The sequence below is a fragment of the Rhinichthys klamathensis genome, unplaced genomic scaffold (assembly GCF_029890125.1).
Source record: "Rhinichthys klamathensis goyatoka isolate OS25496 unplaced genomic scaffold, OSU_Roscu_1.1 h1tg000161l_1, whole genome shotgun sequence".
Taxonomy (NCBI): Eukaryota; Metazoa; Chordata; class Actinopteri; order Cypriniformes; family Leuciscidae; genus Rhinichthys; species Rhinichthys klamathensis.
In genome coordinates, this window is record NW_026606695.1 from 1,108,361 (window position 1) to 1,396,718 (window position 288,358).

General features: G+C 39.6%; 2 protein-coding genes across 2 annotated transcripts; one reads left to right on the plus strand and one right to left on the minus strand.

The window, feature by feature from the left end:
• Window positions 1–39,500: 39,500 nt before the first annotated feature.
• pcdh7b (protocadherin 7b) lies at window positions 39,501–178,614 on the plus strand. Its single transcript, XM_056258922.1, is given in 5 exon segments — window positions 39,501–43,082; window positions 113,100–113,246; window positions 113,248–113,316; window positions 173,562–173,580; window positions 174,698–178,614. Coding segments are annotated over 5 exon segments (3,747 nt in total). The 5' UTR covers window positions 39,501–39,995; the 3' UTR covers window positions 175,123–178,614.
• A 75,028-nt stretch (window positions 178,615–253,642) lies between these two features.
• On the minus strand, window positions 253,643–258,935 carry LOC130091159 (sterile alpha motif domain-containing protein 3-like). Its single transcript, XM_056258897.1, has 8 exons — window positions 258,653–258,935; window positions 258,139–258,300; window positions 257,957–258,044; window positions 257,606–257,761; window positions 257,148–257,354; window positions 256,845–257,013; window positions 256,594–256,673; window positions 253,643–253,943 (listed from the first exon to the last, which is right to left on the minus strand). Exons 1-8 carry the CDS (start codon window positions 258,787–258,789, stop codon window positions 253,644–253,646), a joined length of 1,299 nt encoding a protein of 432 aa, XP_056114872.1. The 5' UTR covers window positions 258,790–258,935; the 3' UTR covers window position 253,643.
• Window positions 258,936–288,358: the final 29,423 nt, after the last annotated feature.

Below are 288,358 nucleotides of genomic sequence, written 5' to 3' on the forward strand. Positions count from 1 at the left end.
ATATCTCAAAAAGAGCATAAAAACCTCTTGTGTAGAAAATGTGCCCACAACACTGTGTTCACTCATACACAAAGCACTGCATGTGCACAAACTCCGTTTTCACGGCGACCCAGAGATATCTCAAAAAGAGCATAAAAGCCTCACGTGTAGAAAATGTGCCCACAACACTGTGTTCACTCATACACAAAAGCATTTCAGTTCCCGTGTGTCTCACAGAGCCCACTCTCATAAAGCAGTTCCAACCCGCTCGAGTTTCAGAGTGCATAAGCGCGCCCACGAGCCCGTGTGCGCGTCCCACCTCTGCTCACTCTGTTACACGGCCCTTAAACTCCTCTCTGAGTGTAAGTCCCGCTGTCATAAACACTATGAGCGCGCCCGCGCGGCCCGCTGTGTGCAGCAACGGGGACCATGTAGCCATTCACCCCTTAGCGTTACGCTTCAAAGCGTGGGAAGCTATTCCGGGAATTTCCCAGTGGGTGCTAAACACAATAAGGCTAGGCTATCGCTTACAGTTCCACCGCCGCCCTCCAGGTTTCCGAGCGCGGCTAGAAACTATTGTGAACCCAGAAGCAGTGACTCTGCTCCGTTCAGAGATAGCAAAACTATTGTGCAAAAGGGCTATAGAGAGAGTTCCTCTATCTATGAGCGAGTCGGGGTTTTACGGCCGTTATTTTCTGGTTCCAAAGAAAGACGGCGGCCTCAGACCAATCTTAGACCTCAGATTTCTGAACAAAGTTCTCATGAAGAGACCGTTCAAAATGCTCACTATCAGAAAACTCCTCGCGCATGTGCGCCAGGGGGACTGGTTCATTTCACTAGATCTGAAAGATGCCTACTTTCAGATTCAGATAAATCCCCTTCACAGGCCATTCTTACGTTTCGCCTTCGAAGGCCAGGTTTATCAATACACCGTCCTCCCGTTCGGCCTATCCCTAGCACCCCGCACGTTTACGAGGTGCATGGATGCGGCGCTCGCCCCCCTGCGGAGTCAGGGGCTGCGAATACTGAACTATTTGGACGACTGGCTGATTTTGGCACAATCACAGAGGGAGCTACTGTCTCATCGTACAGTTCTCCTCGACCATCTGAAAAGTATGGGCCTCTCTGTCAACTGGACAAAGAGCGCACTTCAACCCAGTCAGACTATCTCCTTCTTGGGTATAGAGCTAGACTCGGTCTCAATGACGGCTCGTCTGTCTACACAGCGCGCGCGCCGTGTGCAGCGTCTCGCCGCATCTTTTCAGATGAACAGACTCACACCTCTGAAAACTTTTCAGAAGGCGCTGGGTTACATGGCCTCAGCCTCCGCAGTGCTCCAGCTGGGGTTACTGCGCATGCGCCCGCTTCAGTTCTGGTTGAAGAGCCGTGTGTCTCACCGCGCGTGGACCACGCGCCGCCAGCTGATAAAGGTAACGCAGACCTGTATCACAGCTCTGCAGCCATGGACCATGACAGAATGGTTTCAGCGGGGCGTTTCCATGGGGACCTTTTCTCGCCGAAAAGTCATTTCGACAGACGCATCCAACATGGGTTGGGGTGCGGTCTGCGAGGGCTCACCGGCCTTCGGCCCCTGGTCAGCTCAGGAGAGTCTCCTCCACATAAACTGTTTGGAGATGCTGGCGGTCGAGAACGCGCTCACGCGCTTTCTGCCGCGCATTCACGGTCACCATGTGCTGATCCGTTCGGACAATATGGCTGTGGTCTCCTATCTAAACCGTCAGGGCGGAGTCAGATCCAGAAATCTCTTCCGGCTGACAGAACGCATCCTAGTTTGGTCCCAGTGTCACCTGCTCTCGCTCAGAGCGACGCACGTGCCGGGCCATCTGAACGACGGTCCAGACAGTCTGTCCAGGAACCCCATTCCCCCTGGCGAATGGTCCCTGCACACTCTTACAGTCCAAAAGCTGTGGCGAATATTCGGCAGAGCAGAGGTGGACCTCTTCGCCTCAGAAGAAAACACCCACTGCCCAATATTTTTCTCAAAACGCGAGGACGCGCTAGCCCAGACCTGGCCCAGCCGCCCGCTTTATGCATTCCCTCCGGTTTCTCTGCTACCGCAGGTGCTTCAGAGAATCAGGGAAACATGCCACTCGGTGCTCCTCATAGCCCCGCGTTGGGAAGGTCAGACTTGGTTTCCGGAGCTCACTCAGCTGTCACAGACAGCCCCGTGGCCCATTCCAGTCAGAACAGATCTCCTCTCCCAAGCTCGCGGCACGATCTGGCATCCCCACCCGGAGCGCTGGGCGCTTCATGCGTGGGTGATCAACGACTACCCGTTGCTTTGCCAGAAGGAGTGTTAAACACGATCATGCAGGCTAGAGCGGCTTCTACTAGAAGGCTCTATGCGTCTAAATGGTCTGTGTTCTCTAAGTGATGCACCGACAGAAACGTGGACCCACGGTCATGCGAGGTTCCTTCCTTGCTAGTTTTTCTCCAAGAGATGCTGGACAAGGGCAGGTCCCCATCCACTCTCAAGGTGTATGTGGCAGCCGTCGCGGCGTTCGCTGAACCCCGGCGCGGCCAGTCACTGGGCAAAGATGGCTTAGTCATCCGCTTCCTCAAGGGAGCTAGAAGGATGAACCCCTCACGCCCCCCGTCGGTGCCGATTTGGGACCTTTCCATAGTTCTCGAAGCTATGAAAGCCCCCCCATTCGAACCGTTAAACACCGTGGATCTCAAATACCTTTCGCTCAAAACCATCTTTCTGCTCGCGCTCGCGTCAGTAAAGCGTGTGGGAGACCTTCACGCGCTGTCCAGTAGCGCTTCTTGTCTGGAGTTTGGGCCCAATGACTCCTTAGTCGTTCTCAAACCTAGACATGGTTATGTCCCAAAAGCGATTGGTACCCCATTCAGGGCACAAGTTATTTCCCTATCGGCTCTGCCTGCATCCGATAGCGAATCTGACTCTAATCTCCTGTGTCCGGTCAGGGCCCTGAGATTATACTTTACTCGCACTGCTCCGGTCAGACGAGCTGAGCAGCTTTTTGTTTCGTTCGGTGGGCGCACCAAAGGGTTGGCCGCCTCGAAACAGACTCTGCATACGCGTCAAAAGACCTGCCATGCCCTTTGGGCATCAGGGCCCATTCCACTAGAGGCATGGCCTCATCGTGGGCTTGGTCCAGCGGAATTTCCATTCATGATATTTGTGTGGCAGCGGGATGGGCTTCCCCCTCCACCTTTATCAGATTTTACAATCTGGAAGTTCCCGCCTTGCAGGCTAAACTACTAGCAGTCTAGTATGTTACAGCTCTTCTGGTTGAGCTGCACTATAGGGAGTTATTCACACAGACCGGTCTCGTTCTGTCCCTCCTAATCATGTGCTTATGTACTTCACAATCCCCGGCCCGCTCCGCTGGCCTTTGTCACATGTACATATTTTATTCCCACTCATAAGGGTTCCCCGGGGTCCTCCCTGGGACTCATAGTGGATGCTTAGCACGCACGGCGTTGACCAGGTGTTCCCGCAGCGTAAGCTAGCTTACGCAATACGAGAGAACCTCTCGTAAGAGAACGAATCGGTTACCTAACGTAACCTCGGTTCTCTCTAGATGAGGGAACGAGTATTGCGTTCCTGGCCGTGCTTGTGCTACTAGCATTCTCGCTTCATTCTATGAAAACCAGAGTTTGCAGCCTGAGAGGCGAATTTATACTCTCTGGCCACGCCCGTTTCGGCGGGCTCTGACGCAATGAGAGCAGGTCAGACTCTCATTGGCCGAGAGTTCATTCGTGTCTCCTCATAGGCCTAAGCAGTTCCCTGTGAGCGAGCCAATGAGCTGCTAGCTAGCCTGCTCATGCTCTGCTGCAGCTGAACTGCGTTGACAATGGATACAAAATTATAGGATAATTTTTTGCTTCAATTTCTCAGAAAAGATGAATCTTTCCCGCAGCGTAAGCTAGCTTACGCAATACTCGTTCCCTCATCTAGAGAGAACCGAGGTTACGTTAGGTAACCGATTCGTTTTCTATACCTGAACTACATTATGAATCAGAAAGAAAGAAGAAAAAGTTCCTAGGGGTTATCGGATTAGCTAAATATGTTTGTGAAAACTTACTGGACTTCATCAGAACTCGACTCGCTTCTCGCTTTAGATTGTAAGGAATATACAATCTAAGTTAGGCATGTGTATTTGTGGAAGTTCCATGTCACCCAAAGTTTAAATCTGTTGAAAACGCAACAGTTTTACGTGGGTTTGTAAAGACAATAACCAACAACTACAGACTGAAACATAAGGGTATAAACACATTGAGTAACTAGATGAATAAGTAGGTGTGTGGTGAGTAAACATAAAGACTAACAAGGTTAACTATAGAAAATACAGGAACTAAACACAAGAAAAGACACAGTAAGACAACCCCCCTCCCCCCCCCCCCCCCCCCAGGGGAGACGTCGTTGCTAGGGAAGTACAGTATGTGTAGCCCAAACACACAATATGGTGACAGCCATCACCGGAATTACCTCCGGTACCACCGGACTCAGAAACACCAGACAAAGTGCTGAGACCACCATATTTGGGACCACCGGCTTAGGAAGTGCTGGGACCACAGGACTCAGGACGACTTACCCTGATCACTGCTTGTACTGATCTTAGAGGTGGATCTATCATATTGGCTGTCAGTCAGAAAAAAATGTTGTGGCCCTTGGAGCTTGGAATATATCAAAAAAAAAAAAATCGCAAGCGGTACTTGAGTGGCCATGATGTGTGGAGACTCTTATAGACTCTTAGACTCTATCTGGCATGGTGGCCATGACTTGACAAGACTCTGGCATGGCCTTTACTGTAGGAGCGTTGAGTGATGTTCATTCATTTCTATAGTAAATGATGAACCACTCAACATTAGGGCAAAGTCAAAATACTGAGCAAGAGTCCAGTGAGGGGTATTGTATGTTGAGGCATGAAACGAGATATGTTCCTTTAAGCCACAGTGCTATTATTCCACAAAGAAACAGATACAAATTCGTCTGATTTTATTGATTTTATTCTTCCAAGGTATGAATGTATTGTGAGAGACGTGATTCATACTGCACTGTAAAAAATCCAACTTACGTTTTGTTTGACAAATTCTGTTTTTAAAGTTTATTCAACTATTTATGAAAAAAGTTGAGATAACTCAAACAAGTGGATGAAATAAAATTTCTGACTTTCCACACTTCCCCCTAGCGTTACCAGGCGGAAAACCAACCTTGCAACATGGGGACTAACGTCCCGGTAAGTTGGAAATAGGAAGTCTGGTGAGAAGCGACTGAGAAACACGAACTGCTTTACGGCAAAATGTACATGTCAATGTTCTATGATGTGTATGATGCATTACCCACCTCGGTAGACATAGCTCCACACGATAAAGTTGGCAAATGCACATGAGCAGCGGTAGAAAGGGCGAGGAGGGTGCCTTAAACTTTGAGTTTTTCTACCTGTGGTAAAATTTCCTGTGACTTCTCTTATAAAACAGATACTTAAAGTCCCTGTAAAGGCAATTTCAAAAAAAAATTCTAAACACATTATAAATGTTAGAAATGTATTGCTAAAACATATTACAAAGACTGTGAACTGTGAAGTACTGAATTGTGGAGTTAGACCGTTAAACAGTTTTTCACCATTGCTATTTTCCGGATTTTCTGGGCGGGGCTAAAACAGGGCTCGATGACGCACTGGAGCCCTTGAGCTCCTGGACACGCCCCTACTTGATGACGCACTGGAGCCCCTGAGGCTGGCCGCTCCTAACAATATTATAGAGCACATTCACATAAGTGTGCCGCTCAATCGCGAGTTACTGTCAGTACTATTATTAGTAACACAGCCTACAGATTGCTAGCTACTAGCTATGCCTTCGTCACGGAAATGCGTACTACCTGGATGCGATCACCGGATCACGTACAAAACAGATCGGTGTCCTTGTTTAAATTTCCGAAAAACGATTACATCAAGAAGAAGTGGATTAATTTTGTGAAGAGCCAACTTGATGGAGAGCTGAGGATCACTGCCAAAACCCGGTGATCATTTTACACGGGATAGTTTTATAAACTTTCGTCAGAGATAACTGTCTGGGATTCACTGATAATCCGCTGTTACTGGTGAATGGGGCCGAACCGACTCCCACCTCAGCCTTCATCCTCCCGTCGCGCCGACAACTGGTGCCATCATCGGCAGTGCGTGCCCACCGTGCGAGCATCCATTCCGGCTGTAGAGTTGAGTGTGGCGACGGCAGCTTTCCCGCGAGTGGGCGTGGTTTCAACGGAGCCAGTGGACACGCCCCCAGCGTTTGAGAGCAGAGATTACTGCTCATTTTTTCAAGATTTTGATAGCTTATTTTATGTACTTGCTGGCTTTTTTTATCATTCAAAATTTGGCTGGGTGACTAATAACAAATTTTTCTGTGGTTTGACAAACTCAAAACACATACTTAATTTTGACTTTACAGGGACTTTAAAAGATAACAAGTTGTGATAAACCATGAACATGTTTTTACAGTGTAGGAACCAAGTATACTTAAAGTGCAAAATAATATATAAATAATAACACTATACTATAAATGATGTGAGTTCACTTAAAGCAAGCTTATAGTAAGTATGCTTACAGTATAAAAACGGTAAAACTGGTAGTTTACTGAAACTGAAATTGATCTAGTAGTACCAGCGCCGCCGCTCCCACCACGCGCATCACGCGCTGTGCGTAGGGCACCAAGTGCTGAGGGGGCACCAAAAATAGCCTAATGAAAAACCAATCATCAAACTTCTTGTTATAATCAGATTCAGCGCGTTCTTCCTCTTCATTCCGCAGCGGCGCCGAGCAGAGACAGAGAGCACGTCAGAAACACAGGACAGGGTGTGTGTGTGTGTGTGTGATGTGTTCATGTGTGTGTTCATCTGAGCCTCATTGGTCTGTCACTGCTTGTCAATGTCAGAATATTTGAGATGACCAATCAAATCAAAGTAGGCGGGCTTTATGTTCACAGACGCTGAGCGCGAATTTTAACAGTGCAACTCGACGCTTCAGTGTACGGTCAAGTGCGAGATAAGATGTAAGTAGCTAAACTTAACTTTATTTGACAGTTTTTTTTAGGTCATAAATGTTAAACGAATGACAAAAAATAATTAGGCAAACTAATATAGTTTTGTCTAATTTCGCCATTTTGAACTGAAAATAGGCCTATGTAACATGTAGCCTAGTGTAATAGTTTAGGCTACTGTCATTGTGAGGGGACAAGAAACATGAACAAAGCCGTTTTCATCATGTTAGGCACAGGATTTATAATGAATGTGTACATATTGAGAATAAAATACAAATTGTAACCTTTAGTAAATTAAAAAAGCCAACTTTAGGAGGGGAAGAGACAAAGAGAAACAAAGAGAAAAAGAGTGTGATGCTGATGAGGAGAGAAAAATAATCAGCTGCCCACTGACATGGTTTTAAAGCTGTTGTTATCGATTTTTTTTTTTTTGCCTTCACAACATCTTTAAAATGCACATCTGTAGTTCAGAAAAATCCCAAATTTCCCCCGAACACCCCTAACTAACCTGCCTCAAATTCGGGATCCCAGTGATTATAAAACCATGCCATTGCATGGTAATGAAACTAGTTAATAGTAAGCATTAGACCCTAATCTAAAGTGTTACTTTTTAGCTTTTTAATTTTTTTTATAAATCATACCCTCATTGGGGGCTTAGCCCCCCTAAATGAAAATCCTAAATAAAAATGTTTTTTTTTAGGGGGGGCGGGGGGGCATCATAAAGGAATTATGCTTAGGGCACCAAAATGGCTAGCAGCGGCACTGAGTAGTACTTAAAGTGTACTTTCATAAATTAAAAAGGTCTCTAGAAGTATATAGTGAACTACTGTAACAGTATACCTAACAGTTTGCTTGTACTGTAGATCAGTATATTTGATACAAAATACAAAAGACAAACTTAGTTTACTCAATGTTTAATTACACTATTACACTTAACATTTAAAAGTATACTTTCAAAAATCAAAGTTTACTGCTGTTACATGTAACATTTAAAAGTATAATTTTTAAACTAAAAAAGTGGGCCAATTTAGTAAGTATTGAAATGATACACTTAGAAGTATACACGAAGGCCTACATTGATTTTAGTATACTTGTAAAGCATACATGGAAAATATATCTAATCTTCTAAAGATAAACTAAACTCTGTAAATGTATGTATGAATATATTGTTTCTAATTGAAATCTTATACAAATATTTACAATTTATGTGACAGGGCCTTTTCTCTCAATACAATTTCAATTTGACTTCAATTTGAGCGCTGCAAATAAGTGGTTTGTGAGTTTCATCCATTTTGCCATCCATCTTCCCAGACAAACGCTTTTAAACCTCCCAATTGCCAGTGATTTAAAATGTATCAGTCAAGAAGGTTCTAATTTATTATATTAATTGAAAACGATAATTAATGTTTGTTTGAAACATTACATGCATCACGGTTTAATTTAATGGGATACTTACATGGTTATAATAAAGAACATCTCCAACGTTATTTGAAAAGCTTGAGCCTTAGAGAGAGTTGTCAATCGACAGATGGTTGTATGTGTAAGTGACTGACAGGGAGCTAAAAAAAAAAAAAGACACGAGCGGTTCATTGAGAAGGTCTGCAATCTCAGCCCTCTCGGCCAGTATGTGTTTGTGTGTGAGAGTGTGAATTTGAGAAAGAGACACAGACAAAGAGAAGGCTAACATAAGGAGGTGCGTGTTCCCTTGCACTCTTGTGTGCTAAAGGGGTTAGAGTGTGTCTTCCCCATGCCATGTTAGAAAGTGTGTGGAAGAGAGGGGAAGGGAACAGTTTGAGGTAGTATTTTACACCTTACGACATTTTGACAGGGCGAGTCCTCACTCTGTGGAGTGGGTTGTGAGGAGTGGGTCCTTTTTTTGAAGTTTCACACCTGAAGAGAGAGAGAGAGAGAGAGAGAGAGAGAGAGAGAGAGAGAGAGAGAGAGAGAGAGAGAGAGAGAGAGAGAGAGAGAGAGAGAGAGAGAGATGAGGCGGGGGGAATATAATCATCTCTAGGCCTTTCTCAACATCTTTTCACATTCTCCTCGCTCTCTCTCTCTCCTTCGATTTCTGACAGTTGACTCAGACTGAGAGAGAAATCTCCCCCCTGTGGTTCTCCTCAAAAATACAAAGATGTACTGTCACACACCACACACTTTTTTTCTTCTTCTCACACTCAGGATTTTTCACGCACAGATACTTTCTTTTCGATGTATTACGCTCTCTTTTCTCTCTCTTTCTCTCAAACACCTTTTCCCTCCTTGTTTCTCATCTTCACACAAATACTTACCCTCTAGCACACACAAACAACAGTTTGTCACTTTTGTAGAAGTTGTAAGTGACAGTTTGATGCCACACCACAGCAGAACACACAGGTGAAGTGAGAAAATGACCAAACAGAGAGATACTGAGAAAGAGTGATGCAGGTATTAACTCAGATGTTATGTTCCAGTCTCCCGATTGTTCCCTGCGAAAGGAATATCATAGTGTATTAACCCTCTACTGCACAGTGTTGCCATATGGCAACATACCCTTTCTTTGGACATTTCTTGAAATTTGAAAATAAACATGAGCTCTGATTGATCTTAAATTCATAATAGAACCCGGTGGTAACCAATGATATGCTTTGATGACATCACGACACTACACACACCCTTGCAACGTCATTCTTTTCACACACTTTTGATGACTCCAGCTGCTGAAAAAGTGCTCGTGTATATGTGAAGATTTTCCTCATTTTTTTCATATTTCTTCGGAATAAAAAAATACATCAAGCATCTGGGATAAGTTCTAATCTTTTTTCAATCATTGTCACATTGTTTTGATACTTATATTACCTTTTTATTTAATAAAATAGGTATGTTGCCATATGGCAACATTGTGCGGTAATGGAACAATATTTTGCCCATGCTAATGCAGAGTAGCTTTGTATGAATGACAATGTATGGATGCACTGATATAGTTGGATGGTTGTATTCTACTCATATATTTATATATATTTGTATATATTTATAAAGTAAAGTAAAAGTAAAGTATAAAAGTAAAATATATATCCGTCTTGACCTCTTTGATCACTGGCCAGAGATGGGTGCACCAAAAGGAAGGTGCAAGCATCCTGGCTGCAAGGGCATTGTCAGAGTTGTTTGCTCTAAGTGCAAGGTGCACCTCTGCCTTAAAGGTGGGGTAAGTGATTTGCAAAACGGCCGGCAGATTTTGAAAATACACAACTCAAAAGGTCCTACCTTCTTTCCTCCAACGCTGGCCCTGACTCCACCCATTCGAAGAGGGGGAGGGGGGTATGGTACGACCGTTTGATTGACGCACCTACTGTCCAATGATTCTAGGTGGTCTTGGAAATGATTGGCTGGAGTTTTTCGAGTCCTGCCCTTTCCACAGATAATTACATTTTTTAATTTTCATGTCAGTGCTTCTAACTCAGTGGCTGTAAGTGGGTTAGGAATAGGATTTCAAGTGATTTTGAAAAAATGGTCAAAAAAGAAAATCACATACCCCACCTTTAACGGAGAGAACAACTGCTTTAAGGCGTTTCACATCGAGTAGTTTCACTTGAACAGTTCTTATGAGTTTGCGTCAGATGTTTTGTAAATGTTGTTGAAATAATCGTTTCACATTGAGTAGTTTCACTTGACCAGTTCTTATGAGTTTGCGTCAGATGTTTTGTAAATATTGTTGAAATAATACTTTGAAAATTAGTTTCATATTTTGTACACAAAGCTCTTGAAAACATTTTAAATAATAAAAACAATTTCATTTCTAAAAGACAGGTCTGTAATCATCTATGAATTTCATATCATTTTGGGAGAAAACGCATCAGGCTGTTCCATTGTCGCACAATGTTGCCATATGGCAACGTACCCAAAAGTACCCCTCCCAAAAAAAAAAAAAGAAAAAAAAAAAAGAAATGTTAATTTGAGTCTATTTTATATATAAAAAAACACTGTAAAAAAATTTTCCATGATTGCATAATAATGCGTGCAGTAGAGGGTTAAGTCATATAACCATGTAAAGCCTGACATGAATAAATCTGCAAAATCTCATTTCTTTTAAAATGTATTTATGTATATCAGTTGTCTCTAAATAACGTCTTAGTAAAATATTTAAATGCTTAGTTTTATCATCTTTGTAGTTTAATTGTAGGGGGCAAAACATAATGCAATTAAATAATGATGACTGAGATGTTCAAATGTTCCTCAAAAGGCTGTTGTATCATATTCGATACTAATTTTGTTTTTTGTTTTTTTTTTATATGAAAAGATAATCTATAAGTGTTTATCTTGAAATGTTACTAACATTATAAAGGTTTTTCTTACATATAAATATCAGTAAAAATTTCAAATCAAAAAGACACTGTATACATGACATGAAGGAGGACCTTTTTACCAATTTTTACTAATTGTATTAAAAGCCTTTTATGCTAAAATATAGAAAATGTTGTGCAACAGGATTCCACAATTAATTACTATTTTCAGCTTTGATAATAATACAAAACAAAAAGTTCATTGAGCATTAAATTAGAATACTTTCTGAAGAATCATGTGCCAATGAAGACTGTATGGCTGCTGACAATTCAGCTTTGCCATTATAATATTATAACTAATATTATAACATTATAACTATTTTACTGTACTTTTGATCAAATACATGTATTGTATACATATTTCATTGGTAACGCTTCACAACAACGTATCATTTGTTAGTTAATCTATTATCTAACATGAACTAACAATAAGCAACATTTTTTTTACCAACATTTGTTAAGGTTATTACTGTAAAACCGAATATTGATATTCATTTTAGTTAACAGTGCATTAACAAATACAACTTTTGATCCTGAATATGTATTAGTAAATGTTGACATTAACCTTAGCTAAGATGAATGAATTCTGTATTCTGAAGCATTGGTCATCTTATTGTAAATAGTTACCATGTCATCATACTGGAAATCCATAAAGCATTCCTAATGAATAGATTTCTCCAGATTCTGAGTGTGTAGAGAGCAGTGAGCACTGCATAATAGGGACCTCTAAATCAGAACATGGCTCGTGATAATGAAGAAAAGAAAGAAAGAAGACAGAACGGGAGATCCAGGGGCGTAGCACAAGATCCCGGGCCCTATGCATAGGCAGTCCTGATGGCCCCCATGTTCCAAATAAAATATATTCCAGACTTTTCAAGGGCCCTCTCTCCCCTTGGGGCCCTGGTAATCAGTACTGGTTTTACCCCCAGTCCGACGCCCCTGGGGAGATCAGTCACAATCTGCCCTGTCATGCGGAGATGTCCCCAAACATTATGTCTCTCGTTCTCTCCTCATTGACGGGGCAGATTAAGGAACACTGGGGGTGGGGAACATAATGCATGCTGCTACGCTGCCTGGGCCTGATAATAACACCAGTGCCAACCTCAACACCTGCATATTATGGGTGGATGGAGGGGGGTTAGAACATTGTGCTAGCTTTTATCAACCACTTCTGCACAGGCTTATACGGAAAAATGTGTACTATTGAGTTATAAAGGAAAAGAATGTGAGGGTGAAGATCCAGAACTGAACGAATAGACAAAGGATTGCATAGAATGACAAGAGAAGGAGATGAAAATAAAAGAACGGTGGGAGCAAAAGCAGAGGGAGTCATATAAGAGGTTTAACGATTCTTGCCCATCTTGTCTTAGATGTATTATTAATGTGGGGGTTGAGTGAGAACTGTGAGACAGGAACAGAGCTCAATTCAGCAGATGAGGCGATGACGCTTATTTAAAAAGGGAATAAATATACATGGATGTCCATAAGGCTTACAAACAACCAACAATAGAGGTGGCTAAAAGTTTATAATTGGCAGGCCTCTTGTTTATATCTGTGGGTTGTAACAGTATTGAGCGAGTGGCTTCTTGACCCGTCTGTCTGTTGGTTTCTGTATTTATTGGATGGGAAGTGAGAACTGGCATTCCTTTTGTTCCCTCTGGATAGATGGTGGAGTTCTATCAGGAATGCTGATCGTTCATGCTTGTATATTGGACTTTTATGACAGACCTAGAACTGATCTGTGGGCTGGTAAAAAAAAAAAAAACACAAAAAAAAAACATCCTAAACTTGAACTGTTTTGAATAGCATTGGTTTTCAATAAAAATTCAAAAGGGCTGCTGAATTTAAAGGATTGATTTTAGTCAAGACGATGAAGAAAAATAAACTTTTTTAACATTACTTAGAGCTCTGGAATATTGTGATAAAATTGCTTGTCTCTCTGCTGTCTTTGAAAACCATTACCAAAGGACAATGAAAAAATAGAAGCATGTTGTAAGATGTTGATAATGAAATGTGACAGACTTGCTGAATACCAAGGAATAGCTCTCAATGTATTAACGTCTGAAATTGGCAGATTTTGTTACCCTGAATTTTATTTGTATTATCCTCATGACCATAAACTTTACCTTAAAGAGAGGAATTACAGTATTTAAAACTTTAGAAAAAGAGCTGTAGTTTTGTTAAATAGTATGTACGTTTAATACATTCAGTGTCAAGATGATTTTAAAATGCTCTAGATTAATTAATATTATGTTTAATCAATTTAAATACATTTAATAATTTAACTAATTTTGCACAGACACAGATACGATCTATCTAGACATCAGACATCACATGTAGTGACTGAACATATGCTTCAAACACCATTCTGGCAAAAACAAAAACAAAAACAAACAAGGGAAGATCCATCAGCAGATGCCTGAAATAGCCCAGTTCTTGGATCCATTAGTCCTATGAGTATAACATGATGTAAGGAATGTAAGTGTAAGAAATATGGTTGTATGTGACCGACGGCTTAGAAATGGTTCTTGAACTCATCTGGTTCAATCATTTCTCTTCTCTTTCGATTTTTCCAATATACCCTTAATCCTCCCTAGGAGGATAACATATTAAAACCCTCTGGGGTCTGAGGTGTTTTCGGGGTCCTGGAGGTGTTCTGACATGCTCTGACATTTGTGCTTTTTTCTGATACTTGTGACATTTTCATGGCTAAAGTCTGATTACACTGTATTCAGCACAAACTCTGCTACAGTAATATGTCAACAGCATGTATGTAAAAGTTTTTAGTTTTAAGATAATGACGTTTATGCGTGGTTTGTGAAAAAACTAAAAAAACGTTGTCACTGAAATAAGGTCATGAAACCCATACTAATTATTTCTTCACAATACTTTTGAAAATTGTATCACGTAGCCTGAAATATTTGCTTCAAAACTATGTGAAAATCATCCTGACTACTGTGATGGATTTTTTCTTCCCTAATGCTAACCTATAATCTGACTATCCGCTTTCCTAAAATGCTCAAGCTCTCTACGTCCCTTACGACGTCTTTAGCTTACTCAAGCTCTATACGCTCCTTACGACGTCTCTAGCTTACTCAAGCTCCCTACGTCCTTTATGACGTTCCTAGCTTCGAGTTTTCTGAACTACTCTTACTCTTTTGCTCTTTTCTCTTTTATTCTTTTGCTCCTTTTCTCCTTTGCTGCGCAGCTTAAATGACAGACAGACTTCAGTAAATGTCCTTTAGATGCTTTTAATTACGGCCGGGAGTCTCGAGCAATACTCAGAGAATCTCCCAAGTAAAACCAAGGCCGGTGGATCTCAGACAAATTCCATTGAGAATCCCACCGAAAACACGGAAACAACAGTTTTTATACAATAGGGAGGTATGGCATAATGACATTCATTTGATTGGTTATTCCTTCTGTTACTGGGTAAGAATTTGTTTTAACGATTACTTCATTGATCACAAGTTCTAACTTAGTCATCTGTCTAGTCTCATTTCCCATATTTGTTATTTATACACACAGTCAGGAGTTCGACACACACACATTCATGTAAAATACAGAACGTCCTAGAACATGGTTTTTAGAGATTTAGCAGGTTAAACAAGGTCAAATATTAAAACATGGTTTTCTTAATATTCAGTTTAAATTTTCCACCACATTCCCCTCTCTGGCCATAATCAAACATGGCCAATATTAAATTTAATTATTCTAATCAATTTTCTATACCTGCATGACTTACCTGCTCCACCGAATCATCCTATTTTAAGTCAGTGACTTTAATACCACCCGTTATCTCTAACTATTTTCATCAACATCTTTTACTTTATAATACCTTTAAAATATTCCTTCAATCAGAATCCTAAGCTGTAATGAAATTACAACCAATTTCCAATGTTACCACATACACATACCATCTTCTCATCTATGCATCTCCTTGCCAATATTCTATCTCTAGTAAAAAACTAAACATACCATAGTACATTGCCTTTTAACTTTAGACCTTGAGTCAAGTTTCATAATTTTTAGCTATCTTTCAAATCATATTGATCTATTAGGCCTTAACAGGCCGATAATTAACAGATGGACATAACTTATACCACCTCTAAGTTTTGGCAATGCGGAATAGCTCATAATGGATCCATTGATCCAGATCATTAAATCTTTAGCTTCATTGTGAATTTAGAAAGCTTTTCAGAATTTTTTTCTATATTAGCAAATACTCTATTTCTCTGGATCGTTTAAACTGATTAGACTAATTTTTAAGTTTAAATTGAACATATTTTTTTTGGTCATATTGTTCTTGGTCTATTTTTTAACTCTGTCCCCTACATAATTTGTTTTAATACGTTACAATAACAAAACAATATTTAATTTCTGGAAAGCCGGGCTAAATAAGCAAGCACTGTTGCTGTATTCCTAGCTAGCTAGACCCGCAGTCACCTCTCAGATATTAAATACAGACATTAGACAATACATGAAAGGAACATTTCAGTAATCACACTGGTAACTTCTTCAACCAATAATAATCCAATAAATTAAATATGTTTCCCAAAATCAATCCCCTTTTAAAAGGTTTTCTTTAGCTATTTTAGCAATTGGAAACATCTAATATATATATAATGTAGTCATTAGTTCATCACTATAGAAGTTTACCTAATTATCCATTCAGACCTAATCCGGCAAAGTAACTTATCACCTATTCTCTCTTACTAGAGAACAACTATTGCTATTAATATTTTTTAGCATCCATGATTGTAATGTCTTCATTATAATTGTAAAACCCTCAAGTTTCTTCAAAAGTAATCCCTAGATTATTTATTATTTTTTCAGTCATGCACCTAGTTAGAGTCCCTATAATCTACAAAATTAAAAGATTTTCTTCTTCTTAATTTATATGTACCTAAAATATTTTCAAATTAATCAGTAATTGTTCAAATCTCAGCCCTATATCAATTCTCAGTCCTACAGTTTGATTGAACCAAATAAAACATCAATAAACATCACATTATTGCTTCTGGAAGAACATCACATTATTGCTTCCTAAGCAAAAGCATTGCGGAAGGCTTCAGTGATCCAATCTAACCCCCCATCCTGTTGGTTTGTTCTTTGCCTGTTCATCCTGCCACAGATCATCCCGCACCTCTGTCATATCGTCCAGTATTTTGAGATGGAACTCCCATCCTCATCATAAGCTGGAATGAACAAATTTAACTCATAGTGATTTCTTTCTGTGTCGGATGAATAGTCATGATGAACAGGCAAACTTCCCTTCTCTTTCTACCCTGGTCACATCCTGGAGGAAATTCAAACAGAAACAGCAATATGATCAAAAACATCACTTATGAATATAAAAACACACATGCTGCACTTGAACACTCAGTTAGACCACATTTGCTCCCAGGTGTGCTGATCGTCGCGTTGGCCCCACAGACGTCTGAAACGTTCCATGTTCACCTTGATTGCTCTTTGCGAGCAATAACAAGGTCTTTTCCCACGCAGGTAGAGGAGGCACGTTTCCAGCACGCCCTTTTGTTTTTCTTCCCCTACTTTCCTCTGGATGGCGGTTGGTGGGGCTTGCAGTGTGACACGTGAACCCAAGCGTCACGCTCGGAAACTTTGATTGCTGTATTCGTTGTTAGAATGATCTCATACGGACCCAGCCACCTCGGGTTGTCGTCGGCGTTTGGGTGTGGAGTTGCTCAGGGCTGGTTGGTGTAGTTTAAGATGAGATGCTTGCACAGAGGTGTCACCCCACCCCAGATAGGACCTTGTTTGTGGAGTGAGCCATTTCCTGGCTGCTTTGACCTGTTAAGGGAGACCTTAACTATTTTTGTTAGTGACAACATGTATTAACATAATCTGCTTGTCTGGCCGGTCGTCCTTTCTGATCAGACCTGTGAAATTTCATGATAAACAGTAACAAGACAATATTTTATACATTTGGAACAGAATAAGTTCTGTTCGACCGGATCCATCATGACATCCTGTAAAAGGAAGAAGGTTAAATGTGGGGTGGACAGGGCAAGCATGCTTGCTCTCTGCCTTCCCAAAGTTATACGCTGCGCAGGTGTGGCACTGTTTCTTTCTGCCACAACAATAACCCATCTCAGGATAATTAGCCAAAATCATCCATGGCTATTATTTTATTGGTCATAATTTACTCTGTTAGTGACATCAGCAAAAAATCCTGTATCTTCAAAAAAACATTGTAAGGGGTTAATATTTCAGTCAATCATTTCTCAACACAGTCAAAGAACAGGACGTTTAGTCCATTTTCAAAGTTCCATTGACCAAGGTTACATCGAGTCAAAAGTTTCTTAGATGGTTAGATCATATCGAAAGTTTGTCTGAAGGCTACATCCTAAATAAAAGGAAGTAAGATTTATTTTGTTCTATTGTTGGATCTAGAATGGAAAGTTAGTCACCATCAGACATGAAAATGGGAAGTATGATAAAGTTTACCATAAGATAGAAATATAAAATCAGAGTTTTATGGTTAGCACCATAATTAATCTTATCTATTAAAATTTCCATTCATTCACATTCACACACTTTCTCACACCCACCCCTCTCTGGCCAGAGAATCATACCTTTTTGTCTGCCATAGCAGTTTATGAACTGAATGAGGAACATATATTTTATTAGGAGTGGAATACCACCAAATCCGAACGGTAACAACTTTTACGACAGAAACTACTGAACGTAGAAACACTGTGGCATTCCCCTTGCGACAGTATCTAAACGTTAGGATATTAATTGTCAATTGTCCGATGCAGTCACAATGTGTTTTAGTTTAAACACAGTGAACGTAAACCTAGCTTTTCAAAATCAAATAGATTAAACGCTTCAAAATAATTGTATAGACCTACGGTTGCAGTTGAGAGATTCAGCTTCAATCCCTCAAATGCAATTTGTCATTAATTGCACAATTTCAATTTTTCAAAAACTTTTTGTTGTTGCTCCTAAGCTATTTAAAAGAAGATTTGGAAATCTTCACACAATTTTGGATCCATGGACAAAAATAAAATAAACATTTATATCTCTTACCCCTTGTGATGACAGCATGTGATTTCAAAAGTTTATAATTAGAAACATTGTTCTTATTGAATCCAGAAAATTACCTTTTAAATGAAATGGAGTGACCAATATGTTTACTTTTCTAGCCATAATGTCTCTTTGGGACACTTTATGCCCTATATTTAGTTATATATATATATATAGTCAATAATATATTCTCAACAAATTCATGCTTTTACCACTATTGGTTTAAGTAATAAGCCTCACTATCCAAATCCAGTATTTTAACTGATTGGTGAGTCAGTCTCTCACTTCTGCTATTGAACTTCCTGTATTAGGGCTGCTGGACTGGTCCTATTGGAAGCAGATTCAAAGTGTTAGTTGAAGAAATATGAAGAATTGCTGAAACCAGTGGATAATCAAAAACAATAATCAAGTTAATATGATAATTAACTAAATTTGAAACGTTCTCTGTAGTGATCATTGAAAATTCAGCAACTGGCCCACAAGTGAGGGGATGGAGGTCTTTCTTTTCTGTGTGGATTGTCGTTCAGTTGACTTGTTGGGCTGATCATCAGGCTGCGATGGCACTCTCGGTCTGGCTTTTGATTCACCCTGGCACAAAATTCCATAATGTATGGCAAAATTGTCTTTAGGAAAAGTCTCAAGTGAATTTTCACCTCAAGTGAACTGTCCACTTCCTCTTTCAGGAGCTGGGGAGCTGAGGGCACCACTTCCTCTTTCTCTCTCTCTCCAGTCATCCAACTGTTCAAGGCTGGTGTCTGAAATTCTTGAACACTCAAGAGAACCGCAAAACTCAAATTAAACTTATAGTTTAATAACTAAAAATCTCATCTGGTTATCAAGACAGCAGTTCCTCATTTTATCAAAAAGCGTACTTCATTGCGGGAAAAAGCAAGCGTTTCTTCGTTGCAAAGACGCAGGAAAAAAGCAAGAAAACTACTCTTCAGAATACAGTGTATATTGTAAAGAGAATTTCTTTTGTCTTTTCTTCTTTCTTTTTCTTCAAGAAACCAAAATAAAATGACTATATGATGCCTGTTATGTGCTTGTTCAAATCACAATTTATATTTAAATTGGTCACCCAATCTCATTCTCATATAATGCTCAATGCACAAAAATTCTCTTAGTTAAACATAAACCATTTGCTCTTAGAATCTCTGCAATGGATCAATTTTTTTTTTTTCAAGTTCTTTCACACTGTCTCCCAGGGATAACGGGATACAAATTCTAAACACCTTCAGATAGAAAGTATAATATTTAAACACGTGTTCTTAATATCTTATTATTTATTTATTACTTTAAAAGCACCTAATTGCTCAGTCTTATATATCTCATCAACATAAATAAATCAAAGTTTAACTCACAAAAGTTTCTTTATGATTCAAAATTTCCTAATTATCTCAGAATGTTTCACGGGTGCATATTCCTATTATTATGATTTATAACTTTAACAATTTCTGTAATTTTTTCAAAATGTAAAAATTCATAAATGTTAACAATATTGATCCATGTATCTTGTCTCAACTCTTTCAACTGTATCTTTATATTCTCTCAGAATTAAACCTTTATTCAAACAAAACTTCAAACAAAAAGCAAATTGCAGCACTACAGCATCTCGGGGCATTTTTCCCTCCCGGATCTGATTTCCAGCATGACAAAGTTGCTCTCTTTGCAGGAAATTTTATTGACACAACAAATAGAATACTCAACAAATACCAATTTGGTTGAATTTAACCATAATCATTGCTCATTGCCCTTAATAGACAAGGTAAAAACTTTTTTTTTTTAATGTGATCACCAATTTCCTTTAAATATTTTTTCTATCTGGCCACTTAATCTCAATTCTATATATCTTGTTAAATAGAAATTATATTGTTGTGGTAAATTTAGTTGACTTTCGTCTTTCGTCATAATGGGATACACCGTTTAAACCTGGGCTCAGCCAGTTTTTTCTCTTCTCTTCTCTTTTTTTTCAACAGATCTGGAACATTTTAATTTCAGAACACGTCCCAAAATCTTATCTTAAAAAAACGCACAAAAATGCTTTATTTTACACATTAAAAAGGAAAACAAAAACTGAAGTCTGTGTGTCCTACCTTAATAATTTTAAGTCCTTTTAGTCCGTCTGGAATGGGTCCCTCTGTCGAACAGGGTTCTGCAGTCTGGCAGAGTGAAGACAACATGGTTCCTCGTCCCCGTCCATCCTGACAGAGGGAGATTCCGAGGACTCCTGGCTGGCTCGCCAAATTGTGATGGATTTTTTCTTCCCTAATGCTAACCTATAATCTGACTATCCGCTTTCCTAAAATGCTCAAGCTCTCTACGTCCCTTACGACGTCTTTAGCTTACTCAAGCTCTATACGCTCCTTACGACGTCTCTAGCTTACTCAAGCTCCCTACGTCCTTTACGACGTTCCTAGCTTCGAGTTTTCTGAACTACTCTTACTCTTTTGCTCTTTTCTCTTTTATTCTTTTGCTCCTTTTCTCCTTTGCTGCGCAGCTTAAATGACAGACAGACTTCAGTAAATGTCCTTTAGATGCTTTTAATTACGGCCGGGAGTCTCGAGCAATACTCAGAGAATCTCCCAAGTAAAACCAAGGCCGGTGGATCTCAGACAAATTCCATTGAGAATCCCACCGAAAACACGGAAACAACAGTTTTTATACAATAGGGAGGTATGGCATAATGACATTCATTTGATTGGTTATTCCTTCTGTTACTGGGTAAGAATTTGTTTTAACGATTACTTCATTGATCACAAGTTCTAACTTAGTCATCTGTCTAGTCTCATTTCCCATATTTGTTATTTATACACACAGTCAGGAGTTCGACACACACACATTCATGTAAAATACAGAACGTCCTAGAACATGGTTTTTAGAGATTTAGCAGGTTAAACAAGGTCAAATATTAAAACATGGTTTTCTTAATATTCAGTTTAAATTTTCCACCACACTACTCATTCAGATAAGACAATATATTGATTTAAAATTGTAAGACATGTTTTGTGTAAGAAAGCTTTATGCGGGGAGGCGTTAACCCCCCATTAATATTTAGTGTTTCACACCTGAGAAAGACAAAGACTCTCCCCCAATGGCCCTATTAGGTGATATCATTATGAGGAGCCTTGCACAAAGAATGAGGAGAGACTTAAAAAAGAATGGCTTTTAGATTGTTTGGATTTATTTACAACACAAAATAACACAAAGATACACAACAAATGACAAAAAAACACATTAGTAAACACACTGATCTAAAGACAGAGACTTGGTCAGTCACACACCTTTGTGCCATTCCTAAAACATAGTAGGCTACATACCTTTCATCTCCTAGGTGTTTGATTTTTCACTTCACCATGTTCATGTACACAGTCTCGTGTGAATGTTTAAGTCAGCAGGACTCATCAGTGGCATCTGGTCCCTTTAAAAATATTTTTTTTTAGAAAAAAACCCCCCACCTGTGAACATGCTGATATCAAGGGAAACTATAGGGCTGCACAGGGACGGACTGGGGCTAAAAAACAGCCCTGTACTTTCTCCCAAATAGGCCCATCATCCAGCCATTCGCCCCTAGCCACTAGGATGTCCTGATACTATGCCACAATACTGTAACCTATATCAGACAAGGTATTCACAGCAAGTAATATCTCAAAAACAATGATGACAATTGGGGTTTTGTTTATTAATGAAGCCTCAGTCTTCAAATAAAAACAAAAAAATGTACAATGCCATTACATCTGCATTGAAAATAAAATACAAATAATGAAATGTCACTGGCTAAAGAAACCCTAATTACACAAACCTGTAATTATAAAACATATTTATATACCAGGCGTCTCCAACCTTTTTGTGTGCGAGGGCTACCTCAAGGGATAAAATAATCTAGAAGGGCTATACTCAAAAATATTTATTATACATATAACATGGTGGTGTTTTTTTACCCTTTACCTTTACTTTTAACTTTAACTTTTTTACTTTTTACCATCATATGCGAAATAATAAAATATCTTGATATTCTGGTTCAACAATTCCTGAAAAATTTGGAATATATATATATATATTATTCTCTAAAAACCTATTGTAGCATAAACATTTAGTATAAATATGTAATGCAAAATAAATAAATAAACTGCCATAACTTCTAAACAAAAACATTACTGCATTACATTTAATAGCCTACATTTATAGGCCTACATGACTATTAATATAACAGCATTTTTAATATGAATACAGGCACATTTCTGCCAAAAAAGTTTGTTTTACTAAGTTACAGTTAATTCATAAGTTGTGGAGTGAAATGTCTTCTAACTGGTTTGTTCTTGGAACAATGTTTCACCTGTTTTTTTGCGTCAAGATGTTGAGAATATCAGCGCTGTTTAATCTGGCTTTTAACTAGCTTAAATCACAGCCATCTGTGGGTTTATAATAGAGATAGAGAATTCTGCGCTGAATTGAAATGCTTCTCAGTGGATCGCGCAACTCTGTGTAATAATGTTCGCGTGATCGAGATCAGTTCGCACAGCTGCTTCGGCCGCGATCGCAGTTTTTTTGGGCCGAGCTGATAATGCTCCGCGCTGGCATCCAACTTAAAGGTGCATTGCTGCCACCTACAGTACTGGAGTGTGAAACAGATTAGTGGGGGGAAAAAACAGGTGATGACTGCGTGTGTGGCGGGTGGTGGGCCGTCCTGGAGTACCGGCCGTTCTGTGATACTCCAGATCACACAGATGGCCAGTCCGCCCCTGGGGCTGCACGATTTTGGGAATACATTTTAGATTTGTCTGGTTAAAATTATGATATATATATATATATATATATATATATATATATATATATATATATGAACACCAAGTTTGTTGTGCCTTGTAGGCATATATGTGTAGGGCTATATATAAAATATTAACAATAGCCTAGATAGCAGGCAGCCTATAAATCGTTAAAAAGGAACACTTCAGTAACACTACACTAGAGAAAAATTTATGGATTATCATATGTTACTTCAAACGTTTCCATACGTTACGACGTTATGAAATGAGATTGGAGTAAAAACATGAAGCCTAATGTTAGATGCATTTTGCTTTTCAAACCCACAGCATGAGTGACTCAAACTCACAGCGCGTGCAGAGAACATTTACTGAAGCGATCGAGCCGCTCCAAACCATGAAACATTATTCTTACCATATTATACATATCTACGTGTGAGCAGATATCCACAAAGACCGTATTTAACAGTAAACACAGGTCTAAACATTATAATATTCACCATGAATAAACACTCATACGAGCCTACTGTTATATCGTGCTGTGTTTAATTATCGAACATAAACACATTCTTGTGTCGTACATGTAGGCCTATATACATTTAGCATTAGGCTTCATGTTTTTACTCCAATCACATTTCCTAACGTATATTTTAGTCTGGCACCAGTTTAACTAGTAGCTACAATGTAAAGTTTATGCAACAATAACATGCTACTATTAGTGTCTTACCTTAAGAATCGTTCTCATAATCAAATCGTGTTCTTCTAATTCTTCTGAGGTAAATCCAAGGTAAACAGCACAGCACAAACAACTCGATGAAAAGCAGAGCAGTAGTGAACTCGCTGATTCTTTGTTTTGAGGTGATGAGGGCGGTAACAGCTCTGCGTTCCTCCGCGTGGATCATGCATGTGAACAGCTCTTGCCCGTGTGTGGGCGTGGTCACATTAGCGGTAATCAGCTCGGGCTGGAGAAACTGTACATGTTGTTGCTTTCATACGAATTACTTAAGCAGAGAATATTTGTTTTTTATATGATTTACATATTTTAAAAATTGAGACTTGAAGCTTCATAAAGACATATGTTTCATGTCACAGTGACAAGCATTCGCTGAGTTATAGGTCATTTTCTGTTGCGTTTCAGAATGAACTTCACATTGAAAGAGATGTTTATTTTCTTTATTTTACGAAAAACACAACATTTTGTTTTTATTATGAGTGTACACAAATAAAAGAAGACATTTAACAGTTTTGAATTATGTGTAACACTTATATGTAAGATCAAAATCAACAGAGTATTTTTAGTTTGTTTTGCACTGATAAGAAAAAAAGCGAGCAGATCACGCCGGTTTTTGCTTAACCCTGTAGAAAATTAGCTCTATGAAATATTGATAATCAATCATAACTTGTTATAATTGATTATGAATATTTGGATCAGTTAATCGGGTTAACTTGATGTAGCTACATTAACATTGCAACCAATTACTCGGTTCATCCCGTGAACACTCAATATTAGTTATTAATTAATTAATAGAAATGTACATTTCCGGGGCATGGGAAATGTCTTTCCTATTAAGTACTACTAAGAGCAAGTAGTCAAGATCTATGATTAGTGACTCCAGATATGATACAACTTTACGTGTGATATGAAAACACATTATTAACTAGACTAAACATTTAAACTCCTCTAACATACACATACATTCATGCATACAGTTTACCAAGGGAAAGAGAGCTGAATCAGAATACAGGAAAGCAAGAAGTTATAGCATTGTTTGATGTTCAGCAGATAGGCTGAGCAAACCATCAGTTTAGTTCTAACACGCCCTTATTAAAAAGGGGTAAGGATACTTGATGTATCAAATAATGAGACTAAGTTTGATACTTGCTTGTCTCATCCATTTGCATTAAACTGTCCTGATGCAATGTGTTGAGGCTCCAGTTGATCTTTGCTGATGTGGTCTTGATGAGAGAGAACCAGTGGTAGTCAGAGGATCTTTGGTGAATGGAAAGACAAGGCCGCAGCCTGGCACAAGCTTGGGGGTCCTTGGGGTACTTCTAGTTCAGCATCATCTTCACATTAGGACTTCTCAAGAGAGTAAGAGAGACAGAGGCTAGGAGCGCAAGAGGCTAAGAGCACCAGAGGACAAGAGAAGAGACAAGAGAGGGCTGATCTTGATGATCAATGATTTTAAAGCGTGAAGATGTCACACCCTCTGGAGGTGCGTGAGCCAATCAAAAGCCATCCCTTTGGAGGGAATTTTTACGAACCATTGTCTTCTATCTCGATATGATGAAACACGATTTTTAAACCGCAAAGGCTGCGATTACACTCTGGTCACGTGACACGCGAGAGAAAAGCAGTCTGCAGATGTAGCATCAACTTGGCACGCTACGCATATAGGCCTGGCATATATAGGAAAGAACAGTTTATGTTTGATGTATGTGATATTATGTTGTAATATATATATATATAATTAATATATAATGTATAATAATATATTCAGAGAATTTCAGAATCGAGTCTGAGCTTTAAACAGATGCGTGATGACGCTGCGTGTGCTTTTAAACAGCCGTATTCTGCCTCTCTCTCTCTCTCACACACACGAAACCGCTCGAACCTTACGAAAAATAATCTTTCATAAGGTTCGGAAAGGTTTAGTTAAGCGAATTACAAGGACATTCGCGGGCTTTATCGCACTGGTTGCAGCTTAATGTTACTCTTGCAGTTCGCGGTCTTGCCCGCCGGAATTTTCCTCACAAATGCTCTACTAAGGCATTATTTATGTCTTTTGGAATGCAGTTGGCTAATATATTAAACATATGAAAATCACTGAGAAGGCTGCTTTCAATTTAAAATACTCATATCTAAACTGAGAAGACAAATCACTCACAGCTCTTGAACGTTCAGACAGCCATTCTTTTAAATACTGAAAGGCAAGCAGTCTTTGTTTATTGCTTGTAATGTTTTTTTTAGTTCCTCTTTATTTACTAGCTTTTATATTTTGAAGCTATATTCGCTTATATAGCCTATTTAAAATTCGTAACATGTTTTTTTAATAATTAATTTTTTTTAAATACGTATAATTACACAAATAAAGTTTTTAACTGTTATTAATAATATGAATTACGGAAAAAAAAAGTATATCATGAGGTGGCTAAAGATTCCCATCCCTACTATACAATGAATTATTGCTTGTCTTTCTCGAATAATACAGAAGATAAAGAACTTAAAAAGTAATCACATATTAAATCGCAATCGCAATATTGGGTAAAAAATATTGCAATTAGATTATTTTCCAAAATCGTACAGCCCTATTAATTTCATTGGGTGTTTACGAAAATAATCTACAAGATTCTTATAATACTAAAGTTAGAAAAATGAAATGTAAATTAACAAATGGGGGACAAAGATTAGAGTTTATAGTGACTAAACATGCTACACATATGATTTTGGTTAACCATAGTATGCAAGTCATGTCTCAGACCAAAATAGTTTAGAAGAGAGAATGAATACATAGGCCAAACCACATAAAAGGAAAATTATGAGATGGAAAATTAGATGCATATTAATACATTTATCACATGGTTATATATATATATATATATATATATATATATATATATATATATATATATATATATATATAAAACATAGGATTAAAAGGGTTCATTTATTCTCACCAAGAATTTATAGAGTGTCACAACTCTCTGGAAATTCCATTGAGTCGTAAAGCTTGTTATCAGTCTAAATGTGTCCTGCAGGACACCAGGTTCTGCCAGTGGGTAGGCTTCATTTGTGGGGGAAGTTTCATAGAACTTTGTTGGAAGAGTGAGTTTGTTGGATTCTTCATTAAATATAATGATTCATTTGTGTGTTTCTTATTGGTCCAGATGCTACCACCCCCTGCCTTATGGATTACTTTAATGGTGGATGGATGCGCTTTTTTGGGGCTTCAAAATCCAAGTTACTGTTCACTCCCATTATAAAGCTTGGAAAAGCCAGGACATATATATACATATATATATATACACATATATATATATATATATATATATATATATATATATATATATATATATATATATATATATATATATATATATATATATATATAATGTATATATAACTCTGTTTGTGTTTACATAAAAGAAGGAAGTCATATATGGCTTGAGGGTGAGTAAATGGGGGTGGGATGGTTTTAATTTGTCAGTGAACTAACCCTTTTAATATCTAACACTATTTTTGCTTGTCAAGAAAATGCATGTTGATTTAAGAATGTTTATATATCTGTACTGGAAAAAAAGATGAAAATATTAAATTAAGAAAACATTTTTTGGTAACACTATTTTGATAGTCCCTTTTGAACATACTGTTGACCATAAATAACTTTGCAACTAACAGTACATGTTAACTAACTCTCATTCGAGTATTAGTAGACTGTCTGCTTAATATCTGCTAACTCATTATTGTGATGCTCCTCCAGCAGACATTCTACTGATTATACGTAACTTTGCAATGTTTGTCTCATTATCAAGCACGTCAAGATTACAAGCGCAGATTGAGTGGAACTAGAGGAGAGTTACATCAAGAAAGCAGTTGTCAAGAGTGGTGAAAAGTAAGGCGTATGAGAACATCAGCAGAATCTGACAGATTAGGTCACAAAGACAGACGACACACAGAAAACACAGACATGGGGGCAACATCAGATGTTATTTTAGGATATGTCATGCATTATTTTACTGTGTTGTATAGGGCTGATCTGTTAGGAACATTTGTGAGGGAAATTTTCAGGGAAGCTTAAATTTAATTCAATATTTATCAAATCAATAATAAAAAAAAAAAAAAACTGAATATATTTTAAAATCGAATGTATTCCTGTAATGGCAAAGCTGTTTTTTTTCAGCAGCCAGTACTTTAGTCCTTAGTGTCACATGATCCCTCAGAGATAATTATAATGTACTGCTTTGCGCTCAAGAAACAATTCTTTCTTAAAAAATAAATAAATAAAAATGAAAACTGTTGTGCTGCTTAATATTTGTGTGGTAACCATGGTATGTATTTTTCTAGCTTGTGTTTCCCCATGCTGCCTTTGGACCATGGACTCCATGGACCAGATTTTCACCTCAGCGAGGGGGCCAATCACAGAATGGGGAGGGAGCAGCAAAACGATGAAGAAAATTATAAAACCTGGATAAACTCGGTGGTTTTTTCGATAAAAAACATGTCTGTAGAGTGTCCATTCCTTCTACCCTCATGTTTGTCTTGCACAAACGGCAGCAGTCGCTGAACGCCGTCGTGTACACATAAATCTCTGACCCATCGTCTTCCTCCTCGTCTAATTTCTGTCGCTCTACATACGTCATCTGGTATAATTGAAACGATGAGCTACTTACAGGCGCATTTGATAGACATTCGTAGCACCCAATAAACGGTTCTGGCCATTCGTAAACCACGCCTCAAATATGAGAAAATGAACATGTGGTTCCCAGACCACGTCTCAATGAGACGTGGTCTGACGTTAGCCAGGCTAGTATTTTTCAGGATTATTTGATGAATTGAAAGTTCAAAAGAACAGCATTTATATAAAATGTAAATCTTTTGAAAAATGTCTTTACTGTCAATTTTGATAAATTCAGACCTTTAGTCCAGGATAAATGTGTCACCGGGTGACGAAGCCGGAACCAAAATTTTAGCACATAGTCTCCCGGGGGAGTACTTCCGGGGTAACACCAGGCCGGTTCCGGTTTACCGTCATGGCCGACCTAAGGAGAAAACACGGAGAAATTATTCACAGCTGAACAAAAATAGAGTTGATTACGGTGGCAAACGAGAGCGTGTATGTTTGGAGAGGATATAAAGGATGTGGGTTGAGTGGTAAGCAGGGCAGACAAATACGGGCAAGAAAGAACGGGCACGGCGGAGGTTGGAGAACCAAAGAGAGGGGCAGCACGGGGGGAGGAAAAGGAGGATGTGAAGTGGAGGATACAATGCACAGGATGAAAGAGAGCGAGTGAGAGAACAAGCAACGGAGGACACCCGAGTTGGCTGGGGAGAAGATTGGCATCGTGAGTGTGAAGAACGTCATTCATATAGAGTTAAGTACCTGATTCCAGATTGATGTACAAACATCGTGATTGAGTTTACGGAGGCATTGTGAAGATCATCAATTATGAGGAATTCAGTACCTAATTCCAGATTGTTGCACAAACATCGTGATTGAGTTTATGGAGGCATTGTGACATATTGGAAGATCTGCACTTGTATGCTGTTTCTCTCTTTTGTGAGGTTGAACCTGGTGATGGGAAGGCACGTTTGTTTTCTCGAATAACCCCCCTATGCAGTCGCCTTATCGTCGCATCCCCCCCCACTGTGAGGTATTTGTAGAGTTGCAGTGCTTACAAGTTGAAGTGTTCACGTGTGAATTGTGGAGGGATTGCTGTATACACAAGTGTGAGGAAGATTTAACCATTCCGTTCACTCCAATTTCCCCTGGGATCATCCAGCCCTGTGTGGGGTGGGGAAGCTTATCGCCCGGCTGTGTAGATGTGTGTTGCTGGTGTGGATCGACTCCCGTCCTGGGAAACAGAGAAAGCCAGTCACTCACGCCGCCTTGAATTCACCGACCTCGAAGACCGCTACTTCCTGAGCTCCCTGGTAGTTCCTGAGCTCCCTGGTAGACCCTCCATCTCAGGTACTTCAGCTCTATTGCTGTGTTGCAGGAACAGAGAAGGCCAGTCACTTACGCCGCTTGAATCCACTGTTACCCTAAAGGAACAGAGGAAGCCCGTCACCTACGTGTTCTGAGCCACTTACCTGAAGGTCCTTTCATTTGATCCTCTGAGTTCCACTGCCGTCTGGAAGGAGTAGAGAATGCCAGCCTCAGCCTCTGGGTTCCACTGCCGTCTGGAAGGAGTGGAGAACGCCAGCCCTCACGTCGTATGGAGTTATTCTCCTGGAGATCCTCGTGGCTCGTCTTGAGCTCCACCGTTACCCTAAGGGAACAGAGGAAGCCCGTCACCTATGTGCTCTGAGCCACTTACCTGAAGGTCCCTTTGCCTGAGCCCCTGAGTTCCACTGCCGTCTGGAAGGAGTAGAGAACGCCAGCCTCAGCCTCTGGGTTCCACTGCCGACTGGAAGGAGTAGAGAACGCCAGCCCTCACGTCGTATGGAGTTATTCTCCTGGAGATCCTCGTGGCTCGTCCTGAGCAGCCACCGTTACCCTAAGGGAACAGAGGAAGCCCGTCACCTACGTGTTCTGAGCCACTTACCTGAAGGTCCTTTGTCTGAGCCCCACGGTTGACTGGAGGAGTGGAACAAGTTTAGCCATCCAGGCTGATGCTCTTTTAAATATGTTTTAAGATTTAATAAAGACAAATTACTTATTTTACCTTGTGTCCGGCCTCGTGGTGTTCCCTGGTGTAGCTCCTCAGAGTGGTAGTTGGTACGGGTGGTGGTTCCTCCCCACCCCCGGCCTGTGACAAACGTATGAAGTTATATACAGTTGTGGTCAGAATTAATGGCACCCCTGGTAGATATGATCAAAAGTAGATGTAAAAAATAAATCTGCAATAGTTATCCTTTTGATCTTTCATTCAAAAAATCTGCAAAAAATGTAACCTTTCATTGAAGTAAAATAATTGAAAGTGGGGGGGAAATCACATTATGAAATAAATGTTTTTCTCCAAAACATGTTGGCCACAATTATTGGCACCCCTAGAATTTTTTACGAGTAAAATATCTCTGAGATATATTCCCATTAATATTTACCTTTTTTTTAGCACACCAGGGTGACAAGGAACATTACATTGTCCAGCTATGACTTCTTGTTTCACAGGAATTTAAATATGAGGAAACACAAAGGCCAAAATCCTTTAATCATCCATCACAATGAGTAAAACTAAAGAATATAGTTCTGATGTGCATCAAAAGATTGTTGAGCGTTACAAAATAGAAAGTGGTTGTAAGAAAATAGCTAAAGAATTGAAAATCCCCATTTTGACCATCAGGGCAATAATTAAGAAGTTCCAATCAACTAAAGATGGTACGAATCTGCCAGGAAGAGGACGTGTGTCTATATTGTCTTAATGCACGGTGAGGAGGAGAGTTTGAGAGGCCAAAGACTATTCAAGGATCACATATGGAGAATTGCAGAGATCCGTTAAGTCTTGGGGTCTGTAGCCTACCAAAAAAAATTAAATAAATCAAACAACCCCTACATCCCCACATATTGTTTGGGAGGGTTTTAAGAAAGATCCTCCTAGCTCATCCAAAAACAAACTCCAGCAAATTTCAGTTGTCAGACACGACTGGAACTTCAAACGGCAAAAGGTTCTGTGGTCAGATGAAACTAAAAAAAGAACGTTTTGGCAGCAAATACGCTACCAAATGTGTACAATTGTGCCCATGTGTACAATTGACCATGCCGTTGGATCTTTAATGTTGTGTGCATATGCTGGAGGTCCTGGACATCTTGTTCAGATACACGGCATCATGGATTCTATCAAATATCAACAGATAAAAAATAAAAACCTGACGGCTTCTGCTAGAAATCTTATAATGGGCAGTGGTTGGATCTTCCATCAGGACAATGATCCAAAACAAACATCAAAATCAACATAAAAATGTTTTACGGAGCACAAAATGAAGCTGCTGCCATGACTGTCCCAGTTCCTTGACCTGATGATTGAAGTGAACTACAGAGAAGAAGCCCCAACATGGATCTGGGAATCTGAAGGATCTGGAGAGATTCTGTGTAGAGGAATGCTCTCTGATCTCTTGTCAGGTGTTCTCCAAACTCAGGCATTATAGGAGAAAAAGATTTTTGCTCATTTTTTTTAATGAAAGATCAAAAGGATAAACAATGCAGATTTATTTTTTACAGCCATTTTTGATCATATTTGCCAGGGGTGCCATTAATTCTGACCACAACTGTATATAATAAAAACCTTACTGACCCCAAACTTTTGACTACTAAAAGTTTTGACCACTTCAACTCTTATCTTAAACAAAAGCAGGCTGGATGACACACTAAAGTGAAGGTTATTGGCTCAAATGGCTACCTCTGACAATAATTGTGTATCTGTATAGAAGGATGCTGCTGTGTTGTGTAACTATTAAACTAATAACCTACTGATAACTGAACAAAGCATGTGTCACATCTTTCTTTCTTATCATTCTGTTAAGAACATCACAAATAAGCTGGTGAACTAGTCTTTGTTGATCTCATGCAGGCCTGCAGATTGTGTGACTTTGACACATTGATGTTCTGTAAGCTGCCCTCTCGTTGAAGCACACACACTCACTCTCTCTCTCTCTCTCTCGTTCTTTCTCACACTCTTTCTGTCTATCTTTCACCCCCTCCTTCACATTTGTTCTCACCTACTCCCTCTACATCACACATTGTGATGATGATGCGTTGCCTCTCATTATGAGTAAGCTTCTTGGTTTCAGATTCATATCTTTGGCATATCTACGAGTGAAACATTGACTTATTCATAGCTATAATTAATATGTTTTTTTTTTCTAATGTAACCCACAATACACACACACCCACAATTAGCAGCAATACTTTTAAGCAGAAAGATTATAGTGCACTTCAAGTCAAGGGGGATTTTAGAAGGCTGAAATGGTCTAGGGATTTTTTATACGTCGCTCTATGTGACTAAAGCATGACATATCAGCTGACATGACACAAATTACTCCAATGGCTGAATCATTCAAATGAGCAATGTGTTTTACTAATCACTGAACAAAGCCATCAAATGAGTCAGTGCCAAAGAACAAATCATACACATCATTTGCATACGGCCATGTTAAGATCTACAACACAAAAGTCGTCGACTGGATTAATGAATATTTCCACAAAGCCATCCTCTCAAACATTTCACTCTGTCTCTTCTATCATTTGTATCATGAAAGAGCTGCGTCAGTGTATGGCTGGCATATGAAGGTCTATGTTTCTCCAATGGGACTAACTTGATGGCCAGGCAAACTGGGAGGAACATTTATAAATAGTCGTAGCTGGGGGGCCATTGGAGAGGGAATGCAGAAATCTGGATTGCTTTTCAGTGGCCTCTCCAGTTATGGAAAGGGCACATATTCTGTGCCTTTCTTTCCCCTCAGTGTCACAGTAATGAGCAATAAAACTAATTTACTGCACTCTGTTCGAGGCCTTATTTAGAGCACACTTAAGCTCCACAGTTTAAACCCATTCAACACATTTATACTGAATATTTTATACATATCGGTATATATATATATATTTTTTTCATTTGAGAGCCCTGGGAGTCTACTGAAACACGACAAGAAAAACAACACCTAGAAATCCCAGAAAAGTATATTTGTACTTTACTTTTCTTTAGAGTTAAATATCTCCGGACCAGTATGGGTTTGCCTGACCGTCAGTCAGAATGACAGTTGACAGATGTGAACGCTGTAACTTCCTGTTACGGCGAACAATGGATATATTCACCTCTGAGAAGAAGGTACATGGATTGTATTTTGTGTTGCGTTTTTGTTAATCTTATTTTCTCCTTTTTTTTCTTTTTTTTTTTTCTGGGCGATAAGGAGTGAACTGCAGCGCTAATAGAGTCACACAACAGTCACACAACAGCCAAGGTCAGGATTTTTGGTAAATAATAATTTAAATTTCATATTGCATACCTCCAGAACACTTGGAATACACTACACGTGTCACATTCATTCTGTGATACGTTTGTGTATTTTTTAAACAGCTTGATGTTGGTTGCTATTCACTGCCATTATATGGACGAGCGCAAGTGGGTTTTTTTATATTCTCCTTTTGTGTAGGCTACAGCTGTATACAGGTGTGTGTGTGTGTGTGTGTGTGTGTGTGTGTGTCTGTGTGTGTATATACAGTAGTGTGTGTGTGTGTGTGTGTGTGTGTGTGTGAAGGCAATATATTAATTTAAGTATATATTGTGGTCACACAACAAAATACAACAGAGTTTTTAGAGGTGAGAAAAGGGTAACCTGGTAAATAAGCTTTTCATAAAAAAAAAAAAAAAATTGAATTCCAAACTGTTCAAATATCTGAACTATGCAAAATGATGGCACACACACACACACACACACACACACACACACACACACACACACACACACACACACACACACACACACACACACACACACATGTGAAATAATATTACTGTCATTGACCAATTAGCTGTGCACATGTCATTGATTGACTAAATGTTAATGTGCATCTGAAAACAGCACTGTTTTTACACATTTTATTGTGTTGTTTCTGTCTTTCAAACAGATTTCCAGCTGTTTCATAAAGATAGCAAGTCTACTCCAAGTCTGAGAGCAAGTCAAGTCATCTTTATTTATACAGCACTTTTTACAATACAGATTGTTTCAAAGCAGCTTCACGGTGATAACATGAAAACAATGCAACAAAGTTTGTTTTGGCTGTACAGCAGCTCTAGAATAACGTAGTGTCATTGTCCAGCTTAATTAAGTTCAGTGTTGATTAATTTCTGTTGTGAAAATCATTAGTTATTAATTTAGTTCATTTATCTATACAGCAGCTCTGGGGAAAACAGTGATGTCATCGTCCAGCAAGTGTACTTACTTCACAGAGGTGGTAAACGGCTGAACTCAACAGAAGCACCAGACAGGTTCTAGTGGTTTTGTTTTACAGGCCTAGTGCTGCTGTTCTACAAAGTCCCAAAAATTGTCAGGTGTAAGTTACTGCCCACATATACCTCATCTAACTAAACTGCAGTAAACAAAAGGGGATAAGACACTGAGGAGTGTGGGTGTGTTTGTTGCTGGGAGGATTGTTATGGCTGTTTGGCAAAGCACATGACAGATCCGAGATAAAAATGAAGCTATCATGTGGAACAACGCTGAACAAATTATTTTCTAATCTGCCGGTTGATGATCCCATTTGAAATGACCACAAGATTTCATATCTGTTCCATCAAAGCCGTAATGTTGAAACTTTGAAAGTGCTTTGTTGCGTTTTATTTGAAGTTAAACTTTTAACAGTGCAGAGGAAGTGATTGACTAATTACCACAAAGAAGTGGCTGAGCAGGTATGAAAATTAGGGTATAAACCCCTTCTTAGGGGTTTAAGTTTGCATGCATTGTGAACATATTAACCAACTGCAATGCACGGTCCAAAAAACCCGATCCACCTGTGTCACTCTAGATTAGCTGTAGCCTTTACAATGAGCGCATAAACCTCCATGGAACAGTTTCCATCACATTTGTAAAAGTTGCAGTGACACCTTTCAGTGGCACCTCTGCAATGTAATGTGTGGAAGCTGAGTTATTCTTGTCACACGTTTTCACTACCACTCTCACTCTCTGAGATTTGGCACTTTATTATCAATCATACACAGATATTATTCAGTTGTTTTTTTTCTGCACACCCCCCTCCACCTCCTTGTTATCTCGTTCAAAACTAAAAGCTGCTAACAACTCCTAAACAAAAAAAATAATAATACTCATGATTTGTAGTGTAGGCTCATCATTTATGCTTAATTATTGCCTGTTTTTGTTACATGAAGGGCATTTATTTATTTATTTTCTGCTCATTGCCTCCATATCGATCTCCGCTTATTCAAGCCAGTCTTCGCTGAAATGAACTAAATTCACCATTATTATACCTTATTCTTAGTCTTTCTTATAATTAGCACAAAGTTATATTACAGTACCCTTTGGTAATGGATCATATATGTGACCCTGGATCACAAAACCAGTCACGAGTAGCACGGGTATATTTCTGGCAATAGCCAACAATACATTGTATGGGTCAAAGTTATCGATTTTTCTTTTATGCCAAAAATCATTTGGATATTAAGTAAAGATCATGCTGCATGAAGATATTTTGTAAATTTCCTACCGTAAATATATAAAACATTTATTTTTGTGAGTAAATGCAGCACAATTGCGAACATAAATGGACAACTTTAAAGGCGATTTTCTTAATGTTTCGATTTTTTTGCACCCTCAGATTCCAGATTTTCAAATAGTTGTATCTCGGCCAAATATTGTCCTATCCTAACAAACCATGCTTCAACTGAAAGCTTATTTATTCAGTTCAAAAAATGGACCCATGTGACTGGTTTTGTGGTCCATGGTCACATATATGTTTTAGAGCCAATCCACATATTAACAGTGTGTCTAAACCTCTGCTTATACCTTTAAGGCCAGTCGTGGCCTAATGGTTCGAGAGTCAGACTGGTTACCTGAAGATTATGGGTTTGATTCTCAATGCCAGCAGGAAATGACTGAGGTGCCCTTGAACAAAACAGTGCACACTGCTCCAGGTGTGTGTGTCCATGGTTTGCAGTGTGTGTGTGTGTGTGTTCACTACTGCTCCTGTGTGTGCACTAACTTGGGTTAAATGCAGAGGACACATTTTGAGTATGGGTTACCATCACATATCTTCACATGTCACTTTCACTTAATATTACAAAAAGTGGCATTGAAATGTTAACCTGGCCATGTTAAATGACCTGGCATGGCATAGTTATTAACTATCATAATAAACATAAACAATCAAAAACAATAGATAAGCCCACCAAATGTTTTCAGACTTGCTCACATAAATGCTGATTCAATTCGGTGGTGATTTTTGAGGATGTATTTTCTGTAATATTTAATTATGCATGACTATCCAGTAAAAAATGTCTATGCTTGTCAGATTTTGACTTGCAACCACTGTTCGTGTTTGCTGATGCAATTTTCCCATGTTTGGCAGATCATTCTTTTTAGTCTGATTTTCTCAACACATTCAATAATTTAGCATTAGTTTTTTCTTAGTAATGTACCTGCATAGAGTTTTGGCCTAATTAGATCTCTCTTAGTTTTCTAGCAACTCTTTTACTTTGTTTTGAAAACTAACAGATCACAAAATTTAATTATCAGACATTTTATAGTAAAAATGCAGTATTGAAATGATTTTAAAATAGTACAAAAATCCAAATCTCGGTTTACTTTATTTTGATGGTCCCTTTAACACATTCTGTTGACTATAAGTAACATTGCACCTACATGTCTACTAATTCTCATTAGAGTGTTAGAAGAGTATAAGTTGACTGGTATGGTTATGGTTAGAATGTGTTGACTTGCAAGGTCACTTATAATATAGAATGTCTGCTGGAGGACCATCACAATAAATAGATTTTAATCAGAGAGTCTCTGACAGTTAGTTGTTATTGCAAAGTTACTTATAGTCAACATAATGTCCGTAGGGGACCATAAAAATAAAGTATTAGGCCTACCATGTGCTTGCAAATGTTATTAAATGTCCACTACATATTTTAGGTGCTTTAGTCATTATAAACAATGAATGCCATTTAGGTGAACTGGAACCTACAAACAAAAGAATATTAAAAAATCTATTTCAACATCCACCTGAGAGGAGCCAAGAAATTAGTGACTCTATAATAAAAAAGTTGACCTCTTAACTTCCATGCTCTCCACACTAAAAAGGGTAACACCCTCTAGTGGCTTTTGAAAGCACTCATTTCAAATGTCATTAACGTCCTAATGAGTGACAGTCCTTTTAAATGAGAAACGGACTGGAGGGAATAGGAGAGAAAATGGTGCCCGAATGAGACTCAAAAATTGAAAGAGAGTAGATAGACGACAGTCTATGCAGATATATTATGAAACCCCGCTTTGCACATACTACAACTCTCTACCTCAACACATATGCACTAATAACTAATTTTCTCAATATAATTTTAAGAGGACAACAGAGGGCGCTGTGTAGCGACATTTGGCGCACTGTTCACATTCTGAATAGCGGGGCTTCCTTCTGCAGGCAAGCAGCTCTGGTCCAGTCACAGCTCAGCTCGGCTCTCTTAGCTGAGCAAACCCGCACACATCTCATCCGAAACCCTCCTCTCCACAGTTGTGCAAAGTGCAAAGTGCAAAAAAAAAAGACAAAAAAAAAAACATTTAGCAGGAATTTCTTTCTCGAACAAGTGTTTACGGAATGCTTTACTAGATACATTTCATACAGCACCAAACGGGAACGCAAATGGTACTTATTAAAAGAGGTAGACTATATAAAACCGAAGCTCTGCGCTGTGGATTTGATGGTCAGAGTTCTGGTCTCGGAGAGTCACCGCACTCGCTCTCTCACTCCTTTGCACCGGTGAGTCAACCGAGCGTCGCTGTCCGTGGTGCCTTTTCTGCGCAAAAAGCCCATAACAGATGGAAAAGCGTGAGTGTGTGGTAGAAGAGCTCACTGCATACTTCTGCCGAAGAAAACATCACACGAACACGAAAACACACTATATTCTAACATACCAGGAAAGCCACAGTGGGCACCGAAACCGAGATGATCTGGGACGCACGGAGTGATTTGGGGTGTGAACAAAAACAGAGTATACTACTACTTATTTTTAAAATCGAATGATTGAGGTGAATGTATTATCAGATGGTTAAGTAAATATGCTGACACGTTACTATTTGTTAAAATAAATAACACAGGCTATCAAACTAAACCACTTCTAGATATCCCAATTAAAATAGGACTGTGTAAAATACCTAGGCTACTTGAAAGTACGCATTTTACCGTAAATAATACGTGCTTCCCCCAAAGTTAGATTAGACTCAAAATAGTCAAAATGTGCTAAATAGTCTTGTTTGTAACCGTAGCAACAGTTCCGTTACGAGCCACGCGCACTCCATCGATAAAACATATTGTCGTTATTTATCACTTTATTATAGATGTATCGCATAAATATTTGAAACATATTTTAGATAGTTGACGGTGGATAGGCAGTTTTGGTTTGCGCGACACCATCCGACCTCAGCAGAAATATATTTCATTTAAAAAATACAATCCCTTTGGAAGGCGTTTAATATTTCGCACAGTGTACCTCCAACAGTCTCCAAATGCTTATTTCTGGACAGTAAATTACACTAGTTTGCAATAAGATGCCCTTGCGAACAAAAAAAGAAGAGACACTCCTCAAACAGTAGAACTAAGCGATCAAGTTGAGCCTTGTTTGTCGCACAGGGGGTGGAGAGAGAGTGAGAGAGAGAGAGAGGGAGCGAGAGAGAGACTCGCGCGCGGAGTGCGGCAGATACACATGCGCTTCTGCTGCAGGTGAGAGGCGCGCGCTGGACAGAGCGACCGTCCTCGCGCTGGAATTTTAAAACCACATTTCTAGCATCTCTGCCAGGATCATAACTCCGTTGTTGCACAGTTTTGCATTTTGCCTTAAGGCTGAACAGCACAGTGACACTGCGGAGAATTTTTTTTTTTTTCATTCTCTGGTGCAAGTGAGATAACTATTAAGCTGAGTGGACTGGAGAAATCTGTGCGCCCGGACACGGCACACGGAGAGGACAGATCATTTGCGGCTTATATCCGTAGAACAAGAAGTTCTGATCTTTCAGTTTCTAATCCGTATGGTGGGATATCATCTGGAGCGGAGAACTGGCATCTGGGAAAACAGGATTTAAAACCTCATGAATTGATTGCGCATTGGATTGAATATCTGGCTTCGCTGCCTTTAATGAAGACTCGGCGATGTCAAGTCATGGCAAAGACGGAGTAGTCTCAGCAAGTAATTTTTGGCATGTTTGTTTCAAGCTTAATATTGAATGAATTTGTGAATACTTTCTGTCAGTGTTGTGTATATTTTTGATGGACAAATCAATGAAAAAGGAATAGCGCGAGCCTAGTCTGAGAGGGGAAAAAATAACAGAAATGCGCTATTCTGCCTGAGTTTGGTAACCACAGAGAGCTATCCGGTTGTGAAAACGCATGCAGTGAGAAAGAGGCGTTTTAACACAAGCGAGAAGAAGGAGGAAAAAACTGTTAAACAAAACTATCGTTCAGTTTAGCTGGAAAATCCGCGAGGAACCATGAGGACTACGGGCATTGTGGACTATTTAAGATACTGCTTTCTTATTCTGCAGCTGCTGAGTCAGCCCGCAGCCAAGCAAGTGCTCCGGTACCGCTTGGCTGAGGAGGGTCCTGCCGATGTCCGGGTAGGCAATGTAGCCGCGGACCTCAGCATCGCGGCTGGCATGGATGTGACTTATACCTTAGAATCCGGTTCCGAGTACTTCAAAATTGATAACATGACCGGAGACCTGAGCACGAACGAGCGGCGGATTGACCGCGAAAAGCTGCCGCAGTGTCAAATGATTTTTGATGAGAACGAATGTTTTATAGATTTCGAAGTATCCATGATAGGACCCGCGCAGAGCTGGGTTGATCTATATGAGGGCAAAGTGATTATTTTAGACATAAACGACAACACGCCGTCTTTCCCCTCACCTGTTCTCACCCTCTCCGTTGAGGAGAACAGACCCATCGGCACACTTTATCTCCTGCCCACGGCCACCGACAGAGATTTCGGTCGGAATGGAATAGAGCGATACGAGTTAATTCAGGACAACGGCGAGAGCTCTGTCAGACGGATCGGGACTTCCGGCTCCGGCAGTGTTGACTCTCACACGGGCAAGCGGAGATTCGACGAGGGGGCGAGCCGTAGCAGCGTCTTTGAACTTCAAGTTGCTGACACCACAGACGGAGAGAAGCAGCCGCAGCTTATTATCAAAGGGGCACTGGACAGAGAACAGCGCGACTCCTATGAGCTGACTCTGCGCGTTAGAGACGGGGGCGACCCCCCACGCTCCTCCCAAGCCATTCTTAGGGTAATGATTACAGATGTTAATGATAACAACCCACGCTTTGAGAAGAGTGTTTATGAGGCAGACCTGCCAGAAAACAGCTCCCCAGGTGCCCCCATACTCCAGCTAAAAGCGGGCGACACTGATGTTGGCGTCAATGGACAGATTGAGTACGTTTTCGGAGCAGCCACAGAGTCAGTGCGACGACTGCTTCGGCTAGATGAGAGCACTGGCTGGCTCAGTGTTTTGCACCGAATCGACCGAGAAGACGTGAGCCAGCTTCGCTTCACAGTCATGGCACGTGACCGCGGTCAGCCTCCTAAGACTGACAAGGCGACAGTGGTCATCAATATCAAAGACGAAAATGACAACGTCCCCAATATCGACATCCGAAAAATCGGACGCATTTTTCTCAAAGACGGAGTGGCTAATGTGGCAGAGGATGTGATTGTCGATACACCCATCGCTTTAGTCCAAGTGTCAGACCGAGATAAAGGACCAAATGGTATAGTGACGTGCACCGTAGTGGGCGATGTTCCATTTCAGCTTAAACCTGCTAGTGAGGTTGAGGGTGAAATGAATAAAAAGAAGTACTTTCTCCATACGTCAGCACTCCTTGATTATGAAGCAGTGCAGGAGTATAACGTGGTCATTGTTGCTGTTGACTCTGGGAGCCCTAGTCTCTCTAGCAACAATTCATTAATAGTGAAAGTGGGGGACATGAATGACAATCCACCAGTTTTTAGCAAAAGCACAATGGAAGTTTCATTTCCTGAAAACAATGCTCCAGGTGAGCGTGTCGTCACTGTATTGGCTTTAGATGCAGACAGCGGCAAAAATGCAGAAATCTCTTACTCCCTGGACTCCTCTGTGAACGGAATATTTTCCATTGATGCAGACACCGGTGACATCCGTGTCAACACCATACTTGACAGGGAGCAGACGGAACGATATGAGTTCAAAGTTATCGCCAAAGACAAAGGCATGCCTGTTCTGCAGGGTTCAGCCACTGTGGTAGTCCTGGTGGCGGATAAAAATGACAACGAGCCAAAGTTCATGCAGGATGTGTTTACTTTCTACATACCGGAAAACCGGCAACCCAACAGCCCCGTTGGTATGATAACGGTCATGGATGCCGACAAAGGACAAAATGCAGACATGAGTCTATACATTGAGGAAGAAGAGGACATTTTCTCCATTGACAACAACACAGGGACCATCTTCTCAAACATGGCATTTGACCGTGAGCAAAAAACCACATATTCGTTCCGTGTCAAAGCTGTTGATGGAGGTGATCCGCCCCGGTCAGCTATAGCCACGGTGTCTCTCTCTGTAATGGATGTAAATGACAATCCTCCCACTGTTACTTTTCCAATGAATAGCTCATACACACTGCTTCCTCCTTCTAGCAATATAAGGACGGTGGTGAGGACTGTCTCAGCTACTGATTCCGACACAGGTGTTAATGCTAACCTCAGCTACAGAATAGTTGGCGGCAATCCGTTTAAGTTGTTTGAAATTGACTCTTGGACTGGAGTAATCTCATTAGTCGGCAAACTAGAGCAAAAACACTTTGGCCTTCATCGCCTGGTTGTGCAAGTGAATGACAGTGGGGTTCCGTCGCAAAGCACCACCACACTAGTCCACATCTACGTCAATGAAACGCTCTCTAACGCCACTATTGTAGAGGCACAAGTTGCCAAAAGTCTTGGTACACCGCTCAATGCTGACATTGCAGGAGACCCCAATTATGACTTGGGAAAGCAACGGCTGAGCATTGCCATAGGGGTTGTGTCAGGCATCATGACTGTCATTCTTATCATCCTGGTGGTCGTCATGGCCCGCTACTGCCGTCCCAAGAACAAGAATGGATATGAGGCTGGAAAGAAAGACCATGAGGATTTCTTCACACCTCAGCAACATGATAAAGGCAAGAAACCTAAGAAAGACAAGAATAAGAAAAAGTCCAAACAGCCTTTATATAGCAGCATTGTTACCGTAGAGGCATCCAAGCCAAATGGGCAGCGCTATGATGGCGTTAATGAGAAACTGTCAGACAGTCCAGGAATGGGCCGCTATCGGTCTGTCAACGGTGGCCCCGGAAGCCCAGATCTTGCCCGCCATTACAAATCCAGCTCACCCTTGCCCACTGTTCAGCTGCACCCGCAGTCGCCCACAGCGGGAAAAAAGCACCAGGCTGTTCAGGACCTGCCGCCGGCCAACACATTTGTCGGCACTGGAGATAACATATCCATCGGATCAGACCACTGTTCTGAGTACAGTAGCCAAACCATCAACAAGTACAACAAACAGGTAAGAACCATATTTTTATCATTTTGAATCTATGATACCAATCAGATTTTTTATACTTCAAGATACTTCAAGCTTTTATTTGAGTGTCTATAAACACCAAAACTATTCAGCCTACACTGTAAAACTATAATGCTGGATATATGTATTTTTAGCCAATGCTTCTGTTTCCCTGTATCGACCTGCTTCACCTCATAGTGCCATTTAGATGTAATGCTAAAAGCGACATGAAGGCATTCTTCAGTCAGGGATATCATTTCCGCTGGGCCACCCGGGGTGCCAAGGCCAGGCTGTGGACACATTGGCACATATTTTAGTGTAGTTGTAGGGCAGATGCGGGTGTCAGCATTGACGACCTTTGTCGTCAGAAGATCGAATGGGATCACATATGGCTCTGGTTCACAGCTATTCCGTCTCAGCAGTAGGTTTGTGGCTGGAGCACGACCCAATCTCTTATCAAAACATGGCTAGTTCTTTCTCTTCCTGGGAGGGGGGCAGGATAGTGAGATGAAGCAGAAGGAGAAAAGATTGAAAAAGGTGGAATGTTAGTTGTGGTGTCATGTTTAAATGTGCATATCCGAACAGACTGGGAACATCTGGGCAGGAGGTCACATTTAACATTCCTGTGCACTTGTGTGTCTGGGCAAATTCAGTGACCTAGCAGTGAAATTTGGCCTCATTGCTCACTCTCTCTCTTTCTTATCTCACATTCTCTTTTCGTTATTTTTACCCAATAGCTCTTGCACTCTCCTCGTCATTTATTTCATTATTTAAAGCATAACATGCCCTTTGTTACAGCAGCCATAAAATGGCTTTGTAAATTCTAAGGCACACTTGTGAAATAATCAATTTATATCATTATTGTTCCATGTCCTGTAGAGCGCTTCAGTGCTAGGTGAGGTTAATTCAAAATGAAGCCAGCCCTTTCATTGTCCAGATTTGCCAGGAAAAGAACACTTGCCCTGTCGTTTCATGTGTTTTCTAAGGTGGTTAATGCATTATTGATTCCTATCTAACATGCTGTAAGTAGTGTCCTCCCTTGCATTCCAAAACAAAGCCCTTTCTAAATTCAAGCCACAAGATAGCCTTCTCTCTCTCTTAAACACCTTCACTCGTTTCATAGGATCTTCTTATGTACTGTACATATCTTCTCTGATTCACGTTTTTTTTTTTTCCCCAAACTGTGCATTTAGAATCACCTACTTTCCATTTTAATACCTGCCTCCTCCATCCAATATCCCACTTGTTTCTCTTTTCTCATTGTTTTTTTTTTTCTTCCTCACAAATTGTTGCTCCTTGGACAGCTTTTTTTATTCTTTTGACAACTCTGTCCTGAATTAATTCTCTCCCTTTTTTTCTACCCTCTTGAACAACCCTCTGATGGGCTGTGTTTAGATGTCTGCACTTCTCCACGAAAGGAGTACTGTTGCCTATGTTTCTTCGGGACATCTCATGCATATTTTAACGTAGAGCCTCCATTTGCTGCCCTGGCGCATGTATTGTGTGTCCAAGTACTCCGCTTAGATTATTATTTATTTGCTTTTTATTTGAAAGCTGCAGTGCTTTGTACGATCCGTCCATTTGTTTGTCCATTTAAATGCAGCAGACTTTCACAGGGTGCTGAGCAAAATGGTTCTACACTATTACCAGTTTGCAATTACAACGTCCTTGGCAAGAAGCGAGATCAAGTCCACCGTCATTACGTACGTCCCTGCTGACAATTTAAGAGGAGCTCTTTAGATGTTTTATTGAGTGTTATCAGGAGTAGCCAACATGCCCTTGCAAAATCCAATTAAGATAGCATAATAGTCTATATCAAATACTTTATAAGGAGAAGTCATTAGAATTTCATTTTTGAGCCTTATTTATTCCTAGCTTGGTTTTGTCAGGAGAAGCCTTTTTTTTTTACTTTTATGATGACCTTAATTTCTCCCCCTTTTAAAATTATTTTTTATCTGTATTTACCTTCCCTCCCAATCTCTTTTTTTGCCTCTGTGACTCATCATGACGGGAAAATGTGCCAGGCACACTCATAATGGACTCAAAGCACTAATTCTTGATGAATCACTGATTTGATGAGTGTCATAATGCTGTAAGATTTAAGTACAGCAGTGTTAAGCACAGAAAACATAATTGGTAATTATTTCCCTTAATATTGTAATTGTGATTATTAAGTTTGCTTAATATAATTTACATTGCAGTTGTTTTTCTTCTATGATTGGGGTGGGTAGGGGGCATGTCATATTCTTTATGTAGATTACAAATCCAAACTGGTCTAATGAGAACACTGTTTAAAAGCAGTACAATTACCAAACACAATGTGTCTTTGGTCAATAGTATTATTTTTGTCAAAAATAGTGACCACCGAATGGATTAAAATGTTGCATCATCCTTCTTGTTCACAGCCACAAGACACCAACATGGTTGGTGACATCTATGGTTATCACTATGTCAGTCATAAATTTTTCGCCAGTGACTCACACACTGAACTATAATTTAGCATATTCACTCCTGCATTTAAATGCAGTTGCCACTCCTGAAACATTGCAGTGTTTACATGGCCATTAGTTAGCTGCATGAAAAATACAACTTTTCTTCAAATAGTATACACCAAGCTTTCAATCACTTCACTTTTGTGCTCTCATGAAAACTACCATTACAATCAATAAAGCTGACAACACTGAACTATATAGATCTTGTTTGTTATAATGAGAGGATTTGCGAAAGCATAAAACTCAATCAGTGAGCTTGCACTGAACAAAAAAACGTTTTAAGTGGATTTATTCTATGCAATGACTTAATGAAACACCTCTGATTGGTTATTCTATTCATGTGCTCAATTGAAATTCTGAACGCTGCAAATACATGCATTGTAATTATTTTTCGGATTAATTACGCTGCTTTACTGTCTGATACTTAATGTAGGCCTAACTGTATTACATATAGCTGTTGTGTAAAACTTATTTTTTTATTAAGTGGGTTTCCAGTAATGCTCGGTAATCTTAGGTAGCGTTTAACGTTCTGTTGGATGGTAAAATTAGATAAATTAGATATAGATAAGATATAAGATATATAGTGATACAGAGTCAGAACAGGTCACATGACCTCATCGTTCTCTGAATGTACATGTAGCTTTTTAAATTAATGATGGGGAACATACAGTGGTATTATTAATGGTGTCTTGTAACAGATTTGAAATACCTAGTTTTCTGGACAAGATTAATTTTCTCTTCACAGTACAATTCCCTCTGGTGAAGTCATCCATGAAAACTACCTGTGTTTTTCTCCTTGTGAAAAGGCCCGGCTCTTTTTGATCGTGTTTGATTTCAGTTCTTGTGGTCTGACATCTGAGATGCTCTCTCTTTTCCCCTTCCTCTCTCCTTTTTCTCTCTAGTGGAGGAAAGGCTAAAAGAGACAGGAACTAGAAAGAGGGCCCTGTTAACAGGCTAGAGAAAGGTCTCTACTGTTCTCTGTGTTAGTGTGTGTGTGTGTGTGTGCGAGAGAGAGTAAGTGTTGAGAGGGATCGAGTGCAGTGGCCTCATAAATGTGTAGTCTGGTTTCATGTTACCTACATCCCCCTAATGTCCTTACACACAGAAACACACACACACACCATCTTCTGTCTTGATAGCAGAAACTACACCGCGCCGGTCGCCCCAGACAGGTAACCGGACAATACTAGTGTTTCCATGTCCCGTTGCACGTGAGACATTCAAGCTGTTGTTAATTTTACCTACTGCAGATTGGAGACGCTACCTTTCTGCAAGACAGAAAGGTAATATATCAAGGTGTTTCACAGTTATCAACACCTCATGCTTTTCTTTGCCATTCTCAAAAAATATATATATCTGGTTGTTTGCTGTTAGTAACACTGTTTTCAGCTGCTGGTTTATGCCTTTATTGCATTATACTGTATATGCCCCATTCAGTTGGTTTGAACAAAGATAATGACTCTGGTGGGATGGGAGACTGTTTTTTTTATTTTTTTTTATTTCTCACCTTACTGTCTGCAAATTTGATAGAGTTTAGCTTTATGCTTCAGCGCTCCAAAGACACAGAGGTGAAATTTACTGAAAAAAGAATCATTCATGGATTAAACCAGCAAACACAGTCTTTAATAATTCCCCCTGATTCCTTAACTCTCTAGATCAGGGGAGACTAAATGCATTCGGACAGCATGAGTGTCAATCACAGATGAAAATGATTCTGGCCTATTTTGTACAAATAGGGCTGGGATTATAACAGCCTCTTTATTTTGAGCCAAGATCAACATTTGAATCAAATATCTGTCATTGACTAGCAGTTTTTTTCTGCTCTTTTTTTGAGAGCGCAAAATGGTTTGGTTTGTACTAATCCATCTCCATATTTAGTCTTGTCTGCCGATAGAGCTGAGATTTGTAAGTCTTTTTGAGGTCGGTGTGGCTTGTCTGTTGTGGTTTCAGCCTTTACGACGCTTTCCATCATCCATTTGTTTTACATACATGTGCCTGGCGGACCAAAGCATCACTCATTTTGGACATGTGACACGGCCATGACAATACAAAAACACGGCCATGCAAATGCCAATCATTTCTCCAGCATATTTATTTGTGTGCTTTTGCAATTCACCTTGTATTGCCGCCAGCAAAACATCCATGCAAATCACAGAAGCTTTTTTTCATTAAATACAAGGTGCTTTTATGAGTTGCACGAGGAGAGCGTGTACATGAATATGACCTTTACATAATAAATACTTGATTTTCTAGCAAATTAACTTTAAATATTAGATTATAATAATCTACGGTTATTTTCAAAAATGTTTGCCAAGTAACCTCAGAGTTGAGAATTAGCCTTCAATCAATGAAGCAATCAAGCTGCATTTAGAAGCAGCCGTATATTCTATTCATCACAATACAGAAGCGTAAAATTAACTACACGCCATCGTCGTCACGTCACATTAAATAACACGCCATGCAATGGCACAGAATTGCTGGGTAATGGAGACCCAGGACAGAATTAGATCAGCTGCAGGCTTGATTGCTGTGCTATTAGGGAGAGCTTGTCAGCTCAACGCCAGCATTGAATGGCCAACGCTGACCAAATCTGTCACAGGTTCAGATGCGACTCAAGACAGCACACTTCCATATGGAGAGAAAGAGAGGGACTTCTGAAACATGCAAATATTATACTTTGCAAATTAGCATATGCATATAACTAATAATTCACTTCAAAACTGGATCCTTCAACAAAAGCTGAAAGTCACAGATCATCTTGGAAAATAGAGGCCAACTCTAAATTTGCATGCATAGGTCAACGTTTCATTTGTGCTTCCACTGCCCTGTGTTGACACGGGCGTATGTAAAACAGTAAATGTAAATGACCTGTGAAACTTAAGCCAGAAATATAAAAGCTGTTTTTGATACAGCACAGAGCCAAGCTAACAGAGAAAACAGTTGCATTCTTTTTTTTTATCTTCCTCTTTTTGGAGCGCAGTTGTAGTGATTTCACTTGACCTTTTACAAGTAGTACTGCGACAACTCTTTGATTTCTTTTTTCCTCCTTCTGTTACTGTAAGTAATCTATCCTTTCAGCTGCCCGTTGACAGCATGATGTAGCTCGAGCGTGCCCGGCAGTCTCTCTCGTTCTCTTTCATTCTTCGCCTCTCTTTCTTTTTCTCAGTCCCTCTGTCGCCTTCCTCCTCTCTTTATTCTCTATTATCTTCTCTCTCATAGTCTCTTGTTCTTCAATCTTCACGTGAATAGTCTTGATTGAAGCTACGGAGATGCACTTGTAACATTTATCATGCTAAAACGATGAAAGTGACAGTTGCGGGCGGAATAGAAGCGAAGGGGCCGAAGCGGAGGGAAAAAGTGAGATCATCTCTTGATTGGTTGCTGCTGTGCTGATTGTAAGTGCCGGTGTCTTCGCCATGTGTGCTTAACCCCCATCTGTACTTCAATTCTGACATTGTTCAAACTCACAGGGTGCACTGGATTACAACTCGTGCACACACACGCGCGTACATTCTAGCTGTATCATTTACGTCTGTAGTTTAATACTGCAGTTTTTTTGTTTTAAACACTCCATTTTTTTTTTTTTGCCTGTGCGCGTGCTTGTGTGTCTGTCATTATAAGGATTTATCAAGGCAATAAACCATGAGAGGCCGTGTATTGCAGTGATTTTTTACCAGTTAAGTAGTGTTTTTTAGGCAGAATCCAAAGCAGAAAGCCCTATAACCGTAGTAAAATAACTGTAATGCACATCCTAGAATGGCTCATTTCTTTCATAAAGTGAAAAGAACTGCAAAACAAATAGAAAATAGTTAACGGTAGTTATTTATTTAGGCTATTTGCTGCTACCAAGCAACTCAGCAACAAATATTCAATTCAACTGAATTGCAATCACAGGTTGAGTGTATATTTCAGCTGTTGTTTAGAACTGGATTTATACGTTTTATGTCATTATGCCTATCTGGCCATTTTCAGGTCAGAGGAAGTGAATATATGCGTTGGTGTGACTCTGCGTGTACATCTGTCATGTTGTGCATATTTGTCTAATTGTTTTCACAGCCCTGTCTGTGTTTAAGTGGTGCTTGTAAAAAAAAGAAAAGAAAACAAGTACAGCCACTTAACATTGTTCTAGGCTAACACAGGGGAATAGTCCACTGTCAACACAAATAATACAAACAGGGATCGGATGGTTGAAAATGGGTCTTTTGCTTGTTTTAATAGTGCCGTGTTCTTATTCATGGCCTGATGTGGTTTGTGGTGCATCTTGGCACATTTGCAACCCATTTTTCTTCCAGTGGGCGGAACTTGATTTATCTATCAGGACCGTGAAAAGTGGTCTTTATATGAGAGGTGGTTGGAGTAGATTAGCTGAAGTATAAGAGGGATTTGTGACATCAGGGGTTGGTCATCAAAAGATCAGGAACATTTACAGTGCCCCTGTGGTGAAAATCGAGTGTTTAAAGGACAAGTTCGGTATTTTACACTTAAAGCCCTGTTTTAAGTTGGTTTCTGATGAAATAGAACGGTTAAGATTGAAATTTGGACACATGCTGCTGGCCCGAGAATTTGTAAACGTCAAATGTAACGTCTTTGTAAACTAAAGTTTAATGCGGTTTATGCTACCACAGAAACCGAAAATTTCAATCTTAACCGTTCTATTTCATCAGAAACGATCTTAAAATAGGGCTTTAAGTGTAAAATACCGAACTAGTCCTTTAATGTTTTTAATATGCTTTAAGACAAACCATGTGCAAATTCATAAGTCAACACCATTGCTGGGGGTATTCTCTTTAAACTGCAGTGATCTGAAGACAGTCTCACCAACTACCTTTTATCCAATCACGACAACGTGTGATCGTCAAATCAACAACTGAAGATCCTATAGTCTTGGAAAACCTGTTTATGTGGGAAAGCCTTATTTTTAAAAGTGTGATTTCTAGACCTGGGAATGTCATGTAAATTAATACAATATGTAAAAACAAACCAATATATATATATATATATATATATATATATTTATATTCGTGTGTGTGTGTATTACTGGATAAGGAATAAATGCTCATGCATTTTAGATATAATCCTCATCCTTATTTCTTATCCAGTAAACCACAACGATGGCAAAAGTCATGCAAATTCATTGGTTAAAAAAGAGTGAAATCCCTAAAGAACAATCATCACTACTGGAAGCTTGACATTTAATAACTTTCATTATTTTTAGTTACTGATTTACATAAATTAGGAATGTCCATAGATTAAATATGTTTTCAAAGCAAAACTAGGGCTGGAATATCGTTGGGGACAAAGAGGTTGAGAACCACTGGCCTATGATTTCTATATACAGTATGCTTATCTGTGCAGTGCTGACGTTTGTGTTTCATTGTGTGTGTCTGTGTGAGAGAGATAGAAAAACATCAAAGTCTTCAGGCGTATCAAGCCAAGTGTTTGAGCATGTGCCTGTTGAGCAAGTCTCAAGTCCGTTGCGAAACTCAAATGAAATTGCCATACTAGTTCTTCATGAAAGAGAAAGGATACACAATTTAAAAAAGTGTCATTTCTGGGTGACACAGCAACATACTCTCTCATCACATACAGTCGCTGTCATCCAATCAAAATTTGCTTTGGCTGAATGAATGGATGTTTAGGGGCTAAAATAATACGCATCAAGAATGACTGCCAACTTCATTCCGCAATGAAACATCTGCGTGTGTTGACATCTAAAATGGGTAATATCATTTTCCAAATCCAGATGGTTTTAAGAGACGTAACCCATATCTGTCACCACAGGCACAAAATCAGCTGCTTATACCTATATGCACGCACACGATCCGTCTCCAGACGTTTATTTGTCTTTTTAACATTTGCTCTTCTCCAGTGTAAAGCACACGAGCGTGAGGGCCTGAAATATTAAGTGAGTTGTGATCTCTTGACTGCATAAGTGGAGATTAAACACTGGGGCCAGTATAAATAATGCACAAAGTCTTACATATTTGTGTAAAGGAGACTTCTCCTCATCACAGAGGCCTCATTTGTATGGAGAAGAGATACGGCTGAAGTCAAATGGATTCAAACGGAATGGAAAAAGAAGTGGAAAGGACTGACGAGATTCTAGCAGTCCTCCATTTCTTTCGCCACAGTGTCATTCCGCAAGCCGCAAAAAGAGATTACAACTGTGTGTGTGTGTGTCTGTGTGTCCAGACCGTTCCCAAATGAGATTATGTGTGTGTGTGTGTGAGGCAGCAGAGGCAAGGTTCAGCGGCCATCCATCAAGTTATGGGAGAGCTGTGTGGCATTGCATCTCAGGAGCAAGAGCAAGGCCAAGGTGCTCTCTCTCTGTGTGTGTGTGTGTGTGTGTGTGTATGCGTGTTTGTGCGTTCTTGTGCGAGAGAGAGAGAAAATGCGCTGCAACAGGGGCCTCTTCGGTTCAGCCATTCCATCACAAGAACACTGTCACTTAGCTACACGCGGGGATAGGTGTCTGCTCGTGCACGAGTGTGTGTGTGTGCGTGTGTGTGTGTGTGTGTGATTTTCGATAGATCTCAGAAAATAAGAAAGCTGCAGACACAGAAACCGCAAAAAATGAGAAAAACTGAAATAGTCTTGGTGGCTATGAATATCAAAAAAAAAAAGTGTTGTCTTATGTGGTTTTAGGAGCGTGCCTGTGTTTATAATGCAATTTTTTTCCTGAGCGTGCAAACATAATCCAGAACACTAGCAAGCTGCAAAAATCTCATGCCACCTCACCCGGCTAGCCAGGAAGCGTTATATCGATGAGAGGCCACCAAAGAGAGACCAGGCTATTAGTGCTGGCCAATAAATCTTGTCAGTGCACGGAATGCAGGGCGGCCTTTGAAAAATGAAGGTCACGCTCAGGAGTTTATGAGAGGCTGTTATAAAATCAGCTGAATTATGGAGTCCCCTGGGCCTTTTCAGTCATGTTAATTTCAGACGCTGTGATCTGGTGTCCTCCCTCGCTTGCCATAGTATGGAATAAGACGGGTGATTAGGTGAATTATATTGTGATTTAAGGTGGGTTATGCCATGAAAGTGTGCTTGTTCACTCTGTGAATAATGATCGGGGTGTCAAAGTGTGTGTGTGTGTGTTATATTAAGGCCATATTAGACTAAATTCAGAAAAAAAAACATGAACTAGTCCAAAATATTTAAACCTATTAAACTTTGAGAAGTCAGATTTTGACTGTCAAGAAGACTGAAATACAAAATGTTTCTTTGAGCAAAAATAAAAGAAGAATGATTAAGTGATATAAAAAAGGCATTAACTGAACGTGTTTTAAAGTGTGGCACCATCAACTGGCTGCTTAGTTAGATCATAAATATCCATTAGGTTGTGCTGTAACCTTATTGCACTGTCCATTTTCCTAACCTAATTAATATTCGTGAGGAAGGCCTTCTCCATAGTACTATTGGTAAAGTCAATTCCTATAGAGATCTGTCACGAGCAGAAAAGGTCTTCAGGATGAAAACCCCACTAAAAACATACTTGCTTTTTTTTCAATTATTTTTGCATTATATTTTACTGTTTTTAATAATGTTGTAAACTCATATATCCTAATTTTCATTTCCAACATGCATTGATCTGAGCATATCTTTATTTACAATCTTTCATTTCCATAGCAATAAATTATGATTACAAATAAAATGTACAAACTGTTTTTAATCGTCAATACTAAATCGATTGGAAAAAATATTTCTTGGCACAATTCCCCGCACAATCATTATATTTGCTTGATTACAGTGAACAAATTAACATGTCATATTTCATGTACTCACACCTTTTCCAGCCTTAAACCTGTCAGAACTCTGTTACTCAAATGCGTAGCATGCTTTGGCATGTTAGATGCAGGCTTAGCACCGTATGTTTTTTGATTTGTCCACTCTCGTTTACATGAATTCATGTCTATGTCTCTCTTAAGATTGTCTATGTCGCTCTAAAGATTTTGTGGATTTATAGATAGATGTTGGATCAAACATGTCTTCTTAGTGTGGGATAGAGGGCAAAAAGTTACATTTAACTGTTTGTAATAACATAAGATGTGTAATGTGTGTAATAACATAAGAGTATTTTTTTAAATTATTTTAATACATTTTAAAATTGAATGAACTCATGTGATGGCAAAGCTAAATTTTCAGCATCATTACTCCAGTCTTCAGTGTCATATGATCCTTCAGAAATCATTATAATATGCTGAGCAGTTTTTAATGTTATCATAGTTGGAAACAGTTGTGCTGCTTAATATTTTAGTGTTAAGCATGATACCTTTTTTTCAGGATTCAGCATTTATTTGAAATAGACATTTTTTTGTGACAATGCAGGAGTCTTTACTTTTACTTTTTATAAATGTATTGCATCCTTGATGAATAATAATACTAATAATAAAACTAATTAAAATGAAGAAAAAAATCTTCCAATCCAACTTTATTTGTTAAGCATTTTTAAACAACTAAAGTTGACCAAAGTGCTGTACAGAAAAATAATCACATGAGGTGTAAAATTACATATAAAATACAACAATATAATAGAATACAACAATATACTCTTGACTTAAACCTTTTAACAGTAGATGATATGATTGAATTAAGTCAGCCGTGAGTCAATAGTATAGTAAGTCAATACCTGGATTGTATTTTGAAAAGCTCAGCTGACTGAGTTGATGCAGGCAAAACAAGAACCGGTCCCCCTGGTTGTGGTGCCCCTGAACAGAGACGCAGAGAAACACGGGAAAGGCAGGCAAACTCCTCTCTAATAAAGTATTTTATGGGGAGAAAACAATTCCTCTGCAAGGATTGGGTCTATGGCCATTTAATTTTCACCAGCTAGATTTATAGAGTCTACCTGAGCTCTCCACAGAGATACTATCCTGAATTAAAACCTGGAAAAGAGGACTGAGGTATAAAGAGAGAGAGATCGTTCTATCTTTCCTTTTCCCAGTCCTCCCATATTTCCTCAAAGCAGCTCCTGTAATCACTAGGTTGTGTATGTCTGGTCATTCGACCCTTGTGATCTCGAATTTCCAGACTGACTCAACTTCAGCAGCCCCGCCAATATAATAACAGGTCCGAAGTGCCGGTGTCTTGAGTTCCCCTTTATTTTTTTACTGAGGGACGTGGGGAAATAATCAAAGCTTCCTCTGCAACTCGTCTTCAATCCATTTACTCCAGAGGTGGGGGTCACAGCAACACTTGGACACCAAGGCCCATTGAAAATTACAGGCTAGGCCTTGGACGGTGGGAATGCCTGGAGGGTAAAAGACAAGACCTCGGCTTCACATATGCCGGAGAACGTCATCCCACCCTCGGCTCATGTTTTTTATCGGCCTATTAGCCAGTTGCTAAATGAAATCCGTCACGGACAACAACAACACAATCCGTCAGAGTAACACGTACATTAACAACATTCAGCCATATTGGCACAAGAAAAAAAAGATTAGTTAACTCCCTGAAGAAACTGCGGCATTCTTTTCTTTCCGGGCAATTCATTTTTAATCAGCAATTATTAAATTCCTTTTAGATGTATTACAGAGCTATAAAAAAGAAATTAGGGCTATTAAAAGAAAGGTACATGATTTCTATTGTATAATAGTGGCTACACTCAGCCTCTGTGGCTCACCATACATCTCCAACTACACGTGCAGTAGTGTATAATAGATGACATTGTAATGGGCTATTCCCAAAAACCTCCCGATAGTTATTAAACCCATAGTCCTTCTGCACTAGTATGGAGAACACTTAAAAAGATTTGGAGCAGTTTTAAGAGAACTCAGTGCAGGCCCTCATTGTCATGCATCACATTGTGTGTGTGTGTGTGTGTGTGTATGTGTGTGTGAGGAGAGATTATGAGCCCATGCTGCTACACAAGAGGAACGCCTTCTACCTTTAACGCTTACGTACCTGAAAGATTTGCAGTGTGCTGCCTTATTATTTTCCAGAATCCTTTTGAAAGACTCTTTCTCTCCCCAGACAGCAACATCTGGCCCACATTTGGCACACGTGGACACTATGTTGCTGTCTGGGTCTCTTATTTTCCTTCCCCATAGAACTAAGAACATCCACCATGAGCAACTTTTTTTTCTTTTTTTTTGGTTATAAAGCACCAAGTTATACACTTACATGAATTTGGTTTGGTGGGAAAGACTTAAGTATGTATGCTAATTTAGAATTTATGGGTTTTAAACATGCTCTTGTTTCTATAGTAATGGGATGTCTCTATTCCAGAATGTCTGCGAAAGACCACCAACAGCGTTACATTGAGAGAGACTTGATAAGACTTGATAATATATTCAAGTATATAAAGAAATTACTAGGGAAAGCAGCCTGCAAAGATAACTGAGGCTAAAATGTTTCAATAAGATTCAATTTGTTTCTTAGTTTCTTAGTGACTAGCTTTACACAAATACAGAAACTCAATTCAACTTGTTAAAACTACTATAAAGTTCACATTTAATTCATTAGGTAGCTGGAACTAACAACGAAACTGCAATTTGTACACCATTTATTTAGGTTAATGTCTACATATATTTGTATTTATATACAAAAATAAGAACAGTAAATTGTCAAACATTGTCCTTTTGCAGTATGAGAAAGTCACGTTCATTTTGTTCTCCACCTGCTCTCAGCAGCGGTGGCCAAAGTCATGGGAGGGCCAGTGGCTAATGCTCATGACAAATCTTTTCAGTGTCCCACACAGTGTGTTTCCCATTTAAGAGGCCCTCTTCAGGAGTGCTTTTTCAAGACTACTGATAATTTGTGTCTTTTGCGTTTGAGATCACTCAATTCAGAGGAATCAATTAGCCGTGAGCGAGGGGTACGCTAGGTTTTACAACGCCGGCACATAACTCAGCAAAGCACTTGCAGACCTGGCTAGCTTTGTAGCTCTTGGCACACAACACCAAATTTGCTAGCCAGCATTGTTTTTCCTTTCTTTTATATTGTTATCTCAGAGAGACAGAACAAGAGAGAAGAGAAAGAGAGTTTCAAGGGCTACACATCTCAAAGTTGTCCTGGATATGCTTCAAACGTAGCATTAAACAAGCCTGTGAAACATGAAATACCTACTATATCCTTACACCCTGACCACCGTGATTGATTGTAAGGAAAATGTGTGGCTTCAAAGGGGCCCTAGTTCCAAAGTGACGCTAAATCATGTTTTATTATCAAAGTTTGTAAGGAGCACGTACAGATATCAGCACGAGAGCCGACTCACCTCTGTTCCATGCACAAGATTTTTTCCAGCTTCCCTCCTCCATCCCAACTCCTCAGTTATTCCTATCCCAGCCAGGGATGGGGGATGGGATGGGATTGGGGGGCAGGAGTTGATTGGTTGCTCTGGGTTCAGGCCAAATACCCATGTTTTATACTATATCTGATTATAAGTGTGTACTCATTAAACAATAGTAGTTAAAACTTTGATGCTTCAAATCTGAATCTACAAGTCTTTGTTTCTCTCTTTAATAAATAACCAATCCATACATCCATCTGTCAGAAATATTATGAAGAGGAGAAGATGGACCAAAAAAAACAAAATCTCAATGGTGGCTGTAGGAACTTCGTGTTCACAACAAGACCAACTATATACTTATGTATTTATTAGTTAGTTAGTTAGTTAGTTAGTTTAGATAGTTGACTTCAGAACCACTCTGCGAGAAAAAAAAATGCTTTTGTATTTTTGTCTTGTTTTCCAAACATTCTTAAATCAAGATACATTTACTCGAGAAGTAAAATTACTTAATATATTGTTTTCTGAAAAATAGCCTAAATAAATGATCAAAATAAAACAAAATTACAACACCAAAAAGTATCTACCAGTATATTTAATTTTGCTTTTCATGTAAATGAATCTTGTTTAGAAATTTATACTGAAAAACAAGACAGAAATACAGTATATCTATATATATATATACTTTTTTTTTTTTGAGTTAATTATTTATACATTTTGTGTCTGATTTTATTAGAGATTTGAAATATGATATGTAAATGGAAGCTTGGCCTGCATGTTCGGAGATTTCGGTCATTCTCCATTCAATAAAAGAAGTCGCTCTTGCGTCTCTATAGACAGAACATAGCTGCCCGAGGACTTGCCAAAATGGCTACCAAGCGGACTGAATTTCCTTAAATGGAAGTTAGTTATGGTAAACCATGTTTGAAACAGGGAAATATGATATTGTTTAGTTCTCAGTTTGCTGTAGGGTAAATAAAAGTTCAAGCAGATGTAAGTTATGCGTGCTTGTTTAGGTGATTTGGTGGAGTTCATTGAAATATTTATCCTAATATCAAGTGTATGTGTGTCTGTGTATGCTTCTAGACCCATTAAACAGACTTTTGTGGAGTGATGAGTATGAAAGCAAGCGAAAAGCATTGGATATCTATAATTGCCCTCTCTTTCCCCCACATAAACATATGCACATACTCACAAACACTCTGTGTGCCTGTAAACACTTAGAAACAGACTAATGGGAGGCCTTTTCTTTTCTGTAAAAATCTGTCGATGCAACTGTTGAACACAAACACCCTCCATATGTTTCCATCAAGTGTGCATCGTTAAAAAAAAATCTGTTCTCGCTTTTTTGCCATCCCTTAGGCTTACCCCTTCTCTCCTCTGTCTAAAAGTTTGGTGAAAGTTCTGGAGTTTGGTTAGTGGGTATACTTGGAGCCAGAGGGAAATGAAGGGATGGGAAAAGATTGAATCTGAATACAAGCACTGTGGGTTTGGTAAGACAAGACGAAACGACCCAGCCGACTGAAGGGCAGTTCAGTGGTGCTGTTTTCAGGCTTTGGATCGGGACTGCTGCAGCTCATGTAAATGGAAAAAGATGGAGAATAGAGGATATTTACTAGGGCTGTCAATTTTACACGGTAACGGCCCATTGAAACAGAGAGCGATAACTATAAAAACAACTATGACGATTACTACAGTAGTCAACATTTGAAGTGGATCAAAGTTGTCCTAAGACAAGAACGGGTTGTTCAAAATTCATGCATAACTTTGATGAAAGGTTTTGATCCACTTCAAATGTTGACTACTGTATATTAGTGTCCACTTTAACACACAGTAACTTTCTGTTTGTAGGCGTGCACTGCAGTTCTTTCATATTCTGCTTTAAATGATTGAGCTCTTTAAATGGAGGATGGATTCTTATTGGCTGATTGTCAATTTTTTTTAGTTTTTTTTGTCGTTCATCAGCTAGAAAAAAAATGTTCTGAAAGTGATTACAATGATATTCCTGATGTTTTTAATGATCTAGTGGTGTCTTTATCATTATAGTTGTGGTGTGGACTATTATTTTAAATTAAGAACGATTATTAAAACTAAATCATTGACCAAAAAAAAAAAAAAAAAAAAAAAAAAAAAAAAATTTAAATACAGAAACTCTACAAGTTGGCTCAACACATTTTAGCATGTGTGTATGTTTGTGCGTTTCTGGGCAAATCTGGTGTGGCATCACATGTCGAGACAGACAACGTTATTCACTGCAATCTCATGTCAACAGCAATAGCAGCATCAACCAAAATAACACTGACAACGGCAACACCAACCGTGAATGCGTATGTGCGAGCATGTGTGTGTCTCCGTGTCTGTCTTAGGCAGATGTACCAAAAGAACTGACAGATCTGAAAAATAGGCAAACAGGAGCTGCTGGGAGCTTCCTCAAGGCCTTTGCGTTTTCAGTCCGGGTGTGAATACAAGAGGTAGAAGTGTGAACAAAAAAATAAATAAATAAAACAAACATGGGAGAAATGTTCAAACTCTTAGTATTCACCCTTCCTCATTCTTTATCAACATGTCTCTATTTCTTGCCACTTTAAGTCAATACAGACAGCGTGACAATGTATATATATTAAAAGCATCATTTTTTTTAGGGGAAACTTTTGGGAGGTTTGTCTCAAGCATCCACAAGTGTCTGATTTGTACGGTAATTTAACTTTTATTGTTCAAGAATATTTGCAGATTCAATAAATGATATTTTTTACAGATTTAAAAAAAAGTTAAGTTTAATGTTTATATATTCAGCACTGAATTTAATATACATAATTTAGACATACAGCGAATATGTATATATTAGGGCTGTCAATCGATTAAAATTTTTACATTAAAATTAATTACATACTCTGTAATTAATTAATTAATCTAAATTAATCGCATACACAATCTTACAATGTTTACATGGTACAATTTCTGCTAAGCTACGTTTTTATTATTATTGCTTGACACAAATTTCACGATTTCAATTTAATTTAATTCTTGTGATTTGATGCAATATTGACTCATTTGGATAAATATTAGGTACATAAGATAGGCATTCATTTTTCTCAAGAAAAAGAAAAATCTCACCCAATGCTGTAAAAATACAGAGAGCCATATCAGCTGGTAGTATTTAAGGTTAAAAATAGCTCAAATTAAATATAATGCGTGTTTATTACAAATAACAACTTTGATAAGTAAAAATATAATACATATGTAATATAGTAGTAGGCTACATAAATTTAGAAAAACACTCTCTATAGCTCTTTTTTATAGCCAACTATAACGTGCTATCATATGGTCATGAAATGACTTTCCTGAGGTAACTTAGGCTAAATGTTATGTGACATAATTGTTCTCCAGCTGTTTAATTGACCTATTTTCGCGGTTGAAAAACACTGATTGATCGAGGAATATACATTTCGGTAAGTTTTAGGTTTCCCTACTGTATCTTTCAACATTGGTCATTCGTGTTTATTTACTATTAGCTAGAGATGATCGGTTCACGTGCCGCTATAGGGATCTGTCATGTCACATTTACAAGCGCCAACGGTATTTATTGTTTGATTTTCGTAATAAAATTAACAGAATCTGAGAGCTGAGATTTTTTTAATATCATAAGTAACGTGCTCTGTCTTGTCTGTTTCCGTGTCCTCTCTTTGGTGCGCGATTTTTCTGTGCGTGAGAAAATGGTTGTGTGACGTGAGAGCGTCACCTTACCTTAGGCAACCTATAGAAAATGGTGACTTATAAAGTGAATTAACTGTAGCACAGCAGTTGGTTGTGGTTTGAGTCCAGCCTGCAACATCACATGATCACATTCCCTCTATCTGTTTGTTAGTGCCTGTGTTTGTGTCTCAGTCCATGTCCTTTCCTTCCATCCATAACTAGTTCAATTAGATGGTTTATCCCATTAAACGGACCCTTTGGAGAGAACTCATCTCAGAGTGCAGTAAAAACACAGTTAAGCTTTTAGGAAGTACTTTTTAAGAAGACGTATCAGATATCACTGTCCCCCTCCCCCTAGACAGAAATTGTGATTGAGAAATTGAAATGCAAACGGAAACTTTTGCTCTCCAAAGGAATTTTAGAAGGAATATCTGAGATCAAGTTGATACGTAAGTGTAATTCTCTGAGGAATATTGTCCTCAGGGACTAAGCTAGTGTCTTTGTGCTAAACTAATATCAAATCAGGGGTGAAATAAGCAGAGACGGCGTGAGAGAGGCCAGACGCATATTTTCAGTCATGGATTTTTAATGTTGACTCGGCTCTTTCTTAATTAAAACTCATGCATCAGAATATACTTCAGAGCCGTATTAGCGAGACTGTTCATAATGCATAATCTCCCGTGAAGTGTCTCCGAGATGTTTTGAGAGCAGCAGGGTTTTGAGCAGAGCTCTCTTTGAAAGCAAAGCAGATAACTAGCAGAGGAAGGCCTGCTGGGGTTGCATAAGCGTCTCTTGGACCTTAGGAAGATTAAGATTTTCAATGTGTGTGTGTTTGTCAGGGGGTTTGATCGTGGCAAATGTGACTTCTGAAACTCAGATGGTAATAATTTCCTTGGGAGAATGTGTAAAACTGTGCAAAAAAAAAAATCATCTAAAAGATACATGGCTGCTAATGAGACAAACCCACACACAGATGGCATATACTATACACACTATATATATATAAATATATATATATATACTATACACAAATCCAGCTGTCAAAAAAAAAAAGCTCAAGCCTGTCACACTCACACGATCGCACACACATGCTCATCTTCAAATTAATTAGTGGCAGGTGAAAAATGAGTGAGCCGTTTCTATCCTGAGCCCATTATCTCCCTGAAGACTTGCCATCGGGTCTATATCTGGCTGCTAGGTCGCTGGTTCGGCCCTGCTAGAATGAACAGAGCCCCCAAGAGTCCTGTGAAACTGGCCTCCAGATGGATATATGTACATTTCCATTTAGGCCCGGCCCAATTCCCCTCTCCTCCTCTCTCAATCTCTCACATAAAAAGTCTGACGAGGGCGAGGTAAATGACAGTGACATTTGCTCGGAATCCCTGGTGTTTCCACGTTGTTGTCTTTCCACCTTGCACTCTTTATAGCCCATTTTTCATTTTTTTGTACTTCCATCTCGGGCTGATTTAAGCACTTTTTCCACATCTCTTCTTCCTTTTTTCTTTCGATTCCACTTCATTATGTATCTTTTCTTTATTGTACCCCCTCTTTGTTTTGTTTTTTTCTGCTCTTCTTTAAATCCCTGTGGAGTAACAGGCTAGGTGTGTGCTGTGTAGCAAGTGCTATGAAGGGGGGGCTAATATTTTCCAGATTGGAAATTTTGCACAAACGTTTCTCCCTTGTGCTTTCAACCTCTCACAAATGCATATCCCCTACTAGTTTATGTATATAGTGTATGTGTTAGTGTATCTCTGTGTGTGATTTAAAACATTGATTTCTGTGGCAGTGCCGAGGGAAATTTCTTGCTTGCATATATACATATTTATATTCAGAACAGAGAGTGAGGCTGTGTGTTGGCCGTCTGAGAGTATGTCTAAATGTGTAGATTTAATTCAATATATGTATGACTAATTGAGGTCAAGATACAGTAAGTCCAATGCAATAACATTGTCTATGCACTTAATTTGCGGATATTTGATGCGGTTAGATATATTACAGTGAGGTCTGAGATCACTATTGAAAAAGCTTATTTTTGTCCTCTGTTTGCTTTAATGGCAACAGCACTTGAGCTGGATAGCCTCCATAGATTATATTGTCAGTGAATGTATATCACAAATTTGCTTATAGATTTACAATTTAAAATTCATGTGATGGTAAAACTAAATGTTCCAGCAGCCATTACTCCAATTTTCAGTGTAACATTAAATTTCAGAAATCGTTCTAATATGCTGATTTTAAGCTTAAGTAATATTTATTAATATCACTGTTGAAAAAAAGGGTACTTAAGGGATACAATTATTGACTACAGAGGGACAAACTCATCTTTGATCACCAAAATTACATATTTAAAAAAATAATGAAAATAATTTCTTAATGTCTTAAAATAGCTTGAATATATATCTACACCCTTGCCTCATTTAGTATATGCGGTTCTATGAATATGCAAATTAGCCCCGCCTCCACTCACTCGCACCAGTTCAGAGATCCACTCGTTGACGATCACACGTTGACGTGATTGGTTACAAGGGAGTTTGTGACGTCAGAAACACCAGCGATTTCAAACCGCGTTTTTGAGTCTGTATTTGGTTCACTGCAGTTTTAAGGAGAAAATACTCAGCAATGGTGTTGATATGAATTTGCCAACGCATTCTCATCCTTTGGCGTCATATAGGTGACGCCATATGACATTTCGTCGAAATCTTACGCACATGGCATCCTTTAGCGTCAATATAACACGCACTGTTATGGGTAGGTTTAGGTCTGGGGTCGGGTACGGTTATGACGCCTTGGGATCTGCGTCTCATATTCACGCTAAACGATGCCATGTGCGTTGGATTTAGACGCGCGTCACCTGTATAACTCCTTGGGTTCTGTGTCTCATATTGATGCTAAAGGATGCCATGTGCGTAAGATTTCAACGAAATGTACAAAGCGTCACATGTATGACGCCAAAGGATGAGAACGGACTGGAATTTGCACATGGTTTGTCTTAAATCATATTAAAAACACCACATAGACATATGAACAACATTAAGAGCTTGATTTTCACCACAGGGGTACTTTAATATTTGCTACATTTACATACAAAACCATGTTACATTTTTTTCAGATTCCTTTAATAAATAGAAAACAAAAAAAATCCTGGGCTGTTAGACTTTTTCAACTAGACCTCACCAGAGTGTGTTTATATGTGTTCCTTCACAACTCCTTATTCATTCCCCTATGATATCAACCCGAGGTGTCCCAGGAGTGCCTGTCGCTTTTACATGTCCTCATAATAGCCAGTGGCTTATGGATTCCACTTAATTGCAGGCACCTGTCTTAACCACCCCTCATCATCAGAACTCTCTTAATGATCACGGAGATTAATTTTTAAACAGCGGCCATCATATTTTACACACTTGAAACTTGAAAACAAACTGAAGCGTTGATCTCAGAGGGACGCTTACATAAAACACCTGGCGGTCTCAACCTTCCCTCTCCACCCATCTCCCTCGGCAGACGAATTCACATTTGCTTTCTTAGGCGTGCGGACAGACGTTTGCAAATCTCAGGGGACATTTCATACAGGTATTTGAAGACAGAAGCAATCAAAAATTATTACAGCACATGTTTAAAAAGTAACACGTCTTTGGAAGTGTTCTGCTTTATTCTGTAGAGCGAAACTGCGGCGCTCGTTCGGCCCATCCCTTTCACAGCGATTGTTATTTTTGGTTTCTGTGTGTTGTGAGATAACGCCAGATGTGTCAGGCTGTTTGATGCAGATGTGTGAACCGACTGTAAGCAATCTCCCTCCGCCACCACCCTCCCACTCTCACAGCAACTTTGTCCTCAGCATCTCATTTATTTGCTTCTCTTTCTTCCCCCTCTCTATTATTTTCTCTTCCCATAAGCTGCTTGTCAGATTTATCAGGAAGAAAGCGAGCGTGCATCTGTTCGTTTTTCCCTTTTCCAGATACACAACACTTGTTAAACAGAATCGTGTAAAACCGGGTTCAGTTTGAGACCAGATGTGTGAACTTAGGCAAGATCTGACCCAAGCAAATCGCTGTAAAAGGAGAGCAGGAGGAGACGGATGAGGGATGTGGTGTTCTCAGGCAGAAATGGAGAGATTGAAGAAACGATAAACGGCCTGGGGAGCAGTCGTGAACATCGGATAACAGGATGCCAAATATTTTTTTCCATGCATTTTTTTCACGGCAGTATCACTTCACACTCACTTTCTGCAGGTCGACATAATCCAAACCTCCTGGCATACGGCTCAAATTAGGAGACAAAACAACTTCACTGGTTTAGTTTCCGATGGATAAACAAAATACCATTTAGAGTAAACGCAATGTTGACATTGGGGAATTTAATAGGGGAAAGGACTATTTTTGTTATGGGTTGTTTAATCTGGATTACATCACCTTAGAAGATCACATTTTTTCTTGACACATCATCTTGCGGTATGGAAGATTTAAAAAAAAAGTTGAAAGTGATGATCTTATGTTTTTAAAGGCAGACTCAAATAAATTCCATATGGGAGAACGGAGTTGTTTTCATTTCCCATTCATTTAGTTGAACCTCTGTTTGACCTATTTGTCTGAACCACAGACATTTGTGTATTTGTAACTATCTAAATTTATGTATCTGTGTGCAGGTCTTTATTTAATATGCATTTTGTGACCCCAATAGGTCAATAGACCCCAAACAAAATGATTAATCTGCGCAAAATGAAAAATAAGAATGAGGCTGAGAACAGTTTAAAAATATGTTCATATACAAATACATAAATCATCTTACCTGCAGCAGAAATATCAGCACCTATTGTCGTCAAAGCTCGCCTGAAGTCTCAGCACCAATGAGTATGGAGAGTACAGGCTAGTAAAAGAGCTCTAAATATTAAGTCTTCTCATTCCTGTAACTGCTTTCTCAGCATTTACTAATCACAAGCTTCAACCTGTTTGTCTGTCTTCTAACACATAAACTACAATCAAACAGCAATTCTAATGAATGTATTTCTAAATAAAAACAAAGCAAACATTTACATTAATCCTCTTGTGGATTTATAGAAGCCATGGAATTAGTATCAGGGCTTTTCCGCAATTTTGTAGATGAAAGGGAAGCTTTTTTTTAATAACTGGTAATGCAGACAACATTCTGAACTTGGAATTGTAAAACAAAAAAAAACATAAATAAGAAAAGAGCTAAGAAAATGAAAGAGGAGAGCTAAGAACAATATTTCTAGTTCCTAGTAGTTGTGTGTGTCATAAAATAATGTAAGTACAAATTATATTTAAAGTACGACAGCCTCAACACAAGGTTACTTCCACATATTAATGGCCCTGAAAACAAGTCAACACACTCTGGACAACATCAGTTCTAATAGAACTTTACTTATGATCTCAATAAATGCTTCACTGGTTTTTTTATTACAGAATATTTTATTCTGCTTTCAGTAACTCTCTGTAGTAACCATTTGGTTTTAGACAAATAAGTCGCAACTGCTATCATGACACAGTTTGCCAACAACAGAAAACATTACTCTTGATGTTAGCGTCCACATATGAAAGACATATTCAGGATAGTTTTTTTTGCTCTGTTTGTATTAAGACACAATGCCCAGTTTTACAGTACCATTTCCCACACATCCCACTCTGATCAGTGTTTGTGCAAAATAAAGTTTTATCATTTTCTTCCATAACCTTCAAAAAGTTGCTTTAGAAAACAACATTTATAACTTAATGAGTCCATGTTCTTCTCCAAAACTGTTCCTGGCAGGGTAAACTGTGTTTGGCTGACATCCTTTTCAATCCCTCTCAGTGTGGGAAAGCCATTTTTCTCCTTTTCTTTAACTCACACACCCGCCTGTCCATTTTACCACAGAGGGCTTTATTAGAGTAATGTAGTGGTGGAAGACTTGAGCAGAGTATAGCACATCAATGCGCATTTCATTTCGACACTGTTAAAGAATCTTAAATGTTAATAACGTGAATTAAATAGTCTATATATACACATTTAAAAAGTTTAGTCGTACAACAGCTTGTCACTGGGGCACTAGCCTTAAAGGTAAAATTGTGTACCCTATCTACCCCTAAAAGGCTGCATATTAGTACCTTGGAGTTGGAATAAGTACTACTGTGAACCCTTAAGGGTAAATAAGATATACACTCTCTCTTTGAGGGTACTGCCCCATTGACAAGCTGTTCTACCCCTAAATGTATTTTTTTTTCTGGTTTGAGAAGCCATTTCACACAAATATAGCACAATAGTGAAGAAAAGACTAACGCAACTCCCGACTTTAATGACGACTTTTTGTTATTCTCCTAAATCTAATAATTTGCTAATAGGCTTAGCATGGATAAATGATATGGAAGTATCATGGGACTGCCCTACCTGTCTTAGCCTGCAGCTCATACACAGAGCCTGGCCTGATCTCTAATCTAGCCTGGGGATCAAATCTGGGCCTCCCTGGATGTTGATAGAGGGAAGAACAGATGCTCTCAGAGCCTGAGGCTCCTCTGTTCCCCATTCTTTGATCATTGTCTGTATGATGCTACCTGTTGTAGACAGGTAACATGCAGGAACACACAAGCATATGGCACTGATAAATGAACAACACACACACGTAGCAACCACCTACACCCACCGTCCTCTACTAAAGAATACATCCTAAAAAATCAGCAAATACATAGGGGTCATATCTCATGTCCAGCTTATTAGCAGAGCAAATGAACAACTCATGCTGCTTTCATATGCAAAAAACAGCTCAGCACTGAGCTCCCTATGTTCTCTCTTTTAACAAGAAACTTTTATTATAATGCATTATTCAGTTAGGTGGGAGGGAGGTTTATGGTGATAGCCTTCTGAGGGAAAAATCTCACCATGTGGTTTGAAGCTGTGGCCCGGCTTTCTGCTGGTTAAACTTCAAAGGAAGAGCAAAAATTCACACCAGGTTCTCTCGCTGAGGGGATTTATGTAAGCTGGAAAAAATAACAGAGAGGGGGATATTCTCTGTCCTGTGGCCTCAGATATGCATCACGGAAAAGTCTTTGTTCACATGGAGCTCTCAGCTCGGCTTGTTTGGCAGGTAACTGTCATTTACCAAGTGCTGGGGTGAAGTTCAGGTTTAGCATTAATAGGTGGGATTAAAGACTGACAGTGACCGAGAACCCTGGAACAAAGCACGTGTATGGTCCGCAAAGCTTTAGTCGTGTTGATGCTGCTGGAAATGTTGCTGAAATGTCACATGAGAACATTCTGTGTTAGCATTTAGAGCATGCTGCCATATGTGTAAAAAAGAAGTGTTCTTAATCACATTGAATGTGCACTTGCTGTATACGTATAATCTTAAATAAAGGGTAGGCTATATATATATATATACTTTACGTGCAGATTATATAATATGAATTAAAGAAAAGAGAGCACACTTTAAAGGGTTAGTTCACCCAAAAATGAAAATTCTCTCAGTAATTACTCGCCCTCATGTTGTTCCAACCCCGTAAGACTTTCATTCATCTTCGGAACATAAATTAAGATATTTTTGATGAAATCTGAGAGCTGGATCACTCCTCCATAGGCTTCTTGAGGGATCGAAACTGGCCGGCCCAAAAGTTATGAAAGACATCGTTAAAATAGTCCGAGTGACTACAGTGGCTCAATCTTAAGTTTATCAAGCGACGAGAATACTTTTTGTGCGCAAAAAAAAAAAAAAAAAAAAGAACGACTTTATTCAACTACTCTGTAAGGCCGTGATATTTCATGTAGTGAAACTACGCAAAGCTTCTAGGTTGTACGTCACGCATCACACACATAATTACTGACAGAATTTTCATTTTTGGGTGAACTAACCCTTTAAGTGCACTTTGTAATAATGCCAAATAAAACGTTGTAATGCTACATATTAAATATTGATAATGCCATTAATGTACATATTACATATTAATAATGCATTTCATGCTTTTAAGATGCACACTTTTTAATGTGTTGACTAACATACTAAAGCACATGTAAAGTACTTGATCATGTTATTGTTATTCAATATCACATTTTAAGTAAAAAAATATATAAAATGTACCAAATTGCAACTTGGTCTAGTTTCACAGACAGGGTTTTAGATTAAGCCAGGATTAGACCTTAGGTCAGTTAAGACATTAAAGTAGCTTTAATAGACGTGCCTTAGAAAAAAAAAAAATGCTGGTGAGCATCTTAAACAGCTAAAAAATGCATTTTAGTCTGGTACTAGGTTTAAAGAGATAGTTCTCCCAAAAATGAAAATGCTGTCATAATTTACTCACCCTCATATTGTTACACGCCTGCAGGAGTTTATATCTTCTGCTGGACACAAAGGAAGATATTTTAAAGAATGTCATTAACCAAACAGTTGACATCATCCTTTGACTTCCATAGTAGGGACAAATACAATGGAAGTCAATGGAGCCCATCAACTGTTTGATTACCAACATTCTTCAAAATATCTTCTTTTGTGTTCAACAAAAGTAAGAAACTCACAGAGGTTTGGAACAACTTGAAGGTGAGTAAATGATCACATAATTTTCATTTTTGGCTGAACAATCCCTTTAAGCCATGTCTGTGAAACAATGGGATAAAGATGTACTTATGTCAAAAAGCTCTCTAAAATGTAGCTATTTGCATTTGATATAATTTTAAACTGTAATACATTTTCACTGAAGTGCAAACAACATGCATTCAAGTGTCTGGAAATATTACATTCAATTAGCACTTAAGAATTATTTTAAAGTATGCTAAAGTGTACTTTTTTTCGGCAAGAGTAGACAGGTTCATAAAATCTTTCATCATTATAGTTTAAAGGGTTTTTTTTGTAGCTTTTTAAATTTGACTGTATTTACTTCACAAAGGTTAGAATTTTAGCATATAATGGAATATTTTGTGCTGTATTTATTTTCTTACCTTCTTTAATATTTTTTCTTCATTCTTCTTCCTATATCACTCTATTTCTGAAGCTCAGCGCCCAATGGTTTCATAATGTCTCCCGAACAAATTACAGTTAATTACAGTCATTCTAATCTACCTCAGTTTGACATACACGGCTGGACTGCAATATTCCCCGCCAATCACGCGCACACTTACATACAATCACTAGATGGAAAACAGATGCACACATTAGCTGAAATTGTTCTCTCAAGAACACACATACACTAAACTATCCTTAAGAAGGAGTTAGAAAATGATAAAATAATGTTTGTGCCTGGAACAGTTGAGGCTTATCTGCAATCCACTCCAAAATGCTGTTTGTGTCTTTTGGGAGTAGAATGTTAAAACAAAGAATTCCATCAGCGCTACACTTTAGTCTCACTCTTCGATTTCTTAGGGATGTTAGGAAAGACTAAGCATGAATAGGTAACAGCTCTTATTGATACATCGGGGGGGTATGTATCACAAATACATACAGAGCATGTTTTAAACCTTCACCATGGAGACAGCGATTCATCTGTAAAATGGTGTTTTTGAAAATCACGAAATCTGCAAGTGCACATATCCATGAAACATGACAATATACGCTCATGCACACATCAAAAACATGTCATAATGAAATGACAGGTTTTTTTTAGTATTGATGTGGATTACATTGTGTGTGTAATTCTTTATGTAGGTTACCTCTTTAGAAAATTACAGAAGACTATCATTCCTTTTACCTCCAGTCCTTTGAAGTAAAATTGAAACGATGGAAGGGAAAACAAGCAAAGTGCATTTCTGCATATTAAATACACAATTGCGGGTTTCTCTCTCTCTCTCTTAACATTCCACTAATGATGAAACACTGTATTTTATGTCCCATATCAAAGGCATTCAATATCATATTAAAGTATCTCATATCAAGCTTCGGTTTAAGTTTTTCTTTTACATATGATGCGTGAAAATATGACATATTAACAGATGGTACACTTTCAAAAGCGGAGTATTTGACATACACAACGTTTAAACATTGTACCTGAGTAAGCATTTGTCTTTCACCTCTCTTAGTTTATGGGATGAGATATTTATAGCATTATGAGATATTCCGTTTGGCAGTGGTTCAGAGATATGGTTGGCGGGACAGACGAAACTTTTTAAACTCGACCATGTTGCTAATGGAAGTTTAATTGTTAATGAGGCGCTGAATCATCCGCAAGGAATTCCATTGTTTGGACGCCGTGTGCTGTTTTTAAACAGATCTTGGAAGTGAGAAAGACTTATGTGGAAACGGCTGCCAAAGATTCCAGCTCGAGCAGAAAGCCGGCATCCTTTAGGGAGTGTGTGTCTGGGTTACAGATCACATATTTTGATAACGTCTCAGCGATGTGTAATGACTGCCGAAAACATTGTAGCCAACATCTACAGGTGTTTTAACAAGGAACATGTGGCTTGGACGCTTCTTTAAACAACAGGATCTTATTCAAGCCATCTATCACCGTCTGGAAACTTGGCGGCCTGAATAGAAAACATACGTCGAGCTGAACATCGTGATTATTGCATTGTGAAAAGTTCACTGTAAAATAAGACAAATGATTAAATTGAAGATTCAATTTCTTGATTAATATCTCACAAGTGTTTATAGAAAGTGCTATACACATGCAAAACAGCTCTCAGATTGCTATTTTTGTTTGTATAATTGGATTCTCTGCGACCCTTTCTCGTTTTTGCTTCCTCTGTTCCTCGTGTCTCAAAGGCAAACTGACCCCTCTGTTCCTTGTGTCTCAAAGACAAACTGACCCCTCAGTTCCTTTCCACCCCTGTTTGCGGCAAAGGTAAATCGAGGTCTCTCATCATTCGGACAGATGCACGACGCACACTTTGATGTGGAGGCTTGGTCCAGGCTTTGATCCACCTCAGCTTGGCTTAAATTAAACTACCTGAGCGCCTCTGGCAGGACACGGAAGATGCTCCGGGCTAACGCACAGGCTGGAGGAAAGACCTTGACCTGGAGACACACATCAGCCAGAACTGGCTGAATAACTCATACTTTGGACCCTTGGGACCAGAATGCATTTCATGGACATCTAGAATCCTCTTAGCTGGAGTGTAGAGATTGGTTGTTTCCTTTCTATAATTTGTAAAAAGGAGTGGAAATCTTGATATTATCCCCATTTTCAAAGCTTCAGTTTGCCTCAGTTCTTCCGATCCTCATTTCCCTCTTTTAATCTATTACCTCTCAGCTAAACTGTCAGCTCAGCAAAGGCCGCTTGCAATTACCCGTCATAACAGAAAGCAACAGCTCTCTCATGCAACATTCAATTCAACTTGGAAAGTCGGAATTTCAAACTTCTGTCTTGGAAAAGTACAATAGTCAACCTTCAGTGACTGATCTTGTTGTATGACGTCATGCAAGCATATCCACAGCTAATGGTAAACAATTACGTTTAAGCTAATAAAACACAAGTGAGTGAAGGATCCTATACTTGGCAGGATACTAAAGCCTGTTTGCGAGATAGGTGTGTAAAACACTGCAAATGAGCCATTGGTCATTTTACACCTGCAAAACAAGTGCTAGCACCGTTCAGCATAATTTATCCTCAGCAATTTGGCGACATCTTAGCTGACAATCGAACACCTGCAAAGCAAATGGTGGCATTGCAATTTGTTTCTTAATACATCTTCAGAGTGTTGGCGAATGGAACACTAAAGTCAGTAATATCAAGCAGGAAAATCCCTCATCCAAGTTTCAATGAAACACAGGAGATATGGTGACATTATACTTGAAACATTCTAAATCATGGGCAATACATCATGAAATTATGTCAAATTTGTTTATTTATTTAAAATACACTGCCATTCAAAAGTGTGGGGTCGGTAAGATTTTTGTTATGTTTTGAAAGAAGTCTCTTATGCTCACCTAGGCTGCATTTATTTAATCAAAACTGCAGTAGGCTTAACAGTGATATATACAGTACATATATATATATATATATATATATATATATATATATATATATATATATATATATATATTGTTTTTTTACAATTTCAAAACTTAAAATGTATATTAAATCGTAATTTATTCAATTGATGAAGGATTAGCAGTAATGAATAGAGTATTCAGTGTCACATGATCCTTTAGAAATCATTCTGATAATCTGATTCGTTGCTCAAATATTTTGTTGTATTATTATCAATGGTGAAAACTGTCATGCTGCGTAATATTTTTATGGAAACCATGGTACATTTTTTTCAGGATGTTTTGATAAATACCAAGTTTAAAAGAACAGCATTTACTTGAAATATAATCGTTTGGTGAATTTAATGCATCCTTGATAGACAAAAGTATGAATTTCTTAAAAAAAAAGATAACCTAAAACTTTAGTGTATACAAAATATATTTAATAAACCATTTAAAATAGGAATATAATATTAATAAATGTTAAGTGATGCAATCTAGAATATCAGTAAGATTGCCATTTTAGTTTGTGATGCTTATACCTTCTATTGATCAAACACCTTTTCTCTATACAAATATGCAGGTCAGAGCATTTTCATTTGCATGGCAGTGATTGGAACACAGCGTCTAGTATATAGTAGGCAGAATGCACCTCTATACGCTATTTGTCAGTGTGCCACACCTGTGCTTTTCTAGGACCAAATCCAAGTCTAACCTCAACTCAAATGAGCAATGCAACCACAAGCACACTACAATGCCTGGGATACCACAGCATATCATCACAATGACTGTATCATACATGTATGAACAACCTCGAGTTTCCATCCCTCTCTCATTCTCTTTCTTTATTTAGTTCAGCCCTAAATACCATTAACAGTTCAGACACAATGACACTGTTTTATGGCAGTCTCTTGTTCAAATGCCTTTTTGTTGTTATTGTTATCCTCTTCCTCTCTTTCTCTTGTGTCTCTAATCTTCACAGAGAGTCAGGTAAGATCTTATGAGGTCATAAGTAGTGTGAGAAACAGAAGGTTTTCAACAGTCAAGTCCTTCAAGACTTCCCCCTTCAACATCAGGTCGATGTTGTTGAAGTGAACTGATAAAACAGTGTGTGAAGTATGCATTTGTGTGTGTGTGTGTGTGTGTGTGTTCTGATGACTAGTCTGTATGATCAAGATGAGGCAGTGAAGTAGGATGCCAGACTCATCAGACTCAATATCAAACTTATTTTTACTTCTTGAAAAAAAAAAAGGAAGAAAAAAAGAAAAAGAAAAAAAAAATCTGAGGATTTGACCGCTTTGGCAATGCTTGCGCTGCCTGAACATGTCTTTAGTTTAGGCATATGGATATTTGGACCAAACTGAGACAGACTTTGCTGGACAGGATTTCCAGGATAATCACATCTAATATAGCATAACATGCACTATGATTAAAAGAGATTATATTCAATATGGATGAGGAAAAAATGAATACAAAATAAAATTAAGCTAGCCAGTACATTTTTACTTATTAATACTGTATTAATTATTTTACTTATTTATTTATATATAATAATTAATATATATATATATATATATATATATATAATGTAATATAAAAAAAATATATACTAATATTATTCAGCTATCATGTGTTAAATTGACCAAAAACATATAGTAATATTTATAATGTTACAAAATATCTTATTTCTATTTCAAAATAAACTGCTGTCCAGAAAAGAAAAATGTGTCACGGTTTCCACAAAAACATTAAGCAGCACAACTATTTCCAAAACACACACACACACACACACACACACATCATAGACTTATTTATTTTTATACAATACTTAAACAGTATATTTGAATCCCTAACCATACCCCTAAACGTACACATCTGTTATTTTGACATTATAAATAATTAAACATATGATATGATATGATATGATATGATATGATATGATATGATATGAGATATAAGCCAAACCCACACACAATCAAATATTTCTGGTAATGCCATCCTTGTGTGGACATTTTGTCACCACAAAGTAGATTTTACCAGGACCACACAAACACACACACACACACCAAACATGCTGAAACACACTCTTGTCATGTTACACTGAGGCTTTTAGTTCAGTTTCTCTCTCCACAGCATTGTGATGAATCTAGTTTGGGTTCGACTTGCTCAGAAGGCGGGTTCAGGCAAGGGCTCTCATGACTATACATTTATTTAAGCATAATCAGGGCATTAGTTGGGTGTGGTGCATTCTGGGCTGTTAAAAATGAACAGAATTGAGGAAAAGACTCTGTGTATAATAAATACTACTTTCCCATGTCTTGATGAAATATCACTTAGAAGAAACTGACTCCGATGACTTAAGGAGAAAGATGGAGAGAGAGAGGGAGAGAGAGCTCTGCAGCACAAAGCTCCAGTGTCTAGAGACTCCAGGCAAGCGTTTATGTGTGTGTTTCCAACTGTGTGTGTGTGTGTGTGTGTGTGTGTGTGCGCGTGTCTGCAGCATACTGATGTGCCGAGCGGAGCGCAGGATGAGGGAGGAGGAGAGAAAGAGAAAATGTGTTGCCCGGGGCAGTGTCTCTCCGTCTATTCTTCTCTGCTCGTGAAGAGAGGACACAGCATGTTATTTTTTAAATTCTTCATCAAATTATGAACAAGATTAACCTCTTCTAGTAAACCGAGAGGAGAGGTGGAGTTTCCAGTGTGCATGTGTGTGTGTGTGTGTGTGAGTGCGGGCATACAAACATGCAGGCTTGCGTGCCAGCGTTAACTGGGTGTGAAATTATTTGCTGAAAAGACATTTATAAGCATATTTGTGTTTTGAAGGAAACCATATTTCGTCACAGGCAGGCTGAGGGAGTCATAGTGTAGGACTGAATGCTGAATGGACTCGTATCGATATATGTATGTGTGAACCCAGAAGATTTTTTTATTCATTTTTTGCACACTGCAGTACCACACAAACCTTCTCCAAACTCTCACTCTCTCTTCTACATTATTCAGTTTTGTTCTTTTTCTCCTCCCCCATTGTTACGACCCCCAAAAAACAAAGATGGAACAAGACTGAAGTAGATTTGTATTGCAGCGAAGATTCAGAAAGACTGATATATTTTTTGCTTCATATTTCAAGCGTTTGATTGTGCTGCAGCTGTCTAGGGGGATATAATAGTACGTCATTGATTCTCACTGTCTCTGTCTCTCTGCATCTTTCTGTTGTAGAATCTATAGATAATCTTTACACAATCTGCACTCTTCACTTGCGTTCTCCCTCAAGGTTTATGACTCAAATGGCAATGCTATTCAACTGTGCCCGGCGAGGAGTGTGAGCAATGAACACTTTTTCAGGGGCTTATCTTTGGCCGTGTGTGTGTAGTTTCAGCAGCCATTCTGCTAAACAATTACACTTGCCACAATTTCCCCATATGATGTTTTCAAAATACAGAAAATGAATGTGATATTTCTTGTTAAGGAGAAAAAACAAGCTTATCTTCCTTAATCTGCATATCAAGCTTCTGTTCCACAGCTCGGCGATTGTTTTCAAATAAATTATGTCTGTGTCATCCCTTTTTTATTATATTTTCTGTGTACGGTATAATCCATCTGACCCAAATTAGATATCCAAATTTGATATGATTCAAATTTGATTTGATTTGTTGCAAAATAATCAAAAGGGAACAGATGAGTTTGACCAGATTGGCTTTATGGAGATGACAAATCATGTTTCCTTGGAAATTCCTGAGCGGATTTGCGTTGGGTTTTAACCTTTAGTTATGCTGCAATAAAATGATAAAACAGAGGTAAATCAGAGACTAACAATCGGCTGTGGAAACACATTTTGAATAGGTCAGAGACTGAGAATGAGACTAAAAATGCTCTCTTTATAAATAAAAGTGGGCGTAATTTGTAAACAGCAACTGAGAGTTGCATGTCAAAATGTGACATTGTCAGTGAATGAATAAGTAAGAACATATAATTTATATCAAGTAAATGTCAGAACGTTCTCATCATGATATCCCTATCTTTGCTTCCATCAATTTAACTTTTCAAAATTTCAGCAATCTCTTTCAGCTCAATTTTACCTCTTACCTGTACATCATATTTTATCTTTTGGAACAGTTCAAGGTAACACTTTTTTTCAGTGTCCTTGTTACACGTTACATGTACAGTGGTGTGAATAAGTTATTACCCCCATGCTAAAGTTGCCTAAAAAGAGGAATAAAAAATCATCTTTTGGAAATTGATCTTAATGCCTTAATTAGAAAAATGAGGAAAAATCCAACCTTTAAGGACACCAATTTTCTTTGTGTATGAATAATGTATCATAAATAAATAAATGTTCTTCCTTAAAATACAGGGTGCATAAGTCAGGCCCCCCCTATGTTAAATTCCCATAGAGTCAGGCAGATTTTTATTTTTAAAGGCCAGTTATTTCATGGATCCAGGATAATATGCATCCTGATAAAGTTCCCTTGGCCTTTGGAATTAAAATAGCCCCACATCATCACATTCCCTTCACCATACCTAGAGATTGGCATGGGGTACTTTCCATAAGATCATCTCTCAATGCAAATCAAACCAGCTATTAGGCTAACTGAAATAAAACCATGCCAATCTCTAGGTATGGTGAAGGGTATGTATGATGATGTGGGATATTTTAATTCCAAAGGCCAAGGGAACTTTATCAGGATGCATATTATCCTGGATCCATGAAATAACTGGCCTTTAAAAATAAAAATCTGCCTGACTCTATGGGAATTTAACATAGGGGGGCCTGACTTATGCACCCTGTATTTTAAGGAAGAACATTTATTTATTTATGATACATTATTCATACACAAAGAAAATTGGTGTCCTTAAAGGTTGGATTTTTCCTCATTTTTCTAATTAAGGCATTAAGATCAATTTCCAAAAGATGATTTTTTATTCCTCTTTTTAGGCAACTTTAGCATGGGGGTAATAACTTATTCACACCACTGTACTTAATATACTTAGTAATAACAGTAAAATATGTGGTTACACTTTATTTTAAGGTGTCATTGTACAGTGTAATTATATATTTAAGTACTGAGTAATAAGCAAGTACTTACTAAAGGTTAGGGTAGGATTAGGATATGGTTAAGGGGTTACTTGCATGTAATTATGCATAATTTACTGTTATTACTATGGTAAGTAGATGTAACATATGTAACAAGGACATGTGTCATATACTGCAGTTATGGTTTACTACAGGGAAAAACCTAAATGAACTTTGTCATTATTATTATTTTACCTGTAATTATATCAGCAATATAAAATCTACTTCAGAAACGTTTCGAGTTATTCCAGTGGTGTTCCTTATCATCTTCTTGAATTGCTTTTAGCTTCTTTAATTAATTGGTTTGATTTTTCTTTCTAAAAATATCTAAATCCATTTTAAGTTTACTCAGTGAGTATCTATGGTAACTAAAGAGGACTAGTGGTAACTGGGATTTGTTTTCCCCTAAGCTAAACCACGGCCTCAGTATAATGCATTGCCGACTGTATCCGAGCATCACATGACTTACAACTAATCAATGGAAAGCAGAGGTACGGTAGTTTTTTTGTACATCCAATGTGGGTTACATTAAGCACTGCAAAAGGATCAACAGGCCAACAAAATAAATCAAAATTCAATCATAACAGTTGTTTAGTTTTTTCATAGCGATCAACACTCGATGCTTCCCAATCTAAGCCATAGTTTTTCTGCGGCCTGTGGGTTTAATAATCCATGCACATCTGGTCTATCCCTCCATCTTTTTCTTCTATTTAAATGTGTCACATTTTCAGAAGTCAACATTACCCGTTTGTATTGCCATTTCACACAGCACACTTACGCAATAGAGGTGCTGAGTGTGCGCCGGTGATTTTGTGTGTGCGAGTCTGTGTCCGTTCTCTCTCACACAGCTCCCTTTCCGCTCGTTATTAATTCATTGTCCGAATCTGGATCCTCATGACAGTAATGGTGCTATTAACCAGGCCTTCTGCTGAGCTAGCACCTCTCCCTCCATCTCTCACCTCTCTCTCTCTCTCTCTCTCTCTCTCTCTCTCTCTCTCTCTCTCTCTCTCTCTCTCTCTCTCTCTCTCTCTCTCTCTGTCTACATCCATTCGTTCATTCCTATACAGGGCCAGGTATTACAGGAAGAAATAGGATTTTTCAATTTGCTGCTTTTAAAAGATGGGTTGGGAGAAAATGAGGAGAATTAGGTGGATGGACACACTCTCAACGTGGATATAGTGTAGGATGCGGGAGCACTGGAGTGCAGGTAGGGAGTGATTTGTTGCCTGTGGTCTGCGGGGAGGAGCCGTGTTCCCGGCTGTGAGCTATTAACACTTCCAGAACATTCTCTAGGGGAGATGCATTATGCCCTTAGGGATTAACATATTATACATACGCTAGCCCATATATCCACATACCATATAACCAAACTGACGACTGTGTGTGTGTGTACGGGAAAGGGAGATAAATAGAAACAGAGCAAGGCAGATCTATCTGTGCCATATGTAGTTGTATGCACATGCATGAAGACACACACTGTATGAATGTCGCTCAGCATTTTCACCACCAACAAATTGCACAATTAATCAAAATAAAACTGAAACCATGAGATGTCTCAGTGTGATTATCAAATCACTAACGATGAGATTAAATAAATACATGAGCTGCGCATTTCAGCATGAAGCCCAGCACTGTGTTCTTTTACACGTGAGCTGCTCATTATTCATTGTTTTTTAGTGTATCAGAGTGAATCAGTTTACAGTATATGCTGCTCCACATGAACTCATATCTGTATGTGCTCTAAATTTGGGTCGCTAAATATGTGTTTTTGGGAACGCCAACCATCTCCACAACCTTTTAATGACACACGCTTATAAACTGTCTGTTATCGACAAAAGAGAAGCTAGAGAAATTTATAGAAAATTTCACAATTATTTACGAAGAAACTGCAAATTACACTTTGAATTAAATACAGAATTTTGAAGTAAACACTGAAATAGGATTTTCTTGTATCTTTGTTTTATTTTACTATAACTATAACAAACACTCCACATCCAAAGTTTCTTCATACTTTGAGTTCCCGCTGATTCTACCAGGAAGGAAAATTGGTTTTGTAATATCATCACATGACTTAGTACATTCAAGTGTTCCTCAATGTCAGATACTGGCAGCAGCAGTCATATTGTAGTTATATAATTGAAGGGCACCTATTATGCCCCTTTCACAAGATGTAAAATAAGTCTCTGATGTCCCCAGAGTGTGTATGTGAGGTTTTAGCTCAAAATATTCAACAGATAATTTTTTTTACAGCATGTTTAAATTGTAGCTTTTTGGGGCTCAGAAAAACGCACCGTTTTAGTGTGTATTCCTTTAAATGCAAATGAGCTGTTGCTGCCGGCACAGAGGGCGGAGCCTCACGAGCTTGTGCTCAGTAGCAGGACAATCTCATCGGATAATATCAAAACAGAAACTCTCAGTAGCGGTCTTCATTTCGACCCGGAGTCGGACAATGATGCCTACAGAGCCAGATAGGCTAATATATGCTGTATGGAAATAGAACAGGTATAGTTCTGTTTAATTACGGGTTTAATTAATGTTATAACTTATTTGTCATCTTCCTTTTCTCCACCATTAGTACAAGCCTGCTGTAGGGGACCGCGTCCGAATGATGTCCAAAATATACTGACGAGTTAAATTAAGTTTATTTTACATCACACAAAAGATGAAGCGTCAGTTTTACTCCAGAGAATTACTGTAAGAGCTGAATAAACACCGTATAAGAAGTGCACATTAAAACATAGCTGTCAACATTTGGTTTTCAAAATCCGGGAGATTTGTGCGGGGACAGTTCGGCGCAACGGGACTGCAAAATTCAAAACAATTGTGTCTAGGGGTGTAACAGTTCAGTACATTTTCGATACAGCAAAAAGAAAGAAATGCCAGAGAAATTTCCTATTTATTAAAAGAAAAATTATTTTTAAATAAGTTTGCGTTTTCCTACATCTTGAAACATTCAGGTTTATAAATGGGGGTAATCTTTAAAGGATGAACAAATAATGTTTTGGTCATCACATTAAAAATAACATTTAAATATCTATAGGCCTATATTTATATCATATTTTGATAATATTTGAGTTTTGAAGTGCTGGAAAAAAATGTCAAACTTCCATGGTTACAGTTAGTGTTACTATATTAAATCCATGGTGAATGTTGCTGATCTGTGGACTTAAAGCCTATAACTAGATCATTCACGGTCTAATGTTTCTCCTGGTTTCCACGTCAGCGCTGTTTGATCTAATAGAGATCTACGGTTAATAATGGAGAAATGTGAATGCTTCTCACTAGATCTCGCAGTGATGTTATTACTTCAGTGGCGAATTCAAATGTTTTCTTCACTGGATCTCTTAGCGCTGTGTAGTAACAGTGTCGCTTGATCAAGATCGGCTCGCGCTGCACAGATGTTGCTGGTCCGAACTGATAAACTGTCCGTGAAGCACAATATAATGAGTAGCGCAGTTTCGTTCCGCTTTCATTTCGTATGCCATTTGATGTTGCGCAACGTTGTGGTGGTCGCGCCAGCGCGGATTTTGTCGGCAAGAAAAATGGTCCAAGGAATCGTTCGGTTTGTATGCGTACCGAACCGGAAGCCTCGTACCGAAACGGTTCAATACGATTACATGTTCCGTTACACCCCTAATTGTGTGAATATAATGCATTTAACCCTCTAGGCGCCACGGTCGAGTTTACTCGACAAGATGAGGCACTGAATAAAACGGCCGATTTAGTCAAATTGGGTGTCAAATTTCGTTCGACCTCCCCTCCACTGGATGGCAGACATGTCATACTTCATCCCCGAATCAAAAAAACGTCATGTTTTTATACAAAATGTTCGAGTTAGAGCGCATTGAATCAGTGAGATCAAAAGCGGAGCTAGTGTGCGAGTGAGCCATGTTATCAGATCCTCTCCGCAATCGCGGCGACAGTATTGTGGTGGAGACTTTGTCTAATGCCACTGGGTATGTTAGACGAGGTCGAAGTATTCATAGGACAGTTAGGAGACAACGTGGAGGCAGGGTGGGGAGTCGCAATGACAATGACAGTAGTCCGAGCTGTGCACACTCGGCGTGCGCGCGTGAGGGAGATCTGGGCGCGCTGCTCGTATCATCTCACTCATGATCTGTGCGAGTGAGCGTTTGAACTAAACAGGTCTTGTCTACTTGTGTTTGTATGTCATATGAATTATATATATGTGCCCCATACATGGAATCAGAGTGTCTACTGTATTTAGTAAATGGAAAATCTCTACAGCAAAAGGCAACCACTAGATGCATTCGGTTTGTTTCTACCATTTATTAGTAATAATTTACACAGTTTGTTTACTACTTACTATATACCTGAGCATTCAGTATTGTGCAATATAACATACAGAAGGTGATGGACATTTTGGGGGGAAAGAAGTGCTGCATTTTATCATTAAAACATGTGACTTTTCATGAAAATTCTATAATCCAAGATTGCCGCCACCATATGACGTCATAATATGCAAATTAGATGGAAAAATGTAATCCCTACATAAACTTTGGGTCATCCTTAATATTTCTCTAATTTACAGAAAGTCTCTATCTTTTATCACTTTTAAGATATAGCCTTTTGAAATTGAGATGTCAAAATCGAACGTTTTAGGAAAAAACCTCTGGCGCCTAAAGGGTTTTTTCCTAAAACGTTCGATTTTGACATCTCAATTTCAAAAGGCTATATCTTAAAAATGATAAAAGATAGAGACTTTCTGTAAATTAGAGAAATATTAAGGATGACCCAATGTTTATGTAGGGATTACATTTTTCCATCTAATTGGCATATTATGACGTCATATGGTGGCGGCAATCTTGGATTATAGAATTTTCATGAAAAGTCACATGTTTTAATGATAAAACAAGTATACAAGATCTGGCAACACATTGGTCCGATTATTCATAAAGGAGTTTGGGCCATTTAAATTACGGGAGTTTCCCGGGAGAAATAACAAACCGGGAGGGGTCCGGGAGATGGGGCTAAAAAACGGGAGAAACCCGGGAAAAAACGGGAGTGTTGACAGGTATGCATTAAAATCTCACCCATAAACCCTCTCTCTCTCTCTCCCTTTCATTATCATCAACATTCACAGCGAAGTACACAAAACACTCGTTACAACTAACCAGGGCCGTCGCTAGTGGGGTGAAAGGTGGTGACAATTATAGGGGCCCCCGCTGCCCAGGGGGCCCCACAAAATCCAGCAGTTATACTATTTAGGCCCCTGTTGTATGAATAATTCTAATATTTATATTAGTTGAATGCCTGAGATTTAAATGAAAACCACAAAAACGTGCAATTTGGGTAAATATTTTTCCAAATATCTGCTTCTCTTACCTCCATAAAAATGGTTTAGTCCGACCTAAAGTATTTATTAATTATTCAGTCAGAGTCAGTGACAAACATCAGATGGGCCCAATAACATTGTAAGTCCCACCCCAGCTCGTGAACAGAACCAATCAGAGTTGAGGCGGCAGCCTGAAGTTAACGATGAACTTGGTGGAAGAGCAGGAGACTGACTGACTGAAAAATGTCGGGGAAAAGAAAACAAATCAGGGAACCAGAAATGCCAGGGAAAGACGGAGAGGAAGGCAAGGAGAGTGGTTGTATCCCAGTCGATCAAGACGTTCTTAAAGACCGGTTATGTATTGTTATTTCGCTGGGAATTAGAAAACTTCCGTCTACAGTCTGCCGTGTACAGTCATTTTTTATTATCGGTGCGCGCCACAATCGACCGAATGATTACGTGGTCTAAATTCCTGTCTTTTTACACTATAGTAAATAGAGTTTTAAAAAAATTACACGAGTCACGACGCATTGCATTATGCATCTGACCTGCCGGCTGATGATATTTAAAACATCGAGAAAACACGAATACAACACACTGCACTTGGATGAATAAATGTATTCGCTTTATTTAATAATATTACCAGTTCCATATTATCTTTATTAAAAAATAAGACAATGAATGGTTTTATTTTTTTAATTAGACTGCATTCTTGTCAATTTCTAAATGTTTACTTTTTGATTTATGAATTATAACAGACTGATGGGGAAATTTTTTTATTACTTTTTAAAAATTGGTTTTATTATTATTTAACAATTTCTTGCTTTTTGTTAGTTTTTATTAGGCGTAATTTTTATATAAACATTTAACTTTTAAAATAAAGGTTTTACAACAACATCACCATCTTCTGTTATGTGGGCCTCCATGTTCATCTATTGTACAGTATGGAGGGTGGTGGGGGCCCACATCAATACTTTTTCAGGGGGCCCCGAAACCTCTTGCTACGGCCCTGCAACTAACAGTAAACAAGTTGGTACAGATCCATCCTCGAGTAACAATGAGAGTAAATGAAGACTGCTATGTTCATTTTTACATCCAACAACAAAACACCTCAATCACTTAGGCCGTGTGTCCACCAAAGCGTTTTTCCACACGCCTGGCGTTCGTTTTCAATTGTTTTCAATGGGAGCGCCGCGTTTTTAGAACGCCATGAGCGCAACGAGGCGCTGGACGTTTTTTTCACGCTGAAGCGCTGAGAGCTCGGCGTTTTTACTGGTCGCCGAGAGTTGAAAAACTTTCAACTTTGGATAAAACGCAGCGCTCATCACTGTCACTTTTACCCGGTGGAGGTGGGGCGGGACTAACACCACACCGACCAACTGTCACAACATTCTTTCTGTTCAACGACAACCGAACAAACTGGATGAAAAATACATTTTCAGTATGAAACAAATTATCTGCGAAATCAGTTACAAGTAAACTGTGCTTTTTTATTCTGTATCATAGCAACGAAACGTCTCAACGGAAAAAACGCTGAGCTACCAAAACGCTCTCACGCGCCCACAGCTAGGCGTCTTCAGCAGAGCGTCTAGCGTTTTCAGCTGGCTAAAAACGTTTTGGTGGACACATGGCCTTAGGAGACATTCTTGTCTACAGCTGCTCCGGCGTCGAAACAATGGCGGACTGTGTCCAGCTCACTCAGGGCAGGTCTACGCTAATACGCCAGTGTCCGTCAGCAGTCGTGGGAAGAGCCTGTGCAAAGTAACGTCACATTGCCCCGAATCGGAGAACGGCTTGTTCTGAGACAGTGCTTATGATTTATGGAGATTTAAAAAAAAAGCACTGGGTGGATTTTTATCATAATAGGGTGGTTGTGTACACACACTGCCAACACACATTTATGTTCAAACGTCATGTAAAAGTGAATTTTGCATAATAGCTGCCCTTTAAGTCTTTTTCTGTTTGTTTGAGGTATTGAGAAAAGAGCAAAGAGTTCATTTGAGGCACAGCGAGCTTATAACGGTGTGTTTTGGACTGTCATTTGATTGAGATGAGATGCATTTGGAATATCAATAATTTCCTCTTTTACACAGAAGCACCCCCCCCCCCCCACCCCCCCCCCCCAAACACCCTCCTCCCCCCTCCTCAAATTAATTCAGAGAACCACCATTTTCTCCTCACTCAACGCTGGTCAACCCTGACCGGCTCGTTGAAATAAACTGTCATTTTGTTCACTTTTATAAAGAAAAATTTGTTTTATGTTCTTCATCCTCTGTGAAAAAGAAATAGAAGGCCTTTTTGGTCCTATAGGCTAGATGTGGGAAGAATATTGAATCCATCAATTATTTCCTTTTCCTTTGAACATAATTCTTGTCATCATTCATCAAATGTCTAAAGGCTGTCTAATATTATGGTCAGTTTTCTGCTGAAACTACTCCAAAATAACATCTACAGTACAGTTTGTGTGTGTGTGAGAGAGTGTGTTTGTGCCTTTGCATATATGTTTGAGTGTTCTGAGCTTGGAAACCAGAGAAGCAGGTTATTTTCCTTTGGCAGAGGAGATGAATCATATTCCTACTGTCATCACAGCAGTCAAATATCAAAGTCCGCTTAACATCAATCACTTCCTGGAGTGGGCAGGAGAGCTGCCACGTCTCAGCCAATCAGATGGCTGTTTTCATGCAGCTATGGATTAACCTCCGCCTACCATATCTCAGTGGCTGAGGTAAATATATTTGTGTGTAAATCTAAATCTCAATGTGTGTTGTGTGAATGTGTTTCCCTGTGCTCCTTGCATGCACACGTGTTTGTGCAGTCCCTAATAACACCCCCCCACACACACACACACACACAGACACACATCCAGAGAAACACACACACACACGCACACATTGATTATTATTCTGTTCAACACCTGCATTGCCCCAGTGCGAATAGAAGGCTGTGGAGGAATGGAGTCTATGAAATGAGACCACGCAACCGCGTATTTGTGTGAGGGAGTGTGTGCGCATGAGCATTATTTCCTCCACAGAATAAAAGGAGCATTTTAATATGATGTCTGAGTTGTGCCAATCCATTTATTTATTAGATTAATTTTAGAATAGGTCTTCCCATATTTAGAAAGCTTAATAATTCATATTTTACTAAAATAACTTCCTACCAAAGAGAAAAGAATTCATAAATTAGGTCCCTTGAATATCTCAGTTGTTTCTACTAGACAGCGATGTGATTCAGAGTAGAGAAATAGAGACTTTTGCACCCTGTATGATACTCATTATATTATATTGTTACACAATTGTTTTGCTCATTAGATGTTTTTAACATAAAATAATATAAATTAATTTATTAAAAATAAAATGCATGTGTCTTTAATTAATTGGTGTATTTACAGTAAACAATAAAATATACAATGCCTAAAATTGTCTAATTTGTTTCAGTGTTTTTATTGCTACCTAAAATTTAAAGTATTACAAAATAATTTTCATTCATTTAAATGAAGCTGAAAGTAAAGAAAATATAAATATTAGATCTTTGCTTGATTAACTGATCTACTGAAATAGATAAATGGACACACTAAAATGACTCAAACTAAAATTGAAATAAAAACAAATAAAGTATAAAAAAAAAAAAAAATGACAAAAGCATAACAAATACTAAAATACTACTGACTTGTTTTCATTTTTATTTCCTTTCAAGAAACATCTGACATTATATATAAGGCACATAAGTATGGAGGAGCCACCTCTGCGCAGTGCTATTTACCTCTGAGATATTACATGCAACTTTGTAACACATGCTGTAACTTTTGTCCCCCATTTTTACAATGTTATTATAGATGTTTACCCATGAATATAAAGAGTGTCTTGTGGTTTACAATTTTTTTTTTTTTTCCACCTTTACACTTTCCTGTCATCCCTCACTTGTTTTTGCCTCCCTCTTGCCCTCTGTGTTTTTAGCAGTCGATAATGAGAATTGCTCTGTTGGCTGAATGGATTAGTCCTCTCTCCCTTAGGGCGCAGGGTTGTTTGTTTGAAGGCACGGTGGCGTCGAGTGAAACGGCTATGCTACACACATACACACTACGTCCGTTTAGCCTACGTCTCACTCCATAACTCGTAATTCTCCTGAATAGGTTCCGTTTCTTCCTCCAAGATTTGGCCGCTGATTGAAGCATTAGCTCGATGCAGAAGCTTTGAATAAAATGGTGCACGAAGCTTGTTGTAGTGTTTGGGTCAAAGCAATCAATACCTACACACACATGCGCCGACACAAACACACACACACACACACACACACACACACACACACACACACACACACACACACACACACACACACACACACACACACACACACACACACACACACACACACACATCATTTCCCAATCAATAACATTAAAAGGAGTATCCAGCCTCTCTGCCTCCTCCCAAAGAGGCTCGGCTTTCTCCAGCTCATGCTTTATTAAAGAGCTCTAATTATGCACCCCTTATTCTTTATGTTCCCTCTCTTGTTTTCGGCCCCCTTTTTCTCTTTTCTTCTGTTTGCTTTTCTGTTTAGGCCTGGTATCAACGCATAATGATCAAAGATTGAACAGGGACATCTGTGAGTGTCTACTTAATCAGTGATACTGAAACACACATCACTACAACCCACACAAAAGCAATGTTCAGATACTGTCAGTTCTAACAAAGGAGGAAAGAAGCGAACTATTAACATGACGCAAACTAAATCAGTTTCCCCCACTTTTTCTCCATTATGGTGCATTTGAGGAAGAATTGTTTCCTTGGAAATGACCAGAAACCCAATAAATTGCTCGTGTCCTGCATGCAACCTCAGGTTTAATAGTTTTTCGTCTATCTTAAGCCTTATTTTGGAATAAATGACTCTCTTAATACAAATTATCCACTTATAATTCCCCTCATAATTTAGGGTTAAAATAGAGTCGACTTGACTTTGAATTTCATTTGCAGTCTATATCGTAACTAGCATTTCAGTGCTATTTTCCGCTCGTTTTAGTCAACGTATAGCCCAGTGACACAAACCATGGCAAGCCAGGTCGGGGGTTATTTTATGTTTGCTTTGATTTGTTTGTCGTCATGTAAATCTTACGCGCCGTGTGCTCTGGGCTATCGTTCACCGCGATTACATCTAATGTTTTTTTTTTTTTTCTGCCTGGCATATACTGATAAACAGAGTGTCAAGGAGAGCCAGTGCAGAGAAACCCAATCCAAATACTTCTGACTGCACACACATACAAACCGCTGAAAGGGTTTTCATATAGAGCCGGTGTTTGACAATTACAGCTTTTGAACATTTACATAATATGTGTGCACATGTGCCCCTTTCTACTGACATGTTTGCTTCTATTTTGTCTGTTGTTTATTATGCAGTGATTGTCTGTACATGCTTCAAATGTGCGTTGGGTTGTGTCAGTTTGTTGAGGCACAGTTTTTGTTTACTGTCATCTCAATGGCAGTTGAACAGTTGATGGCTGAAACACTGTAAACCTTAAGATTGTCTTTAATAAAGCAATCTTAACTTAAAATTTGTTAAAATACCATGATTTGGCACCATAACTCAAACAGCTATGAACTGCTTTGCAACAATATATATATATAAATATATATATATATATATATATATAGTTAAGTCTACTTGCCTTATTACTTGGAAATGACTTTATTTATTACTTTAAATATTTTCAATGTGAGGTCCACATTAGATGATTTTGATAAAACAAGTCATTACTCATATAAACTGAGGGAATGAGTTTATGTAAATAATTTGAGCAGACTCAACTTATTAGGGTTTTTGTGATATTTATGATAATGGGGTTTATTAATGGGTGATTTGAAATCTGCCAAGTACCAGAGAATACAATGTGATTCTGATGGTATCATGGTAACGCTGATTGGCTAGTGGCGTCACTAGAACAGTTCCAAACATTTTACTAGCAACAATTCTCTGTTGTAACGTAAAAAGCAACAGAAAGGCACAAATATGTCACCATGTCATGTATATGGATACATATTCCCATTTTTAAATAGATTTTTTAAATATATAAAAATTAAAAAAATAATAACTTCTGTATGATTATTATTATTACATTGAGTGTAAATAACCCTAGCACCGGCAAAACAATTACTTTAGTATAATAAAATATATGAATATAATATTTAAAATAAATAATAATCAAGAAGAAGAAGAAAGATTATTTTTGAGTGTTGAGTGTAGCGTTACAACATATATCAGCAAGGGCTAACTGGGTCATGCTAACCAGACAAACCTTGACCTCTTGGTATTGACATGGAAAATATGTAATTTGTGTGTGTGTGGGTCTAGCCTTTGTATTGTTGTATCAATACACAATGTCAGCTAAACAGAGCTGATGAAACAAGAGAGAGAGAACTGATGAGATACAAAAGAGAATGAGACAATGAAAATGGACAGATTATAGCTCACATTATAGATCCAAAGCAGCAGCCACCTTATAGAAAATTAAATTGAAATGAGAGAGAACAGTGAGCCATATTTGTTTGCAAAAAAAGGGGTTTCACAGCCTCCGCAGGGCTTTCAGACGATCCTCAGCTGACCCAGCTTTGGTTGCTGCTGCGTAATGAAGGATAGGAATGGAAAGGATTTATATGTTAAATGCTGATTCCAGATCAGTCCAAAACAGCCAGAAATGTTTTGTTTGAAGGCTACACAATAACATTTGATGTTTAATGTAGCGTATATAAACATATTACATTGGGGAAAACATTCTGATCACATTTAATAGCTGATTGCTAGCACAACACAAGATAAGCAAATGCTTCCTTTTAAATTTTTTTCTTATGCTAATTTTAATTCTGCTCAAAGGAAGTGATGAGAGGGCAACGAAAGGTCCTCATATCCAATTAAACTTGGCTAATCCAACAGATCTAACTGAGCCCTGGCAGACACACTCACATGCACTACACATACACACATATGTTACTACAGATACTCGAGATCAGGTGGTTTCTGTGATGCTTGACATCAGACATCAGCCCTTCTGTACAGTGGGAGTGTGTGTGTGCTGTGTGTGTGTGTGTGTGTGTGTGTGAGAGAGAGGTTGGCAGGGGGATTTGTCTTGGAAGAGAGGGAATCTCTCTTCGAGATGAACATTTTCTTCGTCTGTCGTTCTTTTAGTTATGAAAAATCATACAGCTGGTCTATTACTTATTCATGGGGATTCTGCTGAGGATTTTCTCTCTCCTCATTTCCTCTATCCCTTCACCCCCACTCTTTTCCCAGCTCATGCTCAAGCAGAGTCACTGAACTCAAATTAATAGTAGCTTGTTAATTCTCTTTGAAATAGGAGAGTGAGCATGTGTGTGGTGCAGCATAGACCAAAACGAGGCTAAAGGTAAAGGAACAATGAATGTAAAAAGAGAAGCGGCGAGTCGGCTATTTTGGGTTTTTAATTGTTGCAGCACATACTATGACCTGCAGATGTAAGAGTTACCCAGCCAATGACACATCCAGTGGTGAGTGTGTTCACTGGAGATTAGCCAGTGACTCACTGCCCCTTTCACATCACCCTCAAACCAGTTATGGGTGATATTGCTCCTCTTAACTGATTTTGCATTAGGTCCCAGATTTTGTGTAGTGACTCAACACAGAACCAAAACTGCTAATTGTGCATAAGTAAACAGTGCCATTTTAATTGTCGCTATTGTATCAGTCGCTATTGGATGTGCAATTGTGCTTGGACATTTCCCCTATTCTTATCAGATTGTATGCTATTACCTTTGTATCATGTAACGCTCATATAAAGTTAATCTTTAAAAAACACAGCTGCAAATTAGCAAATCTGAAAATGAATATCTATTTTTAATACTGTGATGCCTATATTTACTTGTATTAGACAATGTAGTACACTATACAGTGTTTGGGGTGGCACAGTGGCTCAGTGGGTAGCACTGTCGCCTCACAGGAACAAGGTTCCCGCTTCAAGTCCCGGCTGAGCCTTTCTATGTGAAGTTTGCATGTTCTCCCTGTGTCTGAGTGAGTTTCCTCCAGGTTCGCCAGTTTCCACACAAGCCAAAAACAAGCACCATAGGTGAATTGGAGACGTTAACATGTCTGTGAATGTGTGTGTGTGTGAGTCCCAAGCTATGAAATGGGGAGGGTTGGGGGAAGACCTGGCGAAAATAATATCTCCCGTATGCTGAGAGATGGCCCATAGAATAACAAAGGGTCGGATACGACAAAAATGGCTAATAAATGAATGATTAAAGTGTTTGCTTAATATCTGCTGACACTTTACTTTGATGGTCCCTCAACAGACATTAATGTCTATAAATCATTTACGTAAGGTACTTCATCTTATTCTACAAACCCAAACCCCTAACACTTAAACTTAACCTAATCATCTAATGAGAGTTAGTTGACATGTAGTTGCAAAGTTACTTATAGTAAGTAGTGTCTAAAGTGGACTATCGATCAAAATACAGTGTAATAATATGAAACTGTAATATTGGCCATTTATATAATGTTAATTACAATATTTTAGTAAAAATGCATCACTGTTTGCTCAATCCTTCTACTTTTGATGTCAATAACAAGCATTGTATCCTGTTATTAAATATATATATATATAATATTTAAATAATAGTTATTTAATATGGGTGTATATATAAAACCTATTTATTTTGCACAAAATACTTAGGTGGATTAGTGTTCCACATTCAGAACTGTTGTTATTTTTCCCCCCTGTCATGCGGGTGTCTTAAACCACTGGTTTATATTGCATCATATATAAGCTGGTCTTGGAACCACCAGTTGGTGTCTTGTTTACATATGTTGTTCAAACCAGCGAAGAAAACCTGCGACCTGGCAATGTGTTTGTGTGGACACAGGCAGTTGAGATTATTCAAATGCTCTGGGCTGCTATATAAACAGTACCTTTATGTATATTTATACACACTTCTGTGATTTGAATTTGTTTGGGATTTTAATTGAAAACCCTTTTGTACACACATCATTCCTTTTATTATTACATGGAACCGCAATGAGCCTGAAGCGTTTCTGTATAACTTTCTTCTAACTGTGGCACATAAACTTTGCCTTCTCCTCCATCACGGGGACATAAAGCAGACGGCATGAGATATCCAGCCTGGTCCAGTCAAACATGCGCTGGTTGTGTTACTGTTCAGTCTAACAAGTGATGTAGAACAGGTACTGTAAATGTGTCAGCAGATATTTACACATAAGCCAACATGCTGATATTTGATCCGGTAATATTTTAAACAATTCTCAGTTTCATTTGATAAACAATAACAGTAATGTTTCAATGGGGCCGTTATGTTTAGATAAACCTGACTTGTGGTCGTGAATTATATTTGATACAGAATTCCAATACACTGGCACCAGTTGTGTTATTGTATGTAAGATGTCGTGGCGTCTTGGAGATTGTGCAGGCAAAATATTGTTAAAACCTGATTGAACTTACTGGTACTGGCCTAACATGTGTGTGTATATATATACATACATGTCTGTGTGTGTGTGTGGTTTAAGCCAGATAAATCATTATCCACTGCAATAGTTACTCTCTGTTATGATTGGCCTTTTCCACCCCTCATATTTAAGCATTTTAAGACTGCTGTCTACTTGTGGCGTATATTTCAAACCTATTTTCTTTCCAATGTCAGCACCTGCCAAGCCAGATTCCTCATAAGAGCAAAAACATCTGATTCTGATTCTAGTCACTTGACTCACATGGATCATGTTTCAAAATATGTAATTTGCCCGTTTTAATACAACTTGGAAGAGTGCCATTTAAATTTCATCAGTGTGGTTTCCAAAAAGAACATATATATGATTTGAGAGCGTTTTTTCTTTGATATTTAGGCAAGTCGTGACGGGTAGCATTTACAGAGCTGTGTTAATCCTCATTCTATGCCTCATTGCAGTAATTTAAGGAGTTCAGCATGTTGTCTTTGCTCTCGATGTGTGTTTGTCAAAGAAATCGAGGATACGTGTGTGCCAGTAAATGTCGGTGCGTTTGAACTGGTAAAGAAACCTGCTCGTCAAGTTCAAAAGCGTGTTGTGACACACAAACTGAACACAAGCCACATACTTTTTCAAACCTCAATTGGTCAATTAAATGTTTTAGTTACATTTTTCAGTTCCAGACATTGATTTGTGTAGTTCAATTTAGTTCCCTCAAGGAACGCGTTAAGGGTAAACATAATTTATGAATTTTGATATGCCATTTTATAATTCATTATTTGAAATAGGACAAATTTGCTTGTTTAACACTTGTGGAGTTGATAACGTCAGGACCACATAGAGACCAGTTTTCCTCATGTTTTCTTCCTCAATCAATAATTATATAACATAATCACGATCACCTACTGGCTCGTGCTTAACACTAAAATAAACATGTTAGTGTGTGTTTGCACACCGTGTGATGCTTGGTTTCTTCATCTCAAGTTACAGAATGTATTGTGATTACAGTAGCCTGTGAACAGGGGGAACATTTTACCTTTCTCTCTTTGTCTATCTCTGTACATATCTCTCTTTGGTCTAATTGGCCAGCAAGAACCTTGTTTCATTTGATCAACCTAGTTGTCCTCGTACATTTAGCCATTAACCTGTCTACCTGTTGGATTTCTCAGTGGCCTATAGAGCAGCTGGCTATGAGCGGGTCTAATGGGTAGACTGAGATTCGATTCAGCCAATGAACGAACACTATCCAGCATTCATTGTGTTTGTAGAGTGATATATTCAAGAGCAGGTTTAGAGAAAAGTTTAGAGAAAAACTTTTCTACTTGTAAAGATTTTTAGATTAAATAATTAATTAGTAATAAAAAATCGTCTCAGGTTACGACTGTAACCGTAGTTCCCTGAGAAAGGGAACGAGACGATGCGTCACTTGACGCTTTGGGAACGCCCCCAGCGTGCATGCGTCTGAGCATCAATGTCAACTAGTCCAATGGAAAGAATGAGCGTCACGGGCGGGTGACGTCATGACCAGGAAGGGATAAAGGCTCACCCGGTGAAACGCGGCATTAGCTTCAAAAAGTCGAAGCAAGCCGATCACAGGGAAGCAGGAAGTATGGCAGGGTGACGCATCGTCTCGTTCCCTTTCTCAGGGAACTACGGTTACAGTCGTAACCTGAGACGTTCCCTTTCGAGGGAACTCTCGATGCGTCACTTGACGCTTTGGGAACGAGAATACCCAAAACGCCAGAATTCCAAGTACCTGAGTGTCAGTCTGTTGAAACTAAGCACTAAGCACCTGAGAACCTGGGGCAGCATCCAGGTCTAAGCTGTAAAACCTAACGAATGTGAGCGGTGAGGACCAGCCTGCCGCATCACAAACGTCTTGAAGAGAAACTCCAAATAGTAAGGCTTTAGAGGCCGCCACACCCCTCGTAGAATGAGCTCTGACCGCCAAAGGACACGGCAGGTCAGAGTACTCGTATGCAAGTGAAATAGCCTCAACTATCCACTTACTAACCGTCTGTTTAGAAGCAGGAAGACCCTTCTTAGGTGATCCAAAGCAAATAAATAACTGGTCGGACTTCCTCATTGACGATGTCCGATGAACATAAGTATCCAGTGCTCGCACTGGACACAAGAGGTTCAGCCTTTCCTGGTCCGCAGATGTAAAAGGAGGAGGACAGAAAGCCTGCAGCACAATAGGCCTCGGAGTCAAGGTCGGCACCTTAGGGACGTATCCCTGTTTTGGATATAAGAATGCCTTGACCATCCCCGGTGCAAACTCAAGGCAAGTGGGGGAAACCGAAAGGGCCTGAAGGTCTCCAACTCTCTTAAGGGACGAAATAGCTAGCAGAAAGATAGTCTTAAAGGTAAGAAACTTCTCTGAAACCGAATCTAAGGGCCCGAATGGAGCCCTAGACAGGCCTTCTAGTACTAAAGCAAGATCCCAAGCTGGCACCCTAGTGCGAGTTGCAGGCCTTAGCCTCAAAGTGCCACGAAGGAAACGTGTAATCAGGGGGTCTCGACCCAACGATGTACCCCCCACCAGGGCGTGGTAAGCCGCAATGGCCGCCACGTAGACCTTGAGCGTGGAAGGACATAGACCTGACGTAAAGCGCTCCTGCAGGAACTCGAGTACTGTGTTCACAGAACAGTTAACTGGATCCCACTGATGTCGGTGACACCATACAGAAAAAACTCTCCATTTAAGCGCATATAGTTTCCTAGTAGCTGGAGCTCTGGAGCTTAGAATGGTCTCAGCAGCCTCAGCTGAGAGACCACTCTCTATGAGTTGGGCCCCCTCAGAGGCCAAACCCACAGGTTCCAAATTTCTGGTCGAGGGTGAAATATTGTGCCCCCGGCCTGAGACAGAAGGTCTCTCCTGATCGGGATCTCCAAGGGAGGACCGTCTAAGAGATGGATCAGGTCCGCAAACCAGATCCGACTCGGCCAGCGTGGTGCTACTAGCAGTAGGCTTATTCCGTACTGGCGGACTCGTTCCAGAACTCCTGGGAGCAGAGCAACAGGGGGAAATGCGTACAGACGTAGCCTCGGCCACGTCTGCACCATAGCATCCAGCCCCAGGGGGGCTGGGTGAGTAAGGGAGAACCAAAGTGGACAGTGCGTCGTATGCTGAGACGCAAACAGATCCACCTCTGCTTGGCCGTAAAACTCCCAAATTTTCTCCACCGCCTCGGGGTGGAGTCTCCAGTCCCCTGGCCTCAGCTCCTGCCTCGACAGGATGTCTGCCCCAATATTCTGGTCCCCAGGAATATACACTGCCCTCAGGGAGAGTACCTTCCCCAGAGACCACAGGAGGATCTGGTGCACCAGCTTGCAAAGCGGACGCGACCGCAGACCCCCCTGACGGTTCAGATAAGAGACCACCGATGTGTTGTCTGTACGGACGAGCACATGATGGCCCCTCAGGTCTGGGAGGAATTGCTTCAACGCATTGAAGACGGCCATCATCTCCAGGCAATTTATGTGCCAAGAAAGATGATGACTCCTCCACCGACCCTGAACCGAGCGGCCTTCCATTACCGCTCCCCAGCCGGTGAGGGAAGCATCTGTCGAGATCGTAACTCGATGGCAGAGAGCTCCCAACACCGGACCCTGGGTTAAGAACCAGTGTTTTCTCCATATAACCAAGGCACGAAGGCATCGCCGCGTGATCTTGATCATACGAAGTGGGTTTCCCCTCGGGGAGAACCCTCTGGTCCTGAGCCACCACTGCAAAGGTCTCATGTACAGCAGGCCAAAAGGAATCACGTTGGACGCTGCCGCCAAAAGACCCAACAGTCTCTCGAACTGTTTTACAGTGCGTGACTGGCCTAGCTTTAGCTCTTTGGTGGCTGTCAGGATAGCAGCTACACGAACGGGCGATAGAGTGGCCCGCATCGTCACTGAATCCCATACCACACCAAGGAAAGTGGTTCTCTGTACTGGAGAAAGCACACTTTTCTTGGCATTGAGCCTCAACCCCAACATCTGCATATGAGCGAGAACGACACCTCGGTGCCGAACCGCCAACTGCTCTGATTCCGCTAGAATCAGCCAGTCGTCGATGTAGTTCAGAATACGTATGCCCTGAAGCCTGAGAGGGGCTAGAGCTGCATCCACGCATTTCGTGAACGTGCGGGGTGATAAAGCTAGACCGAAAGGAAGAACCCGATATTGGTATTCTTTGCCCCCGAAAGAAAACCTTAGGAACTTCCTGTGCTGAGGGAGGATGGAGACATGGAAGTAAGCGTCCTTCAGATCTATCGTGACAAACCAGTCCTCGGATCTGATTTGAGTCACGATCTGCTTGAGTGTCAGCATCTTGAACTTGAGTTTCTGTACTGAACGATTTAACAGACGAAGATCTAAAATGGGACGCAACCCTCCATCCTTTTTTGGAACAATGAAATAACGGCTGTAAAAACCCGACACTCTGTCGGGTGAGTACACCTGTTCTATAGCTTCCTTTGCTAACAGGGCCTTTACCTCTTGCTCCATTACCAGAGCCTGCTCGGGATGCACCACTGTGGGCAGCACCCCGTTGTAACGAGGAGGACGAGAACCAAACTGGATTCTGTAACCTTTCTCTACAATCTGCAGGACCCAACGAGAAATATTCGGCAGAAGCTTCCACGCTGCCAGAAAATTTACTAAGGGAACCAGCCTCTCGAGGCTGGTCTCTGGTGTTATCGAGACGGCTAATTCCGGAGCCTGAAACATAATGGCAGGAACTACCTGAACTGGCCGCTCTAAGGCCCCCCTCAGAGGGCGCGAAACCGATGCTGTGCCGCAGCATAGCATCAGCAACTCGCTGGAGACCGCTGCGCCCTGAAGCACCGAGGGTGGCAGGGTTGGCAGAACGGTCTCGTGAGGACCCCGAAATGGAACGGGCACCGTATAATGAGGTGTACACCGCTCCACTTCGGTCGGGGCTGTCCTCACAGGCCTGATGCATGAACATCAGGACCTTTTTTTTTTTTTTTTGGAACCGAAGTCTTCTTCGCCTGAAGAACGGTCCTCAGATCCGGCTTCGACTTAGAAGACTTCGGTTGAGAGGGTTGCGTCCGTCTCCAGTCTCTACGTGGAGGTGCACGAGACGCAACACTCTCTTTCTGATGCACACGATATGATGAGCTCGACGGCTGGGGCTGCTCACGCCCAGCAGCCCCAGGGGGCTGGACCCGGCGAGGGATAAACTTTTTAAAAACGTCAGCTTGTTTCTTTGACTCCTGAAATCTCTCGACGACCGCGTGGACTGCGTCGCCGAAGAGACCAGAAGGTTCAAGCGGAGCATCTAATAAAAAAGCTCGATCTTTTTCTTTAATTTCAGACAGATTTAACCATAAATGTCTCTCAGTAGCTACCAAGGCTGCCATAGACCGCCCAATTGCTCTGGCGGTCTCCTTAGTAGCCCTGAGAGAAAGATCGGTAGCCCGACGAAGTTCACGAACATCGTCATGACTGACTCCCTCACTACTATCCAGATCCCCCAGCAGGTCAGCTTGATAAGCCTGGAGCACTGCCATAGTATGCAGACATGCTCCAGCTTGACCTGCTGCCGTATAAGCTTTGCCCACTAACACCGAAGTGGCTTTGAGCGGTCTAGTGGGCAAAGCCGAGGCTTTCAGAGACGATGCGGGACCAGGGGAAAGATAACTGGCTAAATTCTCTTCCGCCTGGGGCATCGCCTCATAACCATACTCTTTCAGCCCTCTTATTCTCGAATAAGTGTTAACTTGAGGGCTGAAAAGACGTGATGAGTAAGGTTTATTCCACGATTTAGATATTTCATTGTGCAAATCGGGAAAAAATGGAAGCCCTCGTGGTGGAGATAATGTGGTGGAAGATAAAAAGCGCTCATCTAATTTGCTTTTAGGACGAGCGCCCTTCTTCTCAGATGGCCATTCAATATTTAATTTCTCTACAGCCCGCGACATAACATCCACCAGCTCATCATATGCTGGGGAAATAAATTGTGAATCTCTTTCCCCCATGTGTGTGCTTTCACTCTCCAAACTCATCGCATCAACCTCCTCGGAGGAAGAGCAATAAAGTAATGGAGGGCTCTCTCCCCGGGCGGAAGAAACCGCAGAGCATGCTTCCGACACCGGGGGGAGAGCGTTGGATCTCTCGGGTAAGGAAGGAGAAAGAGCCCTCGGACCCGTCTCCAACCCCTCCGAAAGTTCCTTTTGCGATCCCCAGGAATGCAATCTCCGCGCTGCCTCAGCAGACGCGGGTCCTGATCCCTGCGGATCGCGAGCCTGCCCACTCTCTTTATCAAAGAGTGACAGGCGAGAGCGGAGCATGCGAAGCGGTAACATCTCACAATGCTGGCACTCAGCCCCCTCGAAGGCTGAGACCGCATGCTCCACTCCCAAACAAACGACACAAAGCTCGTGTGTGTCCCCACCCGTTAAATAACGCGGGCAGGGAGAAGCACACTGTTTGTACACTTGTTTAGTTTCCATCCTTTTCCGCAACAGACAACAGTAAAAAGACAGAGACAAAATGACACAGATCGCTTGCTGAGACACAGAAGCTAATGCCGCGTTTCACCGGGTGAGCCTTTATCCCTTCCTGGTCATGACGTCACCCGCCCGTGACGCTCATTCTTTCCATTGGACTAGTTGACATTGATGCTCAGACGCATGCACGCTGGGGGCGTTCCCAAAGCGTCAAGTGACGCATCGAGAGTTCCCTCGAAAGGGAACTAATTAAACTATCAATACATTTGATTAAAATATATAAACATTTGATTAAATAAAGAACTAACAAAAATAGATAGGTAATGCATCTATCTTTACAGTACTATAATGAGTAAAAAAACATATACGCCGTATTTTTGAAAGTTGTAAATAAAACAACAATCTTTCTACTTCAAAATGTTATGATCACAATAATGAGCTCATAGTTTCTGCCTAAAATTAATAAATGATGTTAGCTAACTGCATGATTTGTATTAGGCCTGTATTAGAACTGTACATTTCTGACATGGACATTATTTTGACTCAATTTATAAAAAAATTTTTTTGCTTTTATATATCGTACGCACTCCTGCTTCCTTCTGTAATTCTATAGAGTTCTAAGAGTTCATCTAGAAATTCTCCCTTTCTGTCATTTGTCTTTCTCCCATCTTTCCAGGATCGCGTGTGTCTTATTTGTTTAGCTGGCCCCAGGGATGTTTTCACGCTGCTAATAATACGTTTGACTCTCCGCGGCCCTCAGGCAAGGAGCTATTGAGTCAACCCAACACAGTGACAACAAGTCACACATTTACCACTCAAACGATTCCAGTCGCCCTGTACCTGTTTTATCTTGTTTACCTAGAGAGGAGGCTGATCCCAGATCAGTATAAAATGACAGCTTCTTCTCAGAGTAACAACTCCAAAGCCACACAAATGTTCACTCCCAATATATCAATTAAAGAAAGAGTGAACGAGAGTTTGCTGAGGTACATTCTAATCTTAGTGACTTAGATCTCAAATGGAAAGAGACTGGAGAGCGAGAGAGCCGGAAATGCGAAGTGTACTCGAAGAAGTCCCACAGGCACTAGGGAGGTTTTCATTTTTACATGGGGATTAGGATCGGTATCTTCTTCATTGCCATGGCGATGGCAGGGTCTGATAGCACCTCCCTTTGAAGCAGGCTGATGTGCGGAGCTGCTATCCTTCTATCTTTGGAGAAACTAAATCTCGCCCAGCTCGTAGATGGCTGTTTGAAAGGAACGAAGACAGGCGAGCAGTGGAGATGAGATTTTTTGGGGTCTTTATGGCCAGTGGAATTGTTGAAAGAAGCTCAAGCCGACTGAAGCCTCACTTACACCCAGAATCTCAATGATACGAGAGTTTCTTTGTTACTTGCCAGCCATGCAGTATATTTAGAAAGAGGGAAAAACCAACATTAATAGCATTTTGGTATAATCTTTTATTATACTGTATATATTGCCAAATGCAATTCAATATAAAAATTATAAAAAAACGTAATAAATGTTTCTAAATAGGTTGCCTAACTGCAACAATCATCTTAATATTATTTGGAGGACATAAAATCATTAAAAGAATGAAATTCTAGAAAAAAAAAAGTTATTAAATTTTGGAATACTGCATATATGTAGCTGAACAAAATGCAATATAAAAATAAAAAAATTATTTCTAAGAAAAATAAGTTTCTAAATAGGTCCTTTCATTGTAAAAAAAAAGTTTAAAAAAGACTTAAATATTCAAGTTGATTGTACTTAAAATTGTAAGTCATTGCAACTTAAATTACATTAAATTTAATTACATTAAATAGTTGAATCTTTCAACAAAAAAAGTTGAAAAAAATAAGTTGTTTTGGTGAGTTAGAGCAATGTAAACCCATATGTTGGCATAACTTATTGATCATATAGTTTTTTTTTTTTTTTTTTACAGTGTTGGAATATTCCCCTTCTGGCCAAACAGGTAGCCCCGCCCCCAAACTCATGCCATTGGTTGTGCTAGAAGTTAACACAAAAGGAGTGTTTACACTGTTAAGCCATTCAAACTTTAAATGGCTTACTTAGTTGTTTCTGAGCATTGAACTGGGAAAGGAGAACGTATCTTAAGATAGAAAAAAAAACACACTTCACCTTTAATTAATCCACACTGAGTGTGTGAAGTCTGTTGATTGTAGAAAGAGCCACTCTCTCATTACTGCTTATAGAAGGAATTGACCTTGTCCGTAAAAAGGAGGTTCTTCACCATAGCACTCAAATTATATTATTTTTTGTTATGTTCAATTTACCTCAGGGCCAAAGAGGAACTCACAGGATTTGTCTGGACAAGAGCCAAACTGATACATTTACATGTTCATTCATATTCACTTGTATGCAGAGTGACTGTTGAAAGCACCCTTTCATCTTGTTTTATTAATTTAATGTATTAATATTATTATTGTTTTACCATTTACTGCACTGGATTTTCTTCCTCATGCAGCTGTTTTCTTTACTTTTTGTTTATTTTGATAATTATTAACAAGGAAAGTATACTTAGCATAAAATAAATGTATTTCAAATACATTTTAGTATATTTATTTTTCACCAGGGCTTTGAGTTTGTTTGTTATGAATATATGCACATTTTTTCAAAAAAAGCAATTGTGTAGTACTGGGACTAGCTATTTGTGCTGATTCACTTAAAGGCTGTTTATATCTGAGCATGAGCGTGAATTTGTGTGTATTATGTTGTAACATCAGTAGTTTGATCACTTCTTCACCACCCCTGTATGTAATGACCATCACAGTGTGAACACCAGGCTAATCTCACATGGCCCTGGGCTCTTTCTTTCTCTTTCTTTCTCTCTCTGCTTCTGTTTGTTCAAACATTAGAGGATAATTACTTCTCTGGAATAATTGTTTTCTTAATCGCAGCTATCATAATTGTCTTCTGGACCTGGGCTGAGACTCATAAATGGCCCGTTCTATCTAAACAGGGGAGTCAGTCTGTTGATGAAGGACACCGCAATGACAACATGTGTGCGTATGTATGTGTGTATGTTTGAGGGTGACACGGTAGGGATGTTTTGAGTAATGTGTCCACAGCCCCCGGAAATGGAGTTTTGCTTTTCTGCCACATTGACATTGATTTATTCATGATAAACGCCTTATTTTGCTCCAGTCCACTGAAAGGTTGCACAGGAAATGAAGTAAATGAAAAAAAAAAAAAGGTAAAGGAAATAAAACAGGTTAGAAAAACGTGAAACATGCGTGGGGGTTTGTAACTATAGGGGACAGTACTGGCCCCAGAAATTAGTTACATTAGCCTTTTTAGTTGCACGAGTGCTGGAAATCTGTCAGTCACATGATATCACAGCAATTCATACTTTGCATGTGACGTCACAAGTACTGGCTGGCGGGCAAGAACGTCGTTCTCCAGCAACGAAACCCAGTAAACTAATCAAGGATCTTGCCAGGACGTCGCCAGTTTTACTATACAAAAGTTGGTGTTTTGAGGTTTGTGATATCTATGGTTTTCAATGAGAACCAGAGATGACCCAACAGTAGAGCTAGATATTATTTACGGAGGAATTATTACTGCTCGATTATCTTAAAAAACCTTGTCTGCTTTACACAATTTAGCTACCTTGGAGTTAATCCTATTTCTAGTCCATAGTTATGCAGCTAGCTCGCTAACAGACTTGATACCTACTAAAAGACCCATAAGACCTGGAACTACAGGACTCTACATTGAAAATACCCGTTTGTTGCCCGCCAGGTATCCAAGGTAGTCACGTGACTGCAAAGTATGAATAGCAAAAACCAACCCGATCTCACGGCAATTCGTACGAATTTTACGAGGTAGCTAATTCTTACGAATTCATACGACTGGGTTTAGACAAATTGTACGAATTCATACGAGGTCGAATTTGTACGAATTAGCAACCTTTTCCTCATTCGTACGAATTCATACGAATTGGTCATGAGATAGCGTTGGCAAAACCACAATGATCCAATCAATTCCTGGGGACACAATCAAGTCCCACCCTACATTTTTTTCTTGTTCAAAACTCCGATATACATCTCAATGGGTAAGAAAAACTATTGCAACTTCCGTTTCATGACGACTTTAGATTTGACAAAGCATTATTTTGAGAAAATGATTCTTAAAGGGATAGTTAATCTTTTATGCTAAGCCTCCTCTCGCTCACTCTTTTCTCACCATTTCGGTTCTCTGTCTCATGTGATTTTTTTTACAGAAGCCAGGGCACAAAACGTGTTTGTTTGTTTAGCAGCATGAGAATAAAAGAACAATACAAGAACACACAACAGAAGAGAAATATGTGCAGTCGAGATTTGAAACCCAAATGAGCTTATTTGGAAAGTCATCTTGTTAATGACATACATTTACTGCTCGTTTGAGCTCTCTAAAGAATGAAAAAATAAACATTTAAGGAAAATCAACATGAGTAGTGGGTATATGAAACATTACATGATGAGAATAGTTTGATACATCTTAATCTGACTGTTTATGGATGATGACATGTCTTAATATTGCGACTAATTATATACTATTGAAACTAAACTGACAGTCATAAGTGCTGTTCAGACAATATTAGATTAGTTTTATAAACAACATTTGAGTTGCAGTATTAACTGGATGCGTATGATTCAAACAGGATTGTGATCTCTTAAGATTTTACTAAGATAGCATCATGAAAACCCATTAAAATAAACATATGTTTTAGTTTAATGCTCACCAAGACTGCATTTATTTGATAAAAATACAGTAAAAACTGTAATATTATTAACTATTATTAGAATTTAAAATAACTGTTTATAATTGTATATATTTTAAAATGTATTTTTTTCCTTTGATGGCAAAGCTGAATTTTATGCATTTCTCCATTCTTCAGTGTCCCATGATCCTTCAGAAATCATTATAATGTGTTGATGCTCAAGAAACATTTTCTTATAACAGTTGAAGACATTTGTGCTGCCTAAAATGTACATTTAAGGATACATCCATTGAAAGTTCTATAGAATAGCATTTATTTGAAATAGAAATCTTTAAGGTGACAATATTACGTTATGTGCAGTCAGTGATCGACTCTTCTTATGAATTGAATTTTATTTTTATGAACACCCCTGCAGCAATAAATGGTAATTTAAAGTAGGCCTATTCAACAAAGGTCAAAATAAATGAGCATAAGTTTAGTAAAAATGTAATATTCACAATTGCAGACATTTCTATCCAGATGGGAATTGATTTCCCAAAAGACACCAGACTTAACCGAAAAACTGTTGGTAATTTGCTTCGTAATTTTGAGAACAACATTGAGACATGATTAAAACTACAAAGAACGTCTGTAAAACAGATTTCCTCAAGCTATGAAGAGGCCTATAAATGTTGCTCTCTTCAATTAAATCCTTGTTTCTTTTCACTATATATATATATATATATATATATATATATATATTTCTCTTCAATAACACTCTGTGGTCGTCCATGATATCTCTCTGTCTTTCTGCTCACATTTCCGCTCCCCAGGTTAAATATTTTCTCTGTACGGCACATTTTTCACAATCCCTAAAACGCCAAAAGATGTATCACTCTAATGCATTATTTGCCATCTTGACAGCTTCACTGTTTGCAGATGTATTTAATAGACTAGTGCTTATGATGTAGATAATGCGGCCTGCCAGGGAACAGCACTCGGTGCTTTGTTAGAGCAGTCATGTGTCAATCATAATCCAGCTGAGGTGTGAACACATACTCTGTTTTGTCATTTCTCTACTCAGTCTGTGTGGAATTTTTTATTACGCTGCCAGATATTTGCTCAGGAAAGACGGCGGGAAACCACATGGTCCGAGTTACAATATCCTATCCGCCCTCAGGTTGTTTACAGCCTGCACTTTCGCTGACTCTAAGGCCTCTGTCACCCCTGACTACCTTAGCCATGGCGATTACGCCTGTCGCTTAGTGACATTAGTGGGTCAGTTGTCAGATTGACTGCTTGTAGTCACAGTGAGTCCTGCACGCTTTTTGTAGCGCAGTGTCATTGGCCGATGATTGACGGATGCGGGGACACACAAGAAGGGTGAAGATAGTGTCCTTTGAGCTGAAGGAGATCGTCTGAAATTGTTTGTAACGTGATCACGTAAGACAAAGCCAGACTGTCTGTGAGTTAGACACGGGTGCTTGTTTGTTTGTGTGTGCGTTTCAAAGTTGAAATGGAGTTCAACTTTCCTACATTATCGTGTTAGGAAAGGCACCTGAAAGCATTTTTGTAAGTTTGACAGATACCTGAGACAGTAATCCATTTCTGCTGGCGATGATAATGGATTTGCCCCCGATGAGGTTAGATATTCGGCACCAGAACAGGAAACTGCATATCCATTTCACTCTTTATTGGGGACGAGATTATAAAAAAAAAAAAAAACATGATATGGAGAAAAACACATTTTGAATTTAAAGGCAAAACTAAAAGCACACAATGCATCCAAAATCCATTATTTGGGTAGCGTCATGAATTGAGAGAAAATGTGCCGGTGTGAAATGTCTGTGGTGTTTATTTATCATTAAAATCTAAATATAAACATGAGAGGAGCATGTTTTGGGATCTGGAGTGTGAAGCAGCACCCTGGAGGGATTGTTCCTTCTCATGAAACGAGGGTCAGAGGTCGGCTAAGCCTTTGAAGCCGTCACATCATCCCTTCGGAATATGTTCTGGCTTAATCCGCCGCTTAAAGAGCAATTAAAAGTTTAGCTAGGATTTTAAGAAAAGAGCATAGAGAAATGTTTTGAGGTTCCCATCTGTCTGTGCTTTTTTTCCTTCATCTTTTCAGTACTCGTCAGGAATGTTAATGCGAGTTCTGAAATGTTAATGAGGGACGTAAAGGTAGAGTATAGCAAGGTTGTTTTAACTGGAAGATCTATTGAAAAAAAACATGTTTTTCACTTATCCAACCCATCCTTTCTCCAAAATGAGGACAATAATAGGGATAGCATGACTTTTGGGAACAACATAAAAAAGTTTTATAGAGTTTATAGGATACCACAATCATAAAACCAGGAATAAGATGTACCTGAGGAGGCTTAAAGATACTGAGGCAGCACTGAGCCTCAATTTTCGACTAGAACAAGAGCAGAAATTTAATATTTAAACAGATGCTCGCTGCAACCGTGCTTTCATTGCGAATATATAAGAGAAAAATTCAAGGATCAAGAGAACTTCTGATGAGCGGGCTCTTTGCTCCACATATAAATGCTGCCTTCTTGATTAAGAATGTATGAACGCTGATAAACAAGGGTGGATAATTTCACTACAGTGACTAACATCCTCAGTGTTTTGTTTGGCAAAGGCACGAACATCTGGAACACTTGGCATGCAGAAAGGCGAAGTTGGCCTGAGTGGAAATGGACTGGAACGGCAAGAAGTGATGCATCACTATTCCGTTGCCGAGAGTGTGAGGTGGAGTGGATGACAAGGAAAAATGGATAGATGAATGAATGAATGAGATATCCATGCCTCAGTGCCTTCGAAAAGGATTACATTCAAAGGCAGCCAACTGACGTACACCAAGATGTACTCCGAAGGTTTTATCTGAAGAACTTCAACAGCATTCTTTTACAAAGATTTTTTTTTCTTTTCCTTGCCGTCTGAAGTGTTGCTCAGTTGAGCTTGAGGCTTGTCCATGAAGAGGGCAGTTGATGGGTTAAATGTGATTAAAGAGCCCTTCGTTTAAAGCTGTAGACATGTGGACTGCAATCAAAGGAGGGCCTCAAAAGTGGCTTAATGGTTTAATGTTTGCAGTGACTCAGTTTGAGTATGTTCAGGGGTCCCTTAGAGTAAGACCGGTCGACTGAAACACAACAGTCTTGGGTAAGATATCAAAAGTGCACTCAGTCGAGGAAAGTGGTCCGGTGGTAAGATCTGGCCTAGAAGTTTTCAGTGCCTGCAGTGAGGTGTGTTGATATATGCCTTGCCAGAGAGACCTCAGACCTGGCGAAACTCCAGCAGGTCTCAGGAGGTCTAGAGCCCATCTGGAGGTCCTCATAGGCAGGAAGGCTGAAGAGAAATGAAGCTTGACCAGGGCCAGTCATCCCTTAAGACAAAGCAGACACCTGAGCCTCCCAAAGCTCCAGGATAAACAAAACTCCCTGACCTCCTCACCAGGGGCTCTGTTAGTATTTTAAACCCAGAGACACATTCCTTTCTTAATGTGTTGCGCTCGCTTTTAGACTTGAGATGTTTAGTGCACAAGATAATGTGCACAACTTTTTTTTTTTTTTTTATCTTATCAAGATTTTGAAATATCCTGAAAATTCAGAATGTCAGTTATAAGCCGTACAAGGACAAGAGTTTGTACATTGATTAATAATCTGCAACTGGAACGAGTCTGTTTTTAAAAAAAATTATTTATGTAATGCAACGTCATTTTAAATAATTTATGATTCAAAATTTAAAAAGTAGTAACCTACGATTGTTAAGGTTATAAGTTAACAATATTAACAAATAAGTTATTATTTCTACCAGATCTAAAAATAAAAAAAAGTGTAAAAATAGTATTTTCTTCGTATGGTCGCATCTAAATTAAATGATTTTATTAAATTAAAAATATTTTACAGCCACATCAAACATATTAGGTTACAACAACAAAACTAAGTAAGGAGTAGAAATAGCTCCTTGAGGCAAAAAAAGCAAGTTGCCAGTTTTTACAGATTAATTGCTTTTTAATAACTTTGACAGTTCACACATTTGACTATTGCAAATACATAACTGACTTTACTGGGAAAGTTTACATGGGTGTGGGAAATCAAGTGCATGGAAAATATGTTTTAACAGGTATATATCTTTTGGGATCAGTAAGAAGAGATCTATAGCTTAGTCATGAACATGAACTTTTTCCCAAAGCTAATGTTCCAGCTTGTTTTTCTAATAACCCTTACAAAATGTATATTTAATTTTATAACATTTGTTCTGGTTCATCTGATTGTGTTATTTCAGAACAAAGATGAAATACGTTTGATCTCGTTCACTAAGCATGGGTGCACACACATGTGTGTGTGGAATCTGTGTACAAACGTTTTCACGAACAAACCATGAATCACCAAAAACTTTTTTACTACAATTTATTCTAAATTTAAAAATGTAAAAACAACTGAAAGAAATGTAGGACCAACTGAAACCACACGGACGCAAAAAGCACTTACTCTGTATGTTACATAACATTAAATTTAGGGCTGTCAAATGATTAATCGTGATTAATCACACCCAAAATAAAAGTTTTTTTTACATAATATATGTGGGTGCACTGTGTATAATTATTTTATATATATAAATACACACACATGCTTGTATATATTTAAGAAATATTTTCATGTATATACTGTATATAGATTTATATATAATTTATATTATATATAAATATAAATATTTTATATATAAATAATATTTTTTTCTTAAATATACATGCATGTGTGTGTATTTATATATATATAAAAAATAATTATACACAGTGCACCCACATATATTATGTAAAAAAAACTTTTATTTTGGATGTGATTAATCGTGATTAATCATTTGACAGCCCTAATTAAATTATATTATATTATATATATATATATATATATATATATTATATTATATTATATTATATTATATTATAAATAAATAATGCCATTTATTGTCATCTTAAATATACTTCATCATATACAGTGAACGACTATGAAAAGCTCTTTATGTGCATGCACACCTGGCAAATCAGAGGTCTGGGTCCGTATAAAAGGTGTTTAATGTGCTTGAATTGCATGGTTTTGAGATTGACACTTGGCATTGCTGGAGGATCTGGTGAGAGCAGCATATGTTTGACGAAAGTGTGTATGTACGTGTTGTGAATATTTTGGCGGATATTTTTCGTGAGAAGTCATAATACAACCACTCAATTGTTAGTGAATAAGACCCATTGTTCATCCTATCAAAACTCCAGAATGCTTATCTCTCACATTTGGCTTGAAATTTGGTAACCACATTATAAGAATTTGATCCTGAAGCTCATTCTAGAGCTGATTTATGAGTTATTTTGACCTATAGTAGCGTTACCCTTGGGCTGTTTTGTACAGTGGCAGCTTGATCAGATAGCAGTCTGTTGTTCACCCTCAGGGTGCTTATGAAAATTTGAACAGAAGTTAATTACAGGTTCTATCACGAGGCCATCACGTCTAGACACCAATGACTGAATAGAGTTTACCTACACTGACCACCCAAGTTGCATTTTCGTCCTGTCTGCCGTTCTATCTCATCCAGCGTTTTTTTTTTTCTTCCTTCATTTCATCTTCTCCTTTCCTATCTTGTCTGCTTGATTGCAGAAAGACACAGGCAGCTTTAGAATTTGTGTTTTTGGCTATAACCACGGCTTTCCATGGTTCATGGATATAGGTCACGTCACTACCCACATACACCCAAGAAACTCAAACAGACACACACTTTCTACTAAGATACTACGGAACAGTTTGGAAGAGATAGAAAATGAGCTTGTTTACAGAATAGAGTTACTTTTGAAATGAATGCAAATCCACTGGGTATTCTGCTGGGTTTATTAAAATAGTATTTCCACCTACGCTGATGAAAACCCCTTAAAATTACAGGTAGTGTTGTTGCATTGTATTTAAATAGCACTTCATTTTCCTTCTCTACAGTCAATATTTAGCATGCATTGCCTCAGATTTCCCTCTACATTTATCATATCCATTTATCACATTTATCATAATCAATTATCATACACAATATATATGCGCGTGTGTGTGTGGGGGGGGGGGGGGACCTTATCAGAGGGTCTTACATACTTTCAACCTACATGGGATGACTAATGCCAGAAAAGGATGAACAGACATTCATGTATATGTGTATGATTTAATTAAATTTGTCCTTCATAAAGCAGCTTCCACAGTAAGGAAGCCCAGCCAATCAATGCCCAATCAATAAACCAATTCATCTATCTTTGCATGGGCAACCACTTTCCCATCTCGCCATTCTTCTTGCATGACATTCATTGACTCTTATATTTGAAAATCACATTTGCACCAAGCATAATGCCACACTCCACCAATTTATCTAAAGTTCAGTTCATTTTGTGGGTAATTTAAGCCTTAACTCTTCAGCGTAGGACTTTGATTGCTGTCACACTTAGCTGCAGAGGCAGCCATTTCATTTTGGAGGTAGAGAGAGAGAGAATGGGGCTTTGATACATAAACATGATTTTGATCCGTTATTTCAGCGCAGTAGTGAGACCCCCTGTGGGCTTCTATTTAATTATGCAACAAATGTTTGACTATCCAAAGTGAAATTTTTAGCCCATGAATATTTATTTCAATTCATTTGTTGAATGTTGATTGTAATTACATGGAAACATGATTTATTGCCAAGATTTCTACATTAGCCAGATAAATGAGGGAGACAGATAAATAAATTAATTAATGCAGCAGAAGAACGAATGCCAAGTGTGTGGAAACGGTTTCCTTAATGTTATCAGAATATTGTAGGAATTGGTATCTGTGTGGTGACCGCAAGTTTTTGTCCGTGGTGACTGGTCATCAGTGAATGACAAACAGTCATTTTGGAGATATCTAGTTCAAGGGCATGTTAGAGAAAGATGAATGACACATGGATATGTGCATATGTATAGCCTTATAAATGCATAGACAATGAACCACCATTTGTGTTTGTGTGTGTGTGTAAGCGAGCATGTCCACTCCTTTACATTTAAAGACAGGCCCTACTAACCTGACAGAATACAAATGCCAAGATTATGGCAACGTGTCAAATTAAAGGGACAATTTGGAGTAATGATGAGTGTTAGGCCACTCAGTCTGAAAGGCAGCGAGTTGGAAAGAAAAAGAGGAGTGAATGATGGTGCTCCGTCTTGTTTAATATTCCTGAAAGAAAATGTGCAGTGACAGGAAGTGGGGAAGCGGGGAGAAGGCCAGAGGCAAACACTTAGAATCGCTGCTGCTTTGTTAGTGTCTATTTAATGCATCAGCCGAACTTTTCGCTGCAGAGATTAGACAAAAAAAAAAAAGGTTATTGGTTGTTTGGCTGCTGTTTATATTTATTTAGAGCAGGGGTCTTCATTCTTTTTCAGACTAAGATATTCTTGGACAGAGCAAGGATCCCCGTTACATATTTTATAAAACTGAGGCCATTTTATAAATGGTGCCAAACTGTTGTTTGGCACCATTGACTTCCATAGTAGAAAAAAAAAAAAAAAAAAATACTATGGAAGTCAGTGGTGCCCCACAACTGTTTGGTTCCAATCGTCCTTCAAAATATATTCCTTTGTGTTCAGCAGAAGAAAGAAACTCATACAGGTTTGAAACAACTTGAGGGTGAGTAAATGATGACAAAATTTTCATTTTTTGGGTGGAGTATCCCTTTAAAGGGATAGTTCACCCAAGAATAAAAATTCTGTAATTAATTACTCACCCGGTTGTCTTTCCAAACCCTTAAGATTTCCATTCATCTTCGGAACACAAATTAAGGTATTTTTAAAGAAATCTGATACCTTTCTGTCCCTCCGTTGACAGCTATGCAACTACCACTTTGATGCTTCAAAACGTTCATAAAGAGATTGTAAAACTAATCCATGTGAATTGAACGGTTTAGTCCACATTTTCTGAAGAGACTCGATCGCTTTATATGATGAACAGATTGATTTTAGGCTTTTTTTTACGTATAAATATTCATCAACTCACACATTAATTGTGGTAAACGGAAGCTCAAGCATGTTCACTTGACGTGCGAGAACCAATGAGGTGATATGGAGCACGTACTATATGAGCTTGCTCAAGAACCAATGAGGTTTGTTCTTGTGCATCAAGCAGGTTCGGTGTAGCTTCTGTTTATGTTCACTGTTCAATGGTTATTTGTGAATAAAAGCCTAAATAAATCTGTTCATCATATAAAGCAATCAAGTCTCTGTTTCCTGTCTTAGTCACTATTTCACTGGTTTTCTAACTGATGAATTGTGTTGAATTATGTTTCAACTCACAGCACACAAAGACTAAACAGCAGCAATGATCAGCATAGGATAAATTGAATAAGTAATAGGCTGAAGAGTGAGATAGAAAGAAAGAATGACGGGAGGGTGGAGGGATCACTTCTCCTCCATTGTCTTCTCCTCTTTTTTTCCCTCTGCTTTCACTTACCCCGACAGGAAGAGTCAATGGTTTCATTACAAGGCTCCAATGCTAGTTAAATTAGCAAAATTTAATTTCAAACTTTCGGCTCTCTCTCGCTCGTGCTCTCATTTTCTCTCGCTCTTCCCGCCACTCATTTAGCTCAGAGACCATATGTATCCCTTATCTCAGTGTATTGAAGGACAAAAAGTCCTCATATTGTTTAACCCAGCTTCCCTCTACTAGAGCAGTTAAATCAGGATAAAAAATTCATTTTCCTGATTAAAAAGTTCTAAAGGGTTTCAGTATCCCACTGTTTTGCTTTGATAACAGCAGAAAACAAGTACAAAAATAGAGAGTTCATCACTTAATTTCATGAATATCTAGTTCACTTTAATGAAATGAACTATGATCCATTTATAGTTTAATTTGTCTCCCTACTCTCTTTTACGCTGCATCTCAGCACAAACCAAAATAATTTGTCTCCCTTCCTGGCCCACCGTCAGTCATCTCCTTCGATCATGCTGTCTTTTGTGCCATTCCTCAATTGAGACAACCCAAGAGGAAGAGGAAATGAAAATCAAAGGTCCAGAGCGCAGAGCACAAATTCACACGAGCCTCTGTGTTCCAGTTTATTACTCCTATGTGCATCCTTTCACCTATTTGTTCTTTAGTTACTTTGAAAAATGTGTGTGTGTGTGTGTGTGTGTGTGGATCCATGCGATTGTTTATTAGCCTGTAGCCATGTGTTCCATTCTATCTCCCATCGGGACCATACTTGCTTGTCTTGTCCTGTTTTTTGCTATAAAGTAAACCACACAAGGAGACTTTGATGTCCTTCAGACCTCCGCCGCTATATTTAAACCACATTGCCAAGTGTGGCATCTGTACTTACTCCTGTGGGCATTGAACTTACTATCCTAACATTTTTTTGTTTATGTGAGAATCCATTAAACAAGTGCTGTGCAGCTCATTAGTATTGTTTTGTTTATTTTTTAGCTTCCCTTGCTGAACACTGCTTTCAAGCTTCATATATTAACTACTTAGAGAGAAAGAGTACAATTAATCCAGTTGATGTTTGTGTCGTTTTGTAGAATGTAGCGCAGTGCGCTAATCCAACTAGTGCTACAGCAAAAGTACTTTAACTGAGAATGATTCCCCCTCCCCTCCAAAAAAAAAAAAAAAAAATCTACCCATCAACCTATCTTCTTCGACCTCTTCAGTCCAGTGACTCCCAGCAATCTCTTCTCTTGTAGCCGTTTCGCCGAGTGACCTTCTCGGTGGTGAGCCAGCCCCAGGACCCGCACCAGGGCTCGCTGCAGAGCTGCTACGACAGTGGCCTGGAGGAGTCGGAGACGCCCAGCAGCAAGAGCTCGTCCGGCCCCAGACTAGGTGCCCTCCCTCTACCCGAAGACGCCTATGAGAGGACTACGCCCGATGGCAGTGTCGGTGAGGCAGAGCATATGGAAAATGGTAGGGGCAAACACAAAAAAAAGATAAGTCAGAGTTAAGTTAAACAGCTAAATAAGAAGAGACATACTCATCAGTTAACAAGATAGGGAAATTCCCACAAAAGGCCACACACTCACACACCGCTACGCTGACACTACAGTTTTACAGATCCTTGCATATACGGACATATGAATAGAAAGGACTGGATAGGCGTTGTCTTGCACGCTAAGTGTGATTGTAGTCTTTATTGTGACTGGATCAACATCTCAGTAGCATTCTTGTTGATTTATATATATATGCCATTCGTTTTTATTTATTTTGCTGGTTATTCCAGTAAGAGCTAAAGGTTGTTTAACGTAGTATAGTCTAAAATATAGGCAACTGACTGTTTTTTCTTGTAGCATCAGATGAGGTCAAAATTGCTTCATTGGAGACGTAGCTCATCGTATAAACATAAATTCACAAGAGGTTTGCTTGTGTACCAGATAATAGGATAAAAATGCATCCTTTTCTTTGCTTTTACTGTGCTTTGGCGAGTTACAAAAACATTTGATTTCCAGAAACCACTTTCGCTTGAGTAATTTTGGCCATTTTTCAGTAATCACTGTCAATTCGATATGCCACTGTGCCTATCACGCTCTTTATATTGTCGGAGTTTAACAGGTGAAAGGGCTTGAACAGTAAGAGCATGTATCTTGTTTCATTGCGGCTGAGTTACCTATCCTCTATTGAAGCTCTCTGTGGTCAACAGTTACCTCCATTGTTGATGACCAGCCAACCAATGTTGGGTCTCTATCAATGGAGCCACTGTTGGGGTGGTATTCGGTAGCAGTTGTCGAACATTAAGGGCTGTCTTGTCTACATTTGATACTTTATCAGCAACAGGTGTGTATTGTGTGAGCTCAGCGTGCCATTTTCTGTGGAATGTCTGTTCTGCTTGCTCATCGGAGTACATGTTAGTAGAGCAGGAGCGAGTGTTTCTCTTAGAGTTAAGTTATCAGGTCCTGATATTTTGCTTTGCGTATTGTGTTACCTCATTGAGACCAGTCATATGACACTAAAACATCATGGTTTGTAAAAAAGTCAACGGTAAAAACACCTCACAAATGGAGGCTAGACTGGGAAAATTAAATAAAAAAAAAAAATAAAAAAAAAGGTTTTTAACTTTATCACTGGGAGAATATTGGCCTAAATGTAGATTAAAGGGGGAAGCTATTTTAGCCCACTTGCTGCATATGATCTAACGCCTTTTGCATTTAGACAACTCTCTGCAAAATTAGCCTCATTTAAAGTCTGGCTTTAATTCAGACTAAGCTAAAAGTAATTGGTCACTAGGAGATCAATGGAAGGCTGATTAGATCAAAACTGTGAATTTGGCCATCAGTCAGACCCTCTCTCAGAGAGAAAATTAAGGAAATGTATGCTGATGGGTATCGAAAAGCTGTTAATTCTCATTTGTGACATACGTAGCTTATATTTTATTTGATCAAAAGACTGTCTCATTCTATTGTTAACGCCGTGATTGCAAGCACACACATTGTTTTAGATGTTTTATTGGTTATTATCTAATGATCCATTCCTCTTCTCACCCAGCTCACTGTCGGTCTCTCCCATTTTCATTCTCTCTTGCCACTTCATGTCTCTCCCTTTTCCCTTCTCTTCCTGTTCCATTCTATCTTTCTTGTAAGATCTTTCAAGGGCAGATACAAACAAACAGATGAATCACTTTCTGATAAATAAAAAAAGATTCCTCACCCTGTGCTCCCAATCTTTAAGAGAATCAGTGTGTGTGTGTGTGTGTGTGTGTGTGTGTGTGTGTGTGTGTGAGAGAGAGAGAGAGAGAGAGAGAGAGCTGGGGGGTTTAGAGAGGGAGAGATATGGAGAAAATAGAAAAGTCAGGAAACTATGTTCGGCTTAGAAGCAGAAGTGAACATTAGTACAATAGCTTATGCATTCAATGCAGTTAGAAGTTGACGGTGGAAATTTTCAAAGCTGATGTGCTCAGCTGAGCTCATGCATTATCAAACATCACACTCGGAAACTACTATACACTCAAAAACAGCCGGTCACACTTGCGACCCAGCAAAGTCGCAGTCAATGTCTCTTTCATGACAGAGATGTCCTAACGTTTGTGTGTGTGTGTGTGTGTGTGTGTGTGTGTGTGTGTGTTTGGGATCTATAATTGGCTTAGGCATGCTGTGGGTTAGTTCCGCTTTGACAGTCTTTTGGGTAGGTGTTAGGTTCGTTTAAGGCTTTTAATGCTCTCTCAGGGGACTTAGACAACATCCAAACTCACTCTTGTGTGATCACACCTCTTGAGTATGATTTAGAAATATTTACCTTTCAATTCTCTTTAAAAATATATATAAAAAAATACAAAAATAGTATGCTAAAAATACATACGTGGGTCATGTCATGTATTTTCTTTTGAGAAATGACTTTAATCTAAGGAGATATAATGTGATGTAATAGTTTAGATGAATACACTTAGTTAATATTATTACCCATCCCTAATCTTAATATGTATTTGCATATAGGCATTTTTAAATACCATGTTCATGATCAAATTTATATTTAGTAAGGAAGTTGTCCTTTGGCAGATGTTTTTATCCATCCCAGGATATACATTTGCCTAAATTCATTAGGGTGATGGAAACCTGAATTACACACACAAACACATGGGGCCCTATTTTAACGATCTGAAACGCAAGTGTCAAAGCGCAAAACGCAAGTAACTTTGTGGGCGGATCCCGGCGCTGTTGCTATTTTCCCGGCGGGATAAATGCCTCTTGCGCCAGGCGCAAATCTAAAAGGGGTTGGTCTGACGTAGCTTCATTATTCATAGGTGTGGTTTGGGCGTAACATGAAATAAACCAATCAGAGCGTCATCTCACATTCCCTTTAAGAGCAGGCGCGCTTGTTCTAAAGCGGATTCCTATTATAACGGCGGATTTGCCAGGCGCGCGCCAGGAGCGGTTCACAGCCGAGGAGAGCAACGTTCTCGTCAGGGCCGTAAAACACAGAGAAGTGACATTGGGGATGGAGAAACCCACCCAAATTAAGGCGTATAATTTGGGTAAATGTGTAAGCTACATGTATGCTTTTATAATAAATTGTCTATCTATCTATCTATCTATCTATCTATCTATCTATCTATCTATCTATCTATCTATCTATCTATCTATCTATCTATCTATCTATCTATCTATCTATCTATCGTAATAATGTATGATTTGCAAAAATGAAAACTGCTGCTTAGATGAGAGAATCAAAGTGTATGCGTGTTGTGCACACTCTACATTGATTATGGTCAAGCATGCGCCCTTAAAATAGCATAATGAACAACGCGCCACTGACTTTAGACTACTTTTTTTCTGGTCAGTGGCGCAATTGTTTTATAGAACAGCAAAATAGCATGAGGGAAAGTTTGCGCCGGAACACGCCTCCTCTTTGCGCTGAACCGCCCCGGGGAGCGCAAGCGTATTTCTTAGTTAACCGACGTGCGTCTGTGAAGGGAAAAGTCCGCTTTGCGCGGGTGCAAAATAGGAATGATACATGCGTCAGTGTACAAAGTAATTTGCGTCGGGTGCAAGATAGGGCCCATGATCTAATTAAATTAAATAGATCGCATTTAAGTTCATAGTCAAAACCATTCGTTTTATAAAGAATATGCATCTTCTAGGGGTTTATGATATGCTCATATGTGTTCTGGGAAAGAAAACAACTTTTTAAAACGACGTTATTAAATTAAAAATGTTTTTAAAACTAAAACAAGTTATTTATCACCTAAAACGTCTTTTATTTTGCTTGCTTGGAAAAAAGAAAAGAAGTTAAGGACTTATTTTAGCTTAGATGAAGCACTGAGAGCTATGCTTAAAATGAAGGCTGTCTTGCTCCGTCTGTAGCACAACAAGACGGCAAAGAATGCTGCAGGTTTTTCCATGTTGAAAGGGTAACATTCTCAGTGTCCTTCTCATGGAAAGCACTTAATTAAGTCAGTTAAATGGCAGTCATTGCCCCTCACAGTACTGCTTCCCTAATGCTGTATTACAGCTCTGATAACCTGGAGTCAATTAAAATATGGACGGGAGATCATACAGACACACACACACACACACACCCCTGCAGTTAACAGATGGGCATAGTGCCATCACTTGAAAGAAGGAATCAGTGAAGGTCTGTAATTGTGGTCATTATGCTTGTGAAGGATGTGTGTGATTGGGATCCTGGTGAGGTTTTTGTTGTGAGTGTGTTTGTTTGTTTTGGGATTAAGGTCATGGCAGGAACTGGGCGTCCCCCTAATGAAGATGCCCTGCTGTGAAGATGGGTTTTCCAAAACACACTCTCTCTCTCTAGCTCTTTTTCAATCTCTCTCTCTCTCTCTCTCTCTCTCTCTCTCTCTCTCTCTCTCTCTCTCTCTCTCTCTCTCTCTCTCTCTCTCTCTCTCTCTCTCTCTCTCTCTCTCTCTCTCTCTCTCTCTCTCTCTCTCTCTCTCTCTCTCTCTCTCTCTCTCTCTCTCTCTCTCTCTCTCTCTCTCTCTCTCTCTCTCTCTCTCTCATGAACAAACAAATGTCGAGGCAGCACAAGATCCACAAATATAGCGTATCGACAGTAAATAGCGATTAGATATTTCCTTCTTTAATGTGCAGATGAATGTACCTGAGAGAGAGAGAGAGAGAAAGAGAGCGAGAGAGAGAGAGAGACTGATTGACTCGCAGGAAAAATCACGCTCTTCGACTTGCTCGTTGTCAATCGATGATCTTCCAGTCAATACATTTGCTCTACTCCTCGCTACTTATCTCTTCCTTCTTGCTCTCTTCGCTCCCCTGTGCTGGACCATGGGACTTCAATGGTTTGTCTGCTTTCCGACATCATCATTTAATGTTATTATCTTACTCTGTAGTTTCCTTATGCCAGACAGACAAACAGATAGACAGACAATGTTGTATTTCCCTTTAAAACAGTGGAGCTCCATTCAAGCATTTGCCAGTGATAAAGATAGCCTTCGTCTAGGGGAACACTGTGCAGAAATCTCTGACCACCGTTTGAACCCTGGAGACGTCTGTCTCTGGAGTGTGCTTGTTAGGATTTAAGTGTTTCTGTAATCTTATCATGACTGCAGACAGCTACTGGGTGTATAATGTGTCTCAAAGCAAGAAAAATGATCTAGCTGAATATTATCAAGAGCTGGTCTTAGATCAGTAGAGCCCAATATTAGCACAATTGGAAAAATGGGAACTGAAATATGAATCGATACAAATGTGGTGTGTTCCAGATATAGATAAAGCAAATTGTATAGGATTAGTTTGATATATATATACTTTTTAGTTCTGTAGTTTTTGTCTCAGAAAAGTCAATACAAATAGGACCCAATACATTGTGTTGTGTTTTAGGCTTAATGTAAATGTCTAAGGATAATGTATGTATGTATGTATGTATGTATGTATATAGATGTGTATATATATATACTGTATATAGGATAATGTCCTAACATTACCAGTAATTTACATAGAAAAGGGACGATGGGTAATTTTGTCATCAGAAAGAGGAAGCCCCAACTATTTGCAGCAACTTAATAGATACCGAACAAACTCGCTTGTAAAAAAATAATTTGATAACTGTAGAATTTACTTGTACTTCTCAGGTTTGTCTTACCAACTTGGCCATTAGCAAATAAACAGATACATAAATAAATAATGCTTGCACACACTTCATTAGAGAAGCCGAATACAGTGGGCCAGATGGCAATGGCAGTCGCTTTTAATTAAAGCTATTCATATTTCAAGAGCTCGGTAGAGCCTCAATCCAATAAACCTCATTTTTTATTTCACCAGAACTCAAGCGAGGCCGATAATTGTAGGGAGAGAGAGATCACTACAGCAATGACAAGCATCACAGGCCACCTTTACTGGCATTTGCATTCATTAGAAAGTTTGTGTGTAACCTTTGCTAAATTGTTGTTTGGACTTTGCGGCTTTGGTTAGTTTGGGACACTGAGAGCGGGTGGGTGTGTTGTACAAATGTCAGGTCGGCATGCCTGAGACTCAAGGTCATTTGTTATAGTCACACAGCACTAAAAAGAGTTAAAAGAGATCTTCTTTATCAGAAAATTGGAATCAGGTTTAGGATTATAGGCAGGTTGCTAAAGTTGTAAGGTAGACGTGTTTTGCGGTTCATCTTATTTGCTAAAATATACACTTGTGTATTCTGTCTTACTGAAAAACAGTCACAGAACATTACACAGGATTATTAACACCCAAAGCACAAATACTAAGTTGTGTTCCGACCATTATTCAAACATTCCTGTCTCAGATTCCTTCCACAAACAGGAAATGTGCAATTGGTTGCATTGTAGATACTCGTCTCTTTATTTGTGAGCATAAAAACAGGTCTTTCCAGTTAGTTAGTGGTTTGAATTGTGCAACCATGCAATATTTTACTTCACTAAGCAATTCATCTTCCAGTCACTTTTGGATGAGACTGTGAGGACGTTTAGCGCTAGGAGGTGAAAACGTGTGGATTTTCTTAATCAGTATGAAACAAAAATAAGCTTGCCGCACTGGCGTGTGTGAACTTCAGGCTTTGGGAGTTCAGTGAAGTGGCAAGTATTGTTCAGGCAGAGTGCAATACTAAAGTCTGCACTAAACAAGCAGTATTTCACTTGCATTTCCTGCCAAGTGTTTGTGCGTCACATGGCTTTTGTGAGCAGGTGGACCCTTCCCGAACACAAAAAAACAATTTAGAAGCTTTGCAATTATACAGGCATTCTTGATGTCTACAACTGAGCTGCCCTCTAAGGTAAAAAATAAAATTCTGGCTGGCTTTGGCGTCTGAATTGTGGCTGCTTTGTTCCAACAGCCAAATCATCCACAATGCTGCACCTCAGGAATGTGTCTCTCATTATCTCAAATAATCCTAATTTATAGTTCAAAGGGTGAGAGGGAGTTTAACAACAGAGTTAAGAGGGTGTTTAACTAAATTATGAGGGAATAATGTTCAAGAACGTAATGTTTTTGTCAACAACGTGTCTGCTAATTTAGTTTGCTTGATTAAAGGGGTTGAATAGTACTATTATTTCGATTTTGCTCTTTGGATAAGCCAATTAGTTTTATGTTTCAGTAAAGCTATTCATCAGTGGACGGAGACGTATTAGTTATGTTATGCGTTATATTTGCGGTATATTTAATTGACAGTGCTAACCTTTGGCATTTGCAGCAGTTAGTTTCTTACCTTTTGATGTCCTGTTGTCGCAGCCAATCGTTCCAAGAATTCCCAAAGTACTCTGACTGGATATAACCCAGGGGAATAATGAGTCAGACTTTTGCTGAGTTTGTTGAAAGACTCCCAAGCTCCAAGGCTTGACAAGCCTTGGAATACATATTCAGTATTGCAAGCCTTATTAAAAAGAATCGCACAATAGCCTCAAAACATAGAAGCTTTAGTGTTTTATCTGTACTGCAGCCAAAATGTAGAGAACCATATATACCCCGTTTTTAAAATTATGCAACTCTTTCATGTCAAAAAAGTACTTTTAACCTATACAGAGCTGTGTGGAGAATAGTTTGAATATTTGTTTGAATTAAAATGTGAAGTATTTTACTGGAAAAAAGCATGAGGGTAACGTTGGAAAAACATTTCACTTACTCTCTCTGGTCAAATGCATTTTATTTACTGCTATTTTTAAGTTCTCGGAACATTAGGATAATTGTTGAAGGCTATTTCTTTGAGTGCTCTTATTAAAATCCAAGGCAGGCATTAGCGGAGATGGCCACAAGACCTTTCAAATAAATGAGACGCTCACCATCACTTTGTGGCAAGACTTTGAAGTACCTGCAATCACATCAGGTATCGGATCAGCTTAATTACCGAGCTGGAAATTAAGCATGATAAAGCGAGAATGGAGGAAGAGAGAGAGAGAAGGAGATAAGAGAGAGAGAAGAGATTGAAGGGGGTGGGTGAAAAGTCAAAGAATCTGTATCTTAACTCTGATTATCATTAACGATCTAATTGCCTGCTAGCCATGTCACATGACTGCTGTTTACACCAATCAGACAACACCACCCATCTATGCTTAGCTCAATATGATGGATCGCTTTATGGTGAAGAGAGATTAACAGCAGCCGTGAAGGTACTTTCACTCTCTGCTTCTGTAGCCCCCTAATATTTCCTTCTCTCGCTGCTAAATGTGATCCATTCTGAAAGGTTTTCCAGCGGTCCCTTTGGCATTGGCCTAGTATAAATCTGCCCCTGTTTTGAGATGTATGAGTAGCCTACCACACTACAGCGAGAGCTTGAGGCGCAAGAGGAGGAAGATGCATCCCTCCAGCACAAGCAGTAAAGCCACTGAGGCCTGTGGCAGTCTTTTCTTCTCTTCTTCCTTCCTTTCACTTGTCCTCCTCCGCTTTGTGTCCTATTAAACAAGAAACAGGCTTGTGTTTTGCCCACAGAGAGAATGAATGTAGGTGAGGCAGAATGAGCGTGACATGCACGTGTCAATTGGTGGCATTTGGGAGGTTCACCTCAAAGCTCTTGCTGTGCCACCGTCCTGCACCTTCTCAGCGTGAACCGTGACCTTTCACGAACAGAAAAGCTCTCAAACTATCACATTTAACGGAATAAATCCCTTTCTTTCTAAAAATAAACAGCATAAAACCGTGCAGCAAACAGACAAAAAGAAACAATTCTGTCATAACTGTTCAAGTCATGCATTATGGCAGCATTTCCTTTTCATCAGCATCTAAATGTTTTCCAAGCAAGTGCCTTGATGTCTAGAAATTGCATGTCAATTGAAAAACAATGCAAGGTCAGGGAGAGAAAAGAATTGTGGCGGCAGCTAGACAAATAAAATAAACACCTGACAGTTCAGGGAATTATTTTTGGCATTGCTTTTCATTGGGTGCCTGTTGTGAGGTGAATATGCATTGGCACATAATTATTGAAATGTCATGTAAAATATGCCTGGGGCCTGACAAATCTCATTCAAGTCTCTCCAACAACTGTATGTTCCCCACTGCGTTTCGACGGTTTAGCCTTTTTCAGGCTGCAAAGTAGACGCACGGCCACTAGAAATGCAGAAAATGCACACACGTGTTCACCCAGACCTCACAGAGAGCCAGGTGATGGCAGTGTTATGTCAAAACAGTAGATAAAACTCATGCACATTTAACCTCCCACATACCACAACACACAAAGGGGCCGATTCAGCAAACAAAAGAACAAAAATGTTCAGAGGTACAAAGAGCGCAGACTTTGAAAGAGGGATGAGTGAGCCCTAAAGGGAGAAAAGATTGTTTTTCATTATGTAAAGAGAAGCCGGCATAAAATACTCCAAGACGCAGACAATTACCTCAAGATCACATGACTCTGACAGAAAAGACAGAAGAAATGGATTTCTAGCCCTTGCCGGAAAAAAGGATTAGCAACTTGAACAAAAAACAAGGGAGACACACCTGGTTTTAGGGGCCTAGAATGTGAACAAAAGGTGTGTGTGTGTGCGTTTCAAGGCTTTTGTGTGGTTACTCTAAGGAAATAATGACTAGCCATGGGCAATACGAGGCTGGGCCGTGGAGGGAGTTTACCAGCACCCGTGGCTCTCTGAGTTTAGCAACGGACTTCTTGATATTCTCCCCATCAATCTAGCCTAGGACTTCTATCAGATAGTTTTCCTTCATTGTATCCTGTTGTTCTCCTTCTCATGTCACTATCAGTCTTTCCTTCGCTCTCGCTGTTATACTTAAAAATTAAACATCAACGATTCTTTCTTTCTTTCTTTCTTTTTCTTTCTTTCATTTGCTCTCCATGCATATGGCTCCTCAGGCTGAATATTTGCTGTAGGGAAGGGGGCTGGTGGTGGTTGGATTGACATAATGATAAAAACCACCCACACTGATTTAGTGCCACAGTGCTCGGATGATCTGACAAAACCGGAGAGAGGTTTTAATCCGTAAGATGGGCTCCTCAAATCCACTCACAATACCCCCAAACAATACACCCACCCCTGAGGATGCACACACACAAACACAAGCAGAAACCAAGCGACAAATTGGAATTGAATTCTGCATAAGGCCAAGGCTCAGCAAGTAGGCCATGGCAAGAATATTTGTGTCCGATTTATCCACGGAAAAACTAGAATGAAATGACTCCCCCTCCCCACAAAACCCCCCATTCGCTGTGCACAGCCTAGGCCTAATCTTCAGGGCTTTTTGATGGTCAGAGAGAAAGGAAGGATGATAAACAGAAATAAGCGCTAAAGTCGGGCTCCCTCTATTGTTTTGTTTGAGCTTTGTTCTCTTTTGCTTCCTCTTTTCTAGTGGGTTTGTAACCACAGAGGTGGCTTAATATGCAGTGTCCACTGTTATGAAGGAAGCTCTGTTCTGTAGAGGCCTTGCATACGGGTGAGGATGTTTTGCTAACAGGTGCAATGCTAGCAGCCTCATTTGTCTTGAACACACAGGGGTGATTTATTTGATAGCACAGGTTCCCTTCGGAGGAAACCGCTAGCTCTGCTGTTACTGAACAGTATGGCTGACAGTGCTAGCCTGTATATATAATATTGTGTTAGTCTGCTTTGCGAGGCATCCTATTAGTGTTGAGGGCAATGTGTTACACTAATCACATTATTTTTTCTGTAACAAAACAAGACTATGTTATACACTTTATTTTAAAGTGTCCTTGTTACAGTGTAATTATACATGTAGTACTAAGTAATTAGTAATTACTGTTAACTAACTTGAACTAACAATGAGACATGTTTTACAGCATTTATTAACCTTTGTTATGTTAGTTAACAAACGTGTTCATGTTAGTTCAAAGTGCTTTCGATCTTAAAAAATTTATTTGTAAATGGAAATATTAACATGAGCTAAGATTAATAAATGATGTGAAAGTGTAGTTCTTTGTTGGCTCATGTTAATTAATTGCAAACCATATTTTGTTATCATTTTTTTTTTGTCAAAACAAAGTTACCAATGTCTAAAATATATATCATAAAATACATGTTGGATAAAACCATGTTGTCTTGACAAATTGTCTTGAATGATCAAATTAAGCAGTTTGCCCAAAATGGAAAATGTGTGTCAAATAAAGCTTTTCCTCCAAATTCAGGAAATACTATTACAGGTACTAACATTATACAATTGCAAAATGTGGTAACACTTTACTTGAAGGGTGTACATAAGACTGACATGACACCTTCATAACCATGACATGGCATATGTCATGAATATGAAGTAGGGTTTATGCATGTTTATGACAACTGCCATTATGTGTCTTTCGCTCAGTAATGACATTTTGAATGCAAATATGACATTGTTTAAGATGTCTTTGTTATGTCATCTTGACATAAACCATGACATCATAACCTGTCAGTGTCTTTGTCATGACAACTTGACATTAAATTAAGTTAAACTGTCATGTGGTTGGTTTTGACATAAGGCCATTATAACTGTGTCAGGAATATTTTCCGTGACCTCAACTACAGTGGTACAAATTGAATTTGTCATTAAACAGTTATAATGGCTTCATGACCGCCAATGTCAAAACCAACCACCTGACAGTTTAATGTAATGTTAACCAATAAAGCTAAGTGGTTTCTTAAGTTTGATAATTAATCTGCTATGTCATGTTTATGACAGGTTGTCTTGTCTTAGTAATGTCAAGTTGTCATGACAAAGACACTGACAGGTTATGATGTATTGGTTTATGTCAAGGTGTCATAACAAAGACATCTCAAACAATGTCATATTTGCATTACAAATGTCATAATTGAGCGAATGACACTTAATGACAGTTGTCACAAACATGCATAAAACTTCCTTCATATTCATAACATGTGTCATGTCATGATTATGAAGGTGTCATGTTAGTCTTATGCACACCCCTTCAAGTAAAGTGTTACCCAAAAGGTTAAAAATTGTTTTTATGTTGGAGCCAATAGCCTTGTGGGCAGCACAACATATACACAACTGCGCATCCGGCGACCCGAGTTTGATTCCCGGCTCGAGGTCCTCTGCCAATCCGGTTCCCCCCTTCCTCTTACTGATTTATACACTGTCATGTCTATTAAAGCTATAAAATGGCCAAAAATATAACTTTTTTTGTTTTACTACTTTCATATATTCTGAATATTAAAACTTGTCCTCTCTAGTTGATGAAAATGTGAATAATGCACATTGTCTGCACATTGACACGAGTCTTTGGAGAAGGATTGTGGTTTTATTTATTTTATGTTTAAATTGAGAAGTCATACAGTATTCCCATGCCCCTTTCTAACAGACACACTTTCAGTTAATAACATACATAGAATATGCAGTACTAGTTTTCCCTCACTTCTCCTTGACTAGTACAAAAAAATAAAATAACTTCAGTTAATTGTGATGAATTGAAATCTATAAATTTACCATCCATCAACAAATAATATTTAATAAATGACGCTTTAATTTGGCACATGTTTGCTCAAACTGTGCTGAAATTGAGGAAGCTGAATGTAATAGAGAAATGAGAGACACAAATCAAATTTAAGGACGGCAAAATTGCTTGACATTTATCTGAGATCGATAAAGAGGTGTTTTTAAAGTTTTCAGTCATGTCGCAAGAAAAGAAAATACATGACTAAACCCAGCCTTGCCTTGACGAGGACTTGAGTGTCCTAATGGTTTTCAAATGTTCACGGTCATCACCATTACTTGGCAAATTGCCTTTTTTCAACAAAGACTTGACTTGGGTAAATATTTTTCTCTAATTATGAGTAGACGTCAGACTAGCAGAAGCAGGCTGAAAGCCTTCCACTGGAGACATTAATCAATGCTAAAACAACATAGACACCACTTTCACTCGTCTGTCTATATGACAGGTCTCAAACTTCAGGTTAACTTCTGCTGACTTCAGACAATGCCATGGCAATGCAGCCAGGTGAACTATACGACTCTAATTCAGAGAGTGAATGAAATAATTGATGGTCCTAGAGTTTTGCTTTAGGGGTGAGGCTGAGGAGTAATGGGCCACTTTTTAGATGAGTCGAAGAAAGAATAAGTGAAATAAATGATGGGAGAATCTAAACCCCGTGTTTGTGCAAGGTAAGACATGCCAGCAAAGCATTCGTCAATTTAATTCCTTTGCCCCACCTAACCTCCCAAATCACCTCTAAATCTGCCTTTTTTATTATAACTAAGAATGAAAAATGGTACCATTTTAATACCCGCCCATTTTTTATATTAATCAAATTGGTCACCAGATTATCCGCCAAGACCAGATGGTTTTTGGCTTGGAAATTGCATTTTCCTGATGGTCTATATTTGTGCTTTTTCTTCCTCTTCCGTCTCCCATCCCATCCCAATTTCTTGTTAATTTAATTTTGTTTTATGTGCATCCGTTAAGCTTGGATTACTTTTGCTTATCCAACACTAGCTGTTAAATCTTCCTTCTTGTTTCTATGTCATTTTTGGCCCCATATATAATCTGCACATATACATTAATCCGACCCCTCTGACTGGCAAAGAAAGAGCTGATGGAGGCATTGCAGCATTGGGAATATAATGCTGTACAAAAAATAAATTGTTTTAAAGCTGACTGGCTCTAGGTGTGTTTGAGAAACTGTAATAACAGACGTTCTTTAGGTGGGATTTACAGTGATGCATGTGACAGTGTACAAAAGTCTCTTTCTGAGTTTGCGGCGGGGCCCAGAGGAAAGACATTTTATCTCTACAAGGTGATTAGGAGAGAAAGAGGTTTACTGTTTATGAGCTCGCAAATCTGCTCTCAACTCCGGTTGGTCTTTGATCTCTGTCTGTTTGCCGGTTGGAAATACTGAGGAACATCTTCCCTAAACCCACAGCCACGGGCCCTGAGCACCTCCGTATTTATAACTGCCTATGATGGTGAACTGTCAGGAGCTAAGAGACTCTGCAAGATGGCTGCCACTGGAGAGAACATTTAGAGTTCCTACATTTTAGAGCTCCTGCCTTTTGCAAATTCACCTCCTCCATCCAAAAGTTGGCATTGTAAAATTGGGCTTAACACTGTAATTCAATAAAGAAATAAAGGTGTTTTGATTTTTTTTTATTAAAATGAACATAAAATGACATAAAATGAGTAGTATATATTTAGTATTCTGAAAAAAATATCCTATTTCAGGTCACTAAGAAAATTTGTGATATTAACCATGTGAACTCAAATCATGGTGGATCATCAGTTGTTGAGTTCATGTCATTTGAGCAGTGGTTCTCAACCAGGGGTCTGGGGCCCCAAGAATAAGCTAAAAATCAAGATATTTCTTATTTTAATTCACCCCTAAACTTCCCTAAACTTGCAATTATACTTATTTTAGTTACTTATTTCAATCTGGGGACACTCCTTATGTCTGTAAATATCACCTTTGAATATTGTTGTGGACAGTAGGGGGAGTCAAAAATGTTGAGAACCAATGAACTAGAGGGACAAACCAAATATCAATAATAATTTAATTACACTTTTGGTAGAAACATTTTCACTAGTGATTTCAGACTTTTCTATCCACGAAAATTGGCATTAATCATTACCCAAATTGACACGACTCAGAACAAAATCCCCTGACACGTTTCCACAGTTTTCGTCTTGTCTCAGTTCTTAGAAGGATAATTATTGCACCCTTTCTCCTCTTTCCCCCGGTAGCTCAGGTGGTGCCGTCCCTTTTGTAATCATCTGTTTATGCCGCATTCTTTAATATCGTTCCTCCAGTAATCAGTCTGCCCACCAGTCCCGTAGAACCACTATTCCTCCTGCCTGCCATTATTTAATTGCAAATCGTCAGGAGTCGGTAGTTTGGGGATATGGATGTGTCAAAAGCTTCGGAAACGGGAGTTTTCTCGACATCCAATTAACGAATGCTCATTTATCACATCGAGGCATCACAAGGGCCCACCGCCACGCATGTTAATAATAGTATCATAAGCAAGTTCAAAACTCCCATGCTGTCTATGCTGGGGCCCCAGCAGGTCACTTTGCAACGTTCATTAGAGAAGGAGAGGCTGGACGCTGAGAGAGAGAGAGAGAGAGAGAGAGAGAGAGAGAGAGAGAGAGAGAGAGAGAGAGAGAGAGAGAGAGAGAGAGAGAGAGATGAGAATAGATACTGTGTCTTATTTAGAAATCAGAGAGGATGTGGTCCTTCGAGTTCTGTGTGGTTGTATGTGGTTACTCGTCGGTATCAACGAAGGACACTGGGATACGTGTGTGTGTGTGTGTGTGAGAGAGAGAGAGAGAGAGAGAGAGACACTGTCTCTGGTTTCAGAGCCATATTTATGAATGATAAATAAATATTTATCATTCGCTCCCTTGCTCTCTCTTTCTTTCTTGTCTTTACACAGTGGGGTTAAAGGGATAGTTCACCTAAAAATGAAAATTCTATCATCAGTTACTGACCCTCATGTCATTTCAAAATTCGTGATTAATAACAAAAAGTCTCTGCAAATAGACTTAAATGTAAGTCCTTATTCACTGAAATACTTTTACGTGAAAGTTTATGGTAGAAGTCGGTTTCAACTGATAAGTCGGTCCGGTTCACAACATTGGTCCGAATGATTTGTTCACGAAATTCAAATATCTTCAAAACTAAATTTTTCCACAGAAGGAAGAAAGACCTACAGGTGTGAAATGACATATCGATTAGTAAATATGTTTGAGAGAACTATCTATACCTTGACCATAAATGTGCTATTTCTATACAAGCCCGTACAAAAATGTGGGGCTGGATTTATTATTAATACAAATTCTCTAAATGTTAACTAAGGCTGCATTAATTTGATCAAAGTAAAAACAGTAATAGTGTAAAGTATTTTGATAATGTAAAATAACTTTTTATATATAATTGTTGTATTTAATATAATATTAAATGTATTTAAAGTAATCTGAATCAATTTGTATTGTTTCATTTGATTTCTTAAACTTAATTAAAATGTTTTTTTTTTCTAAATATTTTAAAATGCAGGTTATTCCTGTGATATTATGCTGAATTTCAGTCTTCAGTGTCACATGATCCTTCAGAAATCATTCTAAAATGCTTATTTGGTGCTCAATAAACATTTCTTATTGTTATTATCAATGAAAAAAAAAAAAGAGTTGTGCTGCTTAAAGGTTTTGTAGAAACCGTGATATATTTTTTTTTCAGGCTGCTTTTTTCAGCATTCATTTTAAATATATACATTTAATAGACATTAAATATACATGTTTTGTATCATTTTGAAACTCTCTTTTTAATCATTAAAAGTATTCATTTCTATCCATTAGTGTATGCCGCTTCATGCTGGCATTGCAGAATAATTACAGCCGAAGACTAACCACATTGTCACTGCCCTTGTTGTCAGTCTCACTGCATTTCACAGATATAAGCACCCTTAGCAGTTCAGTTCCTGGCCTGATCATGTCCTTTTGACCATTGCCGTTTGCCTGCATCAAGGCGCTTAACCCCTGTCCGCTCCAGAACATCCACCCCTGTTCATCCCCCTTTTGTCTGCTTCGGATTACATTAGGAATACACAAAGTGAAGGATTCCTGGACAAACTGAATGCAATTAGTAAAACAAAAGACTTAAATTCCAAAATCCACAGTCTTAACTGTGCACATGTGGGCGCATGTCTGTCTAACAGAGATGCTCACAAGTCTCTGAGCTAGAGTCCAAGTCAAGTCTCAAGTCTCTGAGCTAGAGTCCAAGTCAAGTCTCAAGTCTCTGAGCTAGAGTCCAAGTCAAGTCTCAAGTCTTTGAGCTAGAGTCCAAGTCAAGTCTCAAGTCTCTTGTGGTTATTATAAGTGTTGCATCACGTACAGCAACCCATCCAGGTTGCTTAGAACACTGCATAACTTTATATAAGGAATTCGAAGCATGTAATATGTTAGGTTACACTTTATTTCGATAGTCCACTTTAGACATTCTACTAACCATGTACATTTTCAACTACATGTCAACAAACTCTCATTAGAGTATTAGTAGACTGTCAGGTTATGATGTGGGTTCGGGTTTGGAGAACAAGTTGACTTGTAGTTGCCAAGTTACTTATAGTCAGTAGAATATCTGTTGGGGAACCAACAAAATAATATATTATAATACATAATTAGCAGATATTAAGCCTACTAATACTCTAATGAGAGTTAGTTGACATACAGCTGCAAAGTTACTTATAGTTAGTCGAATGTATAAAGTGGACTATCAAAATAAAGTGGTACCATATGTTATTATGACTCCTTTATCTATTAGCATACAGTATCAGCTTTGATTTTGGTATATAATCAGTGTAAACAGGCTATTGCAACATGACAAAAACACCAAGAATGCTTTACTTTTAGTTAATCTCTTTATTTTGCCTTGTAGCTTGAACATACCAAGACATAAGACCAAATATAGAAAATGATATAACTCACAACACTAAAATTGACACACTCCTATTTAGTGCAAAACATAAGTGTAGCTAAATGCAAATAAACTATTGTGTCCAAATGAAATTAACACTACAGTGCACTTCCAAAACATTCAAATGCTCAAAATCTTTAGTGTAAATGTGAAGCAACTGACCAACTTATGGCATGTAACTTGTTAAGAACAAAATGTTTAGAAATAAAAAAATCCAAAGGGTGAGATCAGACTGGTTAACCTTCTCTTCTCTTAACACTCTCACTAGGTATGGGCCACAAAACATTTCTGGCTTCTTCTGGCTGCACTGCCTATGCAACTAATCATAGCTTAACGTTATACTGTAAGTCAACACATCCCAGACTCTCAAACCAGTGTAACGTTATAACTAAATGAAACTGTAACGTTACATAAACAACAATAATCCTGTAACCTGTTTGTAGACAACGGGCAGCCAGCGGCACGTAAATGATTAACGTCACCACAAGTTTGGCAATTAAACAATCGCTCATTCATATTTCATAAGGAAGACAATCGGAGTTAACCTCCCGTAACGTTAGGTAGCTAAAGCAATAAGCAAGCTAACGGTAACGTTAGATGGTCAATGCTGAGCTAAACATGTTTACTCACCTATCAGGGTGCGTTTTCAGACGCCTGATAAAATTAGATGTAGTTGAGCCAGAATCTTTTATCGTGATACTGCATCATTTGCATTGAGCGCTTCTTTTGAGCGCGTCTTGTTTGAAGTTTTTGAACCTAAAGCTAACGATGAATGGCACAGCAGCGGCCGGTGCAGTTGAACTTTTTGTTTGTTATCGTCTCATGGTCGCGCGCGCGCTGCCAGCAATAGGACGTAGTACGTGGTTACGTAGGCAGGTTATAGGTAACGGAGGGAGGGGGATAACAGCGAGCTCATCAGACGTTTCCTAAAAATAAACATTGTTCACGAGTCCCGCAGCTCGAGTCCGAGTCGAGTCTGAAGTCTTTCGAGGACGAGTCTCAAGTCGAGTCTGAAGTCACTGTGTGTGGGACTTAAGTCGCACTCGAGTCCGAGTCTCAAACTCGAGTCCCCATCTCTGCTGTCTAAACACAGCAGCCATGTTTTGTTGAGCTCATAGGCACAGTAAACACATTGATAAGAGTGGCTTGGGAGCGCATCAGGGGAAATATACGGCGCCATTTGTTGCTGTTGCCGTCCTTGGCTTCAAGTTGGAAAACATTTTACCTATCCTTATTGTTTTCCTCGCTCTCTCTCCATACATCTATCCTTCTCTTTCTGTCCCTCCTCAAGGTCCCAGACAGTCAGAAATAACACATTTTCAGCTACATAAAATAAATAAAGAAATATGAACATGGTAGTTAACTAATCTTGTATAGGCAATAGCACAACAGTAGGTAAAGCCTATACATTCATTTCACACACTCTCTAGTGATTGAATATCTGCTGGAGCACTTTTTATTACAGTATTGCTGATCTCAATTCACAATTTGATATTTTGATATCGGTTTTAAAGATTGTCCAACTATACTTCATTCCTAACCATTCCACTCTTGGCTTTTTGTGCATTTCGACAGGCACGCTCACACACATTCATGCCCTCAGGGGCGAAGGTGTGTTATTGGATCAGAGGCCGTTCCTGTAAATGGAGATCTGTGTGTTTACATCAGTAAGTGGATTATGGCTGACCAGTTTTCCTCACATCACTCCCTTAACGTATGCAGTTTTCACACACATGAGCACTCACACAAAGAGAAGAGTGAAGGGGAAAAGCATATAAATATACACAGTGAGGAGAGATGATGGGTTCAGTAATCATGTTAGTGTTGATCCGAACGCTTGATTCTCCTCAAATCACTTGATATCACTGAACTCACAGGCTCATAGGTACAGAAATTAACTTATTTTATACATGTTATTTGATGTCGATTTTCAAGGGCCATTTTTTTTACCTGTATAAGGGCATATTTCATTCTAACCATATACACACATACATGCCTCGCTTTCCAGCTGCCTATATAGGCATCTACTTTCTAAGGCAGCATCCTAACTGAAACAGAACCTAATGAGAGAGTGATTTTGAACAAAAGCAAACAAAATATGCACCCACCAATAATTACTATTTGTTTTTTTAATCAATTCGTTTCAGTATTAAATTAAATATATTCAAGTTTTTGTTTTTCAGTGAGCTCATTGCAATGCATTCTGAAATTAAATTTGGTCAAAGCAAGGTACTTAGGAGGCAGCATAATTAAGTTACCTATTGTTTGGAACAGTGCCATAAATCTAGTTCAGAATATATGACATATATGAGACCACCCCCAACACACACACACACACACACACACAACCTCACAAAGGTTATGTTTAGTGGCCTTTTTGCTTTGATCCTGTCTTAATTGGTGACTGATTGTGAATCTCGTTGCGTGTCACATTTTGCACATGTCCCATCCTTGACTGCCATGATCTGTTTTGAGATCAGCTTTAATGATTTTAAATGAGCTCTATTGCTTAACAGGTCACATACTGCACTGGTTTGAGTGTAGCAGACAGTATTTCTGCTGTCTATAGGATTATCGGTGTGCGTTGAAACTCTTGTTATCCTAATGTAATATATTCCACATCACATTAGAATGAATGATCTTGTGCTAATGAAATGCAGTAATTAATTGATTGCATTACAAAAGAGCTGAGAGGGCTAGGATAGAGAAAAACAGAAAGAGAGACTTTAATATGAGGCTTTAAAATGGCTTCCGCATAACTGAGACGGAATACGAGGTCTGTGCTTTTTTTTATTGGGGTGATTACACAAGCTGACAGTCCATTCTGTTGGCCAGCCATCGGTGTTGTAGTCGGCGAGCGGGGAAATAATCCTTCTCGACAGCCAGTCCTGCTGTGATATGAGAATACTTCTGGAGGATTCTCTGGTAATTATGGCCACTGTGTGAGGAAGACGCTATGTGTGAGTCGGGTTTTATGACACGTCTCTAAACATCACTAAGAACGACTTTGTGCGCTGGTTTGGCTTACAGAAAGTCGCCATTTATGTAATGATTTATTGTTTCTAAATTTCTGTTCTTTTTGAATGCTTGTATTTATTTCAGCCTGATGTAATATTCATCTAAATGCACTGTATATTAGGACTGTTAATTTAGGAACTATTACTTATATTAATGATTATAATAACATTGATAAACTAATCATAAATAAAGCTCATAAATAAAAACGATACATTATTATTAATAGTAGTATTGAAATAAACTAATATTTTTATTCAGCAAGGACACATCAAAAGTGACAGTAAAGACTTTTACATTGTTACAAAAAGAAAAATCTAGTTCAAGTAAACGCTGTTCTTTTGAACTTTCTATTCATCAAATAATTCTGATAAGTAAATGTCACGGTTTCCACAAAAATATTACGCAGCGCTGTTTTCAGCATTAATAATAAAATAAATGTTTCTTTAGCAACACATTAGAATGATTTATGAATGATCTTCTGACACTAAACATATATAAATGTGTTTAATGCAAAATGTAACTCATTAAATCTTGACCTATACGCTACAGGCAACGCTGCTCCACAGATATTGATGTATGCCACACATTAATTGTGATTAATTTGATTGATTAAAAATCATATCTTGTAATTATTTGTTTGAAACTTTTAATCAGTCGACAGCCCAACTAAAATCTTTACAAGCATTTACTGTATGTGCTTAGATAATCCTCTGTTAATGCATTGGCGCATTGTGTTACAGGGCTTTTAATTTTGAAGGGTATCTGTGTCCTTTAAAGTAGAGATAATGACTAATAGCTATATGCTAGGCCCGTTTGATTGACAGCCCATGGTAATTGAGCTCGATAGTGCGCCCCCTACTGACCCCTGGTGAGTGACACGTCCTGAACCCGGGGGTTGAGTTCCCAAAGTCAAGGGCCTACATTACCATACTGCGCTGTCAGAGAGGAAGATGGAGAGAGAGAGAAGAGCAATGAAGGGCTCTCTATCTCAAAGGTGTTTAATTATCTTCACTCAGGACCGTGCCCCACCTGTTCCCTCACGCCAGCTGACACAACAAACAACTGCCAAACAGACGACAGACAGATTAACCAGAGCACACCTGTAGAAAAGCGAGGGAAGATCCTCCTGCTTCGTCGTCGTCCTTCTCTCCGCACAAACCACACACCCATATGGCTTACAGCTTGTTTTTTTTTATTATTGCAGGACAAGGGAAAAGTATGTTAACGATCTCCAGCAAGCTGCAATTATTAGCGATATGACAATGAGTCAATGCCATTACAACCTCTCCTCTCCCTGGCTGAGGTTCGCGTCAAATAACCCTTTAGTCACGCGTGGCTGCGGAAGATAGCATAAAAAGTCATCACGCGGCGCCGGCCATGACGCCTAATCAAAACGCTCTTTGTGTCGGCTTTAATCTGGCTCGCTCTAGACCATCCGAGCTGTTCGCTCTTTCCTCCCTCTCCTCGCCGTCTCCCAAATGAATCAACACTGTTTGGGAAAGGGGGAAAAAAACGAAATAGAGCTGCCGACGAGAATTATACAACACCAGAGCCGCGATGACAGCTGGAAGGCCGACCTTGTTCCTTCAAGCTCAATGTCAGAGTGAAAAGCCACTGCCTCAATCACAACATCACACTGTTGACGAGTTGGAGAAATATTGATTTTTAACATATGAATGTCTGTTAAGCCGCTGTTACAGGATAAGAATTGTATATAGGCGCTTAAAGCAAAATGTCAAGGTACTCTTTAATATTTCATAGCAGAAGGCTGAGCAGATAGACAAAATGAATATTACTACTTATTATTACAGTAACTTGGGTTTATGTTTATATATATATATATATATATATATATATATATATATATATATATATATATATATATAATCCATTACATTTTTCCATCAGGTCATATTCAATTGTACTTTAAAATAGCATATCATTTTAGTCAGCATTTTTGTTTATGAGAAAAAGGTTGTATTTCAATGGATGAAAAAAAAAAAAGATTTTTTATTATACGTTCATTTTTTAACTTATACAGTATCAGGATGTGAAAACTGTCCTTGTGAAAACCTGATCTGCAGAAATATATACTGACTTTACTATAAAGAATCATGTGAATACTTCATGCTTTTAGTTATTGCTTAAATTAAAACCTGAATTCAATTTGTTCATCATATAAACCTACTACTAAACCACTTAATACATATGGATAGTTTTACGATCTCTTTATAACTTTTTGAAGCGTCAAAGTTTCAGTTGTGTAGATGTCTATGGAGGGACAAAAAGATCTTTATTTGTGTTCCAAAGATGAACAAAAGTCTTACGGGTTTGGAACGACATGAGTGCGAGTACTTAAAAGACAGAATTTTCATTTTTGGTGAACTATCACTTTAAAACATTTATATACAACCAGCAGATTAAATCGCTGCTGACTTACAACAAGAAAAAAATGCAGAAGTTATTCACCGAATACAGTGCTATTTTTTTCTTTACAGACCTCAGGAAAAAATAGCCTTTCCTTTGGTGTTTTTAAAGCAGACTATAGATTAGCGGGGTCAGGCTTGTCTGTCTGGAGTGAGGTTCAGCTGTCTGATGGCTTACTTTAGCAGATGGATCCACAGGAAGTTCTGCTGAGCTGGGCACTAATGTCCGGCTAAAGCTTCATGGGCAGCTTTCAGCACTTACTCAATGTCTAAAGCACTCTGCTAAAGCAGCTCAAGAATGGACCTCTTTCTCTATCTCTTTCTTTCTTTCTTTCTTTCTTTCTTTCTTTCTTTCTTTCTTTCTTTCTTTCTTTCTTTCTTTCTTTCTTTCTTTCTTTCTTTCTTTCTTTCTTCCTTCTGATGTGTGTTCCATAGTATGCCAAGCACAGTTGGGCTTCTATCCCAATGTAGCTTGTTTATCATGGTTGGGTTGAGCCCTGCCCTCTTTTGGAATCGGAATGCCTGCGTACACAGGTGTGGTGATGAAGATTGTGTAAGACAGAGGTAGGGGGATTTGTTTGCCTTAGGGTGGGCCACTGGCTCTTGTAGACCATTTGGCCGGGACTGGGTCTGCCTGCTTTACTGGTATGGTAAAGAGCTGTCTCTACAAATCACAACAGACAGCGTGAGGGGAATGAGGGAGAAAATGACTGAGAATGAGAAGAGTCAGAGATACGGACGAACGAACGAACGATATATATAGATAGATAGATAGATAGATAGATAGATAGATAGATAGATAGATAGATAGATAGATAGATAGATAGATAGATAGATAGATAGATAGATAGATAGATAGACAGACAGACAGATAGATTCTGTCCTCATAAGGAATTCCTAATTTCTTGAAGAATAAGTCTGTTTAATTCCTTTCTCCGTTGGTATTCCAGTCCCCGTCTCTGTCTCTGGCAAGTCAATAGATTTCAATGTCAATTTAGGCTCTGTGCTGCAGCTCATTTTAAACCAATCAGCCTTCCCATTTATGAGCAGAGTACAGCAAGCCGATATTAATATCTCAAGTCAGATCAGCTTCAAACTGTTTAAGTTGGGTAATGGGAGCTAGTATTAGCACTCACAGACAGTTTAAGTTAAACTGAACTTTCTTTTTTTTTAACATTCCACTCTTCATATCTACAAAGGATTGTTTCCATGTTTAAAGGAGTCTTTGGACAAATCAATGTTAGCAAAACAGAAAAATAAAACAGAAAAAGGAAAAGGCGGTCTGTACTTTCTGTACTAAGCAAGTCTCCAGCTCTGTGCTGTCCCCTGTTGTTTACTTTTGGAACTGCAGGGGTTTTATTTTTTTTATTTTTTTGGAGCTCTTCAACATGAATAGTTATGTTTACTTCCACTATATTCTCAATTCCAAACACCTTTAATATTTTTTGCTTTCTTTTCTCCCTCTCTCCCACTCACAGATACTTAAACACATGACACACACACACACACACACTCACACGAGCAGCACTTTCTAACTCAAAATCTACTTGCCAGCACAGGACGCAGTGGTAAGCATTAGTTATCCAGGTAGGTGGGCTCTTGCCCGGTCCCTAGATAGGGACCACATGCTGCGCCAATGCCCTGCTGTCAGCAGACCCCCTGGGGCTCCTACAGGCTGTCCACGGCAGGTGAAATGGTTGTGGCCTGTTTAAATCAATGAAGCCTTTTCCAATGAAAAGGTTAGGAGAGAGTGTTAGCGTGCGGTGAAAGCAACACGTGGTGCTTGTCAGGTGTGCCTGTACGAGTGGCCTCAGATGCCCTGTGCTATAATGGACATGCTTGGTGTCACACTTTAAAGGTGAGAACATATTAATGTGTACACATCTCTCTGGAATACTGGATTTTGATTGGTCAGTCACAATAAACTGTATATGTGACCGTCGTTGACAAATGTTTTCTCGGCCACTGTACAGTCAGCTGGTCATTAGTGTAAAATAAACTCCTTCAGGCAATTTTGTGACAATAACCAGCTGACAACATGGAATTTTCTTCTACTTTTAGTGCAAAAACAAGATGTTTCGGTCCTAATAAATGTACAGAATCTTATGATGTCCTTGTGGCTGTATCTCTGGGGGGCTACTGGAGGGTACTAAGGATGCATAAACCTCATGGCCCATTTCTCATCATGGAGAGAAAGTCCACTTACTTTATTTAGCCGATCTCCATGGAGACCAGCTGGACAGAGGCAAAGTCAGACCGGACAGCGAGAGAGAGAGAGAGAGAGAGAGAGAGAGTGATCTTCTATCTTTCACTCCTACCTAGCACTCGCTGTCCCTTCAATTTGTTTGCTGATTTCAGAGCATGATTTATCAAATTTAGTCCAATATACACTGCATGCAGAATTATTAAGCATGGTGATTTTCTGATCATATTTTTTTCCAGGCACATTTTACCAATTCCAAACCACATTAATCGTAATAACTACTATTCATTTTGTATTTAATCATTTATAAGTGATATATAATTGTTCATGGTGGCTGGAAATGAAAATCGCCTTATATTCAGGTGTGAATAATTATTAGGCACATTTTCTTTTACAGATAGAATAAACCAAAAAAGAGATTTAACTCAGACTGAAAAGTCAAAAATCATGCAATGCCCATGAGAAGGATGCAATTCTAATGCAATACTAGAAATTGCATTTAAGGCATGACCATTGGACAGTGAAATGCGCATTGGGTCAGCAGGGTCAGACAAAAACAGGTGGAGAAGAAAATACACATGTTAACTGCAAAATAATTAAGAATTAAGGTGAAGAATTAAGTGTGAAACCATCATGAACCCTTTAGTCTCCAGCACCAACATTTTCCAGAACTGCAACATACCTGGAGTCTCCAGAGGTGCAAGGTGTCAGGATCTCAGAGACTAAGGTTAGGTAAAGAATCCTAAAAAAATGACCCCCTCTTAATAAGAATCACAAGCTGACGTGTAGTAAAATACATTAAGACTTTTTATTTTATTTTATTTTTTATAGGCTTTATAGACAGACAGATTGAGAGTGACTCTTGATGGACCAGCACCACATCCTCTTGTACCACAGTTTGAAGAATTCATCTTCCAGAATCTGGCAGTTAGTTTAGGGAGTTTCATTTTTAGTCCATCTCTGCAAAACGGACTTCAGGGTAGGATATAGACTGCTTACTTGTATACTGCCAGATTCTGGAAGATGAATTCTTCAAACAGTGGTACAAGAGGATGTGGTGCTGGTCCTTCAAGAGTCACTCTCAATCTGTCTGTCTATAAAGCCTATAAAAAAACAGTCATACAAAATTAATAGTAGTTATTAAGATTAATGTGGTTTGGGATTGGTAAAATGTGCCTAAAAAAAAAAAATATGATCAGAAAATTAACGTGCCTAATAATTCTGCATGGCTATAATTCTATATCCAATTTATTATCCATTCAAGATTATGTAAACTCCATTATTTTTAGTAGTACACAAAGGTTTCAGTGTTTAAGGGTGTGTTCACACTTGTAGTTTGGTTTGCTTGATTTGTTTGGTGTAAAAAAAAAAAAAAAAAAAGAAGAAGTCCTTGTCCGCTTAGCGTTTTCATTGGCATTTTAACACCTAAAGATACCAAACCTAAAGGCATAGAGATACGTTCACAATCTAATTGGTCAGCTTTTATTACGTATATTTCGCGACGGAACTTACTGAACATCCAAAACAATGCTGTGTGCTGGGAAACGAAATGCTCTCGTATGTGCGTAGCCTACATATGATGGTATTTTGACCAGCTGAGAACTCGTGAAGAGCTTATTAAGGAGTCAAAAGGAAGGAATCCCTCCGTCACAGACACATATAAAGATATGCTGCGAGGAGACGTGGTTCTGATGCCTGTGCCAAACTGTGATGGGCAACATTGTGACTATAATGAGAAAAAACAGGTATGCTTGAGCATTCTGTCCTTTTTAGGGTCGCATATTGTGACATCATGTCCCATTTTTGGTTAGTTTAGATGTTTTTGGTTCGTGTTGTGTTTATATTTCATTCGAACTGCACCAGAGTTCATTTGGAAACAGACAGAGACCCATCTTTTCAGCAGTCTCGGTCCACTTGTTTGGTACGCACCAGGGTTCGGATGGCAGCATTCACACTTATTCAAATGAACCGCACTAACAGAGCAATTGCACCAGGGTTCGTTTTAATCGAACCAAACATGCCAATGTGAACCACATCAAGGAATCAATCCAGTTAAGCTATTTAAGGCTTAACTGGATTGCGTCTTGACAAGACGTAATCAGTTTGACTGAGAGTATTGATTTGTTTTAGGTCATTTTGGAATCGTTTAGAATTGTTTTACTTGCACACAAGGAAGAAACATTTTTGGAAAATGATTTACTTCCAAAAATGCTATGTATACCTTCTCAGCCATTACTTCACACAGTCCAAACTGTACTGAGATCTGTTTTGATCCTATGGCTGATTGAAACCAATCTTCCATATATCAGTTGTATCTTTGTTCATCCTGTAATCAATTTAGCTTTTCACATCATCATATTTTGCCGTCCGTCATTCTGAGCCTTATTCAATCCGCCTATAAAACTATAGAAAGAGACAAGAATCTTATCTTTGAAGACTTTTAATTATTTCATCTCAGATGGTATTCATTGTCTCACTGTTATTAAAAGGGAGTCTACTGAAATCAAAGAATAAAAGACCCCATAAATCAGAGATGATTAAAGAAACGGCTAAATTAAATTTAGTAGTTTCTTATTAACCGACAAGTCTGCCCATACCTGCTTCCACTTCTACATCTACCTTGGTTACCTTGGCAACACCTTATATCCGCTGTTACCATGCTTACACTGTTCGATGCAGATGTCAATGGTACACTGTCTGCTAGAATCTTACACATAAACAACTAAACAACATTCTCATTTGTTTGAGACACAGAAATTCAGCTAGACTATACAAACTGACCAGCTTGAAAGGGAAAGTTCACTCCAAAAACGTATACTATGTCAGCATTTACTCACATTCATGTCATTCCAAACTTCTATTTGATATGTTGACTTCCACTGTGTAGAGAAAGAGAGAGAGAGAACTATTTCTCAAAATATCTTCTATTTTCCACAGGAGAAAGAATGTCTCATAAGTTTGGAATGACATGAGGGTGAGTAAATGATGTAAGAAAGTGCATTTTTGTGTGAACTATTTAACTTCTCTCTGCTAATCTCCAAGTTTGCTTTTACCAAAGAATAAGGGTTAGCTTTAAAAAGCATTTAAAGTGAGGTGAGAATTAGCTGTAATATTCGTCATAATGAGGAATTGCGTTGTAGTTGCTGTGTTTATCACTCTTACCCTTTGATATGGATTTTAGATTTATGATGAGAACATTAAATCGACCCCAGCTGTCTTCCATCCTTAAGAATGGAAGTCCTCTGTATTATGTTCTGTTTCTTTGTAATTAGCTCTATACCTTTCAAAAACACAGACAGTGTTAATTACGCACAAACTCTTCTGCAGGGATCATACCTTTGAGACGTGTCCTTAAGCCCCCTTTAAGGGATTAAGGGACATGTGGCAGTTGCTGTTTGTGTGGATTTCTGTTTGTATGTGCTGCTGATTTCAATGTGATTTGTTTGTGCGTGCATGTGCGGGCAGCCATTTCATGTTTTTTGCAGTTAACCAAGGCATTATGTCTGTAAACTCTCCAAACCTTTTATAAAAAAAAACCTCAGTTGAAAAAACCTTGAGTTTTCAGCAATATTTCCACAAGGAATCGGCATCAGCCACATATAACAACAAACGTTATGTTTACTGTAGTCTCACATACATGCTGATCCCTCAGTTGGCAGGACATCCTAACAGCTCTTTCCAAACTAACGCTCCGCCTTCTCTACGGGAGTTTCTTGAGGGATGGAGAGGCTGAGGCAAGAGGAGGAGGGGAGGATGCAGGGAGAGAGGGATTTGGCTGTGGAAAGAGTGATCTCATTAGCCTTTGGTGTATTGTGTTGCAGTCAGGTAAATACATGCAGTGCTAGGTCACCTAACACCTCTAGTGATGGTGACTAATGAGGTGCTGTGTTTGTGTGTTTTTTGAACTATGTCTTCAAGAATATGTCACTGGTGTTGTGCACATGTTTGACATGTAGGCCACCATACAATTCAGGTGTAAAAGTGCCTCTCATTTAACCTCTGTCTTTCTCACAAGTATATACACATTGACTGGCTTGTCAGGTGCCTGACAAAGCCTGAGGTTAAGGCTTTATAATATATGTTTATAATATAAACATATTTGTTTTGCTCACCAGCCACTGTGGCTATGGTTTTCCAAAGTTACTAGACACTCAGCATTTTCACTGGCCACAATTTTGACATCGACACCATTGGGTAAAAACAGCCGTATAGATATTTTTTTTAAATTATCTCAAAATATGGCAGCAGTTATATTAGGCTTCTGTCACGTTAAGACCTGACACACGGATCCATTATACTGTGTTTCATACATTTCAGTATCAATATATAGATAAAAAATATATATATATATATTTGACAACATTACATTGCACTTAGTTTATTATTTCAGATGCCTTTTTAAAAGACTAGAGAGAAAAAAAAAACGTATAGGCCTATATATGTAAAATTCAACCCGACAAAGTTAGTAGGACTGACTGCGTAACACGCCACTGCTGAAATCAAGCCGCTTTTGGCGGGTTTGCGGGTGTAAATATCAATCCCTGATAAAACATTAACCTTGATAAAGAGGGCTAAAAAGGATCTGGAATTGACTTCATACCTTTGCAAAATATGGACTACTTTAGTTTAGCAAAATTAATGGTTAAAAAAAGTGAAGTTAGGTCTGAGAAAAGGTCAAGCATCTTTTGTTTCCACATGCCATTTGCTTTGATATTTTCTTGTGTTTTGAAATGTAGCTTATAACTAAAAACATATTGCTGTGAAAAGAAGTCATTGTGCAGGGCTGCCTGGATCTTAACTCTGAGTATCTGTAACAGCTTGTGTCCGTAACAGTCTTCAAAGAAACCATTGAAATATAAACCTGGTGAGAGTTTTTTTAAAGGGATTGAAAAGACCATAAGGTGAAGGGATTGTGAGCGAGGCAATGAATGGTATTGACTGATGTCTGTAAATCAAGTTTTTGATGGCCACTAGCAGAGCTCAGGGCACAGGTGTTCTTTGAGTGTACTAGCTGTGCAGACAGACCATTTTAGAAAGCCTGACCACAGCTATAGCTTGGCGATACAGTGAAGACACATAGCCTGTATCGATTTTCCTCCTTTTGGACAATATAGCTACAGTTGGCATTAGCCCCTACGTCCATGCTCATCTGTTTCCTGGGTTAAAGGGCAGCCAGGACAAAAGGCTGAACATATCAGTGCCATTAGCCATGTCACTCACTGGCTTTGTGACCTGATTAATGACGGCACCTATATACAGTGGCCTATTCTTGAACAGTAGTTGATGGAAATCCTACACTTGATCGTATCTTGCTAAACCATTTGGGAATGGGCAGTCCAAACAAAAGACTTTGAGTTTTGAGAGTCATGTATCTAATCTGCTGTTCCACCGGCCACCGCATTTGTCTAGAGCGCGGATGGACTTGAACAAAGAGAGAATGGGACACGGATGAATGGCAAAGGGCCTTTTATTTCCAAGCTTTTCTGTTTCAACTTGACAAGGCTACTTTGGTCTAAATACCATTCCCGTTAGGAAGAGCTCTCTTTTTTCCGGCTCTGCCTCCAGCCATCCCTGGGATCATCGATCAATACCTCCGGATTACAGGGGGATTACGGACTACAATGGTCTCCAATTTTGGTAATCTCCCTTTTTTCTTCCACTTTTTTTTTTTTTTTTTGAAAAATGGATAAATACTTAGTAATTTGAGAACAAAATATAGACACTCAGCTTTCTGTATACAGAGCACACAACAATATAACACAATCCTCTTTGGAATTAATATTTAATGGTTTTGACTGGTTGTCTACAGTGAGAGTATCATGCTGTTTTGTATTTTTTATCTCCACTTCCTCTCGCCTTTAGAGATAGAAAGAGAACGGATGAGGTGAAATTCGAGGCGCGTGAGGAAAAGGGGCAGAATCTGTGAAAGAGAAGAAATGGAACCCTATATTCTGCTGTTTTATTTCAACATTTCATTTCCTGCGGTTCTGACATCGCAAGAGACAAAGGAAGCAAAGATGTTTAGATTGAGCTTCTGTCTGTTGACTCGGGTGTCACGAGGGTTTAATGTTTGACCTCCAGAGGCTACTCGAGACTCCTGGAGGACCCCTCGCATGCAGCCATTGACGTCTATCACCTCTCCCTTGATCTTTAATTAAGGGATGATGCTTATTTATAATGCTGGTGTGTGTGTGTGTGTGTGTGTGTGTGTGTTTCACAGGCCATTAGGGGAATGTTTAGGCAGGAGGCAGGATGCATTCTCTGTTGATCAGTTCCCTGAGGGTTTCAAAGGAATTTGGGGGAAAAAAAAAACATTACACTGAAGACTACCTTAGGCACTCTGGGATTAAACACAATTATTAGCCGTTTGTTTCAATGATGACAATAATTAGGTTCATCATTGTTGTCTTCACCATCATCATTATTCCTAGCTTAAGTCAATAATTTTCTGCAATCAATAACTATTCATTCCACTGGCGATCAGCTAAATGTCAAATCCTTAAAAGTTGCATGATCTAGTTGTACCATATTGGTTATCAACCAATATTAAAGTTGTATTTTTAATTTATTGGTAAATATTGAATATAAAATGGCCAATATTGGATTGTTCATTTCTTATGTTTTTACATTTAGATTAAGTTTGCATCATCGTGACACTTAACTAAATAATCTTTAAAAACAAAAACTAAATAATATATTACTCTGTCTAAATTGACTTAGCATTTGAAATCATTGCTTTTAGTTTTTATATTTATTTAGACATTTTAATATCTGCCATATCATTTCTTATTAAAATCTCCCACATTAGTTTTCTGCCATAATGTTATTACAAATTATCAATATATATATATATATATATATATATATATATATATATATATATATATATATAATATAAAATATTGTCTTATTAGCATTGGGTGGAATTGTAATATTTTTAATAGGGATTGCATCCCTATTAAAATGCTGGCCAATCAAATGTTCTGATAATTTCACAGAGGTTGGTATCTGTGTTCATAAGGGACTTTTATTATTTCTAGTACATCGCAAAGATATAGGGCACGATTTTCCAAGCTTTTGACACAGCTCTGGTGTGCAGGCAGATAGGTGTGTTCCCTTGTTAATGGTATCCGTTTTGTTCCAGAGCGCAGTGTGTGAGGAGCATGCTCCATCTGAGACAACCAGCAGAAGAGAGAGAGAGAGAGAGAGAGAGAGAGAGAGAGAGAGAGAGAGAGAGAGAGAGAGAGAGAGAGAGAGAGAGAGAGAGAGAGAGAGAGAGAGAGAGAGAGAGAGAGAGAGAGAGAGAGAGAGAGAGAGAGAGAGAGACAGAGAGACAGAGAGACAGAGAGGGAGAAAAAAGGGTGGAAAAGAGGACTGATACACGTACGAGCCCACAGAGCCATGAGAGGGGGAGAGGAAAGAAGGTTAGAAAGAAAAAGAGAGCAAAAGAGAGAGAGGTACCATGGGAATAGAAAACTGAATCAGAAAGGTAACCATGTGCAGCGGTTCCGTGCGCCAGCAGCTGAATCTGCCTCAACACAAAGTGCTGAGGATCAACAGAGCAGAGCAGGGACAGAGAGAAAAAAGGGGACATGAGAATGAAAGCAAAATGAGTCGTGGAGAAAGTCAATGAACGAAGAGAGATTTGCTGTAACAAAAAGGAGCATAAGAGAGTGTTAAACTCACAAAATGTGACCGGTTAAACTCAACTAAGCAGGTAGAAACAGTCACACCTTTTGCCCCTTCATACATACACACACACACACACACACACACACACACACATACTGCAGCAAACGAAATGGCTCAGACTCGCAGTGGGACTACGTCACTGCACACAAACTGCAGTGCAGAATATGTAGGAGGTCAGCACTCGATCTATACCGAATTCATAGACGGTTTTCATTTAGTTCAAACATATAATCAACCGGGACATCCAGGAAGATGTTTCCACAGAGTGCGACCTCGCAAAATGTTAATTAGAGAACATTCTTACCATGTTACTCAGACTAGATGGTATAAGAGAATACAAAAAGAACAGTTCATTCAGTTATCTCTCTATTGTGTCACTCACATCAGACACTTTGCCAGGTAGCCTGACCTAATGAGGACCTTGGATATTAGATACTGTGTCTATCACTCTCAGTTACAAAAGACAAGAGCCTCTTCCATTCTTTCGATTCATCGTTTCCTTTTTTCCCCTATAGCGAGAGAATGTGTGTATGACTCAAAGATGGTACGTGTGAATCATGGCTATGAAACAGGCTGCTACTAAGGACCCTTTGTCCATTAATTAGGCTCAGCGTGTGCTCGCGCGTGTACGCTGTGAGAAAAGCAGCTTTGTTTTGGCGTCAGGAGTCACGAACGTTTGAGTCATGGTCACGGAGGTTGTATAGATTGTGATGATCAGAGTTAGATAAAAAAAGTTCTGTCGTCTCTCGGGTTTAATTGGCAAGATTAATTAGGTCTGTATGAAAGTAATTATTCATCGGGTATTGACATTTGTTTGTTCTTTAGTACAGTAATTGGGCAAGTCAGAGACAAATTGCCCTTTCGAGACCTTCAAAGTCTGACCAAAGTATAACTTTTGGATTTACCTCGGTGAATGATAATTTGATTGCAACTTAGTGATGGCGAGTTTGCTTCTGAGGTTGAAACATATGCCTTTCATTTGCTATATCTGTTTATTTATTTGCATTCTCAGAATACACAGACATACAAACATACAATTGTGCCTATAAGTAAAAAAAAGAAAAAAACTTTTTTCATTAGTTCACACCCCATTCGCATTTTTTAAATAAGATAAAATCCTAAAAAATTGTTCAACTTTTTAGTACTGCCCTGAAGAAGCTGTAGAGCTCAAATTAAATACACACCAAGATAAAACAATAACTGAATTTGCACAAATTATCCTGTTCAAAACTTTACACACCCCTTGGTTCTTAATATGTTGTTGCCTCATCCAGCATCAGTGACTGTTTGCAGCTTTTTATTTTATTCATGCTTTATATAAAAGAAAGTCCCTCAAGTGTCCTGAGAGGCGAATCTGTACCTGGCCATAATTCAGACACTGTGTAGAAAACTCAAATGTGCAAAGCATGCTGGGACACCAAAGAACACACAGTTCCTGAACTATTTTTGTCCAAAAAAAGGAGGCTGCCTACTGTTGACGACAAACCAGATGCACAACTATCACAAAAGCAGTCATTGATGCTCAGCACATGATATCAAGAACCAGTAAACTTTTGAGAAGGATAATGTGCAAATCTAGTTATTTTATCCTTCTCATTATATGTAATATGTCAGAAAGCCAACAGCTAAATTCAGTTTTATTATACTTTAATGACTGAACAATTTCATTGTACCTTCAGAGGTAGCCTTCAGGGACAACTTTGTACCTTATCTACCCATAAAAGGTGTATATCAGTACCTTAGAGTAGAAATATGTAGGTGCACTACTAAGGGTAAATGAGGTACAAAGTTGTAATTTAAGGGTACTACCCCAGTGACAAGTATATGCATACCTAAAGGTACAATTTTTCACTTGTTTTAGAGTGTTCTTGTTTGTTAAAACATGACTGTCATAATGCAGATTCAGCAAAGAGTATGCCAACTTTAATGTACATGCGTTAAACTACGTGCAACAGAAGTACTTCATGTGCAACATGTATTCCGACCTTTCCGGCCACCCGTAAACTCCAAGCATTCTCTGCTCACCCAGAGCTAACGCTTGCCACAAAAGAAGTTCATTCCCTCCGGAACTGTACACGATTTAGTGCGCTACGTGTCAGACGGTATCCTTCCATGTCACTTCTCTCCTAATGCTAATTCACCCGATTGCTCTCAGAATTACTTAGTCAAACTTATTGCTCGAGACAGACCTGTTAATTCCAATTCATTTCATTCTATGCTGAGAGAGGTGAAAGTGCAACGTGAGAGAGAGAGCGAGAACAGTGTCAGAGACAGACTCACCCTAGTCAAACTCTGGGCTCTTAGGGCTCTTTGTCAGCACGCACAGTCAGTTAGAGCTGATGCAGTATTCATGGGGCAGAAAGGAAAGATTGGTGGTGGTGAGGGCGGTTAGACCCTGAATTACATTGAATAAAAAGAAAAATGAGTGCATTAGTATTCAGAATGTGGCCTGAGCTAACCCCCCCCCTGCCCCCCCCCCCCCCCCCCCCCCCATTCCTTTGCTCGCTTGCAGCAGGGGATCTACAAGCTAACTGTTGCATGATAAGGTATTATCCAAAGCGGGGGGTGATGCACTAGGCATCTGCCTCAAAATGGAGTCAATCAACTGAACAGGGATAGTAATGCTGACTTTCTGCGCCGCGAGAGAGGGAGTAACAGAACAGTGAGAAGAAAGAAAGAAGCAGAAGGAAGAGTGCGGGAGGTTTGGCTAGGGGGGGCCGCAAGACCACTCGACAAAAGAAAAGAGAGAAGGAGGGAACAGGAGGAAAAGTTGAGGCCTGGGTGGACGTATTGTAATTGTAGGCACAGAGGTGCTCACGAGATATTTCCTCATTCGTTGCCTGCCCGACACATTTTTGCTGATGCTCGACCCATTACCTCAGACCGGCCCGAGCAGGAGACAGCATTCTAATTCAGGGGGCATAACAGGTCCTTATAAATAAATAAACAGACAGAACGGGCTCCATTATTGCGCTTGATGGATTTTACATCTCCAAAGCGCTTTAGTTCGTCCTCTAGATTTTTGCTCAGTCTTGTTAAGAAAATACATAATGATTGGGTTCAGAGGAGTTATATGTCGTATTATTTTTTTTGTAAGCCAATTAAATAATTTAATATATGAGGAGAAAGTCAGGCATCTTGGTGGATGCCCGCTGTGGGGTCCTTCTGTCAGTGTGAAATATTGCTGATTGGAGCACACATGCGGTGGGAAGAAGGGAGGAATGAATCAATCTTAGTGGGGGTCCCAGAGTCATCTGACTTGTTTCTTGTAAGAGGAAGGCTGACAAACAGTACAGGAATTGAAATGACTTTAGATTTATATAGTAGCTATATACGCTGCATAAATCAGGATTTTATTTTAAGGGCTGTTTACACAACACCGTTTTCAACTAAAAAAGTTGAAAACTTTTTTCAACTCCGTTTTCGCAGATCCATGTTAAAGGATATATTCTCTGAAATCAAGTTATCATAGCTTATTAAAAATGATTCTGAAATAAATATCTTGTTTTATCTTCATTTAGATGTTATAACTTGTAAGCAACACAACAATGGACTGCAAAACGTGATGTACATCCTCAGTATTTTTGTCTTATTTTCCTATTTTCCAGTACAAATATCTGAAACATTACCTTGACATGCAAAATGACACTGGTTATAAAGTCACTTTTTCCCATGAGGCCACGGGAGACAATTTGTGAATGGCAGTGAAGTGGCACAACTGTCACATGATAATAACAACATGGCAAAAATAGTATGTCTGGATTATATTCATATAAAACATACTATTTTAGCGGTCATGAAGTAATTACCTACTCAAGAGAGTGTGCGATTTCGAACGCAGCCCTGTGCTCACATTCACACGCTCTCTGACCTCGAACACCATCAGGTTCCTTATTTTCATTAACTGTGAAACCGGTGATCAGTCAGGCCACGATTGGCTCACACCTTTTCCATCATCTTTGAACCCCGGCTCGTGCTCCAATAATGACGGGCGATCGATAACGCACAGTGATGAACGCTAAGGTGATGTGATCACATGCTCTCCATGCATTATGAAGATCAATAAAAACAATAACCGTCCCCCATTCATGATCTCACCATGCTTAGTCCCCCATCTGCGCCTTCTCACGGAGCTTTTCCATCAAAGCGCTATTACCCAAAGAGCAACGGTTGGATGGTGGGAGAGGGGGGGTGAGCGAGAAAGAGTGAGAGAAGGGGTGAGGGAGAGAAAAATGCAATTTCACTCCCGACTACGGCAAGCCATAGACGGAAACAGTTTACAGATGAAAGTAATTTCATTTCATTTGCTCTCCATAAAAAGAAGGGCAATGCTGATATATTCTCGCAGACAGATGCACAGCAGCGCAGCTGAGACAGAAATAGCTTCTCCTGTTGGTGGATGAGAGTCGGTGGCCTTCCTCAGCCTGACAATAAAGGCGAATACTCTGTGTTGTGGTGCGATCCAGAAAGGATGGTATTTAGGAGAGAGAGCAAATTTATAAAGTATTCAACTGCAGTACCAGACAAATATTGACTTTTTTGGGAGGAAGTGTTTGTGGCGTCTTAGAGGGATCCGGGAGCTCGCCGGAGAACTGCCCTTAGTCAACAGAGAGCAGCTGTATTGAAGAACGCCGGACTGCAGGATTACATCCATGTCACCTTTACGCTAGCCGAAACATTGCTGTTTGTGATGAGGTGACATTCACAAATGACCCTTACGGTCAGCTCTTTGAATATTTGTCGAAGTAACATTGAAGCTCTATATAGACTGCAGTCAAACCAGTTTTATTCAAAGATGCTTGGTTTTAAAGTCAACATCACAGCACATTTTGCTTCCATGACTTTGCGTCTTTTTGAGTGAAACAATATGTTTAACGAGAAAAATGTTGGTAGAAAATTCCAATTGGCTTCCATAAATTAAAACAACTATATATATATTATTACAAATCTATCCAATAAAGAAATATAAGTGCATATATACCTGGATGATGACACCACTGTCTTCTGCAGAGCTGCTTTATAGCTGAATTGAACTTATTGATCAATTTTACGCAGTTGAAATTAAACAAATTGAATCAACACTGATCTGCTTTACAAAATGCATAATTTATTTGTTATTTTCTGTCTATCATTGTAAAGCTGCTTTGAAACAATCTGTATTGTATAAAGTGCTAACTTTAATTTCACTTGACCACTGTTCAAATTGCAGGGTCAATGAGATTTAAAAAAAAAAAGAAATTAATACTTTTGTTCAGCAAGGATGTGTCAAATTTATCAAAAATGACAGTAAAGACATTTGCAATGTTACAAAAGCTTTGTATGTAAAAAACAATGTTAATCTGTCAAACTCGTTATTCATTGGAAAATCCTGAAAAAAAAATTCTCAGTTTCCAAAGATAATGAGCAACACAGCTGTTTTGGCCATTGATAATAATACAAAATGTTTGTTGCGTACTTGCGTAGCAAATTGGCATTTCAGAATGATCATGTGACACTAAAGACTGAAATAATGGCTGTATATTTTATATAACAATATTCCATATAATTTGACTATATTTCTTTGGAATAACATGTGTCAATGGTCAATAAGACCAAAAACGAGCTTTAAGACTGTCAGACCAAAACATTGGTCACCATGCAGGCACTGTACAAAACATGGAAATTACCCTTCAACCCCATCTCTCCCTCTCTCGCAGGTGACAAAACTCACTTTCTTGCTCACACTACGAACAGTGAGGCCATTTCCTGGGAAAAGAAGGTGCTGGGATATTTGTAGCCATCATTGATCGAAGCTGGATGTAATACCCATGATGCATTGCTGTTTAAATTAGGAGGGAGTGTGGGAATGTTCCACAGCGTTAGAGAAAGTAAGAGACAGAGTAGAAACTATGTATGAGGAGTTTTCAAGGACGACACAGCATGTTTTCCATACAATCAGCTAGACGTGAATGAGAGAAATCCCTTTTCCCCCTCTTTCTGATAACGAAACAAGAAATTGAATTAGCAATTCAGATTCTCATATTCTGCCTGCTATGTAATTTGCATTTGTTTTTAATCCTATACTGATTCCTAGAAAACAAAAGGCACATTTTGTAATGCATGGAGCCATACTATCTTACATATACTGTGAACAAAACCGCAGTGCTTATCTTTCTGTTTTTAATTCACATCCTCCTCACCGAAACCTCAGATCCAAAAAACAACCAATAATACCAGAGACTATAATGTGTTATGTTCAACTATTTTTAACCCAGTTGAATTTGTAGAGACGACTATAAATAAGCCATCAGTACGCTGATTTTGGCTCTCTCTTGCTCTGTGACCAGGGTTATTATCGTTAACCTAAAACCTTAAATGTTAAAAAACATGTTTGTTAAGCAAAATAAAGCTGAAATACAAAAATATGATAATAATATTAGATGAAAAACTGGGTTTGGGCCAAATTCCGACCTGGGAGCCCTCTCCTCAGACAGCATGCCAAATACACATATTTAAAATTATATCTGATTATATGTAAGTGTGAACTCGTGAAAGCAACATTGGCTCAACCTATAGTGCAATTGAGTAATTAACAATGATAGAAATCAATTATATCCAGGTAAGATGACAGTGTTAGGCCTTGGGCAGCAGGGTTTAATGTGCATGCCTTTTTGTAGGCTATGCTTGTATTTCTGATGACACATACCTCCAATTTTCTACAAAAAAACCCAAACAAAGTAACAAAAAAAACATTGCAGTTATTGGCCTTCTCATCGAAATGTTGACTTGAACAGCAACAAAAGGCATACTTCATTTAAATAGTGAAAGGTTAGAAAAGGCTCCTCTCTGTGTATGTGTGTGGGAGAGTGTCTTATGATGGACGGCTTTAGTTCAGTCCTTGAGGGTGAAGCGACAAGGATTTATCTGTGTTGTGCCTGATAGGCGGCATGTGAAGCGGGCACTAATGTGGCATATTTATGGGGCAACTCTGTTCCATTATCATCTGTAGGGGAGGCCACAGGGCAGAATTTGCTCTTCCCTCAGTAAACACCAACTTTCAGTGAAGGGCTTGCCTCGCAATTGCTGCAAAACCGTACATCATTTTTAAACCGGACAAATTTTCAGTCTTTTATTTCTTTTGCTTTGTCTTTACGCATTTATATCCCACTTTTGCACTTAAATGCTTGATTTTTAGGTGGTTTAATGGGTGAAAAACATCAATTGGTCCAGACTTATAGTAACCGTTGTAAGACAGTGGGTCTTGCTTTGCTTTGACTTACAGCTCAGAGCTTGCTTCAAAACTAACACACAGTAAGAACCCTTTTGGCAAACGTTCCGTTAACCAGTGAGCAACGTTGACAGAACATTCTCAGAGTGCTCTCTCTTGAATAAGTACCTGCATGCACCTGTCACATCTGTGACGCAAAGACGTCAATAAATCTCGCCACTAATGCATGCAGGAAATCTCGAGCTTGTCCAATATTAATGATAGCTTGCTTGGCTTTGCTGTACTGTACACCTCTTCCAGACACTCTAAGTGGAAAAAGCTTTCTCAGCTAATGGTACAGTAATACAGAATAAAGTCCTTTCTGCCCCTCACTTCTACCATACTTTACTGTGGAAAATTTTTAAAGTGTCCTATAACCAGCGGTGACCCAAAAAAATTAAATGGAAGCAAATAATAGTAGCCATCCCAAGTGCGGTGGGTGCAAAACGCTTTACAGCTTTTGCTAACCGCTAAGTTAAACCACTTAACTTGAAAAACGGACATTGAGAAGTTAGAAACATGACTTCTGAGCACAATCATGCAAACAATGCAACCTGAAGTCATAATAATTCGAGCCCGTTCTCATCCCAAGGCGTCCTACATGTGACGCTTTGGATATTTCGTCGAAATCTTACGCACATGGCATCCTTTAGCGTCAATATGAGACGCAGAACCCAAGGCGTCATAACCGTAACCCTACCCCAGACCAAAACCTACCCATAACAGTGCGTGTTATATTGACGCTAAAGGATGCCATGTGCGTAAGATTTCGACGGAATGTCATATGGCGTCACCTATATGACGCCAAAGGATGAGAATGTGTTGAATAATTCATACAAATGGCGATATCGTAAGAAATCATTTGAGTGGTGACCAAAACCCTAAAGTCCAATTCCTTCCCCAAACCCTAAACCTAACCATGAAAGTAATAGGGGAAAAAAACCTTCTAGTGTGAACCTAGTCGTATTATATCTTACTGTTTCAATCTCATGCAAATGTAAGTATGATAATTATTATAACACTGACTAATTCTCAGAACATAGCAATAGAGACCCTTGTTTTCTGGGTCACATCCTCTCTCTTTCTCTCTCATGTCCCATATCTTGCTTTCATCATGTCAGCATTTCCAGTTGTGAGAACGTTTTCCTTTTCTCCACGTAGAGAAATTGTTATAATGATCACATACTTGCACTCCAGCTCTATTAATATTTTATTTGCCTCGAAAGATCACACAGAGGAAAATAAAGCATCCTTACTTACAGTTTATGTGTTTGTGAAACTGCTTTAGCAGCTCTGATGCACTTTTAGATGAATCGTGAGCAATCTTGCACAGCCGTACATCTTGTTTTGTAAAAATCTGCTCTTTTCATTTTGGGGATTTCTTTTTTTTTTTTTTATCCGTACGCAGGGTCAAACCCTGCCACATCACATGGATTCTCACCAGCCCGTGTCATTTGACTCTGAAAAGACAGCCAAGTGATTCATCATCGGCGGGCGATGGAGTCACTTTTCATCATTCCTTTAATAAAACTAATGCACTCGCACCCCCTCCAACAGAGTGTACGACAATACAAGCCCTTTATGCCATACAATAGATTAGCCAAGCCCTTGAGGGAGGAGAGCAAATTAAGCAAGCGCCTTATCCTCAATTTCTTATGTTGCAAATATATATAATGAGCATGCTTAAGTGACGGAGAAAATTAAATGCTAATGTAGGGGAGAAGTTGAAAGAAATGATATGTTCCAGGCTTCTAGCTGTAGCTGTTTCACATTGTGCTTATTTGCATTCTTGAGACCCTGTTCTGATTGCTAGTCCGTTCTCGTTGCTGAAGTAATGCGGGTGGGAAAGTTTGAATCCTTCCTCTATAGTTAACGGCTTTTAGTGTGTCTGCATTAGGTGGGAGATGATCCACCTATCACAGGAGCTCCTCTGCGGTCCATTATGCCTTCATCTATGGCATAATGTTGATATCCAAATCCACTAACCCTTTAAATGTGAAGAAAATGTGCAATTCTCCTTGTGAGCAAATAAATTGTAACACCGTTAGCTTCCGTTTTTGTTCCTGAGGAAACCAACAGAAGAAAGTGAGAAAATAGTTTGTCATTCTGTGGGCAGCTCCTCGCCCACAGTGGCGGAGGGTCGTGTTTAGACGCTAGCTTGGACAGGACTTTCAGTCAAGTGTGAGAGAGTTTAGTGAGAATGTTTTAGGGGCTGACCGAGATAGGCCTGCCCTAAATATACACTCTCTATGGCCCTGGGTGAATTATACACTGGCAGCTTGGGCTGTGTTGTAAATGTCAGTGAACGCGACAGACCAAGAGACAGCTAGAGCAATCATGTATAACACCATAGTCTCCACACAGCCCTATGGTGAGCCTACGTACCGCTGCATGGCTGCTTGATTTTTTTTTTTCTCCATAAAATGTACATTAATAACCAATGTATCAAATCATCCCTTAGTTACAAAAAAAAAAAAATGTGACCTTCATTGTCAGATTTAGAAGCTTTCAGAATTTTTTTGTCTTTGGTAGCAAAAAATGACCAAAACTACTATAATGTTAATTTAGTTTTTGGACATTGTACCATGGTTGGTACAATGTTTTAAGACACATTTTGTGATAATACCTTCTAAAAAGAAGTACACTATTTAAAAGAGTAAAAGTTACTATTAAAGAAGTTATACACTTTAATAGAATGCTTAATTGCAAACTGAATGTAATGTTTTCGGACACTTAATTGTATGTTAATTGCAATGAAATTAAAATGTATAATTACATTTTTAATTAAAATTAGTTGAACAACTTACAGAAAAATGCGAGTACATCTTTATATGCAATTTCATAATTACTCATATTATCTTTGAAATATTTAAAGTGTTGCCCATTGCCGAATCTACTGACAAGCATTTATGGTGGAACTAAATGTCATTTCTACGGAAACATGTGTCATGCATTTATATTTTTAGTTAAACATTTGTAATGATGAAGCTGCAATTTCGGAGATTTAAAATGTATTAAGTTTAAATGTAATAATATACACACACTACAGTTAAATATAATCAAGTATTTTACATGAGCTTTAGTACAGTATGGTAGGCAACACATCAAAATTATTCAAAGCATGAAAAAAGAGTTTAGTTTGACAATATTACAAAAGTGCACTTTTTAATAGTGTACTTCAGTGTGTTAAGAAACAGTCATGAAAATGTCATCTTTTTTAAGTAATTTTAAGTGGCCTTTTAAATCAATATTATATTATATGCAATAAAAATAACTGAGCTGCTATATTGCAGATTTAAAATGTATTAAGTTTAAATGTAATAATATACACACACTACAGTTAAATATAATCAAGTATTTTACATGAGCTTTAGTACAGTATGGTAGGCAACACATCAAAATTATTCAAAGCATGAAAAAAGAGTTTAGTTTGACAATATTACAAAAGTGCACTTTTTAATAGTGTACTTCAGTGTGTTAAGAAACAGTCATGAAAATGTCATCTTTTTTAAGTAATTTTAAGTGGCCTTTTAAATCAATATTATATTATATGCAATAAAAATAACTGAGCTGCTATATTTAAGATTTGAAGTACGCAACTGCACAGTCAATACAATTAGGTGCACTTCTTTATCACAAGAGATTCTATAAAACACCTTAGGAAATACCATAAATACATGGATATGATACTCATTCACTACCATGGTGTTACCGTATGATGCTTTCAATAACCACAGTACCTTCTGTAAGGTATTTTAGTAGAACCTCTAGCAGAATTGTTGTTGCCATGGTAAATATCTGTAATATCGTATCTTATCTGAATGCTCACACTAGTTATACTGTACATCAAGCAGCCCTCACACTATATAAATTTTGATGTGACTTAGATTTTTATATCAAAGTTTTAGCACAAGGCATTTGCCGAGCATGATTCTCTCTATGCATACTTTTTTCCTCCTCGGTGGACCGTGTTGATCGTGCAACATTACAGCCAAGAGTAAGTTTTATTAAATTGCCTCACACATTACCATCCTCTATGCAGCTCACTCACTGCACACGGAATATGGAGGGAAATGTACTGCTTATTAGATTTTCAGGTGGTGCGTCAGCAGTGTTAAAATCTATTGCTTTTTATAATGACAGCCTCACGCTACTATTAGAGCCATTTCGTGGGTACTATTTCAATTTTATTTTCTATCCCGTCCAACTTTAAAGTCTACTACTGCTATTGATAAAGAGCCAAATCATTCAGCTCATAATAAAAATAAAAGCCACATTTCATTCTGATTAATGCGCTGCATTTTTCTAGTGATATATGAGGGTGTAGCTTAAGGATGCTTTTAGGAAGAATACTGCATTACAAATGTTTCATATAAAATCTACTTCAATAACCAGTAATGCTGCTGAGCAACAATTAATGCACATTATCTTATGCAATAAGCTGTGAATGCAGATGTTTTATTGAGTTTAGTTTGACGGCGGGCATGTATAACGTTCTCGTTTTCACTCTCCTGGTAAAGTAAAGTCACTTTTCACGAGCTTAGCCTTTTGAACGCTGTGCTCTGCTGAATTCATCAAGCGCTTTCTGCTGTTGTTTATTATGCTGGCATGACAAGTGATGCAGTGTGCCGGCCAGGAAACGGTACAGATTTCCATATGACCTTGCGTAATACAATTGCACGCGGGAGAACTTGTGGATAGTTTTATTGCCGAGAGATGATCGACTTTGTTGACTTTTTCTCCGAGATTTAAAAGAGTATGACGGCTAAAAGTCAGATAGCTTAAATCAGCTGGCGTGCGCGCGCGGGCATACGAACGAGAAGAAACAGATTGCGTTTCTGGAATAGGCTGCATCTGTTAAGGTCTCTCTTGCGGTTTCTCATTGCGAAGAAACTGTGAACCTAAGGAAGAGATGAGCCCCCTTAAACCTTTATGCATTCTTCCCGAGCTCGCTGTTGCCTACTGTACCCTGTCTGTCAGCCCGCGCTCTGATGTGCGCCTTTATCAGAGACAGCACACAGGAAGATGAGCTTTTTCTCATCAGTTTTATCATCGTTAGGGTGCGTGAAGCCAGTGCTGTCGAGACAACCTGATGGCATGAAAGTTTGATGCAGAAAATATCCTGTAGGTGTTGAATTTTTAATGACATGACAGCAGAGGGAATTATCAGCGCCCCCTCCGCTACCCTCTTGCCACGCTCACAGCCAGAAAGCCCCTCCAGCTCCTCACCTACGCGACGAAGATGTTTTCTCCTCACCGCTAATGTTCACTTTTTGTCTCTCAACGTCTGCTCTTTCCTTTATGCTGCGCTACAGAGAGGAAATAAGGAAACATGCATCTTACATGTTTGTCTACGGAGCAAAATGCACTCTTGCATGAGGGGTCGAAATAAAATCTCGCCCGGCTTCCTGGAAACCAGGTTCAGCCTTCTTGGCATTCACAAGCAATCTGAGTATTGGCTCTCAGTCCACCCGTGGCTGATTGATATTTAGAGATGTTTGTGGGACCAAAACTGTTTGAACTGCAGCGTTCATAACAGACTCATCAGCCCCCTGGATCAATAAGGATAAATATTTCCCACAGCCACACTGCTTGAGAATCAGTGTTGCACTGCTAGGTGGGAATGGGCAAAAATCAATCCGTCTGAAAGAGAAAGAGAGAGAGCGAGAGGTAGGAAAGAATGGCAGAAACCTTCAAGCGTGTTAAATATCCATTCCTGGGGGTGGACGGTCGAAAGCTGGCTAAAAATGACCTCATGTCATGCTAGGGGTCATTTTATATCACATATAAAATGACCCCTAGCATGACATAAGGTCGTATATATATATATATATATATATATATATATATATATATATATAAACAGCACATTTTACATAACCGTGCATTAATGTAGTAATATTTTTCAAGTGACTTAACACTACTGACTTACATATTTAAAATTGCAAATTACTTTCTTTTTTACTTTCTGATGGACGCAAACCAAAAGATAAGATTATTTACAATAATATGATGACATTTGAAGCCATTATAGCCATAGTATTTTTGTCGTCTTGCACTCTTGCAGTACTTATATCGAAACATTCTTAAATCAAGATTTACATGAGAAGCAAAATTACTTGAAATGAGTGTCTTGTTTTCTGAAAATATGTTAAATACAAAAATCCTCAAATTAAGTGAGTTTATACTAAAACATTAAAAAAAATCTGCCAATAGGGTAAAAAAAAATCCAAAGTAAAAAAGTTTATATTTCTTACCCCATTGGCTTGTTTTCTGTATGAAGTCACTTCATTTTGATAAAAAAACCTAGACTTTATAATATATTATGTAATTTTACTTCTCAATTAATTGCATCTTGAATGTTTAGTGTGCAGTAAACATATTGTGCTACAAACCAATGTGTTTACGATTATGCTAATAAATTAAAATAACATAACAAATACCCGTTTGCAATATCAAGTATCATAACGGACAGTTTTTTATACAGTTAAAATAACTGGAAGTGGCTTAAACCGTAGCCCTTGCACAGCATTGCACCCATGCTCTTACGTACAAAATACCACGGTATGGCAGAATTTGTTCGGGTTGACTTATTTTTCTCACCTTATCTTCCTTCAAAACAAGCATGCAAATATATTGCTGGACCGCCAGTTCATCCCAATTCCGACATTTAAATAAATAGTTTAAATAATCACAGCTTTAAAGGGGTGATGAACTGAGAAATCAAATTTTCCTTGAGCTTTTGACATCTAAGAGGTCATCATATTATAAGAATATCCTGTAAGTTTCAGAACTGAAATCGTCCTTGTTAGTCCAATAAAAGCTTTTATTGACACCAGGCTCTGCAAACGACTCGTTTTTCAAAGTGGGGAACTATGACGACAAAGAGGATAAAAAACCACCCCCGCAGAAGAAGATCAACGCCTACTTCAACACGGACGGTTTAGCCCCGCCCACCGATTCGCGCATTACACGAAACTCATTATAATATGCAAAACTGTTATCCACTCACAGCAGTGGGCGTTTACTTCCAAGTCTTCAATGCGAGACGCCCATAAAAACCGAGCGTTTTTGAGCTAGGCGCAAAACTAGGGTAGAAAATAGCCTATTACTTATTCATTTTGATGTTTTTGAATGTAAAAACCAAGCGAACGTCATAAGTTGACCTCAGACAACAATATATTTTTTTTTAAAAAGCCAGTTCATGACCCCTTTAAATGGGAAGGGACTATTTGGTTTAGAAGACTAGAACTCCCATGCCAGTAAAAACATATTTATCGCTGCTGTGTTCGAGAGAGAGAGAGAGAGAGAGAGAGAGAGAGAGAGAGAGAGAGAGAGAGAGAGAGAGAGAGAGAGAGAGGGGCTTAATTGAATCACTTTGCCAAGAGTAATCAGAGTCAAATGTGAGAAAGTGATGTGGCAAGGTGCTTTGATCGCTGCAGACACGCAGGCATAAACCCCCTGTGCAAGTGCACTTAATAAAGTATGCTCATTTTTCTGGTGAGCTTGGGTGTGAAAGAACTAAAAAACTGTTTAATAATGCACGCAGAATTTAAGCCGTTAGCTTAGCTAGCATTAACAAGTTGGCCCTCCCTTGAGCAGCTGGGCTTCCAGATAATGACTGGAACGAGAGATTGAACAAACAGTGTTGTGTGAACATGTAATGTTTTTTTCAAAACTTTACACCATGGTCATATCCACAGACACTGAACTATTAGCATTAGCTTGAATTTTAAGCCTGCCATTACTTGAAACCTTCTCTGCACTAACATACTGTACATGTTCATGGCCAAACTATGTGTGTGTTTAGTGTCATTCTCTCCTCCAGCAGTCCTCAGGTACAGTTAAGGGGCTATTGATATCTTAGTTCCAGCTCAGGAGAGTGCAGCAGTGGCAATGTGCCGACACTGGCTTGATTTAGCTCAAGCCACCTGTGCAAGGCAAGAGACACACCATTGGGGCACATCTTCACGCTTCCAGTCATTCCTGATAACACCACACACCTGTAAGTGCAATATGCACCCTCGCAAAGGAATATCAGACACATGTGTAGGTCAAAAAGCATTGAGAAACTAGAATCTAATGAGGCTGCAGAAGTATTTATGATTTCGACACAGAATTTGACTTAATTCAAGTAGTAGTTTAATATAATATAATATTATATAATATAATATAATATAATATAATATAATATATAATATAATATAATATAATATAATATAATATAATATAATATAATATAATATAATATAATATAATATAACTGTTTCAGTTTCTCAAATGAGTCGGACCAAAAGTGGATATATATACAGTATATTAGGTCAAATTCCTGAAAAAAATTGAGTCGCAGCTTAATGACCATGGGAAAATATGGGTGAACAACTGTATTATAATATAATATAATATAATATATGTTCTGCAATCCTACATAAATATTCCCCCTAGATTTACATTGATTGAGGATTGGTAGTGTTGTCCAATCAAGTTTCTGATTTAAATGGAAATATTACTAATTTGCACATTTAAAATGTTTTTAAGATTAGAATATGGCTCTTTGGAGGATAAAGGTGCCTAATTGTACCATTAATAGCTTCTTTTTTTTTTTTTTTTTTTATGCTGAATGTCACTGTTTAACATCATGGGACCATGTAAATGAATTTAAGCCTTTATTCTGAGAAAAAAAACACTACTGCATTAAGCTATTTTGCCATTACTTTGAAGCTAAGTTAGTATACGGCTTTAATGTGGCACCATTCTGGCTCCATCGAATTAAGTGTGTCTTTGCACAAAGGGTTCTTCAAACAGGAGTGATGCTACGTTTAAAGATTTTTGGGTGCTAAATTGAGAGAATAAAATGGGCCGCGGTAATGCTTTAGCAATTATCTGTTCCCACGCTTGCCAACATCCAGGCAAAAAGAATGTGTTGTTCCTCATTTATTCAGGGCCCATATACCTAAGTCCGCATTTTGTCTTTTTTCATATAATCATATAGTTAAAAACCTCAAAAATATGCCACTGAAGGTGCTTGTAGCCTGTGTGTCTTTCCCCAGTTCATTCATCCTTAACGAAAGCCACACAGATACAAAGCCTCACTAGGCTGAGAACTTTCTCTGAAAGTTCACTCGACTTTTCACTTTTGATGAGGTGCTAGACTGAGAACCGAGAGGATGTCTCATCAAGACCTCCCGGCTTAACCCCGTGGAAAAATGAACCCCGCTCATTTTGCAAGTTTTCGCTCAATTTCAGCAGGCCTGAAGGGCCAAAACCCTCCAGTGTTTGAGATCTAGAGCAGGCAGCTAGATCCTCTCTACCTCCGGTTTACTTAATTAGCCTCTTACACCCCTTGGCATGCTGGGAATTAAACATGGTGACTCAATATGGTGCCTTTTCATGAGAAATATATGCAGGGTCCACGGCTCAGTCAGAGTGGTGTAGCGTGTGGCCAGTTAGGTCGACTAACAGAGAGAAGTTTTGAGTCCATTTCCGCAGGGACGGTGAGCTTTGCGTCGTTGATGAGATGAGATTGTACTACATGTAATAGACGAGTAAAAGTATCACAACAGTACGATACCATTTCTCATCTAAATTGCGGTGGAAAACCATTTTTATTTGTGACCGTGTATAAATCAATTCGGAATAATCCTGTGTAGCACTAAGTAAAGACACTTTGTTTAAATCAACACTCTTGAGTAATTTATTTGAAAAAAAAATACAAGCAAAGGCTGCATCCGTGACAAATCACGGCGAAAACAATTGTTTGCTGTCAACAGTTTGGAAATTCAGTCAACCTTCATTGTGTGCTTCAAACAATCAGATTTCCTTCTCCCAGTCTTTCTGTCTTTCATATTATGTCTCTCTCTCTCTCTCTCTCTCTCTCTCTCTCTCTCTCTCTCTCTCTCTCTCTCTCTCTCTCTCTCTCTCTCTCTCTCTCTCTCTCTCTCTCTCTCTCTCTCTCTCTCTCATATGAGTGAGAGAGAGAAAGTCATTCCTTCCTCTGTTCCGTTTCCTCTGTGGTAAGTGGAGCAAAGCACAAACCAGTAGGTTTGTGGGATTTAATTGAAATTGTATTTTGACAAATACGCATTTAATGGTGTAAAATAGGCTATTGTGTGTGTGCGTCTGGGAACGTGCGATAAGGCACCCAGTTCTGAGCCAATGAGACGAACATTGAGGGAAAAAAAACACACACTCACACACAGCCACAAACACACATACATGTGAGATTTTAATCCCCGTCTGTCTCTTACTTTCTATATATCTGTCTCTCTTTTGGCACAGAGGCAATCTTAGCTCAAGCCCTACCATTTTCTAATATATATGTTACAATTTTTCCATTTTTACTGTCTGTCCACCTCCTGAATGCTTCTCACCCTATCACCCTACTCTTTGTCATGGAAATTGTGTAAAATATGTGTCAGCGCTTGCAATGCATTTGACCGCTGAAATGTTTTTGAGTAATGTGGGGAAAAAGGCATTTACTTTAGTTTTAGCTTCGCGAACATTGCAGTCAGACTGGCCTTTTCAAATGCACAGTGCATAATTGTAGTTTTTTGGACTGTGAAAATGTCTTCTGGTTTCCCAATTTAGAGAGCTAGACATGTCAGCGTTGTGATTGCGTATGCATATGAGCACACTCGCTCTTTTTTTATGACAGATAGATGAGAAGTCAGGAAAATGAGGGTCAGCGCCACATTTCCGAGACTCGTGATGCCTTCTGATGAGAGAGAGGGAGCGAGAGATGCCGAGAGTCGCATTAGGTAATTGGCAGTGAGATAGTCGGCAGAATGAAATTATGCTAGTTAATCTCTCCTCAATTAATCATAGCTGGAGAGCTCTAACGGTAGACTAATTATTTCCCCAAGTGCTTTTAGGCACCATAAGGGGCCACCTATACCTGTTCAACTCTAGTGAGACTTTTCAGGGAATTTGTGCATTGTGGGTATTTTTTGTGTGTATGTGGTTGTGCATTATTATTTTTAGCCCTATCATTAGTAGCAGTAGTAGTAGTTATGGAAGTTTCTGCCCAAAAAAATTAATAAATAAATAACATACATTTGAGATAAACTTTAAAATTAGATAAAGTCACGTTGTGAGATATAAATCTACAATTTGGAGATATAAAGTCTCAGTTATGGGAAATACACTCGCAATTATGAGAAATGAAGTCACAATTACAACAAATAAATCAGCAAATGTGAGATATATAAAGTCACATTGTGAGATACAGTATATATTCACAATTGGGAGATATAAAGTTGCTAAAAAATATGAATGCATGGATGGGTGGGTGGTTACCCGGCCTAGTTTGGTAATCTGACAGTTACCCTTAGATCTCAGTTGAACCGTTTGGTGCATACAGCAAAGAAGGTGATTAGTCTGGGGGTTTTAACCCATTTTAAATCATATAAATAGGAAAATTACTCTGGACCCTTTTCATGTGCTCTATCCAGAATTTGAACCATAAATAGTAGTAATCTGGTACAATACGATATACAGAATATACAAAAAATCTAGAAAAAATATTGTTCAGTGGTATTATATTATATTTATTAGAATAAGAAGTATTTGAGTTAAAATTAGTATCTTGATAAATCTGAACACAGTGTGAGACATTGTTGAGGTCTCTTTTGAAACTAGAAAAGACTTTTACATATCATAATTCAGAAAATACATGAGATTACTAAAGTTAATAAGAGAAAAACCAAGGGACTTAAGAAAACAGCTTAATTTTCTCTGTATTTAATCTCATTGCTGCTGATATTAAAGGGGTATCGTTTGTGAGTTTTCTTTTATATGTGAATGTAAGATCATAATTCGCAGGTGAACTGGAGGGTGTAGGCTGAGTCTGATGTAGAGATAGAGAAAGAGACAGGAGTGCGAGAACGGGAAATAAATATACACATCACTCCACCTCACCTCATTGCACCATGTCTGACATGGTTCTTCTCCTGCTGTTGTGTTACTGTACACACTCTGTTGTCCTGGCTCACTGATGCAGCACCGCTGAAAGCATATGCAGCACAATGCCGAGGTTACTGAAGCAAACCAGGTCAACAGCGGCCTCAGTCCTCCTGAAGATCTACCGTCTCATTCTCGCCCATCACGTTAGCTCAGCCAAAGCACTCGTGAGCTGAATGCTGCGTTACCTCGCCTAATGCTATTACAGGGCGTTATGCTGTCAGTTTGCTGGGAATTTCCAAGGGAAAGCGCTAAAAAGTTACTTTTGCTAACTAACTTATTCCGTTTGCCTGTCAGCAAGTACGCTGCACTGTAGGTCAAATGGTCCCAAACACGTTTACTATGAAGATGTCCCCCTAATGTGTGACAACCAAAAAAGTTTGCAAATACTGATTTTCTTACTTTTGAATTGTGATATATAAATATCTAAAATATCTAAACATCAATTAGTAGCATTTTCTTGAAAAGCAATATAATTATTAGTATATAAATATATATATTTTTCGGTAACACTTTAGAGTACTGTTCCTTCATTAATGAATAACATGAACAAATGAATAACGCACTATTAACATTCTAGTAACTACTATTAACTAACAAGAAACTCTGATTAACGAATTAGTAAGTAATAGTGCTCAGTTGAATGAGGTAGTTCACTATTAGCTAATCAGTAACTAAGAACTATACAGGTTCATAATTAATATTAAAAATGCATAATGTATAATATAAGGTAATGGTAACCCATTAGTAATGAATCAAGTGTTACTACATCCTTTTAAACAAACTAATTATAATTTGGATCAGTATTTTAAAGTGAAAAGCTTGATAACTAGCTAATATTGACTGAAGTCATTGTAAGGTTTTGGATAGTAGTGACTCAAGTGTTACTACATTTTTCTTAAGGAACTACATAATAGGATCAGTATTCTAAAGTGAAGATCATGATGGAAATACACTAGTAATGACTAAAGTGTTACCAAATCAATCGGAAGGAATACCTATTCAAAATATTACAAAAATCTCAAAAGCTTACAATGACTTCAGTCAGTATTAGGTAGTTATCAAACTTTCCACTTTAGAATACTGATCCAAATTATTATTAGTTCCTTTAGAAGGATGTACTAACACTTGATTCATTACTAATGGGTTACATTACCTTATATTATACATTATGCATTTTTAATATTAATTATGAACCTGTATAGGTTGACATAAAGGTGACTTTTGGTGATAGGTGTGATGACTTGAGTCTAGGTGTCCATACTGTGCAAAAAAATAAAGAAAGTGACAGAGAGAACATTAGATCAGCAGCCTAATTAGTCTTAAAGGACAGTGTTATTGAATCAAATAGACAGCACTAACTGAAAAGAAAAGAACAGTCTCCCTTTTTTATTTTCAGTAGTGTCTGGTGAAAATAACAACCATCTCTTGTGTGGATGGCTCCTACTGAAAATATGAAACTCGTGAAGCTGCTGTGGATAAAGACAAGATAATGTGTTAAAGATGGGTTTTTATTTCACTAAGAGAAATAATGTGATGCTGATTAGAGGCTGATTTTAGATACAGGAGATACATACAGGGACATTCACAGAGGGACACAACTTTCCAATTGTTGCAAAGTGGAGGGATTGTGTCTCAGTATGTGTACTTCCCTACTACACATTGTGCAAAAAACAATATGTCAACAGGATGTCATGATACAGCACGCAAACCATCCCAATATGATGTACTGAGATTCTGATGTGTGAAACAAGTGGACACTTTGCTATCCCATAATGCCATGGGAGCTGAGGAGCTGTCAGAATTGAAAAGTTGACAAAAAAAAAGTGGACAACTGTGAGCCGGCAGCTCTTTTCTAGTGCTATAGATATTGAAGAATGTTGTTATTTGTGGTTTAACTGTATTTGTTTAACAACACCCAAGTAAATGATGTTCACGGTTGCTGTTAGTGCACTATGTATGGGGTTGGTGCAATTTTCTTTCTTGTAGTGCCCAAACCCCAGTAGTTTTTCAAGGAATGTTCATAATGCTTCATAATAATACCTTTTGTCGGTTTTTGACATTGATTCTGTGAATCTCCTCCAAGAATGCCAACTTATTGATCTAAGATATATGGCTTTTAAATATCATAGGGATAGTTTACCCAAAAAATCCTCACCCTCATGTTGTTCCACGCCTGCTTTCTTTTCTTTCTTTTTTTTTTACTGTGAAAAAAAAAAACACTTTCACTTGTATAGCCATAAAACATTTTTCAATTGTCTTAGATTGACATGAGTAAATGATAAGATATTTTTACTTTTTTTTGGTGAACTATCCCTTTAAATATGTTCTTATTAGCAGTGATTTCCCCCCCATTTTTTACAGTATTTATCTCAGTGTGAAAAGCAACGTTATTTGACATTGACACTTTGTGTTGAGGTTTCTTGGGTCACATGTTCGTGGGCGTGAACGCATGACACTCTTCTGTAAATGCCATTTATCTATTGGCCAATCTTCTTGAATCTGCTAAGACTTTGAGGGTGTCCGCTACACTCATCTCTGTCTCACAGACACACACACAGAGTGACTGGACAGAGGGGTCAGCAGTTCTGTCTGGCAGTTATGTTTTTGCTGGGCCTCCTATCCGGAAAACAGAGAGCAAAAGAGCCAGCCTGTAGGGACAAGGCTTAACTTGCAGAAGATGAAAACACATTCATACACAGAGCACTTAAAATATAGAAAGACGACTAATACTTTAACGCGCAAACATGTTCTCGCGTGCTAGAAAAACGCGGCATTAAGCCTTAAAGAGCAGGACAAAATACACACACACACACCCAAACATAGATTACAAAATCCTCATATCCCTGTCAATTAGCTGAGCCTCTGGCCCACTTACTGCTTTCCAGAACCCTGCCACCAGCCTCACAACAGCAGAGCTCCAACTGCGCCAGGGAATCCACTTTTGTCCACACGTAATTAACTCACAGAATAGCTCTGAGAGCCATATCTTCCGTTTTCCCCCCTCCCGCCGTTCCCCTGATCTCTCGTTTTCAAACCCTCTGTCGGAGAAGAGTGGATGTTTCTTTTGAGTTATTCAAAAGGACTGGCTGTGGAAAATGGCAGGCATTATACTCCGAGCCCCCATCGGCAGAATAGCCCACTATACGGAGTGACAGTTGCGTGCCACAGAGCCGCATGCGTTTCCGGCCTCTCTGCAGCCTGGCGACATTCGCTCTGCCCTGGGCTAGAGGCCCGAGTATGGCTTCTTTTGTTCGCCATCTCCAAAGCCTCGCTTTTCAGGCTCAAAACTGAGTTTTAAAAGTGGCTTGGGGTCAAATTTAAAGGCATTGGGTTTTTAAGGAGGATGTGAATGGAAGAAATACTCTTTTGGGTCTGCAGGCCTGCAAACGTTTGTTCACTATTGTAAGTGTTTGTAACAAAAAAAAGTTTGTGATAGTTTAAAATTTTGTAAAAAATGTTTAAACACTTTCTGATGGTCAGACTTTATGGATTGTATTCCTAGTTTATGTATTCAATGTTTTGATTTTAATTTTAGATTTGACCAAACATTGCACAGTATCTTATATAATAAAGTTGACACAATGCTCTTAGTTAATGTAATTAACAACAGCTGTGTTTATTTCATATATCACTATATATATACACTCACCTAAAGGAATATTAGGAACACCATACTAATACTGTGTTTGACCCCCTTTCGCCTTCAGAACTGCCTTAATTCTATGTGGCATTGATTCAACAAGGTGCTGAAAGCATTCTTTAGAAATGTTGGCCCATATTGATAGGATAGCATCTTGCAGTTGATGGAGATTTGTGGGATGCACATCCAGGGTACGAAGCTCCCGTCCCACCACATCCCAAAGATGCTCTATTGGGTTGAGATCTGGTGACTGTGGGGGCCATTTTAGTCCAGTGAACTCATTGTCATGTTCAAGAAACCAATTTGAAATGATTCGAGCTTTGTCACATGGTGCATTATCCTGCTGGAAGTAGCCATCAGAGGATGGGCACATGGTGGCCATAAAGGGATGGACATGGTCAGAAACAATGCTCAGGTAGGCCGTGGCATTTAAACGATGCCCAATTGGTACTAAGGGGCCTAAAGTGTGCCAAGAAAACATCCCCCACACAATTACATCACCACCACCACCAGCCTGCACAGTGGTAACAAGGCATGATGGATCCATGTTCTCATTCTGTTTACGCCAAATTCTGACTCTACCATCTGAATGTCTCAACAGAAATCGAGACTAATCAGACCAGGCAACATTTTTCCAGTCTTCAACTGTCCAATTTTGGTGAGCTCTTGCAAATTGTAGCCTCGTTTTCCTATTTGTAGTGGAGATGAGTGGTACCCGGTGGGGTCTTCTGCTGTTGTAGCCCATCCGCCTCAAGGTTGTGCGTGTTGTGGCTTCACAAATGCTTTGCTGCACACCTCGGTTGTAAAGAGTGGTTATTTCAGTCAAAGTTGTTCTTCCATCAGCTTGAATCAGTCGGCCCATTCTCCTCTGACCTCTAGCATCAACAAGGCATTTTCGCCCACAGGACTGCCGCATACTGGATGTTTTTCCTTTTTCACACCATTCTTTGTAATCCCTAGAAATGGTTGTAAATACTCAGACCGGCCCGTCTGGCACCAACAACCATGCCACGCTCAAAATTGCTTAAATAACCTTTATTTCCCATTCTGACATTCCGTTTGGAGTTCAGGAGATTGTCTTGACACCCCTAAATGCATTGAAGCAACTGTCATGTGATTGGTTGATTAGATAATTCCATTAATGAGAAATTGAACAGGTGTTCCTAATATTCCTTTAGGTGAGTGTATATCATCATCTATAATTGACCTTGGTAGCAGTTGGGTAAAAGCATTACAAATTAAATGGTTAAGAAAAGTGAAGTTAGTTCTGAGAAAAGTTTGAGCGTTATTTGTTTGCAGATGCAGCTTGATTTGACATTTTGTATATAAAACAGTCAGACATTTTTGTTGCATCCAATCATTATATATATAAAAGGAGATAGAGATGAATGAAAATGGATCAGCAAATTTCAGTCTGACTTATTCACTCCTGTAAGATGTTCATTTAAATGAAACAAGGTGGAGGCAAAGCTATTCTAGCAATGATTGAATTCATCTCAGTGCATGTTTGACCTGTGTCTGCCCCCATCTAAACGCTTTGAATTATTGCTGCTTCAGAGTGTGTCTTTGAATGACATCTTAAATGGTATCCATCTTACCTCTATAATGAGCTGGAAGAGAGACAGAGATTGTGCAAATCACAATTACATGCTGTTATATTACATTAACTACAGCCTAGAATCAGACAATGTTCTGTTCCATTTGCAATTAGATTATTGGACAAAACTGGTCTTAGAAGAGAACCTAAAATAGGACCACAAACTAGGAAACAACAGAATCCAGTGAAGACTATAATGATTTTATACATGATGGCTAAGGGCCAGATTTACTAACAGCTTGCACCATCGCAAACCCTCTTTTGGCGTTAAAAACTACTGTCAGGAATTACTTAAGACACGCAGTGAAAATTTAGTGGTGAAAAGGCGTGGACAGGGTTATTTTTGCGGCAGCATATGCATTTGTAGGAGTTTCCATCTTAGATGCAAAATTCATGGGATAAGAGTATTTCAATTAATCATTTAAGGTGATTTACTAAAGTTTGTGCTATTCAATTTACTGGTATTTGCCCATTATTTACCGCCCAAAAAAGCATGTCTTAAACCAGATGGAAATTTGCGGTGTTCTTGGTAGATTGATTTGGTCATTATGGAAATGATACGGCTGCATCTGTGTTCTTTAATTTGACCGTCATCAGTAGATAACACGCAGAACTTTCCACCACCATCGGCACTTTTTTTGGAATTGCGCTCTCACGCTAATTTGCCCTGTTTAGTAAATCTGGCCCTTAAACTGGAAGATAACAGACTTATATGGAAGAAAAATAACACTATGCAGAACACTATACATGCCAGCGCGTTTGAGTTTCAATTGTGCAAAATGGATCGCTGACAAAAATGTACAAAAAAATCCCCCCATCTTTGACTTTCAAGGCCAGATTCCAAAAGCATTTTCCATGTACAGGCTAAACCATAAAACATTTTTTATTCCATGCTTTCAAAGACCATTTTTGTGAACTTTCCGTGTATAATAATGTATACAGAGTTTAGTGCTGGAATAATAAATCAGAAGCAGGCTGTATGGCAGCAGTGTGCGAGGAGCGCCAATGAGCGCTCCTTTTGTTGTTTTGCACTGGAAGAAACAGTAGCTGAAGACGGCACGGTATGCGATAGATGAAAAGCCAATGTACTGCCTTGAGGGGCCTGAGCGGTGCGAGAGCCAGGCATTGGAGTTGAGAAGCTGTGGAGATGTGGTAGTGGTCTGAAAGACTGATTGGCAAAACATATTCATCAACTGAACACTAACCATCGAAATTGTCTGGACTTGAAGCTCTGTGTGGACAGAATACTAGGCTGATAGAAAGAAGTTGATGTTGAATCTCTTTAGTTTGATGGACAGTTATAGAAAGAAATTATTCAGAGATATTCAAGGTGAAAATTAATATTATTTCATTATTTACCATTCGTTCCAAACCTGTACGACTTTTGGGGAACAAAAAATGTGGATTTTTGAAGAACATTCTGGCCATTCTTTTTCATTAAAAAATAAAAGTGGATGAGAACTGGATAGCTTTGTGTGTAGAACTGGTCTAGCTCTGCTTGGCATGTCAATGAGAGAAAAAGCAATATACGTATTATTCTGTCATTTTGAGTCAATTGTTTTTTTAATGAATCAACTTATCAGGTTCACAATTATTTGAATGACTGTTCTCATACTCATTTCATTATTTACTCATGTTGTTCTCATACCTATATAACTGTGGTGGAACACGAAATGTGACGTTTTGAAGAATATTCTGGCCATTCATTTTATTTATAATAAAATTGGTTGAGGACTGGGGTCTTCTGAAGTCATACAATAGCATTGAGAGAAACAGACTAAATTTAAGTCTAAAAGTCTAGCTCTTCTTGGCATGTTAATACGAGAAAAAGCAATATATGATTATTTTGAGACAGATATTTTCAATGTGTCATATAGATAACACATGTCTGAATGATTATTTCACAAATTTGACTGACTTACTGATTTTGATAGTTGTATGGGGTTTTTGCATCCTTTTTAAAGCTTAAACTCTTAAGTCCCCATTCATTTTGACTGCATGAAAAAGAGCAACCAGCACATTATTCAGAATTTCTCCTTTTGTATTCCACGAACGGAAGAAAGTCATACAGGTTTGAATTGACATCAGATTTTCTTTTACCCGACTACTTCCTTAAAGAGACTCCACACAATGTTTTAAAGAGATGATCGCCTAATCATACGTTGATGTGTTCTTGACAGTCGTATATGTGAATAACCTGTTACAGTTCTTAATGCCCCTTTGCACACATTAACTGTCATATAAGATTTATCCAGCCATTTTGTAATCCCTGTCTGAAGCATTAACATTGCGCTGGCATATCGACGTCCTGCAGATCGGAGCCTACACACTCATCTTTGTTATTAGTGCTATTGAGGTACCGTCGCTTGACTGAGTGTTCATTGGTGCATGACAGAGCTTTGTGGGATGAACGTACATCCACACCTCTCCCTAGACACTGGGCAGCAATCCAGCCTTACGATATCATAAAAGCGCACAGGAAGCAGCACTGAACTCTTTCTGTGGTCAGGTGCCTCCGTTGGACCCAACTAACCCTTACTTGCCCACAATGCAACCGCACCACAAAGACGGGATTAAAGCTAAAAGGAGTTCGCAGGCATTATAGTCTTGAGGTCAGGAGGACGTGTTTAGGGGTTCGCTTGAGGTCAGTGAAAGGTCCTTACCAGACAAGGATGCTAAAATGGTTTGTGTCAACAAGTATGCCAAACGAGAGACAGTCTGAGTGGGTTCAAATGTAAGCCTGTTGTGACCTGTGACTGAAGAACGCCATTCATAGCACTCCTTATTTTGTGCAGCATTGATTTCCTGGAATTTAACGGCTTAACAATAAAAGTTGAGGAGCGACATGTCTGTAGCTCTTAGATGTGTTGATTTCTTTTCTCACCCTCATTTTTTCTCAATCAATAAATATCTTTGTATAATGCACCATAGAAGCCAATTTTTTTTTTTTTTTGCAAACATGCCATGTAATCAATTGATTCTCAGATAACTGCAACACATCATGTTTTTTTTTTTCCTGTCTGATACCTTTTTCTAAATTGATTAATCTTACATAGCATCACATTGTGAAGAAACCGAACAGTGATTCTACCCTATTCTTTCTTTGCAGGAGAAAAAGAACATTAAAAGTAAGCAATGGTTAACCCAAATTTTTGCTATTCAACAAAAGGCAGCATGCTTTCTTCCTTTTTTTTTAGATTTGCACTCACCCTCTCTTGCTTGTGCCATACCTCACATTTGGTCATTAACCGACCATCTCTAACACTGCAGCTTTGTGCTTTGGCATCAAAGGTTAGGGATTTCAGCATTTAGTGTTTGTGTGCACTTCAGCTTAGTGAACTTCATATTCAACCGTGTTTGTGCATTTTTGCGCATCTGATGGTTATCTGTTTGCTTGTCAAGTGTTAAAAAGTGTAAACAGAAAATATTTGTTCAGAAGACATTCTGAAAAGAAGAGATATGAGATGTTAATGATACTTGTGGCTTTGTGGCTTTGAATCTAAAATGATCTCTTCTCTCAGCCCGGGAAAATAAGCAATCGCTCAGATGCGTGACAGTTAAAGCCTTTAGAAAATGCTTGCATAATCCTTTTAACTTACATACATGTTAAAGATGTAACCAAATAGCAAATCCTCCAATATGTCATTCTATAAGTACACTGTAGGTGTTTCCCAAGGCCAAGTTGGGGATTAACAAGTAAAAAAAATAAAAATAAACACACTTCGTACACTTTTGATAAAATGTAATAGGTTTTGTAGAGTCAGCTTGTTAGTTGAAACATAAAAACACGTTGCATAAAAAAACACACCAGCTACACACACTTAGCCATTAGAGATGGATTCAGGGCAGTAGTTTAGGAGTCAGAAGTCACAAAACAGTAGAATTGCCCCACGTTTTCAAAGCATGATTCTTTTTAGAGCTCACATTATTTATTGTTTAATTTATGTTTTAGCTTTAAGTGTTGTTGTTTGTGTATGTATATTTCCATTTTTGTGTTATGTGGTATGTGTTGACCATGAAGTTACAGTGAAAAAAAAAACATAAATAAAAAATTGCACAAAGCCGATCATAAGTATTTCAAAGGCTTCAGCTGACACTTGCCATTCTAATGGCAATTTCATGAGACACATACCACAATACATTTTTTAGTGTCAATACTTCAGTTTTCTTTTTCTCAGCTGTTCGAAGCCAAACAACGCCATTAATGTCCCACCGGTTCTGTTTCCTTCTCTCCCTTTCCTCCAGACACTCGGCCCCTGCCTGACGTAGCCATGACGGGTAAATGCACGCGGGAGTGTGACGAATACGGCCACTCGGATGCCTGCTGGATGCCTGTGCGCACCTCGCCTGAACGTAGGCCCAAGGCCACCCCTCCCAAACTCTCCACCTTCATGACCTCCCCCGGGGGCAGCGTTCCCGAACAGCCCGGCAGCCAGGAGGCGCTAGCTGTTGCCAACGGCGACCCCTCGCACCTGCTGGGCGACCGTAACCGTAATCTCCTTAACAAGAAGATGGCCTCCTCCTCCTCATCCTACGACGCGTTTAGCTCAGCTGGATTTTCCGCCAGCCAGGAAACATCTCGCCCCATCGAGGAGATTCCGCTAGCGCCCACAGGTGAATACAAGCCGACGCAATGCGGAACTCTCACCAGGCGGGAAGTTTACCTGTAAACGACACACAGCGACTGCGAAAGGACGATGACAGTGACTCAGCATGGTTAGAGATGCTGTTAGCAAACCAAACCCTAAAACAAAAGCAACATGGATTTTCCTCAAACTGCTCGCACAACTAGTGCGGCGCTACTTTCTAACCTAAATTGAGTAAAAACCGTGGAATTACATGTTGTAAATGTGCGTGAGAAGGATGAGATGGAGGAGGGGGAAGTGGCTGAGGTGGAGAGAGAGGAATGCTGGTGGATAAGTGCTACTTTGCTGCTAGCGTATCGGGCCCCGTAGACTTCCCCAAAGTGCTGCCTGGTTTCTGTAGACTCTTTATAAACATGCATGCATCATCTAACCCCTTAAGAGTGTGTGTCCCTTGAGGCGGACCTGGACTATACCTTTTTGTCTTTGTTTTTATAACTGTTGCTATAGCTATGCGGAACCGATAAGACTGGTTCTGTCTTTTAATCCGTTTTTATTTTTCGGGGGTAGGCGGTGAGTGTTTTTATGTGGATGTATTATGTCCATATGCAATCAGTCCATGGACTGAACTGTCCGACAACTGGACGACAAATCACGTTAACAAAGAAGAAGGAAAAAAAAAGAAAGGCCAATGATAAACGAAAATCATCGCACGATGATCAGTGATGGCGTAACCAGACGATGTCGGAGCTCTTCGTATGTCGTCATTGACTTAAGCATTTTACAATGGTTTATAGATACTCAAATGGCGCAAGTGAACGGCGTACGCACTGTACAGCGCGAGAAGCAAGTTTACCTGTGTGCCTATCAACCTCACGTACAGATGAAGGAACACAAGCATACACGTTTTTCTTTGTCGTGTGGGTGAAGTATTGTACACATTATATATATATATATATATATATATATATATATACTGTAAACATACTCTGGACACACACTTCGAAATCATGAGCGACCCATTTCCATCAGGCTCCTACACACCTTTGGAAGCAGAAGGAGATTCTTTACATCCCAGATATTGACAATGAATTGCCTGAATGTCACGAGTTTGTGTAATTGTGGTTCATCCCTCTCTTGATGTGTGAAACTATGCTGAAGTTCCTCTTTTGTGGTCTCAAGATGGCCTCCCGGCACGCACACATTTGCAAACACACACACACGCACACACAAAAGATCTGCACATTGTACATACACATTATAATTAACCCATAAATTCACAGTAACTCTATTTGGATATGCTGCTGGGGTGAATTAGTCTAATAATATTGCCCTGCTGAAGAGCTTGGGCTGGCCCTGTGTAACATTCCTAGTATGAATGTTAAATAGAGCAATAAACTCATTCAACAGATTCACTCTCAATCTCACACACTTCAGAAGAGTAATCAAGGATGAGAACTTGTGTCCCTCGTGTATGGGTCAGAGTGAACCGACTACTTGTACAATCACATTAAAAGTTTGGTGACTACAGGCACGACAGGAGCGATTACAATGTGACGCACGATGCCGCTGTATAACCAAAGTATCGGGAACAACATGACGTGGTGTCTCAGAGAACTGGGACAGGAAAGCTCCTTTTTAAGTCACATGTTGCTTTAATTACCATCACACATGTTTTTTGTGCAATGTGAGGAAACTACGTGCACATTTATACATGCATCATGGGCCTATCCCAAACGATTTTCAAGAGGAGGAGTATAATTAGGAGGCATCATGCTTTTAAAAAAGGTGGTAAATTATTCAGATGCAAATTTTTTTTTTTTTTTATGTTAATGATTCCTTGAGTTTGAACGGACTGCCTTTTTCGCAGCTTCCAGATCTGTAGTCTGTATGTACTACTCGTGTTTAAAAGAAGTGCTCTGATGCTTACAAACTGTATACATAGATATGTACTTTTTATTGCATGTTTAAAGGGAATCTACACTTACTATGAAAAAGAAAAAAAAAAGTGTACAGATATCATACCCTGTGAACATGAAAGTCCACTGCTTGCGTTTGTTACAAACAGACACTAGACATTGTAGTATGACTATGTATATTGATTTGACGAGGAGGAAGAATCATACACATTCGTGATTCACTGATTTATTTAGCATCACATCATCCGTTGCTCATTTATCTGATTTATTCATATAGCACATGTACTTTTATCCATTGGTTCTGTAATAATTATATTCTTTTCACACACACAAAAAACACATACCTTTCATTATGTAGAAAATGAGTTGTGAAACTTGATTCCAAAACAATTCTAACATCTCGCGTACCTCACAAGTCTCCGTTCTATTGTTTTTTCAAATATCTGCTCATAATGATGCCCTCTTCAGATCTCATCAGTCATATATTTCCCTTTCCTTCCCAGTGCCACTTTGTATATGTAGTGCTTCTGTAAAAAACAAAAACAAAAAAAAAAACAATCAAAACAAAACTATAGAGTGAATGCAAAATATGCAACTGTGCCTTTTTATACCTTTATTGGTATGACTCGTTGGTTTTAACCAGTATGAAACCAATTGTACTGAGATGCTTTCTAAAAGTGGAGAAAGAGTAATTTATGCTGAAACTACAGTCCTGGCAATTTTACTATGATAGACTTTCAAAAAACAAAAGCTTTTATCTTGTGGCTTCTTTAAGTAAGCTCAGTCGAACTTTGTCAAGTATATTGATGAGTACCAACTGTACATGTCATAGGTGATACCCTGGTATATTCATCCATTTCAAAGTTAGCATGGTCACACGTCCAAACTGCGATTTTTACAGCAAGGATAACTTTAGTCAGGAAAGCGACTTTGGAAAGGATCGGTCATGACACAATGCTGCAATGGCGGCACAGCAAAAAACAGAGAAAATGCACAGTATCCATTAGGGATGAAGCAAACGTGCTTTGAGACATTCTGCACTTTTCATGATATGAGAAGGTAGAAGGAAAACAAAGCTCCAAAGGTTTTTGAAAGGGACACACACCTCAGAGGACCATGGAGTAGATATATCAGCTGATTCCTATCAATAGGAGTATATGGCAGTTATGATGTCTAAAAAAGAAACCTGAGGAGGTTGGCACCTACATCTACTGTACATGCCTGGAAACAGCCTGCACCTTACTTCCTAAAATACATATGACTTTGTTGTTGACGTGATGAATTTGCTTTGTTTAATTGTCGTTTGCACTCTGAGGTGTGTGTTCCTTAAGCTGACAACTTAGAAGATATAAAACTTAAGTTGTAGCACTTGGGTCATAGGACACATCACAGATAATGGAAAAAATAAATTGTAATTTTAATCATACTCTATTTGTCCTTTGACTTGGATGTTGATGTAGAATTGAGGATTGATTTTAATCATTGTTTTATTAGGAGTCACTATGCACGCAGCTTAGCTGAACATGGCAAATGTACTGAGCGCAAGCCCACCTCTATTTATGATCTATTTTACATATTTTTTGCTTTTGTACAGGTATTTCTGTAAATAAATTGCTTGTCATTTTTGTCTCTGCAGAAATTAAAATATACCATGATACAACCAGTGGCTGGAATTGTTTTTAGTTGTCTTTTGGGATGTTCCACAAAGGATGTTACTTAATCATTAAATTTGTCAAAATATACACTGAATATGTAATGCATGCAAACAAACAATCAAACGAATTAATAAATAAATAAACTTGTTTTTTGGTTAACAAATGCCTGGCAGTAATACAGTTTACATTAATCAAGGGAGACAGTGACATTATACCTTGCAAACTACAGACTGGCAAACAACATACCTTTAAGTGTAGCCTTTTACTTTGCTAAGTTGAGGGCAAACATGCTTCTTTGACATCTGTTAGCAGCATCCAGTCGAGTTTAGAAAGGATTAGAGAGCAGATACTGTCATTCCATTTTCCCAATGCTGTTAAAACTTTCATTGAGCGTCAATCATCAATCAGAGATAATCATAGCACAGTTTAGTTTTAATGAATTCCTAAACAGAATCAGATTCAGTGCATTAAAACACTGTCTAGACTCTGATATAGAACACTCAAAGCCACAGTTCACATTGACAATCAGTGCTTCAGAAACTCATCCATAAGATCCAGTAAAATGTGTGTATTACATTACAAATCAGCACCACATTTTTACATCATAAATGTATTGTAATCTCACTACAACGTAATTAAAAATAGAAAGTTTCTCTGTGACATTTTCAGTTTTAATTACATTTAAATTAATTTTAAACTGTGCCGAGACATATTAAGATGACTTCTTTGTTTAGATTATTATGTCCGTGTCTGGCCTAGAGTGATAATGGCACAATATAGTTCCGCTCTTCTTTTTTTCTTTTTGAAAAGTGGGCCAAATGAGGAACATTCATTTCAATTGCATATTTCTGCAGTGAAAGTCAAGATGAAATTAAATGTCACAATGAATGCAAGTGGAATTGTGTTAATACACTGTCCAGCATTCAAATGAATTATCAATTACGTGAATTATATATAATTATATACGTGTGTGTGTGTGTGTGTGTGTGTGTGTGTGTGTGTGTATGTGTGTGTGTGTGCACAAAGTACATTGTACGTTGACTGCATGAAATTATGCAAGAAAGGTTGTTTTATTCAAAAAAGATATAATTCACCAGTAAAACTTTGACAATTAAAATAAAATATAAATAAAAGGCTTATCATTTTAGCTTCACTCTGGATACACTGTGAATAACAGGAATTATTTTTGTCTCTGTGGTTAACAAGGACACTGATAACACAACCCTTGAGATTTGTTTAAAAAATGCATTATTTACCCTGTGCCCTAGAGAGTTTGCTGACTTCTACTTTTGCAGAAGGGTGCCTAAACTCCCCAGAGTTCACTGCTGTTCCCTGCTCAGCCTCATAAAGTCCCACAGCCAGTTTGATGGATAGAGCAGTCACAGAGGACTGACCCTGGATCAGCAGCTCTCAGCTGCTGCAGAAATCTAACACGACCCTCGAGGTATGAGAGCACTATTACACCCCAAAAAACTCTCTAACTTCTTTTGGACTCAATAATATAAACTTGTCCCTAACCTTTTTGACCATGTTTGACCATGATTTATACGATGCTCCAAATACAGACTTCCAGGGTGTAAAAACAATAAATAATAGTTGTAAAATTTGTGAAGACTTGCACCAACAGGTATCCATTTGACTCGCCTACATCTGTACAAAGCATTATGAAATTAGGTTTGTAAATATGAAGGCATGGAAGGACACCTCATTCTGAATGAGAGCAAACAACGTAACTATGTTTGTTCCCCATCTCAATAGCACATAATGTATCTTCATCAAGATCAGATGTTAGGGTGTGGTAAAGGGGAGAAATTGAAAGAAATGGAGTTCCAGTGAGAGAGAGTCGATACTCAGCATGGGTTATTAATAATGTCATTGATCAGCTCTCACTGCAGTTCTGCTCAAGATGGTGTTTTGAAATGAATTTCCCTGTCATATTTAACCCTGCCTTTGTCAGCCACTGATTGAGAATTATATGAACCACTGAGGCAATGGCAAAACATTTGGGCACAGCCCATACCATGATTCAATACAGACTTATGTTTACCTGATTTATGATTTTCTAATGTTCTCTTCTGTATAACAGGAAATTCGATCAAAGGCTGTTAGCACTTTGTACAATAGATTGTTGGTATTTGTGTGGCCTATTTTTCTCCCTCAGTACGAAGTGAAATAATTAAATCGCCATTTCAAGTGCAAGTGAAGAACTAAATTATGAGTTTAAAAAGATGCCTGCAATAACTTTGAATTTAACTGAAACTGTGAAGATTCTATCCACCATTTATTTGTGGGAATAAAGCACCCCTAGGTTAAATTTCTGCAGCATATTATGTTGTATTTGAATCAAGGGTAAACATCCAAAAGGAGGCATACCTTATATTTATATATACACAACATCATGGGCCTGGTCGAATCACAGCTGCATTTATATTTACACTAACAGCATGATTGTAAATGGGAGTTCAATAAACAATAAATTATTACTGACTAGTGACTAACTTACAAATTAAGTTATACATTTAAAAAAATACATTTTCAAATTAAGTCCACTTCACCAGGATAATAGTTCTAAACAGTGAAAGTCAAAACAGGATTTGTTTACTGCACAACACCAGAAACACACAGTAGTGCCATTCCAAAATGAATGAGTATTTTTGAACAAATCAGTGAGTTAATAATTCAATGACTCACTCACAAATCAGTCAATTGTTTAGTTCCTGAATAGTTAGAGCAAATGGCTCAGAGACTCCTACTGCCATAACAATGTAAAGAAAGAGTCACTGAACAATTCTAACCCACTATATATATATATATATATATATATATATATATATATATATATATATATCAATGCAGCACTGTACCAGGTGAGCTACCTAGTTTACTATTACAGAAAAGCTATACATATGGAGCTGTATATGTGATGCAAATGTCAAATTTGTATGTTTACAAATAATGAACTATGTTAAAAAAAGAAAAGAAAAAGTTGTCAGGTCATAGCATAGTATTGAGTATTGTGAAAATAAGATTAATATAAAGAAAATAATATTTTGAGAATAAATAATTAATTAATAATGTGCCTAGGATTCACAATTTGTGTCAAAGGACTAAAAGTTGGTGTTTACTGTAATTGCTGGTCATTTCAGCTGGAAACGGCCTTTTTTTTTCTATGGGTAAGTTTATGGAGTTTTGCAAAAAATTAGTTATAAAGACACATTTTTCCAATGAGCCTATACAAGCAAATTGATACAAACACTGAAATGTCCCAGTTCTGATGGAATGATGTTTTATAACCCCAAGCCCAAATGGATAACGCTCTGGATGGTAATCCAAACGGATTTGCCAAGAGCTAAATTTGATCGCTTTCAGACAGTTTGAGTCCTCAAAACTGATGGCAGACTAATATTGGCCAATTCAACATTTCTCTTGCAGCTGCGGATATATATATTCTTCCTTTTTCATGTCATGTGGTTAAGAACTGCCAGTGTGATCCATCGAGGTGGAGCTCTGGGCCTCAGCACTCATGTCCATGATCTGTCCCTTCCCTCACCAGCCCATTAATCACTTTATATTTTGTCAGACTGAACTGAAACCCTGTGATTTAACCATGTGAGAGTGTGGGTATTTGTAAATGTGATGGAACAGTGACAGGTAAAAGACACCTCTAGTGTCTGCTTTAGATCAAGTAGGTCAGCATTAACTCCAGACAATAGTCAAAGTGAACCATCCCTACGCTGATAGATTAGCAATTATGAGACACAGCGAGTGACATGCTGCCCACAAACATATTCAATAGCTAGGTTAACAAACAGGAACAGTCTGTTTATGATTGTATTGTCCCAATGGTAACAATTGTAATATGGTAACACTTTATAATAACAGCATGCTATTAATCATTAGTTAAGCATTAGTAAATAGTTAATTCATAATTTATAAACTATTAATAGACATTAATAATCAGTTTATAAATACAGCTATAAATGCTTTATGCTTGATTTATAAGCATAGCTATAATGCGTCTAATAATTGTATTTTCATACTTTATTTATGATCAATTTGTCATTTCTAAATTATTACATTATTTACAAACCAGTTTAGGAGTCGTCAGTGATTCATGAAATCATTTAGAAAGTGCAAGTGATTAATAAACTAAATGTATATTTACACAACTTATTATTTAGACATAGTAATAGTTACTCAGTGTGTTAATACATGCTTCAGTAACATGTATTTCTACAGTAATTCATGATTAATTCAGGCAGTTATAAAACATTTAGTAGTTGTTCATTTCCTTCTCTGTGGGCCTCGAGATAGTTCACGTAGTGTAACATGCATCACACAGCGGCGGCCAATAGTGAGCCTACGTGTGACGTACAACACAGAAGCGCTGCGCTGTTAGACTGCGTGAACTATCTCGAGGCCCACAGAGAAGGACATGAATAGTTGAATAAAGTCATTATTTTTGTTTGTTTTTTGCGCACAAAAAGTATTCTCGTCGAATGATAAACTTAAGATTGAGCCACTAAAGTCACTTGGACTATTTTAACGATGTCTTTAACTTTTCTGGGCCGGCAAGTTTCAATCCCTTATAAAAGCCAATGGAGGAGTGATCCAGCTCTCAGATTTCATCAAAAATATCTTAATTTGTGTTCCGAAGATGAACGGAAGTCTTACGGGGTTGGAACAACATGAGGGTGAGTAATTACTGACAGAATTTTCATTTTGGGGTGAACTATCCCTTTAATACAGGTAGTTATAAAGCATTTAGTAGTGGTCAGTTAACTATTTTTGTGAGCTCATCTAAAGTGAGGACTCTTTATGCCTTGTAAAGCATTTACAAAGGAGATTTAAAGGCTCAGTTAAATATTTTTATGTTCTCTGTCACTGTGTTGTGTTTGTTTCCTTTTTCTGTTTAGAAGATAAATAAGCCCTTAAATCTCCTTTATAAATGCTTTACAAGGCATAACTAGTCCTCACTTTAGATGAGCTCAGACAAATAGTTAACTGACCACTACTAAATGCTTTATAACTACCTAAATTTACTACATTTATTTACACTTAAGTGATTTTATGAATCACTGACAACTCCTAAATAACTGGTTTGTAAATAATGCTATACTTAAAGTATTTTCATACTTTATTAAACACATTATAGATATGCTTCTAAATCAAGAATAAAGCATGTATTGCTGTATTTATAAACTGCTTATTAATGTCTGTTAATGCTTTATGAATTAACTGTTTACTAAAGCTTAACTAATCATTAATAGGGTGCAGTTATTATAAAGTGTTACCATATGTTAATATGCTGATTTCACGCAGCCGCCATTTTGAAATCGAAAGCGAGGCTCTGGTGGGAAGAACCCCGGAAGTACAGATAGACAACAATGCCTTGGACTACCAACCTGAAGCTGCTGCCGCGATTTACACTATTGGATGTTAATATCCAATATAGGATATGTATATAGTTCGTTTCTGCTTCTTTTTTAACGTTCTGAATTATATATATAAAAAATATATATATATATTTATAAATGAATTTCACTGTATATAGTCTAAAAAGTATGAACGAAATGTATGTACATTTTTAGAATAACTAATTTCTACATTAAACACAACAATACACCATCGCATTCGCGACTCTCCTATGATTAAAAGCGACACTTCCGGTTTTCTTCCCACCGGAGCGATTTCAAAATGGCGGCTGCGTGAAATCAGCGTATTACCATTCGAATCTTACCATGTAATGTTAGCCAGCTTCTTATTTTCATGTTAATTATTGTGCCTTTCAATTTATGTAATTTGTGTAATTATTGACAGCAGGGCGCCTTTTACCCCAAATACCATACTTTTACATATTCATTGTTATTAAAAAACTGAGTAACACTTTATTTTGATGGTCCCTTTTGAACTTCCTGTTGACTATAAATAACTTTGCAACTACATGTCAACTAACTCTCATTAGAGTAGACTGTCTGCTTAATATGTGCTAACTGCTAATCTGTGATGGTCCTCCAGCAGACATTCTGCTGACTATAAGTAACTTTGCAACTATGTCAACTTATTCTAACCCAACCAGTCTACTTATACTCTACTAACACTAATTGGAGTTAGTAGACAAATAGGTGCAACGTTACTTATAGTCAACATAATGTGTTAAATGGACCATCAAAATAAAGTAAAACCAAAAACTGTAGCTTTAATTACCATTAATAAGACTTTTGTCTCAAAATATAGACAATAATTGTATTGATTCTCATTTGCTACATAAATCTACTACTTTTAAAAAAAACATTACATATTACATACGTTTTGCCTTGCTGTCCGTGATTACGTCAGGAATCAACAAAATTGCCACGTGCATTATCATAAGCTGTTGTTAAGAAAAGTGCTGAGTTGAATTTTTGTGCTATCTAAAGAGAATAGTCAAATGCGCCTTACCCCGGTGTGCCTTTAGCCCCTTTGTACCCTACTCAGCTGTCGCAGTATCAAAACATTCAACTCACCATTTCCAGCAACGCATTCGAAATGTGGCACTTTCCACCAAGGCCTTGTGTCTTAACCTTGCTGGGCATTTACTCACAGTTTGGGGATCAAATGAGATTGGCCACATTAAGCGTTTAGTCAAGGTTTGGTGAATGATTTGAATGCCACAGTCTAAGTAAGTGATATACACAGCCTGACCTTGCTGGCAATCTGAAGATGGAATTTGAAATCTCTCTCTCCTTCTCTCCGAGTATTTCTCCCTGTGTGGGAGAAATATGATGAATTCAGTCCACAGTTTGATCCCAAGCTTCAGCTGAGCTTAAGAGACTTGAGAGCATGCCTAAATCTCAAGATGGGAATATGTTTGGACTCTACCATACAGCCCGGTAACACACACTCCTTCCCTCAGACACAGACGGGCACGTGACTCCATCCCCATCACCAATTCTTTCTCTCGATACAGCGCAACACATTTATTTCCCTTAACCAGCAGGATTTCTGTCCACACACATGCACCAATATGGTGGAAGAAGCTGTTTTTCTTCATTCAGTAGGTGCTCTGAGCCCCAGCGTCTGCACCAGGGCACAAGAAGCAACAATAAATACTGACTCCAGTTAAATAAGCATGTGAAATAACAGTGCTCAAACAATCCCTCTGAATGTTTCAAAAACGTACCCTCTCGCATCTGAAGGCATATCTATAAAGCGTGCAAATGTATGGCCGTGTAAAGCGGTTATGAATAATGCAGTGTGTGTGTGGTGATGGGCTGCAGAGATGAATGGTCTTGGGGGAACAGGGCTTAGACTGACTGCCTCTTACCACTTTATCCCCTTAATTACACCATGGGATCCGATATAGGGATCAATTAATTCAAGTGGCTCTGGATTTGGCTGATTGGGGATTTCAGAGAACCATAAAGCTGATAATATGAGCGCTCTCGATTCCCAGAAGGGATGTGGAAAGTGAACAGATGTGAGCAGCAGACACAAACACATATACTCACATACAGACGCACACAGCGAAACAAACAACATACTGAGCGGTAAACTGTGTGGGCTTTGCATCCACATGATAACTCTTGATCTTAAGTAGACTCTCAAAACTGACATCAGCAAAATTATGTCAAACATTAAAAACACACAGTACTGCACATCTAGGCAGTCATCACAAACTGGAAAGACCAAAGCATTAAGCAAGGTAGCTAACTTAAAGGAGCTGTATGTAAGATTGTGGCCAAAACTAGTACTGCAATCACTGTCAAATTACTGTAGAGTGGTGTATCCCCTCCCCCTCCCCCTGACTCGAGGTTGCCAGATCGGCTGCAGGATCCAGCAGGAACGTGACGAGCTGCAGCTGTGGTAACTAGAGCAGAGCTGGCAACCCGGATGCCGCAACACTACTGACTTCGTGATTGGTAGATAGGTGGAGGGTGGAGCATCAGACCAAAACACAACATGACAACATCAACATCAGTTGAGGGCTGCAACTGCACTTTTTAAATGACAATATCCTGGCCAGACTACTGTTGTCAGTGATATAAGTATTTGAAATGTACATGATTTCGTAATGTCTAGTGATATTTCAGGGCCATTTTATGATTAATTGAAATAAATTTCTTACATACAGCTCCTTTAATGCTGTCTATAATATTCTATACATTTTACACATTTAACAAATAAGTCATGTGTGGTAACATTAGCGAAACTTGAGGGAAATTCAGCGAAATTCCAAGTGGTTAAAAAGGATCTATTCGCCTTTATTTATAACGCACTTTATACAATATACAGATTGTTTCAAAGCAGCTTCACAGTAATAAACAGGAAAATAACAGAATCAAATGATGCAAACTTTATTAAATATGAGGCAGCTTCAAATTCTGCTGTAAAGCAGATTTAAAAAACAAAACAAAACAATAGTGTCATCATTAAGCACATATCAGTTCAGTGTTGATTCCTTTAGTGTCAGTGCAGTCAATATTATTATGTTATTAATACTACTGAATATTAAGTGTCTTTTAAACCCCAACTAAGCAAGCTAAAGGCAACAGTGGCAAGGAACCCAAACTCCATCAGGTGAGAAAAACTGAGAAAAAAAATAGCTAAAATGAAATATGTGTGAAATATAATATAATACCAGGCTGCATTTGTCAGATTTCTTGATTTGTTATTATTCAAAAATGTTGCATCCAGCTCCTTCTGCTTGCATGAAGCGATGTATGGAGCACAGTTCACACAGAAGTCACTTCCAAACCAAGCAGCTTTCTGTTGGTCAACGTGACAAATTTGTGTGACCAACTTAAAACACAATGCAAAATCTGCATTGGGAAATTTTCGGCCTGACGCAACATTCCCAAATCCGTGGATTCCAATTGAAATGACTGGATTTTGTCCTCACTCTGATCTACCCTTTACTCTCAGTTGTGTTTGTTTCTCTTGTTTACCCTCTTAGTTTAGTCAAGGTCCCAAGGGAAGTTTGCCGTCTGCTCTCCAGACACACACACACACACACACACACACACTCCCTTTGCTCACAAATTACACACTACAGAGGGAGATTTCATAAGGTTGCCATGTAAATTACCCATTTGACACACACACACACACACACAACCGTACATATATGCGCTATGAACATATTAAGACTTACACTGAGAACAAAAGAGCCCTGGGATATGAACAAGCATGATATAAGTACATGCATAAGCAAACATTTGCATTTGCTTGACTGACAAGATTAATGGAAATTTAGTCTTAAGTCTAAAAAGTATCAAACTATGTAAAATTATACAGAAAATACTGCTTTTTATATATGCTTTGCTATGTTGTACTAAAGTATGAACCCTGCTCGGTCCTGTTTACTATTGATCATTTTAAAATGTAGCCTTTTCCCTGCATGCTGAATGCATCTTGTATAGCTACATCACCATTACTATTCCCTCACCATCAGTCTGAACTTAAAGTTTGTGCCCTTATAAATGGATTGTAGAGATGTGTCTTCTCTAAAGCTTAGAAGAAATCTCATCAATGACTCAAGCTGTGCTCAGGTCTGCAATCAAACATTAGAGATTTTACTATAAAACGAAACATTTCTCATCAAATTCTCCCAAAAGCAAATCATCTGAGCAATTCCATCCACATTCATCTATTTACTCAAAAATTGTCTCATTTGTGTCTATTTTTTATTACTCCCAACCAAAGCATTTTAGAAGAGACAACTGATGAGCGATATTCCTCTGGAATGCCAACCTTTAATATTAATTATGAATTATTATTAATACATATTTTAAATATATACATTACCATTTGGGGTGACTGAATGCTTCTTCCAGTTTGCGGACCACATCCTACAAAAACCGGCAATGATGTGGACGTCCAAGCAAGGAAAGCAGAAGCAAGGCCGTCCGAAGATCACCTGGCGCAGCACATTCATTCAAGATCTGCCCGCTGTCGGTCTCTCGTGGGACGAGGCTGAAACCTCCGCAATGGATTGAGCCCGATGGAGAGCGCTAGACGCCCAATGTGCCACACGCGGCTGGCGGAACTAAGTCTAAGTAAGTCATTTGGAGTCAGTAATGTTTTGTATTGTTTTTTGTTGTTGTTGTTGTTTTAAAGATATTAATACTTTTATTCAGTATGGACACATTAAATTGTTCTAAAGAGACAGTAAAGACATTTAGAATGCAGTCTCAGCCTCAAACGGCATGCCTACAGACTGTTGGCTGAACACACAAAATTGGACACAGTTCAGGAGTTTCGAAGTCGTCACCTGATTGGATGTTTTCTATAGGATTTCCGGGAGACGCATGTGTCACATTCTTTAATGGTCTGCCTGGAAACAAAGCCGCTGTGACGACAAACCAACTCATGGAAGAAGAAAGCCTTCATATTTGCACATGTGGCAATTAAGCGTTCATCAGGATCAACTAAACACTGTAGTTCACTGCATATACTCTTTGCAATACGTAAGAGTTTTACACACTGTATCGGACATTGACATTACATTTTCACGCCCCTAAACATGACGCTGAACAAAACTAACTGTGATTGGTGGCTTTACATGTCAGTCAGCTGGCCTCTGAGTGGTCCATGGTCAATAAAAGCTACTATGGAGTCTGCTGTCTGTCTGAAGATCTGGCAACGCTTTCTGTACATCAGAGAATCCTGAAAAAAAGTATTATGGTTTCCATAAAAAATAATAAGCAGCACAAATATTTGCAACATACATAATATATATATTTTTTTACTGTCACATGAACATTCTTTTGTGCTGTTTTTGGTTTGGTTTTCTCTCTATCTGCTTAGTTCCCGTTAGCCTGTGTTCATATTTGTCTCCCAGGTTACTCATTACCGTCTTGTTTGTTAATACCAAGTTCTGGCATGAAACTTTAGATGGTGCAGGCTGATAGGTCCTTAACTTATTTGGTAGTAATTGCATCGCCATCTACATAGAATGGTTGATGTTGCATTAGCGGCCAATGAGCTGCGGCTCATAATTCAAACAAAAAAACGTTAGTGTTGGTGTTAACAGTCTGCAGCACTTTTAGAAACCCTCCACCTCCCCCAGCTCCATCTTTATATATCTGCTACGGGGGGTTATTCATATATGTTACATGTACAGCAGCAGCAGCAGCACATCTTACATGCTCACAGCAATGTATGTGAATGTATTGGCAGTAGCAAGTCTCGGTACTTGGTCTGCAGCAGCAGCAGCGTAGCAGATCTATTCATCCTAGACCATTAACATTGCCATATCCATTATCATTACCATGCCAATCTCTCCGAGAGTTGACATAATTATTGTTACTCATTAGCTCCCTCGTTTGCTTCATCTGCGTTTATCCAATTATCTTTGGTTGCTCTTAGTATTTATAGGCCTGTGTTTCAGTTCCCTTTCGAGGGAACTCTCGATGCGTCACTTGACGCCTTGGGAACGCCCCCAGCGTGAATGCGTCTGAGCATCAATGTCAACTAGTCCAATGGAAAGAATGAGCGTCACGGGCGGGTGACGTCATGACCAGGAAGGGATAAAGGCTCACCCGGTGAAACGCGGCATTAGCTTCTGTGTCTCAGCAAGCGATCTGTGTTACTCTGTCTCTGTCTATTTATTGTTGTCTGTTCGATATTATTGGGAAGAGTTATGGCGAAACAACTTTACAAACTCTGTGCTTCTCCCTGCCCGCGTTATTTAACGGGTGGGGACACACACGAGCTTTGTGTAGTTTGTTTGGGAGTGGAGCATGCGGTATCAGCCTCCGAGGGGGCTGATTGCAACATTGTGAGAAGCTTTCGCTTCGCATGCTCCACTCCCGCCTGTCACTTTTCGAGGAAAGTGGCCAGGCTCGCGATCCTCGGGGTGCAGGACACGCGTCTGCCGAGGCAGCGCGGAGAATGCATTCCTGTGGATCGCGAATAGGATCTCGTTACGGGGTTGGAGACGGGTCCGCGGATCTTATCTCCTCCCTTTCCACGAGGGATCCAGTGCTCTCTCTCCGGTCTCGGAAGCCCGCGCTGCGGTCTCTTCCGCCCGGGGAGAGAAATCAATGCTTCAGTGCTCTACCTCCGAGGAGGTAGATGTGCTGGGCATTGAAAGTGTACACAATCATGGAGGAAGTGGATTTGCCATCTCTTCCCCAGCGTATGAGAATTATATATAGCCTATATATATATATATATATATATGATAGTTTATATATTATATATAAAATAAAGTGTATATATATAAAGAATGTATATAAAAAATATATATATATAATAATAAGCTGGTGGAGGTGTTTACTGAGGCTGTAGATGAATTAAATATTTAATGGCCAGCAGAAATAAGGGGGCACTCGTCCTTAAAATAAATTGAACGAGTTTCCTTCCCTCTATTTTTCCACCCCCATCACGGGGCCTTCCATTTTTCCCGATCTGCACAGCGAGCTGTCTAGATCATGGAAAAAGCCTTACTCATTTTTTAGCCCCACATTCATGTATATTCAGATATTTGGGGGTTAAGAGAGTATGGCTATGGGGCAATACCCCGGGTAGAACAGACACTTGCGAGCTATGTCTCCCGGTTCAGTATCGTCCCTGAAGGCGTCGGCTTCTCTCACTGAACCATTAAAGAAAACTATTTTTTAATCTAGTGGGAAAAGCATATATGACAGTAGGTCTAGCACGAGCCTGCTTGCACACTATAGCAGTGCTGCAAGCATATCAGGCTGACCTGCTGTGGTATTTGGACAGAAGTGAGGGAGTTGGCCCGATGGGGTTTGAGAACTCCGTCGGGCCTCAGATTTATCTCTCAGGGATGGCAGCCAAAGAAATGTGGTCCCTGAGAGACACCTCTGGCTCAATTTGATGGGAATCATGGAGAAAGATACAAGATAATCTCTCCCTCGCTATGTCCAACCCACTGGGGCTGCTGGGCGTGAGCAGCTCCAGCCGGCTAGTTTCTCATACACAACACAGCAGCCAAAGCCTTCAAAGCAGAAGCCGGATCCGAGGACCGTTCTTCATGCTGAGAAGGCTGCGGCTCAAAAGAAAAGGTCTGGCGCCACGGCGTCAGACCGGTGAGGGCAGCCCCAACCGGGGTGGAATGGTGTACACCTCATTATACGGTGCCCTTTCCATCTCTGTGCCCTCAGGGGACCGTTCTGCCAACCCCGCCACCCTTGGTGCTTCGGGGCGCAGCGTTCTCCAGCGAGCTTCTGGCGCAGCGTCAACTCGACATTGCGTCGGACTCGCGCCCTCTGAGGGGGGTTCGAAAACAGTCAGTTCGGGTGGTTCCTGCCAGTATGTTTCAGGTCCCCGAACTGGCTGTCTTTATTACACGAGAGGCCAGCCTCGAGGGGCTGGTTCCCTTGGTAGGTTTTCTGGCAGCGCGGAAGCTACTGCCAAATATATCTCTATGGGTAATGGTAATCTCTCTGGTAATGGAGCAAGGGGTAAAGGCCCTGTTAGCAAAGAAAGCTATAGAGCAGGTGTACTCACCCGACATTGCGTCGGGTCTTTACAGTCGTTATCTCATTGTTCCAAAAAAGGATGGAGAGCAGCGTCACATACTAGATCTTCGTCTGTTGGAGTGTTTGGTGCTGGAACTCAAGTCCAAGATGCTGACACTCAAACAGATCGTGACTCAAATCAGATCCGAGGACTGGTTTGTCACGATAGATCTAAAAGACGTATACTTCCATATCTCCATCCTCCCTCAGCACAGGAGGTTCCTGAGGTTTTCTTTGGGGCAAAGAACACCAGTATCAGGCACTTCCTTTCGGTCTAGCTCTATCACCCCGCACGTCCACGAAGTGTATAGACGCAGCTCTGGCCCCGCCAGGCTGCAGTGTATACGCATTCTGAATTGCATAGATGACTGGCTGATTCTAGCGGAATCAGAACAGTTAGCGGTTCGGCACCGAGGTGTCGTTCTCGCTCATATGCAGATGTTGGGGTTGAGGCTCAATGCCAAGAAGAGTGTTCTTTCTCCAGTACAGAGAACCACTTTCCTTGGTGTGGTATGGGATTCAGTGACGATGCGGGCCACTTTATCGCCCGTTCGTGTAGCTGCTATCCTGACAGCCACCATAGAGCTAAAGCTAGGCCAGTCACGCACTGTAAAACAGTTCGAGAGACTGTTGGGTCTTGTGGCAGTAGCGTCCAACGGGATACCTTTTGGCCTGCTGTACATGAGACCTTTGCAGTGGTGGCGCAGGACCAGAGGGTTCTCCCCGAGGGGAAACCCACTTCGTATGATCAAGATCACGCGGCCGTGCCTTCGTGCCTTGGTTATATGGAGGAAACACTGGTTCTTAACCCAGGGTTCGGTGTTGGGAGCTCTTTGCCATCGAGTTGCTATCTCGACAGATGCTTCCCTCACCGGCTGGGGAGCGGTATTGGAAGGCCGCTCAGCTCAGGGCTTGGGAGGAGTCATCATCTCGCTTAGCACATGAATTGCCTAGAGATGGTGGTCGTCTTCAATGTGTTGAGACATCTCCTCCCAGACCTGAGGGGCCATCATGTGTTGTTCTGAAACAGTGACTGTTAGGCCTCAGGGCAGCAGCGTTCAATGTGATACCCTTTGACCTGCTGTACGTGAGACCTTTACAGTGGTGGCTCAGGACCAGAGGGTTCTCCCTGAGGGGAAACCCACTCTGTACGATCAAGATCACGCGGCAGTATCCCCGCGCCTTGGTTATATGGAGGAAACTCTGGTTCTTGACCCACAGACAACACGTTGGTGGCCTATTATTTTGGTCCCTCAGGAAATTACGCTGTCTGAGGGCAGTGTATATTCCAGGGGGGGCAGAATATTGGAGCAGACACCCTGTCGAGGCAGGGGCTGAGGCCAGGGGACTCCACCCCGAGGCGGTGGAGCAAATATGGGAGTTTTATGGCCAGGCAGAAGTGGATTTGTTCTCGTCTCAGCAAAAGTACGACGCACTGTCCACTCTGGTTATCCCTCACTCAACCAGTCCCCACGGGGCTGGTTGCTATGGTGCAGACGTGGCTGAGGCTACGTCTGTACGCATTTCCCCCTGTTGCTCTGCTCCCAGGAGTTCTGGAGTGATTCCGCCAGGATGGAATAAGCCTATTTAGTGGCACCACCCTGGCCGAGCTGAATTTGGTTTGCGGACCTAATTTTTCTCCTCGACGGACCTCCCTTGGAGGTCCCGATCAGGAGAGACCTTCCGTCTCAGGCAGGGGATGCAATATTGCACCCCCGGCAGGGGATTTGGAAACTGTGGGTTTGGCCTCTGAGGGGGCCCAACTCATAGAGAGTGGTCTCTCAACCGAGGTTGTTGAGACCATTCTAAGCTCCAGAGCTCCCGCTACGAGGAAACTATATTCACTATTTCGAGAGTTTTTCACTTCTTGGTGTTACCAGCGTCAGTGGGATCCGGTTAACTGTTCAGTAAACACAGTATTCGAGTTTCTACAAGAACGTTTTGTATCAGGTCTATGTCCTTCCACGCTTAAGGTATACGTGGCGGCCATTGCGGCTTTCCACGCCCTGGTGGGTAGTACATTTTTGGGTCGAGACCCCCTGATCACTCGTTTCCTTCGTGGCACTTTGAGGCTGAGGCCTGCAACTTGCACTAGGGTGCTGGCTTGGGACCTTGCAATAGTTCTAGAAGGCCTATCTGGGGCTCCCTTCGAGCCCTTAGATTTGGTCTCAGAGAAGTTCCTTTCTTTTAAGACTATTTTCTGCTAGCTATTTCGTCCCTATTAGAGTCAGACCTTCAGGCCCTTTCGGTCCCCACCTGCCTTGAGTGCACTGGGGATGGCCAAGGCATTCTTACCCGAAACATGGATATGTTCCAAAGGTGCCTACCATTATTCTGAGGCCTATTGTGCTGCAGGTTTCTGTCCTCCTTTTACATCTGCGGACCAGGAAAGGCTGAACCTCTTGTGTCCAGTGCGAGCACTGGATACTTATGTTCATCGGACATCGTCTATGAGGAAGTCCGATCAGTTATTTATTTGCTTTGGACCACCTAAGAAGGGTCTTCCTGCTTCTAAACAGACGGTTAGTAAGTGGATAGTTGAGGCTATTTCACTTGCATACGAGTACTCTGACCAGCCGTGTCCTTTGGTGGTCAGAGCTCACTCTACGAGGGGTATGGCGGCCTCTAAAGCCTTATTATTTGGAGTTTCTCTTCAAGACGTATGTGATGCGGCAGGCTGGTCCTCACCGCTCACGTTCGTCAGGTTTTACAGTTTGGACCTGGATGCTGCCCCAGGTTCTCAGGTGCTTAGTGCTTAGTTCCAACAGACTAACACTCAGGTACTTGGAATTCTGGCGTTTTGGGTATTCTCGTTCCCAAGGCGTCAAGTGACGCATCGAGAGTTCCCTCGAAAGGGAACGTCTCAGGTTACGACTGTAACCGTAGTTCCCTGAGAAAGGGAACGAGACGATGCGTCACCCTGCCATACTTCCTGCTTCCCTGTGATCGGCTTGCTTCGACTTTTTGAAGCTAATGCCGCGTTTCACCGGGTGAGCCTTTATCCCTTCCTGGTCATGACGTCACCCGCCCGTGACGCTCATTCTTTCCATTGGACTAGTTGACATTGATGCTCAGACGCATTCACGCTGGGGGCGTTCCCAAGGCGTCAAGTGACGCATCGTCTCGTTCCCTTTCTCAGGGAACTACGGTTACAGTCGTAACCTGAGACGTTCTCATTTGTCGGTTCTCGTTAACGTTTCCGCTTGGTATGGTTGTTTTATCTTCCGTTTATTCCTGTATTTTGAGTTACCTTAATTGTTAATAAATTCTATTGCATCTATCTTCTTTGTCTTGCTGGCTTACCTAAACCACACCTTGCAAAACGAGACAGTTACTTGAGCACCAAACCAACATATTAGAATGATTTCTGAAGAATCATGTGACACTAAAGACCGCTGAAAATTTAGCTTTGCCATTACACGAATACATTTTATTTTAAGACATATTAAAACAGAAAAGAGTTCTAAATTGTAATGTTTCACACAATGACTGTTTTTACTCCAAATGCAGCTTTGGTGAGCATAAGAGATGTCTTTCATATGCTCATATACATGTTTTAGTATTGATCTTACTGAAAGAAAGATTACTAAGAGATTTCTGTCAGGCAGGGCTCACAGTATGATGGTTGTATAGAGAAACATCCAAACGTTTAATCTACTTGTAAACTGTTGTTGAGCCAAATAAAATGGAGGCTTGTAAGATTTGATTTGGTTATAAGGTGATCTACTATCCAGACACAACCTTACAGCATTAAATCTGACAAACACACACGCTCACACACACAAGTGTCTACATAAGCATGGATGTTGACAGCTCCCTGGCTGCTTTGCCTTGCGTTAGCATTACCGCAGAACCCAAATAAGGAAACAAACACACAAATGCACACACACACACAAGGGGACGACAAATATGCAATAAAATAAACAAGAGGGATGAGAGGTGATACAAGGTCTTGCAATGCCTCATAAATAGCACACCCTGCTTCTGGATAGAGACAGAAAAACAAAATGGACATCTGCAGCGGCAGGAAACAGAGTTGCATCACAACATGCCACAAACAGCACAGTACATGTCCTAATTAGTTTTAATAATAATATTAGATCCTCAAACATGTAGAAATATCTAGATCTGCTAAATAAATAACCCAGCATTTCTGTTCCCAAGAGGGGAGGATTGGGATTCATATAGAGTTCAAGAGTTCACTCTCTTCTATTATTAGGTCATTGCATTATTTCATCTTCTCAACTGGATCAAAACATTAATGATGATTTACATAATCAGATTCATCTATTAGCAGAAGCCCTTCAGCTATAACAGTCATGACTCTCTTTATGCAAGATAAATTTGAATGTTTATTTATGTCACTGTCTTAATTAGATTAGTGACTTTAAATACAATATGTATGGGTCAGTCACTCTGGAACACATATAGGGTTAAAGGAATAGTTCACTCAAACATAAAAAAAAGTTTTGTTTGAGCTTCTGTTCTCCATCTGTTGTCCATGTTGCATGTTATAGCTTTTACATTTTTCTTTAGTTACGTGCCTTTCATCTGAAACTAGATCTGTCAGACAAATTGTCGCTGAACCATAATTTTTTTCTAATTTGAAGTTTGTGGGAATCGATCCTAAAAAATAACATCATGGAAAAATATTAGAGGTAAAGTGAATTTCACAATTGCTTCCTAGTCTCCACTGGTTGATTATTCGATATGACAGGCTACATTAATAATGATTGCATGAGTTCCTTTGAGAAACTGGCCTGTAATTAATATGAGCCATACAGTTTGTGTTTTATGCCCAAATTGTTCATTTTTATTTGGCTTATTAAAGCTATTAAAGTTCCAGCCAATAACACTGATTGTTCATTTATTTGTCAATATTGTTATTGTTAATATTGCACAATTACCAAAAGTTCTCTAATCAATTAATTGAATGATTCCACGAACTTTTTTATTTACACCAATATTAGTCACTAAAGCGGCATAGATTTGATTTTGGAATGTTAGCTCCAGAAGAACAAGTGTTGTAAATAAAAATTGTTGAATAATGATTTGTCAACGGTACTAACTTTCAGCAAGGCAAGAATTGGCGCAGAATTGGTACAGTACATTGAAAACAAATTCATTTAAAATAAAAGCTGTTCCTTTGAACTTAAAAAAAGCATCACAGTTTAAACAAAAATGTTACAACACACACACACACACACACTACAAAATCACAGACTGTCCATAAAACCTAAATATTTAAGTCATTATTAAATAAGTGTGCATTATATTCCACATTTCCTTGTTTACAGTAAATTTGACATCGGAGGCAGTAAGACAAAGTGAGAGAGAGAAATAGATATAGAGACAACAAGAGAAGTGCATATTGCTTTCCGTCAGCACTTCTATCTAACTTAAAGGTTTATTTGTCATCTGCATTGGCGTTTTGATGAGTCAGAAAGGTCAGCAGTCTATCATGTCCTGGTATATGCCCTCCTCCATATTGACACCACTGACTGTCCAAAGCCTCTGGGCTCCTACAGAATCTTCTTTATAAATCTGTAACATGAGGTCAGTCCTGTTCAATAATTCACTTCCTGTGTATTGAGTTGTGACACACTAGACATTATGAACAAAGGCATGTCATGAAGACATGAAATATAATGCGTGTAGTATATATTTATTGGTAAGACTTGTACTGTATGTTGACCCTTTATTCAGTGATAAGAAGCTCTACTGTGAAGACAGTTTGAAGTACATTCTTCACAACCAAACATAAACTTTGAGATAACTCTTGATGTCATAATAAATCATCTGGGCTATATTTCCCAAAAGCACTGGGAGCAAACAATTAAACAAATCATATTTGTAAAAGCATTGTAACTTAAGAAGTTCATAAAAAGCATTGTAGATGTAAGCCCTCTGGAGCTAAGAACACAGTCACCTGCAAAACAGGACAGCTGTAAATATTACACTTCAACTTAATGCAATTAATCCTGTGATGCTTACATTTTATGCACTATAAAATTTGACTTTAATATTAGGATTTAGGATGTTTTCGGTTCTTATTAGGATATTGGGATGTTTTTGGTTCTTGCCAACAACTAAAAATTCAGAGAGGGGGAATACATTTCAATGATTTGCGGTCTGTCATGAAAACCGGCCATACTGTATATTTCACATTTTTGTTTATCATTGCCTTCACATGCAATCTTCAACCTCTTTTACAACATCCCCCTCTTCTTGTATGACACCCATGGGTGCTCTCGCCCACACTGTAATGCCGTCACCGTCATCACTTTAGGACGCAAAGAGCAGACCGCATGATGAGCGCAGCTTCCATTTTATTGTTTACTCCACAACAGGAGAAGATGGGGGGAACTCGCGCTGCATCGACGACGCTTTGGGAACGCCCCTGCGTGATTGCGTCTGAAGCACGTATGTCAACTAGTCCAATGGCGAGAGTGAACGTCACGTCCGGGTGACGTCACGTCCGGGAAAGGAAAAAAGCACATCCGGTCTGACCGGCGTTAGCTTCTGTGCCTCAGCAAGCGCTCTATGTTGAAACTGTTTGTCATATTTACTGTTGTATTGTCTGTTCACTCAGTAAATCAGTATGGTCGAACCAATCATTCAAATTGTGTGCTTCTCCCTGCCCGCTCTATTAAACGGGTGGGGATACACACGATTTGTGTGTTATGTGTTTGGGAGCGGAGCATACATGTCAGCCTTCGAGGGGGATGACTGCCAGCATTGTGAGAGGCTTCCGCTTCGCACGCTCCGCTCTCGCCTGTCACTTTTTGAGGAAAGTGGCCAGGCTTGCAATCCTCAGGGATCTGGCCCCGCTGCTGCTAAGGCAGCACAGAGATGACATTCTTGGGGATCGCAAATGGATCTCTCGGTGGGGTTAGAGACGGGCTCCGCCCTTTCTCTTCCCTTACCCGGGGGATCCAGCACTCTCTCACCGGTGTCGGAAGCCCGCCCAGCAGCTTCTTCCGCCCGGGGTGAGAGCCCAATGCTTCAGTGCTCTAGTTCCGAGGAATTAGATGCACTGAGCATTAAAAGTGAAAATAAGGGGGAAGAGGATTCGCCACCTCTTTCCCCACCATATGAGGAGCTGGTGGAGGTGGTAACTTGCGCCGTGGCTAAACTTAATATTGACTGGCCGGCCGAGAAACAAGGCGCTCGTCTCAAAAACAAGTTAAACAAGCGCTTTCAGTCACAAGCAAATGTGTCACCTCCATCATGGGGCCTTCCGTTTCTTGTCCAGATCATGGACTAAGCCGTATTCATCCCGTCTTTTCAGCCCCCAAGTGCATTTATATATTCAGACATAAGGGAGTTGAAAGAATACGGCTATGGGACGATGCCCAGGGCTGAACAGACATTAGCCAGCTATCTGGCCCCTGGTTCGGCGTCGTCCCTGAAGGCCCCAGTGCTACCCACTAAGCCACTAAAATCAACATCTAGCTTAGTGGGGAAAGCATATACGGCAGCAGAGCAGGCCGGAGCATGCTTGGACATGATGGCAATCCTGCAGGCATATCAGGCTGACCTGCTGGGGGATTTGGATGAGAGTGAGGGGGTAGGGCCCGATGCAGTTCGAGAGCTGCGTCGGGCCACAGATCTGTCTCTCAGGGTCACTAAGGAGACCGCCAAAGCAATAGGGCAGTCTATGTCAACCTTGGTGGCCACCAAGAAGCATTTATGGCTCAATCTAGCGGAGATTGAAGACAAGGATAGAGCTTTTTTGTTGGATGTCCCAATAACGGCCAAGAGACAAGCAGAGGCATTCAAAAAATACCTCCCTCGCCGCTCCCAGACGTCTAGCTCCTCATACCGTGCGCAACAGAAGGAGAGGATCGCGTCCCGTGCTACTCCACAAAAATCATGGGGGCAGGGCCGACACTCTCAGCCGAAGACTTCGAAGCAGAAGCCAGATCTGAGGACTCTTCTTCAGGCTAAGAAGGCTTTGGCTCAGAAAAGGTCCTGACGCCAGCGGTGTCAGACCTCTGAGGGCAGCCCCAACAGGGTTTGAGGGGTGTACACCTCAGTATAAAGTGTCCCCTCCACCTCGGTGCCCTCAGGGGGCCGTTCTGCCAACCCTGCCACCCTTGGTGCCTCGGGGCGCAGCGGTCTCCAGCGAGCACACAGTGCAGTGTCAACTCGATGCTGCATCAAACTCGCACCCTCTGAGGGGGGTTCAAAAACAGTCACTTCGGTTGTTTCCTGCCAGTATGCTTCATGTCACCGAAGTGGCTTTTCCAGTTACACCAGAGGTCAGTCTCGAGAGGCTGGTACCCTTAGTAGATTATCTGACAGAATGGAAGAATCTACAGAATATAGATTCTCTCAGTGGGTCCTGCAGATCGTAGAGGAAGACTACAGAATCCAGTTTGATTCTCGTCTGTCACGCATCAACGGGGTGTTGCTCATGTTAGTGCATCCCGAGCAGGCTCTGGTAATGGAGCAAGAAGTAAAAACTCTATTAGCAAAGGAGGCTATAGAACAGGTGTATTCACCTGACAGAGAATCTGGTTTTTTTTATTAGCCGTTACTTCATTGTTTCGAAAAAGGATGGGGGGTTGCGTCCTATACTAGATATTCGTCAGTTGAATCGTGCAGTCAAGAAACTCAAGTTCATAATGCTGACACTCGAACAGATCGTGACTCAAATCAGATCCAAGGACTGGTTTGTCACGATAGATCTAAAAGATGCATACTTCCATGTCTCCATCCTCCATCCACCCTCAGTACAGGAAGTTCCTGAGGTTTCCTTTGGGGGGCAAATAATACCAATATCGGGAGCTTCAATTCTATCTAGCTCTATCACTCCGCACGTTCACGAAGTGCGTAGATGCAGCTCTGGCCCCGCTCAGGCTGCAGTGCATACGCATTCTGAACTATATCGATGACTGGCTGATTCTAGCGGATTCGGAGCAAGTGACAGTTCAGCATCGAGATGTCAAGAAAAGTGTGCTTTCTCCAGTGCAGAGAACCACTTTGGGATTCAGTCACGATGCGAGCCGTCCTATCACCCGCTCGGTGTAGCTGCTATCCTCACAGCCACGAAAGAGTTAAAGCTAGGCCAGTCACGCACTGTGAAACAGTTTCAGAGACTGTTGGGCCTCATGGCAGCGGCGTCCAATGTGAAAACCTTTGGCCTGCTGTACATGAGACCCTTGCATTGGTGGCTCAGGACCAAAGGGTTCTCCCTGAGGGGAAACCCACTTTGTACGATCAAGATCACGGTGTTTCTGCGCCTTGGTTATATGGAGGAAACCTTGGTTCCTATCCCAGGGTCCAGTGTTAGGAGCTCTTTGCCATCAAGTTGCGCTCTCGACAGATGCTTCCCTCACTGGCTGGGGAACGGTAATGGAAGACCGCTCAGCTCAGGGTCTGTGGAGGAGTCATCATCTCTCTTGGCACATCAACTGCCTGGAGATGATGGCGGTCTTCAATGCATTGAGACACTTCCTCCCAGATCTGAGGGGCCATCAAGTTCTTGTCCGGTCAGACAACACATAGGTGGTCTCTTACAAAAATCAGCAGGGGGTTCTGCGCTCGCGTCCACTATGCAAACTGGCGCACCAGATCCTTCTGTGGTCCCTAGGGAAGATACTCTCCCTGAGGACGGGGTACCAAAATATAGGAGCAGACATCCTGTCAAGGCAGGGGCTGAGGCCAGGGGATTGGAGACCTGTTTGCGTCTCAGGACACGACATACTGTCTACTTTGTTTTCCCTCACATTTCCAGCCCCCCTGGAATATGGCCCCCCTATGGTACAGACGTGGCCGATGCTACAATCCTTCACCCTGTCCAGAAATATGGAACTTGTGGGTTTGGCCTCTGAGGGGGCCCAACTCATAGATAATGGTCTCTCAACCGAGGTTGTGGAGACCATTCTTCACTCCAGAGCTCCAGCCACGAGGAAACTATATGCTCTGAAGTGGAAGAATTTCACTTCTTGGTGCAATCAGCGTCAGTGGGATCCAGTTAACTGCCCAGTTGGTACAGTGCTCGAGTTCTTGCAAGATCGCTTTTCAGCAGGGTTATCTCCATCCACCCTTAAAGTTTATCTGGCGGCCATTGCGGCTTACCACGTCCCTGTGGTTAATGCATCTCTGGGGAGAGACCCTCTGATTATTTGTTTCCTCAGTGGAACTTTGAGGCTGAGGCCTGCAACTCGAACCCAGGTTCTGGCTTAGGACCTCGCTATAGTCTCAGAAGGCCTATATTTGGCTCCCTTCAAGCCCCTCGAATCAGTTTCAGAAAAGTTTCTGACTTTTAAGACCATTTTCCTTCTGGCTATTTCATCCCTTAAGAGAGTTGGAGACCTTCAGGCCCTTTTGGTTTCTCCCACCTTCCTTGAATTCAAGGCATTTCTTTACCCTAAGCAGGGCTATGTCCCTAAAGTGCCGACCAATTTACCAAGGCCTATAGTCTTGCTTGCTTTCTGTCCTCCTCCTTTGACTCCGGACAAGGAAAAGCTGAATCTTCTCTGTCCAGTGAAAGGACTGGACACATACACTCACCTAAAGGATTATTAGGAACACCATACTAATACTGTGTTTGACCCCCTTACGTGGCATTGATTCAACAAGGTGCTGAAAGCATTCTTTAGAAATGTTGGCCCATATTGATAGGATAGCATCTTGCAGTTGATGGAGATTTGTGGGATGCACATCCAGGGAATGAAGCTCCCGTTCCACCACATCCCAAAGATGCTCTATTGGGTTGAGATCTGGTGACTGTGGGGGCCATTTTAGTACAGTGAATTCATTGTCATGTTCAAGAAACCAATTTGAAATGATTCGAGCTTTGTGACATGGTGCATTATCCTGCTGGAATTAGCCATCAGAGGATGGGTACATGATGGGGCCATAAAGGGATGGACATGGTCAGAAACAATGCTCAGGTAGGCCGTGGCATTTAAACGATGCCCAATTGGCACTAAAGGGCCTAAAGTGTGCCAAGAAAACATCCCCCACACCATTACACCAGCAGCCTGCACAGTGGTAACAAGGCATGGTGGATCCATGTTCTCATTCTGTTTACGCCAAATTCTAACTCTACCATCTGAATGTCTCAACAGAAATCGAGACTCATCAGACCAGGCAACATTTTTCCAGTCTTCAACTGTCCAATTTTGGTGAGCTCTTGCAAATTGTAGCCTCTTTTTCCTATTTGTAGTGGAGATGAGTGGTACCCGGTGGGGTCTTCTGCTGTTGTAGCCCATCCGCCTCAAGGTTGTGCGTGTTGTGGCTTCACAAATGCTTTGCTGCATACCTCGGTTGTAACGAGTGGTTATTTCAGTCAAAGTTGCTCTTCTATCAGCTTGAATCAGTCGGCCCATTCTCCTCTGACCTCTAGCATCAACAAGGCATTTTCGCCCACAGGACTGCCGCATACTGGATGTTTTTCCCTTTTCACACCATTCTTTGTAAACCCTAGAAATGGTTGTGCGTGAAAATCCCAGTAACTGAGCAGATTGTGAAATACTCAGACCGGCCCGTCTGGCACCAACAACCATGGCACGCTCAAAATTGCTTAAATAACCTTTTCAGGAGATTGTCTTGACCAGGACCACACCCCTAAATGCATTGAAGCAACTGCCATGTGATTGGTAGATTAGATAATTGCATTAATGAGAAATTGAACAGGTGTTCCTAATAATCCTTTAGGTGAGTGTATTTGACCTGCCCGTGACGTTCACTCTCGCCATTGGACTAGATGACATACGTGCTTCAGACGCAATCACGCAGGGGCGTTCCCAAAGCGCCGTCGACGCTGCTCCTCGTTCCCTTCTCAGGGAACTAGGGTTACAGTTATGAAGTTAAATCAGTAGCTAAACTCGAGAGCACGTAGATGTGAATTTGAGAACTTGTACAATAAATATTAGTACTTGTATGTGAACATTTACACTCACAGCTCCGATGTGAAAACCTGTAAAATAAAAATCTGAAGTTGAATGTTGAGATTTGCACTCGCAGACAATAGTCACAAACCTGTATTCTGAATCTGAAGCTGCAGACAAGCAGTCACAAATGTGTAAAATGCCATTCACAGAAATACAATGACAGTCACAAACATGTAAAATATATTTGCACTTCTTCTAACATTCAAATTCGCAGTACAACCACAAATTGGCACTTGCAACTTCTCAAATCTGTCACTGCAAGTTCAAATTTCGCGCCTTGACTTTTGCTACTCTTTTCGCGATATATGAGGTGCAAAACTGATTTGTGCACTTGTAGTCTCGCGTAGCCAGACCTTCAGACTGACGGCATGACGTCTGAGGCTGAGACTAGTGCACTTGTAACTCAGTGGCGGTGAGAGCGGAAGGGGGGCGGGAGCGGGGGTGTTCAAAGGAGCCGTTTTATTGGTTGGCACCTAGCCAATGAAATGGGACTTCTATTGTACGCGATGATGTCACAAAACCCGGCTCCTCGTGGATGTTCTGAACCACTAACATGGCTTAACCCTCTGGGGACCAGAAACGCGCCGGCGCGTTTTGCTCGTTTTTTTTCACATAGCAGAAAAATAGACTTAAAGTACTACCATCATTTCTGTTCATATAGAGTTAAGAAATATGAGAAAATAATCTGTTAAATGTCTACTTTTTTATGTGCCCACATACAATCGAAATAAAATATTGTGCTTTTGTAAAATAAAGAAAATAAACAGGGTGTGCGTTCTGCCTCTCGGTCACCGTGAACTTTTTTTCTGGAGCACGTCTCTAATCTTCAACACAACTCAGCTAATACTATTCACCCAGCCATAAGCAATATATCTTTTAAATCATTTGAGTTTGTACTTTTAAATGATCCGATTCAAAACTAAAATTATTATTCTCCGTTTATGTCATCTATATAAAAAGAGAGACGTGTCAGCCCATCTCATTATCGTTCTCTCAGCTGATTATCTGTGGTAATGTGACACGCCTACGGAGAGCACGCGCTATTCAAACGCAAATATGTGAAGCAACACATTGAGACGCGTTAACGCCCATAAACTCTGAAAACACACATTATTTTTTAGTCAGATTAATCTACTGTCGTCTTGCGCGGCTATATGTGGAACAATCCTGGGACATTTACCACTGGGTTATTTTCACTTCGAGGATGAACAGATTCAGCTGAGAAGTAAGTGTTTTTTGCAAGTGCTTTGTTCTAATCGCGATATAGAATAACGTAGTGTCTGTAAACGGAAAAATAGCATACTGTTAAATGTGAATCATGTTTGTGTCACACAGTTTGTGTGTGTGTGTGTGAATGAATGAATGAACGCACAGATACGCACTGTTACAGACTAAATAACAGACAACATTTCGTTGACTCGTTTTGGATAAAGTTTTTACTCTAAAATAGACATCAAATAAGCTTTTTTAGGAGTTTCTGCTCATATGTTAAATATATAGTATGTTTTGTCAATAAACTAATCAACTAAGATGTTATAGTGTTTGTTCAAGCTATATCAAAATAATGAATCCTCAACTTTGAAATATGTATGATCAAACTAAGACATTTATGGAGAAAGACAATTTTCTTTTCAAGATGTTTCCAACTCTAACTTTGAACTGAAATAAAACCATGTCTATATGGTGAAGGGTGTGTGATAGAAGTGTCCAGACGTATGCACCCTGTATTTTCCTTATAATATCCAAACAATCTAAAAGCCATTCTTTTTTAAATCTCCTCATTCTTTGTGCAAGGCTCCTGTAATGATATGGCCTGATAGCACCTAATAGGGCCATTATGGGAGGGTCTTTGTCTTTCTCAGGTGTGGAATGCCATACATATTAATGAGAGATCAAGCCTCCTGCATAAAGCTTTCTCAAACAAAACACGTCATTAAAAATGTAAAAGACTTTATTGACTTATCTGAATGAGTAGTCAGGATGATTCTCACATAGTTTTGGAGCAAATATTCTAGGCTATGTGATACAATTTTCAAAAGTCTTGTGAAGAAATAATCAATATGTGTTTTGTGGTCTTATTTCAGCAACTTTCATTTTTATTTTTTTCAATAACCACGCATAAACATTATTCTATTAAAAATACAAACATGTACATACATGTTGCTCAGATCTCATGGTAGCCAAGTTTGTGCTATATAGAGTGAATTTACACCTTTGCCATTAACATGTTTATAAATAACTGAAAAAAGCACAAATGTCAGTGCATGTCAAAACATCCCAAGGGCCCCAAAAACACTCTGGTCCCCAGAGGGTTAATGCATTAGACTGATTTAAAAGACATAAATGATATTGATATATGATATATGATATATACGCGTGCTGGACTATTCCTAACCTTTGCATCATTTGTATATTATTAGGAGAAATAAATGGAAAAATAGTAACGCCATTCCTAAACTTTAACATTAGTTGTACAGCAGACAATTTTAAATCCAATAGTGAGATAAGAGTAACATTGGGAAAAACTTGTCTCAGCTGTCATCTGATTTTTTACAGAATGTCTAAAATACATACATTTTTTCCTAAGTTTATAATTATACAGTTGAGGTGTGAATGTTCTCAATGCACTACTATGCACGTGTGCACACACACACACACAAACACGCACACACAAACACACACCTTATCACCTTCACACATTTCCCTATCAACCTCTATTTCTGTGATTAGTCTGGATACAAAATTATCATAAAAATGATAATGAGAGTGTTTGTCAGTATTCCCAATCCTCTCTCTTCTTAGTTCCACCCCATTCTGTCTTTTCTCCTTAGACATTTGTTTTCAATCAGTCATTCAGTACAGATGATTCACTCATTTTGTCTTTGTGTCTTTTTGCGCTTGCTCACTTTAAATACAGTCTTGTCAGCTATGATCTCTCAAAAGCCTTAAACACTTTATCAAAAGTACTCTACATTGCACCAGTACTTCAAGACACCATGGGAACAGCCTCACTATCATATTTTAACCTGTCGGAAAGCACTCTCCATGTGTCAAGAATATGCCTTCTATCCTAACCCACATCATTAAGTATTTCTATAATCTATTTAGGATGGTATTTATGCCAGTCAATGTTTTTTTTATTGTAAAGTAAAACCATTTAATATATATATATATATATATATATATATATAAAATAAAATATGTATTAAACTTAAAAATGTAAAAACTTAGAAATGTAAAAAAAAATAGAAATGTTGCCTTTGCAACAAGCTAAAAATTAAGTTTCAACTAAAGAACTAAAGTAAAACTTTAATAAGGCAAATAAAACATGTAGCAAGGACAACTGGGTTACACGTACAGAGTCCTTCTTACAGTGTAATTATACAATTAGTACTGAGTAATATTGATTAACAACATGTACTTACTGTAGGGCTAAGCTTAGGAGTAGGGTTTGGTTTAGAGTTTGTTGCTTGTAATTATTGCTCTTTATATTACAGTATATGTACTTACGTGTACGTACAGTGTATCTTCCTAAGAAAATACAGGTTAATATAAGGTACTACATGGGTTAAGGTTAGGTTTAAGGGTAGGTTCAGGGTTACCTAGTTATTACCCAGTTATTGCAATTACTACTGTGGAACAGGACTGTAAAATATAGTCTTACCATAATTAATTTACTGTTATTAATGTAGTAGGTACTTGTAATGTGTAACATGTGGTAAGTGTTACCATACAGTGTTACCGACTTTTTTTCTTCAGTGGAACACAAAAAAATATATATTTTGAAGAATGTCCATTTTTTAGGCAAAACACAATGAGATATTTCTCAAAATATCTTATGTTCCACAGGAGTAAGAAAGTCAAACAGGTTTGGAACAACATCAGGGTGAGTAGATAATGACAGAAGCTTCCTGTTTGGGTGAACTATGCCTTTAAGGGATAGTATTGTTTAGTTAAGAAGTAACAGTAAATACTTATGCTCATCTGTGTATGTCAGAGGGGGGCTTGAGGCTTTACTCTGCGAGTGGAATAATCTTTTTAAAGTGTAGACACCTCCTGTGGTTTGGAAAAGCTAAAGCAGGGGTTAATGGCTTGTGCATGTCTATAGAAACAACATTCTTTGTACTGCACACAGGCTTCCATGTATATTTCTCTTCCATATTTATTTTATTGTCACGTATAATGTAATTTGAATGTCACGTCTCGACCAAGCTCTCCCTCACTCCGTAGCTACGTCCGAAAACGTATGCAGCTGACTTGTGGCCTCGCTGCCTTATCAGGTAATGACTTTGTAGGCAACATTTGCGCATGAAGGTACCTCATGAAACTGATGAATTAGAAAATCATATACTGATTATATACAAAAATATCAAGGTCTCTGGAAAGAGGTTTGGTTAAGTGATATTTATATTCCACATGGTTGAGTGAGCAGTCCGATGGTGATCTACCACTAGTTGTGCTGGATTACAATGCAGTGGGGAAAGGAGCAGGAATCTGTTTCAAGAGCCTTGAACATGAAGCTCTGTGGGATACTGATCTCCTGGAGCACTTAAAGGGTTCCAACATCTGGAACACGCAGATGAGGCCCTAACGTAGGTGCAGAGGTCCTTAATCTGGAACACACTGACGAAGGTACCTTGGAATGAAGGTTTAATCGCCGGAGCTTAACCTTGTTGCAAATGTGTCTGTATTTCTTCTGCCTCTGGACCAGAGACTCGGAACTGGGTCAATCCTCTTTTGTCTGGAGAGACATGGGATGTGCTATAGTTTGTACTGTCTCACTGGATGAAGACTCCGAATGTAGTGTGTCTGTTAATGTCTCTTTCCTCACAGACTGGAGACTCAGAACGTGGTGATATATGTTGCTGCCTTACAAGCTGTAGACTCAGAGGATGGAATCTGTTGCTGTCTCTTCCTTCACAGGCCGGAGACTCAGAACTCTATCTGTAACTATCTGTTAATGTCTCACATTGTCCGTCTGGAGACTCAGAAAAGTTTATCTGCTATTGTCTCACCGGATGGGGAGAACCAGAACAAGGAGTGTCTGTTGAAAGGGTACATTTACCCCTTTCCAATGAGGAGGATATTGCAATTTGGCACTTCTCCATTCCAGTGCTGTGATTGGTTGCTGGTATCAGAGGGGGCACACAGTGTGGCTCACCCTTCTTTCCCCTGTGGAACTCATTTGCATAATCTAAAGCAAACAGTTAGACCAGTTTCTCACTTTCCAAACCATCACCAGGATGCCTTTGACAATGTTCTGAAGAGATGAAGTCCAAACAAGATTGAAAAAGATTGAACTACCATGTATGCATTCATTTACATTAACAGCTGAATTTATGTAAGATGTTACACTACACATAAATGATAATCTCACTGAGAATACTTATTTATCTGAATAAATATGAGATGGATGTGTGATGTGTGACACTTTAGAATACTGTTCCGTCATAAATGAATAACTACACAGGAACAAATGAGTAAAGGACATTACGTAGTAACGTAGTTATTCATTAATGACAGAACAGTGTTCTAAAGTGTCACCTAGGATTTCTGAAATCCTGCTCCATAACTTTTGCGGTGTCAATTCTGCATTACAGTGCAGTAAAATTCAAACAATGTATTCACCTTATTTACATACGAAGTACGCGAGCAGCTGCATTTTCGGTAGAATTATATTTGGGCATATACTATTTCATAACTACAGGACGAACAGTGGTGAATGCTAATGTCGGATACCTTTCGTATTAGACTCACTGCTCACACGTAGAATTATAATTGTCATTTCAACTACCCAGAGCGTGCAAGGCAGTTTCCAAACGAAAAGCAAGAGCACCACAGCGATGCTGTATCATTTTGGCAAACGCTCCACCGGGTATGTGTGTGTGTGGGCGCTGAAGAACGTCAGGATTCTGTTTGCGGTGCGTTTACAGCGGTGGGCGTTTCGATCACGGACATGTCGTTGATCTTGTGTGGTGGCCATCAGAGGTGTTTATTATCAGTCAGAAACACTCACTAGAAACACTCACTTTGCTTAACAACAGGAGTGTAAATAGAAGACTCAAATATCGTAAAATAATGACTCGTAAATCTAATGTTCGTGGTAGATTTCTATTATATTGGTGGACAATGCTATACCGCATCTGCATTAAGCACCATCACTTAATTTTTTTTAACTCTGCGTTCCAGAACCGGGATGGGCATTCTCGTTTAAATATTAACCTTTGCTTAATCTACGAAAACAACAAACAATGCCTTATTTGTTTAAGAAAGGTGTTTTACAATCTTGCATTTGACGCAGGAGTAAAATACTAGCATACAGATATACGTATTAAGATACAGCAGCAGCAAGCCTTTTACGTAAGGTACTGCGACTAAGCATAGTGGACATGAGAAAATGTTCATGAGAAAATATAGCCATTTAACTGGGGCTATTACTTTATTTACCAACTTCCAACACTTTTCAAGGCTGATGTTTTCATTTACTTTCATTTACTTTTCATTTAGCTGAATACTCGTTAGTCATACTCCATTATTCATCTATTGTTCAAATGACTCCACATTTACAAATATGAGTATAGAGGGTTTGACAATGACTATTATCAAACAATGCTAAATCATCATACGATTTGCTCAGGTGGTTGTGGGGGGTTTCATTCTCATCTCTATTAGCCTGCAATGTGTTACCATTTGTTAAAGCCACACATAATGCACGTTCTAATTGGATATGTTTGAGCTTTCTGCTCAGGCACACATAGTCATAGGCCACTAGAGTTAAGCCATTTGGCAAAGCAGGCCCAGGCACACATAGTCACAGGCCAGTAGAGTTAAGCCATTCGGCAAAGCAGGCCCAAGCACACATAGTCTAATAGGCCACTAGAGCCAAGCCTTACAGCCCAGACTACTTAGTTTAGTGGCACACATTCACTGGTATATAGGCACATACGTATAACACCACATTGGTAAGTCACTAGGGACACCCCTTGAAGATAAAAAAGGGGCTACACTAGTACACATAGGGCTACACTGCGAGATGCTTCACGCGCCTTATATGCACCTCATGGCAGCCCACATGTCTAATGGCTAGATCTGCTTGGGGAAATACTGCTTAGGCAGGTCTAGTCTGCCTAGACCAAGTATATGCCCCATTCCTCATACTCAAAACTAAAGGGCCAGGCACACATAGATAGCATACACACGTGCCTATGACTCTTCGGATAAGCAGCAGTACATACAGTTAGGTCCATATATATTTGGACACAGGCACAATTTTTTTATTTTTTCAGATATTTACCAAAACATATTCAAGCTATAGTTATATAATGGATATGGGCTGAAAGTGCACACTCTCAGGTTTAATTTGAGGAAGGGTTTGGGAATTACTGCTCTTGAGAGTAGCCACCCCCCTTTTTCAAGGGACCAAAAGTAATTGGACAATTGAATCCAAAGTGGTTTCATGGACAGGTGTGGGCTATTCATTCGTTATTTCTTTATCAATTAAGCAGGTAAAAGGTCTGGAGTTGATTCTAAGTGTGGTACTTTGCATTTGGAATCTATTGCTGTGAACCTACTGTTAAGTTAAATTTGAGAGAAAAAAGGAAAAAAAGTTAATGGTTAAAAAGTATAGATTCATCATTGTTAAAGATGTTTGAGATCAAAATGAGTGCAGCCTATTGGTTGTGAGCACATGGTGCAACCTGGGAGAAACAAGGTAGCTGATTGGTCATTGAAACTGCACATGACACACATAACCAGGTGTGTGTGATTACCAGGAGGCAGAGAGATCTTTGATAGCAGTGAATGTGCTTCTCCTACCCAAGTTGGTGGTTTTTGGTGATTATAAAACCAAAGGCGAAAGACTGCTGGGAAAAGCCACAATGTGTTTATCAACTTTGAGATGCTACTGGTAGGACAAAGACTTACCTTTCTTTAGGGACTACATATTTTGTGTATGTTTGGAAGTTGTTTGTTGATGCTAGCAGTTTTAGCATTTAACTTTCTAACTGCATTACAAGCTTTTTTATTTTACATTGCTGTTAAGTTGCTGTGTAAACTGTGAATATTTTAACAATGTTGTTTGTACTTTGTAGTGACTCATATATCTGTTTTCTGTATAGGTTATTAAGCTAATCATCTGAAATAATAATTGAGAACAAGTACATGAGGATCAAGTCATTGCTGATAGATTTTCAATAAATTGCTTCGATGAAAAAGAATCAGATGTTTCGAGTTGTTCCATGCACCCTCTAAAAGTTGATTGAAGTCTTTTTCAAGTTTGGGCAGACATTGAGGCAAAGAAACCTGGATAACTTGACACCTACATCATGCGTTCAAAGGAGCTCTCCATGCAAGTCAAACAGGCCATCATTAGGCTTCAAAAACAAAATATTATAAATCCATCTGAGAGATAGCTGGGATATTAGGAGTTGCCAAATCAACAGTTTGGTACATTCTGAGACAAAAAGAATGCACTCGTGAGCTCAGAAACATAACAAGGCCTGGACGTCCACGAAATACAACAGTGGTAGATTATTGCAGGGTCCTCTCCATGATAAAGAAAAACCCATTCACAACATCCAGCCAAGTGAAGGACACTCTCCAGGAGGAAGGCGTGTCATTGTCAAAGTCTACAATCAAGAGAAGACTTCACGAGAGCAAATACAGAGGGTTCACCACAAGGTGCAAACCATTCATAAGCATCAATAATAGAAAGGTCAGATTAGACTATGCCAAAAAAAAAAAACATCTAAAAAAGCCTGGCCAGTTCTGGAAAAGCATTCTTTGGACGGATGAAACTAAGATCAACCTGTACCAAAATGACGGGAAGAAAAAAGTATGGAGAAGGCTTATGATCCAAAGCATACAACGTCATCTGTAAAACATGGTGGAGGCAGTGTAATGGCATGGGCATGCATGGCTTCCAGTGGAACTGGATCACTGGTGTTTATTGATGATGTGACAGAAGACAGAAGCAGCCGGATGAATTCTGAAGTGTATAGGAATATACTGTCCGCCCAGATTCAGCCAAATGCATGATGCGCTTCATGGTACAGATGGACAATGATCCAAAACACACTGCAAAAGCAACCCAGGAGTTTTTTAAGGAAAAGAAGTGGACAATTCTGCAATGGCCAAGTCAATCACCTGATCTCAACCCGATCGAACATGCATTTCACTTGCTGAAGGCAAAACTAAAGGCAGAAAGACCCACGAACAAACAACAACTGAAGACAGCTGCAGTTAAGGCCTGGCAAAGCATCACAAAGCAGGAGACCCAGTCTTTGGTGATGTCCATGAGTTCCAGACTTCAGGAAGTCATTGCCTGCAAGGGACTCTCAACAAAATATTAAAAATAAACATTTTATTAATGATTATATTAATTTGGCCAATTACATTTGAGCCTCTGAAAATGGGAGGACTGTGTATAAAAATGGTTGCAGTTTCTAAAATGTGTACTTGATATTTTTGTTCAACCTCTTGAATTAAAGCTGAAAGTCTGCACTTCAAATTCATCCTGATTGTTTCATTTTAATTTTATTCTGGTGGCATACAGTCAAAAGTATGAAAATTGTGCCTGTGTCCAAATATATATGGACCTAACTGTATGTTTTGGCTGTAGATCTGCTGGGGGTGGGGGATTTTCTGATGTACAGTACACTCAGCTTGTATTGTATTGTCAAATATCATGTTACCTGCTCTGTTGGGGGGTAATTCATGTACGCTATATTGTACAGCACCAGCATGTCTTACTTTCTCACAGCAGCGTGTCATGTATGTAGCAAGTCCCGGACTTGCTCTGCCGCAGCTGCAGCAACAACCTACAGCATCGTAGCAGATCTATTCCGCCAAGACCAAACATACAACATTGTCATTTTACATTTACATTTATTCATTTAGCAGACGCTTTTATCCCAAGCGACTTACAAATGAGAACAATAGAAGCAGTTAAACTAACATTAGGACAACAGTATGCAAGTGCTATGACCTCTCTCAATTTCATCTAACGCAGTCCATGAGTTTTTTTTTTTTTAAAGATAGAATAGAAGAGAAAGTGTTAGTGTTACTGGATCAAGTGCTGCCGAAAAATAAGCGTCTACAGCTGTTTCTTGAAAGTGGCTACTGACTCCGCAGCTCTGGTTGGCATGGTAATGTCATACCCATTACCATGCCAATCACTCCGAGAGTTGTCATGACCGAAATACAAAGTTCTGGCTTGAAACTCTAGATGTTGCAGGCTAATAGGTCCTTTACTCACCTGTTCACAATCACAGGATTAATTGTTAACTGGGTAAATTATGAGGAGTGTCGAAATGGAGGCAAGATAACCCAGGATTCTATTTATCTGTGGTTTAGAATGACCTAGGGTTAACTATTTCAAGTGTGAGAAACACGTCTGTGTTAAAACGGGACAGTGGGCTCATGAATTATATATCTTTATATCATTCTTTTACCATTTATCCTGTCTTTACCCACTTTTGTACATTTGGTCTTTAAAAGCTCTGAACTACATGAGCAGCGTTAAAGGTTAAACAGTCAAGAGGTAGAAGACAGAGGAAAAGATAGAGAGCATACATGTGCTCTCACATTGCCAACACTGCCAACCTGTCCACCCACAAGACTTTGTGCACACACAACAAGAATGGTCAATCGGTTGCCATTAAGATTCAGCTCATCGAGGCCAAAGTGCTGTTTCAATGGGCTGAAAGCAAATAAGCTCAGCAAGTGATGAATGGTTTGGACACATGTCCATGTCCTCTTCATGCAACCTGAGCATTAATTACATCAATTTGTTTTGCACGCTCATCAATACGAGTCTGCTTTTAGGAGGTGAGGCAGAGGGAGCTGTTTTCTTGACTTTTTAATGGGGATGTCAGATTGCAGCATTGTCCCATTTTAATGACATGAACTGTAGGAGATGTCAGTGACTGATAAAGAGAACACATTTCAAGTCAACTATAACTGATAATACAGCATGACTGCAGCTCTACTCAATTCAATCTTCTTCAGATATTACGGATGCTGTGACTAGCCTTCTATAATGCAAAACTGCACAACAGCAGATTTGTTGAAAATCCTATTTTGAATGCTAAAGCAATATATTTCACACATACTGATTTCATCTGAGATTTACCATCTATGTTCTGAATAGAATACTAATGTAACCCTGATGTATTTGTCATTGTCTATACTTACTGAGGGTGAAATTATGATAAAATGCTTTATTTTATTTTTGTAATTTGAAATATGTTTGTTTAATATGTATTTTTTCTTTTTTATATTGGAGTTTGGTTGGTGTGTACATGCGGAAAACGTGTTTAACATAATTTTGGGTTGTGAGTTGATGTGCATTGGCCAAATAAGAGACTGACAAGTTTGTGAGCCAATCAAAAGTTCGAGAGAGGAGACGAGATAAAGTTCGAGAGAGAAAACAGATGCGATTTTAGCAATGTTTTGAGTGTCTAAACAAGAATACTTCCTGTAATCAGAAGTACTGCTCGTATTTCTTCGCTAAGGAAGTGACTTGTTATAACTGCGGACTGTTTCATGTAAGTTTGCAGTCACTGCATGTTTGGCTCGGCCAGAGTTGAACGCTGTGCATGTTAGCATAACGTTACTTTCTAGACGGAAACTGTTGTTGTCATCTGCTTAAATCGAGTGGAGTTTCAGGATAAAAACGCAGACTTTCGTTTCCCGGGATGAAGATGTCGGTGAGCGTCGTCCAGTGACTTGGTGAGAATCCGACTCGCAAACCTGTTGTACACGGAGACATTGCAACACATGGGACTCAGGACCATTTCAGTGTGATGAATGCGAACGTGTTTCAACGCACACTAGCAACCAGATTGAGGTAACCATTTAACGGAAACAATCTTTTTGTTTGCTCTCTGGAGCGAAGGGGCCAGTTTCGGTTTCTCGGCCACTACGCACTCAAGCTCCGAATCAGGCCTGCAACGGGGTGGGATGTGTGTAAACATTCAAGTGCACTAACGATATTGTAACTGTGTTTTTCCCTGTTATTTTGATTGTATTTTTGAATATTTGAAAAGCTTAAAAGGGTTAGTAAAGCTTATAAAAGCTATACAGATTTATAAGTTAAAGGGTCACTCCACCCATTTCAACATTAATCTTTATTGAAAGTGGGTTATATATGTAGTCGAAATGTAAAAGAAATTTTGAATTTGGTGCCCTCTTGACCGAGAAAAGACAGAAAATAACTTTGGGGCGCATTTGTATGTAAGACAACAACTCCCACAATGCAGCTCCGCAAGCCACAGCTCCGCAAGCCACTCCCACTAATCCAGAACAGCGCAAACATCAGAGAAATCACTCTTCCGTCTACAAGAAGGCTAGCTGCCAAATGAGTTTGAAATTCATTTCACAAAAAATGTCTAGTTAGTTGGCTGTGGCGAGCAGGACGAGGGCGAGGGACGTGAGAGGACGACGCGAGTGATAATGAATGACACCTGTGCAGCGGTCTCATATCTCTCACGGAGGAGCGGAAGCACAAAAGGAACAGGCCTGATTTTATGTTTTGTTTCTGTTGTGTGTGGCCAGCTGGCTTATACTTTTGTTTTGTATTTGTTTATTTTACTATTAAAACGTTTAAATGTTCGCCGGTTCCAGCCTCCTTCTTCCCACAACAACGAACCCCGTTACATTGGCAAACTCATTAGTGAATTACTCGTTTGTATTTCTTTCTATATGGTGAATTATTGCATGATACCTGCATGTTCAGTCAGGCGAAACTAGGATGGTTCACATCACAACACAAACGTCCGTGTGGTCGTCTGATTCAGAGATTTCGTCCAGGAGAAATTGCGATCGTTGAAATTCTCTGCAGCAGACGGACTCTATCTGTGTCCGTAGCGCACAGCGAGAGCACACGCACCAGCAGCCCGCCTCAGCTCGACCCAGTCCGGGCTCCTCGTCCGCGACAGGCAGCCGCCTCCTGGTCCTCCATCAGCCTCAGCTGCTCTTCACTATATTGCGGCTCGTAAAGATAGCCACGAACAGCGGATTCGAGCAGCAGAATTACAAAATCCTCTACTTCCATATCATGTTTAGTTTCTTCCGTCATTGTCGTAACTTCCTATATCCACAGCGCTTGTTAGCTTAGCTTATAAACAAGATGGCTGATATTGCTTTCAGTATCTGCAAGTGAAGTCCCACCCACTGATCTGTGATAGCTCTGTTAGCGCATTAGGCACAACCCCCTATGGGCGGGTTTGAAAGGGTGGGAATTTGTGCTTGTAGTCTATACAGAAATCCCCCCTTTTTACACTTTCTCCTACAATGACGTCAAATGACGATTTTTGCGTCATTGTAGGAGGAAGTAAAAAAAAAAGGTAAATAGTAGATTTCTCTCGTCTCAGGGGAAAATGAAAGAATGTTGCACGACCATTCAATAGTATGACTGGTTGTCTAACAATGGACCTCTTAATGCAAATGGGTGGAGTGACCCTTTAAGGTTCATGCTTATATGGTTAACTTTAGTGAGTTAAATTCATTCAGAAAGTGACTTGAAATTGAAAATCCTGGCGTGATACTGTACAAAAGTGTTTAGTTACTGTTAAAAGTAAGACAATCACAGAGGGTTGTTTTGACATATTTTATTTGTTTTGTTTTCATTTACAATTGTCAAATTCCAATTCTTGATCTATTTCATTTCATTTAAATCCAAAGTTTTAATTTCATTGACATCTAATACAATTTTTATTGGTTTAAACGTTTATTCGTGTGAGTGTGTGTATCTTTGCAGTTTAAAAGTAATATATAAACAACTCATGCGCTATAACAGACTGATTGCATAAAGTGATTCATTGGAGGTTAATTTATATTAGAAGACAGGGTTAAAAGATCATTTAGAAACAAAAGAACTCAGGTCCTTATCAAAAACTCTGGCCTAGTGTAAATGGTTGGTGGATAGGGGTTACACTAACAATGTACTAGTATGCATTTTTTTTTCTGGATGCATGGAATTGCATTACTGCGGCGATGAATGAACCCGGAAGTAATATAAGCAACAGCATCTTTATTTTTACTCCCAAAATTAAAATTAGGATGCTGTATACGGTTTATAGAGAAGCTATAGCTAGCATGTACTATATGCAAATATAGTACACGCTAGCACTGCAAATGGCACATTCATTAAATTATTATGTATATAAATGCAAATGTATTAGAGTTTCAATCAGAACACAGCTCTAGAAAAAACTATCCATTACATTCTCATTCATCTCAATGGTACATGCTCAGCTGATTCACTCAAAACAACATGGCAGCAGAAACCCACAAACTGCAATGAGTAAAAAATAAAAGGACTTCAAACGTGCATATCCTTGAGACATCCAAGAAACTTCCATTGAGACGAATGGCAATGCTAATGGATAGCTTTCTCTAGACCATTGGGTTAAAGTGCCTCTTGAATAGCCTCTGTTGTGGCTAATGAGGCCATTGTAGGAATGGTGTGGTCCACGTTTACACGCTGTGCAGTGGTAAATGATGGCTCAGCATGATTCGGGAATGTATAAATATATAAATAATTTGAACTAATGTCAAGCCAACTTCTTGTCTCTGTATTCGCTGGTGTGTTGCAGTGAGCAAGATCACAGCAGAATACCCCTGAGAAAGAAGTCTTGCACCTTTGACTTTGGCTACAACTCCATCCATCTGCCATCTGTTCTGTCCTTCACCTCTCCACACTAATTCATGCAAAATGCTGCTCCTCCTCTTCCCTGTTTCCCGCCCCAGGCAAAATTAGGGTGGCGGTCACTGAATTTAATCACAAGTGTCCCATGAACTATCGTGTTGTCATTGTCTAATGTAAATAGCCTGGTTCAGGTTGACATGAAGTTACTTGAAGCCCCTATAGAGTTTTAGAACATATGCATGCACGCTTGAGACTTTCTAAACTTTACTCAGAAACCTTAAATATAGATTTGTTCCGTGAAGGAAATATTGGTCTGTTGTGTTTTGAGTTTAGTTTGTTTTTGATGCAGTCACTTTCCATCATAAGATTGAGATTTGATCTCTATGCCTCACCAAGTCTAATATTTTTATATTTTTATATTTTTGTATCTCTCTCTCTCTCTCTCTCTCTCTCTCTCTCTCTCTCTCTCTCTCTCTCTCTCTCTCTCTCTCTCTCTCTCTCTCTCTCTCTCTCTCTCTCTCTCTCTCTCTCTCTCTCTCTCTATTGTTAAATTGTATATTTAGACTTGCTTTCATGCTCTGCGGTGGTGTAAAATATTTCAGTCTAAGTCATCTCAACTTCAGACTGTGGTCCATAGCCTCACTTTATTAAAGTTGAAGGAAAATTGTGATTTAAAATGGGATCCAAAAGTGAGGGTGAGTGGGTGAGCATGTGAAAAAACTGATTTATCTGCCATTACAGTGAGACATAGACTGAGATGCTCAATGTCAAGAGGGGTCTGTGTCCCCATGTTCTCACATTTTAAACCACCTAATTCAGCCTATATGCCCCCCTCCCCCCATTGTATTTCTACTGCAAGAGACACAGCTATTATGAACCCTGGACATCTAATTATGAATTCATTATTTACATTACTTTATATGTCACTTAGCTTCACGTTTGTCACAAAAATGATGGAAAATAGAGAAATGAGTTTAACTTCCACAGTAAAATGCAAATAAATTACAGAAATGGTAACTAGATAAAAGTAAGTTGGATCAGCATGCATAACTAAAGCACTGCATGATGAAAACTACTTCCAAGTAACAACCAATTCATTAGTTTGATCTTCATAGCTCCAGCTCTCATGATATGCACAGAGATTCATTGAGATCCGCTCTGCAAGCATTTCTAACTAAGCAGACAAGGCGGAATATATGACCTAGTGATTATTGAGCAAGAGTAAGAGCACTGTTTATCCGAAATATCAGCTAAACGTAACAGCACATTATTCAGACACATATCATGACTCCAAGTTGTTGTGATATTTATTTTACTTTGAACAGTTAAATAAACAAGAAGTTAATATAAAGTAAAGGTGCAAGGTATCCGGGTTGTGATAGGAATAGTTAGAACTAGAAGTGAGGAGATAGGGTGGTGGAGGGATGCTGATAAACTGTCAATGAACAGAAGTAAGTCTGCTGTATATATACCTCTTATCTCGTTAACTGAGTTGATTAACTGAATGTGCTCCTCTCATGTTAATAAGGTTAATTATCTGAACGTGCTCTTCCCGAACTTTAAAACATCATGTATTAAAAATGGAAAAGTGTTTCCTTTGTGTTTTTCAAATACACACGACAACATTGTCAAAATAATCCCCACTCACACAAATCCGCGAAAACGGCAGTAGTTGGCGTGGTCACTTTTGTAAAGAAAAACTACGGGCCAATAGACTGAACACGTAATATGTAATATTCCCGTAACACGTGAAAAGTCAAAATGCATAAAAAGTTTTGGTAACACTTTATATTATGAAGACCATGCAATGAATTATAGCCCCATTTATACTTATTTATAAGTACTAATATTCTATAAATATGTAACCAGGGCAAAAATAGCCTGTAGTCATGCTTCCCGTCCCTAGAGGGCACCCTGGTGCACATGAGTAGTGCAGTATCGGAAGGAACAAGAAGTTTTTTTTTTTTTGCTTTTTGATAGACCTTCAGCGAACGTGTGAGCTGAGGCGCGTTAGAAACTAACACCAACTTACAGGCTTATGCGAAAGCGAAAGGGGAAACCCCTAATTTGGTGTTCTGTTTGTTGAGTGGTTGGAGGAGCGATTCATCGCAAGGAATCTTTTCTCCCGAGTGCCGGAGATTTCTGTGTGAAACGAGCATATGCATTCCACAGTGACGGCGGTTGAGCGTGAGTGTTTGTATAATAGAAATGTAGCATGTTATTTGAACTCATTATTACAGCTCATGTTATTATCGAGGAGAAATATAAACGATACTTCTGTTTCTGTGATAAAATTATGTCAGAGGGGAGAACGAAGAGACGTTAGTGCACGTGAGATGACCGTGGCGCAGGCTTTCTAGTGCGGTGTGTCGCTTCACAGAGTGAGTGTCATTTTAGTTCATTATTTTATTGTAAATGCTTATATTCACTCAAATAAAGTATTTGGCTAGCTCTGCACTGTTTGTAATGTCAAAGTTTATTGATAATCTGTAAGAGATGAGAATTAGTATAGTAATGTTAATTGTAGAGTGTTAAGTATGTTTATTCCTGTCTTACAAGTGTGTCAGTGGCATACTGTATGAGAATGTGTCTTTAATTATGTTTTGTTCTTTATTCAGAAAAGATAAAAAGCCACTACCGTTGTTTATTTGGGGTATAAGTGTTCACATAAACCGTTTTTTGTGTATTCTGTTTTATTTTTGGGAATATACAATTATTTGCAAAAAGCTAAAAAGGGAAAATTAACACAATTGAGTATTGTGTAAGAGAACTCGCTGAGGGGAAAATATGGAACTGTAACTTTTATTCTTTATTTTGGGTTGTTTCTTTGTACATTTGTGGAACATTGTAATTCACACTGTACGTGGCGAGTTCTGTTTGGAAGTTTCTATGTTTGGTATTTTTCTATTGTAACTCGTTGTATAAGTTTTTGTTTATATTCCTGACCACAAGCGGAAACTCCAGACATTAACGCTGCGTCTTTCTCATACGCAGTCGAAAATAAAGAACCCCTTTTTTAGATGTTTGGTTGTGTTTGAGTTTTAAATAGTGTGCACATTTACACGGCCACAAATATTTGTATAAAGACTCATTAAGACCTATACTGCATTAAAATAACAGTTATAGTTACATTTATAATATTTTGTATAATTACTTGTCATTAATTTGCATTTTTCAATGTGCATGCTCATAATCCACTGATTTATAAATGATCAAATATAAAATAGTTCCAGAGACACTTGTTAGCTGTACCAATCAATTATCAATTATGCATTTAATGGCTAATGTTTGCTAGTATGTAACCTAAAAAAAGTTTTTAAAAAAAATGCAACTGTTTGGATTAATGATTTATGTGCACACCCCAATAATATAAATGTAACTATAACTGTTATTTTAATGCAGTATAGGTCTTAATGAGTCTTTATAAAAATATTTATAAAATAGTGCTTACTTATAAATAAGTATAAATTGAGCTATAATTCATTATAAGCATGGACTGCATAGAAAGTGTTACCAAAGTTGTTCTTTTATAGTTTAAATCGTTGTGTAAATGGCCACTAAGCAGCCTTTTATTTGTTAGGTTTAACAAACTGGAATCTGATGCGGAAAATATGTGGGGAAATGTTTCGCCTCACACAGAATTCCAGATTGCATGGATTCCTATTTACATTGTGGCATCGTGAGAGGTATCACCAAAGTGTGGGTTGGTTTACAAATCGAGTCCAGGCAGAGATCAAGTCTCACTGGTTTCTTTTTAATAAATCAACTCAAAACTCCAAAGTGTTCTTTTTATAACCCAAAACACTCTTCCAGCTTCTCTTTATGCTCTCTAACAAAAACAGCCAGTTTATCTGTTCTCAGCTCATTAACAGCTTTTCTCCTTCATTCACAACAGCTCTGTCCCCACCGCTGAGGAACCTGGTAACTGTAGTCCGGGACGAGGTGGCCATCTTGGTTTGTAGTCTCCATGCTGTAACCACCAAGAGGCACATACCTTGCCTCTAATGACATACCCTCTCACGATGCCACACACCCCCCTTCTCTGCTCTGTGGCTCATGGTTGCGGGGAGAAGGTGTATAGGGCATCTCGTCGTGAGAGGGCATCAGCGTTGCCATGGCAAGGTCCGGGTCTGTGAACGATAGGGATGCCACAATTCTCAATATAATATTGAACCGTTCGGTACGACATCCACGGTTCAATACGCGCTTGTGAATTGCGGTTTTTCGATTTTACGTTTAAATTTATGTGCGTTTTATTTCTCTCCGAATTGACTGTTTGTGTGTGCCTGTACGAGGGGAGATGAGGAAACTCCTCCCCGCGACGGCCGCGAGTTAGGGGGCGCGCGCGCGGTTTAACCATCATTACGAATCCACATGGCGAGCGGCGGTGAAGTGAGGCTACAGTATGAGGAAGCGCCGGCATCTTTCAAATCCGTGGTGTGGGGACATTTCGGTTTTGCTGTTGACTATAATACCGAGGAAGAAAAAAAAACAGTAAACAAAAAAATGACTGTGTGCAAGCATTGTTTTACACGTGTAGCCTACTCAAACGGAAACCTCAAAATACAGGAATAGATAGCTGACATAAATGAAATTGCACTTTACATTCTGAATGAAGGACACTGTACTGGAGTATTAAGTTTAAGTTTAACTAAGATGGTTTATTTATGTTTACTGAAGTGCAAGTATGTTTATTTGAAATGGTCAATTTATGTTTACCAACCTCACATGTATGTTTATTTTCAAAATTTAGGAATTTATGTGTTCCCCAGTTTGTACATGAGCTACCAGCAGCTGTGAAATGTCAGTGTTAATTTTATATTATACTATACACTAGGAACTAGTGGATGTTTCTTAGCTTTTAAGTAAAATAAAGGAGTATTGCAATAAATCGTTATTATTTTTTTCTCCTTAAACTCGTACTGTTCCTTTTGGCTAAGCATAGAATAACAAAAAAAAACACTCTTATGTGTCAAGCCATCAGAACCGAACCGAACCGAAAACCGTGGTTAAAAAACCGAGGTATGTATTGAACCGTGGGCTAACTGTATTGTTGCATCCCTAGTGAACGACAGATAAATTAAATGCTTGGAGGCTCAGGAACCATCGAGTTACCCTCCTATTGGTCTCTTTATTCCTTGCCATCCACTGTAACGGGGCATGGTCTGTTACCAGGACAAACTTCCGCCCTATAAGGTAGTACCGAAGGGTCTCCAACGCCCATTTGACTCCCAAACATTCTTTTTCCAATGTGGAATAATTTTTGTCATGCTTTGCTAACTGTCTACTTATATACAAAACTGGATGTTCTGCTCCCTCTTGCGTTTGGGATAATACTGCCCCAAGACCCACCTCTGATGCATCCGTGTGTACTATAAAAGACTTCTTAAAATCAGGAGCCACCAGGACAGGATGAGATGTCAGGGCCCTCTTTAGTTGTGCAAACGATTCCTCTGCCTTTTCGGACCACTTTACCATCCTGGAGTGTTGTTTCGTGGTCATTTCTGTAAGGGGAGCAACCAGACTAGCAAAGTGGGGGACAAACCTTCTGTAGTAATTGGCCAGGATTTGAACCGGATTTTCAACAACGCTTTATCTGTAGAGTGGGAAAGGGATTCTCCATAGGGAGGTCTTGTATGGCTTTGATTTTGGGCTCTTGGGGTTTAACAAGGCCTCATCCTATGGTGTATCCCAGGTAGTTTGTTTCACAGAAGGCAAGTTTACACTTTTTAGGGTTAGCAGTGAGGCCCGCCTCTCTTACTGAATCCAACACTTTCTGTAGGCTACTTGCATTAAGTGGGTTTCCCAATCCCGGCTATACACCACCACGTCATCTAAATACGCTGCAGCATACCTTTGATGAAGCCAGAGGACACGGTCCATCAGCCTCTGAAAAGTCGCTGGTGCCCCATGCAGGCCGAAAGGTAGACAAACATAATGGTATAGCCCCTCTGGGGTAGCAAAGGCTGTCTTTTCTTTGGATGCTGGAGAAAGAGGAACCTGCCAATATCCTTTGGTTAAATCAAGGGTGGTAATAAATATGGCCCTGCCCAGCCGATCAATCAACTCATCTACATGTGGCATTGGATAAGAATCAAACTGTGACACTTCATTTAGTTTCCTTAAGTCATTACAGATTCTTATTGTTCCATCTGGCTTGGGAAACAGCAAAATATGGCTTGACCAGACACTCTGAGATTCTTCAATGACCCCTAGTTTTACCATTTTTCTTTCCTCCTCTTTGATAGCTTCCCGCCGGGCTTCAGGGACTCTGTATGGACATTGGTGTATGACTTTGCCAGGTATCGTGCGGATTTAATGTTGAATCATGTTGGTGTCACCAGGCTCAGAAGAAAAAACATCTCTATTCCGCTCTACTAACTCCAATGTTTCCTGCAGCTGTTGTGGTGTCAGGCCTGGACTGACTTGGACTTCTTCTCTTGGACCATTGATCTTCTCTGTGGTTAGGCCTCCACCAAACAATGTAAGGCTGGTGCCGGTATGTCTGATCGACCCCTCAATGTGACAAAAGGCCCTCCTGGGAATTAATACTTGAACTATCTCTTGAATATGTAACTCCCTCTTGCATATGTAACAGGAACTTTGGAGACGTAGCACACAGTGCAGTTCACACTTCACCCACACTATCTCCCCCACATCCCCCTCCTCCTCACCTGAAATACACTGAAACCTTATGCAATGTTATGTGTGTACGAAAATGTAACTACTCATGTTTGGTGTCTTTTAAAGTGTCACAATGCGCCTGGTGACATGGTCTCATTCTCCCAACTATGATGAAAAGCTAAAAGAAGTTATGAAATGTGAGAAAAGTGATGTGTCCCATAATAGCCTCATTCAAACTACCTCCTGTATGTAAAATCAGGCAGACCTCACAGTGTGAGCCCCTGAATAGACAACCAAAATCTAATTATAATGACAGACATCACCATTTGGTAACAATTGAATTATCTGGGTATATAAGGAAAAATAGCAGAAAAGTTCGAGGAGTCTGTAGGTTGACTGCCCGCACAATCGCTGTGTGTAACTCTATTGACAGGTAATAATTACTACAAATTCTGTGATTTCGGAATCATTGTGATGAAATGTTTTAACTGACGATTTTATCCTTTTGAATTGGATTTTGAATTATTGCTTCATTACCTGATCAATAAATTGTAAAGGTTTGATTTTATTCTGAGTGACTCTGAAAGACTGTTTATTCCCTAGATTATTGGATTCGTATATTTCCACATCTTTCGCGTCAGTTTAGCGACGGCTAATATTCCGATACCATTTTACGTGTACTTGAACGAGGGGGCAAGTTATTTCCGACTAGAATCAGCAAACGCTGTTTTAATCAACCTAGGTTTGGGTGTGTCCATATCCACTGTTTTAAGTTAGTGATTACTTTGGATAAACGTGCGTGGTTTACAGACCACGGGCTTGACCTGAAGCCATCTTAAGAGAAGTTGAGTTGATGAACTGTTTCCTTTTATGGTGGTCAATCGTCCCTACTAAAGTAACACGTTAATTTAATTTCTAGAGGAGGCGTTCAAGGGGACTTGTATATATATCTTTGATTGTACGTGTGAATACGGCAGATCCTAGATATTTAGTCAAATTACCTCTGAATTGGTTATTGGAACTGACGGGAGTGTGTCGTGCGGCCTTCGGAGAAGGACTGCTGAGCGATATAGTTTCCTGATTGCAGATAAACTAAAATCAGTGTTGAAAAGAATAATCAAACATTCGCTAACGTTTAATGATGCACGGATATCATTAAAACCTATTCATTTTATGGAGTCAGATGAATTAACGAGTCAATACATATGAGAAAATATATTGCATTTAATCTTGTTGTGTTGCGTGAAAGGAAAGGCAAGAAACACGCAGAGTAACCTTCTTCCGCTGATTGGATGCCGCATTTGGACCAATCGAGTCGGACTTTACACAATGCATCTCTTGCATGCCACTTTTTCAGAAGGTTAACATGGTAAATTTGTTGTAACTTCCTCTTAGCTGGCTGATTCACTCTATAATTTACTTCTCCAACTCGCTCTGCTACTTCAAATGGCACTTGCCAGTTGGCGAGGAACTTGCTTTCAGCAGTGGGTATGAGCACCAACACTTTATCTCCTGTTTGGAACTCCCTAGGCTGTGCAGCCCGGTTGTAAGTGGCTTGTTGTTCCCTTTGGGCCTTTTCCATCTGCTCTCTGACAATGGGGAACACTGCTGCCATCCTCTCTCTCATAGTTTCCACATGTTCGATTAGAGTCCTATGTGGACAGGGCTGTTCTTCCCAAGATTCTTTGGCAATGTCTAAGAGACCTTTTGGCTTGTGTGGGTAGAGCAATTCAAAAGGGGAGAATCCCGTAGAGGCCTGGGGTACCTCTCTCAGTGAAAACAAAAGGTAGGGTAGAAGCTGGTCCCAGTTTCGTCCATCTTTATCAATGACTTTGCGTAGCATCTGCTTGAGCGTTCTATTGAAGCGCTCTACAAGTCCGTCTGTTTGGGGATGGTAAACTGAGGTTCTGAGTTGTTTGATTTTCAACAGGCTACTCATCTCCTTAACACTTGACATGAAGGGGGTCCCATGATCTGTTAGGATCTATTTTGGGATCCCTACCCTACTACTGAGGAGAAAGAGCTCTTTGGCCACCTGTTTGGCTGTGGCTTTTCGCAGGGGAACAGCTTCAGGATATCGAGTAGCATAATACAGCATCACTAAAATGTATTGATGTCCCCTAGAACTCTTGGGAAGGGGTCCCACAATATCCATTCCAATTCTATCAAACAGGGTCTCAATTATTGGCAGGAGAATTAGGGGGTTCCGCTCTGTGGGTTTTGGTGCTACTTGTTGACATTCTGGACAGCTGCGGCAGTAGTTTTCTACCTCTTTATGAATGCCGGGCCAAAAAAAAAACGCTGAAGAATCCTCTCTTTAGTTGTATTGACCCCTAAGTGGGCTCCAAGTTGTTGGGTGTGAGATAGATGCAACACTGTTGCTCTATGAGACTTAGGAACTAGAAGCTGTTCCTGGATGTCCTCTCCACTTTTGTTTACTCGATAAAGCAGACCGTTTTTTACTGCAAAGTAAGGGTATGTAAGGTGTCCCTGTTTCTTATCTAGCCCTTCCACCATTCTGACATTTCTCAGCGCATTAGTCAATGTTTGGTCATTTAACTGTGACGTACCATATTGTCCTCTTAATGGCACAGCCTCTGCTTTGATTCCAGTTTCACCCATGCTCTCTTGTGATGACTCCTTCACAGAAGCGGTCTCAGTCTCCTCTGGAACATCCCTTGTTTCTACACGAGTCTGAACTGGAAAACAACATTTGGTCATATACACTCACCTAAAGGATTATTAGGAACACCATACTAATACTGTGTTTGACCCCCTTTCGCCTTTAGAACTGCCTTAATTCTACGTGGCATTGATTCAACAAGGTGCTGAAAGCATTCTTTAGAAATGTTGGCCCATATTGATAGGATAGCATCTTGCAGTTGATGGAAATTTGTGGGATGCACATCCAGGGCACAAAGCTCCCGTTCCACCACATCCCAAAGATGCTCTATTGGGTTGAGATCTGGTGACTGCGGGGGCCATTTTAGTACAGTGAACTCATTGTCATGTTCAAGAAACCAATTTGAAATGATTCGAGCTTTGTGACATGGTGCATTATCCTGCTGGAAGTAGCCATCAGAGGATGGGTACATGGTGGCCATAAAGGGATGGACATGGTCAGAAACAAGGCTCAGGTAGGCCGTGGCATTTAAACGATGCACAATTGGCACTAAGGGGCCTAAAGTGTGCCAAGAAAACATCCCCCACACCATTACACCACCACCACCAGCCTGCACAGTGGTAACAAGGCATGATGGATCCATGTTCTCATTCTGTTTACGCCAAATTCTGACTCTACCATCTGAATGTCTCAACAGAAATCAAGACTCATCAGACCAGGCAACATTTTTCCAGTCTTCAACTGTCCAATTTTGGTAAGCTATTGCAAATTGTAGCCTCTTTTTCCTATTTGTAGTGGAGATGAGTGGTACCCGGTGGGGTCTTCTGCTGTTGTAGCCCAGTGTTTCCCAACCCTGCTCCTTGAGGCACACCAACAGTGCACATTTTGGATGTTTCCCTTTTCTGACTCATATATTTCTGGTCTTGGAGTCTCTACTAACGAGCTGATGAGTTGATTCAGGTGTGATCGATTAGGAAGATTTGGAAAATGTGTAGTGTTGGTGTGCCTCCAGGAACAGGGTTGGGAAACACTTTTGTAGCCCATCCGCCTCAAGGTTGTGCGTGTTGTGGCTTCACAAATGCTTTGCTGCATACCTCGGTTGTAACGAGTGGTTATTTCAGTCAAAGTTGCTCTTCTATCAGCTTGAATCAGTCGGCCCATTCTCCTCTGACCTCCAGCATCAACAAGGGATTTTCACCCACAGGACTGCCGCATACGGGATGTTTTTCCCTTTTCACACCATTCTTTGTAATCCCTAGAAATGGTTGTGCGTGAAAATCCCAGTAACTGAGCAGATTGTGAAATACTCAGACCGGCCCGTCTGGCACCAACAACCATGCCACGCTCAAAATTGCTTAAATCACCTTTCTTTCCCATTCTGACATTCCGTTTGGAGTTCAGGAGATTGTCTTGAGCAGGACCACACCCCTAAATGCATTGAAGCAACTGCCATGTGATTGGTTGATTAGATAATTGCATTGAGAAATTGAACAGGTGTTCCTAATAATCCTTTAGGTGAGTGTATATATATGTCTATATATTGTCCTCGCATTCTTTCAGGTGTGACACACCTGAATGAAAGGCTCATTATTATGCGGGTCTTTGTCTTCTCAGGTGAGAACCACCTAATTATACATGAGGGGGTTGGGCCGTTCACGCCTCCACGCATATTGCCTTTCCAAACAAAAAATTTTTTTTCACAATTTAAAACAATCTATTGTTTTATGTGAATGATTAGGCAGGATGATTTTCAGATTATTTTGAAGCAAAAACTCTAGGCGACAACATCCATTAGTCAAAAGTCTTGTGGATTCATATTTAGTATGTGTTTTGTGGCCTTATTTCAGTGTTTTTTTCAGTAACCATGCATAAACAATATTCTCTCAAAAATACAAACATGTACATACATGTTGCTCACATATTATGGTAGCCCTATTTGTGCTAAATAGAGTGTAATTTCACCTGTGCTATTAATATGTTTTTAAGCAACTGAAAAAAGCACAAATGTCAGGGCATGTCAAAACATCTCAAGGACCCCAAAAACACCTTAGACCCCAGAGGGTTAAATGAACTATACGTGCTTGTAAGTATGCATTTAGATGTATCTTTGTATTCCTATTATGTGTGTATGTCTTCTTGGTATCGTTTTAATCCTCTCGGTCTCACTGAGTTGGACACATACAGGAAATTACAGTAAAATGTATGATTCTATGTGCAACAGCTTTCTGGATAGAAATTACATCTTTTAACAATGCCATAAACTATGCAGATGAGCCGCCTTGACAGGACAAAGGAAGACTTTTCCCTCTCAAAAATCTCTAAGCTGATTGGTCATTCACCCCAAAGGAGGTGTGAACTCCATTGTCCTCAAAAGGATGGAACGCCAGTTTCCTCCCTCTCTTCAACTCTCTTCAACCTTCTTCAACATCGCTCTTCAACATCTCTCTTCGAGATCTTCTCTTCGGTCCGTTTAGTTTAGTTTAGTTTAGTTTAGTTTTCTTTTCTTTACTTTTGTTTGTCTTTGTTTTCCCGTTTCGTATTTTACTTTGTTCATTTCCACAGACGAGTGAAATGAACTTAGCCTGAATTATTTTTCTTTGGAGTAACTTCACCTTCAAGGGACCTTTAAATTTGCCGCACCTCCGTTCGCCCGGAAGAATCACAGAGAACGCGTGACGCTCAGAAGGAACGACACCCACGCTCCTTCTTTATTCAGCAACACAAGAGAACCATATGTGCAAGTGTTCGTTTTATCAAGCTTTCAATGCGTTTAAGATTTGTTTACCCCATTTAGGGTGATTTGATATCTTGGTGTCTCTCTCTCAAGGTTCCTTTTGTCTGTGATTTTGCATAACTGACTGATCATTCTCTCCCTTTTCCTATCACTCTCTTATTCTCATTTTCTTTCATTGTTTGTTGCTTTATTTTGTTGTATATACATTTATTCCTTGTAACGTTAGTCACCGGAATACGTAGTTTTCCTTCATTAAATCCATTATATTCATGTATTGACTCTGTGTGTTGCTCATATTACGAAGTACTAAATTTTCGATCTAAGCTACAAGCTTTAAAATTTGTTGATACTTTAATTAGTATTTTTAGAAAACAGGAAAGTTATTTTTCATGGCCAGAAAGATTGCGAGTCTATAAGGATAATTTCTCTTGAGGATTGATGAAAGATTGTACGATCAGTTTGGTGGACGAACAGATTATTCGATAACAAATTAATTCCATAAGGGTTATCCTTGGAATCGATCTATCCTAGACAATTGACATATTACTATTTAATTATAATTCGTTGTGATTGATTATTGATATATACAATTGATCTAATTTTGTCTGCCTGTATGGATAATTGAAAATAATCCATTGTATTTAAGTGTCCATACAGATACATTGGCAACGTATTCCCTTTACGGGTAATTTTAATCTATAATTTGTTACATTTATATAGCGCTTTTTCTGGGACCTCAAAGCGCTTCACATATGGAAGGGAGAAACTCCTCAACCACCACCAATGTGCAGCATCCACCTGGATGATGCAACGGCAGCCACATTGCGCCAGAACGCCAACCACACACCAGCTTACTGGTGGAGAGGAGATAGAGTGATGAAGCCAATCAGTATATGGGGACGATTAGGGGGCCATGATGGACAGAGACCAAGGGGCAAATTTGGACAGGATGCCGGGGTAACACCCCTACTCTTTTTTTTGAAGGACATCCTGGGATTTTTAATGACCACGGAGAGTCAAGACCTCGGTTTAACGTCTCATCCGAATGACGGATCTATGTATGCGATTCCTGGACATATTCATGACCAGTTATTAAAATTATATTCCCTTTATTTGAGCTAAAATCGCTACAGGGAAAAGTTTTCTTTGTCCCGTCAAGGCAGCTCATCTGCATAGTTTATGGGGGTGTTAAAAGTTGTCCTTTCTACTCAAGAAAGCTTGTGCACATAGAATCATACATTTTACTGTAATCTCCCGTATATGACCAACTCAGACCGAGCGGATTAAAACAGTACCAAGAAGGACAGGTAAAAAGGATAGGACTACCAAGTTACATTCTAATGCATAATTACAAGCACTTATAGTTCATTTAATACTACGATAAAATCATAGATACCCCAATATGACATGGGCAAGCAGGCAAACATAAAAACATATCAAATATATCTTTGTAATGTCTTTATATGAGGAAGTTATTGAAAAAGTCTATGTATGGGTGTGTGTGTGCGTCTTGGGGGAGCTTTGCTTCGGCCACCTGGAATTCCTTTCTTGTCGGGGAGGGGGTGTTGAGCGATACAAATCTGTTTGAGGCTCACGCGTTCAAGTTTATGGCTTTGTTTTCTCTCGTGTATGCCACAAAAGTGTCAATGGGAGCAACTACTTGTGAGTTACCGGACGAAGCCAGGGGTTAGAACAGTTTCCAAGTGTTGGAATGTCACTCTGACACTGTCCAGATACGCTTCATTCATCAGTTGAATGATTCAGTGACTCACCCACAGTCACTTGTTGCTTAAATGGATAGTTCAACCCCCCCCCCCCCAAAAAAAAATTCTGTCTTCAATTACTCACCCCGAAGTCCTTCCAAACCTTTATGATTTTTTTTTTGCAGAACACAAAATAAGATATTATGAAGAATGTTGGTAACCAAACGTTGTTTGTCAACATAGACTTCCATTGTATGAAAAAAATATTTTTCTCAAAATGTTTTTATTAGCAAAGGGCGGAAGGAGCACGCTCAGATAATCTACCAAATAGAGGAGGTGATAATCTATCAAAGAGAGGAGGTGTTATATATATATATATATATATATATATACTCCTGAACAAAATCTTAAGACTGGGGGAAATATTACAAGAATTCGCATTTTGTGCTGGTGGAACGCAACCAGGTTGCAAGTACTGCTTCAAAATGCCAAAAATTGCATGCTTGATGCGACTGTTTCCAGGATGCTGGTGGGAACGTTGCTCCATGTGGTGAAGATGGCTTCACGAAGGGCATCCACGGTCTGGAACTGACATCCGTTTTTGTAAACTTCCCTTGCCATCCATCCCCAAACGTTCTCAATGAGATTTAGATCAGGGGAACACGCAGAATGGTCCAAAAGAGCGACGTTATTCTCCTGGAAGAAGTCCTTCGTCAGGCGGGCGTTGTGAACTGCAGCGTTGACCTGTTGAAAGACCCAGTCATTACCCCACAGACGAGGGCCCTCAGTCAAGAGGGATGCCCGCTGCAACATGTCCACATAGCCAGCCGCCGTTTGACACACAACATGTCCACATAGCCAGCCGCCGCACAACCTGAAGCTCCATTTTCCCATTGAAGGAAAAAGCACCCCAGATCATGATGGAGCCTCCTCCACTCTTCCGCGTAGAAAACATCTCCGGTGGGATCTCCTTGTCATGCCAGTTACGTTGGAAGCCATCAGGACCGTCCAGGTTACATTTTTTCTCGTCAGAGAATAAAACTGAAGTGATCAGTTTAAAAAATTCAATGTCGCCGGAAGTGATCTCTCTGAAAAAATTCAATGTTGTCTGTTGATATATCGAAATCGTCTTCCATTGCGATTTCCTTTATATCTAAATATGTTTAGATCTTCACAGTGAAAGGTAACACTTCCGAAATCTCTGTGTAAACAATGAGTGACGTACACGCGCGAGAGATCACTTCCGGTGCTTTCCGGCGCTTGCGCAGACTGAAGTGCCCGCGCCCTCATATCATTTGGACGTGGCTGTGGTTACAAGAGGTAAAAACGATATAAATACTGTTCGTTTTCTCACACAAACCGCTCGTTTCGTGTCTTAGGCCATCAATGTGTACTTATATTTACGAGTCATTAAATCATGTTTAATTTGGACTTCTCTGTGCATGCTCTTAGAGGTGGTGACCATAGACCTGCATTATATGACTGACAGACAAGAACGGTTTGACCTAAAAATATCAAAATTGAAACTACTGCGGAAACAAAGACACCTACATATTGGATGCCGTTGAGGTAAGCTAAAACATAACAAAAATTAATTTCAAAGTGAGCTATCCCTTTAAGATTTTGTTCATTTGTGTATATATAGTTTAGCTCCTAAACTCTGGAATAGCCTTCCTGATACTGTTCGTTGCTCAGACTCGCTCTCCCAGTTCAAAACTAGATTAAAGACGCATCTCTTCAGCCAAGCATTCACATAATGCTTACCTTTTATACCACTGTTGAATCAGATCGAATGCATTAATTTTATGAACAGCAGCTACGCTAATTATTTCCCATCTGCTTTTCTGCTGGTAAATAGCGTTCGTCAGCTCCAGTTTGAATCCAGCCTCTCACGGAGACTTCAGATGCCCCAACACCTGCGATGAGACGACTCAACGCCGGCGATATGTTATGCCCTAAATTAATACATGATGATTAACTAACTGTATTTTTCTATGTACATTTCTGAAATGCACTTTCTGTAAAGCTGCTTTGAAACAATATGTATTGTGAAAAGCGCTATACAAATAAATTTGAATTGAATTGAATTGAATATGTCACAGGTCGGGGCGGCAACCAGGCCTTAAACGCCGCCCCTTTCAAGTGTACCACCCTGAGGAGCCTGACCAGAGGAACACCACAGACAGGACAACGTGATAAGATACAAAGTTGTGTTACTTTATTAGATTAAAATAGTCTCTCAAAACAGGGCATCAACTAATCGCTCTCTTCTTTGTCTTCCAAGGTCTCGAGGGTTTTAGCGGCTGCGGAAGGGAAAGCTCTCACTGGCGTTGACAATGGTGAGGTATCCCTCAGCGGATCTTCCAGACAGGCCGTGACCAGCACTCAGGTAAGGAACTTCCCAATGAATCTGCAGGATGGACGGTGAGCGGCGCTCAGGTGAGGGACTCCACAACGGATCTCAAAGACAGGCGGTAGGTAGCACTCGGGTAAGAACTTCGCATCAGATCCTCAAGACAGGTTACAATGGCGGAGAAGTAAGAGACGCTTCTTGACACGGGCAGCAGTAAGGGATCCCACAGTAGTCCTCCAGACAGACGGTGCACAGCACTCAGGTGAGAACTTCACAATGGTGAACAGCACTCAGGTAAGGAGCTCCACAGCGGATCTTCAAGACAGACGGTAGGTAACACTCAGGTAGGAACTTCACAACAGATCCTCAAGACAGATTACGATGGCGGAGAAGTAAGAGGCACTCTTTGGCGCGGGCAGCGGTGAGGGATCCCACAGCAGTCCTCCAGACAGACGGTGCACAGCACTCAGGTGAGAACTTCACAACGGTGAACAGCACTCAGGTAAGGAGCTCCACAGCGGATCTTCAAGACAGACGGTAGGTAACACTCAGGTAGGAACTTCACAACAGATCCTCAAGACAGGTTACGATGGCGGAGAAGTAAGAGGCACTCTGACGCGGGCAGCGGTAAGGGATCCCACAGCAGTCCTCCAGACAGATGGTGCACAGCACTCAGGTGAGAACTTCACAACGGTGAACAGCAATCAGGTGAGGAGCGTAATAAAATTGTGTAATAATCCCGCCCTCCTAACACAATATGAATTTCTTTGAGAATACGCCTAAAATGTATAAAGCAAAAATACACCGACCTTTGGCTATGTTATAAAGGAACAGCCTCTACCGTTTGAAAGTTATTAAACAACATCGCATGCTGCATTTAAAATAAAGCGCACGCCTAAAACGGCTGTAATATAGACCTAAACAACGAACGATTGAGTGAGACGTTTCAGATATGGCCAGGCCCAGGCAGGCTAGCCTTAAAGAAACACTCCACCGTTTTTTTAAAAATGGGGGTTATTCACGGTCTCCCCTACATTTAGATAGGTGGGCAAATGCATTTTTGAAAGCACAGGCGAAGCACTGATACTTGGGCGCAGAGATATCACGCAACACCTGAAATAAAGCTTGACACAAAACCGGCGAAAGTAATGATTAGGCCTATGCATGAAACATTTGAATTATTGATAAAGTTGATAAATTGATAAAGTTGACGATGCAGACTCGCCATCTTCACAGTAGTGAACGCGCCTATAGAGAGAAGTGTGCCGGCGCCTCCGTCCTGATTATATTGTCCACTATATTTGCTTCTTATTTATTAATCCAGGCAAATTTGTTGATGAAAAATTGATGAAAATTAAGATACAATTTATACAAAGCGAAATTTTCAAGCAAAAATAATATTCGAAGATCGCTGGGTTGATTATAATTCGAAAATCGCACCCCTCTCCACCACATGCACGCACACATGGCTACACACCAGAGCATGTGAGCAAAGCGGAGCGGTGTGACGCTTATTATAAGTTAAAAAACTTAAACATATGTCACGCGGTGACAATTTCATCTTTTGTCTCCGTGCAAGGCGGAACTAATGTTCGCCGCGATTGCCTCCCGCCGGACTCATAACAATGGAACACCGGGTTAGTTCCGGGTTAGCGGAAAAATCCCGCGAATGGGGTAAGTAATCGGGATCGCCGACAGCTGCGCGGAAAAGGAGTGAAGCTCCGCGATTGGGACACGTTGCCCTTAGGGGAGAATAAGAGGAGAGAGTACAGACTGGAGAGTGGTGTTGTTTTTGGGGGCCGTGATTTTGGAGGAAGCGTGAACATTGGAGCAGAGGAAGTGGGGGCCAACAAACAGGCGTGGCACCGTGAGTTCGGGAGAAAGAGCACAACGACGCAACTTGAACGTGGGAACCACGGGACGATAAGATCGCTTATGAGAGACTGTGAGTAGTTCAAAACAATCTCTATCCTCCTCTTGTATCTACGGGACTCCTTGATGCGAATGCCAGGTCAGAAAATGGGCGACGGCCCTCTATGTGTGTATTTCCCACTGAGTGCTGAGATGAAGTGATGATGAAGTGACGTGATGCACTGTTTGGATGTGTGAAGTGTGAACTTAAACCCGCTGGATGTCCATTGTTTATCTGAGCTTTCTGTCACGTCCTAAATACTTAAGAGGAGGCTAACACTGTTGTACTTTACAGATGTTGAGTGTATTTTCTGACAGCCTATTGAGAAGAGGATTACGTGCCGTATACTCACCTGTCTGCTTTGCAGCGAAGCTCCCCAGCCGTAAGTTCTCTGTCTGTCATCTATGAAGAAGAGGATTACGTGCCGTATACTCACCTGTCTGCTTTGCAGTGAAGCTCCCCAGCCGTAAGTTCTCTGTCTGTCATCTATGAAGAAGAGGATTACGTGCCGTATACTCACCTGTCTGCATTGCAGTGAAGCTCCCCAGCCGTAAGTTCTCTGTCTGCCACCTGTGGAGAAGAGGAGTACGTGCTTGAACACTCACCTGGCTGCTTGGCAGCGAAGCTCCCCAGCCGTAAGTTCTCTGTCTGTCATCTATGAAGAAGAGGATTACGTGCCGTGTACTCACCTGCCCGCTCGGCAGCGAAGCTCCCCAGCCGTAAGTTCTCTGTCTGTCATCTATGAAGAAGAGGATTACGTGCCGTATACTCACCTGTCCGCTTTGCAGCGAAGCTCCCCAGCCGTAAGTTCTCTGTCTGTCATCTATGAAGAAGAGGATTACGTGCCGTATACTCACCTGTCTGCTTTGCAGTGAAGCTCCCCAGCCGTAAGTTCTCTGTCTGTCATCTATGAAGAAGAGGATTACGTGCCGTATACTCACCTGTCTGCTTTGCAGTGAAGCTCCCCAGCCGTAAGTTCTCTGTCGGTCATCTATGAAGAAGAGGATTACGTGCCGTATACTCACCTGTCTGCTTCGCAGTGAAGCTCCCCAGCCGTAAGTTCTCTGTCTGCCACCTGTGGAGGAGAGGAGTACGTGCCTAAACACTCAACTGGCTGCTTGGCAGCGAAGCTCCCCAGCCGTAAGTTCTCTGTCTGCCGCCTGTGGAGGAGAGGAGTACGTACCTGAACATTCAACTGGCTGCTTGGCAGCGAAGCTCCCCAGCCGTAAGTTCTCTGCCTGTCACCAGTGGAGAAGAGTACGTGCCTAAACACTCAACTGGCTGCTTGGCAGCGAAGCTCCCCAGCCGTAAGTTCTCTGTCTGCCGCCTGTGGAGGAGAGGAGTACGTACCTGAACATTCAACTGGCTGCTTGGCAGCGAAGCTCCCCAGCCGTAAGTTCTCTGCCTGTCACCAGTGGAGAAGAGTACGTGCCTAAACACTCAACTGGCTGCTTGGGAGCGAAGCTCCCCAGCCGTAAGTTCTCTGTCTGCCGCCTGTGGAGGAGAGGAGTACGTGCCTGAACATTCAACTGGCTGCTTGGCAGCGAAGCTCCCCAGCCGTAAGTTCTCTGCCTGTCACCTGTGGAGAAGAGTACGTGCCTGAACGCTCACCTGGCTGCTTGGCAGCGAAACCCCATGGCCTGAAGCTCCCCAGCCGTCAATTCTCTGTCTGTCATCTATGAAGAAGAGGATTACGTGCCGTATACTCACCTGTCTGCTTTGCAGCGAAGCTCCCCAGCCGCAAGTTCTCTGTCTGCCACCTGTGGAGAAGAGGAGTACGTGCTTGAACACTCACCTGGCTGCGAAGCTCCCCAGCCATAAGTTCTCTGTCTGACACCGTGAAAAGGAGGATTACGTTACCTGTACACTCACCTGTCTGCTCGGCAGCAAAGCTTCTCAGTCGTGAGTTCTCTGTCTGCCATCTGGGGAAGAAGAGGTGGACATACCCGAAACGCACATCAGGATTGTCCTTGGACGGAACGATCCTGTGCAGAAGACTCTACCTCTAAATCTTTTATCTCATTTTATATTAAATAAATTATTATTCACTTAAAGTCTTGTTGTCTGTCCTCCTTGCCTGGCCTCTGTCCGACTCCCCAAGGGTGGTACTGGTTCTGAGGGGTGGTGTAGCCCGTCTAGCCGCCCCGACCTGTGACACATACATTTCATATTTATAAATAATATAAGGCTATTATTTTTTTATTTCATCTATGTTGATTATATGAAAAGGGAACCGCATGAGATGAGTAAGATAGGATCATAAGATGACCATATCGGAGAACATTTGGAACGCGCGTCCGAGTGAAGATTGCGCAATTCGCGCAGCGCGTCGTCCATGCAACTGATAGCAGCGGACACGAGCGCTCAGCTTGATTTCAAAAACAACTGATTTTAGCGCTGATCTCTTATTTAATAGCAAACTAAATGAATGATCTGCTAGTTAACTGGAAATGTTTTATTTATTTGTATTAGGTACATCCGTGTCTCAATGTTTCAAAAAGTGAATGTGTGTGAAACCATAGTAAAAAACAATTGGTGTTGATTGACGCCAATCGGACGTTCATGTTTTTTTCCGTCTATTTGAAAGTTAGGCTAATAATAACATTATTGATTATGGCCTGATTATGTCATTTTTTAAGTTACATAGCCTGCCTCCAGTTTTCCTCAACTTGACTAATTAAGAGGCGATATTTGACCGGCATATCATCAAAATGTCCGTTAAACGAAACCTCTGCCGGTCGCCATGACCGGCACCATTTTTTTCTAGCGGAAACTCTGCCTGCAGGACAGACGGTGGACAGCACTCGGGTGAGTAACCTCTCAACGAATCTGCAGGGCAGATGGTGACCAGCACTCAGGTAAGGAACTTCTCAGTGAACCTGCAGGACAGACGATGGACAGCACTCGGGTGAGGAACCTCTCAACGAATCTGCAGGGCAGACGGTGACCAGCACTCAGGTAAGTAACTTCCCAGTGAACCTGCAGGACAGACGGTGGACAGCACTCGGGTGAGTAACCTCTCAACGAATCTGCAGGGCAGACGGTGACCAGCACTCAGGTAAGGAACTTCTCAGTGAATCTGCAGGACAGACGGCAGTCAGCGTACCGGTACAGACCCTCCTCAGAACAGACAAAGCATACCACATGGGTAGGAACTCCTCTTCAGGTCAAACAGCGTTCCACATGCTGGTGCGAAGCCCTCTCCAGAACAGGCAAAGCACCACACGGATGTAAACTCCTCTATAACCCTCTGGGGACCAAGGGTTTTTGGGGGCCCTTGGGATGTTTTGACATGCACTGACATTTGTGCTTTTTTCAGTTATTTATAAACATGTTAATGGCAAAGGTGTAAATTCACTCTATATAGCACAAACGGGGCTACCATAATCTGTGAGCAACATGTATGTACATGTTTGTATTTTTGAGAGAATATTATTTATGCATGGTTATTGAAAAACTTAAAATTAAAGTTTCTGAAATAAGGCCACAAAACACATATTGATTATTTATTCACAAGACTTTTGAAAATTGTATCACATAGTCTAGAATATTTGCTCCAAAACTATGTGAGAATCATTCTGACTACTCATTCAGATAAGTCAATAAAGTATTTTATAATGTGTATGACGTGTTTAGTGTGAGAAAGCTTTATGCAAGGAGGCGTGATCTCTCATTAATATGTATGGCATTTCACACCTGAGAAAGACAAAGACCCTCCCATAATGGCCCTATTAGGTGCTATCAGGCCCCATTACGAGGAGCCTTGCACAAAGAATGAGGAGATTTAAAAAAGAATGGCTTTTAGATTGTTTGGATTTATTTACAACACAACATAATCCAAAGATACACAACAAAGGACAAAAAAGCACATTAGTAAACACTGATCTAAAGACAGAGGCTTGCACAGTCACACAGCATTGTCCCATTCCTGAAACATAGTACATACCTGTCATTTCCCAGGTGTTTGATTTTTCATTACAGTCTCCTGTGAATGGTGAAGTCAGCAGGACTGATATCAAGAGAAACTATATGCCTGCACGACTTTGGGCATGCATTGTAGATTTTTCTGGTTAAAATAGCTTTTTAATTATAGGCCATATATATATATATATATATATATATATATATATATATATATATATATATATATATATATATATACACACACACACACACACACACGCACACTGCTTAGAATTAGAAGTGAACACACCCATGCTAAAGTTGACTAAAAAGAGGAATAAAAAATCTTAATGCCTTAATTAAAAAATGAGGAAAACTCTAACCTTTAGGGATGTGAATAATGTTCCTGAATTCTTTGTGAATGAATAATGTATTGCAAATAATTAAATGTTCTTCTTTAAAATACAGGGTGCATACGTCTGGACACTTCTATCCCCAGAAACTCCTAACAAAAGCTGATGTCTTTATTTTGAAGCTTATTTGATGCTTATTTGATTTGAAAAACTTTATCCAAAACTAGTCAACGAAATTTTGTCTTTTATTTCGTCTGTTACAGTGCGTATATGTGCGTTCATTTATCATTTACACACACACACACAGAGAGAAACATGATTCACATTTAAACAGTAGCCTATGCTATTTTTCCGTTTACAGACACTAACGTTATTCTATATCGCGATTAGAACAAAGCATAGCCATAAAACACTTACAGTTCTCAGCTGAATCTGTTGCTCCTCCTCGAAGTGAAAATAAAACAGCACTTCTGTATTAAATGTCCCAGGATTATTCCTCATAGCCGCGCAAGACGAATCTTGATCTGACTAAAAAATATAGTGCGTTTACAGCATTTGCCTGGGGGCGTTTATCTATTTTGCAAATGACCTCAACACATTATCTTATGAATAGCGCGCTCTGCGAGTGGGTGTGAACAAATTAACGATAATGAGCTGAGACAGGAGAAACTGTACTTCTCTTTAGTTTCAGACAGATTACATTGCAGGAGAATATTTGTTTTAAATGTGAATTGTTTTATTTAAAAGTAGAAATTTAAAGCGTTCTTTAGACGTATGTTTCATGTTTGTGTGATAAGTATTAGCGGAGTTTCCGTTCATTTTCCAGACATGTTTCAGAAAGATTTTTGCGGAGACAGAGTGAGCTGAAAGCGCACCCTGTTTATTTTATTTATTGAAAAAAAAAACTCAAGGTTTTGATGTTAATGTGAGTGTACACAAAAAAAGAAGACCCTCTATAGTTTATAATCATGTATTGATTTTATTTATATGACCATAAATGACGGAGTATTTTAAGTCTATGTTGCTGCTATGTGAAAAAAAAAAAACAGCAAAACGCGCGGGCGCGTTCTTGGTCCCCAGAGGGTTAAATCACACCAGCACGTCGGGAAGAATAATGGCTCTTTCCTGCTTGATACACACTCCACACATCACAGTTAATACGGCCCAGCGTCCCACGGGGATAACAAGTCAACTGGTCGAAGTTACGGTTAAAGACAGAACTGTTCTTCCCACACTCGTGTATTCAAATCAAACTCTCAAGACTTTAAACGTGCTTACATCACCACAGACACTGCAATCTTCACACGTACAATGAATTAAGGCCTTCACTCCAGTATTCATCCAGTTTCCTCCATTCCCCTGGAACTATGACTTTGGGCAGTATAAGAGAGAAATTGTAGTGCAACACGAGCCTCGAGAGATCACAACAACACTGGGGTTAACTTTCAGGCTAAGGCACACAGGTAATATCAGAAGGCTTTTAGAATCGTCATCAGCGTGGTCGTAGTACTTAACTGTCCCAGGAGTGATCGGTGCACATTAATTCTTCAGTCCATGAATGTTCTCCTTCATAGCATCCGCCAAGACTGCAATCCTCTGTCCTGTTCCCACTCTATCTCGGCCGCTTCTTTCCCTTCTCCGGTCTCTCCTCTCTCCTCCACCAAAATGCCTTTTTATATCCCTTATTGAGACACGTGTTCCGATCGCTGATCGCCTCCCTCACTTCTCGCAGCTGACACTCATTTCTCAATCCATTATCCCGCGATCGGCCTTCGCGTGTAAAACCGGAACCGGCCCAGTGTTTCACCGGAAGTGCTCCGACGGGGAACGTCCTTGCTCGAAGAAAGGTTCCGCCTTGCCTTTTCGTCACTCTGTGACATATATATTAGTACTTTCAAAATTGACGCGTTAATGCACGCGATTAATCTTTTCAGTTTTACGTGATAAAAATATTTAACGCTATTAATTTTTTTTTCCGTCATCCTTTGGCTAGAGTTACAATATATCAGACATCCCAAGTCTCCCGGAAGTTCCGGGAGTCTCCCGCATATTGCTAGCGTCTCCCTGATGCCCGCAAATTAGTTCAAATCTCCCGGAATCTAGAGCGAGATAGAACATACTGTGCGCAGAGCGTTGAAAAACTCATATTTAATGGCTCTGACTGCGCGCATAACATACATAGCGCGCGGTGCGTGCAGGGCAGAGAGGGAGAGAGCGAGAGACCTTGCGAGTGTGCCTCACGAAAGCTAGTCAACCCGACACCATCCCCCCCAAACCGATAAGATAAGACACAAAAGAGAAGGCAGTGTGTTACTACTGGCGCATTTGCGAATCTCCTGTCTGTGTTACACACACACGACGCACAGACGAAACGCACAAAATTATGCCAAAATGCCGGTTTTGTCGAATATCCTGTTAATAATCCACAGTTAAATTATGTCTTAAATGTGCGTAAAGGGTTGTGAGAAAATAGAATGTGTGTCAGGTGCACGTCATGTGCATAAAGTGACAGCAGCCTAACAAACCTGATGCTGTGATGTCTGTCATTAATGTTAATCAAAGAACAAAAGAAAATCACTCTCTGCTCTTGACTTAATAATATTTGTAGCTTTAAGAAGGATTAATCTATATTTAATTTATAATTTATTCAGTGAAGACTCTGACGTGTTTGATAAAGGAAAGCTTTAGCATAAGTTCTGCCAGGAAGACGCAATTAGTACGTCACTTATTGCCTTCACGTCTATCCAATCATGTCTTAAACATGTTGAAGTCCCGATCTTTTATACAGCAAGTATTGAGTTCGCAGACGCTGACTCAAACAATTACCTCCACCCTCCCCACCACCACCAGAATGGTCCTGTCCATACCTCCCGGGGGGTCGGCTGCGCCCCTGCCTTCGACTTCAGGCAGGAAATGCAGATCCGCTTCTCTCGGATTATGCACTAGGGAAGGGGCCTACGCCAAATAACTTTATAAATAATTGCTTGCTGGGCTGTCAATAAATTAATGCTTTGTTACATCATTCTATCTCCAGAGTCTTTCTGGTAGAACTTTATTCAATTTCTGTATATATCCTACCTGTTAGACCCATCTAAAAATCTCAAAGCACCATTTACAAGGTTACATGAGTCAAAAACAATATGAAGGTAAATGTGGTAGATATATTGTTTATTGTAATGTGAATGTTTTAAGTTCACTTATATTAAAAGTTGTGCCTTCTTTCATAAAAGATATGCCATTGAACAAATATTTAAAATTAAGGATACAGTCTTTATGTTGTTTCTCCATTAATTTTGAGATGAAATGTGAAATTATTACAATGTAAAAATATATACAAACTTTAATTTATAATATTTATATTCACAGTATACATAATCGACTCACCTATGTTAGTCGACTCACCTATGTTCCTCGACAGTTCTTTGCATCCCTCCGCCACTCCAACTCCTCAATATTGTCTGGTTCCTATCCTAGCCAGGGATACGGGGATGGGTTCAGGCAAAATTCAGAGCTCAGAGCCCTCCCCTTGTACAGCATGCCAAATATGCATACTTATTTAATCTATCTGATTATTTGTAAGTCTGAGCTTGTGAAATCTGATTATATGCGCAAACTTGTGAATGTGTGTGGAATATTATATTCCACAGAAGAAACAAAGTCATAATAGTTTGGAACAAATATAAATGCATAAATAATGTTACCTGAACCGAAGGCACAACATCTTTATATCTATGTTTCCAGCTGTGTTTTTAATTCCTCTATAAAATTATAGAGAAAGAATAACAGAGAAGGGGGAAGAAAAACATAATTTCTCTCTCAGCGATGTTTGAATGGGAAATGCAAGCGTACTAATTCATGCATGAAGTTACTGTTGATGCTGCAAAAACAGGGAGAAAAGAGAGAGGGAAAAAGAGAGAACCCTAAGCCTTTCTTGCAGACGTTTGAATGCACCATGGTATTATTCATTAAGACAACTGAAACACAGGAGGAGTCTGCAAGTGTATCTCCACTCAGAGCTTGCCATATGTCTAGTGTCAATATGACTTCACGGTCGCCCGAGTGGAAAATAGCTAGAAGGCTGCCGAATGCACTTTGAGAAGACTGGAGTGTTTAGATAAATAATCTTTCACAGGAATGCGGGACAAAAAGAGAAGAAGGGAAGAAAAAGTAAAGGAAGTAAGTGTGTGGTGTGAATATGCATAGCTTTCTTTTAATTAAAGAAGAGCAATATGTTTGCTTGGTCAACATGTAAGGCCTGGTTTACTGTTAATCCTCGCATGGATAAACCGAACACAAGTTCTACATTAATAACAGGAATATTTGAAATTAACAAATAGCCAATAATGTAAATCGTTGCACAAATTTACTAGCAAGTCACGTCTGTTTCCCGAAACTGTTTCCTTAAATTAAGACTAGTCCTAGACTAAAATGCATGTTTGAGCTGTTTTAATTGAATGCAAATTGCACTGACATATCACAAAATATGACTTTGCCATTGTTTTGTCTCAAGATGCACACCAACTAATGTTATTTTTTCCTCTAAGGCACCTTTATGAAAGCTACTTAAATGCCCTAACTGAACTATAAAGGCCTAATCCTGGCTAAATCTAAGCCCTGTTTGTGAAACCAGGCCTATATGAACTTATTATTTATACACTTTTTTAAAGCAATGTCACAATTGCTATAGTGTACAGAATAGTGTGCTAATATTCAACACAGATAAAGTGAAGCTCTAGAATAAGCAATGAGATGCATTTCACATTTCAAACATGAAAATGTGGAAGTTGGCCACATACATAGGCTACTCTAAAGTTTCAGGAGTGACAACTGCATTTAAATGTTCAGTTTAAGCTGATGTTTTATACCATCATCACTTTCCTCATCAGAGCTTATTTCCCAGTACATTCAGCATCTGGCTCATATTCGCAATCTCAAACATATTCTCAAAACTAACATTTTTAACATATTCAAAATCAATATTTTGATCGCTGACAGCTTCTTCACCAGATCCACCATCAAGTGACAGTGACACTAATATTTGATTGAGTTCAGTAATTGCTCTGCAGTAAATCGCTGAGCCATTTTAAGTTTTGCTGATGATGCTGTACTTCCTATTCTTCTGTTTTCTGCCTGCGGTAACTATGAGCGAAACGTCACTTCATCATTGTTTATCAGACATTGTCACCTTGTGGAATAAAGGTGAATTGCACTTATTCAGTCATCAAATATTAAATTATTGTTGTGCAAAAAAAATAATACTTACACTGTGAAGATTAAAATGTCATCTTTTAATATAATTTCATTATTTAATATTATGTATCTGTATTATTATTCTTTATTAGTATTCATAATCAGTTGTATTATCTTATGATGTTTAAAATGCATGTTAGACTATAGATTGCATGTACACATGTGTTTAAGGATCATTTTCTAGACAGACACAGGGAGGGGAGCTGGTAGAGTTATATTTTGTTTAGCGGTATGTGTGCAATGCCACGTTCACTGAGCAGAGATGTTCCAATGATGATGAAACATTAAATGTGTACATGTTAAAGGAATGTTTCAACTGATGCAAATGTACCACAAATGTATACACTGAAGAAATAGTTTCTTACTGTGGAAAGTGGATTGTGCCATGTGTAAGCATGAGGTATACATTCCATTTTGTAAACATAAGCAACATGTTTTTCTATCTTACAAGGAAGTTGAAAGTCGCTCAGTTGTGTATATAAGCTAAATCTTACTGTACTACGGCAGAGAAACACGGAAACCCATAGACCTAGCATGAATACAACATCTTCTTAAGTTTCTCTCCTGACATATAAGAATAAAGATTTTTCTTGGCAAGATAACTGGTGTCCGGTCCTGTGAATCAAATAATAACGGGGAAAAGGCTTAATTCCAAGTATACACACTGTTACACACTTCGGGTGACCCTAGACATTTTTTACAAAAAAAAATGAGAAAACAGGCATTCTTTTATTTTATTTTTCTTGTTATATTGTTTATAAAGAACTGATTGAGGAATAATAAGAAAGTTGATATCTAACTTAAAAAAAATAATAAGGTGGATGGTAGTGAATGGCGTCCCGGGTCACTAAAGAGCCGAGGTATGTGTTTATGGGTTAAAATACGCTTTAACGTGAATCAGAGATGTATCTTTCATCTGTCTTCTCTCATATCTCTTATCGTACGGCATTAACAACTAGTTGTTCAGGGGTGCGTTTCCCATACAACGACGTAACTCGCTGCTTCACTACCATAGTCCGATGCATCATTGAAGAAATCAACTAGCTAGTCACGACTGTTTCCCGAAACCATATTGTCCCAAAGTGGTCGTTCAACCACGTTGGTTTATGACGTCGCGCACGTGGTGGAGTAATAACCTATTTTCTTGAAACTGTTTGAGATCGAACTAGATGTTTTGATATAAATTACAGACATGGCATCTGAGGAAGGTTATTTCGCTTTATTTCCAGATTCAATCATATGCTCGTTCTTAGTAGAGCACGTTCGCACATGCGCATGCTTCAAAAACGGTGCTTTAAATCTCTTGACAAACTCAAAGATGTAACTGACATTTATATGTATTCTAAATAAAATACACTGGTTGTACTGAATGTTAGCTTGCTTATTTTGCTCAAGATAAGGATTTATTAAGCCCACATGTCATGTAAACTAGAAACTATGCTTCGAGAGCTGTCGTTCCAACCACACAAGTTTGCGATGCTGTTTGCGAATGGTCGTTGGAACGATGGTTTCGGGAAACATCGACTCGTTGAACAATGCTGATAACGACGGAACTTGCGTCCATAGATGGCTAACATTGCTTTCGGGAAATGCACCCCATTGGCTCCATACACACTGTGTAGAATTTATGCAGATGTCACTACCTGCATTTTTCGGCAGTTAATTTTGTTGTAGAATGTGGTTGTCACTACTGTAAATTACTGCATTGTGTGTGTACAGAACTGACAACCGAATTTAGTTGCAGTGTGTATGTGGCCATTAACATGCTAAAACTAGGTATTCAGAGATGTGTTATAGTTGTAAATGAAGATCATTACAAATCAAGCTAATTTTCAGCATAAATGTAATTAGCATTTCACACCACTGTTTGCTGTTAATTGTTGATTTAATGTCAAAGTGTATTGACAGTTAATATTGATTCACCATAGATTCAGCCAGCTTTGAACCAAGTAAAGATCATTATATTGTTTGTCCGAGTCTTAGATAATGAAATCAAAGCTCTGACTACCTTCTGTTTACCATACGGTGAGGTCATAATCTGAGAATATCTATATCGATGTAACCTCAAGGGGGGGGGGGGGGGGGGGGGTTTGCATTTCCTCTGAGCTTCATCTTGGCCCTTAATGAATCCTCAGGGATGCTGTTGTTGACTGGGCTTGCGTTGTTGCATGGACTCCTGGTGTACGAGTGTGTTTGTGTGTGAGAGCGAGCGACTGTTTCATTAACACCGTGACTTTAATAGTTCCCAGAGGAAACCAATAGAGTTATGTTTACCAAATGTGTCTTTGCGCCTTGTAAAATTGATGCATTTGGAGAGAAATCGAAAGGTGTTACTGGATTGACATTTCCAAACACATTTTTGTATGATAATGTCATCATATTTTCATAAGTAATGTCATAGATGACATTATTAAGGAACAAAAATGGGGTAGTGAAACTTGATGCAATTCCCTGGTATTTATGTTTGAGTCAACAGAGATTATTGCATTTTTCCACATGATGATTATGTAAGACATGTAAAACAGATGAATGAATCCATGACAGATGATTTTACATGTTAATTAGTTTCAGGTAGGGTTTTGTTGCTGTGTAGATTTGAGCCACATAGACTTACATACAATTACATTCTGCAACAGAGCAATAAGGCAGAAAATTAGGGAAAATCGTCAAGATTGGGCCTGATCTCATGTTGTGACCTAGTACATGCATGCATATATTTTGTTGTTTACCCATGCATGAATGTAAACTACTTGCTGACTTTTGTTTTGAAGTCCGGCCTAAGTTCCAAAAAGTAACACTTAAAATATGCTGAATTTACCCAAACATCCTACCGAAAACTCCATTCGAAGTTTCAGCCACTGTCTTTTGCCTCTGTCAAAGAATCAACTTAACCCAGAGGCCGGTACACAATCTCTTGGGCTCCATTGATTTGACATCAGCTGTTGTGAGATAGAATGCTGCTCAATTAAGCATGTTGTGGATCGCTGGGTGAGCGATATTCCTGCATTGCTGTTGAGTTAAATATTCAACAACCCCCTTCCATCAGAACCATTGACCAAACATTGTAATCAAACCATAAAGTTGAAATGTGTAATTTTGCCTGTTAAAATACTTCCCCTTATACTTATACTAGTGTAATGTGCAGAGACTTTTTGGTGTAAATACTGTAGCCACATACTCAGTGCAGCTAAATTTGGTTGTCAGTTAATCATTAAGTGCTTAATCCTGTTCTGTAGTAATTTACAGGAGTGACAACCGTATTGTGCAACCAAACTAACTACTGAAAAATTCAAGTGTGTGTTCAGAACCGAACTGAAAACCTAGTTGTTAATGACTTAATTAAATGCACATCAGAGATATCTCTCTTCTTTATGTGGGGTGCAAGAAAATTACAGGGAAAGAGATACAAACCATGATTCATTTGTGTTGCCAGATCTTTTTAGAAAAAAAACCTGCAAACAAGAACAAAAAAATTAAGTAAATCCAAATGCTATGTATTGAAAATATTACCAAACGTTGTGACCCACACATGCCCACTTTAATAACTCCATGAACATGTTGTCCACAAACCAAACAACAACCCCAAAATAGCTTTTATTAAGTGGACATGGCATCACCGCAAGAGCAGTGCGAAGCAGCCTTCCAATAGAGGGAATGCATTAACGTCACTTCCCCGCCGGAACACGCCCCCCTCAGCGGGACTGAGTGGCAGAAGAGCTGCTGCGTGACTGGAGTTAATAGGGGAAACTGCGTTAACGCGAGTAAAACAAACTATTATCAGTTTAAACTAAAAGTTGGACTCGATATAGTGTTCCTTACAACTTATCAAAGATCCAGTGATCCATGGATATTGACATGCAGCCAGGAATCGTGTTTCCTGACATTTATATGTGCCTGATTTCGACGCCGGGGAAATAAATGAAGACAATTTGCCTGTAAACGTTTTATATAAATACAATATAGATAGGTCTAAATCCGAGTGATCACTTACATTAATGTTATACTGTATATCATCATATCGTCCAGCCCTAAAACTTGTATAGTTTTTAGTCAGTGTTTATTTAAAAACATCCAATTATGCAGAATATACACTCTCAGAAAAAAAAAGTACAAAACGGTACCTTTAAGGAACAAAAGCTTGTCACTGGGGTGGTACCCTCAAAGGTACATTATTGTACCTTAATTCAGAGGAGCAAATTTGTACCTTACTTGTTTGTACCTTCTAAGGGCCAATACTGTACCTTTGAGGATCAATAATGTACCTTAGACAAAGGAACAATAAAGTACCTCTGGAAAAAGGTACAATTTTGTCCCATTAAGGTACCGCCCCAGTGACAAAGCCATTTTGTACCTTTAGGTGGCAAAAAAGTTCCTTTTTATTCCTTAAGGAGTGAAAGAAAATAAAGACAAACAACAACTAACTGAATTTTAGACATTTATTTTAGTCCTTAAATGGAAAACAGTTTAATTCACAGATTCAATAATAGTTCATCTCACAACCATACAATGTAACTTCCCAAAATAAAATGGCACAATGTTTAGGATTTCATGTCTGATTTAAAAAAAAATAAAAAATAAAAAAAATTTAAGAAGCATTTCATTGACATTTATTTTAGTCCTTAAATGGAAAACAGTTTAATTCACAGATTCAATAATAGATCATCTCACAACCATACAATGTAACATCCCAAAATAAAATGGCACAATGTTTAGGATTTCATGTCTGATTTTAAAATTAAAAAAAATTTAAATAAATTTTTTAAGAAGCATTTCATTGACCAACTGACAGCTTTATACTGCCACTCCAAAAACAAAATGAACAGCGATATCAGAGAATAGATGCATGGCAGGGAATAAATGCAATGGAACCATTTATCTTTTCCTTCTTTCAATTTCATAAACATCACTAATAAGAACAGCAGTATAGTGCAGAAAAACATAAGTTTATTATCAAAGACCAAGCAAAACACTTTAGCACCACACCAAAGTAAAGAGTCACTTAACGGATAAACTATATGACACTTGATGTGTTCTGGATTAAAAAACACAAGCTTTGAGCTCATCTACAACGCTCTACAACCCTCCCAACACAGCTTAACATAAATGCCGCATACTAACAAACAGTTTATCATCGACACAGTATGTATCCAAAGCATGAAAATCCATCACCTCAAAAGGGTCAAGGACAGTCCAGTCCTGTTCATACTTCACCAAGTAGGCGTAATAGTGATGACAGAAAGAAAGAGGAATTAATAGCTTTCCACATAACGCCCAATCTGTGTGTATGTTTAGAATGTATTTGACCTGAAAAAACAAAGGTATTTTTTCACCGTGCAAATGACCCACAACAAAGACATCTCCTACACAGTATTTAACACTGTTAATCACAACCTCTGTTACTCGGTTGAGTGTAATGTCCTGAAAATTGACATGTTTGTACCGCTCACTAACAGTTATGGAATGCCTAAGAGCTGAAGGAAGAGACTGTAACAGTGTGTTAACACTGCGTCCCATAACCCTCTCATACTCCCCAAACATATTAGTTGACGAAAATTCCCAACACTGTCTAAACTGATGGCGGCTGCTTAAAGTTGATGTAACATTGACAAAGTTCCTTGAGGAACTAGCTACCTGTTTGAAATACTGATGTTTCCCTTCAAATCTCATGCACCACAAAGACCGTAAAGGACCGTAGGACAACATTAGACGAGAATAATGGATCAAGTAATGACATTTTGGAGTTATCACATTTCCAAACTCTTTTTCCATGCCACACAAAAACTCAGAAACTAATTGGTCAAGAAGAAGAAGGGACTCTTTTTTTACAACAGGTGCCATTACAATGTCGGCAATTTCACGACACAATAAATAGATCCGCCAGTAACTGCAGCCTTCAGGTACCCTGTGTGCCATCAAGAAAGGAAGTAGGCGGAATAAACACCACTTCTGTGAAGCAGATCCAACAACACTGGATCCATGTAAAATATTTTCTGAGAAAGCCACAGGCTTATTTGTCTTATCATTTTGTCCAATGGACATCTTTCTTAGTTCATCATTTAGTTCTTGTATGGTTATATGTTTTTCTTGATGAGCTTTACATACAACAAGCCTCAATACCAACGGTGCTACACCCTCCAAGAAATCATGCATGACATCTGGAGGAAGAGATGTTGTGACGTCAAAGTAATCTAACTGGTCAAATACACATCCACCACGAACTCCATACATTCCTTTGTTTTCTGGATTTAGTTTTACACATTCTAAATGGTATCTGTGTACATCAACATTTCTTAAAACAAAATCAGATTCAATGAAGTTCTTTTTCATCTCAGAGTGAGTAGCCATGCAGTATCTACAGATTCGACCAGCACCAAAAGACATGGCAAATCCACCTATCATGTGAGATGACAGATTGTCTCCCAATATTGCAGCTACAGCTCCAAAAACATGCTTCTCCATGCCATTAACAATGATTTTAAGTCCCTCTGATGACAGTTTCTTAAGGTCATCAAGTAAAGGCTTCAAAATTACATCTAAACCAAACTTTTTTACGTGAACGTAACGGACAAGCAAAGCTAGATGGATATGTTTTAACTGTGAGCAGTACTTTGAACCTACGTTTCCAACAGTGTAGTAGAATGCACAAAGTTTGTGCTTGTTGCGTCTAGAACCCAGCGGATTGCACACCTCAAATTCATCCTCATATAGGTGTAACCTTAGAGCATCTGGATTATCTGCAAATACCTTGTGGTTCCTGAAATAAAATCCATCTCTATAATCAGTTAGAACATGTTCATCTCTTTCACAGTTTTGCTCTCTCTGAATAGAATCCCAAACATCTTCATGGGAGCAGTATTTCTGAAGTACATCACAAATGGGTACATATGAGTAGCTTCCAACTTTACGACCACTTGGGTCTCTCAGTGCGTAGTCTACAGGTTCAGTCATTTCAAGGTTGGATTTGCAGTAGTTTTTCAACATATGCGGAGACCTAACAAGTTTTGATGCCTCTGAAAAAAAGTCAGAACACTGCAGGACTTCATAAAGTTCAGGACAAGATTCCACATTGAAGCCATTTTTTTCAAGATGATATTTTAGAAATGCATCATAGTTTGCTTTAAAGAAGTCAAACAAAAAATTTACGTCATCCAGGATTTCTTGTTGAACAGTCTGAGGAAGGTGGTTTTTTTCCCTCGATTTCAGAATAAAGCCAAAAAGATTCTCTCTAAACTGCACTAACAGTTCATTCATCTCAGGAGGTTCAGGAGGATTGACAGCATCACTGGGCCCCTGCTCCTCCTCGCCCACTACTGTTTCCTGGATATCATGAGCAGTGGCTCGTCTGGCTATAATGTCTTTATGCTTCCTGTAAATATGTCGTCGGAAGGACTCATATTTAGAAAATGTTGATTGACAGTTGTTAAGGCCACACGTTATGGTAAAATGTGGCTCATGTGCATGAACAAGTCCGATGTGCTGGATTAACTTCACCAATGTGAAGGCTCTTCGAGAGCATTTAGGACAGCTGAATGGTGTAGGCATTGCGGTTGTTGATTAAGCTAAAATGTTGATTACCCTGGTCACACTAACAGGTAGAGGCTTATCACCAACCTCAGACATTTTTAGAACATATCGCTGAATAAAAATTAGGGTGTTCTTCAGGCGAGATGGATATATCACGTTGTAGATGAAGTAAGCACAAAAAGCAGCAATAACACCTTCCTCCAAACCAAGCGCCCTGCAGACTGACTGCCCATCCAGTTTGACCACTGCAGGGACCCTTTGAGTCAGCACACTCCTCCAGTCAGCGACAGCGTCGAGATGTACAGTAGGATATGGCGATGGTGGCTGATCCTGCAAGAGATCATAAAGTAGTTAAAATGCAGAAATCTACCACAAACATTCATAAAAAAATAAAATTAATAATAATATATATTTTTATATATATATATATATATATATATATATATATATATATATATATACACACACTCATACATACCAATATACACACACACTAAAAAAACATCTACAGAAAGACCTTAAAGCGCCCATATTATGCTCCTTTTCAGATTCATAACTGTATTTTAAAGGTGACCTATAATTCAAAATTGAATTTACCTTGGCATAGTCAAATAACAAGAGTTCAGTGCATGGACATGATATAGAGTGAATCTCAAACTGGACTGTTTTCGCGTTCTCATTTAATTCACGTTTATGAAAAACACCCCTGAAAAACGGTCGGTTCTCCACACAATACCGACTGTGACGCAATAGTCGGGATCATTAATATGTACGCCTCCAAATATTTGCATATGCCAGCCCTCAATGCCAGGCGGAACTGCGCAGCCGAAGCATAGCAGTTGCTCAGTGTGGATGTACACATGAACACAAAAGTATTTTTTAGTTCCTTCATCTGAGCCTCTGAAGAAACAATGGGTTAATTTTATTTTCTCTGGAAATTTCCAAACATTTCACCCACTGTTTCCTCAACTTGGGCCAATACAGAGCTGGCCTCGGATCGAGCTACCAAGCAACACTTTCTGATGTGTAATTGTTCAAGTTCAGACAGGTAATCTTTCTCTCAAAATCGTCCAATACTGTTTATGCATCAGTAAGTCAAGCCAGTGACTAAAATACCAGCTTCACATTGTTTCTTTTATTAGGATGAAAATAATCGTATTTAAATTGTGAACAAATTATATACAGAAAGCGATCAAAGAACAATCTTTCCACACAGCGCGAGTTTATCTGGACATTTGCCAAACTCGTTATGAAATCAATGACGCACGTTACTGCACAACGAAGCTCTTACTGTATTTACATCATCGTGTTTGCATTGGTGAAAGCATTAGAGAGAGTGCAGAAACTGCTTTGCAATGATAAGATCTTCATTCTCGCGATCAACACACTGTCATCTGCTCAATGCTCATCACGGCAACATTTTATGTGATGGGAATAGATCTAAATACTTTAAAAACATCTCACGATTCGTTAATCTCGATAGCTGTTATAGTAAAAACGTATAATAGCAGTAGTAAAAGTTTTCGGGAGAGAGTTTCACATGTAATGCGTACTAGCTATTTCATATGCAAGCATGTCAGCCAATCACAGCAGTGGCCGCGGTTACACTGAATCCCACAGCAGCCAATCACAGCAGTGGCCGCGGTTACACTGAATCCCACAGCAGCCAATCACAGCAGTGGCCGCGGTTACACTGAATCCCACAGCAGACACGCCCCTTCAAACAGAGTGTTCAAATCAGAGGCTAAAAGCAGGCTAGGAAAAATGCCATTTATTTCTAAATTATGATTATTTTTGATCTAAAAAACATACTAACATTATAAGGGTAACCCAGGAAACATTATAAAATAATAAAAAAAAAACATTCTAGGGCACCTTTAAGGTTGTACCAGAATAGGTTTACATGGTTTAATTAAAAAAAAAAATCCTCTTTTCACCTGGTTTCTGTTTTAGCTACAGAGTGAGACCTCTTTTCTTCTTCTGTACTATCTTTGATTGCCCTCGCACATGGTCAGTAGCTCAGATGTAGATCATGTCAGCTAGCTAGGTCCATAGAAGTAAAAGAAAGCCTGTTTCGGTCAGAAAGTTGTAACTTCGGTCAGTTACAAGGTAGGATTAGCTGGGAGACTTCTAAATGAGGGCGCACATGCAAATAGTTCTTTTGTAGATTATGGTGAACTTGTGTGTGTTGTAGCAGTGCTTTGCTATTGAGAACGAGGTAGCATGCTAACGCTACGAGCTAACGGTTGCGGTTAGCCAGCTCGTTTCGGATTGTGACGTCACAATCCGGGCCGATTTTGAACAGCTCTCCAGGAGACTGAAGGCAGGACACATTCAGAAACCGTATCTCACTCTGAACAGAATGGATGGATTTTTTTCAAAGTTTGTATGTGTGTGGAAGCACCAGACACACAAAATAACACCCCCAAATCCCAGAAAAAGTGATTTTTTCATAATATGGGCACTTTAACCGTCATTTATATGGCCTATCAAAAGACTAACATTTTTTGGGGGGACCAGTGACATCAGTAGGATACCTCGCGATTAGATTCTAAACCATTTATCTATGCAACAATTTTTTTTACGTACATTTCCATGCATGATATGAAACATTTTCATATAAATCTGAGTTTGCTAATCACTTCCTAGACAAAGCTTAGATGCTTGTGAAAGTTACCTTCTCCCACAGTAATCTTCCATGTCAGAGGCTCAGTCATGTGTTTTTTCTGCACTCTTGCCTAAAGTCTATGCTGTTGTCCTCTTTCACTCACTTTTAAATTAAAATCAACACATAAAAAAAAAAGATTTTTACAAGACATTTTTAGCCATATTTAGCTTTGCGGCCCCCCATGTCCACACCAAGGCCCAGCATTGATAGCTAGAAACTTTGTATTATGAAATAAGACATCCAAGGGATGCATATAATTCTCTGTGGTAAGTAATGTAAACAAAAATAAATAAGTATATGCAAATTACACACCTCCCCAAGTATGACGAGAATGTCATTTTTCTCCCTGAACAGGATCGGCAACAGCAGGATTGCAGCTCTGAAATCAATCCCTGAAAATTAAGTTTAAAAAAAAGAAAGAAAAAAGGAAGTGTATTACGTGAATGTACAGTGTATTTTGGTTAGTTAGACCTTATCTTGTCTGAAGACAAATAGAAAAGAAATAAAGCTTAAATGGCTCCACAACACTAGGGGTGACCATGGCTGATCAGTGAGTCACTTACCAGGGACATCTTCGGTGAGGGCAGCCTCTCTTTCCTCCAAAGCCAAATCTGCAAGGGGAGATTTCCTTTGAGTCAATTTAAGCACTTTGGGTACTAGGACCTTAAAGCCATCTTCAAATCTTCGGCAGATATTCATTTCATCATGAAGCCGGCCCATTTCCTGAAATAGCTGCAACACAGCACAAACAAACGGGAAACATGTCACAACATTATCTTAGGATTTTAAAATTAAATTTCAAAGAGAGCCTTTAATAATTTAATATGAACTCCAACACAAATGTAAGGAAATAAATGTAGACAAACCCCGCATGGACTCTTAAGGAATGGATATTTGTTAATGGCTTCTTCGACAGTCATCCCATTGGCAATCTCTCGCCTTCTCCAAGCAAATGTCCTCATCATCCGTTCCTCCACCATTTGGGCATCTGGCTTTGTCTTCCGGTACTGGTCCTGCAGGACTTTCACATGCCTCGCTACTGAGGTATCATCCTCCCCAATAATATCCACCTCCTACGACACAGAGGGATGACAAACATTTGCTCATTTGACAGTTGCTTTTCCCCTTTTTAATGTTTATGAAAAATGAGCCCTTAATAATAATTTATTACATTTTATATAGCGCTTCATCATAGCTACTTAAAGCACTTTACAGGGGAGACTGTTCTCTACCATGCTGGGTTAAGAGGCTAACCATTGGGCCACACTGCATTTGTGTAAAACATGCACACATAGATATACAGCAAACCAAAGAAGATGCAGACCTTTGATGGCTTGGCTCGTTTGCTTGTGTTTTCTTCCTGTTGTAAAGGCTTTTTGTGGTGACCAAATTTCTGTTTCATTCTTCTCACCTCTTCATCATCTACCAGTGGCACCCGCTCATATTTGAACTTACGTTTGAGAGACATGTGCCAGGTATGCTATTTAAAAGAATATAAAATAGAACAATTAAATAAGCATACAAACCACTTGCAGAAAACTGAAAGCACAAGCATGAAAATACATGGTGGAAAACAATGTGTGCATCAAAATGCAGAGAACATAGTTAATATCTTGACTGGATTAGTACTCTATATAATAAATAAAGGTTGGCAATTAATAATCTGTCAACTCACATAACCATTGCCTTCTTTGTCCTTTAAGAAAGGGTATTTCAAAATCAGGGCCTTACACACTTTAACATAGTCATCATTGGTCGGAAACCTGTAACAGCGATGCAAAAGAAGGTGAGGAATGTAACATCAGACATAGTATTAATAACTAAAATGCTGTGATCCAGTTGGGTTGCAAAACTTACATTTTGATCAGGGCCATGGTTTCAAACAATGTTCTTATGATTTTGTTGTGATGGGATCTCTCAATTTTGCATGCCGGTTTTTGGTCCAACTTTGTCTGAACATCTCTGGGAAATTTAGGAATGATGAAAACTGCTGGGAAGGCTGATGATGGGATGGCATGACTATGATGAAATAAAACAATAGTCTTAAAATGTTGGGAAATTAACCACACTGTAACAATACAAGTTAAAGTCCTGCAGAGTAAATGTTACTTCAGTAAAAGTGTGCAAGTATCAACAGGAAAATGTACTTAAAGTATTAAACCATTGTAGAAAGAGTAAAAGATCCAACCAGTTGTGTTTAATGATCTCATCATCTCAGCTGGACTTGTAGCCGTTATATTGTTGGCTAGTTTACTTTAGAATCAAACATCAGATTTGATAAACTACATGTAACTAGTAACTAAAGCTGTAACAGATGAATGTAGCGGAGTAACTAAAGTAACTAGTAACATAACATTACTGTTATCGGTACCTTGATTCCGCTGTAGCCTTCTCTGAATGTACCGGGACAGGCTCGAGGGTTAGTGTCACGGTTTCTTTCCACTGCTGAACAAATCTGTTGAATTTGGCTTGCTTCTTAAAGGATCCTTCAAAGAGGTATGAAACCATCCTCTCAGTCAATCCATAGTCCACTGCTTCTCCGTCAACTTCATTATCTAGACAATAGAGAAAAGAAAAACAGCAATGTTAACCACCACTGTGGTAACAGCATACAACAATTTTAAAAGGCACAATTATGTCAGACTGTAACGTTAATGTAACTCAATACGCCTTATTCAGGGCAGCGCCATCTTTGATTTTTAATGAGAAAGAAAGCGAGGCTGTGAGGGATAGACATGCATCTCTTCAATGGGCTGTACTGTTATTTAATGTGTTTTCGTTTTGTTCTGCTCATGAAACACTGGAAAAAATATATTTCTAAGAAATTTCAGTTGACAAAAAACTCCCGACAATATGTAATCTAGGAGCTTTATTCAGCTTTTTACAGCGGATGCCATTGGAAACACGGTAAGTCTAACGTTTTTCCTCACAGCCTCACTTTCATACCTGTCAAGGCGCTGCTCTGAATAAGGTCTATGGGGAAAAAAACAGTTTTGCTCCAGTTTAGTTTATTGGGTATTTTTCTCATATCCAGAGGTAACTTATGGGCTTGCCTGGTCCGGACTTTGAGACGCCCTAATATAACTTACATATAAAAACACATTGAAAGTATTTAGGCGTAGCTACCTCATTAGAGACGGTGGAAATGCGTCTCTCTCACTCACTCTCTCTCTCACACAGCCCTGAATATTTATGTTACGTTAGGCCTATCTAATTTTTTTTCCAGGACAGCGGGGAAAGTATTGAAAGAAGTTAAAACCATTAGCTAATGATAGTAATCGGTTTATTTTTATAACAGCAGCTAACGTTATCTAATCGTATCTACCTAGTAATGTTAACGTTACTCGAAAGGGAGGTTTTAACCGTTGGTCGGTTCTGTCAGTTAACGTTACGTTAACCTGATGTTGTAATTTAACGTTAGTCTTACATGGTTTTACGAAGATGTTCTAAGACAGTTTGATGACGAAATAAAGACCAAATCATAATTCCACTGGCTATCGATAGTAACATTCCGCCCAAATGGCTTTGCTTTAGCATTAAAATATTTCAGAACAAAAGACTGTTGGGCGGCAAAACCTTTTTTTTTTCACCGTTCTCCTCTGACGCAGTCCAGCTAAGTTAGCTAACGTAAGTCAGAACAAAAGACTTTACGGCGGCAAAAGCGGGGTTTTTTTTTCATCATTCTCTGAGGCAGTCCAGCTACTGCTAGCTAAGTCAGAACAAAAGACTTTTCGGCGGCAAAAGAGTTTTATTTTTATTTTATTTTTTTCGTTCTCCTCTGACGCAGTCCAGCTAACTTAGCTAACGTAAGTCAGAACCATAGACAGTAAAAGAAAATACTTTTCGGCGGCAAAAACGCTTCTCATCCTCCTCTGACGCAGTAGTTTTATACGTTAGTTAGCTAACGTTAACAGTTAATGTTAGCTCGATTGTGAACGGATAGTAAGTTAACGTTACTTATAATAATAGTATGTGGAATGGCAATATAGTAAGTTACTGCTAATGTTTTAACTAACTAGTTAACGTTAATAATCATGGCAATCGTCAATGTCGAATCTAGCTAGCGAAGTTAATGTTGACAGAGTATGAACTTGACATTAACAGTAAAAGTTAACTTCCAACTTTGAATTTACACCACAAACACTGATTAAAAATTCAAATACTTTACCTTTGAATTTACTTCTCTCCTCTTCAGTGACCTCTATCCCAAAACGAAATAACTCCGTGATTAAATCCTCCGTGGATAAATGTCGAAGCGCCATCCTCCCGACTTTGCTCGACACTGACAGACACTGACAGTTGGATCACTGTCGATTCACTCATGTATCCTTCCGCGCTGCAAAATTTATGCTTCCGCCGAGTCGAGTTAGCCTGTAGCTAGATCCTTTCAATAGATATCAATTATATTGTCTGTTTCATTCTAATATAAATAGGGTAAAGAGTTTGAAAATCTAATTCTTCAAAACGGTTTGTGAATATAAATGATTACACAATCCTCATTAACACGATTAAAAATTATTCAAAGGGACACTTCACACAAAAAAAAACATTCTGATTTATTTAGCCCATATCTCAAAACTTTACAGTTAATTTAGTTTGACTATTATTGAGTTATTGAGTTTGATAGTATAGGTTTACTTGTGTTTCTATATTGAGAGATGACATTATCAGCATGCACTAATTCCTGCCATTTTACATTTAAACATTAAGGTACAAATATGTAAGGGACAAATATGTACCTTACACCTCGGAAAGCACACAATATACAAATGGAAGGTGCAAAATTGTACCTTAAAGGTGCACAATTGTACCTTAAAGATACATTTTTGTACTTTTAAGGGTACATATGCAAAGTTTGTACCTTAGGGAACAAAAATGGACCTGTATTGTACCTCTTTTTCTAACAGTGTAGTCTGATCTGTAGCTTTTTGCAGTCTGTAAAAATATACAGTACCTCAGATTTCTGGTCAAATCTAGTTGTACAGTCAATCGCAAAGCTCTTTCCCGTTTTAGATGTGTTTTGTGTGTTTTTCACGGCATTCACGCTGAAAACAAATGCTGCCGCTCAGTCTTTTTGCCACTTGTGGGCGTGACCACATTCACTCCGGCCGACGGTGACGTCATGCGCATACCCTCTATACAAAACATGAAGCTCTGCCATCGTTGGTTTAGTTAAAATTGCCATATGTAATGATTCTTTTGTCACTGTATTATTACTTTAGTCAAAGATAGCGGAAACCGAAGATGAAAGACGCCAGGACATAACTATTAGCCACGGTGTCAATCATGCCAGTTTCATTTTTGATTCATTCATCAAAAATTTAAATCCTGTCATAATTTACCTATATTCATGCCATTTTAAAATTATGTAATATATAGCCCCCTTTCTTGAGGGTCTTTCTGGGTTGATATCCAACCAGGAAGAAGAAAATTATCCAAGAAGAAAAAAAAAGTACTTCACTTATTAAATCACTTATTTTACAGTCACTTTGGTCAAAAATAGTGGATACCAAATACGCAAGGTGTCAGAACGTTGATGGTTAGCATCATGGTCAGTTGTGTACATGGAATGGAAATCTAAGATATTCCACTCTCGTTTTTAAATGCGGTTGTCACTTCTGAAACTTTGCAGTGTGTACAGATACGTGGCCAACTTTTTAAATCTGTCTGTTTATATATATCTCTTTCAAATATTAGACCAGTGATGGTCTTTTATCATCTATTCTTATTAATTTGTTACCTTGTTTTAGTTAAATGGCGGCCACATTTTAACTAAATTGAAATGTGGGAATGAATTATTACATGGCCACAATTTAGCAAGTGAACGAATTGATAAAACCTGTCCCTGGTTGTCTCTTACTGGGTTTTTTAATTAATCCTATCATTTGTGTCTATTGAGTTTAGAGGACTTAGTTTTAGTATATTCTGCCAATCTTTGAATGTATAGTCTGCCAATCTTTTGGTATATGTTTAGACTGATGTAAGGGAGTAATTAGTCATTTTTGGAATATGATTTGCGTTGTTGATGGAAATACACATCCGAGTCTGCCTGTGACTGACAACTTCAATTATTTGAGTTAAGGGATGGATGAGGAACTGACGCTTGCTGATATCCATATTCTTCTATGTGCACTTTGGTTGATATCAGTTTATAACTCTTAAGCTCATTAAATATTGCTTCACAATCAAAGCTTCTGAATACGAATTACAGCGAAGTTAATCATTTGTTTAATTTACAAAGCATAAGTCCAACTAAACACAATGGATAAACTAGCCTGGTCAGAACAAATTAAGAAAGAAATTGCCATATGAAAATGAGCCCAGAGAAATAGTCACAGCAAGCATGATGTTGTTGTTCTGTAGTAAACAAACCCACACCCTCAGGGCAAACACTGGATAACATCTGGCTAAAATAGTCGAGTATGACCACCCTCAGCTCTCCTTAGCAACTAATTAGAGAATGAGGACACAGAAGAGAAGAGAGAAGGAAGCACAGATCTCCAGAATTTGTGCTCCACATTGTTTTGCCTTGTAATATAAGTGACCCACTTACCTCAGCTACTCCCCGAATAAACTTAAAAGAACTGGCTGAGGGTGAATGTACAAAAGGCTTCTAATGGAACTGCATGTTTTAAATCGTGCTGTTAAGAGGAACAAAATGCATCCATTAATTGGAGAGGTCATTGAAAGGTTACATCAAAGGGTGATCTCTTCAAAGGAACCCTATTGTTCAATGTTGACAGAGTCTAACAGAGATAAACATAAAATGCATTGTGAATGTACTTAAAGGAATTATATATCAAAAATGAAAATCCTGTCATCGTTTACCCTTATGCTGTTTCTAAACTGTATGACGCCATTTCTTGAGGGTCATTCTGGGTTAATATCCAACCTAGGAGAAAATGCTGTAATTGACTACAATCATGCACAAAACATACACATCTGTTTATGATCTTGAAAAACATGTTTTAGTGATGCATGATCCTTTAAGTAAAGCTGCTACATCCCATTAATTAATTAGTTCTTTAAGATAGCTGTTCTACTGTTTTAGTCCACATTAAGCTAAACAGGGATTCCACTTCTGGTGGAGAAGGTGAAAGAGCTGCAACTATTCAGAAATCGATATGAAGAGAGCCAGAAGAGCAAGAAACTCAAGGACTGCAACACTTTAATTACAGTATGTCTGCCGTTCTCCCAGTGTATTCATTTAGCTGTGTGAAGGCCAATAATGAAGGACTTACAATCACTTCAAATATATATCATGTTATAGCTCTCAGATTTACTTTTTGTAGTGTTTATTATTACAGGTACATTTTTAGTTTGAATTAGTATTAAAACGTTTTGATTTATTTGTACTTGATGTTTGCTTGTTATTATTATGTTGAATCATTTTTAATGGCTTCCTCTGCACCAGCTCGTTGAGTTGCTCCATCAAACTTATACTGATAACCCAAACATGCTGTCTGTTATTGTTTGCAAAGAAATGTCACAATGCAGAAATAATCTGATATTTTGTTTGCCTATATTAAGGAGATTACCCAGCAGTATTCAAGCCATTATAGTATATGTGGTGTGACGAGCTCTAAGAGGCTAATTTGGCTAATTGGGATGTCAGTGACACAGGCACTCCATCTGATGGCATGTCCTGCTGGTTAGTGGACACCGCAGGGAAAGGCTCACGGCGAGGGGTGATCACAGAACACCTGACTGTCTCAAAGAAACTCTCAGCTAAATGAACTGCCATTGGGCTGATTCCAGTTATTAAGTTGGAGGGTGGAGTGGATTGCATAGGAGAGTTAAAATGAGCAAATGGCCAAGAAATTAAGAACAATAAGAGGGTGATCATCAAGGGGTGGCTTCACAGAACCCCAATTAAATTTGGTTTTTGACTAATGCACATGCTGTGTGCTAAGTTTATAAATTGTTAAAAAATGGAAACTGGGCAACTTCATTTGAGAAACTACAAAGAATGGAACTTGTTTTAAAAGGATGAATAGGAATCATAGGATTAAGTATTTTTGCATTGGAATACTTGATTTTGATTGGTTAAGCATGACGCGCTGTGGTCAAATATTTGATTATAATGATTTATAAACTGTATATTGGTTGTCCCTTTCAGTCTGTCTCCCTGAAACTGTTTATTTTACCAATATCTGTCAAGAAGAATCTGGATAGATTTAGAAATGCTGGTCTTTTCTTGTAGGCTATTGACACAAAGGGTTAATACTCATAACTCATAACTTATAGATCATAACTTTAAAACTTTTCAGTCGTTATACTAGACATACCTGACAGTTTTGTGTCAGACTTAGACTCAGTAGATATGACAAATGTAACGTTCTGTTTCATCAGTGGATAAGATATGTAGGGTAGAGTTTTGTATTCTAAAACAAAAGGAACAAATGTTGATGGTGTTTTACTGTTACTGATGTTCATTTCAATTGGACACTGACGTGAATTGTATGTGTAGGACTTTTTCAAAAACATAATCATGTTTTTTCATTGAGACTGGGTTGGATAAATCAAAACATAACAAATATTACACAAAGTTTGACATCTCATTGATATTGCTGGCTGTAGATTATCTCCATGACTGGTTTGAAACTATTAACTTACGCAGTCAAACGACTTTAATGTATACAGTGTACCTATATTATATATATATATATATATATATATATATATATATATATATATATATATATATATATATATATAATTTGACATAAATGGAAAACCTAAAGGTAACGATTTATTTCAAGGTGTAGTTACACGTTACATGTATTTACTATAGTAATTATGCATAATTACAAGTAACTAAGCCTAAACGTAACTCTATAAGTACACGTAGTCAACAATATGCTCTCCTCATGTAGCTGTAGCATTCCCTTCCCTCACTAGTCAAAATGACTCGAAGGTCTAAATTATACTTAAAAAAAAAAAAAATGTCCAGAAAGCTTATTTCGTTTTGATTTTTTTTTTATGCGATTTTTTATGCGATTTTTTATTTTTATTTTCCTCTAAATTACTAGATGTCATCAATAATTTTATTTAATAATATAATTTAAGCACATTACTCACATTCATCAACTTAAATACAAAATAACTGCCCATTTATACTATTTATACTGAAGTGTAAAATATTGCAATTATTCAATACAATGTAACTATGTCACCTTAAAATATAGTGTTACCATCAAAACAGCAGACTCCGTTATAAAAAGTGTTTTATTGGATCCCAGTCCCACTTTATATTAGGTGTCTTTAACTATATGTACTTACATGCAAAAATGAAGAGTAATGTGTTGGGTACACTGTACTTATTGTTTTTTTTTTTTTTAAAGGACTTTCTGCTGTTGAGGTGGGATACAGATAAAGTTAGGGACAGGTTTAGTGAAAGGGTAGGTTTAAAGATAGGTTAACAGTGTAATTTCAGATGTAAATACATGCATCTATAACAAGTGCATTGTATTAAATTATTAATTTAAATGTTGGTACATAGTAGTTGATCATATGTAATATGTAGTGTGTCCAGATATTGATTTTATTTTTAGAGCCATCTGCTATGGTGTCACAAATTAAACACATTTAATGGTTAAATTTCTCTGTTCTTGAAATAAATTCAAAAGCCCACAGGCTGGGCCCACACTAAAGCAAGCGTTTTGGCATTTAAACACCAAAAAAATTAAAGCTCAGTGTCAATGACATGAATTCATATTACATTTCATTATTTTCCAACATAGCTTGTAAAAAAAAAAAAAAATACAATACAATAAAAAAACAGAAAAAGAAAAGTAAGGAGAGAGAGAATGGAAAAAGAGGAGAGAACGTAATTACAAAAGTCAGCCAAGCCTAACGAAACAGGGCTTTAAGCCAGTCCTAGCATTGCTCCTGAGCGATTCCATTTGTCACTTTCATTATTCATACTCAGCTGTAAACAGGGCTGAATGAGTTTTTGCCATTCTGAAACGGCAGGTAATTTGGCCTGAGCCAGAAGAGCTGCACTAAATGAGGAGGCAAATGAGAGGTGGATATGTGTTCACATGGTTAATTGAGAGAGAGGGAGAGACCACAAAGATTCCTGGGTAAATTAGCATTCCAGAGTGGACCACTGTACAGGCTGGGTACAGCTAGAACGCAAATGCATGAATGCAAATGTGGAATGCAAATCTTAAATGTAATCAACTCTAACAATAATAATAATAAGTACTGTTTTTAATTAGTCTTCTTAAATGTAAAATGTAAATACATTTTTGGACTTCACTTGTAATTTGTTCTTGGGACACCTGACACATTGACTTTGAATTGTAATTACATAAATCAATCGCATCAGACTCATGCAAGCAAATGTGTCATAAAGAGCCTATAATTTTAAACATAATGATCACAAATGTGTTCATTTAGAGACGGTGAACCAGGGAGTACTGAAATAATACAATGGGTGATTGGTCAGGTCACACATCCACACACAGGGAGGGAGAACGAGATGAAGGTTAAAGCTATAAAGGAGAAGCAGATCTCACTGAAGCTTTGGGGCTCCGAAAGTCTCTGAATCACCTCTGTGATATCACTTTTCACACTGCAATCTGTTAGTGCAGACCAAACTCTTAATGAAAAGGAAAATGAAGAGAGGAGAGAAAGAGATCAAAACAATAGAACCTGGCTTTACGCCTCCCCTCAGGTTTCATTATTCTCTCATAATACTTGCCTATAGGAAGCAATTAACTTGAACGGATTCTGTTTTGTCCTGTGCATAAATATGCATTCTCAAAAAGTCTTTGCGTGGCAAAAAGTCTGGTATTTCAAAAGGTCGTGGTTTAAAAATGACAATAAGGTATTCACTGTAAAGTTGTATGTGTCTTGATTAATGGTCTATAGCTACTGCTGGGTGACACATTCTGGGGGCTATCATCTGCCCGTCAGTCAGAGTCGAAAGTGTCATTATTTAGTGGTGCTGCTGTCACTGGGCGGCTTCTGTCACCCACGTCCAGATTGAGCCTAATTGCTTCCTGTCTGCTGGGCCTGCCGCAAAGGGCTTTTCCGAAAAAAAGAAAAAGTAAAAAAAAGTAAAAGTTGATGTGTGACAAGATTTGTTGTTGTGGACGTTAACCAGTACCTTGGAAATGACTGTAATCTAAGTTGCCACAGCGATGACCTGATTAAGCCCTGAACAATACCACAGCCATGACTTTCTCTCCCCGTGCTGCACTTCCTTTGGCCGGAGGACGGCTGATGATATATAATATCTCTTGGCAGCAGAGTTAATTATAACATAGCTTCATGCATTGCTCCAGAGGCTTGCTGTCGGAGAGGCCTTTCTACCGCAGGACCACTATAATCCTAGCTGTCAGATTTATACCGTCATTTTAGTGTGCTGGCTTATTGTTAGGGTGGTACATGCCTTCTATCTTTCCTGGCTCTATTATTCACAGTACTTTATATGTGTGATGAAGATTATGATGGGAGAATGTGCAATGTTGCGCAGTTTAATTAGTTACTTTTGAAAGACAATAACACTGACATATTTGGTGTCTATTCCCTTTCAAGGGAACTTGAACTGCGTCGATACGACACATTAGCAACGCCCCCCAGCTGCAAATAAATATTGGGTCCCAGTTCCACTTTATATGAAGCATGAATGAAACGTCATGACGTAATGTTGCATCATGACGTAACGTGTGACGGCATACACGGAAGCTTACAAAGGGACGCCGGCACACACAAGCGCCAGCTTTCTGTTCTTCAGCAAGCGCTCTCTGTTCTTCAGCAAGCGCTCTCTGTTGACGTGTCTGTCTTATTTGGTTATCGGTCTCAAATATTTCACACAAGCACTATATACAGTGGGGAGAACAAGTATTTGATACACTGCCGGTTTTGCAGGTTTTCCCACTTACAAAGCATGTAGAAGTCTGTAATTTTTATCATAGGTATTCTTCAACTGTGAGTGACGGAATCTAAAACAAAAATCAAGAAAATCACATTGTATGATTTTTAAGTAATTAATTTGCATTTTATTGCATGACATAAGTATTTGATCACCATACTAACCAGTAAGAATTCCGGCTCTCACAGACCTGTTAGTTTCTATTTAAGAAGCCCTCCTGTTCTCCACTCATTACCTGTATTAACTGCACCTGCTTGAACCCGTTACCTGTATAAAAGACATCTGTCCACACACTCAATCAAACAGACTCCAACCTCTCCACAATGGTCAAGACCAGAGAGCTATGTAAGGACATCAGGGATAAAATTGTAGACCTGCACAAGGCTGGGATGGGCTACAGGACAATAGGCAAGCAGCTTGGTGAGAAGGCAACAACAGTTGGTGCAATAATTAGAAAATGGAAGAAATTCAAGATGACGGTCAATCTCCCTCGGTCTGGGGCTCCATGCAAGATCTCACCTTGTGGGGCATCAATGATCACCGTCAGGGTGAAGGTGAGGGATCAGCACAGAACTTCACGGCAGGACCTGGTCAATGATCTGAAGAGAGCTGGGACCACAGTCTCAAAGAAAACCATTAGTAACACACTACACCGTCAAGGATTAAAATCATGCAGCTTACGCAAGGTCCCCCTGCTCAAGCCAGCGCATGTCCAGGCCCGTCTGAAGTTTGCCAATGACCATCTGGATGATCCAGAGGAGGAATGGGAGAAGGTCATGTGGTCTGATGAGACAAAAATAGAGCTTTTTGGTCTAAACTCCACTCGTCGTGTTTGGAGGAAGAAGAAGGATGAGTACAACCCCAAGAACACCATCCCAACCGTGACGCATGGAGGTGGAAACATCATTCTTTGGTGATGCTTTTCTGCTTGGGGACAGGGGACAGGACGACTGCACCATATTGAGGGGAGGATGGATGGGGCCATGTATCGCGAGATCTTGACCAACAACCTCCTTCCCTCAGTAAGAGCATTGAAGATGGGTCGTGGCTGGGTCTTCCAGCATGACAACGACCCGAAACACACAGCCAGGGCAACTAAGGAGTGGCTCCATAAGAAGCATCTCAAGGTCCTGGAGTGGCCTAGCTAGTCTCCAGACCTGAAACCAATAGAAAATCTTTGGAGGGAGCTGAAAGTCCGTATTGCCCAGCGATAGCCGCAAAACCTGAAGGATCTGGAGAAGGTCTGTATGGAGGAGTGGGCGCAAACCTGGTCAAGAACTACAGGAAACGTATGATCTCTGTAATTGCAAACAAAGGTTTCTGTACCAAATATTAAGGTCTGCTTTTCTGATGTATCAAATACTTATGTCATGCAATAAAATGCAAATTAATTACTTAAAAAAAATACAATGTGATTTTCTGGAGTTTTGTTTTAGATTCCGTCACTCACAGTTGAAGAGTTGCTATGATAAAAATTACAGACTTCTACATGCTTTGTAAGTGGGAGAACCTGCAAAATCGGCAGTGTATCAAATACTTGTTCTCCCCACTGTATATATATATATATATATATATATATTAGGGGTGTAACGGTTCACAAAATTCACGGTTCGGTTCGATGCGATACACTTGTGTCACGGTTCGGTACGGTTCGGTACGTTTTCGATACAGCAAAAAGAAACAAATGCCAGAGAAATTTCCTTGATTTAATTTTTTTATTATATTTTTATTAAAACTAACATCATAAAGTATGATATTTTTTTACTTTGAGCAATGATGGAGCTATACTTGACTTTTCTTAGGAGCATATAAAACAAAACAGCTCCTTGGACAAAATGAAATGTAATATTGTAGTAGTTATAAACAAAGGTTTATTTTAGTTCAGATTAACATTTGAGGGCAGTAATTGTATTCATAATGTCAAAATAAAACCGACATACTGTTACTTGAAAGCATTATAGCCTACTATTCCTGCCAAACTTCCATGGTTACAGTTAGTAGTGTTACTACAGTAAATACATGGTGAATGTTGCTGATCTGTGGACACTGAATAGTTCATTCATGGCACAATGTTTCTTCCTGGTTTCCACGTCAGCGCTGTTTGATCCGTTAATAACGGAGAAATGTGAATGTTTCTCACTAGATCTCGCAACGGTGTTATTACTTCAGTTGTTAATGAAATTTTTTTTCTTTACTGGATTTCGCTGTGTAGTAACAGTGCTGCTTGATTAAGATCGGCTCGCGCTGCATTGGTCCAAACTGATAAACGGTCCGTCAGCCACACAATAACGAGTAGCTCAGTTTCGTTCCGCTTACATTACATTTGCCATTTGATGTTGGGCAATGTTGTGGTCTCTTACATTATGAACGCGCTTGCCACGCGCCTACAATTGAAATAACAAAATTTTGGTCGGCAGGAAAAATGGTCCAACGAACCGCTCGGTTTAAAAATGCGTACCGAAAACTGAACCGAAAGCCTCATACCGAACGGTTCAATACGAATACGTGTATCGTTACACCCATAATATATATATATATATATATATATATATAAAGAAAATGGCGAGTCAAAGTTACAAGCGGTGTGTGTGTAGCGGGCCTCACTCTTCCACGTGAGGAGAAACTATAAAAACGCCACCGCTAGCTTAGGCATGACTACGCCACCCTGGTTACCAGGGAAATATTAATCCTACGGATTTAACATTTTACACAAGACACACAGGAACGTGATTATCAAAGGAGGGCCAGAGACGTGAATACAAAATTTACAAAGTTTTATTTCAATACTCGCAACAATTTTAAAAGACTATAAAAATCTGGGTTATCAGCATTCACAACACCAAAGAGACCAAGAAATAAAGGAGGCCGAGGCTTAACGGCAGATACACAAATTTCAGTGAGCACAAGGCTTCTATATCACTCTCAGCACCCCGTGTACAAGTATCAGCACACACACTGCAATCAAGTCCGCAATCACCTCACAGCAATCTGTGACGAGCCCCCCACCACCGCACGTAAGGGCCTACTAGTGGCCTGCCCTGAAGCCTCGGCTCCTGTAACGAGAGCACAAATTATTACAAGTCTCAATACACAGTAAGAATGCTTACTCCACACATACACACATAATAAACATATAGGGCCCTATCTTGCACTTGGCGTAAATGACTTAGTACACTGACGCATGTATCATTCCTATTTTGCACCCGCGCAAAGCGGGCTTTTTCCTCCACAGACACACGTCGGTTAACTAAGAAATACACTTGCGCTCCCCGGGGCGGTTCAGCGCAAAGAGGAGGCGTGTTCCGGCGCAAACTTTCCCTCATGCTATTTTGCTGTTCTATAAGACAATTGAGCCACTGACCAGAAAAAACCTAGTCTAAAGTCAGTGGCGCGTTGCGCGTTGTTCATAATGCTATTTTAAGCACGCATGCTTAGCCATAATCAATGTAGCGTGTGCACAACGCGCATACACTTTGATTCTCTCATCTAAGCAGCAGTTTTCATTTTTGCAAATCATACATTATTACGATAGATAGATAGATAGATAGATAGATAGATAGATAGATAGATAGATAGATAGATAGATAGATAGACAATTTATTATAAAAGCATACATGTAGCTTACACATTTACCCAAATTATCATACGCCTGTTTAACAGAAGTTAATTTGGGTGGGTTTCTCCATCCCCAATGTCACTTCTCTGTGTTTTACGGCCCTGACGAGAACGTTGCTCTCCTCGGCTGTGAACCGCTCCTGGCGCGCGCCTGGCAAATCCGCCGTTATAATAGGAATCCGCTTTAGAACAAGCGCGCCTGCTCTTAAAGGGAATGTGAGATGACGCTCTGATTGGTTTATTTCACGTTACGCCCAAACCACACCTATGAATAATGAAGCTACTTCAGACAACCCCTTTTAGATTTGCGCCAGGCGCAAGAGGCATTTATCCCGCCGGGAAAATAGCAACAGCGCCGAGATCCGCCCACAAAGTTACTTGCGCTTTGCGCTTTGACACTTGCGTTTCAGATCGTTAAAATAGGGCCCATAGACTAGTAAACCAAAAAAACATACTACGAAGGATGAAAGTCAGGGTATCCATTAACCTCACTGACCTTCTACCAGCACATTAAAGTAAATCAGACATCAAACAAATACAAAACTGCAAAACACTGACAAAGCAAACCAATCAAAACATTCAGTAAAGAAACCAATGACAAATAAATATCCTAACAAAACTAGAAAAAAAAGAAATATACCAAAGCAAACAAACAAACAAAAAACAAATAATTTGAAAGACTAATAGAAGACGCCCAGCGATCACGGTGACGTACTGGAGAACTGGCGTCCCACAAGACGCTTAGGCTGTGCACACACGTATTGGGAAAATAGTTTGTTATAGGAGATGAGATAATCTGAATGTAAAAGCAGCAGCGTCAAACAGCGTTGCCCACCAGGCGCCCCATAACGTCCATTACTCCTAAAATACAAACATAAGCATATACTTGCTATATATAACAGAATGAGCGCTGCACAAAAGGGACGTTTCACGTACCTTTAATTCATAACCCGTCGGTCATCCACGCCACACATACGCTGAACACCACCGTCCCCAAAAGCACGGGAATGCGAGAGGGGCATGCAAAGGGAGAGCGGCCGCCGCCCAGAGCCCACACAGCGAGCTAACCCCACAGCTATAAACCACACAGTCATTACAACAAATCACACATCTGTGTGCTAACTAATCAGCCAACGCACACATACGTTACCTCAAAACATCATGAGACACGGGAGAGCCGGAGCCGCCAAAAGCCCACAGCCGTGAACTATCCCGAAGCTACGAATGACACAATCGTTTATACAAAATCCCGCATCTGTGTTTAATAACCAGCCAAATAGCACCTACCTCAAAGCGGAAACAGCTACGAGAACCAGAAGGGTCGGTACCCGCGACAATGACGCGACACTCAGACGGCAAGTACACGCAAGAAGTGGCTACAATCCCTTCTTATACCATCCCTCCTGTTCGTGATTGGACCCTCACTACCCCCGGCCCATCAGTTTAATTACAGAGCCACAATACGTCCCACTACATGTGCATCCTTGCCCTCGCTACATCACGGGTGGGGACACACACCAATTGTGTGTACATTGTTTGGGAGCGCAGCACGCTCAGGCAGCTCTTGAGGGGGCTGCTTGTCCGGATTGTGAAGCTTTAACAATTCGGGTGCTGCGCTTTCGTCTGGCTATTTTTAATGAGGATGGCCAGGCTCGCGAACCCCGTGGTGTGTGTCCCACGTCCGTTGAGTCGGTGCGGCGGCGTTCATCATGGGGCTCGCAAATGGATCTGGCAAGGAATCTTGAGACTGCCGAGCCACTTTGCCGAGGCACTTTCTCAGGATTCCCCTGTCAGTTCCGATGTTCTCCCGCCCAGCGGCTTCTTCCCCGCAAGTGGAGAACCCGATGCTCGAGCTGTCTGCTTCCGAGGAAGCGGATGTGCTCAGCATCGAGGGAGGGGATTATGGAGATGACTCGCCACTCCACGTCCCCGCATATGAGGAGCTGGTGGAGGTTGTTCCTCGTGCTGTGGACCAGTTAAACATCAGCTGAAATGCAGCGTAGAGAACAACCTCATCGCCAGGGTTTGCCGTTCTTTCCCGAACAATAAGCCAGCGCACTTTAAATAACGAGTTGTGTAAATCGTGGAACAAGCCTGTTACGGCAAAACTTCTGTTAAACATCATCACTGCGTGAGAGACACTCAGAGTCAAATTATAAAAATAGAAGCATTTATTTTTGCAAGAATAGGAGCAGTCTAATACACAGTTGTTACACTGTGCAGAAGAGTATTAGCAAGCAAGTAAAGATTTTATCTGAAGCCGGGCTGAATGAATAAGCACTGTTATTGCACTCCTGACCTAGATCAGACCCTCAGTCACCTCAGAATAAACAAGAAATAGTTTACAGATTAGTAGGAAAACCATCAATCCAAACATAATGAATAAAAGTAGAATAAAATCCCTCATTTCAAACCCTGTCCTTGTACGCCACCTCGTAACACGGATGACCGCTGTTTGCAACCTTTTTTAAATCTTTTGCCCTTAATCATTCTCAGAAAATAAACAAATAGAAGAAAAACAAACAGAACATACATTTAACACATATCTCACTGTAGCTCCCGCTACCTGTATCGTCACATAATGTTGTTCATCCTTGGGATAGACTGTCATTTTCACCAATTGAACAGACAGCATGTTTCACCTGTCACTGTAATCGTATTCACCCATGAATAACAAAATTATTAGAATAACAATCCTAACTCCTATCATTAAGCCTTTTCCATTAATCTACGCCCATCTCCATATTTCACCTCGGTTTCACCCATATTGTTCACTTCTAATTCAATTTAGTAAGCTCTATTTAATGCCATATTTAACAAAATCTAACCAGAGAAGTCTTATAATTTTATCCATTCTTCTTACCAATGCAGTTGTTCAATATTAACTTTAATATTTCCATTACGGACACAATCAATACATTTTCTACATTTACAATCAAATCAATACCTAGTTTGATTCAATCAAACCAAATCATCACAAAAACAGATTCTTCTGTTAAACTTAAACCATCAGTTGTGTTGATCATCTCGTTCGCCCCACGGACGTTCCGTGTTCTTTTACCTTTAACTTTTAATTCAAACATGCAGTGGTTCTACTTAATAAGCTTCAACAATAATCCCTATAATTTACATTAATTAATAGATCTTCTCTTCCCAAAAACATTTGCCTTAAATATTTCCTAATGAATAAGTAACCAATCAAATCTTTTGATCTACTGTATATCAATACTAAGCCCTATTTTGATTTAATCAAATAAAATCCTCAAAATAATCACAAAACCACATTCTTAAACCATTAGTTGGTTCACATCCTCCTCCAGGCGTGTTGATCATCTCGTTCGCCCCATGGACTATGGGATGGTTGCGGCCTGTTGGTGTTGTCTAAGGTGAGAGGCTTGGACCCAGGTGTCACACTCTGCAACCATTTTCTGATCCTTATAAGGTTTTCCCTTAAATCATGACCGCACCCCCACTGGAGTGAACCATTTCTTGCCTGCTTTCACCTGTGAATGGAGACCTTAAGTATTTTGTTAGTGACCGCTTGTCTAGCCGCTCGTCCCCTTTGGTGTGACCTGTGGAATCAACAACCTGAAACATTATCTCCGGATAATTTCTTGCTCACTTAATAGCATTCGGGGTCCTTTTACCCTGAAAAACACTCAACCCACTTTGCTCATGTCCACACAATATTTATACATTTGGAACAGAATTAGTTCTGTTTGATCCAATCCATCCTGACATTCTGTAAAAGGAAAATTTTAAGTTATGCGCTGCGCAGGTGTAGCACCTTTCTGCCACAATAATAACCCAGGCCAGGACAGTTAGCCAAATTCATCCATAGCCATTATTTCATTGGACACATTTTGCCCTGTCTCCCAATCCTGCATGCTCTCTGTAAAGAAAAAAACAAATGTCGAGGTTATTTTCAGATAGTAAAGTACGTAGTTTCTTTTGTCTGCTGTACTGCCGCGGCCTTCGTTGCCACATCTGCCCTGGCGTTTCCTGTTGAAACAATCTTTGTTATTGGTGTGTGCGGCACACTCACAGACATAATTTTTATTAGGCAGAAAAATGGCTTCTTTCCAATTACCCCTAGTGTTCTCCCAACATTTATTCAGCAAATGTGAACCCCTTAATAAACCATATTTGGCAATTGTTATACCATCTCCCTCTTGATGCACGACACAACTCGAGCATCAATTTAACATAACATTTAACATAGTGTTTGTGATAAAGTTTGCCATCAACACTAACCCAAACGTTGTCCTTCAGACAAATTTCCTCCAAACATCTTTCTCTGCCTCTGAAACAAAAATATTACATTCTTCACTTAAAGCCACAATCTCATCTTCTTATCGAAGTATTTGAAGGGCAACGGCCCTCAGTCTCACCGCGTATCCTGCTTTTCAGGCCTGTTGTTTTTGTCTCACAACTCAGTCATCTACAACCATTTTTAAAGTCATAAATTTTTTCTCTCAGGTCAGGTCGTGCTGTGCAGACTTGGTCAATGTCAGTCAATCATTTCTCCCCCTTTGTTCACAATAATCATAAATGTGAGGGGCTCTCTTGATAATTTCATGTTGACTTAGCCAATATGTCACTTTGTTGTTTCCATCAAATCTACAACATTTTCATTTATCTCAGCCCATGTCAGATGGTGATCTACAACTACACAATTCCAATTTACACAAATACTTAAACTGATCCAGAACGTAATTCAAATCAACATCATAAAAGACAAAAATAATTACTACCAGACAGAGCTTGATGACCAATCAATTTAAAGCTCGTCCTATGTTCTGTATCATCTTTTCATCGGATCCACTCAGAATTATCGCCTTCTTTAAAATTTTTCATTTGCCTTAACCCATCTGTAATGATAAACTCATTCCTGAGGTTAATGACGCAATATACACACTATTCAGGCGGAATATTATTACCCCAAACTAATACATACAAGACATAAAGTGCTGTCACCATCACACGCACTCATACTAGACACACATATGTTAACTGCTCATTCTCAATGTTCACTTTTCTTTATATTATTGCTTAAAGATTTAAATTTTAAATAAGATTTTAACCTTTCCATTTTCCTGTAGCTTCTATCTAATTTTACATGGTCTCTTAACCACTTCCAAAGCATGTCTTGTTCATTATTCATTTGATTTTTAGACAAGTCAGCTGGGTTGTTTTGGTTCCTTATCATTATTTTTCTTCAGCTTGCTCAGGCAGGCCGATAACAGAAAGACAGACACAGTTACCATCCCTTCCTCCAACTCAGGCAGTCTCTCTCACTATAAACAAATAATTTTCCACCAGCCTCCTAAGGCTGTAACTTAGACAAAATTTTTATTCATTACAATAACCTTTGACCATTCACCTTTGTCATCCAGACTTTTCTCAAATTTACAAAAGCTGTCTTCACCTTTAGCCACCACCATGTCTAACGACCTTCAAGAGTTAAAACTATGTTATAGACATATTAGTTCAAAATAACACTATGATTTTCCTTGCCCATAAGGCAACCAGTACATAAAAAGTTTTGCTACTGTCTCCACAACAACTAATGGAAATCACTCAATGGCCTCAGCTGGCTCCTGAACGCCCACTCCCGTTAGCCCTTTATCAATAATCTCCATCAGGGTGTTTTCCCCTGGCATGGTTGCAGACACTTGTCACAATGAAAAACAAGCCATACAACTAATGCGGTTTCTTCTGGCGAGTGGTATATAGAGGAGCTTTGCTTTATGGGTCAGACATGCCGTGACTCGTCACAGCGCATCTCACCTCTCAATGCTCTGCTGACCCCGGTGGCCTCCAGTAATCAGCGCTCAACTCTCATACCTTTCTCACAAATAACACCTCCATCCGGAGGTGCCCAATGTTCGTGACCCCCTGCGTTAGGCTGTCCCCTGGCCAGGAAGATCATCCCGTCATTGAGTAGCCACTCGTACACACGTACACACTGGTGACCGCTCTTTCCCAATACACAATCAGTTTTCTTCAACAGAACTCAGCTGTTTTCTGGAGCTTAGGAAAGGCACGTTCAAGAGTCACCAGAGCCATTCCGATTGCCTAATAGTGTTCACACACAGGGAGACAGGTTAATAACAACAGTATTTAATCACTTAAATCCATTAACCATCTCAAAAGCAGAAACCTAGCTGCTTACATTATACTCAGTGAATTTAGATCACAACCGTACATTCAGTGTACTTCATCTGTAGCCGGAGCCATCGGTCCTGAATGGTGGAGACTAAATGAGACAAAGAAGTTACTGGTCCTAAAATGAAATAAAATGTCTTCTATCGTTTAAGATCTGCATTATTATTTTAAAGACTTCTTTAAAGTCATTCAGTTTTACTTTTAAAACAAATTGCTCTCTAAATGGTTTATTTTAACATCTCTGTGTCTATGATTCTTCAACTGAAACGCTGTGCTTTACTTATTATCACAGATAACAGCTTTTAGCTGACTCATTGAATGAGAGAGACTCTGAGACTCTATTGGATGGTACACTGCTCTCTCATATACTTCTAACATCAAACTTTTATCTACCATCTTTTAACTCTATCCCAGCTTAAGGCATCTTTGCCAGAAATTACATACGGTTTCAAATAAACATAATTTTATAGTTGTCTTTGCCCACCTCAGGGAATTTAGACATTACAAATTTCCACTCAGATTGATTCTCTGTCGCACTTGCAGTTTCAGGCACAGCACACATCAGATTTTAGATAAGCAAACTGTTTCATTACAGCCAATAACAAACTTATCTTTTGAAAGCAAAACATCAGCTCTGTTCTTTTCATGGTCAACACTAGCAGGCCTTTTTTGTTTAATCAAATGCCTTTCTATACATTTTACATTTAGCAACTGTTAATCCTATAACACTGCTTCTGCTTATTTTATCTTAAAGAAAGAATAACAATTATTCTAGTTCTTAGTAACGTTTCAAATTTCATCTCAATTTTAGTTGTCAGGTTCTTAATTACCATGGTTTCAACACCTGACTTCAATGTTTTCTCTTGGAGTTTATCAATCTCCAATCAGGATTCACACTAACTTTGACAAGGCTACTCTGCATCTTTTGCAGTTATTATAAATCATCTTTGAGATCTGTCTCTCTATATTACCTGAACCCTTTTAAAAATGCTTAATTAAAACACAATCCTCTTTCTAGTTACCTTTACATATTTTGCAACTTACATTTGTTGGAGTCATTCATTTTACATCAACCTGTATTCATCAATTCACTATAGTTTGATCACTGTGAGCTTGCAAACGGCTCCAACTTACTGCACACCCTTGAAGCAGTGTGTCCCATTCAGGAATGTAAACAGACCCACTGATAAGCAGTTCTCTGTATTCCTTTGACCATCCACCAATGGCGGATTCAATCACAATAGCCAAATCATAATCTTCATTATCATTATCATTGGCAGCACATTCATTTTCATGAGCAGCACAGAAAATGCTCAAAATATTCGAATTTGTTTTCTGTCTTTACCTTACTAATTTGGTATTATCATCAACAACACTAATTACAAGTACATGTCTAACATCCGGAAACCGGGCGAATAAGCAAGCACTGTTGCTGTTATCCCAGCTTATCTTTTACAAAACATCATCTGCAAATCTCTTCAAAGTGAGATCTTCAGAGCAGAGCTGTTTACAGCATTTGCTCTCTTCTGTCTCACTATTTATTTATTTATTTTTTCCAGGACTGTTCAGTTACTCTTCATAAAGTGTAACAATTTGTACATCATTATTTTCATTACAACTGGTTTGAAGCCTTTTTCTTCCATCACATGGTTAGTCTGCAGATTCAACTTAATATTATCATTATTGTCTCAGTCTTATCTCTACTGTTTCTCCAAAACAGATTATATTACTCAGTCCGTAAATTACACAGACAACCATTATAGCTACTTGCTTCAATACCCTTATTTTCTTAACATTAATAAAATAAAGCAGATATATCATCATTTCAATAATTATTTTATCAAAATCTAGAATTGTTTCCCATTCTGCTTAAAACAGTCTTCATATCTTGTTAATCCCTGTCAATCATACAATGCCTTATTTTATTCTAAAACTTTTCATATCATTTAAACAGTTAATTTGACTTCCATAAATTCTGTCAGACATTTTATTTTCATCACATATAGTTCTCTACTATATTTCTTCTCAATCTTTCCCTACATGCCAGTTCCTTCTGTATCCTCTCCTTTCTTTTCCCTACATGCCAGTTCCTTCATTATCTAACCAGTACATGATTGTTTTCTTACAATCCCCACACACACGTGTCTCAACCTTTTGTTTTTTCACTTCCCTCTTCCATCAAGTCTCTCACTTACAGTTCCCTCTATTTCACACAGACAGCCTTATTGCTGCTTGCTACTTCAATCCTTATCATATAAATTTAAGTTCTATAGACATCTAATGTCATGCATCCATTTACTGGATGAAGAAGTAAAAACTTTATTTCTCCTGGCAGTTCGACATTTTATCTTCAAGCCAACAATCCATTATCTGTTCACATTTTTTACACACATGTTGAACGCAGCCACAACAACCTTTTGTCCCGCTGCCCTGTTCCACTGATTCTCGCACACTCTTAGTCTATTTGTGCTCAGTGTTCCCTCCCTGGGGAAATCATGGTATTTTCTCAGTTTTTCAATATCTAAAACTTTCCCTAATTTTACAGAAAAACCGGTGTATCAAATTTGGCATGCTTACTCTGAGATTTTCCCATACTGGCTGTTTCTCTGTTCTCTGTGGATTTCTCTTCAACGCGCGTTTTCTTTAGTCTATTAGGCGTCCCCAACAGACCCGATTTTTTCTTTTAACCCAAATCGGTCGGGTTGCACTATTAGTGCCCTCCTAATTATGGTTTACCAAAAAATCTGTTCTGGTTCCCCCTAATTAGCCTCAGTACCTAAAAACAATTTGCTACGTGGTGGAACAACTGATTTTCAGGTTACCTATCTGTTTGAAATCTCTTGATCTGTTACAGACCTCAATTAATCTCAGATAATTTTCTCTCGTATCTGTTTGAAATCTCTTGATCTATATATAGATCTCAATTAATTTTAGATTACATACCACAGAAACAGCCCTCAGCCAATATGGTTCAATTTCACTCTTCCCCCCAATTAAACTGAATTTAATTAACTTACCAAAAAGAAAATAAACTTAACTGTCTCTTACCAGAGATGCTTCTGTTGCCACCGGGTTCTTTCAATTGATTCCAGTGGCCCTGATAGCGGTCGGCCCCTCTCTCTCAAGCTTACGAGGTAGAGCTGGAACTGCTCAGTCCAGGTGGCCAAACACCGCCCGCTCTCAGGTCCAGAAGGCACTTCCAAGGAATCCCACTTCTGACACCAAATTGTTACGGCAAAACTTCTGTTAAACATCATCACTGCGTAAGAGACACTCAGAGTCAAATTATAAAAATAGAAGCATTTATTCTTGCAAGAATAGGAGCAGTCTAATACACAGTTGTTACACTGTGCAGAAGAGTGACCCCCCCCCCCAGACAGACTGAACTAGCTTTTATCTTAGTTTCAAGGCCTTCTTCCCCCCAGAGCCTTCCTCCCAGTAGTTTTCCATAGACGTCACTAGTTGGCCCAATAAGGCCCCCTGCACCAAATGGCCTTCTGACATCTAGGTCAGAGGTCCTTGTTCGTCTGTTCTCTGGAGTGTCTCCCCCTTCTGCCTCCCCAGGTACATAAACAGAATCTTCTCTCACTACAAGTGAGAGACACACATGTGACATTCTTTGAATCATCTATATTTTACTAAAGATCAATGAATATCATAAAATTGCCACCACAAGCCTTATTCCTCTCGTATTTCCAACCCCCCAGTATTAGATTACAGCAATATTGTGGGGGCAAGAGAGAACGGTTGCCTCAGATGATGCCACAGGTGGAAGAGCAATTGGCCAGTTATCTTTTCCCCGACGCTGCATCATCCCTAAAAATCCTGGTGCTGCCCACCAAACCCTGCCGCGATACATCTACTTTGGTGGGCAGGGCTTATATGGCTACGTGTCGGGCTGGTGCCAGTCTGCACACTATGGCAGTACTGCAGGCATTCTAGGCTGACCTTCTTAAAGCGATTGATGAGGGCGAGGGGCCAACTCCAGAAGATGTTGCGGAGATGAGAAAGGCGGCAGACTTGTCTCTCCGAGTCACCAAGGAAATGACCCGCGCTATCGGCCGTTCCATGACGGATATGGTGGTCTCGGAGAGACATTTCTTGTTAAATCTGTCGGGCATCAAGGAGAAGGACTTTCCTCCTTGATGCCTCGATTTCGCCTTCTAGCCTGTTCGACGACGACGCTGTAAATACCGTTGGCGATAAAACGGTCTGCAGTCTTTAGACAATATCTCCCTCGCCGCTCTAAATCTACAAGTCTGCCCCCAGTGGGCAGCCGTAGCCATCCACCAGCCCTCCCGCCTACAGACAGACGCATTGAGAGAGCGTCGCTTCCGAAATTTATGGGGTGGTTTGGACTGCAGTCGATCCAGAGCAGGGTCGGGTATTGAAATAAAAAGTAAACTCCCTGTTGGTAAAGGAGGGCATATAACATGTTCCTCCACCGGACAGGGAGTCCGGGTTTTACAGCCACTACTTAATAGTTCCCAAGCAGGATGGGGGGTTGCGTCCAATATTAGATCTGAGGCAGTTAAATCGTTCTCTGAGGAGGTTCAGGTTCAAGATGCTCAAGATCCCCATCATAGTGAATCAAATTCAATCCGAGGATTGGTTTGTCACGATAGATCTGAAGGACGCATATTTCCACATTTGCATCCTTCCATCTCACAGGAAGTTCCTGAGGTTTGCTTTCAGGGGCGAAGCGTTCCAATATCGGGTTCTTCCGTTCTGCCTAGCTCTCTCCTCTCGCGCATTTACCAAATGCATGGATGCAGCTCTGGCTCCGCTGAGGCTTCAGGGCATCAGGGTGCTAAATTATATCGACGACTGGCTTATTATGGCCCAGTCACAAGAGCTGGCAGTTCGGCATTGAGATGTCGTCCTTGCCCACATCCAGAGCCTGGGGTTGAGACTCAACACAAAAAAAGCGACTCGGTCACGATGCGGGCACAATTGTCTCCTGCACGGATCGAGTTCATCCTGGCCACGGTGACCAGGATAAAGCTAGGCCAAACCATCACTGTAAAAAAAATTCAGAGAGTGTTAGGGCTCATGGCAGCAGTGTCCAACGTCATTCCATTCGGCCTGCTGCACATGAGAGCCCTGCAGTGGTGGTTGAAAACCAAGGGGTTTCCCCCGAGGGGGAACCCGCTCCGCATGATCAGGGTTACACGCATATGCCTCCGTTCCCTATATATGTGGAGGAAAACTTGGTTTCTGTCCCAAGGTCCTGTGTTGGGAGCGTCATGTCGCCGGAAAGCCGGTTCGACAGACGTCACGGGCGGCCACTTTACGAGAGGTCTATAGCAGGACCATCATTCCTCCTGGCACATAAATTGCCTGGAAATGTTGGCGGTGTTCTGAGCTTTGAGGAGTTTCCTGCCAGACCTCTTAGGTCAACACGTCCTTGTGAGGTCAGACAATACGTCAGTGGTGGCCTATATAAATCATCAGGGGGGTCTGAGATCCCACCCACTATGCAAACTGGTGCACCGTATTCGAAGGCCGGTTGCGTCATCGCGGTGCGACGAAGGCTAAAGCGACGCCAAATGCACCCTTCGTTTCCCCGTGAAAGGAAGGATACATAAAAGGATCCTTAGCGGTCTATCCTACCCCATAAGTCATTGCGCGCCGGTGACGACAGCATTTTTTTTTTTTTTTTTAAATGACGGCTGAGAGTTCGGTGGTGGATGGCAAATACACATTTAAATGTAAGTATTATGTTTTCATTTACTCAAATAGCTAGAGAAACCAGAGTTAAAACCCACAAGTTTTTCTTTCTTATAAACTTCATCCTAACTCCTTCTTCAGCATTGTCAGGTAGTTTGAGGCAAAACTTGTGCTAATATTACTTTAATAATTGTTTCAGGGAGCAAGGAGCAGACAGATATATGTATTAAATTGCGATTAAATAAATAAATAAACTAAACTAAATAAATTACATTTTATTGTAATATTTGCACTAGTCTGTCTCACTTGTGTATTATAATAAATATCACTCACTCTATAAAGCCCACAACAATAAGAAAAGCAGTAGATAAGGCAATGGGGTTTCGCTTTTATGTGTTTTTGTAGTGCTGTCATGCAAGCTATGTCTACAAAGGTTTTAACCAAATTTGAGTATCCAGAAATTTAGCGTCAGCGTCAGTTATGGCAGGCCAGGTGGTCAAGATGCTGCTAACGCTATCGTCTGACTACACGGTCTCATCAGCGATCGCTCAGCTGAGCTGCATCAGCGCATCTGCTGTTCATCTCCCCTCGATGCTAATGCCTACGCTCAAATCAGGGCGCCCTATTTAAGCAGATTCAGTTCGCTCCTAACTGCTCACTGCTCGCTCTCTGCAATCGCTGCTAGCTCTCTGCAATATTGAAACAGTACTCGATGTATTCACTCTCCATTCATCTCTGAAAGTCTTCACGAAGCTAAGCTAAGTTTCTTTTTAATGCTCATTGTTAAAAGCTATCAGGATATGGGCACCATGCTGTTGCTAATGCTATCCGTGTGCTTGGGCTTATCTAGTCGTTTTCAAATGCTCTTGCTAGGCTTATGCGATTCATAATGGCAATGTGCGTTTACTTATCTGTTGTCATTGGCAACTGCTCGCGTTGCACATGCAGTGATTTAGCACTATGCAGCACAGATCAAGCAGCTTGCAGTGACAGATAGTTAGTAAATAACAATTCATGGTGCAAACTGAATTATTTCTGCTGTGGCACAGCTCTAAAAAGACATAGTAAACAGTCACTATTCAGTGAGTCAATTAAAAGAAAGTCTCATCTCCTAAATCTTACTTGTCTGTCTTCTGCTTAGTTACATTGCCCTTGGATGCGCTTACTGGCTGCTGGCGCCAATCACATATAGCGCCTAAAAACGCGTAGAAAACGCTAGGCGCACCGCGTTCTCCTTTTTTCAAAGTGCTAGGGCGGTTGCGCTCCGGAGGCATCTGTCGTTGCTGTGCTTGGTTCTTGTCACGTGACCTACGGTGCGTTTGCGGCATTCTGAAAAGTTGAGATGTTTTTATCTCGATGCAGCGCGGATGCGCTTGGAAAAAACGAGCGCGTCACATCGTGACCGCGTCGCTTCCATTATGAGCGCGCATACCGCGCGCCTACATTTGAAATAACGAACTTGAGCGCGCAAAAGACGTGATATGTTAACAGGGCCTAATTCATCCTTCATTTATTTTATCACAGGAGGTTGCTTTATGGTCTGTTTGGGGGGAAAAGTTCAGCTCTCCTAGTCCTAAATCATGTGAGCGTCCCCTAATGCTGCTGCTGTCCCCTGACTCTCTGATAAATTCATGGTGCTCATGAATGGTCAGGAGACTCATCTGAACTGAAACATATTGCCAACTAATTCGTATTTATTCATAAGATTTCTAAGCATTTTAATTGTCTAATTCCATCTCTTGTCTATTCACAAGATGTGCCAGGTATGGTTTGTTTGGGGGGAATAGTTCTGCTCTCCCAGTACTAAACTGTGAGCGTTCCCTAATGCTGCTGCTGTCCTCTGACTCTCTGCTATTTCATGGTGCTCATGAAAGGTAAGAGGGCTCCCTGAACAGAGCCATACCGCCAAATTTTAATTATCAACTTGTTTTATAAATTATCATATCAGATACACATTGTGTAAATAGCTTTACATTTTACCCTATTCTTCTCCCAGTTCACCGGTCACTTTATTTTCATGTATTTTGTGAGAAGTTGAGAAATTGACGTGTTGTAAACTAACATGGCGCCGCCCATTCGCACATACAGCTCAACTAACGTGATCATTATACAGGTGTTTAAACAACAAAACACATCCACTTCCACATATTTGACAATCGGAATATCAGTGTTTCATGTTATAGCTAATACATTTGTGAACATTTTGAATAAAACAGGAAAAAAGACATAAAAGCAGATCATCATTCATTCAGCGCTGTGTTGTGGTTGCGCTGTGTCACGTGACAAGCAATGACGCGTCACCATGGAAACATTAAAGTGAGTGACAGGTTCTAAATAATGGTCGCCTAGAAAAACTCACGCTGGGGGATCAGTTAGAATAGTGTAAACTTACTTGTGAAAGGGTTAATGGCCACTTTAGCTATTATTACATTAGCTAACTACCAACTAACCAGATAACATTAACAAATTGACAAGCACTTATTGGGCAGAATGGCTCTTCAAATGACGGACGAAATTGGAGGTTGTCGTCTGGCTGTCCGCAATGTTAATGTTGCATGTCTTGCAAAGCGCTGTTCGTCTTCTGCCATCTTGTGAATAATTCTTGAAGCCGAAAGCGATGACCCTCGGTACCCCTCCGGCTGACATTTTGATGTGATGTCTAAGTGGGCGTGGTGTGCGTAAGGTACGAGAGGGCATGACTGATGATAGTGTCGTGATCCAGTCATGACAACGCTATTCTCAGCCAGCGCTCCAGCTGGTTCAACTTTAAAAAAAAAAATTATATATATTTTATATTCAAACTGAAAACATGATGTGATTAACACTCAAGTCATTCAAGTCATCGTGTCTCAAGTCAAGTCAAGTCCCGAGTCTTTAACTTCCAAGTTCGAGTCAAGTCTCAAGTATTTCATTTTATGTCAAGTCAAGTCACAAGTCATAAAAAAAGCGACTCGAGTCGACTCGAGTCCAAGTCACCAAGTCACAAGTCCCCATGTCTGCATTTTAGTACAGTGAACTCATTGTCATGTTCAAGAAACCAATTAGAAATGATTCGAGCTTTGTGACATTATCCTGCTGGAAGTAGCCATCAGAGGATGGGTACATGGTGGCCATAAAGGGATGGACATGGTCAGAAACAATGCTCAGGTAGGCCGTGGCATTTAAACGATGCCCAATTGGCACTAAGGGTCCTAAAGTGTGCCAAGAAAACATCCCACACACCATTACACCACAACCACCAGCCTGCACAGTGGTAACAAGGCATGATGGATCCATGTTCTCATTCTGTTTACGCCAAATTCTGACTCTACCATCTGAATGTCTCAACAGAAATCGAGACTCATCAGACCAGGCAACATTTTTCCAGTCTTCAACTGTCCAATTTTGGTGAGCAAATTGTAGCCTCTTTTTCCTATTTGTAGTGGAGATGAGTGGTACCCGGTGGGGAGATGAGTGGTACCCGGTGGGGTCTTCTGCTGTTGTAGCCCATCTGCCTCAAGGTTGTGCGTGTTGTGGCTTCACAAATGCTTTGCTGCATACCTCGGTTGTAACGAGTGGTTATTTCAGTCAAAATTGCTCTTCTATCAGCTTGAATCAGTGTGCCCATTTTCCTCTGACCTCTAGCATCAACAAGGCATTTTCGCCCACAGGACTGCCGCATACTGGATGTTTTTCCCTTTTCACACCATTCTTTGTAAACCCTAGAAATGGTTGTGCGTGAAAATCCCAGTAACTGAGCAGATTGTGAAATACTCAGACCGGCCCGTCTGGCACCAACAACCATGCCACGCTCAAAATTGCTTAAATCACCTTTCTTTCCCATTTTGACATTCAGTTTGGAGTTCAGGAGATTGTCTTGACCAGGACCACACCCCTAAATGCATTGAAGCAACTGCCATGTGATTGGTTGATTAGATAATTGCATTAATAAGAAATTGAACAGGTGTTCCTAATAATCCTTTAGGTGAGTGTATATATATATATATATATATATATATATATATATATATATATATATATATATGCCTATGTCTGTTTTCTTTTCTTTTCATATTTCATTACATTATTTACGTAAGTTAACACCCAATACTTGAACAGTTTAAAGTGTAATCCAGCAATTCAGGACGGGACGCAGCAAACCAGCTCAATTTACAGCTGGCCATGGTCTTGGCTAAGCCGAAAATACATGACTCGGCGGCGCCGGGGCTGAAACATCCTCACCATGTCCTCCAGTAAAATATAAAACATAAAAATGACAATAGCCAATTCTGGCTCCATAGCTGTTTACTCAATTTTATCAAATGAATTATCAGGATGGCAGCTGTACTCCCGCACCGTTGCTTGGCGCCTGTAGCAGTAATAGGGAACACCTGGTTGTGCAATTAGGAAATCCTATGAAGGCTACATAGTGCGTCCTTCGAAGGACGCATAGGCTGCATCCTTCGAAGGCCGCGGCCTTCACATTGGGACACAGCTAATCTGTCGAGGCAGGGGCTGAGGCCGGGTAGATGGAGACTCCACCCCGAGGTGGTGGAATCGATATGTAAGAGGTTCGGCCCGGTGGAAGTGGATCTATTTGCGTCTCGAGAGATGACACACTTCACTGTGGTTCTCCCTCACGCATCCAGCCCCGCTGGGGTTGCCATGGTGCAGACGTGGCCGAGGCTGCGTCTGTACACTTTTCCCTCGATCGCTCTGCTCCCGGGAGTTCTAGAGAGGGTCCGTCACGACGGGGTCAGT

What these genes read in the sequence shown, in the direction of transcription:
- LOC130091159 (XM_056258897.1), bottom strand. Translation starts at nt 258,789, where the DNA reads ATGGTTTCATACCTCTTTGAAGGATCCTTTAAGAAGCAAGCCAAATTC. An exon ending in ACAAAGAAGGCAATGGTTAT is followed by an intron (nt 257,762 to 257,956) that starts GTGAGTTGACAG and finishes TCTTTTAAATAG; the next exon opens with CATACCTGGCACATGTCTCT. An exon ending in CCTCACCGAAGATGTCCCTG is followed by an intron (nt 256,674 to 256,844) that starts GTAAGTGACTCA and finishes CTTAATTTTCAG; the next exon opens with GGATTGATTTCAGAGCTGCA.